This window comes from Corvus hawaiiensis, chromosome 24 (genome assembly GCF_020740725.1).
Source record: "Corvus hawaiiensis isolate bCorHaw1 chromosome 24, bCorHaw1.pri.cur, whole genome shotgun sequence".
Classification (NCBI taxonomy): domain Eukaryota; kingdom Metazoa; phylum Chordata; class Aves; order Passeriformes; family Corvidae; genus Corvus; species Corvus hawaiiensis.
In genome coordinates, this window is record NC_063236.1 from 1,421,316 (window position 1) to 1,676,105 (window position 254,790).

General features: G+C 64.1%; 30 protein-coding genes and 2 non-coding genes across 62 annotated transcripts; 20 read left to right on the plus strand and 12 right to left on the minus strand.

The window, feature by feature from the left end:
• Positions 1 to 1,596: 1,596 nt before the first annotated feature.
• GLI1 (GLI family zinc finger 1) lies at positions 1,597 to 9,553 on the plus strand. The gene is given in 12 exon segments (XM_048327427.1): positions 1,597 to 1,745; positions 1,850 to 1,927; positions 2,127 to 2,322; positions 2,500 to 2,650; positions 3,011 to 3,112; positions 3,222 to 3,362; positions 3,893 to 4,042; positions 4,743 to 4,907; positions 5,249 to 5,497; positions 5,887 to 6,166; positions 6,785 to 8,712; positions 8,714 to 9,553. Coding segments are annotated over 12 exon segments (3,852 nt in total). The 5' UTR covers positions 1,597 to 1,648; the 3' UTR covers positions 9,029 to 9,553.
• Positions 9,554 to 9,741: 188 nt separating this feature from the next.
• On the minus strand, positions 9,742 to 13,885 carry PRPH (peripherin). The gene is made up of 9 exons (XM_048327558.1): positions 13,446 to 13,885; positions 12,731 to 12,791; positions 12,507 to 12,602; positions 12,265 to 12,426; positions 12,068 to 12,193; positions 11,769 to 11,989; positions 11,367 to 11,416; positions 11,146 to 11,222; positions 9,742 to 11,056 (listed from the first exon to the last, which is right to left on the minus strand). The coding sequence occupies exons 1-9, from the start codon at positions 13,787 to 13,789 to the stop codon at positions 11,015 to 11,017; spliced, it is 1,179 nt and encodes a 392-aa protein (XP_048183515.1). The 5' UTR covers positions 13,790 to 13,885; the 3' UTR covers positions 9,742 to 11,014.
• A 1,104-nt stretch (positions 13,886 to 14,989) lies between these two features.
• Positions 14,990 to 18,837, minus strand: LOC125337627 (tubulin alpha-1C chain). The gene is made up of 4 exons (XM_048327549.1): positions 18,757 to 18,837; positions 17,120 to 17,342; positions 16,884 to 17,032; positions 14,990 to 16,018 (listed from the first exon to the last, which is right to left on the minus strand). Exons 1-4 carry the CDS (start codon positions 18,757 to 18,759, stop codon positions 15,044 to 15,046), a joined length of 1,350 nt encoding a protein of 449 aa, XP_048183506.1. The 5' UTR covers positions 18,760 to 18,837; the 3' UTR covers positions 14,990 to 15,043.
• Positions 18,838 to 23,692: 4,855 nt separating this feature from the next.
• On the plus strand, positions 23,693 to 27,739 carry LOC125337624 (tubulin alpha-1A chain). The gene is made up of 4 exons (XM_048327547.1): positions 23,693 to 23,801; positions 25,491 to 25,713; positions 25,801 to 25,949; positions 26,583 to 27,739. The coding sequence occupies exons 1-4, from the start codon at positions 23,799 to 23,801 to the stop codon at positions 27,561 to 27,563; spliced, it is 1,356 nt and encodes a 451-aa protein (XP_048183504.1). The 5' UTR covers positions 23,693 to 23,798; the 3' UTR covers positions 27,564 to 27,739.
• Positions 27,740 to 31,049: 3,310 nt separating this feature from the next.
• Positions 31,050 to 35,077, plus strand: TUBA1B (tubulin alpha 1b). Its single transcript, XM_048327546.1, has 4 exons — positions 31,050 to 31,156; positions 32,673 to 32,895; positions 32,983 to 33,131; positions 33,909 to 35,077. Exons 1-4 carry the CDS (start codon positions 31,154 to 31,156, stop codon positions 34,887 to 34,889), a joined length of 1,356 nt encoding a protein of 451 aa, XP_048183503.1. The 5' UTR covers positions 31,050 to 31,153; the 3' UTR covers positions 34,890 to 35,077.
• A 614-nt stretch (positions 35,078 to 35,691) lies between these two features.
• Positions 35,692 to 41,677, plus strand: LMBR1L (limb development membrane protein 1 like). Its single transcript, XM_048327531.1, has 17 exons — positions 35,692 to 35,928; positions 37,469 to 37,553; positions 37,845 to 37,881; positions 38,040 to 38,179; positions 38,275 to 38,378; positions 38,447 to 38,573; positions 38,684 to 38,752; positions 38,908 to 38,972; positions 39,095 to 39,170; positions 39,281 to 39,364; positions 39,574 to 39,650; positions 39,733 to 39,810; positions 39,904 to 39,977; positions 40,082 to 40,172; positions 40,412 to 40,478; positions 40,569 to 40,730; positions 40,818 to 41,677. Exons 1-17 carry the CDS (start codon positions 35,857 to 35,859, stop codon positions 40,874 to 40,876), a joined length of 1,467 nt encoding a protein of 488 aa, XP_048183488.1. The 5' UTR covers positions 35,692 to 35,856; the 3' UTR covers positions 40,877 to 41,677.
• Positions 41,678 to 42,695: 1,018 nt separating this feature from the next.
• DHH (desert hedgehog signaling molecule) lies at positions 42,696 to 47,700 on the plus strand. The gene is made up of 3 exons (XM_048327553.1): positions 42,696 to 43,924; positions 45,436 to 45,697; positions 46,313 to 47,700. Exons 1-3 carry the CDS (start codon positions 43,613 to 43,615, stop codon positions 46,978 to 46,980), a joined length of 1,242 nt encoding a protein of 413 aa, XP_048183510.1. The 5' UTR covers positions 42,696 to 43,612; the 3' UTR covers positions 46,981 to 47,700.
• Positions 47,701 to 48,674: 974 nt separating this feature from the next.
• Positions 48,675 to 50,617, plus strand: RHEBL1 (RHEB like 1). Of its 2 annotated transcripts, none has more exons than XM_048327601.1 (8): positions 48,675 to 48,825; positions 49,100 to 49,171; positions 49,428 to 49,495; positions 49,589 to 49,671; positions 49,751 to 49,807; positions 49,877 to 49,924; positions 50,010 to 50,094; positions 50,171 to 50,617. In XM_048327601.1, the coding sequence occupies exons 1-8, from the start codon at positions 48,729 to 48,731 to the stop codon at positions 50,258 to 50,260; spliced, it is 600 nt and encodes a 199-aa protein (XP_048183558.1). In that variant the 5' UTR covers positions 48,675 to 48,728; the 3' UTR covers positions 50,261 to 50,617. The 2 variants fall into 2 exon arrangements, with proteins under 2 accessions (XP_048183558.1, XP_048183560.1); XM_048327603.1 differs by having other exon boundaries at positions 48,675 to 48,780.
• A 1,402-nt stretch (positions 50,618 to 52,019) lies between these two features.
• KMT2D (lysine methyltransferase 2D) lies at positions 52,020 to 78,942 on the plus strand. Of its 8 annotated transcripts, none has more exons than XM_048327414.1 (55): positions 52,020 to 52,114; positions 53,548 to 53,626; positions 53,698 to 53,824; positions 53,909 to 54,159; positions 54,240 to 54,337; positions 54,430 to 54,595; positions 54,716 to 54,881; positions 54,968 to 55,082; positions 55,161 to 55,327; positions 55,457 to 56,331; positions 56,583 to 56,717; positions 56,809 to 57,671; positions 57,886 to 57,999; positions 58,313 to 58,423; positions 58,528 to 58,632; positions 58,869 to 59,050; positions 59,126 to 59,290; positions 59,386 to 59,492; positions 59,585 to 59,626; positions 59,735 to 59,950; positions 60,032 to 60,175; positions 60,270 to 60,386; positions 60,677 to 60,801; positions 60,886 to 61,075; positions 61,483 to 61,557; positions 61,869 to 61,973; positions 62,108 to 62,281; positions 62,578 to 62,662; positions 62,760 to 63,004; positions 63,275 to 63,357; positions 63,436 to 63,486; positions 63,625 to 65,304; positions 65,458 to 65,631; positions 65,714 to 65,862; positions 66,076 to 68,156; positions 68,245 to 68,371; positions 68,466 to 68,553; positions 68,705 to 68,771; positions 68,927 to 69,159; positions 69,657 to 72,764; positions 72,856 to 72,999; positions 73,072 to 73,236; positions 73,322 to 73,478; positions 73,563 to 73,644; positions 73,731 to 73,906; positions 74,228 to 74,376; positions 74,476 to 74,611; positions 74,693 to 74,829; positions 75,192 to 76,362; positions 76,592 to 76,728; positions 76,852 to 76,982; positions 77,084 to 77,369; positions 77,763 to 77,836; positions 77,938 to 78,046; positions 78,167 to 78,942. In XM_048327414.1, the coding sequence occupies exons 2-55, from the start codon at positions 53,578 to 53,580 to the stop codon at positions 78,257 to 78,259; spliced, it is 16,302 nt and encodes a 5,433-aa protein (XP_048183371.1). In that variant the 5' UTR covers positions 52,020 to 52,114; positions 53,548 to 53,577; the 3' UTR covers positions 78,260 to 78,942. The 8 variants fall into 8 exon arrangements, with proteins under 8 accessions (XP_048183371.1, XP_048183373.1, XP_048183374.1 ...); XM_048327416.1 differs by having other exon boundaries at positions 68,248 to 68,371; XM_048327417.1 differs by having other exon boundaries at positions 63,284 to 63,357; positions 68,248 to 68,371.
• Positions 78,943 to 80,863: 1,921 nt separating this feature from the next.
• Positions 80,864 to 84,048, plus strand: PRKAG1 (protein kinase AMP-activated non-catalytic subunit gamma 1). The gene is made up of 12 exons (XM_048327573.1): positions 80,864 to 80,974; positions 81,069 to 81,141; positions 81,553 to 81,656; positions 81,731 to 81,812; positions 81,890 to 81,948; positions 82,042 to 82,087; positions 82,194 to 82,248; positions 82,334 to 82,460; positions 82,804 to 82,969; positions 83,078 to 83,115; positions 83,216 to 83,362; positions 83,452 to 84,048. Exons 1-12 carry the CDS (start codon positions 80,969 to 80,971, stop codon positions 83,548 to 83,550), a joined length of 1,002 nt encoding a protein of 333 aa, XP_048183530.1. The 5' UTR covers positions 80,864 to 80,968; the 3' UTR covers positions 83,551 to 84,048.
• Positions 84,049 to 84,117: 69 nt separating this feature from the next.
• On the plus strand, positions 84,118 to 85,768 carry DDN (dendrin). Of its 3 annotated transcripts, none has more exons than XM_048327587.1 (3): positions 84,118 to 84,272; positions 85,026 to 85,100; positions 85,180 to 85,768. In XM_048327587.1, the coding sequence occupies exons 1-3, from the start codon at positions 84,247 to 84,249 to the stop codon at positions 85,763 to 85,765; spliced, it is 687 nt and encodes a 228-aa protein (XP_048183544.1). In that variant the 5' UTR covers positions 84,118 to 84,246; the 3' UTR covers positions 85,766 to 85,768. The 3 variants fall into 3 exon arrangements, with proteins under 3 accessions (XP_048183544.1, XP_048183545.1, XP_048183543.1); XM_048327588.1 differs by lacking the exon at positions 84,118 to 84,272 and adding an exon at positions 84,331 to 84,516; XM_048327586.1 differs by lacking the exon at positions 84,118 to 84,272 and having other exon boundaries at positions 84,703 to 85,100.
• A 5,947-nt stretch (positions 85,769 to 91,715) lies between these two features.
• Positions 91,716 to 94,039, minus strand: WNT1 (Wnt family member 1). Its single transcript, XM_048327564.1, has 4 exons — positions 93,800 to 94,039; positions 93,273 to 93,526; positions 92,822 to 93,087; positions 91,716 to 92,538 (listed from the first exon to the last, which is right to left on the minus strand). The coding sequence occupies exons 1-4, from the start codon at positions 93,898 to 93,900 to the stop codon at positions 92,050 to 92,052; spliced, it is 1,110 nt and encodes a 369-aa protein (XP_048183521.1). The 5' UTR covers positions 93,901 to 94,039; the 3' UTR covers positions 91,716 to 92,049.
• Positions 94,040 to 96,689: 2,650 nt separating this feature from the next.
• ARF3 (ADP ribosylation factor 3) lies at positions 96,690 to 99,644 on the plus strand. The gene is made up of 5 exons (XM_048327607.1): positions 96,690 to 96,797; positions 97,609 to 97,788; positions 97,899 to 98,009; positions 98,094 to 98,218; positions 98,640 to 99,644. Exons 2-5 carry the CDS (start codon positions 97,641 to 97,643, stop codon positions 98,799 to 98,801), a joined length of 546 nt encoding a protein of 181 aa, XP_048183564.1. The 5' UTR covers positions 96,690 to 96,797; positions 97,609 to 97,640; the 3' UTR covers positions 98,802 to 99,644.
• A 1,578-nt stretch (positions 99,645 to 101,222) lies between these two features.
• Positions 101,223 to 103,227, plus strand: FKBP11 (FKBP prolyl isomerase 11). The gene is made up of 6 exons (XM_048327604.1): positions 101,223 to 101,384; positions 101,866 to 101,931; positions 102,550 to 102,637; positions 102,729 to 102,762; positions 102,853 to 102,923; positions 102,994 to 103,227. Exons 1-6 carry the CDS (start codon positions 101,268 to 101,270, stop codon positions 103,209 to 103,211), a joined length of 594 nt encoding a protein of 197 aa, XP_048183561.1. The 5' UTR covers positions 101,223 to 101,267; the 3' UTR covers positions 103,212 to 103,227.
• Positions 103,228 to 103,412: 185 nt separating this feature from the next.
• CCDC65 (coiled-coil domain containing 65) lies at positions 103,413 to 106,725 on the minus strand. The gene is made up of 9 exons (XM_048327541.1): positions 106,654 to 106,725; positions 106,042 to 106,169; positions 105,674 to 105,841; positions 105,432 to 105,601; positions 105,147 to 105,285; positions 104,872 to 105,069; positions 104,225 to 104,443; positions 103,983 to 104,135; positions 103,413 to 103,863 (listed from the first exon to the last, which is right to left on the minus strand). The coding sequence occupies exons 2-9, from the start codon at positions 106,165 to 106,167 to the stop codon at positions 103,639 to 103,641; spliced, it is 1,398 nt and encodes a 465-aa protein (XP_048183498.1). The 5' UTR covers positions 106,168 to 106,169; positions 106,654 to 106,725; the 3' UTR covers positions 103,413 to 103,638.
• A 206-nt stretch (positions 106,726 to 106,931) lies between these two features.
• On the plus strand, positions 106,932 to 111,213 carry RND1 (Rho family GTPase 1). Its single transcript, XM_048327594.1, has 5 exons — positions 106,932 to 107,092; positions 107,173 to 107,260; positions 109,158 to 109,267; positions 109,889 to 110,023; positions 110,368 to 111,213. Exons 1-5 carry the CDS (start codon positions 106,973 to 106,975, stop codon positions 110,611 to 110,613), a joined length of 699 nt encoding a protein of 232 aa, XP_048183551.1. The 5' UTR covers positions 106,932 to 106,972; the 3' UTR covers positions 110,614 to 111,213.
• A 495-nt stretch (positions 111,214 to 111,708) lies between these two features.
• Positions 111,709 to 118,060, plus strand: DDX23 (DEAD-box helicase 23). The gene is given in 18 exon segments (XM_048327481.1): positions 111,709 to 111,810; positions 112,251 to 112,453; positions 112,559 to 112,657; positions 112,770 to 112,866; positions 112,945 to 113,010; positions 113,554 to 113,692; positions 113,772 to 113,905; positions 113,977 to 114,089; positions 114,174 to 114,317; positions 114,613 to 114,796; positions 114,798 to 114,839; positions 114,944 to 115,089; positions 115,293 to 115,470; positions 115,553 to 115,795; positions 116,487 to 116,638; positions 116,747 to 116,855; positions 116,946 to 117,120; positions 117,482 to 118,060. Coding segments are annotated over 17 exon segments (2,448 nt in total). The 5' UTR covers positions 111,709 to 111,810; the 3' UTR covers positions 117,706 to 118,060.
• Positions 118,061 to 118,256: 196 nt separating this feature from the next.
• Positions 118,257 to 125,100, minus strand: CACNB3 (calcium voltage-gated channel auxiliary subunit beta 3). Of its 2 annotated transcripts, XM_048327524.1 has the most exons (14): positions 124,954 to 125,100; positions 124,712 to 124,804; positions 121,879 to 122,001; positions 121,672 to 121,794; positions 121,479 to 121,594; positions 121,348 to 121,412; positions 121,248 to 121,267; positions 120,931 to 121,011; positions 120,678 to 120,736; positions 120,483 to 120,592; positions 120,244 to 120,395; positions 120,073 to 120,168; positions 119,841 to 119,990; positions 118,257 to 119,402 (listed from the first exon to the last, which is right to left on the minus strand). In XM_048327524.1, exons 1-14 carry the CDS (start codon positions 124,993 to 124,995, stop codon positions 119,118 to 119,120), a joined length of 1,515 nt encoding a protein of 504 aa, XP_048183481.1. In that variant the 5' UTR covers positions 124,996 to 125,100; the 3' UTR covers positions 118,257 to 119,117. The 2 variants fall into 2 exon arrangements, with proteins under 2 accessions (XP_048183481.1, XP_048183482.1); XM_048327525.1 differs by lacking the exons at positions 124,712 to 124,804; positions 124,954 to 125,100 and adding an exon at positions 123,070 to 123,212.
• Positions 125,101 to 127,979: 2,879 nt separating this feature from the next.
• Positions 127,980 to 140,279, plus strand: ADCY6 (adenylate cyclase 6). Its single transcript, XM_048327438.1, has 21 exons — positions 127,980 to 128,814; positions 130,344 to 130,493; positions 130,583 to 130,704; positions 130,812 to 130,923; positions 130,990 to 131,117; positions 131,740 to 131,898; positions 131,986 to 132,127; positions 132,207 to 132,335; positions 132,794 to 132,819; positions 132,919 to 133,066; positions 133,737 to 133,834; positions 133,912 to 133,999; positions 134,074 to 134,190; positions 134,272 to 134,430; positions 135,739 to 135,914; positions 135,996 to 136,025; positions 136,445 to 136,574; positions 137,117 to 137,380; positions 138,732 to 138,936; positions 139,434 to 139,558; positions 139,640 to 140,279. The coding sequence occupies exons 1-21, from the start codon at positions 127,981 to 127,983 to the stop codon at positions 139,766 to 139,768; spliced, it is 3,471 nt and encodes a 1,156-aa protein (XP_048183395.1). The 5' UTR covers position 127,980; the 3' UTR covers positions 139,769 to 140,279.
• A 914-nt stretch (positions 140,280 to 141,193) lies between these two features.
• On the plus strand, positions 141,194 to 150,794 carry CCNT1 (cyclin T1). 2 transcript variants are annotated; one of them, XM_048327497.1, is made up of 9 exons: positions 141,194 to 141,380; positions 142,419 to 142,500; positions 142,750 to 142,878; positions 143,694 to 143,754; positions 145,032 to 145,094; positions 145,747 to 145,792; positions 148,240 to 148,403; positions 148,719 to 148,789; positions 149,117 to 150,794. In XM_048327497.1, exons 1-9 carry the CDS (start codon positions 141,208 to 141,210, stop codon positions 150,497 to 150,499), a joined length of 2,172 nt encoding a protein of 723 aa, XP_048183454.1. In that variant the 5' UTR covers positions 141,194 to 141,207; the 3' UTR covers positions 150,500 to 150,794. The 2 variants fall into 2 exon arrangements, 1 of the variants encoding a protein (XP_048183454.1); XR_007208105.1 differs by lacking the exon at positions 148,240 to 148,403 and having other exon boundaries at positions 149,117 to 149,208.
• A 1,129-nt stretch (positions 150,795 to 151,923) lies between these two features.
• On the plus strand, positions 151,924 to 167,567 carry KANSL2 (KAT8 regulatory NSL complex subunit 2). 3 transcript variants are annotated; one of them, XM_048327521.1, is made up of 10 exons: positions 151,924 to 151,965; positions 153,678 to 153,935; positions 155,918 to 156,096; positions 156,556 to 156,670; positions 157,820 to 157,983; positions 159,846 to 160,012; positions 160,880 to 160,976; positions 163,841 to 164,094; positions 166,187 to 166,372; positions 167,074 to 167,567. In XM_048327521.1, the coding sequence occupies exons 2-10, from the start codon at positions 153,685 to 153,687 to the stop codon at positions 167,200 to 167,202; spliced, it is 1,542 nt and encodes a 513-aa protein (XP_048183478.1). In that variant the 5' UTR covers positions 151,924 to 151,965; positions 153,678 to 153,684; the 3' UTR covers positions 167,203 to 167,567. The 3 variants fall into 3 exon arrangements, with proteins under 3 accessions (XP_048183478.1, XP_048183477.1, XP_048183479.1); XM_048327520.1 differs by lacking the exon at positions 151,924 to 151,965 and adding an exon at positions 152,726 to 153,582; XM_048327522.1 differs by lacking the exon at positions 151,924 to 151,965 and adding an exon at positions 152,726 to 153,582 and having other exon boundaries at positions 167,077 to 167,567.
• On the plus strand, positions 161,053 to 161,180 carry LOC125338152. The gene has a single exon (XR_007208212.1). It is a non-coding gene; the product is annotated as a small nucleolar RNA SNORA2/SNORA34 family (small nucleolar RNA).
• On the plus strand, positions 166,892 to 167,019 carry LOC125338153. The gene has a single exon (XR_007208213.1). It is a non-coding gene; the product is annotated as a small nucleolar RNA SNORA2/SNORA34 family (small nucleolar RNA).
• Positions 167,568 to 168,088: 521 nt separating the features above from the next.
• Positions 168,089 to 176,161, plus strand: NCKAP5L (NCK associated protein 5 like). Of its 6 annotated transcripts, none has more exons than XM_048327463.1 (13): positions 168,089 to 168,122; positions 170,938 to 170,979; positions 171,081 to 171,187; positions 171,517 to 171,585; positions 171,708 to 171,746; positions 171,839 to 171,958; positions 172,045 to 172,158; positions 172,593 to 174,322; positions 174,396 to 174,549; positions 174,627 to 174,705; positions 174,789 to 175,073; positions 175,232 to 175,371; positions 175,733 to 176,161. In XM_048327463.1, the coding sequence occupies exons 3-13, from the start codon at positions 171,086 to 171,088 to the stop codon at positions 175,967 to 175,969; spliced, it is 3,069 nt and encodes a 1,022-aa protein (XP_048183420.1). In that variant the 5' UTR covers positions 168,089 to 168,122; positions 170,938 to 170,979; positions 171,081 to 171,085; the 3' UTR covers positions 175,970 to 176,161. The 6 variants fall into 6 exon arrangements, with proteins under 6 accessions (XP_048183420.1, XP_048183424.1, XP_048183422.1 ...); XM_048327467.1 differs by having other exon boundaries at positions 171,084 to 171,187; XM_048327465.1 differs by lacking the exon at positions 168,089 to 168,122 and adding an exon at positions 170,298 to 170,405.
• A 140-nt stretch (positions 176,162 to 176,301) lies between these two features.
• Positions 176,302 to 179,782, minus strand: TMBIM6 (transmembrane BAX inhibitor motif containing 6). The gene is made up of 10 exons (XM_048327580.1): positions 179,682 to 179,782; positions 178,289 to 178,390; positions 178,095 to 178,203; positions 177,878 to 177,998; positions 177,718 to 177,766; positions 177,479 to 177,576; positions 177,297 to 177,376; positions 177,093 to 177,193; positions 176,934 to 177,006; positions 176,302 to 176,854 (listed from the first exon to the last, which is right to left on the minus strand). Exons 1-10 carry the CDS (start codon positions 179,777 to 179,779, stop codon positions 176,831 to 176,833), a joined length of 855 nt encoding a protein of 284 aa, XP_048183537.1. The 5' UTR covers positions 179,780 to 179,782; the 3' UTR covers positions 176,302 to 176,830.
• A 262-nt stretch (positions 179,783 to 180,044) lies between these two features.
• On the plus strand, positions 180,045 to 193,738 carry FMNL3 (formin like 3). 6 transcript variants are annotated; one of them, XM_048327470.1, is made up of 27 exons: positions 180,045 to 180,250; positions 182,700 to 182,783; positions 182,868 to 182,948; positions 183,031 to 183,107; positions 184,205 to 184,288; positions 184,670 to 184,822; positions 185,611 to 185,719; positions 185,798 to 185,874; positions 185,959 to 186,052; positions 186,479 to 186,553; positions 186,633 to 186,743; positions 186,819 to 186,968; positions 187,081 to 187,182; positions 187,262 to 187,502; positions 187,649 to 187,717; positions 188,156 to 188,280; positions 188,351 to 188,553; positions 189,532 to 189,766; positions 189,858 to 189,926; positions 190,052 to 190,132; positions 190,214 to 190,343; positions 190,424 to 190,584; positions 191,189 to 191,290; positions 191,379 to 191,468; positions 191,554 to 191,665; positions 191,764 to 191,863; positions 193,165 to 193,738. In XM_048327470.1, exons 1-26 carry the CDS (start codon positions 180,104 to 180,106, stop codon positions 191,853 to 191,855), a joined length of 3,054 nt encoding a protein of 1,017 aa, XP_048183427.1. In that variant the 5' UTR covers positions 180,045 to 180,103; the 3' UTR covers positions 191,856 to 191,863; positions 193,165 to 193,738. The 6 variants fall into 6 exon arrangements, with proteins under 6 accessions (XP_048183427.1, XP_048183430.1, XP_048183428.1 ...); XM_048327473.1 differs by having other exon boundaries at positions 186,822 to 186,968; XM_048327471.1 differs by having other exon boundaries at positions 183,034 to 183,107.
• Positions 193,739 to 195,692: 1,954 nt separating this feature from the next.
• On the minus strand, positions 195,693 to 198,033 carry ATG101 (autophagy related 101). Of its 4 annotated transcripts, none has more exons than XM_048327589.1 (3): positions 197,913 to 198,033; positions 196,995 to 197,283; positions 195,693 to 196,531 (listed from the first exon to the last, which is right to left on the minus strand). In XM_048327589.1, exons 1-3 carry the CDS (start codon positions 197,927 to 197,929, stop codon positions 196,127 to 196,129), a joined length of 711 nt encoding a protein of 236 aa, XP_048183546.1. In that variant the 5' UTR covers positions 197,930 to 198,033; the 3' UTR covers positions 195,693 to 196,126. The 4 variants fall into 4 exon arrangements, with proteins under 4 accessions (XP_048183546.1, XP_048183549.1, XP_048183548.1 ...); XM_048327592.1 differs by having other exon boundaries at positions 197,866 to 197,930; XM_048327591.1 differs by lacking the exon at positions 197,913 to 198,033 and adding an exon at positions 197,693 to 197,839.
• Positions 198,034 to 200,657: 2,624 nt separating this feature from the next.
• Positions 200,658 to 206,250, minus strand: NR4A1 (nuclear receptor subfamily 4 group A member 1). Of its 2 annotated transcripts, XM_048327507.1 has the most exons (7): positions 206,150 to 206,250; positions 203,091 to 203,896; positions 202,722 to 202,851; positions 202,456 to 202,607; positions 202,104 to 202,306; positions 201,850 to 202,028; positions 200,658 to 201,759 (listed from the first exon to the last, which is right to left on the minus strand). In XM_048327507.1, the coding sequence occupies exons 2-7, from the start codon at positions 203,892 to 203,894 to the stop codon at positions 201,503 to 201,505; spliced, it is 1,725 nt and encodes a 574-aa protein (XP_048183464.1). In that variant the 5' UTR covers positions 203,895 to 203,896; positions 206,150 to 206,250; the 3' UTR covers positions 200,658 to 201,502. The 2 variants fall into 2 exon arrangements, with proteins under 2 accessions (XP_048183464.1, XP_048183463.1); XM_048327506.1 differs by having other exon boundaries at positions 200,658 to 202,028.
• A 3,313-nt stretch (positions 206,251 to 209,563) lies between these two features.
• On the minus strand, positions 209,564 to 213,423 carry TAMALIN (trafficking regulator and scaffold protein tamalin). 2 transcript variants are annotated; one of them, XM_048327578.1, is made up of 7 exons: positions 211,826 to 213,418; positions 211,356 to 211,410; positions 210,900 to 211,002; positions 210,725 to 210,818; positions 210,588 to 210,654; positions 210,442 to 210,508; positions 209,564 to 210,363 (listed from the first exon to the last, which is right to left on the minus strand). In XM_048327578.1, the coding sequence occupies exons 1-7, from the start codon at positions 211,894 to 211,896 to the stop codon at positions 209,939 to 209,941; spliced, it is 882 nt and encodes a 293-aa protein (XP_048183535.1). In that variant the 5' UTR covers positions 211,897 to 213,418; the 3' UTR covers positions 209,564 to 209,938. The 2 variants fall into 2 exon arrangements, with proteins under 2 accessions (XP_048183535.1, XP_048183536.1); XM_048327579.1 differs by lacking the exon at positions 210,442 to 210,508 and having other exon boundaries at positions 211,826 to 213,423.
• Positions 213,424 to 218,453: 5,030 nt separating this feature from the next.
• ACVR1B (activin A receptor type 1B) lies at positions 218,454 to 234,793 on the minus strand. Its single transcript, XM_048327543.1, has 9 exons — positions 234,714 to 234,793; positions 225,429 to 225,668; positions 224,249 to 224,497; positions 222,897 to 223,127; positions 222,139 to 222,306; positions 221,457 to 221,613; positions 220,847 to 220,971; positions 220,073 to 220,203; positions 218,454 to 219,485 (listed from the first exon to the last, which is right to left on the minus strand). Exons 2-9 carry the CDS (start codon positions 225,601 to 225,603, stop codon positions 219,360 to 219,362), a joined length of 1,362 nt encoding a protein of 453 aa, XP_048183500.1. The 5' UTR covers positions 225,604 to 225,668; positions 234,714 to 234,793; the 3' UTR covers positions 218,454 to 219,359.
• Positions 234,794 to 238,120: 3,327 nt separating this feature from the next.
• On the minus strand, positions 238,121 to 248,278 carry ACVRL1 (activin A receptor like type 1). The gene is made up of 10 exons (XM_048327528.1): positions 247,167 to 248,278; positions 244,127 to 244,197; positions 242,615 to 242,839; positions 242,126 to 242,325; positions 241,898 to 241,997; positions 241,452 to 241,598; positions 241,094 to 241,369; positions 240,488 to 240,685; positions 239,237 to 239,367; positions 238,121 to 239,142 (listed from the first exon to the last, which is right to left on the minus strand). The coding sequence occupies exons 2-10, from the start codon at positions 244,191 to 244,193 to the stop codon at positions 239,008 to 239,010; spliced, it is 1,479 nt and encodes a 492-aa protein (XP_048183485.1). The 5' UTR covers positions 244,194 to 244,197; positions 247,167 to 248,278; the 3' UTR covers positions 238,121 to 239,007.
• A 1,885-nt stretch (positions 248,279 to 250,163) lies between these two features.
• ANKRD33 (ankyrin repeat domain 33) lies at positions 250,164 to 254,235 on the minus strand. Of its 2 annotated transcripts, none has more exons than XM_048327545.1 (5): positions 253,906 to 254,235; positions 252,804 to 253,120; positions 252,387 to 252,516; positions 251,550 to 251,690; positions 250,164 to 251,454 (listed from the first exon to the last, which is right to left on the minus strand). In XM_048327545.1, the coding sequence occupies exons 2-5, from the start codon at positions 253,113 to 253,115 to the stop codon at positions 250,676 to 250,678; spliced, it is 1,362 nt and encodes a 453-aa protein (XP_048183502.1). In that variant the 5' UTR covers positions 253,116 to 253,120; positions 253,906 to 254,235; the 3' UTR covers positions 250,164 to 250,675. The 2 variants fall into 2 exon arrangements, with proteins under 2 accessions (XP_048183502.1, XP_048183501.1); XM_048327544.1 differs by having other exon boundaries at positions 252,804 to 253,218.
• Between the last annotated feature and the right edge of the window lie 555 nt (positions 254,236 to 254,790).

Genomic DNA, 254,790 nt, shown 5'->3' on the forward strand with positions numbered 1-254,790 from the left:
TGTCACACAGGTGCCGTGTGACTGCACGGGGTGGCCGCTCTGCAGGTGTGTGAACCTGTGCTCCAGGACTGCTGGTCACTGATGGTCACCAGGGCGACCGGGGGTCTCAGGTGGTGGTTGTGGGGAGGGGGAGGTGGGGGTTCGCTGAACCCCAAGCCCCCCATCACCTCCCAGGTGCACCTCTCTGGTGAGTCGCGTCGTGCATCCGTGTGTGCGTTTGTGTGCACACACACGTGAGCAGAGGCGTGCACAGAGGGCTGCGGGGCTGGGGTCACCCCACAACCCCACAAACTTTGAAGGGGGGGGGCTTGCAAACCTCTTTAGCCCTGGCAGGGTGGGGAGCAATCCCCAAACTGTTGTGCGAGGCCCAGGCCCAGGGGGCAGGTGAGAGCCCCCCTTCTCTGCCCCCTGTTTCCTCCTCATCTCTCTTTCCCCTTTCCCCCCCCAGTCCCACCACCTTCCCGGGCAGCCCCCTCCCCTCTGCCTGCCCCGCTGCCCCCCCCCGTCCATTCTTCCTGCCTGACACTCTCACAAAGCCCCTAGACGAGCTTTCAAAGGGGCAACTCATGCGGAAGAATTGCTGCCCCCCTCGCCCCCCCGCTCCAAACGCAGCCCAGCACTTTTCCCAGCGGGGTGAGGGGCTCCCACTCCCCCAGACCCCTTGTTTGGGGCGATTCCCTGCGTCTCAAAGGGCGAAGCTGAGGGGGAAGGAGCCCTTGTTCCCAGCGCCACCCACATCTGCCTCATCCTGTGGTGGCTTCTCCTGCTCCTGTCCTTCATGTCAGCACTCGGGGGTCTTGGGGCAGGACAGGGACCGTGGGGGTGGGAATGGGTGGGCGCAGGATGGTGGCCCTGGGTGGAGATGGAGTTGGGGGGCAGGACAAGGATCGTGAGTGGGAATGGAGTTGGGGGACAGGATGGTGACCAGGGGGTTGGGATGGACTGGGGACAGAACGGTGGCCCTGGATGGGGGCGGGACCAGGCTCAGGGCAAGACCCCACAGGCAGGGATCCACGGTGGGCTGGGCTGAGCCCCGTGGCAGGGGCGCGATGCGTGGGTGGGACAGGGCAGGGTGGGGACCCGCGGGCAGGGTGGGGACCCACGGGCAAGGCAGGGCTGGGTGGGACCTGCAGATGCTGGAGAATCCCTGGGAAGGGAAGAGTAGGGAGCTCGCTCTGGTCCTTGGCCCGGGAATGGTTCTGGCTGTGCTTCGCTTTTCCATTTCATAGAATCCCAGAACTCCGGAATGATTTGGGTTGGAAGGGACCTTAAAGTCACGTTCCACCCCCTCACCATAGGCAGGGACACTTTCCACTATCCCAGGTTGCTCCAAGCCCTGCCCAACCTGGCCTTGGACACTTCCAGGGATCCAGGGGCAGCCACAGCTTCTCTGGGCACCCTGTGCCAGGGCCTCAGCACCCTCACAGGGAGGAACTTCTTCCCAATACCCCCAAATCTCCCCTGTTTTAGTTTAAAACCACTCCCGGGGAGGGGGGGTCCCCCGTGCTGCGGCGCCCCCTGGCGGCCAAACCCAACCTATTCCCCCCCCCCCCCCCAGGTCCCCACGCCGCCCCCCGAGCCCCGCAGCCCCCCGGGCCCCGCCGCTGCCCCGATGCGCCCCTGAGACACCCCCGGGCCCCACCGCGACATGTTCGACCCCGCGGGACCCCCGGCCGCCGGCTACAGCGAGCACTGCTGCCTGCACCCGCCCCACGGACCGGCCCCCGCCGCCCCGGGACCACCAGGTGGGTCATGGTGGGGATTCCAGGCTCCCGATTCACCCCCCGAGGTCAGGGGTGCTCCGGGGGTCCCTCTCCCCCACCCGCCTCACCCGTCCTCCCTCCTCCAGGACTTGATTTCCCCGTGTGCCATCAGCCCGGGCACCGTGGGTATGGGCTGGCACCAGGAGCCGAACACCCTGGTGATGGTGAGTCTGCGGTTTTGGGGGGCGATGGGGTGGGGGGGATTCCACAGAGGAGTTAAGCATCTCTCCTGTTCTAAATCCGAAGCGAACTGGCACCTTCGGGGCACTCCTCCAGCCTCCAAACACCGTGTGGGTGTCCTTGGGGTGTCTCCAGCCCCACAGGACCATGCTGAGGGCAGTGCCCCCTGCTCTGCCCTCCCAGGCTCCCGGTTCTCCACACCCCGTGGTGCGGGAAAGCTGGGGAAGAAGCGGGCGCTGTCCATCTCCCCGCTGTCCGACTCCAGCATCGACCTGCAGACCGTGATCCGCACCTCTCCCAACTCCCTGGTCGCCTTCATCAACTCCCGCTGCGCCTCCGCCGGCGGCTCCTATGGGCACCTGTCCATCAGCACCATCAGGTGGGCACCTGGTGGGAGCCCGGCTGGGAGCTGAGTGCCCATTCCCACCTTGGAGAGCGCTGGGAGAGCCGGGAGCAGCGTGGGATGGTGGGGGAGGGCTGGTTGGGATCCCTGGCTCAGCAGACCCCAATCCTGTCTCCTGACGGTGTCACCTGCTCATCCTTCTGCTCTCTGCAGCCCATCCCTGGGGTACCAGAGTCCGCCTGGGCAGCAGAAGGGCCAAGGCCACCTGTACACGCCTCCCCCGGCTTGCAGCTCCCACGAGCTGCCCACGCGCCCAGGGCTGCTGCAGCACCCACCCGCTCGTGGGGCCCTCAAACACTGCCAGGTACGGGGGGCATCCGTGTGAGGGGGGATCTGTGTGAGCCAGGGATCCATGTGAGAGGGGATCCCTGTGAGCCAGGGATCCATGTGAGAGGGGATCCATGTGAGCCAGGGATCCGTGTGAGAGGAGATCCGTGTGAGAGGAGATCCATGTGAGAGGGGATCCCTGTGAGCCAGGGATCCGTGTGAGAGGGGATCCATATGAGCCAGGGATCCGTGTGAGAGGAGATCCGTGTGAGAGGGGATTCCTGTGAGAAGGGAATCATGAGTGTGAGATGTATCCACGTGGGCCGGCCATCCCTGTAAGCCATGTTCCGCTGGCCATCTCCATGCTCACTGCTTCCCGCTTTCCCTGCCCCGGCAGCAGCTGAAGCTGGAGTGGAGCCTGAGCAGCCCCCTGACTGCCAAATTCCCAGAGGAGCGATCTGAGGGCGACATCTCCAGCCCAGCGTCCACGGGCACCCAGGTACATCCCAGGCGATGAGACCCCCCCCCCCCCCCCCCCTCACATCCCACACGCCCAGCACCGCTCCTGTGGGGTACCTGGGAGCGCTCACCTGTCCCTGCTCCCCCAGGACCCCTTGCTGGGCATGCTGGATGTTCGAGAAGAGCTGGAGAAGGAGGATGGGAAACCCGAGTGTGAGGCCGTGTATGAGACCAACTGCTACTGGGACGGCTGTGCCAAGGAATTCGACACTCAGGAGCAGCTGGTGCACGTGAGTCAGGGGCTGCCAAGGTGTTCCCACCCCAAAAGCTGCCCTCAGGCTGCCGGGCAACATCCCCCCGGATCAGCCCATGATTCCTGCTCCCAGTTCCCAACCACCTGCGCTGGGATCTCACTGTGATGCTGGAAATTCCCTCCTGGGAAGGGAGGCATGTGCATACCCCAGTTCTCCTCAGCCACTGATGCTTCCAGACTCCCTCCTTTGCTCCAGATTTCCTTCTTCCAACTCTCCTGTATCCCCCTGACCATCCTTCAGATCACCTTGACCTCTCTATCTGCTCAGTCCTCCCAGAGGATCCCTCAAACATCCCTTGTATTCTCTGTCTCCTCCAAACACCATCTGACCCGTTCTCCCCCAGACTCTGGTGTCTCCACCTGCCATCCCAGTCCCTCCATGTCCCTTTCTGCCATCCCAGTCCTCTCCCAATCCCTCTACATCCCTTTCTCCCATGACATTCCCGTATCTCCCTGTCCCTTGTCCTCCTCCCCAAAGCCACCAGTGACGCTCCTCTCCCTCCTCAGCACATCAACAATGAGCACATCCATGGGGAGAAGAAGGAGTTCGTGTGCCACTGGGCAGCGTGCTCCCGGGAGCAGAGGCCCTTCAAGGCTCAGTACATGCTGGTGGTGCACATGCGGCGTCACACGGGCGAGAAACCTCACAAGTGCACGGTGCGATGCCAGAAATTCCTCAAAAATGCTCAGCAAGCTGAGAAAATGAGGAGGGACAGGGTAGAGCATGAGAGGGGGTGGTGGCAGCTGGAGGCCGCGGGGTCCGTGGTGTGGCAGAAGGGGGTGGGCAGCAGGTGGGTACAGCCGTGGGGTCGTGGAATCCTGGAATGTTTTGGGTTGGAGGGACCTTAAAGCTCGTCCCATCCCAGCCCCTGCCATGGGCAGGGACACCTTCCACTATCCCAGCTTGCTCCAAGCCCCATCCAGCCTGGCCTTGGACACTTCCAGTGATCCAGGGGCAGCTGCAGCTGCTCTGGGCACCCTGTGCCTCAGCACCCTCACAGGGAGGAATTCCTTCCCAACGTCCCATCTAACCCCAGAGTCACATTGCCCCAGCGCTGTCCTGTGCTTTGGAACGTGTTCCTGAGTTCATGTCAAGATGGGGAGCTGGGTGCTGCTGTCCATCCCAGTTTGGGGATTCCCTGTGGGGACGCTCTGAGGGGATGCCATGGGCAGGGACACAATGAGGTGGTGGCACAACACCAGGGTGAAGGGCAGGTGTGTTGGGAGGTGAGACACGTGTCCGTGCCACAGGTGTGGGATGTGGGGTGACATGGTCCAGGGCCTGGTGACGCTGTGGGGTGACGTGGTCCAGGGCCTGGTGACGCTGTGTGACGTGTGCCACCCTGCTCTGCTGCAGTTCGAGGGCTGTAACAAAGCCTATTCCCGCCTGGAGAACCTCAAGACGCACCTGCGCTCACACACGGGCGAGAAACCCTACGTGTGCGAGCACGAGGGCTGCAACAAGGCCTTCTCCAACGCCTCCGACCGTGCCAAGCACCAAAACCGCACCCACTCCAACGAGGTACAGCCCCACCCAGGGCTCCCTGTGTGCTCCTGGATCAGTTCTGTCCTCTGAGAACGCCCCACATCCCTGCTTTTTGCACCTGTGTGCCCCAACTCCTTCTTTCCCTGCTCTCCTTCATCACCACCATTCCCTCTGGGATCCTTTACCCCGCTCCTGGGGAGCTCCCTCCTTCCTCTGCCTTCCTGAGCACTCCCCAGCAGCCACCGTGCCCCTTCCAAGGGGATTCACCCGCTTTAATCCCACCCTCAGCTCTCTCTGGGAGAGGGGGACTTTACTTTTGGGGAGGGGGCTCTAGTTGGAGCTGACCCCCTCCCCTGCTCCGTGGTTTTCCCGGACAGAAGCCGTACGTGTGCAAGATTCCCGGCTGCACCAAGCGCTACACGGACCCCAGCTCCCTGCGGAAGCACGTGAAGACCGTGCACGGCCCCGATGCCCACGTCACCAAGAAGCACCGAGGGGATGTGGGGCCGGGCCGGGCACTGCCCACCCCCAGTGCCCCCCCGGACATGAAACAGGAGAAGGACACCAACGGCCCCAGCGAGGCTCAGAAGGATGATGGGAAACTCCTGGTGCCTGACCTGGCCTTGGTGAGGAGCTGCGGGGATAATGGTGGAGGGAGGGAGGGGTTGGTGGTGGGGGATCATCCCCAAGTGATGAGACAAGAGAAAACAGCCTCAAGCTTAGGTTGGATATTAGGGAAATGGGGATGCTTAGGTTGGATATTAGGGAAAATTTCTTCATTCTTCATTTCTTCATCTCCACCCAAGGCAGTGGTGGAGTTACCATCCCTGGTGAAGTGCCCAAAAAACGCCGGGAGGTGGCACTTGGGGACGTGGTTTAGCGGTGAACACAGCAGCGTTGGGTTAATAGTTGGGTTGACTCAATGATCTCAGCGGCTTTTCCAATCTTCATGATGATTCCAAGCACGTCCCGGATGCCTGACCCCTTTCCCTGGCCATGCTCTGGTTCTCCCCAGAAGCCTCAGCCCAGCCCGGGCGGGCAGTCGTCGTGCAGCAGTGACCACTCGCCCCTGGGCAGCACCACCAACAACGACAGCGGTGTGGAGATGGCAGGAAACGCCGGCGGCAGCTACGAGGACCTGTCCACACTGGAGGATGTGGTGCCCGGCGAGCCCATGGGCACCTCAGGGCTCATGGCCCTCCACAAACTGGAAAACCTCCGCATCGACAAACTGAAGCAGCTGAGGAAACCGGCGGCTTCCAAGGGCCTGAACCTGCCACCCATCCCCGGAGCCGGTGAGATCGGGGTGGGGGTGTGCGGCCTGTCCCGTGGGAAGTGTGGGGAGAGGTCTGGTTGGCAGCCAGAGATTTCCGTGCCTTCCTGGCACTAGAGTTAGACCCCAAAATCTGGGGAAACCTTAGAGCCCCTTCCAGTGCCTAAAGGGGCTCCAGGAGAGCTGGAGAGGGCCTTTGGACAAGGGCCTGCATTGACAGGACACAGGGAATGACTTCCCATTGCCAGAGGGCAGGTTTAAAGGCGATATTGAGAGGAAGAATTCCCTGTGAGGGTGGGGAGGTCCTGGCACAGGTTGCCCAGAGAAGCTGTGGCTGCTCCATCTCTGGAAATGTCCACGGCCAGGTTAGAGCAACCTGGAATAGTGGGAAGTGTCCCTGCCCATGGCAGGGGTGGAACTGGGTGGTCTTTATGATCCCTCCCAACCCAAACCATTCCATGAGTCAATGATTTTTCCAACCTAAATGAACTTCTGCCCATCTTTGTTGCCACCTGCTCCCTGTCCTCGCAGGCTCTAACCATGGAAGAGCCACATCCCTGGCTCTGGACGTGGCTCCTCTCCCTGCTCTGACACCGTTGCCACGCTGTGTCCCAGGGTAACTCCTCCTTCTCTCCCTCAGGCCTGCCCGGGGAGGTGCCCGGGCTCCCAGTGCCACCCCCAGCCTCTCACCGGCGCATCGCGGAGCTGTCGGCAGCGGAACTGGGCCTGGTGGCCCTGGGCGAGCGCCGGAGCAGCGGCACCAGCACCGTCAGCTCCGCCTACACCGTCAGCCGCCGCTCGTCCCTGGTGTCCCCGTACCTGGCGGGGCCGTGCCCGGGCGGCGAGGCGGGAGCGATGCCCGGTGGGACGTGCCCGGCGGACGGCTACGATCCCATCTCTCCCGACGAGTCGCGGCGCTCCAGCGACGCCGGCGTTTGCGGCGGGGGGCTGCCGGGGGTGGGCAACCTCACCCCGGCACAGCGCTACCGCCTCAAGGCCAAATACGCCGCGGCCACGGGCGGCCCCCCGCCAACTCCACTGCCCAGCATGGAGCAGGCGGCCACGGGTGGCCACGGTGGCATGCCCGGGGGCTACCCCACGCCTGCCGGACCTCGCTGCGTCGCCAACGGCTTGTTGAGAAGGCACAGCTCCAATGAGCACCCCGGCTACCCGGGCAGCGTCCCTGCTCACCTGGTGCCCCGGCACGGCGTGCGACGGGCAAGTGACCCTGCCCGGACGGTGGCCAAGCCTCCGGCCGTGCCCAGGGTGCAGCGGTTTAAGAGCGTGGGGAACGTGAGCGTGCCGGGCGTGGGCAGGACAGCGCTGCAGCCCCTGGGCAGCTCTGATGCCAACCTGCAGCGCCACGGCTTCTCCCCACGCCCCCCCAGCATCACTGAGAACGTCTTCCTGGAGAGCATGGGGGGCCCCGGCCCCGAGCCCGGCCTGCTGGAGATGGATCAGTACCTGAGCTATCCTGAGGAGAGCTTCCCGTGCCAGGGCACTGGCGTGGAGCTCCAGGGTGGCATCTACGGTGCTCAGCGGACCATGGTGGGGACACATGGGGACATGGAGGAGGGGCTGCTGCAGCCCGAGTTCTCCGTCCCGCAGTGCCAGATGAACCAGCGCTTCCCCAGTTTGCCTGCTGGGAATGGGAATGGGGCTGTGCCGGCGCCCTGGGATGGGCCCCCCCAAGGCACGCTGGACATGAGCTCCCGGCAAAGTGTCAGTGCTGCAGCTCCCGCCATGTCCGGGCCACACTGTCCCCATCAAAGCATCGAGTACCCCCATCCCAGTGCCTGCGGGCAGCATCCCAAACTGGTGAGCTCGTGCCAGGACGGTGGATTTCCCGGGGCGCACCGGTTTAACCGACTGCAGATCAAATCTGAGCAGCGATACCCAGCGCCGACCCCAGCACTCGCTCCCTGCCCCAGTGCCAAACTGGCCGGGCCACCACCGTCCCCCGCTGCCTTCAGCCACGCCATGGACATGGGGCCGGGCGGGTACCCCGCCGCGGGACCAGCACCGGGCGGGTACATGGGCATGGCCAGCCCGGGCACCCGCAGAGCCCAGACCCCGACCCTGCAGACCAAAGAAGTGATGGTCCGGAACTACGTGGAGGCGCAGCAGGCGCTGATGTGGGGGGAGCAGCCCCCCTCCAAGGGGGGAGCGGCTGGCGTGGGGCTGGGCAGCGAGCCCAGGCAGTGCCAGGCCATGCCGGCCCCGCCGTACCTCAGCCCCAGGTACTGCGGTTACCAACCCAAACCGGACCATCTGCAGAGCCTGGCGGAGCCCCAGCACCTCCTGAGCCCCCCCTGCTTCAACCCCGAGATGGTCCCGCACCCTCCGGGTGGCCCAAAACCGCCGGGTCACCAAACTGGCCTGAGCTACCCAGGCGGCCTGGCACAGCCAGGGCACATCTACGATGGGGTGGACACCGGTGCCCGGCGCCTGCCGCGCTTGCCCCCCACCCGGCCTGTGCCCGAGGGGCCCGGGAGCCTCCCCCTGTACTACCCAGGCCAGGGCCCCCATGGGCAGGGGGGCAAAGGTGGGCACAAGCTGCTGGGCCAGGGGGGCAGCGAGCTGCGGGGGTGCCGGGCACTACGGCGGGGGCACAGAGGGACTCAAAGGCACCTCCTGTTACTACCTGGACTCGGGCGAGCAGGTGTCCAACAGCCTGGACTCACTGGACCTGGAGAACACGCACCTTGACTTCGCTGCCATTGTGGAGGACGTGGAGACCCCCACGGCGCTGCCCGGACCCCCCAGCCCGGCTGGGGGGCTCCTGCTGCCCTCATCTGGGGGTGCCAACATGGCAGTGGGGGACATGAGCTCCATGCTGAGCACGTTGGCAGGGGAGAGCCACTTCCTCAACTCGCTGTCCTAACGGGGGGTACCTGCCCTCAGGTGGGCACCTCTGCGGCCGGGGGGGCCCCAGCGTGGTGGGCAGAGGTGGGAATCATTCCCACACACAGGTTCATGCCTGGGGGAAAGCGGGGAACACCCCTGGAGCCCCCCCCCTTCTCCAGGCTCTGAGTGGCACCCTCGTTCCGGAGAGAGACGTTGCTGCGTCCCAGACACAGCCCCAACCCTCCAGGGGTGGGGAACTGGTTTTACTGGGCCCTTATCCCAGTGCCTCAGAGTGCATCCCACCCGCCCTGCTCGGGACAAGGTGTCCCCGTGCAGCCTTAATGCCGAAACCAAAGAGCCCCGGCCACCATGGGGCCCCATCCCGGTGTTCCCACTGCCCCCCACCCCAAATCCCAGTCTGTCAGGACTGCAAGCGCCCCCAGCCTTGCTCCAGTCCCCAGAGATGGCGCGGGGGGTGCCTGTACATCGTGTTCACACCTGTCTGTCTGTCTGTCCCTCCTGTCTGTGCCACCCCCCCCCAATTAAACCCTTTCTCAGGGGACTGTCACTGTGTGTTTGTCACCCCTGCGAGGGGCTCCCAGCTCGGTCTCATCCTGGGGAGAGGTGGACAGGACACCCCGTTGGTCCCCTGGGGCCGAGACCCCCTGGCAGCAGCTTCTGCTCCCTCCGGATCAGGGATCCGGAACTGTTCCTGAGGCGTTGCTGTGACCCAGAGTGGTTAAAGAACAATTAGTGCTTCAAATAATGCTATTAATTATGCAAAAAAATGGTTAAAACAATTCAATCATGCGAAAAATTACCTAAGATAACGTAATTAATCATGGAAAAGCTATCTTAAAGTAATGCAATTTGATATTCCTCTGTTCATGTGATTAATGATGCGAAAATTGCTTAAAATAATGCAATTAATGATGCCAAAATTCCGTGAAATTATGCAATTTTGTGTAATTTGCTAAAAGTAACACAATAATGCAAAAAAGTACTTAAAATAACACAATGATGTGAAAAAATGCTTAAAATGCAATAATGCAACATTTGCTTAAAATAATGCAATTATGTGTGCAAGATTTGTTCAAATAACGCAATTGTGCGTAATTTGCTTAAAATAATTCAATCAATTGTGCGTAAAAATGCTGAAAATAATGAAATAGTGCAAAAATTTGCTTAAAATAGCAAAATTAATGAGCAAATCCTGCATTAACGCGATCTTGCATACTTTGGTTAAAGCAACGCAATTAACCATGCCAAAAAATGCTTAAAATAACGCAATTCTAGAAATCAGGGTGTTTCCCCTCACACCCAGAACCTCATCACGCTGTAATTAACCCTTAATTAACACGTAATTAACCCGCGGCAGCGATCGGGCCGTGCCGGTGGCGCCCTCTGGCGGTGCCGGTAAGGAATGAGCGCGGCGCTCCCGGAGGTGCCGCCGGTCCCGCGATGCTCCGGGAGCACCGATCCCTCTCCGGACGGAAACTCCGTGGGCCTGGAGCTCTCCGGGATACCGGGCGTGCCCGTCGGTCCTCTGGACGTCGCGGGGTCCCGGGAAGGAGGGGGACCCCCGGGGATTCAGAGCCGGGACTGAGCTCGTTCCTGACTCCCTCGCCGGGGCGGTGACACCAGAGGGGACAGCGCTTGGATGCCACCGGACCCGCCAACCCCGGGGGCAGCCGGTGCCAGCTCTGGTGGCAGGAGGGAGGCCGGGACCCCCCTCGGCCCCAGGGCAGCACAGGGAACACTCGATACTAAATACAGCTGGGGTCGTGGTTGGGAGAATAATAAATGGGCAATAAATAGCGATAAATAGTGGGGGGACAAGGCACAGGGACACACTGCAAAGGCACAGGGACACACCACGGCATCGTGCCGTGGTGCTGACAGCAGGAATAGGAATTTGGGGGCTCCCAGCCCCCCTGCTCTCCTCCATGCCCCGCACAGGATGCAGCAGGGTCTGGCAAAACTCCCACCACGGGGTCGGGGCCATCACAGCAGCTCCCCTCTGTCACTTCCCTGCTCGCTCCTTGTGTGACTCCGTCACCACTTGCTGCAAGAGGAGAATTTGGGGGTCAGTCCCATGGCAGGGTTGGGCCTCCCAGGCAGGGCACCCCCAATTCTCCCCAGCCCGGTTCTCACCTGCCCATCCCGTGTCTCGATGGTTTTGATGAGCACCATCCTCCGTGCCGGGCTCTCTGGGGGCTGGGGCTCCAGCACTGGGCACAGAGGGGCCATCAGCACCCCGTGCCCTCCCAGACACCATGGGCAGGAGCATAGGGACCCACCCACACCCACACAGGGTCTCTACCCCCAAGGAAAGACCCCCAGACACAGTGGAGGACCTGCAGCTTGTTGCTCACCTGAGCTTCTCATGCTGAAGGAGGTGGTGGGGTGCAGTGGGATGGTGATCCTGGCAGGGAGAAGGGGATGAGGAGGGTCTGGGACTCCTGGACATTGCCAGTGACCCCAGTCCTGCCTCACCCCCAAGTCCATGACCCACATCCCATCTCAGCTGGGGGCTATGCCCACGGGCTGCCAGGCTGGCACCCGGAGCAGAGCTAGAGGCAGCTCCCCCACCACTTCACCAGCCCCTGGCCTTGCCTTTATCTCAGCTCCCATGGGAACCTCTTGTTTTCCTGTGGGAACAAGGCCTGGAGCTGCCTCCTCCCGAGAAAATCCCACAATAACCAGGGTGACTCAGCACGGGGGACCTTCCCCTCCCCGGGGCAGTGGGGAGACACCGTGTGCTGGGCTCCCCTCACCGGCTCTCCTCGCCCTCCAGCAGCTTGCGGTACGTGGCAATCTCGATGTCCAGGGCCATCTTGACGTTAAGCAGGTCCTGGTACTCGCGCAGGTGCCGCGCCATCTCCTCCTTCATCTGCTGGATCTCCTGCTCCAGCCTCCCCACCACATCCTGGTAGTTTCCGATCTCCTCCCCGAACTCATCCTCCATCTCCCGCATCTGCCGTTGCAGCGCCTCGTTCTGCACGGGAGAAGGGGCTGCGTGGGGCCGGGGTGGGGTCTGGTCCCTGCACCCCCCCAGACACTCCCTGGCTCTCACCATGCCCTTCAGCCCATCCACCTCGCAGGTCAGGCTCTGGATCTGCCGCCGGGACTCGTTCATCTCCTGCTTGGCCAGCCGCAGCGCCTCGTGGTTACGGTTTGCTGCATCCGAGAGGTCGGCAAACTGCGAGGGCCCCGCGAGTCAGAGCTCAGGGATGGCTCAGCCACCCCAAAACCCCTCCCAGCCCCGGGTACCTTTGATTTGTACCACTCCTCGGCTTCCTGCAGGTTCTTGACAGCGATGCTCTCGTACTGGGTGCGGATCTCACGCAGCGCAGCCGTCAGCTCCGGCTTGCAGACCTCCACCTCGGCCAGCCCCACCGGGCTCGGGGCACTCACTTCCAGGTCCCGCAGCTCCTGCGTGGGCGCGTGGGCATCACGTCGTGGCACAAGGACCCGACCTGCTCCCCCTCGCCCCATCCCACCCCGGCACCCACCTCCTCGTGCAGCTTCTTGAGGAAGCCGATCTCGTCCATCAGCAGCTCGACCTTGCGCTCCAGCTCCAGGCGGGACAGCGTGGCGTGGTCCACGTCCTGTGGGAGACGCCGGGATGAGCTGCAGGGCAGCGTGGAGGGGATGGGAAGACCCTGGAGCTTCTCCAGGGAGGTGGAGGATGAGGATTCGGTACTGCGTGGGGAGACGGGCCCCCCAGTCCTCTCACCTTACGGAACAACACCAGACTCTTCTCGGCATCCTCACGCTTCTGCGTCTCGTCCTCCAGCCTAGGGACAGCAAGGGATGAGAGGGAGGTGGGGGCGGGGGTGCAGACCCCCCCCTCCTGCCTCCTGTTGCAGCCCCCTCCACACACAGCGGAGGCAAACGGGGTTGGAGTGACCCCCGGGGCTCGCACCAATCCTCTCCCAGCGCCCCCACCCGTGCCCTGCCCCTCCCAGTGCCCCGCCCTTCCGCAGAGCCCACATCTCCCAGTACCTCCCAGTGTCCTCCGTGCATCCCGGGTGCCTTCCCCAGTGTCTGCTGAGCGTGTCCCTTCCCGGGGGTTCTCTTCCCAGTACACCCGGGACATTCACCAGTCCCTACCCCGACTTAGCCGGGGCTCCCCCGTCCCCATCCCGCTGCATCCTCCAGTCCCCATCCTGGTGCGAGTCCCATCCCATCCCTCATGCCAGCGGATACCCCAGTTCCTCTCTGGCACATCCCCCAGTCCCCATCCCACACATAACTCATCCCGACGCATCCCCGGTTCTCTTCGCAGTTCATCCCTCATCGCAGTTCATCCCTCATCCCAGTTCATCCCTCATCCCGGCGCTTTCCCCGGTTCCCGGTACATCCTCCCGTCCCCACCCCGGTGCATCCCTCATCCCGGCGCATCCCCAGTCCCCATCCCGCTGCCTCCCCCGGTCCCACCGCCGGCCCACCGCTGCCGCAGGGCCGCCAGGTCGGTGGCGAGCCCATCCCGCTCAGCCTGGAGCCGGTCCCGGTCGCGGCCGAGGCGCTGCAGCCGCTCCCGCAGCCCCCGCAGCTCCCCCTGCACCAGCCCGGTGCGGGGTCCGGTGGCGGCGGTGGCGCGGCCCAGGGCGGCGCGGAGGGTCCCGTTCTGCCGCTCCAGCGCCCGCACCCGCTCCAGGAAAGCGGCGAAACGATCGTTCAGCGCAGCCAGTTCCTCCCGCTCCGCTCCCCGCGCTGCCGCCGCCGCCGCCAGCCGCCCTGGGGCCACGGTGAGGGGCGGCGGCGTCCCGGGGTCGCGGTCACGGCGGCTCATGGTTGCACCGGGAGGGCGGCGGCTGCCGGTATCGGCTGTTTATAGCGGACAGCGGCTCCGCCCCGCCGGGGGGACCCGGGGGTACGGGACAGAGAGAGGGGAGGGGTCTCCCGGCCGGGGGGAGGACCAGGGGCTGCGGATGTCCCCTCGGAGGGGCAGGGAAAGGGGCTGGGGGTGATCGGGGCACCCCTCGGGATGAGGAGCAGGGGCTGCAGGACGTAGGGCTGCAGGCATTCCCCTTCACGGGGGCTCGGGGACCCCCTGGGGATGCAGGGCGGGGGGCTGGTGGGTTCCCCCTCGGCGGTGCAGGCAGAGGAGCCCAGTAGCACCAGGGGCAGGGGGGAGAGGGGCCGAGGGTGTCCGGGGGACACAGGACCCCCCCCCACTCGGTCAGACCCCCTTATGGGGTCCCCCCAGGTAGTGTGGGGGTACAGCCCCCCCCAGCCGGGATGCAGAGAGGGACCGGAGACTGCAGGGGTCAGGGAGAGCACCCATCTGAGCTGGGTCCCGTTCTGCCCGGGGTGCTCGGCTCCCAGGGAGGGGGGACCCTGTCATCCGCCCCGCTCCTTTTCTGTCGGGGCCGCCGTGACTCGGCTCTGCGGGAGCTGCCATGCGCGGGGCAGCGCTGGACCGTGGGCTCTGCAACCCCGCCTCGCCCCCCCCCTTTTCCGGGCAGCTAGTGCGGCACTTACGGGAAGGAGTCGGTGCCCTGCCCACAGGCTGTGGGGAGGGTCCCCCCCGCCCAGGACCCCTTCCCAGCTCTGCAGAGAACCGAGAGCGGCTCCGTGCCAGCAGCAGTGTAACACCACGTCCAGCCTGTCTGCACCAGGGCTGGGTCCTACCCAGACGTGGGAGCTCTCAGGGGTCTCCCCCCACCTGGTGACCCCAGGGCCAGCAGAATGGTGAGAAGGACACGACCCCCCTAACCCCCTAACCCTAACCCCCGACTCCCTAACCCTAACCCTAACCCCCCCCTCCCCCCACTACTGCAGACAGCCCAGCAGGGCACTGCCAACTCATAGCACAGGACCCAGCCAGGGACCCCGACCCCACACAACCCCCCAGGCTCTTCCAGCACAGCCCCCGTGCCAGCTGGCAGCAGTGCCGGGCAGCCAGCCCAGCTGAGGCCCCCCCCTCCCCGGGACGTCCCCCCAGGTCACCACAAGGCAGATTGTCCCAGCACAATGAACGAGGCAGCAGTGGAAAGAGCCATTTTAATGAACAGCACCACAGTGTAACACAAGAGACAAGGCACTAGTATTCCTCCCCCTCCTCATCGCCCTCCATGCTGTCGGCCCCCACCTCCTCATAATCCTTCTCCAGGGCAGCCATATCCTCACGGGCCTCCGAGAACTCCCCCTCCTCCATGCCCTCCCCCACGTACCAGTGCACGAACGCCCGCTTCGCGTACATCAGGTCAAACTTGTGGTCCAGGCGGGCCCAGGCCTCGGCGATGGCCGTGGTGTTGCTCAGCATGCACACGGCGCGCTGCACCTTGGCCAGGTCTCCCCCGGGCACCACCGTGGGTGGCTGGTAGTTGATGCCCACCTTGAAACCAGTGGGGCACCAGTCCACAAACTGGATGGTGCGCTTGGTCTTGATGGTGGCGATGGCGGCGTTGACATCCTTGGGCACCACGTCCCCGCGGTACAGCAGGCAGCATGCCATGTACTTGCCGTGCCGCGGGTCACACTTGACCATCTGGTTGGCCGGCTCAAAGCAGGCGTTGGTGATCTCGGCTACCGTCAGCTGCTCGTGATAAGCCTTCTCAGCAGAGATGACGGGGGCGTAGGTGGCCAGCGGGAAGTGGATGCGGGGGTACGGCACCAGGTTGGTCTGGAATTCTGTCAGGTCGACGTTCAGGGCTCCATCAAAGCGCAGGGAGGCTGTGATGGAGGACACAATCTGGCTGATGAGGCGGTTGAGGTTGGTGTAGGTGGGACGCTCGATGTCCAGGTTGCGGCGGCAGATGTCGTAGATGGCCTCGTTGTCCACCATGAAGGCACAGTCGGAGTGCTCCAGGGTGGTGTGGGTGGTGAGGATGGAGTTGTAGGGCTCCACCACGGCCGTGGAGACCTGCGGGGCTGGGTAGATGGAGAACTCCAGCTTGGACTTCTTGCCGTAGTCCACAGAGAGCCGCTCCATCAGCAGGGAGGTGAAGCCAGAGCCGGTGCCACCGCCAAAGCTGTGGAACACCAGGAAGCCCTGCAGCCCTGTGCACTGGTCAGCCTGCAAGGAGAGAAGAGGCAAACAAGACCAAACTGTCAGAAATGCTGAACTTCAGCTGCTACTGACTTACCCAGGAAGGTACAAATTCCTCACAGGGCAGCAAATATTTGTCCCAGGATCTCAGGCCCTGTGATTGAGTATGACCAGGTCCAGGGAAAGGGACCCCTTCCTGCAGGGATTTGGGGACACTCAGTAGAGACAAGGAGGGCCATGTTTATTCCAGGCAGCAGAAGTTGCTCCTCTGTGTGCTCACATGAGGACATTATCAGGGTGTTCCAGCAGCAGAGCAGAAACCACCAGGGTGGGAGACAAGGCAGCCCTGGCTTTACATGTTGGACACTGACTCATGGTGGATCCCCCAGCTCCTGGGAGACACCCCAGCAGGCTCTGGGTCAACCCAGAGTCAACCATGGCTTCACCCCCTCTTTTTCCAAGAGGGTGCAGCAGGAGCTTCTCCCACAGGAGCCCACGGGCAGCCAGCTCAGCCTTTGATGTGCCAGGAGCTCCCCGAGCGGAGCCGACAGCACAGCAGGTCCGGCCACCCCGGCGCCAGCCCCAGCGTGGGAACAAGAGGTTCAAAGAGCTTGGGCAGCCACACCAGTCAAACCAGTGCTACACCAGCACACAAACCATCTGTCCTGCCTCCCTCTACCCTGGCCATGGGGCTTCCCACCCTCCTCTCCTTGGCAAGGCTCAGCATTGGGCTGGAATAGGGGCAGCAGGTCCCTCCTGGGACAGCCCCACCCTCTGCCCCAAAGGGCTGATGGGCTGAGAAGGACCTGCCCAGGGACACCTGGGGCTTCCCTTTGTCCCCACATCCCCCGCGGGGATGGACCCACCCCACGAGACCCCACAGGACACTCACCAGCTTGCGGATGCGGTCGAGGACCAGGTCGATGATCTCCTTGCCGATGGTGTAGTGCCCACGGGCGTAGTTGTTGGCCGCATCCTCCTTGCCCGTGATCAGCTGCTCGGGGTGGAAGAGCTGCCGGTACGTCCCCGTGCGCACCTCGTCTGCGGGGAGAGCCCCGGGCCCCGTTAGCACCCAGCGCCCGCTCCCCGCGCCCGCCCCGCCCCGCCGGCCGCCCCCCGTGCGCTCACCGATCACCGTGGGCTCCAGGTCCACAAAGACGGCCCGGGGCACGTGCTTGCCGGCGCCCGTCTCGCTGAAGAAGGTGTTGAAGGAGTCGTCCCCCCCGCCGATGGTCTTGTCGCTGGGCATCTGCCCGTCGGGCTGGATGCCGTGCTCCAGGCAGTACAGCTCCCAGCAGGCATTGCCGATCTGCACGCCCGCTTGGCCCACGTGGATGGAGATGCACTCGCGCTGCGGGGGCACACGGCACTGGTTCACCTCTTTTGTCCCACCAGCCCAGCCCCCACCGGGCTGGCACCGAGCTGGGAAGAGTCCCTCCCCAAGGCTGGATGGGGCCACAACCTGCCCAGAGCCATTGCAGGGAGTGCTCAGTTCTGGGGGTCACATCCTGTCCCTCCCCACCGGGACGTGAGACCCTCCCCATAGAGGGACGGAGCGGTAACGCTGTGGGGGGACAAGCTCAGCCCCCCCCCCCCCCCCCCCAAACCCCGGTTGTGCCCTGGCTCGCACAGGGCTGACCCAGCATCATCCCAAACTCCTGCTGGAGACACCCAGGAGCTGAGGAGGGAAGTATGGAGGGACCCCTGTGTTTGTGGACAGACTGGAGCTACCAGTGTGCACAGCTCTAGGGGTACCAGGGACACAGGGGGTGCTCAGCTCTGGGGGTCCCATCCTGGCCCCCCAGGGAGGTGGGACCCTGCACCGGTTGGCGCCATTCATGCCACCACCCCTCTGCCAGCCGGGAATTGGGATTCCCCAGGGTTATTCCCGGTCCCCACCATTCCCACTCCCCTCTACCCACGGATCACACAGGGACAGGGACACTCCAGCCCCCTCCCCAGGGTGCTACCCATCACTTCCCGGTTCGGGGGCAGCCCTAGACCTCACGGAATGTGGAGCCACTCTCTTCTCCACCAGCCCCTTGCACAACCCCAGACTGTCCCGGTGCCGTCGAAGCCCTGAACCGCAGTTCTGGGCGCCCGGCAGGCAGCCAGCTCCATCCGGGACAAAAGCAAACTCCGGTCACCGCGAGGACTTTCCCCGTGGCAGCCGCTCCTGGTTGTGCCCGGGCCATGCTGAGAGCGTGGGATCTGCCCCTCCGCCATCGCCCCACGCCGCCATGACTCACTCCCACGCGTGTCCCGGCGAGCAGAGCCGGGGAGAGGGTGGCACGGGGGGTCCCCTCGGCGCTCCCACAGCCCCTCGCGGGACGTTCCTCTCTCGTGGGGGGCTGTGGGGACGTGTTCAGGACCCGCGTGGGAGCCCAGGACACACAGCGCCAGTTGGCGTGTCCCCACGCATCTGGCAGGGAGCCCAGGGGGGATCGGCACAGCCCGAGGGTGGAAGCACCTCGGGCAGCAACCCCTGGCTGGGAGAACTCCACGGCTGCGGGGGACACACGCACCCCCACCTCAGGTCCTGCCCGGGACGAGCAAGAACTCGGCAACCCCACGGGGCGTCCTGAACACGCGAGGAGCTCCCAGCCTCTCCAGACCACAGCCCCACGTGCTGCTGGGGACATGGGGGGGGACCCAGCACGCCCCCACCTCTCAGCCCCCCGCGCTGCTCTGGGGGTCCCGCACTCCCAGGGGGTCCCAGCCCACGCGGTGCCCCCTCACGACCCCACCACACCCCCACCCCTCACCATGGCCGCTCGCTGCCCGAACCGTTACGAAGCCGTCGAGGAGGGAGGCGGGGGTCGCCCCGTAGGGCCCCCGAGATATACCCCGGGGGGCGGGGCTTGCTGGGGGCGGGGACAGGGGGAGGAGCCTGCGCGGGTTTGCCCCGCCCCTCCGGGGCCACGCGGCGCTCTGGCCACGCCCTCCCCGCCCCGCCTCGACTCTGATTGGCCGGTTCGAAAGTCGGCGAGGGTGGGTGGGCGGTGACGTCAGCGGAGTGGAATGTGGTGGGCGGGAGGCGGGGAATGGGGCGTGGTCAGTGTGCAATGGGCGTGGTTAAGGGTGGGGAAAGAGGCGGGGACAGAGGGACGGAGGGTTGGGGGTCCCGAGGGTTGGGGGGGCTCTGGACGGGCAGACAGGGGGCGATTGTGGGGCTCAGAAGGGTCGGAGGGTATTAGCGGCAGCGGGCTCGGGGGAATATTGGGGTGAGGGGGCTTATGGGGGGCTTTACGAGGGGCTTTAGAGGCGGGGGGCTTTGCGGTATTGTGGCGGGGGGCTCAGTCGGCGGCAGGAGGGGTCCTTGAATCCCCCGGCCGCAGCCTCAGGTGCTGCATCTGCCCAGGGAGCGCCCCGGCCCCGCCTGGGCTGGAGGCCTCAGGGGTCCGGTAATCCCTCTCCGCACCCTCGTCCCCATCCCGGTCTCGTTCCCGTGGGAAGCCCCGCGGGCTCCCGTCGCGCCGGCTCCTGTGCCCGCCGCCGCCCTTTTCCCTGCCAGCCCCGGGGCTGCTCCCCGGGGGAACCCACGTGGGGCTGTTCCTGTGGGGCAGGACGGACGGGGCCGGGAGAGCATCCCACGCCCACCCCCGGGGTGCAGTGCCCTGTCCCACCCTGCCTCCCCCACTCTGGGTTGGTTTGAAGAGAGTGGGAGTCGCGTTCCAAAGGCCAGAGGCGGGGTTGGGACAGCATGGGGACATGGGGTCGGCCCCCGAGACAGTCCACGGGCACCGTGATGTCCCGCCAATCCCTGGGCACCCCCATATCCCCTCACACCCTGGGCACCTCAGTGTCCCCCCCACCCCTGAGCACCCTCAGTGTCCCCTCACACCCTGGGCACCTCAGTGTCCCCCCCGCCCCTGAGCACCCTCAGCGTCTCCCCCACTCACTGAGCACCCCCAGGGTCCCCTCACACCCTGGGTACCTCAGCATGTCCCCCCCTTCCCTGGGTACCTCGATGTCCCCCCCACTTCCTGGGCACTCTGTGTCCCCTCACACCCTGGGCACCTCAGTGTCCCTCCCCTGCCTGAGCACCCCGGTGTCTCCCTGGGCACATCCTCGGTGCTGCCACACGCCCAGGGCCGGGGTGGCCGCCGTCCCAGCAATGCCCACTCTTGACCCCCCGATGCCACCAGAGCCCTCCGAGACCCCCACCACGCCCGGTTCCGGGGCCCTGCTGAGGGTCAGGGGATGCTTTAGGGGGGCCGGGCCGAGCGCGCACCCCCCCGACAGCAGGGTCTCTCCCACCTCACCCCCACCCCTCCGCCGCCCCGCTCCTTTATTCCCGGCTTTGCCGCATTGCGGAACCGCCCCGCACGCAGGCGGTGCCGCAGCCCCCTCCCCACGGGCAGCGCGCCCGCAGCCCCCCGCACCCCACGGCTGCCCCCCTGCGCCTTCCCCTGCCCCCCGCAGTGCTTCCCCTCCCGGGGCTGAGTCTCCCTTTTGTTGTGGCTCCCGCAGAGCCGGGAGGGAGCGGGAGGGGTTGCGGAGGGGGGCGGGAGGGGGCATCCGGACACCCAGGCTGCGGGAACACCGGTGACACCGCCCTGCTTCCTGCCACAGGGAATGCGGTCACCCGCTGCCCCCAGCGCTGGGGTTGGAGGGTCTTTCCCTCTGCCCTCCGAGTGGGGCGGGGGCGCGGACAGGGATGGGTGCCACCCCTCCGCGGGTCCAGCCCCTCCGTGCCGCCCTGGGTCAGCAGAGAGGCGGCGGAGCCCCTCCACCACACCACGGCCTCATCCGGCACCCCGGAGAGGAGCGTCCCCCCCCCAACCCCCCCCCGCCCCCCGAGCTGCCCTGTCTCTCCATCTGAATGAACCTGTCACATCGATGGTGGCAGCGGATGGACAGACAGACAGACAGAGCTGGGTTCTGCGGGAAAACAGGCTAAAAATAGCAGCAGCCTGTGTCTGGGATGTCAGCCCTGAGCCATGGCAGCCCCTGATGGGGCTGAGACCCGTCGATCCCTTGGGATGGCATGTCCCGGTCATGGGGTTCGAGGTCACCAATTTGGGATGCCCAGGAAGGGCCCAGACTGGGGGAGGCTGGGAATCTCGGCTGTGCCACGGGCAGGAGTCCAGCAGCCAGGAAATCAGCCCACGCAGGATGAGACGCCAGCTCTGGGAACCCCCGAGTTGCCCAGCCTGGGTGGGGGCAGCCATGGGGACTCTGTGCAGACAGGGGGGACCCCGGGGGGGTCCAGGGTCTGTCCCACCCAGTGGCACCAGAGCAGTGGACATGGCAGAGGGGGACAGCAACCGTCACCAGGAGCCACCGCGTTGCTACCAACAATCAACAGAGCACAGACGAATGGGAAGGACGGGGTGGGGGGGGGGCTGGGAGCTGCGCCAGACCTCCCCACACCAGCACACACTAGGGCTGGATATTGGGGGGGCCCAGGGCTGGTGACCTCCATGGCAGGGTGGGCACTGGGGGACCCCAGGGCCTTTGTACCCCCCCTTGGCACAGCACAGGGATCAGGCACTGGGGGTCCAGGGGATGGTGCCCCACCCCCAGCACAGCAGGGTCAGGCACTGGGGGTCCCAAGGATGGTGCCTCACGCACAGCAGAGCAGGGTGAGGCAGTGGGGGTCCCAGGGATGGTGTCCCCACCGTGACAATAAGGCCAGGCGGTGGTGGGAACCCAGCCTTCTCTGCCGGCAACCCCCCCGGGATGGATGTTGGGGAAGGGGGATGTGAGGGGGGTCCCAGCCCATTTCCTAGCAACCGGTCTCCTAGCAACCCCACCAGTTGCCTGGCAGCAGTCGGTGCAGGACGTGTGGTCGCCCATATCTGAGGAGATGGGAGGGGGCTGGGGGGCACCAGTGGGACTGCAGTGCCCAGTGCCCCTCACCCTACACCCCACATCACCCACTGGGGCTGAGTCACGCCCCGCCCTATGAGGCACCCCCTGCCCACAGCTCAGGGCAATAGGATGGGTGGGGACCCTCCTTAGCTTGGAGAGCAGTCCCCGAGTCAGGGGGCTGCTGTGAGCTCCCAAAAGCCCTAGCCTTGGGGACACAATGGGGACACCCTGACAGGCCCCACACTGGTGTCAAGCACTTGGGATTGTAGGGAGACAAAGGAAGGAGGCATTTCCTATGCATGGATGGACCTACAGTGGGGTCAGGGCTGGGGGATGAACTGCCTTGGGGTGAGGGTGCCCCAAAACACCCATTTGCCATGGAGACCAGCCTGGTGGGAGCCAAATCTCCTGTTTTTTCTCCACTCAGCAAAGCCGGGGCCACCTGATCCTTTGTTCTGGTGGGCGATGCCCAAATCCCATCCCCTCTTTGTCTGCAGCCCTGCACCTCCAGCAGCACCCCAAAAACAGGGCACCAGCAGTGGCCTGGGGCTGGCAGTGGGGACATGGAGCTGGCAGTGGGGACATGGGGATGGTGGTGGGGACATGGGGTTGGCAGCAGGGACATGGGAACCTTGGATCTGCCCAGAAATCTGCATAATGTGGGAAACACCAGAAGACAAAAAGTGATTTCTCAGCAGGGGGAATGTCCTGGCAGCTCCACCTGCAGCAGCTGGGGCCGTGCATGTGGTGTGGGGTCACTCCTCCGAAGGGACTGAGCCCCCCAGCCCCTCCTGCCTTGGGGAGACAACCCCCAGCCTCTGCGGGCTTTGCAGGAACAAACAGGAGAGGGAAGCCCCCCAGGAGGGAGACACCCCAGGGCTGTGGGGCTGGTGGCTCGGGGGGGCTGTGCAGCGGCTGCAACAGATGGAAGGGTGGCCAGGGGACGCGTGTCCCAGTGTCCCAGCTGCATCCCAACCACCAGCTGCCGCACAGCAGCTGCCGCTTGGTCTGAGCCCCCAGCCCAAAACTGCCCTGGGGGCTTTTGTCCCGTGTCCTCCCGCTGTCCCTCACCCCCCGGCCGTGCTCGTCCCCAGCTGCCCGGGGGGATGACTCTTTGTCCCCCCGGCTGGGCCCCGCAGCGCTGGTTCCCACTGCCCGCGCAGACAAAGAGGCGCTGGAAGGGCTGGGCACGGCAGGGAAAGGGCCGGGATAGGCACAGGGCCATGGCAGGGACGTGGCTGACAACCAGGGCACTGTGGCACGGCCAGGGATGGGGACAGCGTCCCTGGGCATGGGGACAGGGGTTTGGCCAGGGATGAGAGCAGTGTCCCTGAGGATGGGGACCAGGGCGTGGCTCACTGGGAATGGGGACCGGAGTGTGACAAGGGATGGGAACACCAGGATGGCTGGGGACAGGGACCAGGGTGTGGCCGAGGATAACTGGGAGCTCGGGCAGTGACCAGACAAGGGGAGGGCTGCACCACCGGGGATGGGGACCAGGGCGTGGTCCTACGCAGTGTAACGGGAGCCCCGGGACCAAGAGACCCTTTCCGGGCAGTGGGGGAACGGGATCGGGAAGAACGGCGGGATTTGGGGGATAGACGCCGTGGGGGGATGGGGACCGTGGGATGGGGACCCGAGCGTGACCGCTGGCTCAGCCAAGACCGGGGACCGGGGCGTGGCAGGGACGGTGCCAAGGACACAGCCGGGGCCCCTCCGGCGGCGGGGCCGGGCCGTGGCCGCCGCAGCCCCCGGGCCCCCCTCCCGCACCGCCCGGCCTTTGTCTGCGGCTGCGGGGGGGCATTACCTCATTCCGGGCGACCAATGGCCTCCGCCGCCGCCGGCCCCGCCGCCCCCCCGGCCCCGCCGCCCGCCCCGCCCCGCCCCGCCGCCGCTATAAAGGCCCGCACCGAGCCCCGCGCTCCGCCGCGCCTCTTACATCGACCGCCTCAGCGTCGGGCTGTGAGACCGCCCCGGACCGACCGCCGCCATGGTGAGGGGGCGCGGGGGGGTCGGGATCTCTCTTCTCCCTATTCCCATAATCCCTCGTCCCGTGGTTCCCCGTTCCCATTCCCGCCGGTCCCATCCCTCCCACCCCCCGGACCCGTGGTTTTCCCCGATCCCAATCCCCACCCTCCCGTCATAGTCTCCGGTTTTCATCCCTCCCCCCGGCCCCCGTCTCGCCGTTGTCCCTGGTCCCCAACCCCCCTGATCTCTATTCCCGGGGCTCCTTGTCCCCCTCCCCCGCCCATCGGCGCCGGGACTCATCCCGCACCGGGCGTGGCTCCCGTTACACCGAGTAAAATGTGTCGCCCGGGACCCAGCCCCGAGTGTACCTCCCGTTAAATGGGCCTGGAAGGGTCTTTCTGCCTCCCCCGGGACCGACCTCCGAGCCCGCAGCGGGCGTGGCTCCCGTTAAACCGGGTAGGATGGGACCCTCAGGACTTAGCACTAAGCTTCCATAGGGCGTGGCTCCCATTAAACCAAGCAAGATGAGACCCCCGGGACCCGCACTGAGCTTCCATAGGGCGTGGCTCCCGTTAAACCGAGCAGGATGGCTCCCTGGCGCTGATCCACGGTACCGCACCGGGCGTGGCTCCCATTAAACCGGGCAAGATGGGACCCCGGGACCGTGCAGCGGGCGTGGCTCCCGTTGAACAGGGCAGGATGGGACCCTGGGACGTAGTACTGAGCTCCTGTCGGGTGTGGCTATGGTTAAACCCGACAGGATGGTTCCCCGGGACCGAACCCCGAGCCTGAACCAGACGTGGCTCCCATTAAACCGGGCAGGATATGTCCCCGGGGCTAAGCCCTTACTGGGCGTGGCACCGATTGAAAGGGTGAGGATCGAGCCCCCCATCTTTCGGTACCGAGCCCCCGTCTATCACTGGGCGTGGCTCCCGTTAAACCGAGCAGGACAGACCCGCTTTCCCCTCCCCCTCGCCCCGGTGCTTTGCGCTCAGCCCGCGCTGGGCGTGGCCCCGGTTTAACGGGGCAGAAAGGGTCTCCGGTGCCGGGTGAGCAGGACGGAATGGGCCCCCCGGTGCTGAGCACCCCATCCCGCACCAGAGGTTGAAGCACGGCAGGATGGGACCACCCCAGTCCCGCAGTGGGTGTGGCCTTGCTTCAACTGGGACCCGGGTGGGCAGGAGGAGTCCCCGGTGCTGAGCCACTCTGGGGCTTTGCTGGGTCTCACCGGGGCAGGGTGGGACCCCGGGGGCTCCCTGTCTCACCATGAGCCAGTCCCAGTCCCTCAGGGCAGGATGAGCCACAAGTGCTGAGCTGCCCATCCCCCAACAGGCAGGGTGCCAGGGGTGAGGGAGACATGACAGGATGGGACCCTCTGCGCTGGGTGCACCTCCAGACCCTGAACAATGGGTGTGTCCGGGCAGGATCTGGCCCCATCCAGCCTTGGGGAGGGGCCCATCCCAGCTCGGTGACAGCCGAGACAGTGTTGGGCTGCTGCCACAGCTGGGGAGGGGGACAAAAGGGGTGAGCCGGTGCCGTGCGCCGGCAGGATGTGACTCCCAGAACTGAGCACTCCCTGCAATGGCTCTGGGCAGGATCTGGCCCCATCCAGCCTTGGGGAGGGACCCTTCCCAGCTCGGTGCCAGCCCGGTGGGGGCTGGGCTGGGACAAAGAGGGGACAAAGGGGGTGAGCCGGTGCCGTGTGCCCCCGCAGCGCGAGTGCATCTCCATCCACGTGGGCCAAGCGGGCGTGCAGATCGGCAATGCCTGCTGGGAGCTGTACTGCCTGGAGCACGGCATCCAGCCCGACGGGCAGATGCCCAGCGACAAGACCATCGGCGGGGGGGACGACTCCTTCAACACCTTCTTCAGCGAGACGGGCGCCGGCAAGCACGTGCCCCGAGCCGTCTTTGTGGACCTGGAGCCCACGGTGATCGGTGAGCGCACGGGGGGCGGCCGGCGGGGCGGGGCGGGCGCGGGGAGCGGGCGCTGGGTGCTAACGGGGCCCGGGGCTCTCCCCGCAGACGAGGTGCGCACGGGGACGTACCGGCAGCTCTTCCACCCCGAGCAGCTGATCACGGGCAAGGAGGATGCGGCCAACAACTACGCCCGTGGGCACTACACCATCGGCAAGGAGATCATCGACCTGGTCCTCGACCGCATCCGCAAGCTGGTAGGGGCACGGGGGGTGCAGATGGCGAGCGAGGACAAAGCCTCCATTCTGTCTCGCTCTCCCCTCCAGACTCGCTGGGTTGGGTTTAGTTTTAATTTATTAATTAATGGTAATCCTGTTGTGCAGTGGCTGCCATTGGCCGGCAGTGGGACGCGGCGCAGCTGGAGCTGGAGCCGCTCCACAGCGCCGCAGCCCCCGGGCGCCACCGGTGCTGAGCTCGGCAATTCCCTCTTTGTTTCCACTTGGCTCCTGACGTGGCCGAGTCCAGCTGCATGCGCTGGGAACGGGCAGCCCCGAGCCGGTCCCTCCCAGAGCCATGTGGCTGTGACAGTCCCCAGTGGTCAAACTTGTTCCCATTTTGCCACTGAGCCGGTGGCGGTTCTGCATTTCGAGGTGCCCCTGACCACTGTCCCACCCCAGAGGCCAGGCAGCTTCTCTGGGTGATTCACCATGAGTCAGTGGGTAACAGAAGGACTCAGTGCCACCCTGTCGTCCCCCCCTTCCCTTGCTGACTCTGGCTCTGCTGCTGGAAAGCCCCCAAATGTCCTTGCGAGGCCACAGAGAGGAAGGAGTAACTTCTGCTGCTTGGAGTAAACATGCCCCCTCCCCCCCCCACCTTGTCTCTCCTTGCAGGCTGACCAGTGCACAGGGCTGCAGGGCTTCCTGGTGTTCCACAGCTTTGGCGGTGGCACCGGCTCTGGCTTCACCTCCCTGCTGATGGAGCGGCTCTCTGTGGACTACGGCAAGAAGTCCAAGCTGGAGTTCTCCATCTACCCAGCCCCGCAGGTCTCCACGGCCGTGGTGGAGCCCTACAACTCCATCCTCACCACCCACACCACCCTGGAGCACTCCGACTGTGCCTTCATGGTGGACAACGAGGCCATCTACGACATCTGCCGCCGCAACCTGGACATCGAGCGTCCCACCTACACCAACCTCAACAGGTTGATAGGCCAGATCGTGTCCTCCATCACGGCCTCCCTGCGCTTTGACGGAGCCCTGAACGTCGACCTGACAGAATTCCAGACCAACCTGGTGCCGTACCCCCGCATCCACTTCCCGCTGGCCACCTACGCCCCCGTCATCTCTGCTGAGAAGGCTTATCACGAGCAGCTCTCGGTGGCCGAGATCACCAACGCCTGCTTTGAGCCGGCCAACCAGATGGTCAAGTGTGACCCGCGGCACGGCAAGTACATGGCGTGCTGCCTGCTGTACCGCGGGGACGTGGTGCCCAAGGATGTCAACGCCGCCATCGCCACCATCAAGACCAAGCGCACCATCCAGTTTGTGGACTGGTGCCCCACTGGTTTCAAGGTGGGCATCAACTACCAGCCGCCCACGGTGGTGCCCGGGGGAGACCTGGCCAAGGTGCAGCGCGCCGTGTGCATGCTGAGCAACACCACGGCCATCGCCGAGGCCTGGGCCCGCCTGGACCACAAGTTTGACCTGATGTACGCGAAGCGGGCGTTCGTGCACTGGTACGTGGGGGAGGGCATGGAGGAGGGGGAGTTCTCGGAGGCCCGTGAGGATATGGCTGCCCTGGAGAAGGATTATGAGGAGGTGGGGGTGGATTCAGTGGAAGGGGAGGGAGAGGAGGAAGGGGAGGAATACTAAACTCACAAGGGTGCTGCTCGAACAGGGAACATAAACTAGTTGAAGACCCCGCGGGGTCTGTAGCAGTGTGTGCGCCGCGGTCTGTCCTGTCAATGGTCTGTGCTTCAATGGAAAAGTCTGTGACGGACCCACCCGTCCTCTCCTGTGGGTCTGAATAAAAAGCATTCCCTGTCTTACCCTGGCTCTGGTGTCTTCACTCCCTGTGGCGATGTCCCTCCCTGGCTTTGATGTTTTCCTCACCAGCACATGACACAGCCCTGCAGTCCCTGCTTGTACCCAGGGTCTCCACCCTCTCCCTGAGTGTGTGCTGGGGGTTGTGGTGAGCTCAGCACCCTGCAGACCCTCCCAAACCCATGCTCCCTCGTCATCCTGCTGGGCTTGGTGTTGTGCCCCCACCCCAAGGGTTGGGGAAAGGGAGAGGGTTGGGTTTTCTTAAAACCAGGAGCCAAGTGAGCACATTGGCAGCCTTAACTCCTCTGGGTGGGCTGGAGATCCCTGAAGCCCCCCAGTCTGGCAGAAGTCTTTGGTATCTCTGCTACCTCCTGTTCCTGGGCAGGGGAGGGGCTGCATCGCCCTGGGGGTGGGGAGGGGATGCTCTGCCCACCACAGGTGGGAGTGCTGGGGCTGAGAGGGCTCCCTTCATCCAGCTGCGTGTCTGGGGGATACACAAGGCTCCCCCAACACCAACCGCAGCATGTCCTTAAATCCCTCTGGCTCTTCTTGCAGGGATGAGGAGTTGGCCCTGTTGGTCCCAGTCACTGGTGGGGGGGAGGGGGGAAATGTGGTAGTGGCCCTGCTGAATGAGGGAAGCCCTTACCCTCCCTTTCCTATCCTTTTACCTTATCCCTCACGGCTCCACGCAGGGATAAATAATGAAGGGGAAGTTGAACGTGGAGTGAAATTCGAGCTGCTGCTGCAGTTGGGGGGGGGGGCCTGGGACCCTCATTTGTGTGGTGTCCCCCCTCCCTCTTTGGGCTGCACTGTGAGCTCAGGCCAGGCCTGGATGAGCAGCACCTGGGCCAACCTCCTCTTGAGTCCATCAGCAATGCTGTTGGCTCCCAGGAACTTGTGCTGTCAAACCAACTCCTTGATTTTAAGGAATGGCCTTGGGAACTAATTTTTCTAACCTGAAGAACAATCCAAGCGCGACAACAAGTTTGTTACCGAACTTTCAAAGGCAGTTCCTGATCTACATTGTAGCCAGGAGAGGAAATTAGGATGTCTCAAGCCAACACTTGCAATGTTATAACCAGCAGGTCCTTAGTGAGACCCCCTGAGTTCGCCCGGCCCACAGCAGGCAGGACAACTCTCAGGGACAGCAAACTCACGAGTTTGGGATTCTCGGAGGATGAACAGAGCTTGGGCTGATCCCCCGGAACTCGGGGCTCAACCCTTGGCCTGTTGAGAAGACACAAATGCACTGACGTCAGTACTGAATCCAAGGTGGATTTTTCACACGTGTTTATACGTGTATGTGCTCTTCAGGTAAGTGTGCGTACAAGGGTGAATATTCTATAGCAAATGTGCCAGGAATGTTGCTCTCAGATTCTTAAGCACTTTAGATTCATAAATAAAATAGGCCTATGACTTACTATTGTGCCTAGAGTAAATTCTATATGAATCTGTTGTTAAATTATTTAAATTAAGCTCTGGATTAAGTTTAACTGCTGTTAAACCTTTAGGCTTAAACTGTTGGCCAAGCCCAGGGCTCAGTTTGACAATGGGGCGGGGGGTCCACTCTGGCCCTTCTGACTCAGAGGGAGGACCTCCATTATTCCATTTTATCTTTCTCATTCTTTTCCCACCCCCAGCCTTCCCTTAGGTCATTTTTGGCCAATTTTAGTTTTTACATTGATCGATTTAAAATTTTTAGCCCCATTTTCCTCTGTTGGCTTTCACTATCAAGTGAGTCATAGGGGGAAGTTGCCAGTGAATTCTGTCGCACTTTCACTTTAACGTTAAACCTGCTTTTGCCGGGGATCCTTTGAGCGACCCAAAACACTACCGTAACACCATTCCAGAGGTGATGTGATGCACAGGGAATCTGGAAGGGGGGAGGGAGAGGGGGGTAACGACCCCCCCGGAACACCCATTCCATAAACACCAACGAACAGAACCGGGAGCAGCTCTTCTGGCGTCGCTCAGAACCGAGCTGTGACCCCCCCCCAAGTGCCATCCGCGGCCCCCACACTGAGAGCGGGGTGGGAGCCTGGAGCGGGCAGGCTGAGGAGAGGGGGGGAGCAGCCCCTTCCTTCCCGGTGGGACCGGCGGGGCCGGAGCGGCCATGTGGCCACGCGGCTGGCGAGGCAAATGGCGGGGAGCCACGTCACCGCTGCAGTGCAGCTGCGGAGGATGCTGCCGCGCCAGCCCCGCCACCCCGGGGTGGTCTCGGCTGGACGGTGACCCCGGCGTGGGGTGGCTCCGGTGGGGCGGGAGGGGATGCGGGAGGGGGGGGGGGCTCTGGCAGCGTGTGCTGCCGAAGGGGCCGCTGGGTTTTCCGCAAAGCTCTTGGCAAAACAGGAAGGCGGATTACTGGGTGCAAATAGCTGCGGGGATTAGATGGGGGCTGGTGATGGCCCCCCCTTGGCTCCCCGCGGTGCTCTCCGTGGCCTCACAGCCGGGCAGGGAGCTGCTCCAGGTTCGGGGGGTACAGTGGGACCCCAGCACGTCCCCTGTTTTATGGCCATCACGGTGGTCCCCATAGAAGGCGGAAGGGGTGTGGGGAGTCCCCCCCATGCTGCGGACATGGCTGAGACAAACCCCACCCCGAAAAGCGGGGTCCACCCCACCAGTGTGCAGACCCCGCAGGAGAGCCCGGACCCCCCCATCGCAGTGGGATCCAGGGGTGCAGATGGGCTGGGAGGGGCCGGGGGGTGCAGATGGAATTGGGGGATGCTGAGGGGTGCAGATGGGCCGGGGGGTGCTGGGGGGAGGGGGGGTTGCGCAGGCTGCAGATGGTCCGGGAGGGACCCCCGGGGTGCAAATGAGCCGGGGCGGGGGGGCCGGGCGGTGCAGATGGGGCGTGGGGGTCCGTCCGGAGAAGCCGATTAACAACCTGGGGACGGGGGGGGGGGGGGGGGGAACGACGATACCGGGCGCGGCAGCACGTGTCGCCCCCCCCATGTCGCAGTTTTCTTCCGCAGCGGAGCCGCACCGGGCGGGAGGGGCGGCGCTGGGGGGGGGGGCGGGCGGGAGCGGCTGTGCCCCCCCAATCCTACGCGGCAAATGCAGCACCGGGGGGAAGCTGAGGACCGCAGGAGGGTCAGACCCCCCGTACCCCGCACTCCCCGCACGGGGGGCCCTTCGCAAACCGGGGGGGGGGAGGCGGAGGGGGGCTGCACCCCGCGGCGGGAGAGCCCCCCCCCATTCAGCCCCGCAGCACGGAGGGCGGAGGAGGCGGAGCGCGCCATGCGTTCCAGCCAATCAGCGGTGCGAACGCACGGATGGACGGGCGCAGCGGCCAATAGGAGTGCGGGGCGGGGGCGCTCGGCCCGCCCCCCGGCCGGTATATAGGGGGGCGCCCGGAGGCGGCGGTAGCTGGTACTTGCGTCGATTCCTTGCTTGTCGGGACGAGTAACCAAGCCGCAGCCATGGTGAGGGGACGGGGCGGAAGAAATGGGGGGGGAACGGGCCCGGAGCATGGCACGGTAGAGGGGGAGAAGGGCTGGATCTAGGGGGATTAGGGGAGAATGGGTGCGTACGAGAGGAGGGGGATGGAGTGGCGAGGAGAGAGACTCCGGGGCCGGGAAATAGGGCTGGGGGTTATAAGGGTGGGGGGAACCGACACGGAAAGTTAGGAGGGGATGGGGGCTACAGTAGAAGCGGTGGATGAGTAGAGCAGGGCTGGGGGTGTTAAATAGGGACAGAGGGTGAGGTCCTTGGTGCACTGAGGAGGGGGGGGGTCATAGCACTCCTGGGGTGGCCGCACGTGGTCTCCGGTAGCCCACCGGTGGGGGCGGGGTCAGCCCGACCGTTACCGTTCCCGCGCGCGGGAAGGCGCGCGGCGGGGGCACAGCCCCGCCCCTCCCGCATAGTCACCCTTCCCCCCCTAAATCCGGCCCTGGATCCCCCCAGTCTCACCCCTCCCTGGAGCACGAGGTTCGCTGTTCTCTGCCCACCCCCCCGGTACCCACTAGAGCCCGTGAGGCTGGTCCCGCTCTGCGGTTCCTGCGGGGACTCACGCGGGCCGCCCTCGGCTCCAGATCTCCCCCAAAGCCGGGACTGCCCCCGCCCCGGGCGAGAGGAACGCGCGGGAGCAGGTGGCTCGGGGCGGGGAGCGGCCGGGAATGTGCGCGACCCCCCGGGGGTGACGCCATCGGCCCATCCCCGCGGTTTCGGGTCAGCTGGTGCAGTCTCGGCCCCGCTGCTGCGCTGAGCTTCCTCTTCCTCCTCTTCCTCCTCCTCCTCCCGACCTCGCCCTGCCCAGGCTGCCGGGCTGGAAAATGTCCTCCCTGGGCGCCATTTGGGAGCAGATGGTGGCGGCTGCGGGGTGGCGGGACCCCCAGGGCTCTGCCCACAGGTGGCTCCAGTCTGTCCCCAAACACGGGTATCACCCTACAGCTCCCATGTCGGATCCTGGGTGGCACTAGGGCACAACTGGGGTTTGGGGGTGCTGAGCTTGAGCCCCTGGGAAATCTCTTCATCCCCCAGCAGGCACGGTCCCAGATCCTGGGAGGGAAAGGATGGGACCCTCGGAGCTGAGCACACCCTGCACTGGAGAAAAGAGGGGTCCTGGGCTGTAGGGGTGTCCCTGAACCGGGAAAGGAGGGTAATAGGCAGCCACCTGGGGAGGAAGGTGAAGTGTCCCTGTCCACATATGAGCCAGGGATGGAGGGGGGGGGACTGGGAATAGGGGGGACCAGCAATAACCTTGGGGAACCCGAATTCCTGCTCTGTGGGGTGTGTAGGGTGAAGGGCACCAACTGGTGCAGTCTCAGCTCCTGGGGGTGGAGCAAAACAGAACCACCAGAGCTGAGCACAGTAGGTGCATCTGGGCAGGATCTGGCCCCATCCAGCCTTGGGGAGGGACCCTTCCCAGCTCGGTGCCAGCCCGGTGGGGGCTGGGCTGGTGGGACAAAAGAGGTGAACCAGTGCCGTGTGCCCCCGCAGCGCGAGTGCATCTCCATCCACGTGGGCCAAGCGGGCGTGCAGATCGGCAATGCCTGCTGGGAGCTGTACTGCCTGGAGCACGGCATCCAGCCCGACGGGCAGATGCCCAGCGACAAGACCATCGGCGGGGGGGACGACTCCTTCAACACCTTCTTCAGCGAGACGGGCGCCGGCAAGCACGTGCCCCGGGCCGTCTTTGTGGACCTGGAGCCCACGGTGATCGGTGAGCGCACGGGGGGCGGCCGGCGGGGCGGGGCGGGCGCGGGGAGCGGGCGCTGGGTGCTAACGGGGCCCGGGGCTCTCCCCGCAGACGAGGTGCGCACGGGGACGTACCGGCAGCTCTTCCACCCCGAGCAGCTGATCACGGGCAAGGAGGATGCGGCCAACAACTACGCCCGTGGGCACTACACCATCGGCAAGGAGATCATCGACCTGGTCCTCGACCGCATCCGCAAGCTGGTGAGTGTCCTGTGGGGTCTCGTGGGGTGGGTCCATCCCTGCGGGGGATGTGGGGACAGAGGGAAGCCCCAGGTGTCCCTGGGCAGGTCCTTCTCAGCCCATCAGCCCTTTGGGGCAGAGGGTGGGGCTGTCCCAGGAGGAACCTGCTGCCTTCCTGCTGGGACCTGGATGGCCCAGGTTGTGCCTCCAGGGTCTGGATGATTTGTTGTGAGTCAGGCGTTAGCCTGCAGCACATCCTGGCTCCCTATGGGGTCTGGATCCTCTAAGTGGCAATCAGGATCAGCCCCTTTCCTCTTGGGCTGAATCCCTTTTCTCAGGGCCCTGCACCCTGAGCATGGCATGTACCAATGCTGCCAAGGGATTCTGGGTCATTTCTATCCCAGGGAAAACCTTACTTCATCCCTTTTTTAAGGTCATGTGAGGTTTCTCCTTGATCTGGACTCTGATCCTGCTTGACCAACTGCTTATGAGCAGCTGTGCCGAGTGTTTAACTCTTGCTAGGCCAGCTCTAGTGGATTCCCCCTTCCCTCAATCAGATTGCCAGGGTTGTAGGAGGAAGCAGCTGAGTGTCCTCAAATCCCTGCAGGAAGGGGTCCCTTTCCCTGAGGGCAGGTCATGCTGAGTCACAGAGTGCTGTGGCTGGAAGCAGAGCTGGCAGAGGTGCCCCAAAAGCCTGAGATCCTTGGGAAATATTTGTGCCTTCCTGGGTAAGTCAGTAGCAGCTGAAGTTCAGCATTTCTGACAGTTTGGTCTTGTTTGCCTCTTCCCACCTTGCAGGCTGACCAGTGCACAGGGCTGCAGGGCTTCCTGGTGTTCCACAGCTTTGGCGGTGGCACCGGCTCTGGCTTCACCTCCCTGCTGATGGAGCGGCTCTCTGTGGACTACGGCAAGAAGTCCAAGCTGGAGTTCTCCATCTACCCAGCCCCGCAGGTCTCCACGGCCGTGGTGGAGCCCTACAACTCCATCCTCACCACCCACACCACCCTGGAGCACTCCGACTGTGCCTTCATGGTGGACAACGAGGCCATCTACGACATCTGCCGCCGCAACCTGGACATCGAGCGTCCCACCTACACCAACCTCAACCGCCTCATCAGCCAGATTGTGTCCTCCATCACAGCCTCCCTGCGCTTTGATGGAGCCCTGAACGTCGACCTGACAGAATTCCAGACCAACCTGGTGCCGTACCCCCGCATCCACTTCCCGCTGGCCACCTACGCCCCCGTCATCTCTGCTGAGAAGGCTTATCATGAGCAGCTCTCGGTGGCCGAGATCACCAACGCCTGCTTTGAGCCGGCCAACCAGATGGTCAAGTGTGACCCGCGGCACGGCAAGTACATGGCATGCTGCCTGCTGTACCGCGGGGACGTGGTGCCCAAGGATGTCAACGCCGCCATCGCCACCATCAAGACCAAGCGTAGCATCCAGTTTGTGGACTGGTGCCCCACTGGTTTCAAGGTGGGCATCAACTACCAGCCGCCCACGGTGGTGCCCGGGGGAGACCTGGCCAAGGTGCAGCGCGCCGTGTGCATGCTGAGCAACACCACGGCCATCGCCGAGGCCTGGGCCCGCCTGGACCACAAGTTTGACCTGATGTACGCGAAGCGGGCGTTCGTGCACTGGTACGTGGGGGAGGGCATGGAGGAGGGGGAGTTCTCGGAGGCCCGTGAGGATATGGCTGCCCTGGAGAAGGATTATGAGGAGGTGGGGGTGGATTCAGTGGAAGGGGAGGGAGAGGAGGAAGGGGAGGAATACTAAACGCTGGGTTCCTTCTGTCGCTGTCGCATGTCCACAAAATGTCTGCTTCAAACACTCGAGCTTCCTTGTGCACTGGGTGGGGTTTGGCCCCGTGGGCTCAGCCAGGGGGTATGCTGCCCTCTCGGATGTGATCATGCAGATTTTCCATGTGTCTGTACCGTGTCTGTGAATAAAAGGCTTTAAGAGAAGCTACACTGTGTCGGATACAAACCCTCTGTGTCAGCGCCGGCTCTCGCCCGGGCTGGCTGGCCCCATCCCATGGGAACAGACTGTCCCTATTGTCTGTGCCCAGTGAGGCAGCTGGCATGGTACTGCTGCTACCCGAGCTGGCCAGCCCTTCCCTGCTCTGCTAGCTGGGGGGGGTGAAGACCCCACATCCCTGGGTGCCACAGGGTGGGGCCTCACCCCGGGTCCTGCTGGGCTCCATCATGAGATGTTTTTGATCCCCCCCATGGCCGGGGGGGGCCATGCCCTTCCCCGTGCCCTCAGCGCTCGGGAGCCCAGCCCTGCCCGCCCCCCGCGGCTCTCCGGGATTAACACACCCGGGATTAGCCGTGTCCCAGGATTAGCTCCATCCCTGCCCCTAAATCCGGGGGCTGCGCAGGGGCCGCTGGCCCGTGGGAGCGGCGGGCGGGCTCAGCCTATCAGCGCGCGCCGCGCCGCGCTCCGGCCAATGAGCTTCGCCTCATTCAAGCCCCGGAGCCAATGGGCGGCAGGGGGCGGGGCCGGCCGGGCCCCATTCGGGCCGCGGGGAGCGGATACATTGTAGCGGAGCGGGGGCGGGGCCACGGCGAGGGGCGGGGCCACCCACGGCGGCGCTGGGCTGGTCCCGGCGGGCTCAGAGCGGCGATTCCCGGCGGTACCGGAGAGCCTGTACCGAAGAGCCTGTACCGGAGCGGCCGTACCGGCCCTGCCGTCCTGCCCCTGCCTGCGGTAGCCCCCCCGGCACTGCCATGCTGGCCGCCGCATGGCCCCTGTGGAGCAGGACGCGCTGGCCGTGCGGGAGCAGCTCTTCCACGAGAGGGTCCGCGAGTGCATCGTGAGTGGCCGCGGTGAGGGGCGGCGGGCGGGGGGAGGGGCCCGGTTTAGAGGGGAGAGGTGGGAGGGGAACTGGGAGCTCGCAGCCCTCCGTGGGACCGTCGGGAGCTCTGTGGCCCGGCTGTGGCAGTGCTCCACACCCCGTGCTTATCGGGGCCAGAGCCACCGCGGCTGCGTGTGCCCAGCAGATAGCGGGGTCCCAAGGCTGAACCCTGCTGAGGCCCTGCCGCAACCCCTCTGCCAGCTCCAGCAGTCCCAACTGCGGTCCCGTCGTGCTGGGAGGGCTGGGGGTGCTGGGCTGTGGTGGTGTCAGGGCCGGGCCAGCCCCACGCCAGGCTCCTGGCTCTGTCCTGGTCCCCAGGCCAGCAGCTCGGTGTGAGCAGGAAGGGGCCCTACAGAGCCCCCTAAGCCTCGGGTACTGCAGAGGGAGCCAGCTGGGTCTGCTCGTCTGCTCCCGCTGCCATAGGCTTAGGGATGGGGATGACCTGGATGTCCTGGTCCTGCATCTCCTAAGGGCCTTCGGGATGCTGCATGCAGGGCAGCCAAGTAGGCTGTGACTGGCAGGGCCGAGGCCACCTTGCCACAGCCAAATTCGGCGCCCACAGGGAGGACCTGGTGGCCGCAGCCCAGCACCTCTGCCCTGGAGCTCCCCTGCCCTCCATCCTGGGGAGCCACGGCTCACCCAGGAGCCCCTGGCTTGGCATGGGCAGCACAAACGTACTTGGCCCCACTTCACTGAGCACAGGAGGTGTTGGGGGTCCCCCCACCAGGCAAAGCATTGGCCTGTGGGGTACAGACCATGGCAGGAAGGAACCTGCAGCCTGAGACCCTTCACTGGGTGGGAGCAGGAGTAGAAGGACCTGCTGGGAGCTGCCCTTCTGGGAGTCCAGAGCTGGGCCAGCTCTGGGGGCTCCCTGCCACCCCACTGGCAGATTCTGGGGACCCTCGGCCAGCTGAGCACCCCTGGCCAGGGAGAAGGGAGGTGCCACAGCTGCTCCCCACTACACCTGTGCCAAGGTGGAGGATTCAGGCGACCTTTCCCCATCCTGACGCGTACCCAGAGGGATGAAAGGTCACCGTGTTCCCTGAACATCGCCTGCTCTGGCTTGACCTCGGCGTTCCAGCGGGGGCGAGAAGGACACCACAGATATCCTTGGCGCCTGATTCAAGGCTGTTCCCGCAGCTCTGCTGGGTGCTGGTGCCAGCAAGGCGAGGGCTGTGGGATCAGGCAGTTCAGGGATGTCCCACGGGGTCACAGATTTGCCAGCAAGGGCTGATCCAGAGCTTCTGGGTGGGTCTTCAGCCCGCTGGCCTGGGTGCTGTGCCAGCTTGTGGGCACCCATGTGTGAACCCCGTGTGCAGCCCCCATTGAACAAATAGGTCTGAGCACACGAGTGGGCTGTAACCAAGACTAGGAGTGGAAAAACAAATAGGGTGGAGCTGACAAGCCCCAGGGCTGGCAGCATCACCTGGGGTAGGAGCCAGGGTAGGAGCGCTGCCCTCAGGGCATGCCCGCACTGCCCACACTCCTCTGCCCGCAGATCTGTGCCCTGCTCTTCGCCAGCCTCTACATCCTCTGCCACTTCATCATAACCCACTTTAAGAAGCACGCGGATTTCACAGCAGGTAAGAGAGCAGGAGCTGCCAGAGCCAGGCAGCCCTTGAGAGCCACATTCAGCCTCCCGAGGGTTTTTCCTGTTCCTCCATTGCTTTCGGCCTTCCCCAGCAGCCCCAGCTGCCGTGACACCAATTGCTGCGGGGCACCCACTGGCTGCCCCAGGTGGGAGCAAAGCCCAAATTCCCTGAGAGGATTTCTGCAGCATTTGGAGTGGGGAGAAGTTGGGCAGGGGACAGGGAGCGATGCTCTGGGCAGCCCTACCTCCCCCAGCCCTTTGGTTTGGGATTTTGTCCCCGCAGTTCTCGATGATGAGGATGCTGCTGTCAACAGGATTGCGTAAGTTCCTGCTTGCCCCTTTCCCTGTTCCCTGACACTCGGCCTCTTCCTCAGCTGGGACACTGTGTCCTGTGGGTGCTGGTGACGCTGGGGGGCAGAGCCGGGCTGTGACACCCAGAGGAGCCCTGACCCAGAGGTGATGCTTTTCCCTCCGGCAGGCTGGGACTCTGCACCTTCACCCTGGCTGTGGCGCTGGGTGCCGTCCTCCTCCTGCCCTTCTCCATCATCAGCAATGAGGTGCTGCTCTCCTTCCCCCAGAACTACTACATCCAGTGGCTGAACGGGTCCCTCATTCATGGTGGGTGCATGGGGTGACCCTGGTGTCACCCCAAAATCTGTGAGTCAGGGTTGCCCTGCCCGGGAGCTCACCCCATGCTGTTCCCCCTCTTCCAGGCCTCTGGAACTTGGTCTTCCTCTTCTCCAATATGTCCCTGGTCTTCCTCATGCCCTTTGCCTACTTCTTCACTGAGTCGGAGGGGTTTGCAGGATCCAAGAAGGTGGGTGACCCTGCGGGTGTCCCCCCTGTCCCCCCATCTGTGGCTCCCTGCTAACCCAGCTCCTGCAGGGCATCATGGCCAGGGTGTACGAGACGTCGGTGGTGCTGCTGCTGCTGACACTGCTGGTGCTGGGCATGGTCTGGGTGGCCTCTGCCATCGTGGGCAACGATGCTGCCAGTCGCCAGTCACTCTACGGTGGGTGCTGCTGGGGTGCACTGGGCCCTCCCTACTCCAGAATCAGACCCTGGCACTGAATGGAATAAGGGATACCTGGTGCCACCGGCCTGACCCTGCTGTCTCTGCAGATCTCTGGGAATATTATCTCCCCTACCTCTACTCCTGCATCTCGCTCTTTGGCGTCCTGCTTCTGCTGTGTGAGTTGTGTCCCCCCGAGGCCCTGGTGGTGCTCCAGGCAAATGGGGTCTGGAGGGGCCGTGGCTCTGGGCTGAAGCCTCCAGGATCCTTCTGGGGGTGTGGGGAGGGGTAGGATGGAGGGGCACCTCCTGTTCAGCCTCTCCTCCCACCACAGTGTGCACCCCCTTTGGCCTTTCCACCATGTTCACCGTCACTGGGAAGCTGCTGGTGAAACCCCGGGTAAGGTGTCCCCCCCCCAGTCCCTCTGCCCCAGCTTCAGGGCTGCCTGGTGTCCCACCTCAGGCATGGGGAGCCATTTACACACCCCAGCAGCCTCTCACAGGCTCCTCACCCACCCCCAGCTCCTGGAAGACCTGGATGAGCAGCTGAGCTGCACAAGGTTTGAGGAAGCCGCCGTGTCCCACAGGATCCGCTCTGGTGGGTGCTGCTGGTTGGGAAAGGGGAGCATGGGGTGGATTTGGGGCCCCCTTACCCCACCACATAGGAGTCCTCATCCCCCCTGAGCCCCTTGGGTCTCCCCCCGGCAGGCAAAGCTTCCTGCTGGCTGAATCTGGACATGGAGATGCTGCGGGAGCAATTCTTTGCCATCCGGAGCAAGAGGCGGAAGCTGGGTGAGGAGCCTGGCAGGGGGAAGGCCGGGACACCTGGGTTCCCTCCAGCTTGGTACTGGGAGCACTGGGGCAGCCTCCATGGAGGGAGGGTGGGTGGGAGATGGGGTGGGGGGTGTTACAGCCCATCCTGGCTCTTTGGGGCCCCCTCAATCTCCTGCCCTGGGGTGGGAGCTGTGCTCCCCTCTCACCTGGGCACATCCTCCCCACAGAGCTGCGGCACCGAGCATCGCCCTGGCAGAGGAACCTGGGCTACCCCCTGGCCATGCTGGTCCTCCTGGCACTGACGGTGAGTGGCCCTGTGCCCCTATGGGAGCTGGGGGTTGTCCCCATGCTCCCCACTGCCCTTACTCCCTCCCTGCTCCTCCCAGGGCATCTCTGTGCTCATCGTCTGCTTCCACGTCCTGGAGCTGCTGCTGGATGATGCCGCAATGCCACGGGGCATGCAGGTACCCGGGTGAGGGGATGGGACAGCACAGAGTCCTGTCCCTCGCTGGTCTGGGGACCATTTCTCCCCAACCTGCTCCCTCCTCTTCCTGCAGGATGCGTCCCTGGGCCAGGTTTCCTTCTCCATCTTCGGTTCCTTTGGAGCTGCACTGCAGGTTGTCCTCATTTTGTATCCTTCAGGCGGGCACTCGTGTCCCCAGTGACATCCCCTGTGTCCCCAACACCATTCCCAGTGCCATCCCATCCTGTTTTCCTCCTTAACACTCCTTGCAGCTACCTGATGGTCTCCTCTGTTGTGGGCTTCTACAGCTCCCCCCTCTTCACTCGCCTGCTGCCGGAGCGGCAGGACACCCCCCTCACCAAGGTGGGAGCAGCAGGACGGGGCTGGGGGGCTCCTGAGCTCCCGTGGGGGTGCAAGATCCTGCTCCCCACAGTGTGTCCTTTGCGTGTCCCCGGGCACCCTGTGGTGTCCCTACGTGGGAGGACAGTGTCCTACTGCTGGGCAGGATCCCAGTGGTTCTCTGGCACTTGGAAAGCCCCTTCCCCAGCCTGGGGGTTCCCTGCAGCAGCACTGTCCCCCCTAAACCTCCTCCTTCTTCCCAGATCATTGGAAACTGTGTCTCCTTGCTGGTGCTCAGCTCAGCACTGCCTGTCTTCTCCAGGACACTGGGTGAGTCCCCCAGTGGGATCAGGGTGATGCATGGATGGGGGTGTCCCCAGGATTGGGGTGCCCTGACCAGTGTGTCCCACCCCTGTGCAGGGATCACCCGTTTTGACCTCCTGGGGGACTTTGGCCGCTTCAACTGGTTGGGGAACTTCTACATCGTCTTCCTCTACAACATGGGCTTTGCAGGGCTCACCACACTCTGCCTGGTGAAAAAGGTCTCCTGGGCAGTCCAGGCCGAGCTCATCCATGCCTTTGGTGAGAACAGGGACATGGGGTCACAGGGATGGCTGCTGGGGTGTCCCCTGTGCCCCACCCTGGCTCTCACACTCTCTCTGTATCCAGGTCTGCACAAGCTGCCGCTGCCCGTGACGCGCTGCCGGACCCGCAGCAAGCCCTGCTAGGGCTGGGGGACAGGGAAGTGTCGTCCCCCCCACCCCGTGGTGGCCCCAGGGTGGCTGTCAGCCACAGTGCTGGCCCTGATAGCACCTGGTGCCTCAGGGACATCAGAGCCCCTCAGGGAGAGCTCAGACCCCATGGGGGGGCCGACAACCCCTGCCAGCCTCTCGTCAAGCCCTGCTTAGGCTGGGGGACAGGGATGTGTCCCCCCCACTGTGGTGGCCCCAGGGTGGCTGTCAGCCACAGAGCTGGCCCTGATAGCACCTGGTGCCTCAGGGGCATCTGAGCCCCCCAGGGAAAGCTGAGACACCTTTGGGGGTTGCCCCCCTGCTCTATCTCAGCGTGTTATGCTACTGAGCCTCGGCCCTGAGCCACACCCCCATCACACATCTCTGAGGGGCGCGGGGTCCCCCCGAGGCTGCGCTGGCTGCAGCCCCCCCACCCCGTTTACATACCTCGTGCAAGAATGGCCGGGCCCCCCCGACCTCCCCAGGCTGCTCCCTGGGGTCTGGTTGGGTTTTAAATGTTGCCCCACCTGGGGACTGTCCTGAAACTATGGGAGGGGGTCCTGTGCTCCCTGCCCAGAGTCACTCCACACTCCATTCCTGTGTCACTCTAGGGCTGCAGGGGGGGCACTGGTTGTCCCCCGCCCACCCCAAGGCCTTTGGGGTCCCCAATAAGGGGGCCTGGGGTGCAGGGGACGAGTCCCCCCCCTCTCTGGCAGCTTGATGTGATGAGTATGTCGGGTCTCTGTTACCACAGAACTTGTTTGGAGCAATAAATAGTGACTGGTTTTTATATAAAAATATCTGAATCTGGGGGTTTTATTGCCCCCGAGGGCAGGGCCGAGTAGGAAGGGGGCAGGGGCGGGGTGTCCCCGCCTGGGGGGGGGGTCACAGTTCTGCCCCTCCTTCCCTGGGGGCCATAATTAACCCTCTTCCTGGTTGGGGTTAACGAGCTTCTTCCAGGCACGGTGGCAGATGAGGGCAGCTCCCTGCCCGCTGCCCGGGCTGAGGGACCCCGGGGGTGTTTGGGGGGCTCCGGGCAGCTTCGGGGTGTGGGCTGAGCTACCCCAAGAGAGGGGCAAAGCAGAGGCGGCACCTCCTGGGATGGAGGGTCGTGTGGCCGGAGCGGAAACTGCCCCGGGAATCGGCCCCCCACCCATCCTGCCCCGGCTGGGGCCGAGCCAGGCCGCCCCCCGCCCCCCCCCATGGCGGGGATGGGGGGCCCGGGCCCCCCCTCGCCCCCCCCCCCCCCGGTTGAGGCTGAGCAGGAAGCACAGGAAACCTGGTTTATATTGCAGGAAATGAGGCCATCGGTGCCCGCGATTTCCCCGCGACCTGCTCCCCTCCCAGTCACCCCGGGCTGGCACCGGGGCTGCAGGGAAGCTGTGGGGGGGCCGCGGCGGCCGGGCCCCCCCCGACCCGCTCCCAACCCTCCACTGCCCCGCTGCTGCCTCCTGCCCTCGCCGAGGCCCTCGGAACCCCTGGGTGCTTCTCCGGGAGCTCTCGGGTGCTGCGTCGAGGGACACGGTCCCAGCCCCGGGGGGAGCCCGGTCCCGGGGGTGTCCCGTTCCTGGAGGCGCCCGTGTCCCTGTTGGAGCCCGGTGCCAGTCCCGGAGCAGCCCGGCCCCATCCTCGGCGGTACCTCGATCCCTGGCGGAGCCCGGTACCGGTCCGGGGGTGCCCCGGTCTCGGGGCGCGGAGGGGCCGGCCGGGGCAGGGCAGCCCGGCGGGGGCGGCCCCGGGGGATGTGGCCGCCGCTGCCGCCGCTCCCGGGGGCCGGGTCCGAGGCGGAGCCCGACGGGGCTGCCCAGCGCCGAAGCCGAGCGGCCACGGTGGGGGCAGCCCGACCGGGGCGGCTGAGGGCGGCTCACGGTGCCGACCAGCACCCAAGGCAGCCGGTACCGGGGGCTGGGCCAGGGACGGGGACCGGGACTGTGGGTCGGACCGAACAGAGGGGACAGGGGTAGTGCCAGGGAGCGGGTCCCGGGAGCGGGGCTGTGCCAAGGGGACGGAGCAGGTGCGGATACCGGTGGCACAGCCTTAGGATAAAGAAGGTCCTCGGTGCAAGGGACAGCGGGAGGAGAAGAGGGACTGCGACTGGGACAGAGGGTCCCCGGTCCCAACAGGCGGTGGCAGGAGAGGTCCCAGGACCAGAATCGCGGCGTTCGGATCGGATAAGGCGGGGTCCCGGTACCGGAGCGCAGTGAGGGGACGTGGAGAGGAGGCGGCAACAGCGCGCGGGATTTAGACGGGGAGGGGGAGCAGGATTGGGGCGCGGGGTAAGGTCCCGGTGCCGGTCCCAGGGCAGCCTCAGAAGCCGGGTGTCCGGTGCCAGTGCCAAGGCAGTGCCCGGAGCTGGGTACCGGTGCCGGTGCTGAGACGCCGCGGTGCGAGGGCTTTCCCTGTGGCTCGGGCTGTGTCGGGGACTTCCCCGGACCGGGGTGCAGCGCCAGGCGAGGGGGTGCTGATACCGTGGGTGCGGAACCGGAGGCGCTCCGAGTGGGTGGCGGCACCGACGGGGGGGCACGGGGGGGTGGTCAGTCGTCTCGAGCGGCCGCGGATCCCGCAGCAGCGACGGGACCGTGGGTGTGAGAAGGAAACGGCACCGACCCGCCCCTGGCACCGCGACCATCTAAAAGCCCCGGGGCCGCCACACCGGGACCATGCCCGCCCCAGCCGCCCGTGCCCCCGGCGACTGAGCGGGACCTGCGGAGGCAGCGGGGCCCGGCGGGCGGGATGCCCCGGTGGACGCCGCTCGCCCTCGTCCTGCTCGGCCTCGCCGCCTGCCTGCTGGCCGCGCCGGTGCTGGGCTGCGGCCCGGGTCGGGGCCCGGTGGGGCGGCGGCGGCTGGGGCGGCGGCAGCTCTCGCCTCTGCTCTACAAGCAGTTCGTGCCCAACGTGCCCGAGCAGACGCTGGGGGCGAGCGGGAAGGCGGAGGGCAAAGTGCTGCGGGGCTCGGAGCGCTTCAGGGACCTGGTGCCCAACTACAACCCCGACATCATCTTCAAGGACGAGGAGAACACGGGGGCGGACCGGCTCATGACCGAGGTGGGGGCTGCACCCGGCTCGGCCCGGCCCGGTCCGGCCTCGCTCCCGGGGGCGCGGGGACGCGGGGGCGGCGGGGGGACGGGCGGGAGCACAGCGACCCTCGACAGGGCTCACGGACCTCCTTCAGTCGGCACCGACCCTCCCAGGGGCTCACGAAGCTTTCCCGGCCGCCACCGACCCTCTCCAGGGCGCACCAATCATCCCGGGGCTCACGGATCGTCCCGGGTGGCACCGACCCTCCCGAGGAGCACGGAGTCTCCCGGGATGCAGGGTCCCCGTCGGGGCCGCACGGTACCTCGCCCCGGTCCCCTGCTCCCTTCCGCGGCCCTTGGCGGCAGCGTGGCAGCACCGGAGCCCGGGGACGAGGCGCTCCCGCCGCGTTGGGCATCCGGGACCGTCGGGGATTAACGGGACGGGATGGCACCGGGGGCACGAGGTACCGACCGGCGGCTCCACTCCCCCAGCGCCGCCGCGCCCCGGCCCCAGGGTCAGCGCGGAGGGGGCGGCCCCGGTACCCCTCTACCCGGGGGGAATCCGGGGCGGCGGGAGCCCGGGACGCGCCGCGCGTCCGTCAGGATGCTCATGGTTGCCATGGCGAGGGGCGGCCCCGCGGTCGCCATGGCGACGGGGGATGCTGCGAGTGGTCCAGGCGGCGCCGGCAGCTCCCGCGAGCCGGGACGGCGGAGGCGGCGGGGCCGGGGCGGCGGGGCCCGGCGGGGCCGCGGGCACGGAGCCGGCACGGGGTGCGGGTGGCTGAAAGGGCCCTTTGTGGCCGCGGCGGCATTCCCGGGGCCTGAGGTCAGCGCCGGGCTGGAAGGCGCCTATTGTGGCCGGGCCGGGCCGGGCCGGGCCGAGCGCATTCCTGCCCCCCCGCCGCTGCCGTTCCCCCCGCCACGGCCGCCCCGGGCCCGCGCCCCGCACTCCCGCCCCCGCGGCCCCGCGCTCCCGGGAGCCGCTTTGTTGAACGGCGCAGAGGAGGGGCGCTGGGGCACCGAGGGACGCTGTGACCTCAGCGGCTGCGGGGGCGGACGGGGGCAGCTTCGACCCCTGCACCCCACGTCGATGCTGCCACTGCTAATGGGGAGAGGGACCCCCGAACCGCCTGGGACCCCCTGCTGTCCCTGTCAGCCCGGACTCGGGGCTGGTTCAGGGTCAGCTGCTCCCCAGCTCTGCTTCACCGCCCCCCCACCAGGTTAATCAGTCACGGCCGTGGCCGCGGGGAAGGTGACACCGTCCCGGTGCCCGTCCCGGTCCCCTGCCTGTTCTGCCCGGCTGCCTGTGGAGCAGCTCCACTGTGGGACCCCGGGGCACGTTAATGTTCAACCCGCATCCAAGCACGGGGGCAGCTTGGCTGTGACCCTCTCTGCACTCTGCGGGGGCACCCCACCTTGCCCCCACAGCAGCCCCTTTGGGCTCCCTCCAAGCCCTTTGCAGGCCTGGTGTCTGTCTGTCCCCGTGGGGTCCCTGTCTGTCGTGGGGAGGGTGACACCGGTGCTGGTGTGTCCCCACAGCGCTGCAAGGAGCGCGTGAACTCGCTGGCTATCGCGGTGATGAACATGTGGCCGGGGGTGAAGCTGCGGGTGACCGAGGGCTGGGATGAAGATGGGCACCACCTCCCCGACTCTCTGCACTACGAGGGCCGGGCGCTGGACATCACCACGTCCGACCGTGACCGCCACAAGTACGGCATGCTGGCACGCCTGGCCGTGGAGGCCGGCTTCGACTGGGTCTACTATGAGTCCAAGGCGCACATCCACGTCTCCGTCAAAGCAGGTACCACGCAGAAGGGGCTGCCACCAGGGCAGGGGGCTGCCAGCCCCGTAAACATCCTAGACCGCAGCCTCACAGCCCTGCCTGCTCTCCCTTTACATCCTGGATCCATGTGGGATTATTGCTCCGGTTGGTGTCTGGCCCCAGTGGGTTCAGCCAGTGTCCGGCCCCAGCCCAGCTCCCCCGGCCTACCTGGCCCCCAGATGGGCAAAAATCTCACTCTCCCCTCCAAATTTTGGCCAGATGGAGACAACCTCGTGGTTCAGCTCCTGGTGAGGGAAATAGCAATGCAGCCCCCAGCCCTGCAGCCGCACAGCCCCCTGCCCCACAGTTGCTCCAGCCAGCAGTTGCCATCCAGTCCAGAAGTGACAATTGACAGAAAGTGAAAGTGGCCATAAATGTCACCGTTCCAGCCCGGAACAAAGGGCGTCAGTGCAGGGCGGACAAAGGGGCCCTGCAGCGCTCAGGAGCTGCACACAGGAACCGGGGGAGCTTTGGAAAATACCCGCTTTGTTCCAGGGGTGGTTTGGGGGTCTGGGGGTTGCCGTTTCCCCTCTGGAGGTGGTAGCCCCGTGGAGGTGGCTGGTGGAAACACCACAACTTTCTCCATCCTCCCAGATAACTCGCTGGCCATCCGCACCGGTGGCTGCTTTCCTGGCCACGCCACTGTGACGCTGCAGAGCGGTGAGCGCCGGGGCCTGGCCGACCTGCGCCAGGGCGACTGGGTGCTGGGCGCGGAGCCGGGTGGGCGCCTGGTGCCCACTGAGGTGCTGCTCTTTCTCGACCGGGACCTGGGCCAACGCGCCTCCTTCGTGGCCATCGAGACAGCCAGCCCAGCGCGCCGGCTGCTCCTCACCCCGTCCCACCTGGTGTTCGCGGCCCGTGGGACGGCCAACGGCTCCGCCGCCTTCCTGCCCATCTTCGCCCGCCGCGTGCGCCCAGGTGACACCGTGCTGGCCCACGGGGCTGGCGGGCAGGGGCTGCGCCCCACGCGGGTGCTGAGGGTCTCTCGGGAGGATGGCGTGGGGGTCTTTGCCCCCCTCACCTCCCACGGCACCTTGCTGGTCAACGGGGTGCTGGCATCCTGCTACGCCGTCCTGGAGAGCCACCGCTGGGCCCACCGAGCTTTCGCCCCCCTCCGCCTCTTCCACGGGCTCCTCTCGCTGCTGCCAGCCCACGCCGAGGTGGGCAATGGGACGGTGCCCGAGGCGGGCATGCACTGGTACTCCCGCCTGCTCTACCGGCTAGCTGGGGGCGTGCTGGGCCACGAGGCCCTGCAGGTGTAGGGATCCCTGGCCCCCCCAGTTAGCACATGGCAGGTGATGCCACACACTGGAAACAGGGCGCTCCAGCCCTGGGCACCCCTTGGACCCAGGGAGGAGGGACAGGGGCACCGCTGGTGTTGTGGGGAGGTTGGGGCTCAGCACTGCCCTGGGGTATGGGGTGGTGGGGATGGGATGGAGTGTCACGGGGTGGCCCAAGGACCTGGCTCAGCCCTGTCCTGTATCCTAGAGCCCCCCACAGCTGGGTCCCCACACCCTGGACTCCCACATGCTCTCCCGGTATTTATTGCTTTATTAACCACCCTGCTGGGGCCAGGGTTGGTGCCTGTCAAGCCACAGCCCGGCACCAACAGACCTGGCCCCGGGACCAAATCCAGCAGGGGAGATACCAAAACCACCCCAGCACTGAGCACTTGGCAGCAGTTCCTGCCCATCCCCCTGCTCTGGGTCTGTCCCTGTCGCCCACAATGTCCCTGTCCCTGCGCTGCAGGGCGGCTGTACGGGGTGTCTGCCATGAGCACCAGGTGTCTGCCACGGGCACGGGCACCCCGTGCCAGGCCCGACTCTAACCATGCTAACCGCTAACCTGCCCTGCTTGAGAGTTTTATTTTTCTATTTATAAATGGTAATATAAATGTCCCCCATGCCTGCCTGCCCCAGCAGCGGGGCTCACCCCATGGGGCAGGAGGCAGCCTGCTTTTAACCACTTCTGTTTAAAAACCAAAAGAAATACTACTATTTAATTGTTTGGGGAAATAAAGAAAGTCTATGGCCCTATTGGAGCTGTGGCTGGAAGTGGGGGATGCGTAAGAGGAGTCTGGAGAGGCTGGAATTGACCATCCCAGGGGGCTAGGAGTCCCTGGGGCTGGGCATTCTGAGGGGCTGGAGTATCCCCAGGGTCTGGGGGTCACTGTGGTGGGGGTCAAGCACCCCAAGTAGCTGGGGTATCCTGGAGCTGGGTAGGGCATTGCAGGGGGCTGGGGTATCCCTGAGGGCTTGACATCCTGGGGCTCTGGGGGTCCTGAGTGTGGGAGTAGGGACCTCAGTTCCCCCTGGACTACCTGGCCCCCAGATGGGCAAAACACTCAAGTTTCCCTCCAAATTTTGGCCAGATGGAGACAACCTCGTGATTCAGCTTCTGGTGAGGGGAATAGCAATGCAGCCCTCAGGGGCTCGGGTATCCCCAGGGGGCTGTGGGTCCCTGGGGCTGGGGTTGGGCACTGCAGGAAATTGGGGTATCCCACGGCTGGGGATCCCTGAGGCTTGAATCGGGCATCCCGAGGGGCTGGGGATCCCTGGGGCAGGGGTCAGGCGTTCTGAGGGGCTGAAATACCCCTGGAGGGCTGGGGGTCCTAGTGCTGGGGGAGGCCGCGATGGGGATCTCGGGGAGCAGGAGGTGGGTGTGAGCGTTCCCGGGTGTCCCCGGGCCGGGACAGGTCGGAGGGGGTTTGTGGGGGTGGGCAGGACAAGGACACCCCTCCCCCCCCCCCATTTCCCGCCCAGCTGCGCGACCACCACGTGGCCACGGCCCTTCCCTCCGTTTTCATGAATGGAGAGCTCTGGCAGCCAATGCGCCTGCGCGGCCGTTGAGCCACGCCCCCTCTGTCGCGTCTCAGCCAATGGGAGCGGGCGGGCGGGAGGTGTTGTGGTCACGTGCGGCCGCGGGTGTAGCGGCGGCGGCCCCGCCCCCCCGGCGCGGCGTGCGGTTTATAGCGCTGTGTGCCGCGCCCGCCCGCGCCGCCCCGCGGGCCATGCCGCCGCTCCGGCACCGCAAAGTTCTCATCCTCGGCTACCGCGCCGTGGGTCAGTGCGGAGGGACTCGGCCTGGGGGCGTCCTGCCCTCCGGGGGTGCGTGGGAGCGGGGTTGCCCCACTGGAGATTACCGGGTGCACCGGTAGGGGCTGTGCCGGTCCTCTCCGGGCTCAGCACGCTGGGTCCTCATCCCACCAGATGGGGGTTTGGGGTCGTGTTCAGCTTGGGCAACCTCCCCGGGACCTCCTGGAGCCCCCCCCCCCCCAATTCCCCCGCCCCGAGAGGGGGTTCGCCTCTCTCCGTCCGGCTCCGTCCCCTGCCCCGGGGTGATGCCGGTGCCACCCAGCCGTGTTGTTTCCCCCCCACCCAGGTAAAACGTCCCTGGCCCACCAATTCGTGGAGGGAAAGTTCGTGGAGTGCTACGAGCCCACGGTGGAGAGCAGTAAGTCCCCCGCGGGGGGGGGTGGGGGGGTGGGTGGGGGGCTGCCTGCCCGGGGTCTTTTCCCTGGTGCCCCTGTGGGGTTCCAGGTGATGAGGACAGACGTGTCCCCCACTTCTGCGGGGCGTGGGTTGTAGCCCAAAACCTTGTGTTGGGGGCTGAGGTACCCCTGGAATGAGGTGGCCGTGAGTCTGAGCCTTGGGGGGGAGGGTTTGGGGGTCCCAGGTGGTCCCTCCCTAACCTGGTGCCACCCTTGCAGCCTACAACAAGATGGTGGTGGTGGGCAAGGATGAGTTCCAGCTGCAGCTGGTGGACACGGCCGGGCAGGTAATGCTGGGGCAGTTTGGGGGGTCTGGGGGTGTTGAGGGGCTGCTGGCCTCTCAGCCACCCCTGCCACCGGTTTTGTCTCCCCACCCCCAGGATGAGTACACCGTCCTGCCTCACTCCTTCATCATCGGCATCCATGGCTACGTGCTGGTCTACTCGGTGACATCCCTGCGGAGGTGAGGAACCCCTGAGACTTGGGGATGGGTCAACTGGGACAGGGGGAAGCAGTGCCTGGATGTCCCCTTGTCCCCACAGCTTCCAGGTGGTCAAGACCCTCCACAAGAAACTGCACGAGAGCCGGGGGAAGACACGGTAGGTGCAGTCCCTCTCGGGAAGGGGGGCCCAGGGTGGTCTGGGCCCTGATCCTCCCTGTGCCTGCAGCATGCCCGTGGTGCTGGTGGGGAACAAGGCAGACCTGGCCCTGCAGAGGTAAGGGGGGTTCTGGGGGTCCCACGTGTGTGTGTGTCCCAGTGGCACACCCTGCCTGTCCCCTGCTGTTCTGCTGTGTCTTCAGCCGGGAAGTGAGGACAGATGAAGGGAAGAAGCTGGCGGAGTCGTGGGGGGCCATTTTCCTCGAGTCCTCAGCCAAGGAGAGCCAGGTCTGGGGGACGGAGCCCAGCCGGGGTTGGGAGCGGGGTTCCCCGTGGGCTGGCACTGATGTCCCCTCGTCCTCAGGTGACCATGGGGATCTTCATGAAGCTCATTGAGGAGATCGACCGGGTGGACAATTCCTACGGCAGATCCACCAGCTGCCACCTGATGTGATCCTTGGGATGGGGCAAGACCCCCTGGATGGCCCAGATCCCCCCAGGACTTTCGCCCAGACCACAGCAGCGGCTCTGGGGAAGCCACGTGGTCCTGCTGTGGTTCGGAACCCCTCACTTTGCACCGGCCATGGGGCTCACGGGGGACTGGGAGCAGGGTTGGGGGTTCTGCCCCAGTTGGGAGCCCCCCCACCTCATCACCGCTGTCCCCTACATGCACAAGGACAGGTCGGGGCCGTTCCTGCTCTGGGAGCCAGGGCTGAATGCGGGTGTTGTTCCCGGCGTGGGGCCGCAGTCCGGCCGGGCTGGACCCGTGGGAGTCGGGGCTGAAACAATTAAACGTTGTTTTGTCTGTAAACCCCTGGACTGGGGGGGCTGTTCCTTGCTGGGGGGGGGGAAGGGAGGAGGCAGCGTGTGAGGCTACCCCAACACCCCACAGCACGGGGGTCTCTCCAACCCTGGAGGTGCTGTTGGGCCGAGCCCCCTCCTCATGTGGCTGAGCACCCCAGGGGCCTCACTGGGACCCTTGGGGGGTTCTTCAGCCCTGTCCCCCCTCCATTTCTCTCCCTGAAAAATGTTTGCGAGCCTGTGGGGGGGCTCTGGCTGCGGTTCCCCTTGTGGCTTATCTCCACCCAGTCGGGCTAATTATTGCTAATTACCCAATTATGGTGGTAAAGAGGAGCAGGAGCTGCTGGGGGGCAGGAAGTGGGGTGCTGGGGCCAGGGTAGTGCAGCCTGGGAGCTAAGGGGGGGCTGCACCCCCTCAACAGCCCTCCCACATCTCTGGGTCTGGGGGTTTGAGCTCCCGGGGGCCCGGGGTCCGTCCCTTCCCCGGGGCTGTGGGGTCCTGATCGGGGGTCCCGGGGTTCAGGGGCCGATGTGGGCCCGCAGCGGGAGGGGTACCGGCCCCGTGTACTCCTTAGGGTCTGGGGTCGAGGGGTGTGTGTGGGGCTCGCAGTGCCCGTGCGGTGGGGAGCACGACCGGCTGCTCCGGGGATACCGGAACCGGGCACGCGTGGTGCAGCACCGTGGCTCAGCAGCAGCACGCGGTGGCCGTGCGCGGGGACCGGGATCGGACTCGACGGCTGCTACCGGGGGGGACCCCAGGACCGGGCATGGCGGCTGCTACCGGGGCTTCGAGAACCGGATGCAGCGGCTGCTCCACGGACACCGGGACCGGGGGCACCGGGACCGGACACAGCAGCTGTTCCGGATACATCGGGACCGCTCCCCGGTGGCTGCTACGGGGGACCTTGGGACCGGACACAGTGGTTGCCAACAGAGAGACACCAGCCCGGGACACGGTGGGCGGTCCCGGCGGCTGCTCGGGCGACCCCATCCCGGAGCCCACCCTCCCTTCCTCTAACCCCGTGGCCGCGCCGAATGCCTCCCTCTGTCCACCCTCGGGGCCGCCCCGGTGCCGGTCCCGGGAGGGGGCGTGGCCTCGCGCCGCCGGCCCCGCCCCCTCGGTGCCCACGTGCGCTCCCGCCCCGGCGCCGCCGGGGTTAAGCGCGGCGGAGGGATCTTCCCCCCCCGCCCCGCCCGGCAGCGTGCGCTGCGGCCGCGCGCGCGCCGTCACACCCCCCGCACCCCCCCCCCCCCCGCGGCCGCAGCGCCCGCCCGCCGCGCACCGTCTCCCTCCGCCCGCAGCCCCCGCCGCCCAAAGTAGTGCGGGAGCGGCGGCGCCCCCCGGTCCGCGGCTCCCCCCTAGGACCCAGCGCGGCGGCGGCCCCGGCGGGGCGGGCGGGGCGGGGCGGGGGCGGGCGGCGGGACCTACTTTCCTCTGGAAATGGCCGCGCCGGGGAGCACCGAACGCCCCGCGCCCCGAGGCCCGTCGGCGTAGGGCGGCCGCGGGGGTGAGCACCGGGCGGGGGGCGCGGGAGTGCGAACGGCCCCGTCGGGGGGCCCGCGCGGGCGGGACGGGCCCCGGCGGCCCCGGAAGGAGCGGCCCCGCGGTCGTGCGGGCTCGGGCCGCGCCGCCTCCGCCGTGCCGCCGCTCCCGGTAAGGCCTGACCGGGGCCGGGCCCAGAGCGCGGCTCCTACGCCTTTGTGTCCGGTACCGGTGGGGCTCGGGCGGCTGCAGCGCAGGTACGGCCGGGCCCGTCGCTCGGGGCCCGGTGCCGGTGCCAGCGTAGGCCGCGGTGGGCCGGGGATCGGGGCCTGGCCGGCTCGACCCCCCGGTTGCACCGGGGAGCGGGGGAAGCGTGGCCCGGCCGTACCGGGAAGGGTGTGGGGGGGTGTCCCCGCGTGGTCGGGCCTCCCCCCGGCCCCGGAGCCTTTCTCGGGCGGGCCCAAATCCCCCCGGCCCCGGAGCCTTTCCGGGGAGGGCCCGAATACCCCCGGGCCCACCGGGAACCGGCGGGGGGTGCTGGGTGGGTGCTGGGTGGGACACGACGCTCCTGCTCCGCGGCCGGGACCCCACCGGGGGCTCTCTCCACCCGCCCCGCGCCGTCTCGGGTTTTTGGGGGCTTGGCGCGGCACCAGCGCGTCCCCCGCTCCCTGGTGCCCCGGGCTCTGGGTTGGGGCCCCCCCCGTGCCCGCGGGTCCCCTCCCGGTCTCCCCCCCGTACCCCGTGTGTGGCTCGTGGTCAGGGTTGGGGTCCCCTTCAGTGCCCCGCGGTGCCAGAGCCCTCTCGGGTTTTTGGGGTGCGCGTGAAGCAGCGGTGGGAGGGGGCGGCTGCAGATCAGGATATGTCCCCCCCCCAGATTTGTGCGTTGAGTTTTGGGGTGAGTCTTCCCACCGGGACTCCCTGTGCTGTGTAGGATTCGTGCTGGGCCTGGGGAAATTGAGGCACAGGCAGGTGCTGGTGGTGGGAACCCCGTTTTCTGCTGCACCCCCAAATCCTCCCCAAAGATCCCCCAGGTGTGGGGCACTGGGTGTGCTCCCGGGGGGGTCCTGAGGGCTCCTCGGGGGTCCTGGTGACTCCGTGGGGTGCTGGTGTGTGATAGAGCCGGGGTCACCGACCCCCCATTTCTCCCACGGTTTAATCGAGCTCACCTGGGGGCTTGGTTGCCCCAGATGTGTTTGGGTGTCACTGCCTGGACTTGGGGGGGACCTGGGGGGCAGAGGGTGATGGGTGAGGCCAGGGGGTGTCCTGGACCTCCAGGGAGGAGGGACCCACTCCCTGCTCCGGGGGGACATTCCCAGTCTGAGAGCCCACAAACTTCCCTTGGGGAGAGTGACGGGAAGAGGCTGCCCTGTCCCTTAGAGGGTAGAGGGTCATGGGGGGCTGCAGGGGCACCAGGGAAGGTGTCATCACCCCTGGTGCTGACCGATGTCCCCCCTGCAGCTGTGGCCCCCCAGGGACGCCAGAGGCAGGATGGATGAACAGAAGGCGCCCAGCGAGGAGAAGGACGCGGCCGCACCAGGTGAGCCAGGGCAGGACTTTGGGGGCCTGTCCCTGTTTCCCCTGTGGTGGTGACACCCCCTCTCCCCACAGCCGATGGGGCTGTGGCCTCGGAGGAGATGGGCAGCGCTGAGGGGGACCCCCTGAAACCCCCCGAAGGAGCCTCTGTGGGGCCAGAGCCGGAGAGCACGGACACGGAGGGACCTCCTGAGGCTGGCAGGTGAGGGTGGGAGGGCTTGGGGCTGGCGTGGAGCTATTGGGGGGGTCCTAAATACCGCTGACACCCCTCGTTGCCCTCTCCCAGCCCGTTGGGCCGCCGCTGCGCCCTCTGCAACTGTGGGGACTGGAGCCTACACGGGCAGCGGGAGCTGCAGCGCTTCGAGCCGGTGCCCGACTGGCCGGAACGGCTGGTGGGCCACGAGCCCCCGGATGGGCCTGGCCAGCCTCCTCCAGGGCCCAGCCAGCTCCCCCCAGAGCCAGAGCTGGCGGGCGACGGTCTGGCTCAGATTGGCTTCTCCGAGGGGGTGACCCCAGTGCAGCTCTTCGAGCCGACAGGTGAGTGCGGTTACAGCATGGGGGTCCCCATCGTGCCACCTGGGTGTCCCCAAGCTGTCCCTGACACCCCCTCCCCACAGGGCACTGCTGGGTGCACCACTGGTGTGCGGCCTGGGCGGCTGGTACAGGGCTGGAGGTGGCCAGCGTGGCCAGAGCTGTTTTCTCAGGGATCTCACAGGTGAGCAGACCCCGAGGGGTCCTGGGGGATGGCGGGGGCTCGGTTTGGCCCCCTGCAGCAGCACTGACCCCCCCGGACTCCTCCACCCTCAGAAATGTGAACGCTGCGGGCGGGCGGGGGCCACCATCCCGTGCCGGGCAGCCGCCGGCTGCTCCCGCCTCTACCACTTCCCCTGTGCCGCCGCCAGCGGCTGCTTCCAGTCCATGAAGACCCTGCGGCTGCTCTGCCCTGAGCACGTGGCTGAGGCCGTGGACACGGGTGCGTGGGGCTGGGGACATCACCCCTGGGTGCTGGGACCCTCCTGCCCCAGCCAGGGGTCCCGGTGGGGTAGAACCCCCTGAGTAGGCAGCCCTGACCCCCTTCTCTCCCGGCTGGCAGAGGATGCGCGGTGCTCGGTGTGCAAAGGGCCGGGCGACCTGCGGGACCTGGTGTTCTGCACCAGCTGCGGGCAGCACTTCCACGGGGCCTGCCTGGACATCTCCCTGACGCCCCGCAAGCGCTCGGGCTGGCAGTGCCCCGAGTGCAAAGTGTGCCAAACCTGCAGGTGAGCCCCCAGCCCCGCGGTGGGGAGGGGAATACACGCCCAAGGAGGGGTCCCAGCCCTCACTCACTCGCCCCTGCACTCCACAGGCAGCCCAGCCGGGACTCTGCGATGCTGGTGTGCGAGGCGTGTGACAAGGGCTACCACCCCTTCTGCATGGAGCCGGCCATCCAGGGCCTCCCCACCAGCTCCTGGAGGTGCAAGGTATGTCCTGCTCTCGCTCAGGGGCACAGGGTGCCTGCCCCCCACTGCACCCCCTGACACATCTCTGCCTCCCCCCAGAACTGCTGGGTCTGCTCGGACTGTGGCCAGCACCCCGCGGGGCTCGGCTCCAGCTGCCAGTGGTCCCTGGGGTCTGCGGTGTGCGGGGACTGCCAGCAGCGCCGTGCCACAGCCGATGCCCCCACGGCGGCAGAACACCCAGCACAGCCTGACCCGCCCGCCCAGACGTGAGTGGGGATGGGGGTGCTGGTTTCGAGGGGGGAATCAGGCCCTTTGTGGCTCAGGGGATGTGTCCCACAGCCCTGGGGAAGGGGTGGCCTGAGCCCTGCCCCCTCACCCAGGCTCCCCCATCCCAGGTCGGAGTCCCCTGTCCCCAGCGAGCCGACGGATGCACCCATGCCCCCGCCTGAGCTGGAGCCTGTGGGGGGTGATGAGGAGACGCAACCCCTCCTGGACCCCAACGAGACGCCCCCAGACCCCAAAGAGGCACCCCCAGACCCCAAGGAGGCTCCCCCAAGCAATGCTGAGTCTCCTCCTGGCGAGCTGGCCTCTGTGGAGGTGCCCCCCAGTGAGGAAGCCCCCGAAGAACTGCCCTCTGACGAGCTGCCCCTCGATCAGCCGCCCCCCGACACGCAGCCTTCTGACATTCAGCCTCCTGATGTGCAGCCCCCTGAGGAGCCCCTTCCTCTCGTGCTGCCTCCCGAGGAGCCTCCTTCTGAGGAGCTGCCCCTCGAGAGACCATCCCTTGCTGAGCTGCCCCCTGACAGAACCCCCCCTGAGGAGGTGTCCTCCAGTGAAACACTCCCCAATGAGCTGCCCCTTGATGTCCCTCCCCTTGCTGAGCTGCCCCCTGAGAAACCAGCGTTCGAGAAGTCGCCCCCCCATGAGCTGCCCCCTGAAGTCCTGCCCATCGACAAATCACCCCCTGACGAGCTGCCCCCCAATGAGTCGCCCCCCAAACCTCCCCTCGACGAGCTGCCCCTCGATGAACCGCCCCTCCATGAGCTGCCCCTCGAAGAGCTGCCCCCTGATGAGCCACCCCTTGAAGAGCTGCCCCCCGACGAGCTGCCCCCCGATGAACCACCCCCCGACGAGCTGCTCCCCAAGGAACCTCCTCCCGAAGCGCTGCCCCCCGAGAAGCTGAGCCTTGAAGAGCCCCCCCTTGTTGAGCTGCCCCCTGAAGAGCCGGTCCCCAGTGAGTTGCTCCCCGAGGAGGACCTGAACCCACCAGGTAATTTGGGAGCTTTTCACTGTCCTCTTCCCCTTCCTCTTATCTCTGGTGGGCGTGGGGGTCCCACACCAGGGGCTCCTCCCAACACTGGCTTTGCCTGACCCCCATATTCCTCCTCTTTTCATGTGTTGGTGCCCTGTTTTGGGGTACACGGGGAGGTGGGAGGGGGTCTTGCCTCTCAATCCCAGGCTGGGTGGCACAGGGGAGTGGAGGGGACCCCCATACCCGCTCACCCCATCCCCATTCCCCAGGTCTCCTCCCCGAGGTGACGGTGGCAGAGGAAGCGCCAGCCCTGGCTCCAGAGGTGCTCCCCGAGGAGGAGATGGAGCTGGAGCCAGAGCCCTCGCTGCCCCCTGAGATGACACCCCCACCCTCAGCTCCCCCAGGTGGGTCTGGGGAAACACCAGGGTTGGGATTGAGGGGGTGGGTGTCTCCAGGGGGGCTGTGATATCACTGTTCCCACCTTTCTACCCCCAGCTCTTCGTGCCATCTCACCCGCACGGACCCCAGCCCCCTCCCCTGATGCCAAGGAGGACGAGGTGCTCGAGCCCCCCACCCCAGCCCTGCCTGAGCCCCCCGGCAGCCCTGGCACCGCCATGGACACCGACCCCCCTGGCTCCCCACCGCCACCCCTGGGCTCCCCTGCTGTCACCCTGGCCCCCGCTGAGCCACCTGAGGATGAGGAGATGGAGATGGCCGGTGGCGAGGGGGAGTCCCCAGCCAGCCCCCCTGGAGATGCCCCCCACGGCAGCCCAGCCCCTGAGCTGGGGCCCTTCCCAGGCGTGCCTGAGGAGGAGGAAGAGGAGGAAGAAGAGGCGCCGAGGCTGGAGAGGGAGGGCACCAGTGGAAGCTCCCCGCCACTCAGCGAGGAGGATGCGCTGGAGGAAGGCCGGGCTGGGGGGGACCCCGAAGCCAAGGGGTCTCCTTCGGGGTCCCCCCTGCTCCTGGAGCCGGAGGAGCTGGGCCCTGAGACCCCCATGGAGGTGTGCACTACCGGCGAGAAGCTGCTGGGGCACGCGGACGAGGGGTGCCCCGAGCCCCCCGCCCTGCGCCCACGGCCCGACATCCTCAATGAGATCTCCAACCTGAGCCAGGGGGACACGAGCAGCAGCTTCCCCGGCTCGGAGCCACTGCTGGGGTCCCCGGACCCTGAGGGTGGGGGGTCGCTGTCCCCTGAGCTGGGCCCAGCCTCGGCTGATGCCAGCCTGCAGAAGGAGGACGCTGGGTCGCTGCCGCTGGGCGCCGAGACCGATGACTCGCTGCTCTTCGAGCCAGCAGCCAAGGGCGATGCGGACAAGAGCCGGCGCCGCAGCTCCCCGGGGCGCTCCCGCGTCAAACAGGTATGGAGGCACCCCGCTCACCACAATTTTGGGGGGACCCCTAACCCTGAGTACCCCACTGGGGTTACATCCGCTCCCTGGGCAGCCCTTGCAGCAAGTAGGCGAGGGCTGAGCGTGTGGCAGGTTGGGATGGGGCAGTGCCCCTCTGCTGCCCTGGCGTGGGGGTCCCACTGGGCCCTCCGGTGCTGTAACTCCCCTCTCCCCTTGGCCACAGGGTCGCAGCAGCAGCTTCCCTGGGCGGAGACGCCCCCGAGGGGGGTCCCACGGGGGCCGAGGCCGGGGCCGTGCACGCCTGAAGTCGACCACCTCGTCTGTTGACACCTTAGCAGTAAGGCTGGGCTGGGGCAGAGGTGGGGTCCAGGGGGTCCTTGAGCTGTGAGGCTGAGCGTCTCCCCCATCCCCTTCCCCACCATCCATCCCTTGGAAAGGCTTGGGAATAGTTAGGATGGGGTGGATGGAGGTCTCACGGGAGGTGAAACTGCCTGGGCCTTTGCTGAGTCTGGGGGCTTCACCCCCCAAGCATAGGGCAGGTACAGAGCTTCCCCCTGGGGAGGGGTTCTGCTGGCCCTGTGTATTCCTGGTGCCCCCCAGCCTGCACAGAGGGGGTGTCCTCAGTGCTGAGCCTCCCGCTCTGTCCCCAGCTCGCTGATGTGGAGAGCTCGCCCAGCAAGGAGGAGGACGAGGACGATGACGACACAATGCAGAACACGGTCGTCCTCTTCTCCAACACTGACAAGTTTGTGCTCATGCAGGTAACCAGGGTGTGGCAGGATGGACAGATGGACAGGGTGGGACAGACTCTCTCTCTCTCCCTCCGGCTGCTGTCTCCTCACTCATAACCTCTCTCCCCTCCCAGGACATGTGCGTGGTGTGCGGCAGCTTCGGGCGTGGGGCCGAGGGGCACCTCCTCGCCTGCTCCCAGTGCTCCCAGTGCTACCACCCCTACTGCGTCAACAGCAAGGTGAGGAGGGGGCCCAGGACCCCTGGCCCCACAGGACTGTGCTGTGCCCCCCAGGGACTGTCCATGTCCCGTGGGATGCACACGAGGTCATGCCTGGCACGTCCGTGTGTTGAGTTGTGCTCTGGCGCGTCCCACATCCGTGCCGAGCCCTGGCGTGTCCCCCACAGCCACACCGAGCCTGGGGACCCCCCGTGGCCATGCCCAGGGCTCACGTGGCTGCCCTGCCGTGTCCCCAGATCACCAAGGTGATGCTGCTGAAGGGCTGGCGCTGCGTGGAGTGCATCGTGTGTGAGGTGTGCGGCAAAGCCTCCGACCCCTCGCGCCTGCTGCTCTGCGACGACTGCGACATCAGCTACCACACGTACTGCCTGGACCCCCCGCTGCAGACCGTGCCCAAGGGCGGCTGGAAGTGCAAGTGGTGCGTGGGGGACACAAAGGGAGCCACGGGGGGAGCTGGGCGCTGGCACTGACCCCTTGGACCCCCCCTGTGCAGGTGCGTGTGCTGTGTGCAGTGCGGGGCCGCGTCCCCCGGCTTCCACTGCGAGTGGCAGAACAACTACACCCACTGCGCGCCCTGCGCCAGCCTCGTCGTCTGCCCCTTCTGCCGCGAGAAGTACGTGGAGGACGACCTGCTCATCCAGTGCCGGCACTGCGATCGGTGAGCACCGTGCCCTGGCCTTGGGGAGGGGGGTCACATTTGGGGTCCTCCGGGGGAGGCCGTGGTGTGTGACAGGCCTCCACTGCTGTCCGCAGGTGGCTGCACGCGGCGTGCGACAGCCTCTTCACCGAGGAGGAGGTGGAGCAGGCTGCGGATGAAGGCTTCGACTGCAGCGCCTGCCAGCCCTATGTGGTCAAACCCGGTGAGCTCATGGGGCAGAGGGAGCTCCGGGGGACTTGGGGGGGCATTTGGGTGGCATGGGGACTTACCTTCCCCTCTGTTTTCCTGTCATAGTGCCCGCACCTTCCGCAGAGATGGTCAAAGCCAAGGATCCCGGTACGTGCGGTGCCCTGCCGGGGCCGTGGGGTTCCCGGTGCTGTGCCCTCTTCTGGCTGTGCACCCAGTTCTGGCGTTTGTCCCCAACGCCGGTGTTTGTCCCCTCAGAGCCCCAGTATTTCCGCTTCGAGGGCGTGTGGCTGACGGAGACAGGGATGGCCGTGCTGCGCAACCTGACCCTGTCGCCCCTGCACAAGCGGCGGCAGCGCAAGGGCCGCCCAGGCGCCCTCAACGGGGATGGGGGGCTGGAGGGGGGTGACCCCCTGGGCCCTGAGGACAAGAAGGACGGTGACCTGGACACGGATGAGCTGCTCAAAGCCGAGGGTGGGTGTTGCCAGCGGGAGAGCTGGGGGCGTGCAGTGTGGAGGTGCCAGGGGACCCCACTCATGTGCACCCCTCTGGCAGTGGGTGTGGAGCACATGGAGTGTGAGATCAAGCTCGAGGCTCCGGCCAGCCCCGACCGCGACGTTGGAGCTGACGGGGACTCGGGGAAGGGGCTGGAGGACCCTGAGGAGTGCAAGAAGAGGAAGCGTAAACCGTACCGGCCCGGTGAGTGTCCCACAGGCCCTGAACCCTTCCGGGCTCTTCTGTAACCCACCCCTCCAGGCCCCACTGTGATCCCCCCTCCTTCTCTGCCCCCCAGGCATCGGCGGGTTCATGGTGCGGCAGCGCAAGTCCCACACGCGGCTCAAGAAGGTCTCAGCGGTGCTGCCGGACGTGGGGCGTGAGGGGCTGAGCACCGAAGGACACCCTGAGGATGGTAGGGCCCAGTGGCTCCCCTTCCATCCTTTTCCCCTTCTCTGCTTTCCTCCCTTCCCTCCTTTTCCTCCTTTCCCCCCTCCCTCTTTTCCCTTTCCCTCTTTTTTTCTTTCCCCTTTCCAGCACCATTCTTTCTCTTTTCAACCCCTTCCCATTTCCGCTTCCTCTCTCACCCCCAGGGATGTGGAGGGGCCCTCAGGTTGCACCCCACAACGCTGTGCCAGTGGCACAGGAACAGCCCTGGACCCTTTCTGGGGGGGTGAGTGTTCATTCCTGGGGGGGCCGTTGCAGGGGCTCCGGGTGATGTCCCAGCCGAGGCCGGCCTGGATCCAGGCTCAGGAGAGGGGGACGAGAAGAAAAAGCGCCGGGGACGGAAGAAGAGCAAGCTGGAGGACATGTTCCCCCCATACCTGCAGGTAGGATGGATGGAGGGGCTGGAGATGGATGGGGGGGATGGATGGAGGGCACCCCCCGATGCTGACGGAACCCTCCCGTTCCAGGAGGCGTTTTTTGGGAAGGCACTGATGGACCTGAGCCGGAAGGCGCTGCTGGCAGCGGGCGGAGTGGGGGACGGGGCCGCCCGCCCCTCCCTGGGCCAGGGTGCCCCAAGGCCCAAGGGGGACCCCAACCTGGCTGGGGCACTTCTGGGGAGCACCCCGGACAGGAGGGAGACCCCCACCCATCCCCGAGGTGAGTGTGGCCAGGAGTGGGTCTGCAACCCAAACCATGGCTGCCGTCCAGGAGAGGGGTTAGTGGGGGGTCGTTGTGGGTTCCGGGGGTTTATGGGGGTTCCTAGTGTGGTTGGAGGTCCCTGGAGTTGGTTGAGGATCCCTGGGGTTGTTGAGGATGGTTGGGGATTGTTCCTGGGGTTGTTCCACAACAGCCGGGGTCCCCGGGTTTGTTGGAAGTTGTCGCGGTCGCCAGGATGGCTGAGGATGGCTAGGGGGTTGTTGGGCATCCCTGAGCTTGTTGGAGAATGCTGAGAACTCTTGGGGGCTGCCATTGAGGAGTGTAGGAGGACGCTGGGGGTCAGGGAGTGACCGCGGGCGGGTTGTGGGGTCCTGGCCCTCCTCACTGAATCCTGGGGTGCCCTGCAGGGGACGACAGCACCGATGGCAGCGCTGCCGCTCCGGATGACGATGGCAAGGACGACGCAAAGGCCGAGGACCTGGGTGAGCCCCGGGACCCCCACGGGACCCCTCGATGGCCGAGTCCTCCACGGGGCGTATGGCGCCCGCAACCATCGAGACGGAACTCTATGGTTGAGGGGGCCCCTCTAGGCAGGGCTGACCTCTATGGTTCCCTTCCCATGATGCTGGTGACCATAGAGTGGCGCCCAGAGCGCCCCCGCGTGGCGCGGCGTCGCTGGAGGACCGAGGCACTCCTGTCCCTTGTTGGGTGATGGGGGCTGCCCCTGGGGGTCCCCAGCACTGAGCTGGGGGGCCCCAGGAGTCTGAGGGCACTTCCTGATTCCTCCTCGCAGGGGCTGATGAGCCGAAGGATTCTCCAGACCCTGGGGACACTGAAAAACCAGCCACCCCTGGCGAGGGAGCGCTGAGCTCCGACCTCGACAAGATCCCCACGGAAGGTGAGACCATCCTGTACCCCCTCATCCGCTGAAGCCGTAGCGGTCCCAGGACCGTGACCCCGAGCTTTCTCCATTTCCCATCAGTGTGGCATTTGCACGCTGTGGTGGCTCAGCTCCTGCTTTTGCCCCTGCAGAGCTGCCCAAGATGGAGAGCAAAGACGTGCAGCAGCTCTTCAAGGACGTGCTGGGCTCGGCGGAGCGTGGGGAGCAGCCCCTCAACTGCGTGGCCGCGGGGATGGAGGCCGGGCAGGACCCCAGCCGGGCACAGCGGCCGTTCCTGCAAGGAGACCTCCAGCTCTCGGGACAGGGTGGGTGGAACTGGCAGAGCCCCTGTCACCCAGGAGGTCCCTGGAGGGTGTGATGAAGGGCAGGACTCATGGCCAGGCCCAGGAAAGCCAAACTCATGGGGTTGACATGCTTGGAGAGCAGTGGTGCCTGTGGTACCCGAGAGCCCAGGCTCCTGGGTATTCCCTGTTGCTCTGGGGGTGAACATGAGAAGCATTTTGGGGGTTGTGCTATCTGGGGGTTGTTTGGGCCCCCAGGGCAGGTGCAGATTTGTGCCCCAGCTTTGCCTTCCCTCCAACCCCCTTCCTTTCCCTCACAGGGAGCGTTTCCCTGGGCTCGCTGTCTGGATCTGTCTCCTTGGACTCCTACTCGGGGGTCTGCCAGTCCCCATTCCTCGATAACAGGTACTTAAAGAGTCCCCTCCTTGGAGGAGCTGAACTGCGGGCTGTCGTGGCACCCACTCTTCCCTCACACCCTGATGATCTGTGACACTCCTCTCAGGGAACGGAGTGGCTTCTTCAGCCCAGATCACTGCGAGCCTGAGAGCCCCTGGGCCAGCAGCTCGGCCGCCACCACCCCCTCGACCCCCACGACGCCCACGACGGAGGGCGAGGGTGACGGGCTGTCCTACAACCAGCGCAGTTTGCAGCGCTGGGAGAAGGACGAGGAGCTGGGCGAGCTCTCCACCATCTCCCCCGTCCTCTACGCCAACATGAACTTCCCCAACCTCAAGCAGGATTATCCAGGTAGGGCTCTGGGGGGGCTGCAGCCACCCCACTGGGGTGAGGGGTGGGGCTGTGGGTGGAGCGTGACTCCCCTGGTCCCTTTCTGGAGGGGAGATCCCGGCTGTTGTGGCACTGAAGTGTTCTCTGAAGTGGGCAGGGGGTCTCAGCTCCATCTCCCAGGCACAGGGCTGTGTCTCACGTGAAGGGGGGGACAGTGACTCACCAAGGATGTGGGTGGGCTCGTCAGGTCTGGGCTAATGTCGCTTTTCTCCCATTCATCTGCTCGTACTGGACTCCCAGACTGGTCGAGCCGCTGCAAGCAGATCATGAAGCTCTGGAGGAAAGTCCCTGCCACGGACAAAGCCCCGTATTTGGTGAGTGCTGGGAGGTCAGCGGAGTGGGGGGCCGGGGCGCCGGGGGCTGCAAGTCAGCTGGCTTCGTGTCTTTGTTAGCAAAAGGCCAAAGATAACCGGGCGGCTCATCGCATCAACAAGGTGCAGAAGGTACGTGAGGCGTGGGGAGGTGCCCGGCGGCCCCGGCCCAGCCCTGGGGGACACGGTGTACCCACCTCCAGCCCATCCCCTCCCCACCGGGAGGGCAGGAGGGCTCCCCCAGCCCTGATGGCCCGGCTCTCTCTGCAGCAGGCCGAGAGCCAGATCAACAAGCAGACCAAAGGGGAGGGACTGCGCAAGCCTGAGAGGCCCTCGCTGCACCTGCGGATCCCGGTGCCGCCAGGGGCACAGCCCGTCTACATCAGCAGCCCCCCCGCCACCGGCGAGGGCTTCCTGAAGCCCCCAGCGGGTGCCGGAGGGGGACCGGAGTCTCCCAGCGAGCTCTTCCTCAAGCTCCCGCCCCAGTCCCCTGCCCAAGTGCCTTCGCACGATCCCTACGGCGCGGCCCCCGCCTACTCGCTGGAGCCGCGCTTCCCCTCGCCCCTGGGCCAGAGCCCCACGTCGGGCGCTGCCTTCCAGCCCTTCCCTGGCCAGCCCCAGCCCCTCACAGCCCCCCGCGCTCCCCCCGACTTCCACCCCACGCCGCCTGGCACCCCCCGGCACCAACCCAGCACCCCCGACCCCTTCCTGAAGCCTCGGTGCCCCTCCTTGGACAACCTCTCGGTGCCAGGGAGTCCTGGGGCGCGGCCCCCTGAGGCCCTGCTCTCTCCCCTGCCTTTCGGGGAGCAGAAGAAGGGTCTGGAGGTGAAGAAGGAGGATGGGGGAAGCCTGGGGGTCTGCTCGCCCGGCTATGCTTCTGCCATGGGCTACGGGGACTCCCCGGGTGGCCCCCACCTCTCGGCTGCGGAGCTGAAGGCGGCCGACGTCTTCAAAGCCCCCATGACCCCACGGGTCTCTCAGGTAGAGCCGCAGAGCCCAGGGCTGGGGCACCGGCCCCCCGACCCCCATCCCCTGGCCCCCTCGCCCCCTGGCCACCCCGATCTCTACCGGCAGTCGCCCTACCTGGACCCCTACTCGCAGCCCCCGCTGACCCCCCGGCTGCAGCCCCCCGAGGCCTGCTGCGCCCTCCCACCCCGCTCCCTGCCCTCCGAACCCTTCTCCCGCATCCCCGCCAGCCCTCAGTCCCAATCCAGCTCCCAGTCCCCTCTGACCCCCCGCCCGCTCTCCAACGAAGCCTTTTGCCAGTCCCCCGTCACCCCTCGCTTCCAATCCCCAGATCCCTACTCCCAGCCGCCCTCCCGGCCACAGTCCCGGGATCCCTTCACCCCGCTGCACAAACCCCCCCGTCCGCAGATGCCGGAGCCGGGGTTCAAATCAGTGGGGGCGGCTGGCGGAGGTTTTGGAGGCACTCCGGCAGGCGACCCCCACGCTAAGGCACCGGCCGGGCCACAGCCACCCTTCACCCGCTCGCCTGGCGCCAGCGTGTTCCCGGGGAGCCAGCCCCCCATGCGCTTCACCTTCCCCCCGGCCGTCTCGGAGCCGCTCAAGGGCTCCCCATCCCACCAGCCCCACGGGATCAACAGCCATTATGGCTCTGGGAAACCCCAGAGCTCGGCCTACGCCTCGTCCCCCAGCTTCCACCAGGCCAGCAGCCCGCTGGGCCCTGGCACTGCCGCCCCTGACTCCTACAGCCTCTCGCCCCTGCGGCCCCCGTCGGTGCTGCCGCCGCAGCCCCCGGCCCCCCCGCAGCAGCAGGACCCTTCTGGAGCCTTCCTGCCCCGCGCTGCGCTGGGACTGACGGCCGACAAGAGGGAGGAGGTGGCCACGGGGCTCTCGGCAACCCCAAACCGGGACCTGGCGGAGCTGCCTGGTGGCCAGGATGGGGCTCTTGGCACCATGAGCCAGTCGGAGCTGGAGAAGCAGCGGCAGGTGAGGTCTCTCTGGGGATCTGGCTGTATCCATTCGGGTTTGGGAGAGAATGAAAGGGAAAAACTGGGACTCTGGAGGCATTGACAGCCACTCCACGTGTGGTTTGCGTTGCTCCTGTTGCCACTCTGGGCTCTAACAGTCGATTTTTCTCAGCGCCAGCGGCTCCGGGAGCTGCTCATCCGCCAGCAGATCCAGCGGAACAGCCTTCGGCAGGAGAAGGAGAGCGTGGCCGCTGCCGCCTCCTCCTCGCCAGCTGGCTGGGCCCCGGAGGCCGGCGGGCAGAGCTTCGAGCTGAGCCGGGGCATGGCCCCGTACCAACCGGCACAGGTGGGAGAGCTGAGGCATGGTGTGCATGGGTGGGGGTGCTGCTGATGGAGGGGTGACTCTCTTTTTTCCTTCCTTCTCCCAGGACAAGGGTCTCCTCGGGACTCTGGCCACGGCAGCTGGCACTGGGAAGCTGCCCGGCTCCGTCATGGTGCAGGCGGCGTTTGCGCAGGACGAGCGGCTCTCCCGGCCCCCGCCGGCAGCCACGCCAGCCATGCTGGACATCAGCGGGCGGTGGGTGCCCCGTGACCGGGCGATGGGCTCAGCGTGCACGGGTGGGAGCCAGCAGGGATCACCCCGGGAGCATGTGTACCCCCAGCTTGTGGGGAGCACTCGGGAGGGAGGGGGTGGCTGTGGGTTTTTGGGTGCTTGGCACGGTCTGAGGGGGATGGGACGTGGTGCATCGGGGCTGTACCGAGCTGGTGCCAACACCGTGGTATCTTCCAGGGCGGCAGTGGGGCCCCCCCAGGCCTTCTACCCCCGTGGGGTCTTCCCGTCGCCGTCCCCGCAGCAGCAGCAGCAGCAGCACCTCTGGCAGCAGCAGCAGCAGCAACAGGCGGCCGTGGCGGCCCTGCGGCTCCCTGTCACCTCCCGCTTCGCCCCCCCGGCCACTGGGACCCCCATGGGCAGCCTGGGCACCCGCCTGCCCACCCCTGCCGAGGCCGTGCCCCCCTCACCAGCTGCCCTGGGTGCTCCCTTCATCGAGCTGCGACACAACATGCAGAAGGGACCTGGAGGGGTCGTGGGGTCTCCCTTTGCCCCCCAGGCACCCCGGCCTCGCTTCTTCCTGCCCGGGGAGGAAGGCACCCCCCAGGCCCTCTGCACCCCCGTCATGCCCATGCAGGCGCTGCCATCCCAGAAGGTTCCGGCACCGCTGCCGCCCGCGTCTCCGCAGGGAGCCGAGATGGGCAACAGCCACCAGCAGCAGCCTCACGCCAAGGCGGCCCCGCCGCTGCCGGCCCCCACCCTGGAGCTGCAGCACGTCCCCCCGCGCCCGCTGTCCTCTGGTGCTGCCCTCCGCCCTGAGGGTCCCAAGGACGGCCCCGCTCCGGACCCTGCGCCGGCCCCAGGGAAGAGCCACCTGAGCCTGGAGGGGGGGCGGCTGCCCTGCGAGGTGCCCGTGGAGCCTGATTTGGACGATGACTTTGGCTCCCACAAGGACTTGGAAGACGATGATGATTTGGCCAACCTTAGCCTGGATCCAGATGTGGCCAAAGGGGACGATGACTTGGACAACTTGGACAGCCTGGAGACAGCAGACCCCCACCTTGATGACCTGCTAAATGGTGATGAGTTCGACCTGCTGGCCTACACTGACCCCGAGCTGGACACGGGTGACAAGAAGGACATCTTCAACGAGCACCTGCGCCTGGTCGAGTCGGCCAACGAGAAGGCTGAGCGTGAGGCCCAGCTCAAGACGGAACCGCCAGCGCCCGCCTTGAAGCTCCCCGACCCTGCGGACAGCAAAGATGTGACCCCATCTGCGGAGGATCAGGAGGTGCCCAAGGAGGGACTGGTGTCTGGGATGGGCTTGGGACTCTCTGCCTGCCCCACGGGCACTGTGCTGGCCCCCGACCAGGCTTTCAAGGCTCAGGGTGTGGAGGCCAAGGCCGGCTCACTGCCCACTGACATCAAACCCAAGCTGGAGGACGGCTGCCTAAAGACCTCGCCCTGCCAGTTCACTGCCACCGGCCCTGAGCGCCTCCCGGTGCCGGTCAAGTCAGAAGCACTGCAGGGCACAGATAAAATCTCTGCCTCCCTGGGGCTGAGCGTCAAACCTGGCCAGACCCTTCTGAGCTCCAGCACCGGCCCCGCTCGCCTCGGCCTGGCTCAGTTCTCCAACAGTGGCCACACTGGCGTCCCCGTGCTGGAGAAGGACGCCTACACCGGCCCTGGCCGTGGGTTGGCAACTGCCCAGCTGGGTGGCCAGAGCAACCCCTTGCTGGAGAAGTTCGAGCTGGACAGTGGAGCCTTGGGGCTGGGCAGTGCCCGGCACTCGCCGGCGGATGACTTGGACAAGATGGAGAGCTCGTTGGTGGCCAGCGAGCTGCCGCTGCTCATCGAGGACCTCCTGGAGCATGAGAAGAAGGAGCTGCAGAAGAAGCAGCAGATGTCGGCCCACCTGCCCCGTGGCACCCCCCACCTCCCAGCCCCGGGACACCCCATGCTGCACACAGGGGCGTCCGGGCAGCCTCCCGAGGGGCAACCACCCCGCCTGGGCACCCCACAGACACCCCTCCCGCTGGGGCTGGTGGCCCGGCCACCGCTGCTGCCGCCGCAGCCCCCCCGGCTCAATGCACCCCAGCAGGGCCCAGCTCTGGCCCCCCACATGGGCATGGGCTCTGGGCAGCCGCATGTGCTGTCATCCCCCCATGGGGTGCAGGTGGCCCTGGGGCAGCCGCAGCAGAGCCAGCAGCAGGTGCTGGTGCAGAAGCCGATGGCCGGGGTGCAGCCCCCTGCCCTGGGCTTGAAGCCCCCCCAGCTCGTCATGCAGCAGCAGCTGGCCAACAGCTTCTTCCCGGACACAGGTAGGGGCTGCGGATGATTGTTCTGGGGAGCACGGGGCCCTTTCGGGTGGGGGACGTAGGGCTGAACATGCTGTGGTCTCTCTCCCAGCAGACCTGGACAAGTTTGCGGCTGAGGACATCATGGACCCCATTGCCAAGGCCAAGATGGTGGCACTGAAGGGCATCAAGAAGGTGATGGCTCAGGGCAGCATCGGGGTGGCCCCAGGCATGAACAGGTAACAGGAATGGGGGATGTAGGGGGCACAGGGTGGGGCAGGCAGGTTGCCTTGGCTCTGGCTCACACCCCATCTCTGTGTGTGTCCCCCAAAGGCAACAGGTTTCCCTGCTGGCCCAGCGGCTCTCAGGGGGCCCGGCTGTCTCCGAAATGCAGAACCACTTACTGGCGGGGAGCGGGCAGGTGAGTGGGGTGTCCAGAGGGGCTACAGGGGTCTCTTGGAGCTGCCAGAACTGCTCCGGCCAATGGTTTTGTGGCTCTCTGAGGGGGTGGGGACTGTGGGGAGAGGAGAGAAGTCCACAGCGTGTGTCCCCAACGCTGCCCTTTCTGCCAGGAGCGGAGCGGCACAGACCCCACCCAGGCTCGCCCCAACCCACCCACGTTTGCACAGGGCGTCATCAGTGAGTACTGACACAGCAGGGATGGGGTTCACCCTGCCCCTGGGGGCCAGGGTCCCCATTGATCCGGGGTCCTTGCTCACCCGGGGTCCCCGCTGATCCGAGGTCTCTGCTGACCTGGGGTCCCCACTGACCCATGCCCTCTCCCCGTCCCACAGACGAGGCCGACCAGCGGCAGTACGAGGAGTGGCTGTTCCACACGCAGCAGCTGCTGCAGATGCAGCTGAAGGTGCTGGAGGAGCAGATCGGGGCGCACCGCAAGTCCCGCAAGGCTCTGTGTGCCAAGCAGCGCACGGCCAAGAAAGCCGGGAGGGAGTTCCCCGAGGCCGATGCTGAGAAGCTGAAGCTGGTGACAGAGCAGCAGAGCAAGATCCAGAAGCAGCTGGACCAGGTAGGACCCTGCATGTGGGTGGGCACCTCATCCCTGGTGCAAACGTGATGTCCCCAGTGCTAATGCACCGCTCTTCCCAAGTTTAACACTGTGCCATCCTCGGTGCAAATGTGATGTCCTCAGTGTAAACGTGCCATTCCTGGCACTGGTGCCATGTCATTCCTGGTTCTACCACCCTGCTGTCCCCAGCACTAATGCTGTGCCAGTCCTGCTGTGATGCCTCGGGGTCCCTGGCAGTAAAGCTGTGCCATTCCCAGTGCTGAGGCTGGGCCATTTCTGGCGCTGCTATCTGCCATTCCCAGTGCTGATGCCCCACTGTCCTGGGTACTACGCTGTGCCATTCCCAGTGCTGATGCTCCAGTGTCCTGGGTACTAACACTGTGCCACTCCCGGTGCTGATGCCTCACTGTCCCTAGTGCTAAGGCTGTGTTGTCCCCTCTGTCCCTGGCACTAAAACCCTGCCATTCCTGGCACTGACACCCCACCGTCCCCATCAGGTGCGGAAGCAGCAGAAGGAGCACACCAACCTCATGGCTGAGTACCGCAACAAGCAGCAGCAGCAGCACCAGCACCAGGCCTCGGCCGTGATGGCCCTGAGCCCCTCGCAGAGCCCCCGCCTCATGTCCAAGCTCCCAGGGCAGCTCCTCTCAGCCCACGGCGTGCAGCAGCCCGGGGGGGCCGTGGTGGGAGCGCAGGGCCTGGGGCAGCAGCCAGGGCAGCCCGGGGGGCTGCGCCTGCCCCAGGGCGGTGTGTCCATGGCCGTGCAGCAGGGCCTGTCCTTCATGGGGCAGCAGCCCGTGGGGAACGCCCCAGGACCCGGCTCTTCTGGCGCCTTCTTCAGTGGGAACCCCGCGCTGCGTGGGCTGACCGCCGACAGCCGCCTGATGCAGGAGCGGCAGCTCCAGAGGATGCAGCTGGCACAGAAACTGCAGCAGCAGAACATGCTGGGACAGGTGTCACTGCAGCAGCAGCCAGGTGTGATGGGACAGACGTCGCTGCAGCAGCCGAGTGTGATGGGACAGGTGTCGCTGCAGCAGCCGGGTGTGATGGGACAGGCAGCCATGCAGCAACAGGGCGTGATGGGACAAACGTCAATGCAGCAGCCGGGTGTGATGGGACAGGCAGCCATGCAGCAATCAGGTGTGATGGGACAGGCATCCATGCAGCAATCAGGTGTGATGGGACAGACGTCACTGCAGCAATCAGGTGTCATGGCACAAGCGTCGATGCAGCAACAGGGCGTGATGGGTCAAACCTCCATGCAGCAGCCAGGTGTGATGGGACAGGCGTCCATGCAGCAGCCAGGTGTGATGGCGCAGGCGTCCATGCAGCAGCCAGGTGTGATGGGACAGACGTCGATGCAGCAACAGGGTGTGATGGGTCAGGCGTCCGTGCAACAGCCGGGCGTGATAGGACAGAGCTCGATGCAGCCACAGAGCATCATGGCCCAGACGTCCATGCAGCAGCCAGGCGTGATGGGACAAGCTTCAATGCAACAGGCAGGTGTGCTGGCTCAGACATCGCTGCAGCAGCCAGGCGTGATGGGCCAGGCATCCATGCAGCAGCCAGGTGTGCTGGGCCAGGCCCCAATGCAGCCCACAGCCGTGCCGGGGCAGCCTGGCCTGCTGGGGCAGCAGCAGCAGCAGCCCCCAGCCCCACAGCCCGGCGCGGGGGCTCAGCCCATGGTGCCGAAGCAGCCGGGGCTGCTGGGCAGCCAGCAGAGCCTCCTGGTGCAGCAGCTCTCGCCCCAGCAGCAGCCGGGTGTGCTGGGCCACGCGCCAGGGCTGCAGCACCAGCCCGTGATGGGCCACCCCCCACCCCAGCGCCAGGTCGTCCTGGCCCCCCACCAGCAGCGGGTGCTGGGCTCACCCCAGCTGACGCCACAGACTCCGGGGATGCTGAGCCACCGGCTCGTGCTATCCCAGCAGCTGGGGCAGTCTCGGGCAATGCTGGCCCCACAGCAGCAGCAGAACTCAGCGGCTGCCCAGCCAGGTCTCCTGGGGCTGGGCCAGGGGCAGCCCTCGATCCAGCACTTTCCGCAGCACGGGGCGGGGGGCCAGGCCCCCTCTGTGCTGCACCTGAGTCAGGGAATGCAGTCGGCCCCGGCGGTCCTGGCTGCCAAGGACCAGCCCACGGGGATGGACGGCAGCGCCCTGCACGCTGAGGGCGGCGAGAGCGGGGGGCAGTTGCATGGGGAGCAGCAGGGAGCCCTCAACCCGCCAGGGCTGGGGGGCCCGGAGCCCCTGGCCCCCAAGCACCAGGCTGAGCTGGGGCAGAGCCAGCAGCTCCTCTTGACCTCCCCACAGCCAGGTGCCCTGCGGGCAGCCCCCGGGCAGCCAGGCGCCCTACTCGCCCCGCCACTGCAGAGCCCTGGGGCTGTCCACCCCGAGCTGTCCCAGCAGCATGGGGATACGGCGGGGGTGGCAGAGCAACCGCTGGGCTGTGGGACAGGCCCGGCACAGACCATGGTGCCGGCACCGCGGCCCCCAGAGCAGCCGGGCAAGGGGCTGGCAGGGGCCCTGCCAGGGCAGCCGCAGCCCCCGCGGCTCCAGAGCCCCGTTCAGCACAAAGTAGGGTCAGCGGCAGCGGGCACAGCCACTCTCCCCCCGGGTCTCCTGGGGCAGGTGCCGGGGCCGGTGATGGGCCAGATCCGGGCGCAGCTCCAGGGTGTCCTGGCCAAGAACCCGCAGCTGCGGCATCTGACGCCGCAGCAGCAGCAGCAGCTCCAGGCCCTCCTGGTGCAGCGGCACCAGCAGAGCCTGCTGCAGCAGAACCAGGCGCTACGGACCCCTGGCCCCTTCCCCGGGCAGGCCCCGGACTACAGCTTGCCTGCCACCCGCCAGCCCCCTCGTCCCATGGGGTCCCTTTTCCAGCCCCGGCCAGGTGCCCCAGCAGAGACACAGAGCAGCTCTGCCACTGAGCCGGGGCGGGCGCTGCCAGGGCAACCCCCCCAGCAGCCCCTGGCTGAGCTGGTTCAGGCAGCCCTGGCTGCCCGTGGCCCCCAGCCTGGCCTCATCCGCCTCCCCACACCACCAGCCCCCTCGCCCCTGGGCTGTGCCCCCCAGCACCTGGCCAGCCCCGAGCAGAGCCCCCAAGAGCCAAAGAAGACGTCACCGGGAATCCCAGCCTTGGCCCCCAGCCCTGCGGCACCCACGGAGCCAGGGCTGACTCCCACGCCCAGCGGTGCCCTCCCTGAGCCAGCACACGGCCCCTGGGACCCCGAGGCGCCAGGGGTGGACCCAGCCAACCCTGGTGAGACCCACATCAATGGGGCTATGCCAGAGGGGGCCCCTGCAGCAGGCGAAGCCCCCCAGGTGTTGGTGAAGCAGGAGCCGAAGGAAGAGGCAGCAGCAGTGGCACAGTGTGAGCTGGATGGAGACGAGACAGCGAAACCAGAGGCCAACGGGGACCCTGGGGACAGCCAAGCCAACAGCCTGCTGGCCTCGGGTGGGCGCTCTGAGGCCGGGCACCTGCTGCTGCAGAAGCTACTGCGGGCCAAGAATGTGCAGCTCTCAGCGCAGAGCCCGGGCGAGCTCAATGGGCACATGGAGAACCGGAGCACCGGGACAGAGCCACGGCCGCAGTCCCTGCTGCTGGGCCGGGAGGTGAGCAGGACAGGCTGGGCTGGGGTGAGGGGGTGGGGTGATGGGTGAGGGGCTGCCCTGGCACGGCTCACGCCCCCTTCTCCCTCCCCAGGACCCCTCCATTGCCAGGAAGCCAGCACCCACCAAGCCTAAGCGGGTGCAGAAAGGCAACGAGCGGATCCCAGCGTCCCGCAAGAAGCTGCGGAAGGATGAGGGGCTGCGTCCTGGGGAGGCACTCATGAAGCAGCTGAAGCAGGTATGGTTGTGGGCCAGGGCGTGGCGAGGGGCTGCCTTTGCCCCTGTCCCTCCCTCACCGCTCTGTCCCCAGGAGCTGTCGCTGCTGCCACTGACGGAGCCGACCATCATGGCCAACTTCAGCCTCTTCGCGCCCTTCGGCAGCAGCCCCATCAATGGGAAGAGCCAGCTGCGGGGCGCCTTCGGCAGCGCTGTGCTCGACAGCGTCCCCGACTACTACTCCCAGCTGCTCACCAAGGTGAGAGGGGGGTTGTTCCCTGGTGTCCCCCTTCTCCGGGGGTCCTGGACCATCCTGCTGTTCTCACCCCGCCGTCTCCCCCTAGAACAACCTCAGCAACCCACCCACGCCACCCTCCTCGCTGCCCCCCACACCCCCTCCCTCCGTGCAGCAGAAGATGGTGAACGGTGTCACGGCCCCTGAAGAGCTGGGGGAGCAGCCCAAGGACGCCGACCCAGCCTGCGAGCCCCACGGCCAGAAAGGTGAGCCTGGCTGGCACGGGGGTGGCACAGAGTCCCTGCCATCGCTTGTCACCCCCTGCCATGACACCCATCCCTTGTGTGCAGATGCACCGGCCGTGGAGGTGAAGAGCCTGGACCTGCTGGCAGCACTGCCCACCCCTCCGCACAACCAGACCGAGGACGTCAGGTGAGACCCCCCAGGGTGGCGACCCCCCGCAAGTGACACCAGCCCTCCATGGGTGACACCAGCCGCTGACATGTCCGTCCCCACAGGATGGAGAGTGACGATGAGAGTGACTCCCCCGACAGCATCGTCCCTGCTTCATCCCCTGAGAGCGTCCTGGGCGAGGAGCTGCTCCGATTCCCACTTCTCAGTGAGGCCAAGCCAGAGCTGGAGGAGCGTGTGCTGTCCCCCATCATCCCCATCATCCCCCGGGCCAGTATCCCAGGTGGGATGGGCTGGAGGGATGTGTGGAGCAGGGCGGGAGTGGTCTGTGGTCCACGTGGACTGGGCAGGAGGGGGTCTGGAGCATGGGTGTCAGGTAGGATGGGATATGGATGGGGTAGGAGAGGCTTCCCCATCTAGGAGGGGATTGAGGGAGTCAGGGGAAGGGTCCTTGGGAAGTGTGGGATGTGAGGGAAAGCGATCTGCAGGGTGGAGGATTCCCAGCAGGGATCTGGGGCAGTTGGGTGGGCTCATGGGTGGCAGCTGGTGGGGCTGGGTTTGCACAGTTCTGACCCTGGCTCTGACCCCCCTCTCCCCACACCAGTGTTCCCCGACACAAAACCCTATGAGGTCACTGAGCCCTTTGGGGCTCCCCCAGGGAAGGTGGGGGCAGCAGGCCCAGGAGCCCCGTGGGAGAAGGGCAAGAGCAGCGAGGTCTCTGTGATGCTGACGGTGTCTGCAGCTGCTGCCAAGGTGAGCGAGGGCATGGGGGGATTCAAGACCCTCGGGGTCCCAGCAGTGACCCAACACACCTGCAGCACCCTGGACCCATCCTGCCCTTCTCTCACCTAGAACCTCAATGGGGTGATGGTGGCCATGGCCGAGCTGCTGAGCATGAAGATCCCCAGCTCCTATGAGGTGCTGTTCCCTGACGGTCCTGTGCGAGCAGCCGTGGTTGAGGCCAAGAAGGTGGAGACCGATATGGCCGGTGAGTGTTCACCTTGTCCCCATGGGCCCCCCATGTCCCCAGGCTGGGACCCCCACGACAGGCTGTCTATCCCTCTCCCAGGAATGCTCGGAGGGAAGGAGAAGGCTCTGGCTGGGAAGGTGCCGGACAGCAGCTCCGACTGGCTGAAGCAGTTTGACGCGGTGCTGCCGGGGTACAGCCTCAAGGGCGAGCTGGACCTCCTGACGCTGCTCAGACAGGTCAGTGGCATGCAGGGGTCCCCCGGGGCTGGGAGCCTGGGGGGAGGGTATTGGGGTACCCATAGGGCTGTGGCTGTGTGGGGGTACAGGAGTAGGGGCTTTTTGGTGGAGGTGTGTGGTGGTCTCTGTAGGTCACTGCGTGGTTGCAGGGACTTTTTTAGGGGGCCAGGTATCCCCATGGGCGGTGCTGAGTCTCCCAGGAAGGCGTTCAGGAGGTCTTTGCAGGGTCAGGGGCATATGGGGTGCTGAGGTGTCCTTGCAGGGCCCCTGCAAGGCCAAGGACCCCTCCCTGCAATGCACAGGGAGGTTGGGGGTCCCCATCCCTGCAATGCTCTGACCTGTTCCCCCTCCCTGTGCCACAGGAGAGCCCTGCTCCTGAGAAGACCCTTCACCACTGCTACGTCAACAACGTCTCCAACCTGGATGTGCGGCAGCTCTCTGTCCTGCCCCAGGAGCCCTCGCCCCCGCTGTCCCCCTCTGTTCCCTCCCCATCCAGCCCCGCTGAGCCCACCAGGGTCCCCAACCCCGAGGCACCCCACGAGGCAGCCCCAGCCCCGTTGTCACCGCTGCCACTGGCCCCCTCGCCAGCCCCCCAGGAGGAAGGGGCCGCAGCCGCCCACTCGCCGCCCCGTTTCAAGCCACGCTCGCGGCCTCCGGAGGACGGGGATGAGGCGAGGCCGCGGCTGAAGAAGTGGAAGGGGGTGCGCTGGAAACGGCTGCGCTTCCTCGTCACCATCCAGAAAGGGGGGGCCAAGCGCGACGGCGACAAAGAGATTGCCGAGTTCATCGACAAGCTGGGCACCACGCTGCGCCCCGAAAAGGTGCCGCAGGACCTGCGCAAGTGCTGCTTCTGTCACGAGGAGGGCGACGGGGCCACGGATGGGCCGGCCCGCCTGCTCAACCTTGACCTCGACCTCTGGGTCCACCTGAACTGTGCCCTGTGGTCCACGGAGGTGTATGAAACGCAGGGAGGGGCCCTGATCAACGTGGAGGTGGCCCTGCACCGCGGGCTGCTCACCAAGTGCTCCCTGTGCCAGAAAACCGGTGCCACCAACAGCTGCAACCGCATCCGCTGCCCCAGCGTGTACCACTTCGCCTGCGCCATCCGCGCCAAGTGCATGTTCTTCAAGGACAAGACCATGCTGTGCCCCCTGCACAAGCTGAAGGGGCCCTGCGAGCAGGAGCTCAGCAGCTTCACCGTGTTCCGCCGCGTCTACATCGAGCGGGACGAGGTGAAGCAGATCGCCAGCATCATCCAGCGTGGGGAGCGGCTCCACATGTTCCGTGTGGGTGGGTTGGTCTTCCACGCCATCGGGCAGCTGCTGCCACACCAGATGGCCGATTTCCACAGCGTCACAGCCCTCTACCCCGTGGGCTACGAGGCCACGCGCATCTACTGGAGCCTGCGGACCAACAACCGCCGCTGCTGCTACCGCTGCACCATCTGCGAGAACAACGGGCGCCCCGAGTTCGTCGTGCAGGTCATCGAGCAGGGCTTGGAGGATCTTGTCTTCTCTGACTCCTCGCCACAAGGTAAGGAGTTGGGAGATGACAGCGTCCGGCCTTTGTCCCAGTGGCTGAGCCACACCAGAACACACCAGAGGGTGAGGCGGTGGAAGGTGGCTTGAGGTCCCCACTGGGTCCCCACCTCAGTGGCACTCAGTGCTGTGCTCTGGTGACAAGGCGGTGATTGGTCGCTTGGACTTGATCATCTTGGAGGACTTTTCCAGGCTCGTTAATTTTGTGGTTCTCCCCTTGGCAGCTGTCTGGAACCGGATCATCGAGCCAGTGGCGATGATGAGGAAGGAGGCCGACATGCTGCGACTCTTCCCTGAGTACCTGAAGGGCGAGGAGCTCTTCGGCCTCACGGTGCACGCGGTGCTGCGCATCGCTGAGTCGGTGGGTCCTGGGGTGGGTGGGGGTCTCTCCCCCATACTGGAGGTCCACCCTGCTGGGGAAGGGCCCGGTGGCTGTGCTGGTGCTGCGTCTTGACCCCCGGTCCTTCTGTGTCCCCCTCTGCAGCTGCCGGGCGTCGAGAGCTGCCAGAACTACCTGTTCCGCTACGGGCGCCATCCCCTGATGGAGCTGCCACTGATGATCAATCCCACCGGCTGCGCCCGCTCTGAGCCCAAGATCCTTACCCACTACAAGCGGTAAGTGGGGCTGGAATTCACGGGGAGAGTTGGGATCCACCAGGAGAGCTGGGATCCCTGGAGATCCCTCAGCTCTAACTCCTCTCGTTCCCCCCTGGAAGGCCCCACACCCTGAACAGCACAAGCATGTCCAAGGCCTACCAGAGCACGTTCACGGGCGAGACCAACACGCCCTACAGCAAGCAGTTCGTGCACTCCAAGTCCTCCCAGTACCGGCGCCTGAAGACGGAGTGGAAGAACAACGTGTACCTGGCGCGGTCCCGCATCCAGGGGCTGGGGCTCTACGCGGCCAAGGACATCGAGAAGCACACGATGGTCATCGAGTACATCGGCACCATCATCCGCAACGAGGTGGCCAACCGACGGGAGAAGATCTATGAGGAGCAGGTGGGGCTCTGGTGGGATGCTGGGGGCCGTGTGGGCACTTGGGCAAGATGTGGAGGGACTTGGGTGGCGTGTTGAGGGTTCTGCTGGAACATGGAGGGACTTTGAGAAGGACATGGGGGAGTCAGATGGGATGTTGGGGACTCGGGTGGGATGTGGGTGGACTTGGGTGGGATGTTGGAGGCTCTGGCAGAACATGGGGGGGACTCAGGCGCGATGTGGAGGGACTTGGGAGGGGTGTTAAGGGTTCTGGTGGGACATGGAGGGTCTCGTATTTGATTTGAGGGGATTTGAGGGGATTTGAGGGTCTCCAGTGGGATGTGGGGTGGTGGACGTTGACTCAGGTGGGATATGGGGACCTCAGTGCACTCCTCAACCCCCTCTCCTCCGTGGCAGAACCGCGGCATTTACATGTTCCGCATCAACAACGAGCACGTCATTGACGCCACGCTGACGGGGGGCCCGGCCAGGTGAGCACGGGGGACTTCAGGGTGGTGGGATGCCCCCAGAGGGAGCCATGACATCCATCTGTCCTATCCCTGGGTTGGTGCTGACCCCCCTCATCCCCCAGGTACATCAACCACTCGTGTGCCCCGAACTGTGTGGCCGAAGTCGTGACCTTCGACAAGGAGGACAAGATCATCATCATCTCCAGCCGGCGCATCCCCAAGGGGGAGGAGGTCAGTGAGGGACTGAGGGGGTGCTGAGGTGGTCCTGGGAGGCTGGGGGGGCCAAGGGAGGGTGGCTGGGGGTGGCAGGGCTGAGCTCTGTGCTTTGGGTGACTCCCCGCTCCTTCCCAGCTCACCTACGACTACCAGTTCGACTTCGAGGACGATCAGCACAAGATCCCCTGCCACTGTGGAGCTTGGAACTGCAGGAAGTGGATGAACTAACTGGGAAAAAGGGGCTGGGGGCTGCCACCCCCGCTTCAGAGACCTCGCCGAGCCCCCCAGGGCTGCAGGAGGTGCCGGGGGCAGCCGGGCACTGAGGGAGAGCGGCGGCTGCAGCGCTGCCGGCCCTGCCCGAGCGGGACGGACGGACAGATGAACTGGCAACTCAGGGTTTTCTTTGCTTCGTCCTGCGAGGAAAAAAGGAGTGGGGGGTGCTCAGAAACACCCCCTTCACCACCCCCCGCCTGCCTCCCTCGCGGGGGAGCCACGGGGGAGCAGCACCGGGCCCAGCGCAGCCGGAGCGATTGTGCGGAGCCGGTCTGGATATAACGATTATTTTATTTTATTTTATTTTATTTTTTGGTTTCTTTTTTTTTTTTTTTTTTGGTTGGTTTCGTTTTTTTGTTTTGGTTTTTTTTTTTTTGGTTTTTTTTTTTTTTTTTTTAGAAACTAATAATATTTGCTCGCTAATTACCAAGGTAACACAGACTCCTTGAGCTCGACAATCCGGGCTCTGCCCCGCCGGCGTGGCGGCCAGAGCTCGCTCGGTTCCTTTGATCTCTTTTTGTTTGTGCGTGTGGACGAGACCCCGGAGCGGCGGCGGGATGCAGCCAAGACCCCGACAGACACAAGGAGCTTCTGCACCCAAACCTACCTCATTTTAAGTGTTAGATTTGTTTCTTTTATTTGTTGTTGTTTTTAAATGTGAGCCCCCTCCATCCCAACCCGGCCCCCTCTCCCTCCTGGGGTGCGGGGGGTCTTTCCCTCTCCCTCGGGCTCCAGAGGATGCGGCTTCCCCCTGTCCCCCTCCTCAGATGTGGCTGCAGGAGCCTTGAAGGGGGGACACGGGGACACCCCCTCCTCGTCCTCCCCCCTCAGGAGGTCCCAGCCGTGTGACGTGCCAAGGTGTGAGGTGGGGAGGGGGACGGCGGGGGGGGTGTCAGACCCACTCCCCCAGCTCTGGTGGGGGGCTGGAGGTGCTGGGTGAGGACCCCTCCTCCTCACACGTGGCCCCCACGGCTGGGGAGGGGCCGGGTGGAGCCCCCTCCCCCCTCTCCCCCCCACTTGCCCTCGGCCCTCCCAGCTGGGGCAGCACTGGGGGGGGAAGGTTATTTATCTATTTATACCTTATATTGTATATACTAGACGGGGCTGGGGGGGGGGCTCTTTGTGCTCTGCTGGGCTGAGATTTGGGGTGCAGGGGCAACGGGGGGGGGAGGTTTTCAACCCAATCTCCGAGGTGTGTGTGTGGGGGGGGGGGGGGTCTCTGCAACCTCCTGCCAGGCAGGGGCGACCTCGGAGAGCGAAGCAGCGAGTGGGCATTACACCCCCGGCCCCCCCCTGCCCCCCCACACCCGCGCCGGCTGCGGCCCCACCGGGGTCCCCTCCTGTCCCCATCCCCCCCCTCCCACACCCCCAACTCCGGGGGGGGACCCCGGGGGGCGCCGGGATCTCTTAACGCACAAACACGGCGCGGGGGAGGGACCCTCCTGCTCCTGGAGGAGGGGAGATTGGGGAGGGGGGGGGGGGTCTGGCGGGGGTGGTGCCCCCTCCCCGCCCCCGGTGCAGTGGGGGCCGGGGCCGATCTTTAAAAGCTGCTTCCGCAACTCGTCAAAGCTGCAAAAAAACAAAAAAAAAAAAAACAAAAAAAAAGAAAGAAAAAAAAACCAACAAAAAAAAAACCAAAAAAAAAGAAAAAAAAAAGGAAAAAAAAAAAACCCAAACAAACAAAAGGTTTAAGGTAAAAAATGTTTAAAAAAAAGAAAATTTAAAAAAAAAAAAAAAAAACAAACCAACCACAGAGGAAAAAGCGCGAGTGGGGGGGGATGAGAAAGTTTTAACAGAAAATATACGAGAAATTTAACTTTCAGAGCTGTACATAGGCCGGGGCGTGTAGAAATCCCGTTTTTACCAATACCGGAACCACTGGATGTTATTTTAAATAAAGCGCGTGAGAAGCCGAGGCCGCCTGATCCCTCCTGGGGGGGGGATGGGGGGGTCTGGGGGGGCAGGGGACAGCCCTGACAAGGGGGGGCTTCAACCCAGGACAGCTCGGTCCCGGTCTGGGGCTTGGTGTCCCCCCGTGTCCCCCCACCCCAGGCTGGGGTCCCTGCCATGGAGCGCCCACCCTGTGACCCCCCCCGGTGTGTCCCTCCTCCACCCCCCCGCTCTCGGGGACCCTCACGTGTGTCGCCACTCCCCCGCTCCCCTTTCCCGGGAGCCCCACGTCCGCGTTCCTCCTTCCCTGCGGCATCCCGGGGTGTGTCCCGCCATGTCCCCAAGCCCCCGGGGGTTCCCAACGCGTGTGACACCCCCGCCCGTCCGTGACCCGGCGGGACGGGAAAGGGCCCCTCCCGGCCGTGACAGCGGCGCGCCGCTCACGTGGGGGGGCCGGGAACCGGGCCCGAGTTGTTCCGGGGACCGGGCGGAAGCGGGGCTAGAACCGGGCGGAAGCGGGGCTGGAACCGGGCGGAAGCGGGGCGGGAACCGGGCGGAAGCGGGGCTGGAACCGGGCGGAAGCGGGGCTGGAACCGGGCGGAAGCGGGGCGGGAACCGGGCGGAAGTGGATCCGGAAGCCGAGCGGAAGTGGTGCCCGGAACCGGGCGGAAGTGGATCCGGAAGCCGCGGGAAAGCGGGAGCAGGAACCGGGCGAACGCGGGGCCAGAGCCGGGCTGAAGTGGGGCAGCGGCGCCTCAGGACGCAGCGGGACCCATGGAGGTTGTGGGAGGGACAGCGGGACCTGGGGAGACACGGCGGGGGTCGGGGACCGCGGGCCGCGGCCACGTCTGACCCGAGCCGTGTCTGTCCCCAGGATCCCGGCCCCGACCCTGACCCCGGCCCGGCCGCCGAGAGCCCGGCGGAGCTGAGCCCCCCGGGGCTGGAAGGTGATTCCGAGGGAGGCCTGGGAGGTCCCGGCGTGCGGGGGGGTCCCGGCACAGGAGGTGACGCGGTGATTTGGGTGTCCCGAGGGCTGCAGCTCCTGCGGGGTTCCTGTCCCGGAGTCTGGGGTATCCCGGAGCTCTGAGCTGGGTGTCGCAGGATTTGGGATGCCCCATGACTGGGGATATCCCGGAGATGCGGGTGTCGCAGAGCCCTGAGCGGGGTGTCCCGGAATTGGGGGTGAAACGGAACTTGGCGTATCCGAGGGTTCGGAGTGTCCCGGGATTGGGGCGTCACAGGATTTGGGGTGTCCTGGGATTGGGGGTGCCACAGGATTTGGGGTGTCTGGGATTTGGGGTGTCCCGGGTTTTGGGGTGCTCCAGGTTTTGGGGTGCCCCCTCACGCTGCCGCCCCAGGGGACACCCACCGCGGTGCCTACACCGCCTTCATGAAATCCCATCGCTGCTACGACCTGATCCCCACCAGCTCCAAACTGGTCGTCTTCGACACATCCCTGCAGGTGTGCCAGGGCCGGGGGGGCACTTTTGGGGCCGGGGAGGCACTTTTGGGGCTCCCTGACCCCCGTGCCTGCAGGTGAAGAAGGCATTCTTCGCGCTGGTCACCAACGGTGTCCGGGCAGCCCCGCTGTGGGACAGCAAAAAGCAAAGTTTTGTAGGTGAGCGAGGGGGACAGGGGTCTCTGGGGGCTGGGGGGGGGGCTGGCAGGACCCTCCTCACGCTGTCCGTCCCCCAGGAATGCTGACCATCACTGACTTTATCAACATCCTGCACCGCTACTACAAGTCGCCCATGGTGAGAGCCGGGGTCTCTGGGGGGCTCAGGTCGGGCTCTGCCCGCCCCGCCTGACCCTGGCTGGGTGATCTGGGTTTCTCCTCTTCCTCACAGGTGCAGATCTATGAGCTAGAGGAGCATAAAATAGAGACGTGGAGAGGTGAGGGGGATCTCTGCCCACTTCCTCCCGCCCTTCCCAGCGTGCCCGGAGCCCCCTGGTGCTGCGTCCCACCCACCCACTCCCCTCACCCCCCCTCTCCCCACAGAGGTTTATCTGCAAGACTCCTTCAAGCCCCTGGTCTGCATTTCCCCCAACGCCAGGTACCCTGGGGGGCAGGGAGAGGGGCACAGCTGGTGGTGGCACTCCCGGGGACACCCCAAATTCCCCCTCCCTTCCGCCCCACAGCCTGTTCGACGCCGTCTCCTCCCTGATCCGGAACAAGATCCATCGCCTGCCCGTCATCGACCCCGACTCGGGGAACACGCTCTACATCCTCACCCACAAACGCATCCTCAAGTTCCTCAAGCTCTTTGTGAGTCTCTGCCCCTTGGTGATGGTGGGGGCCAGACCAGGACCCTTGGCCTGAGCTGTGCCAGGTCCCTGTGCCAGGTACCACCCTGAGCTCCTCAGCCCAGGCTGTGCCAGGGGTTGCCCCAGGACCCCCATCCTGGGCTGTGCCAGGTCCCTGTGCTAGGTACCACCCTGGGACTACCCCGAGTACCACCCCAAGACTGCCAGCCCAGGCTGTGCCAGGTCCCTGTGCCATCTCAGGCTGTGCCAAAGCTGCCCCGGAACCCTTGGCCCGGGCTGCTCCAGGGGTCACTCTGAGACCTCCAGGCCTGGGCTCAGCACTGTCCCCTCACCATCCCCTGCAGATCGCAGAGGTCCCCAAGCCTGAGTTCATGGCACGGACGTTGGAGGAGCTGCAGATCGGCACCTACAGCAACATCGCCGTGGTTGGCACCAGCACCCCGATCTACGTGGCCCTGGGCATCTTCGTGCAGCACCGCGTCTCCGCGCTGCCCGTGGTCGACGACTCGGGTAAGGCTGTCCTGTCCTCGCTTTGCCTGTCCCCAGGTCACCTCCTTGGGGGCTGTGTCCCCTCCGGAGCACCGGGGGCCTGGCTGAGCTGCTCCCCTCCCTCCCCAGGGCGGGTGGTGGACATCTACTCCAAATTCGACGTTATTGTGAGTACTGATGGGGGAAATCCTGGGCTGAGCAGATGCTGTGGGGTGGTGGGGGTGCCCCCAGTCCCAGCTGTGTCCCCAATGCCTGTCCCTGCCCCAGAACCTGGCAGCTGAGAAGACCTACAACAACCTGGATGTGACGGTGACGCGGGCGCTGCAGCACCGCTCTCACTATTTCGAGGGCGTCCTCAAGTGTTACAAGCACGAGACGCTGGAAGCCATCATCAACCGCCTGGTCGAGGCTGAGGTAACAGTCCCGGGGTGCTGGGGGGTCGGGAGGAGTGTGCTGGGGTCCCCGCACCCCCTCAGCCCCTCCCTGTGTCTCCCTCTCCACAGGTCCACCGGCTGGTGGTGGTGGACGAGAGCGATGTGGTTAAAGGGATTGTCTCCCTCTCGGACATCCTGCAAGCCCTGGTCCTCCCGCAGGGCCCCTGAGGCGGTGGGGGGGAGGGGGTTCAGTCCTCCCAAGCCCCCCACTCTCCTCTCCTGCTACACTGTGCCCCCCCCCGGGCTGGTGGGGACACCTGGGGTGTGCCCCCCACTCACCAGCAGCATCCAGCAATAACCCCCAGCCCTGGGACAGCCCCCGCTGCCCTTCCCTGGATGGGGGGGAGCTCGCAGCCCCCCCGTGCCGTGCCCTGCACCCCAAAGCCGTGTGGGGTAATGGGGGCAGCCCTCAACCCTCCAGAGGTGCCGAGCCTGGGTCACCCATATCCACGCCAGGGCTGTTCCTGTGTGGGCCCTCGTCTCTGTCACCCTGCCCCCTCTCCCATGGGGGTCTCACTGGGTTTGGTGAAACCCCCTCAGCTCCACCCGGCCCGGGGACCCCCCCCACGCTCCCAGGGGTTTCCCCCAGGTCCCCCCGGCTCTGCCCACGCCCGCCACCGCTTCGTGTGTGGAGAGAAACCACGAATAAACACAGACCTGGCACCAGCCTGGCTCGGTGCAGGGCACGGAGGAGGGGGGGGCACTGGCCGGGGAGGGGGGAGCATGGGGAGGGGGTGTGGCCCCCCCCGTGGGAAGGGGGAATCTGCTGAGCTCGCCCAGACCCTAAATCCCTGTTTGTTCCGCCTGTGGCTTTTCTAAAAGGCCAGGATTGGGGATGGGACAGAGACAGGGACCCGGCGGGACATGGGGACCCTCTGGCGGGCACCACGGTGAGCGGGGGGTGTCGGGCAGGGGCCGGGGGAGGTTTAAGGGTGGGAGCTGGACGTTAGGGTCCCGCGGGGGGCTGGCGGGGGTCGCGGGCAGCTGGGACGCCGGGGTTTGCAGCCGGTGCCCACAGGGGAGGCGCGAGGCCCGGCCGTGCTGAGCGAGGCACATTCCTGGCGGGGAGGGGACGGCCGGGCCGGGGGCCCTGTCCCTGCCAGTCCCGGGGTCCGGCAGCGGCTGCAGAGCGAGGTGAGAGAGCCGGGCAGGTACCGGGGGGCCCGGGGGACTCGGGGGGGCTGTGCCGGTTGCCATGCCGCCGCCGGAGGGTTGCTAAGCTCCGCTCGGAGCCCGCGTGGGCTGCAGCGCTTGGTGCCAAACCCGCCATCGCCTGCTTGTCGCAGGGGGGGAAGGGATCCCGCGGGGGGGGGGGGGGGGGGCACATACACACAGGCGACACGACACCCCTGGGAAGGCCGGTGGGGTCCCCGCGGTGCGCCGGTCTCCCGGCCGCCCGGGGGTCACCCTGCCTCGAGGTGGCACCGGGGGGGACACGGGGTCCCGGGGAGCGCACGTGCGGCAGGTGGGTGCGCGTGGGCGGGCGCGTGGCTCCGCCGAGGCTCCGGTGAGCCTCCCGCGGCGGGGACCCCCCTCTCAGCCGGGGCCATGCTGGGGGGTCCGGAGCGGGGCGCGGGGCGCCTGCGAATCTGCGAGCGGACCAAGCTGGTGCTGGTGGAGATCGACACGGTGGCGTGTTGCAGCACGGGCACCGGCATGGCCGCGGGGTGCCGGCCCGAGCCCCCCTGGACCTACCGCCGCATCGCCGGGGAGTACGCGTGAGTGGGGACGGCGGGGTGGGGGGCCCGTCCCGCTACCCACCCCTCGCGCCCCTCACTCCCCGTCTCTGTCTTGCAGGTACCTGGAGAAGCGCTTTGTGGCCGAGCTGGCCCCCCCCTGGCCCCCGGTGCCCTCCAACCCTCCCTGTCGCCTGCAGGACTTCACCACCCGGCCCCGGGTGCCCCCCACCCCCTGCCCCCCACGACAGCCTGAGGGGACGGGGGGCAGTGGGCCCTGGGGGGGGCACCCTGTGCCTGCACCTCGGCCCCCGCTGTCGGGGGACAAGCTGGGCCCCCCCACCTACGAGGTGCACATGCAGCGGGTGCAGGCGGCCCACGCCCGCCGCGGGGGACCCCCCCCGTACATCTCCCCCCCCGCCTACGACGGCCCCCCACCGCACCCTGCAGCTCCGCCCCCTGCGGGGACCCCGCAGCCCCCCGCCGGCACCTCGGGCCCGGGGGGCTCTGCCGAGCGGCTGGAGCCACACGCTGCCCCGGGCGGCCACCGAGGCCAAGCACCGGTGGCCCCGTGGGATGCAGCTGTCCCCAGGGGAGCCTGGCACCCCCCGGCACTGCCAGACGCTCCCACGGGCGGCAGCCGGCCGGGAGCGGGTTCCGGGGCGCGGGAGGGGGCGGCGGGGGACGGGGGGACACGTCCTCATTGACGCCACCCGTGTGGTGGTCCGGGCCCAGTACGTGCCACCCCCGCAGCGACAGCAGGTCCGCTATGCCAAGGGCTCCCCGGGGCCCGGCACCCCTCCTCGCAGCCCTTCCGTGCCCCCTGGGGCCGTCAGCCCCTCTGCTGCGCCCTCGCCCCCCCGGGAGCCCGCGGGCAGCCCCCGCAGCCCGTGGCGGAGCCCGGGGGGCTGCAGGGGTCCCCGGGGGCGGCTCCCCCCGCGGCGGCCGGTGCTGTACGCCCAGGCGCTGCGCGAGGCCGTGTCCCGCATCCGGCGGCACACGGCGCCCGACTCCGACTCGGACGCCGAGGGGAGCGTGGGGGGCTCCCGGCAGCGGCTCTGCCGAGACCCCCGCGCCTACAGCAGCAGCAGCAGCAGCCTGGAGAGCACCGGGGCCCCCCCTGGCCCCGCCAGCCCCACTCCGGCCTGAGGGGTGGGGCTTGCCGGGGTGTGGCACGTCTGGGGCGGGGTTTGCCAGGGTGTGGTTCTCAGGGGCGGGGCTTGGCGGGTGGTCTTGGGGCGGGGCTCAGGACTGGAGTTCCCACGGGCTGACCCCAATAAAAGCTCCGGGATCCCGGTGTGCTGCCTCTGCCCCTTGTTTGTGCGAGGTCGGGGGGGACCGTCACTCCCTCAGGCCTCCCTGTGTCCCCCCTCACCCACCCGGCAAGGCCACAGGTGTCTGGGCACACCCCCGTGACATTCCCGGTGTCCAGACTCCCTCCCCGTTGTGGTGTCGGGGTCAGTCGGAGGTCCCGGGCGTCCCGGCGGGCACCGCAGTGCGTCACGACACGGGCGGGACGTGCCAGCTCCCCCCGTATCCCCCATAATGAGTAGGTGAGCGCAGCAGGACTGGCCCTCGGCCACCGGCCCCACGTCACGGCCGGGGGGGGACCCCGAGTGAGTCACCAGGGGGGAACTGTCCCCCCCAAACAGCCGCCACCTCTTAGTCACGCTGCGGGGGGGGGGAGGATCCCCGCGGCCCCAGGAAACCGCACAAATATCGTGTCCAATTTGCACGTTATTTAAAACCGGCTCCTCCCCCGCCCCCCTGCGCGACCCTGTCATTATCGCGGTGACACCGGCCCGGAGGTCACGGCACGGGGCAGCTGCCGCAGCAGGGCCACCCGGGCGGCTGGGGGGGCACCCCCAGGCCCACGTCACCCCGTGTGTCCCCTGTGCTGGCACGTGGCCAGGATGGCACCGAAGTCCCACACCTGGGTCTGGCCTGAGCCACAACGGCAACTGCAGCCCACCGTGGCACAGCCGTGGTCCTGCACCAGGTACAGCGGCGCCTGGCACGGCTTGGCATGGCCTGGCATAGTGTGGGATGGTTGGCAAGGTGTGGTATGATCCACACACCTTGTCACACGTTGTCATGGCACGATTCAGTCTGCCACAGCCTGGCACAGTTTGGAACGTGGCTTGGTATGACCCAGCACGGCTCAGCACATCTTAGCACAGCTTGGTATAGGCTGGCACAGCTTGGCACAGCAGCCCGGCACGGCTCAGCAAAGCCCAGACCAGCCAAGCACAACTCGGCAGTCTTAGCATGGCTTGGCATGGCAAGGGACAGCTCGGCAAAGCCCAGAGCAGCCCAGAACAGCTCAGGGAAGCCTGGCAGAGCTTGGTACAGCCTGACACCACCTGGCATGGCTCAGCACAGCTCAGCACGGTTCGGCTCAGCACAGCCTGTTCGGTGCAGCTCATCAAGACTTGGCACGACTTGGCACATCTTAGCACAGTCTATAGCCTGGCACAGCTCAGCTTGGCACAACACGGCACAGCACGGCCAGGCACAGCTTCACAAAGGCCGGAGCAGCCCAGAACAGCTCTTTGCAGCTTGGCACGGCTTGGCACGGCTTGGCACATCTTGGCACGGGCTGGCATAGCCTGGCCTGGCTCAACACAAACTGGCACAGCTTGGCACAGCCTGACACAGGCTGGTATAGCCTGGCACAGCCCAGCACAGCCTGGCACAGCCCAGCCCAGCACGTCACGCCGCGGCTCGGCGCGCTGCCCGGCGTGGCGCGGGGTGTCCCAGACGCGGGGGCAGCGGCGCGGCCCTTCCCGTGGGATCAGCTCCTGCCCAAACCCGCTCCCCGCCGGGAAAATCACCTTCTAATTCGGGCTGCGCCGGCGCCAGCGCCTTCCCCCGGCACCCCCGGGGCACCCGCCGGCCCCCGAAACTCGCCGCAGCCCGGGGTACCCCCGGGGCCAGGGGGGCTCAGCCCGTGGCGGTGCCAACGCGTGGGACCGGGGGGGTCCCGCCCGGTACCGGGGTCCCCGGCCAGGGACGCGTTGTCGCCTGTGGCCGCCAGATGTCGCCGCTCAGCCGGTGACCGATCGCACCGGGGGGCACCGGGGGTCCTGCCCCGGGAGCGGCGGGGGGAGCGGTACCTGTGTCCCCAAAGAACCGTCACCCACGTGTGTCATCCTGTCTGAGAGTCACGGCAGCCCTGTGTGTCACTGGTGCCGGTGGTGTCCCCCGAGGGCTGTGACCTTCGTGTGTCACTGGTGCCAGTGGTGTCCCGAGAGGGCTGTGATCCTCATGTGTCACCGGGGCTGGCGATGTCCCCAGGGAGCTGTGACCCTCCTGTGTCACTGGTGCCGGTGGTGTCCCCAGAGGGCTGTGTCCCTGTGTGTGCCAGTGCTGGCTGTGTTCCCAGAGAGCCGTGACCCACGTGTGTCGTGGATGCTGGGGGTGTCTGAGAGCCACGACCCTTCTGTGTCACTTGTGACAGCGATGTCGCCAGACAGCTGTGCTCATGTATGTGCTGATGCTCAGACAGTCGCGACGCTTGTGTGTCACTGGTGGTCACTGGCGTCCCCAGAGAGCCGTGACTCTCGTGTGTCACTGACCCTGGCGATGTCCCAAAGGAGCCATGTCCATGTATGTGCCAGTGCTGGCGGTGTCCCCAGAGCTGTGACCCTCGCGTGTCACTGGTGACAGTGGTGTCCCCAGAGATCTGTGTCCATCAATGTGCTGGTGTTGGCAGTGTCCCCGCAGAGCCATGACCCACACGTGCAGCTGGCACTGGCCATGCCACAACCCACGTGTGCCAGCAGTGCTGTCCGTGTCCCCAGAGTGCGGTGTCACCTGGTTACACACGGTGCCAGCCACGCCACGTTCCTGACCATCCACATCCCGCCGTCCCCAGCGTGTCCCTGCATCCCCGCGGTCCTGCCCGCGGTGCTGGCTCTCCCAGGCCGCGCGAGGAGCCGGTGGGAAGGGTCCGGTGAATGCGGCATTGTTGCGCGGGGTTGGAGTCACAGATAATTACCTCAATTAGTTACAATGGCAGAGTAATAAATACAGGCTTAGCGGCTCCTTCCCCACTGCGGCTTCTCAGATTAATCCAGCCCGGGCGAGCGGAGCTGAAAGGATTGATGGACAATTCATTAAACCCGCCGAATGCCGCACAGGGCACCCGTGAAGGCCGGCGTTAGCCCCCGGCGGCTCCGCTTTGTCCCTAATTGTTCGTCTCGGGCATTGGTCACCTATCAGGGAGTGGGTGACGGCGACGGTCCCCCCGGGGCTGGCATGCCCGGGGATTAGAGGCCAGCGCTGCCACCGTTGCTGGGCGCGTTGGCCCCGCGCCGGAGGAATGCGGCGGATGGGAGGGGGCGGCCGGACAAGCCGGGAGCTGGCGGGACGTGGGTCCGCATCGACCGGAGGCGAGGGGAGCCGGGACGGGGCTGTGCCGCTGGCGATGGTGACAGGGGATGGGATGGGATGGGGGCGGTCCCGCAGGTGGAACGGGACCACCTGAGAGTCTGGGCAGGTGGGCACAGCTCTGTCTGTCTGTCCTGCATCTCTGGGCACTGTCCTGTCCCTCTGTCTAGATTCTGGGAATGACACCTGCCTTCTGACCCACACCTCTTGGCATGGCTCTGTCCTGCATCTCTCTGTCTCATCCTGTCCCTCTGTCCTGAAACTTTGGGCACTGTCCTGTCCTTCTTTCCCACACCTCTGGGTACTGTCCTGTCCAGTGTCCTGCATTTCTGGGAATGACACCTTCCTTCTATCCTGGAAGCTCCCCTGTCCCTCTGTCCTGCATTTCCGTGTGTCATCCTGTCTCTCTGTCTCACACCCCCGGGCAGAGCCCCCCTGCACCCCATCCCTGAAGGGGGTTGTCCCAGCCCTCATCAGGCCCAGCTTGTGGCCACCATCCAGCTGTTACCCGGCTTCCCAGATGTGACAGGCTGCTGCAGGATGGGACCGCCCTGTCCCTGTCCCTGTCCCTGTCCCTGTCCCTGTCCCTGTCCCTGTCCCTGCGCTGGCCCACAGCAGCTATTTCCAGCACCCAGGAGTATTTGTCCAAGCCGGGGAGGTCTGTGCCCGGGGTGCCTCTGCCCGCCCGGGGGTCGCGGCTGCCCGAGGTGCCCAGCAGGACATGCAGGAAAAGCTGAGTAACAGAGGTGACTTATAAGAATGTCATTATCTATATTCCTGACTCCTACCGCAGGAAAACAGGCTATTTTCATGCTGAAGCAGGAGCAGAATTTAGCAGGCAGATAACCCGGCAGGCGGGAGATGCTCGGAGGGTTATTTCGGGCTGTGTTCCTTTCCAGGCGTTTTCCTTGCGTTTTGGTATTTTACTCTCCACGCTGGGCTGTGTTTTGACCTTGGCGCGGGCAGCAGGGGCCTCCAGGGTGTTTTTCCCCCCCTCCTCTGAGTCTAAACATCAACTTTTCCACTATCGGCTCCGCGGGATATTTCGGGTGGTGGCAGCGTCATCCCGCAGCCTTTGATGCGGCAGAGCCTCAGGGGCCCCGAGGGGTTCCCAGCTCTGGGGGGGGGGAGCCCAGGCTGTGGGGACCCCTGTGACAGGTGGGCACCGGGCTGGGGGCCCCCCAGACACAGAGATGGAGGTTTTGATGTCCCCAAGTGTGAAGTCACGGTGCAGGGGGGGATATGTGCCCACCCCAGGGGTGCCTGTCACAGAGGGGTGCCCACCTTGGTGGGAAACCCGTCCCCGTGGGATACCTGTCCCCGAAGGATGCCCTTCCCAGCGATGCCCATTGTGGGGATATGCCCACCCCTGTGGGATGCTTATCCCAGGGAAATTTCAGCCCATCTCAGGACATGTCCTGTGTGCTGAATTCCCATCCCGGTGGGGTGCCCACTCCAGTGGGAGGACTGTCCCAGGAGGATGCCCATTCCAGAGGGATGCCCATCCCGGAGGGAAGTCTGTCCCAGAGAGATGCCTGTCCCAGGAGGGCAGCCATGCCAGCAGAACACCTGCCAACCACGGAGCTTCCCCCCACCTTTGCCACAGCCTTTCTCCAGTTGTGGTCAGACCCCACGCATGGATGTGGGGCTGTTTGTGGGGCCAGTGGCCATCTCTGTCCCCTTTGGCCCCTGCCCCGGTAACCCCGGTGCCCTCCCCGGCCCTGCTTTTCCCCCGGAGCCAAGGGGAGCCGTCAGCCCCGGCCGGGAGCAGTGATGGACGATGCTCATTCCCTGTCTGTCGTCTTGTACCTCCCGGGGCCGCTCCCAACGCCCGGCCTCGGCGGCACCAGCCCCACCGCCCCGGCAAATTCCAGCATCGGAGATGCTGCAGTCAAGGTGCCATGGTGATGGGCGCCGCAGCCGTGGGGATGGACGTCCCGGCCGGGAGCGGCGGCAGGAATGGCTGGGATGGAGACGGGCACAGCGGGAGAAAGAAGGGGGTCTGCGGGGAGGGGATGTCAGAGAGTGGAGGGAAGGAGGAGAAAGATGGACAGACAGCAGCCGGAGGGGCTGATGGACGTGGAGTGGGGAGGTGAGGGGATGGAGAAGTGATGGATGGACAGATGGACATGGGCAGCACATCACACAGTTTGGGATACATTGGTGTCCCCCCACAGCTCATCCCCTCCTTCCCCCAGCCCCCCCAGACACGAAGCGGGGCAGGACTGAGAAAAATATATTCTTTATTCTTCTCTAAAGGCTATCAGTGACATCTGTAACAAAGCATCATTATTATTAATTATTATTAATTATTATCTTTAATTATAAAAAACAGGGCCCGGGGCCAGCGAAGCAGGGTGGGGGCGGCGGCACCGAACCGTCCACAATAAATATTTTATTTACAGCAAGAAGGGACCCCGTGGAGCCGGGGGGTGGCCGGGAAGGTGCGTGGCACTGAGCCCACCCATGGCGGGATGGGGGTCCCTAGGACACATCCACACCCCCACCCCTGGGTGCCTTCAATCCAGCCGGGCACCCGTCATGGGGGGTGGGTGGCGCAGACCCCCTCCGGGGCTGGGCAGGGTGGTCCCGGGGCAGGTCACAGGCACTCGTGCAGCACCTGGGTGTTGGTGCAGTTGAGGCAGCTGACGTGGCAGCACCAGTGGAAGGTGCAGTTGCAGCGCTCGGTGACGCGCTGGGTGCGTGTGCGGTACCCGCGCCCGCAGCACAGCAGCTCGCACCCGTCCAGCCCCGGCGAGGAGCTGTTGCAGAACCGCCCGGCTGTGCCCGCTGTGCCCGTCTTCCCGCTGTAGGTGCAGAAATTGGGGGATTTCTCAAAGTAGACGAGGTCGTGGGGCGAGGGGGGCTTGTGGGCCGGGTTCTCGGGCTCCAAGTGATGCAGCTCCACCCGTGATGCCCGGTTGCTGCCCTTGTTGCCGTAGATGACGCGGGAAGCGCCGTCGAAGCGATCCTTCAGGACGTCGCCCACGGCACGGAAGGTGGGCAGCCGCATCCAGCAGGTGCGGACGGTGCAGGAGCCGGACATGCCGTGGCACTTGCACTCCTGGCGCATCTCCGAGAAGACCGTCTGGAAGGAAGGGGGAATTAGGGGCCTTGTGAGCAGCCTGGGACCCCTCCGGGGACCACCACGCTCCTACACCCCTCGTTTCTGCAGCATCACATCCCGCTCAGACATCACTTGTCCCAAAGACAAGTGCGAAACCCATCTCAAACAGTTCCCAGCCCACACATGGGAGCAGGCTGAGGGTCTTGGTAGCCATGCTCACCTCCGTGCCCACCCCAGCGCTGCCCACAGCCCCCAGTGCCCTCACCATTCCCCAGTGCCCTCACCAAGCTCCCAGTGCCCTCACCATGCGCCCAGCCTCGTTGTTGTGCAGGTTCATGAGGAAACGCAGGTCTCGGCCCTTCTCACTGGAGTCCACAAACTCCCTCCCAAAGAGGCGACCAAAGTCGATGTTGTCACTGCAGCCCCCCCAGTGCCAGTCAGGACCCCCAGGGCCACGGCGCCGGTAGTCACAGGTGCAGGATTCGATGGACCCCTCTGAGCACGACCGGGCAACCGAGTGTGTCACACCGGCACTGGTGATGGCAAAGATGAACGCCGTCTCCCGGCAGCCTGTGGAGGGAGCGGGGCCTCAGGATGCTGCCGGGATGGGGAGGGGGTTCCCACCGGCACCCCCGACCCTCCATCACGATGGGCTGGTGATGCCCCATGGCAAACCAGGGGAGCTTTGCTGAGCATCCCAACACGGGGGTGCTTGGAGGAGGTCTGGGGACCCCTGCGCTGCCCCCCAGCCTCACCCCGGTTGACGATTTTGCCGAAGATGTTGGGGCCCTGGGAGGTGGGACAGTTCCAGCGGCGGTTGCGGAACTGCCACTTGCACTCCTTGATGGCTGTCTGGAGGCCGGAGCTGACGCTGTGCAGGATGCCGGGGTTCTGCCGGATCAGCTTGCGCTGCTTTCGGCTCAGCAGCTGCAGGCTGGGGTCCAGAACCAGCTGCACGTTCTTGGAGTCCGTCAGCAGGTTGGTGGACGAGGCCACGTTGATGATGCCCCTGTGGCACAGGTGGGGATGGTGACAACTGGTGGGGGGTGCCCAGCACCTCCCTCCTCACCTCAACCTCCCTGGGGGCTCCTCGATGTGACCGGAGCATCTTCCTCCCTGGTATCCCTGTAGGGATCCCAAACGGGGGTCGCAGCCCTGTGTCCCCCCGCACACCCCATCCCTGGGCACGGGGCAGTCTCTGCTGTGCCTGTGCCAGCCCTGCCCTCCCGCCTCACCACCCCGCTGCCGGTACCGGTGCCGGTGCCGGTGCTGTCCGACTCACCACCACCGCCCGCTGTTGTTCACTGCCAGCGTGTTGGAGAGGGAGGAGAGGGCCAGAGCCCAGAGTGCCCGGAGCGCCAGCCCCAGCGCGGCGGCGCGCATGGCTCCGGCCCCGGGAGCCCCGGCAGAGTGCGCGGGCGAGCGGCCGTCCCGGTATTTATGGTGCCGCAGAGCCCCCGGCCCGGCCGCTACATCCACGCGTGTTTCCGGACGCGCGGGGCGGCTCCGAGATGAGGACGGCCGCGGGGGGACGCGGGGAGCGCCGGGCGGGCGGGCGGGCGGGCCGGCACCGCCACCGCCACCGGGCTGCAGCCGGTGGCCGGGGCGCGGCGTCGGGGGTGCGGTGCCCAGCGCACACTGACCGGGCCCTGGAGCGCGGCGTCGGGCGCTCCGTTCGCGGTGCCGGTGCTGGGGACCCGGTGCTCTGTGCCCGGCGCTCGGCACTCTGTGCGCGGTACCCGGTGTCGGTAGTGGTGCTGGTTCTCGGCGGTCCGTGCGCGGTACCCGGTGCCGGTGGTCGGTACCGGCAGCTCCCCGGGGAGCCGGCACGGCTGGACTCGTCTCGGCGCGGCGGGTGCACAGCGCTCAGCACCCGGGAGCATCTTCCAGCCCCTTCCCTCTTATAGGGGCGGCGCGGAGGGTCCCCGTGGGCCGGTCCCGCCGCGCGGGGCCTCCCCGCGTCCTCGCCCTAACAATGGGGAGCGGCGGAGCTGCGGCACCTCTTACGGGGCGGCGGGAGCGGCGGCGCCGGGGCTGTCCGTCACGGCCCGGATTAGCCCGGCGGGTGGCTGCGCCCCGGCCCCGTGCCCAGAGCTCCCGGCTGTCGCCCCTCGCCTTCTCTGCCGTCCCGCGCACACGTTCCACAGGCACCGGCACCGGCGGGGGGAGCCCGGCACGGCCCGCGACAGCTCCCGGCGCAAGGAGGAGCCGGTCCCGGAATAACCCGGGACGGCCCCGGACGGCTCCGAGAGCACGGAGGGAGCGGGGAACTGGGATAGCCCGGGATGTCCCGGGACAGCCCGGGGTGCACAGGAGTGACGGGATCTCCCGGGACAGTCCGGGGCGCACGGGGGAGGCAGAGTTCCGTGACAACCCAGGGCTCACGGGGACCACAATCCCGGGAAAGCCCGGGGACACCGTCCCGGGGCCACTGGCTTTCCGGGGTACACCACATGCAGCCCCCCGGGACGTGGACCGTCGAGGCTGCGTCGGTGCCTCTCCAGAGCCCACGGAACCCTCTCCCGTCCTGGTCCGTGCCCGGCGGGACGGGGCGACAGCCTCTTCTAGCCGCTCGAGCCCGGCTTGTCCCGGGCTGTCCCGGCGGCACCCCGGAGCCCCGTGAACGTGCCCGTTGACACCCACGGTGTCTACAACTCGCGCTGCCCGGAAGCGCCCAGTCTGGGCCGGTACCGGGTGTCGGAGGTAGGGATGGACCGGGGAAGTGGAGCGATTGAGGGATGGGGGATAGAAGGAAGGGCAGGGGGTGCTCGGACGCTGGCGGGGGAGGCCTGACGTGCCCACGGCCAGAACACGGTCACGCAGGGCCGGTGCTGGCCCGGTCTCGGTTGGGACAAGACTCTGTCCTCGTCACCCCCCGCCCGGGCCGGGTGTGGGTGGGTGTGAAGTCCCCAGTGCGGGGCCCGACGGGCCGGGGGGCCTGAGCTGAGTCCCCCGTTGGGGCGGGGACCGGGGGGGGTAATCCCCCCGCCGCGGTTTCCCCGGACCAGTCATGCGGGGCCGGATTAGCCCCGCTCGCCCGTCACGGCCCGGGGCCGCCGCTCACCAGTTTAATTCAAGGACGGACAAAGCCCGGGACGGCAGCGGGGGTGGGGGGCTCGCACCGGCACCCACCCGCACCCCTTTCCCCGGCCCGGGAGGAGCCCAGGGCCGACCCGGGGTCTGCTCCAGCACGGCGCTCCCGCCCCGGTTCCCGGCCGGGCCGGGCCGTGTCCACGCCCTCGGGCCTCCGCCCCGTCGGGGCTCCCGGGGCTGAGGTCAGCGGCCGCGGGGAGGCCCCGGGGCGCGGCTGGGAGGGCCCTGCCCGGGGCTGTGCCACCAGCGGCGGGGCGCAACCACGGCCCTCGCCTCCCCCGCTCCATCCCGGGACCCTCCGGCTCTCGCACCCCCTGCCCACTGCCCCGAGCCCCCGTTCCCCCCACCCCCTCTGCTGCAGCCCACGGCGGCCCGGCTGCCCGATGCTCGGGATCCCCCCCGGTCCTGGGGTGCCGCTGGAACCGTTCCCGCAGCCGTCGGGGCGGCCGGTGCTGCCCGGTGCCCCTGGGGTGGCCGCCGGTACCTGCCTGTAGGCGGGGGGCATCCGTGGCACCGAGCAGGGACAGACAGACGGACAACGTGGGACAGACGGACGTGGGAAGCACCTGGGGGTCCCCCGCGCCCGGTCCCGGCCCCTACCCTGCGAGCACCGGGACGGTGCGGGGGTGCTCAGCCTGTTCCCCCGTGATGGTGTTGGGGTCCCCGCCCCCCATGAAGCACAGGACCCCCCCCCCCCCCCGGTCGGGACTCTGCCTCCCGGTGCTCATAGAGGGGGGGAAGATCCAGGACCCCCCTCTCCCCACATCCCCATCCCGCCTCGCCGGTGCAGCTCCCCTTTGGACAAGGCTCTGACCCCCCGGTGCGGGTCCCGGTGCCCCCAGGAACGGGCTCATGGCCGGGGGGGGGGGGGGGGGGGGACACACACACACGGGGACTCCCCCTCACAGCGTCCCCCCCCCGCACTGCTGCAGCCGTTGCCATGGTAACGCCTCGTGGCTCTCGCGATTGCGCCCCCCGCTCCCCCCCCACCCCGCCGCTCCCCGCGCGCGCCCCCGGTCCCCGAGGGGGGGGGGGGGGGTGCGGGAAGCGGTGCGGGGCGGCGGGGTGGGGGGGGGGGGGGGGTACCGGGTGCTCTCGCGAGATCGGCGCGATCGGGGCCTCCGCTTCCGGCGGCTGGAGCGGTGCAGAGTCAGCGGCGGCGGGGGCGGCACCGGCACCGGCACCAGGTGCGGGGGGCCGCACCGCTCGGGGATGCGGGGCGCGGGCATCGCCGTGGGGGCTGTGGGGGTACACGGGGGGGGTCGGCACCGGACCGGCGCGGGGGGGGGGGGGGGGGCTGCAACGCGTGCCGGGGTGCCCGGTGCGGCGGGGGCGCGGAGCCCCGGGGGGTAGGGGGTCGCACCGGGGGCGGGGGGGAGATGCGGTGCGGCGCGGCGGGCGGGGGCGGGGGGCAATGCGCAAGGGGGGGGCGGCGCAGTGCGGGGTGGAGAGGCGGTGATTTGGGGGCGCGCTGCGATGGGGGGAGTGGTAAAGGGGGGGTAGCGGTGAATTCGGGGGTCCCGGGGGCGCGGGGGCTGCACACGCTGGGGGGGAAGGGGCGCGCTGCGGTGCGGGGGGGGGCGATGGGGGCCTCCCCCTCTGGCGAGGCTGCGGTGATGGGAGGGGGTCGTGCAGAGGCCGGGGGTGCAGAGGAGGGGCCGGGTCCGGGGGGGCTCTGCTCCCCTCGAGGAGGGCGGCAGCCCTGCCTCAGTTTCCCCCAGTGCAGCGCCCTGGGCTGTCCTTTTGCAGGGTACAGCGGGGGGGCCTCAGGATCCTTGTCTTTGCAGCCCCCCCATATCGAGCTGCACACGGGGACACCCCCATGCAGTGCGTGGCCCCCTCCCCAGCCCCTTGCCTGGGGTCCCCCAAGCCCTGCATCCCCCCAGGACATGAGGATCCCTGATCCCCGCAGCCCCCCCCCTCCAAGCACAGAGGACCCCTTCAGCCCCACCCCTGCAGATTTCAGGGCCTCCCCCAGCCTGCCCCATGCCCCCGCAGGATCCGGCCTCGGAGCCAGCGCCGCCGTCACCATGGGCAACATCTTCGGGAACCTGCTGAAGAGCCTGATTGGGAAGAAGGAGATGCGGATCCTGATGGTGGGGCTGGACGCTGCTGGGAAGACCACCATCCTCTACAAGCTCAAACTGGGGGAGATCGTCACCACCATCCCCACCATCGGTGGGTGGGGTTGGGGGGGCACCGAGCAGAGACCGCTCCCCATCAGGGCTCCTTTGAAGGAGCTCGCGGCTCCCCGTGCCTCAGTTTCCCTCCGCTGTCGCTCCCCGCAGGGTTCAACGTGGAGACGGTGGAGTACAAGAACATCAGCTTCACCGTGTGGGATGTGGGTGGGCAGGACAAGATCCGGCCCCTCTGGAGGCATTACTTCCAAAACACCCAGGGTAGGTGTCTCAGGGGATGCAGTGGGGGGACTTGGGGAGCGGGGTGACTGCAGAGACCCCGTCAGTGCCCGCTGCTCTCCCCAGGGCTGATCTTTGTGGTGGACAGCAACGACCGGGAGCGGGTGAACGAGGCGCGGGAGGAGCTGATGCGGATGCTGGCGGAGGATGAGCTGCGGGACGCCGTCCTCCTCGTCTTCGCCAACAAGCAGGTGGGTCTGGGGGTGGGGAGGGCCCTGGGGTGGGACTGAGACTGTCCCCAGGGTGTCAGGGCAGGTGTCCTGTGGTAGGACCTCCTGTGCCTGTGGCATCAAGGCTGGTGTCAAAGCGACTGTGTGGCAGAGCCACGGCCATCCCTGTGGCATCAGGGATGGTGCTGGCCCCCAGGGCCACTCCCATGGCACCAGGGCTGGTCTTTAACGCCCTGTGGCCATCCCTGTGGTGTCAGAGCCGGTGTCTCACATCCCCATGGCAGATTCCTGCCCCTTCCTGTAGCATCAGGGCTCACGACGGTCCCCTGTGACAGAGTTGTGCCCACCCCCATGGCATCAGGGCTGGTGCCAGCCCCCATGGAGGGGTCGTATCCGTTGCTGCAGCGTCGGGCCCCTGTGTGACCTCCCTTGTCTGCTCCAGGACCTGCCCAATGCCATGAACGCAGCAGAGATCACGGACAAGCTGGGGCTGCACTCCCTGCGCCACCGTAACTGGTACATCCAGGCCACCTGTGCCACCAGCGGGGACGGGCTCTACGAGGGCCTCGACTGGCTCGCCAATCAGCTCAAGAACAAGAAGTGAGGGGGGGTCCCCTTGTGCCCCCCCGGTCCCCCTGGGCCGCGCCAGGGCCCCCCCCCGGCCGCCCCCTCCCTGCCCTGGTTGGGTTTTGCTTTCTTCTGGCACCGGTTGCTGTGGGGTTTTTCGCCTTTTTTGGGGTCCCCCTGGTTCCCCTCGGATCTCGTGTGTGCGTGCGTGGAATTAGAGCTCTATATAACGCCCAGGGGGGCAGGGGCAGAGCCCTGGGAGGGTGGGATGGGGGCTGGGGGGGGGGCCACCTTGGCACTGCCCTGCCAGGGGGGGCCAGAGACACCCCGTCCCCATGCATGTCCCTGCACCCCTCGCCTTCCTCTGGACCAAATGTGGGGGCAGCAGGGCCATGGGGGGGGATTTGGGACTATACACTTCCCCCTCCCTCCCAGCACCCCCTCCCGGCCCCGTGTGCCCCCCCGGGCATCCCACACGTCCCCGGCCCCCCCATGTCACTTCGAGGCAGGTCTCCTCCCCGCAGCGTGACCCCCGTGGAGGGGGGAGCATGGGGCCGCCAGGACTCCTGGGGTCCCCTTGGCCATGCCCCCACCCCTCCTCTCCCTGGCCGCCTGCCTCCCCCCATCATGCCAGCATAGTGATTGTATGTCCCTGCCCTTCACGGACGGACGGTGTCCCCCCCACCCCGTACTGTGCCCCCCCCTCCCCGCCCCCAGCACCGTATTTATACCCCCGGTCTGTGCTTGGTGTGATGTGTCGCTGCGGCTCTGCCCTGTCCAGGGACGTGTGTTCTCACCCCTACCCCCCCAGCCCCCTGCGCCTGAGACGGTGGGTGACCTCCCCTGACCCCCCCCTTGGATATTAAACATGTTTTATGTAGCGCTGCCCCTCGTCTCTTCTTCCGCAGCCCCCCCAGCGTGGGGGTCCTGCAGAGGGGACAGTGATGGACAGCCCCGGACTGGCTTTAATTAGAAAGAGCTTAACGGGCCAGGGGGGGTGAGGTGGGGCTGGCAGGGGGTGAGGAGGGGCCCCCCCCCTTCCCAGGCTCATCTTTAGGGGAATATTGGATGAAATGGTAAATCCCATTAGCGCTAATCCCAGCTGGGGCGTGGGGACGGTGCCAGTGCTGGGATGGGCGCGAGTGGAACTTGGCCCCCCCGTGCCACCCCTACCCCATGTCACCCCCCCGCACGGGTTAAGGGGGACTGAGTCGCATTTGGGGCCAGCACTGCCATCCCATCTCCGTGTCCCCTCTGGACTGGTGGCTGGGGAGCTGTTGGTGTTGGTGACACCAGGGGGCTGTGCTGGGGGTGTCCAGGGCTCCCTGGTGGGTGGGAGCTGCAGAGGGCCTGGAATGGGGGTGACCAGAGCTCGCTGGTGGGCTGGGGGCTGTGGAGATGACGTGAGGGAGCTCCAGTGCAGGTGACCGGGGCTCTGGGAGCTGCATCGGGGGGCTGCAGCGTGGATGACCGGGAGTCCCCAGTGGGTGGGAGCAGCGGAGCCGGCACTGACGCGTTCCCACCGGCTGGACCGATGACTTTGTGTGGCGAGGGCTGACCCGGCGCCCCTAATCCCATTAGGGCCCCGGGCCCAGCCGCCAGCCCGGCTTCCCCACCTCTCGGCAACCGAGGCTGGTATGTGGGTGCGCCGGTGGGGCCGGCGTGCCGATGCCGTCGTCCGGGAGCTGCACCCGGCGTCAACGTCGTCACCATCCCGGAGCTGCACCGGGGCCGGTGACACCAGGGCCGGCAGTGAGGCCATCCCCGCTGACACGGAGCGAGATCCAGGCTGCCACCATGTGCCGGTGTGACCCCGCCAGACCGGGGGCATTCCGTGTGTTTCCAGCTCTGCCCTAGAGGCTGGGTATCCCCGGGCACAGGGACGGGGACTCTGGGGTAGGTTCCGTCCCACCGGGCTCCAGCCGGCCAGCGGCCCCCCCGTCTGGGCTCGGGGCTCGGCTTCTCTTGTCCTGCACAGCCGGGGCTGGAAGAGCCGCTGAAGTGCCAGGAGAAGGAACGACCTGCACCCGCGGGGTGCTGGAGAAGGGTTCTGCACCCGGGGAGGGGTCCCGGGCCCCGGTGGGTGCCGGTTTCCCCGGGCTGTGCTGCCGCCTGCTGGCACCGGCGGCGCCAGGACACCGGGGGCTGCATCCAACCGGTGCCTGGGCGGGGGTCCCCCGGCCCGGACCCCCGCCCAGACCCTCCGTCTTGATCCCCACTCTGGCCCTCACCTGGAGCCCCCGCTCGGTGCGGGCCGAAGCCGCCGGGACGGTGCCCGGGCAGGACCGGACCCAGGTGCCGGCCGGGCTGGGTCCCCACGCGGGGCACCGGGCACCGATGCAGCGGCCAGTCCCGAGAATCCTTCTGTCCCCCAACTCCGCTGGGGCCCGGAGCAGCTGCGGGTGCCCGTCCCGGGGCCGGTCTCGGTGTGGGGGCGGGCCCGGGGGCGGGGCACGAAGTGGGGGGCGGTCCCGGTCCCCGTTCCTCCGCCGCCAGCCCGGCCATGCCGTTCCGCGCCGCGCTTCTGTTCTTGGCACTGCTGCTGTCGCCGCCGCCGCTCTCCCGCGCCGCCGAGAGCGAAACCGAAACCGGCGCTCGGGAGCTGCGGCTGGAGACGATCGTGAGCCCGGGGGGGACGGGGGAACCGGGGCTGCGCGGAAGACACCGGGCACCGGGGACCCACGCGGCCCCTTGGGCAGAGAGCTGAGACCGGGGCGGGACCGGCGGGGAGCGGCGGGAGCGGCGGGACACGGGGCACCGGCGGGATGGTGTTGCTCGGGGGGCACCGGGGAGCCCGGCCTGGGCACGGGATGGGGGACGAGGCACCGGAAAGACCGGGCTGCGGCGGTGGGAGGGGGGAGCCACGGGGCACCGGGAGAACCCGGCTGCGATAGGGGGGGGGGGGGCACCGGGAGAACCGGGCTGCGATGGTGGGGCACCGGGAGGACCGGGCTGTGGCGGAGGAACGCGGCGCACCGAGGACGGGGGCCCGAATGAGAGTTCGGCTCTCGGAGCGCTCGGGGGACCCGTGGGCACGGGGGGTGCGTGGACCCCGAGGCGAGGGGGCCCCGGCCCGGCTCCCCGTGACCTCCCCGTTGCAGGTGCCCCCCCCCGAGGGCTGCACGGAGCTGTCGGCGCCGGGGGACACGGTGCACATCCACTACACGGTGCGGGCGGGCGGCGGGAGGAACACGTCAGCACTGCGCTCCGGCGGGAGGGGCGGGGGCACCGGCACCGGCACCGGCGGGGGGGCCTCGGCCGGCACCGGGGCGGCACCGGGGCGGTACCGGGGGTGGTACCGGGGTGGGCAATGGGGCGGTACCGGGGTGGGCAATGGGATGGTACCGTGGTGGAACTGGGGTGAACGTAGGGGTGGCACTGGGGTGGGCATGAGGACGGCACTGGGCTGGACAAGGGGACGGTGACAAGGTGGCACTGAGACTGGTATGGGGACAGCCCCAGGATGGGCTCTGGGTGGTACCTGGAGTGCCACAGGGATGGCACTGGGGCTGGCATGGGATGACCCCAGTATGGGCATGGCTGGCGCTGGATCAGCCCGAGGATTACCTTGGGATGGCCCTGGGCACTGGGAGGGGTGGGGATGTCCCAGAGTGACACGGAGTGTGCCGGGACTGGGATCAGCACAGGGATGGCACAGGGGGGCCACAGGGACTGGGATCAGCACAGGGATCAGCATCAGAGCAGCACTGGGAACACGCTGGCATCCACATAGAGAAAAGTGCCAGGGGTGACCGCAGCAGTGACTGTGGCCGTGTCCCCCACAGGGCAGCCTGGAGGATGGCCGGATCATCGACTCCTCACTGAGCCGGGACCCCCTGCAGGTGGAGCTGGGCAAGCACCAAGTCATTCCTGGTGAGTGAGGGGCTCATGGGGAGCGGGGTTGGGGGGGGTAACCGGGGTAACCCCGACCAGCCCCACTCACCCCCACCCCACTCTGTTACAGGTCTGGAGCAGAGTCTGCTGGACATGTGTGTGGGGTAAGTGCAGATGGGGGACCCGGGGATGGGCAGTGTCCCCCCCGAGTGTCCCCGCCATGATTTGTGGCACCAACGCTCTCGCTGTGGCAGGGAGAAGCGCAGAGCCATCATCCCCCCTCACTTAGCCTATGGCAAGCGGGGCTCTCCTCCCACCATCCCAGGTGAGCACAGCCCTCAGGGTCCCCGTGGGGTCTCTGTGGGGTCCCCGCTCAGGCTGTGCCCCCCTTGCAGGTGACGCGGTGCTGCGGTTCGAGGTGGAGCTGGTGAGGTTGTCCCGGGCCAGTTACTGGCAGAAGGTGGTGAACGAGGTGCTGCCGCTGCTGTGCCTGGGGCTGGTGCCGGCACTGCTGGGGCTCATCGGGTTCCACCTGTACCGCAAGGCCAGCAGCCCCAAGGTCTCCAAGAAAAAGCAGAAGGAGGAGAAGAGGAACAAAGCCAAAAAGAAATAAAAACTTCCTCTCGGCATCTACGGCTGCTCCGTGGCTGCTCTTCCTGGGACAGTGATGGGGACAGAGCAGTGGGAAGGGGCTGAGCACCTGTCAGCTCCCCACCTGCTCCAGGGCCTTGAGGGGTCCTGTCAGACCTGAGCGGGAGGTGACAGACACTCCCCCTGCCCCTGCTCAATGAATCCCAGAAATAAGACCCTGGAGCACATTTTCAGGCAGTTTTGCTCTTTTAAGGCATTTCCAGGCAGTTGCAGTCCCCGGTGGCCCCAAGCACCGGACAGGTCTCTGGTCTGCCAGGCAGCTTCAGCTGGAACTGGTGCAGCCAGGAATGGAGCCAGGAATGGGGTCCAGGTGGTTGACCCCTCCCCAGAGGCTCTTGGGGTACGCCATGCCCAATGTCCCTGTGCGTGGCTCCTCCCCTAAGTGGGGTTCATTTCTGGGGACACGGCTTTTGCTTGGTGGTGAGGAGGGGTGGGGGGTCTCTGGGCACCTTCTGGCTGAGCGCAGCCCCCGCCAGGTACTGCTGGAGCAGCTCACGCAGGTGCCGGTTCCTGTTTGCCAGCGCTGCCCGCGCCCGCTCCAGCGCCTTCTCCTCCAGCTTCACCTTGTTGAACCGCTGCCAGAACCGCTCCAGCCCCACGTAGTCCTGCATGGCCTGGGGGGGAGGCAGCGGGGGGAGTTTGGAGTCTCCAGCCTGCCCAAGCACCAGCTGGGTGATTCCCAGGGCCGAATCACAACCCTCGTTCCCTGAGAAGCGCGGCGGTGCCTCCTCACCCGTGCCAGCGGCTCACTGGGGGACGCCGCCAGGATCCTGCGGACATCCTGCTGCTCCCACTCGGCCAGCGAGGAGGGGTAGAAAGGCAGCACCTTCTCCTCCTCTGTCTCCAGCCTGCGGCACATCTCAGCCAGGCGCAGGATGCGCTGGGCCTGGTGGGGGGATGCCGGGAAGGGCAGGTGGGAAGGGATAGCAGGACACTGGGCACAGGGACATCCCCGCTCAGCGCTGCCCAACTCACCTTCTCCACCACCTGCTGCAGCGCTTTGAGGGTGGCACTGCACTGGCAGGTGAGCGTGACCAGGTGGGCGTGAGCCGTGGTCCCGGCCTGGCTGATCGCAGCCCGGAGCTTCTGGAGCTTCTGGACGGCGTGGTCCTTCTCCTCCTGTATGCGCTGGTTCTGCTCCTCGCTCTCCTGCAGGTGAGCCGCGATCTGGCTCCTAGTGGCTGTAATCGTGTCCTGGTGAAACAGCAGGTTGGATATTGGGGAAAAATTCTTCTTGGAAAGGGTGGCCCAGCATTGGAATGGGCTGTTCAGGGCAGTGGTGGAGGCACCGTCCCTGGAAGTGTTCAAAAAACACGTAGATGGGGCACCTGGGGACACGGTTTAGTGGTGGCCTTGGCAGCGCTGAGAGAACGGTTGGACTTGATGGTCTTAGAGACTTTTCCAACCTCAATAATTCCATGATTCCATGGCTCAGGCGCTGCTCCATGAGCCCTTTGGGGGCCCCTGCTTAGCCCAGCCTGTTGTCACCCCTTTGCCAGTGCTGGGTTGGACTTGATGGTCTCAGAGGCTTTTCCAAACTCAACAATTCCATGATCCCATGGAAAATGAGCGGGGAACGTGGGTGACCCCACTCCCACAACCACCCAGCGCCCTGCCAAAACCTGGAGCTTCTGCAGCTTCTTCGCCTGCACATCGATCTCCCAGGAGCTCTTCACACACTTCTTCTTCAGCTCCTCGAACTCCACCTTCCTCTTCTCTGTGGCCTCGGTGTAGCTCCTCCGGGCCTTCTGGATCTGCTCCCACAGCCCCTCCAGCCTGGCGACGAGCTGCAGCCGGCTGTACTGCTGCTCCTGCCAGCACTGGGGACACACAGGTTACACCCCCAAACCTCCCTTGCCAGCCCCAAAAGCCCCTCGATGCTCCCTTGGGCCCCTGCCTTGTTTTTGATGTCATCCTGGGCGCTCTGGAAGTTCAGCATGGCCTCGTGGTCACTCCTGGCGTGATCCTGCTCTGTGGCCAGAGCCATGTCCTGTAGGCAGCACCTTTCCCAGTCTTGCTGCTCCAGAATGGTCTTTCTGTGGGGACACACAGCAGGGCAAAGGGGTTTCCTCAGAGATGCTGCAGGGATCCCACTGGGGCCAGGAGAGGCTCAACTCCACCCCAGGAGAGCCCACGGGTGCCACTGCTGCCCCATTCCTCTTCTCCCCATAAAATTCCACACCTCTCAGCCTCAAACTCGGCCTTCAGGGCGCCCACCTGGGCACTAAACCCCTCCTCCAGGTAGCCCAGGCGGCAGCGCTGGAGCTGCAGCAGTTGGTCCGTGAGGTGCAGGTGACTGCGCAGGGCTCGGTTCTGCTGCTCCTCCGCTTCTTCCAGCTCCCTGACCAGCGCCTGTGGAGTTTTTTTGGGGGGGGTCATGTGTGTTCCTTGGCACCCCCCCTGCCCTGCCAGCCCCGCAGCCACCTCAATGACACCGTCCTTGCAGTCCATGACCCGCGTGAAGGTCTGGCTGAGGATCTCGATGTCCTGGCGCAGCTCTTGGTCCTTGGTCTTGCGCTGCGCCAAGCGCCAGAGCGTGCAGACCTTGTGGAGACCCCACATGCTGCTCTGCTCCTCCCGGGATAACTTGACCTGTGGAGGGCCCCGTGGGAAGTGGGAAAGGGGCAGGAGTGGGGTTGGGGGTGTCTCTGGTACCAGGGGGTCCAGCAGAACAGGGGCAGCTCCAGCCCTGGTGGGGATGATTGGGGGCATTTGCTGGGGAAAGGTGGTTTGGGGACTCAGGGGGGTGGGGCTTGGAGGCCATCAGGGGAGGCTGCAGTGGGGTCCCAGACCTGCAGGAAGCGAGCGAGCAGTTCCTGCTTGGCTTTGGCCGCTTCCTCCTCAGCCAGCGCTTGCTTCTGCAGCAGCAGCAGCTCGGTCTCGGCTGCATTGGGGGCTGTGGAATGCGGCCCCGCCATGGCTGGAGAAAGGGACACAGCGGGAGGGGTCGGGGGGTGCCCGGGGTCTGCGTGGTGGCCCCTCCACGGCGCCCATCAAGGCCCGTTCCCCCTGCCCACCCCCATCTCCCGCTCCAGCCCCCCCGCACCACGGGGCACCCCCAGACCCCGTCACCTCCTGCCCACCCCCATCTCCCTCCCCGGGCTCCCCCAGCCCCTTCTCCCCTTGCTCACCCCTAACACCCCCTCCAGAACCCTCTCCACTTGGGACAATCCCCATACCCCATCTCCCCTTCCAGTGCCCCCCAGACCTATTTCCCATCTCCCTCCCCGGGCCTCCCCTCAAGGCCCATTTCCCGCTGCCCACCGCCAACTCCAGAGCCCTTCCAGCCTCACCTCCTCTCCCTCCCCAGCCCCTCCGGCACCCACCGCCCCCCTGCCCACCCCCATCCCCCTCTCCAGGGGTCTCCCTCCCCTCCTTTGGGGTCCCGGCCCCAGCCCCGGTACCGGCCCCGCTCCCGCGTCCCCGCGGTCTCCCAGCAACGGCCGCCGCCGCTCGGGGGCGGGGCCTGCGCGGCACTTCCGCCCTGACCTGCACGGGCGCCCTCTGGCGGGCAGCAGCGCGCTCGCACCCCCACGGGGCGGGTCCCGCCAGTTCTGCCTCTCCGCTATTGGCCGGCGGTCCGGGATTCCCCGCGCTGATTGGCCAGCGGGCGCCGCCGTGGGCGGGCCCTGGAGCCGGCGGGGTATATAAGGGCGTCTGCGGCGGCGGGGCGCAGGGCGGTGGGTGGGTGAGAGTCGGGGGGGCTCGGTGCGCGCCACCGCCATGCGGGAGCGAAGGCCGGCACCGGCCGCTCCGGCCCGGTGCAAGCTGGTGCTGGTGGGCGACGTGCAGTGCGGCAAGACTGCCATGCTGCAGGTGCTGGCCAAGGATTGCTACCCCGAGGTGAGCCCAGACCGGCACCGGGAATCGGCAGCGGGCACCGGCAACGGGACCGGGCGCTGACGCTCTCAGTGCTATTGCAGACGTACGTGCCCACCGTGTTTGAGAACTACACGGCTTGTCTGGCCAGCGAGGAGCAGCGGGTGGAACTGAGCCTCTGGGACACCTCCGGTACCGGGGGGAGACACGCGCGGCGCACGTTCGGGGGGCTGGCGGGGGTTCTGGTGCCGGTGGAGTGGGGCGGGGGCAGCCCCGGCTCCGGAGGGGGTGATTGGGTTGTTTGCAGGGGAAGGTGGTTTGGGGATTCGGGGGCTGGCAGGGTTGGGGTTGGGAGGCTGCAGCGAGCGGGGGGTCGCCGCAGTGGGGTGCTTTGGCGTCCCGGGGGTGTTCGGGGGACCTGCAGCGCTGGGGGGGAGGGGCGTTGGTGGCCACAGTGGCGTCTCGGTGGTGTTTTGGGAAGCCGGGGGTGTTTTGTGGTCCCTGCGGGGGCGGGCGGGAGCTTGGTGGCCGCCCTGGGGGGGCTTCAGGTCTAGGGTCATATCCCCGGGTCTGGGGGGCGCAGCTACTCCCCAGGGACCGACCTCACGGTGGGAGGTACGGACACACCGGGGGGGGGTTACAGAGGGCTGAACCCCTTCCTTTGCGGGGATCCCCACACCGTTGCCCCCCTCCGGGTGGGGTCCAGGGTGCTCCCTGCGCCCTGCCTGTGAATTGGGAGGATTATGGGAGATCCCGGTGTTGCTCTTCCCTGGTCACCCCGAAGAGTTGGGGGGGTCGGGGCAGCCCTGCCCGGTGCTGCAGTGTCCCCCCCGGCGGGGGGGTCCCCGCCGGTCCCCGGTTGCCATGGCGATGCGCTGGCGCAGCCTCTTTGCTATTCTGTGCACGGAGCGTCTGGGCTGCGAAACCCCTCCGAGGCCTTTGGGGGGTCGGGGGGGGTGGGTGGAGAGGATGGACATCCCGGAAACCCCCCCCCTCACCCCACTGACCCCCTCCCTCACCCCCCCGCGCCGCCTCCCCCGCAGTCCCGGGTGCGGTGCTGGCGGCTCCGTGTCCCCGAGGACCCCGAGGGGGTGGCAGGGTGTCCAACCCCCTCCTCCGGCTGCCCCCTCCCCTCGACACCCCTCGGTACTGCCGGGGCTCCCCAAAATGAGGGGCGGGGGGGGGGGGTTGTTACATAAACACCGCGGGATCCATTTCCCGCTGCCTCGTGAAGGCGCGATGCGACGTTAATGGGCTGCGGGCACGGAGGTGGCGTTTTGGGGGGGTTCCAGAGCTGTGGCCCTCACCCCGGCAGGAGGGGGGCTCTGTACCTTTTGGGGGGCTCTAGAGCTGTGTGTCCGCCTGTCCCTCTTACGAGGCTGTGTCTTTTTTGAGGGGCTCTAGAGCTCGGTGCACCCACGTTGGGTAGGAGCAGGGGTTGTCGCTTTTGAGAGGGTCTCGATCTGTGTGTCCCCCTGTCCCTTTTGAGGTGCTGCGTCTGTTTTAGAGGGCTCTAGAGCTCTGTTCCCCTGTCCCTTTTGGGGTTCTCTGGAACTGTGAACCCCCCATGCTGGGCAGGAGGGGGGCTGTGTCTGTTTTTGTGGGCTCTGTCTTTTTTGGGGGGCTCCAAGGCAGTGCACCCAACCCCAGGCAGGAGGTGGCTCTGTGTCTTTTGGGGGGACTGTGCCCCTGTGTCCTTTTTGGGGTTCTCTAGAGCTCCACCACCCTGGGCAGGAGGGGAGCTGTGTCTCTTTTAGGGGCTGTGTCTGTTTTGGGGCGCTCTAGAGCTGTGTGACCCCCACATCTGGCAGGAGCGGGGTCTGTATCTGGTTTGGGGGTTCCTTGTCCCTTTTGAGGGGTTCAAGAGTTGTTTGCCCCCCGGGCCTTTTGGGGGGGTCTAGACCTATGTCCCCCACTCCAGGCAGGAATGGGGCTGTGTCTGTTTTGGGGGGCCCTGTCCCTTTTAGGGGGGGCTCTAGAGCTGTGCCCCCACCCCGGGCAGGATGGGGGGCTGTGTCCCTTTGCCAGACCCCCTTTCTCGTGTCCCTGGGGTGGGGGGGCTGAGCGGTGACACCCCCTTTTCCCCCAGGCTCTCCCTACTATGACAACGTGCGTCCCCTCTGCTACAGCGACTCGGACGCCGTCCTGCTCTGCTTCGACATCAGCCGCCCCGAGACCCTCGACAGCGCAGCCAAGAAGGTGGGGAGGGGGCTCAGTCCCCAGGACAGTGTCCCCGTAGCGTTTAGGGGGCTCAAGGATGCGGGGACACCGACCCAGGGGGGTCCCTGTGAGGTTTGGGGGACTCACAGACACAGGGACGCTGACCCTGCAGGGTTTGGGGGCTCAGAGATTGGGGACACCAACCCAGGGGGGTGCCTGTGAGCTTTGGGGGATCTGAGGACACAAAGAGAACGACTCAGAGGAGTCCCCGTGGGGTTTGGGAGGGGCCCTGCAGGGTTTGGAGAGTACAGGGATGTTGTCCTCAGAGGTCTCTATGGGGTTTGGGGGCTCAGGGATGCAGGGACACTGTCCAGGGAGGATTTCTGTGAGGTTTGGGGAGCACAGGGACACTGACCTGGGGAATCCCTTCAGGGTTTTGGGGGTTCAGGGCTGTCAGGACACTGACCTGGGGAGTCCCTGTGGGGTTTGTGGTTCCTGTGGGGTTTGGGGGGTGCAGGGACATGGGGATACAGATCCACGGGGGTCTCTGTGGGGTCTGGGGTGTGCTGGGATACAGGGACGCCAACCCTCTGGGGTGACGTGGAGAGGGTTTTGGGGTCCCCTGTCCCTGAGAACAGCTCCGTACCCCTCACCCCTCAGTGGAAGACAGAAATCCTGGATTATTGCCCCAACACACGGGTGCTGCTCATTGGGTGCAAGACGGACCTTCGGACGGACCTGAGCACCCTCCTGGAGCTCTCGCACCAGAAACAGGCGCCCATCTCCTACGAGCAGGTTGGGGGGGCCCTGGGGTGGGGTTGGGCACCTGCTGCTCTGACTTGGGGGTGGGTTTGGGGTGGTCGTGGGAGGGTGGATTTGGGGTGGTCTCGGTGTTTGCAGGGGGGTGGGTTTGGGGTGTCCCGGTGGTCTGATGTTGGGGTGGGTTTGGGGGAATCACAGGGGGGTGGATTCGGGGGTCCCAGTGGCTGCAGATGGGTGGGTTTGGTGGGGTCCTAGTGGTCTGATGTGGGGTGGGTTTGGGGGAAATCCTGGTGTTTGCAGAGGGTGGGTTTGGAGGGGTCCCAGTGCTTGCAGGGGGCTGAGTTTGGGGTGTCCATCTGATGCGGGGCTGGTTCCAGGGCTGTGCGGCCGCCAGGCAGTTGGGAGCCGAGGGATACCTGGAATGCTCAGCCTTCACCTCGGAAAAGAGCGTCCACAGCATCTTCCGGACAGTGTCCGGCATCTGTCTCAGCAAAGCCCCCCCGCAGCCGCCCCGCAGCCCCCCCCGCAGCCTCTCCAAGAGACTCCTGCACCTCCCCAGCCGCTCCGAGCTCATCTCCTCCACCTTCAAGAAGGAAAAAGCAAAAAGCTGCTCCGTCATGTGAAGGGGGGACGGGAATGACCCCACACTCACACACCGTCTGACCCCCCCCCAAGCCCCCAGAATGGGGTGGGGGGGCTGGACAGGGCCCTGGAGCCCCCCCCCAAAGGAAGATGGGGGGGCTGCTGCCCTCCCCTCGCACCATTGCCCTGCCAGCCCCCCAGCCTGGGGGGCTGCCCCCATGGGAGGGGGGGGGCCTGGGGGGTGTCTTCACCTGGTCCCCAACCCTGAGGGAGTCCCTGGGGGGTTTGGGGCGCACAGGACCCTGGGGACATCAACCCACGGGGACCCCTGTGGGGTTTGGGGTGCCCAGACCCTCAGGAACATCAACGCAAGGGGGTCACTGTGGGGTTTGGGGGACACAGGGACGCTGTCCTGGGGATCCCTGTGGGGTTTGGGGTGCACATCATGGGGCTCATCCATGGACTCATCCTGTTTTCTCCCCCTTTACCCCATCCCTCATCTGCTGCTTGGCCCTGGGGGACCCTGGTGGGTGGGGGAGGGGGGCTCTTTTATGGACTATCTTGGGGGGGTGTCTCTGTTCCATGTCAGTGTTATTAAAAAGCTTATTTATTATCAGAAATATAACACCTACCTATGTGCAGCCCTGCCTGGCCCTGTGTTTTGGTGTCATCGGTGATGGTGACACTTACGTGGGGCTGTGCTTTCACCCCTGGGTGCTGGTGCTGAAGGCAAAATCCCTGGGGTGGGGGATTTGGGGGGTGCCAAAAGGGACCCCCCACCTCTTCTGCTGCCCCCCGACTCTGCCTGGGTCCCCCTATCATGTAAATGGGGATGCAGTGGGGGTTTGAGGCTCCTGCAGGAGCAGATCTGGGGGGTCCCTGGAGAGTTTGGGGTGCACAGGGCTGTGGGGACACGGCCCCAGGGGCCTCATTTGGGTACGCAGGAGGTCCCTGCGGGATGCGGGGGGCTCAGGGACGCGGGGACACCGTCCCGCAGGACTCATTGCAGTGGGGGGGGGGGGGGGGGAGCTGCGGCGCGGCGGAAGGATCACGGGGCGCGGCGGTGCTGCGGCCGCGCAGGGGCGCTGAGAACGCGTGAGGGATGCTGGGAGTTGTAGTCCAACGACGCGGGGGCTGCCGGGAGCTGTAGTCCCGTGCCGTCCCGGCGTGCCCTGCGGCCCCGGCAGACATGGCGGCGGCGGCGGCGGAGCGGCGGCGCTGAACCCGGGGCTGCGGCGGTGAGCGGGGAGCGGCGGGAGCGGAGCGAGGGGCACTGCCGGCACCCCCGGGGGACCTCCTCGGCGTCCAGGGCCTGGAGGGCCCTGGGGCCGCGGCACCGGCACCGGGCAGAGCTGGTCGCCAGGGGCAGGGCCTGGAGCGCCGTTGCGCCGCGTACCCCGGGCCTCCCGGAACCCTTTCGGTGTCCCCCAGGGCTCCCCACTCCCTCCTGAGGGTCCCTCTGCGCTCTCCCCGGGTTCCCCAGCTCTCCCTGCTTCTTTTTGGCGTCTCTCTGTTCTCTCCCCGGGTCCTTCATCGTCTCCCGGCGCCTTTTTGGGGTTCCTCTGTGGCTCTCCTGGGTCTCCACTGTGCCTGAGTGCCCTCCCTGGGTCCCCCTCCCAGCCCTCCGTGTTCCCTCCTGGGGTCCCTCTGCACCCCCTGAGCCCCCTGGTGTCCACAGATGGCCGGAGAAGTGACGGACAAGAAGGATCGGGATGCATCCCCGGTGAAGAAGGAGAGGAAACGTTCCCGCTCCCCCGACCGGGAGAGGGAGCGGGACCGGGACCGCAAGGGTTCCCCAGCCAAGGACAGAAAGCGACACCGATCCCGGGACCGGAGGCGGAGCCGCTCGCGCTCCCGGTCCCGCTCCAAGTCCGCAGAGAGGTGAGGAGGGCCCAGGACTCCCTGGGTTTTTGGGAAGAGCTTTGACAGTCCCACGGAGGGCGAGTGGGCGTTCTGGGGTCACACTGTGATCCTCCCGACCCGCAGGGATCGGCGGCACAAGGAGCGGGACCGTGACCGCAGCAAGAAGGAGCGGGACAGGGACAAGGATGGGCACCAGCGGGAAAAGGACCGGAAGCGATCCAGGTGGATCCTGTCGCTTTTTTGAGGGGTTCCTGCTGTCTCCTAAACCCTCTGGAGGTTGGGGAGCCCCCAGGGCTGTGTCTGGTGGCTGATTCTGAGCTGTTTTCCTTGGAAGTTTGTCCCCGGGCAGGGGGAAGGACTCAAAGTCTCGGAAGGATCGGGATGCACGGAAAGCAGAGGAAGAAGAGGAGAATGCCCTGAAGAAGGAGAAGGTGAGGAGGGGGAGTGGGAGTGGCTCCAGGGGGATCCAGGTCCCTGGGAGTGGTGCTGACATCTGGCCCCACTTCCAGGCACAGCCGCTGTCCTTGGAGGAGCTGCTGGCAAAGAAGAAGGCAGAAGAGGAGGCAGAAGCCAAGGTGGGAGCAGGAACAGGAGCCTCTTCCCTCTGCTGGGGGTGTAGATGTTTTGGAGGGACACCGCAGGGGGAACCCTGGGAGGGAACAGGGAGGGATGAGGAACTTGGGGATACAGAGGGACCTCAGAAGGAAGCAGGGAGTGCCAGGGAGGGATCATGGGATGGAGCAGGGAGGTCTGGGGGACTTGGGAGGGCACATGGGAGGCTGTGGAGACACAGAAAGGAGAGGGGAGGCCTGGTGGACCCTCAGGAGGGAGCAGAAGGACCTTGGGAGGGAACGGGGAAGGCTGAGGGGTCCGGTGAGGGACACAGAGGGACCCCAGGAGGAAAAGAAGGACGGAGCTGGGGAACATGGGGAGGGAGCAGAGAGACCCCTGGGAGGGAGTGGAGAAGTCTGGGGGATCCAGGGAGGGAGAGGAGGAACCCAGGAGGGAGAGGGGAGGCCTGGGGGACCCTGGGAAGGAGCAGAGAAGGCTGAGGGGACCCACAGCAGCACAGGGCTGGCAGCCAGGCCCAGTGTGACGCTGCATCTCTCCCATCCCAGCCCAAGTTCCTGTCCAAGGCGGAGCGGGAGGCCGAGGCCCTGCGGCGGCGGCAGCAGGAGGTGGAGGAGCGGCAGCGGCTGCTGGAGGAGGAGAGGAAGAAGAGGAAGCAGTTCCAGGAGATGGGCAGGAAGATGCTGGGTAAGGGGTCATCCCTGGAGCCCCCCCCCACAACCCTCGGGGTGAGGGCTGGCTCTGAGCCCCTTCCCCTGCTCCCCAGAAGACCCCCAGGAGCGCGAGCGCCGCGAGCGCCGCGAACGCATGGAGAGGGAGACCAACGGCACCGAGGACGAGGAGGGCAGGCAGAAGATCCGGGAGGAGAAGGATAAGAGCAAAGAGCTCCACGCCATCAAGGTGGGGCTGGGGGCTGCTCTGGGGGGGCCAGGGGGAGGATGGGGGGTCCCGCTGAGCCTGGGGTCCTGCAGGAGCGGTACCTGGGGGGGGTGAAGAAGCGCCGGCGCACGCGGCACCTCAACGACCGCAAGTTTGTGTTCGAGTGGGATGCATCGGAGGACACATCCATCGACTACAATCCCCTGTAAGTGCCCCTGGGGCTGGGGGTGTCCCTGCGGGGTGCAAGGCAGCCCTCAGCACTGCTCCTGATGCTCCCACCCTGCTCCAGGTACAAGGAGAGGCACCAGGTGCAGCTGCTGGGCCGCGGCTTCATCGCCGGCATCGACCTGAAGCAACAGAAACGGGAGCAGTCGCGGTTCTACGGGGACCTGATGGAGAAGAGGCGGACGCTGGAGGAGAAGGAGCAGGAGGAGTGAGGTTTTGGGGAAGCTGGGAGGGTGCTGAGGGATGTGCGGGGTGCTGGCTGGCTTGGCTTGGCTGGGATGTGGAGCTGGGCTGCAGCAGGTCCTGCAGGAAGTTGGCAGAAGAGTTCTGGAGGTGCAGGGCAAGCCCTATGCCCTTTCTCTTTTGTCTTCCTCATCTCCTTCCTCACTCCCTTTTGTCATCTTTTTCCTCACTCTGCCCTCATCCCCCTTTCCCCCATTCCCTTTTCCCTTATCCTCCTTTCCCTCTCCCCTTTTCCCAATCCCTTCCCTCCCTCCGGCCAGGGCACGGCTGCGGAAGCTGCGGAAGAAGGAGGCCAAGCAGCGCTGGGATGACCGGCACTGGTCCCAGAAGAAGCTGGACGAGATGACGGACAGGGACTGGCGCATCTTCCGCGAGGATTACAGCATCACCACCAAGGGGGGCAAGATCCCAAATCCCATCCGCTCCTGGAAGGACTCCTCCCTGCCCCCCCCACATCCTGGAGGTCATTGACAAGTGTGGATACAAGGTGGGCACGGAGAGGGGGGGCTGGGGAGGGGGAAAATGGGGTTATCAGGAGTTCAGAGAGGGGGAAGAGGAGAAGTTCTGCTCCCAACCTGCTCCCTCTGGCAGGAGCCGACCCCGATCCAGCGCCAGGCCATCCCCATCGGGCTGCAGAACCGGGACATCATCGGCGTGGCCGAGACCGGCAGCGGCAAGACGGCGGCGTTCCTGATCCCGCTGCTCGTGTGGATCACCACCCTGCCCAAAATCGACCGGTGCGGGGCAGGGATGCTGCCTGTGGCACGGGGTGACACTGCAGAGGGGTCAGGAAAGGGTGGCACCGTGAAGGTGACAGGGTGGGGTGACAGGGTGACACTGCCGAGGGATTGAGGCAAGGTTACAGGGTGACACGGTGGAGGGGAGGGGGTGAGGCTGGAGGGCAGCGTGGGTGACCCAACAATGTCCCGCCATGCTGCAGCATCGAGGAGTCAGACCAGGGGCCCTACGCCATCATCCTGGCTCCCACCCGTGAGCTGGCCCAGCAGATTGAGGAGGAAACCATCAAATTTGGGAAACCCCTGGGCATCCGCACCGTGGCCGTGATCGGCGGCATCTCCCGCGAGGACCAGGGCTTCCGCCTGCGCATGGGCTGCGAGGTGAGCGGGGCGGGTTTGGGGGGTCCCAGGGGGGTGGCTCAGCCCCGGGCTGCTCCCACCAACCCCCCCTGTCCCCCCCCAGATCGTCATCGCCACGCCAGGCCGGCTCATCGACGTGCTGGAGAACCGGTACCTGGTGCTGAGCCGCTGCACCTACGTGGTGCTGGACGAGGCCGACCGCATGATCGACATGGGCTTCGAGCCCGACGTGCAGAAGATCCTGGAGCACATGCCCGTCACCAACCAGAAACCCGACACCGACGAGGCCGAGGACCCCGAGAAGATGTTGGCCAACTTCGAGTCTGGGAAGCACAAGTACAGACAGGTGGGTGTGCACGAGGGGTTGAGGAACATCCCACAGTGAGGTAGGAATGACTCTGATGGGGCAGGAATGTCCCCCCCAGTGAGCAGGAACATCCCCCAGTGAAGTCAGAACCACCCAGTGGGGCAGGAGTGTCCTTCCATGGAGCAGGAACATCCCTCAATGAAGTAGGAACGGCCCCGGTGGGGCAGGGAGGGGGTCTGTGGGGCTGGGAGGGGATCCATGGGGTGGGGAGGGGCAATTTGGGCTTTTGGGGAAGGGGTTGAGGGAATGGGAGTCACATTCCTGCTCTGTGGAGGGACATTCCTGCCCCACAGTGGATGTTCCTGCCCCATGAGGGGTCATTCCTGCCCCACAAAGGGACATTTTTGCCTCGTGGGGGGCATTTCTGCCCCATGAGGGACAATCCTGCCCAGCATGGAGATGTCACTGCTCCATGGGGAATGTTCCTGTTCCATGGGGGAGCATTCCTACCCTGCTGGGGTCATTCCTACCTCATTGGGGGTTGCTTCTGCTCCATGGAGGGGTCATTCCTGCCCCACTGGGGTCATTCCTGCTTCACTGGGGGATGTGCCTGCTCCGTGGGGGGATGTTCCTGCCCCACCGGGGTCATTCCTTCTTCATTGGGGGAACATTCCCACCTCGCTGGGGGACGTTCCCACCTCACGGGACGTCCCTGCCCCGTTCCTTGCAGACCGTCATGTTCACGGCCACCATGCCGCCGGCGGTGGAGCGCCTGGCCCGCAGTTACCTGCGGCGCCCGGCCGTGGTCTACATCGGCTCTGCCGGCAAACCCCACGAGAGGGTGGAACAGAAAGTTTTCCTCATGTCCGAGTCGGAGAAGAGGTGGGGAGCATGGGGTTTGGGGGTGGCCTGGGGGTTGGAGGGTGACAGGGACTCTGCAGGGTGCTTCAGCTTCTCTTTGCCCAACTGTCTCTTCCTTCTCCTCTACAGGAAGAAGCTCTTGGCCATCCTGGAGCAGGGCTTCGACCCGCCCATCATCATCTTTGTCAACCAGAAGAAGGGCTGCGATGTGCTGGCCAAATCCCTGGAGAAGATGGGGGTGAGTCTGGGCTGGGGGGGTCACCCTGAGCCCTGTCCCCCTCATCCCCACGTGGGGACTCCCCGATGTTGACCCCCCCTGTTCCTACAGTACAACGCCTGCACCCTGCACGGCGGCAAGGGCCAGGAGCAGCGGGAGTTCGCCCTCTCCAACCTGAAGGCCGGGGCCAAGGACATCCTGGTGGCCACGGACGTGGCCGGACGTGGCATCGACATCCACGATGTCTCTATGGTGGTCAACTACGACATGGCCAAGAACATCGAGGGTGAGGCTGGGGGGGCCTGGGGGGGTGCCCAGCCCTGGTGCTGCCTGTGTCGGGGGGTTGGGGGAAGGTTCCTGGCATTGGTTCTGGGGGTGGGGGATGCCCAGCCCCAGTGCTGCCACACCCAGGGGGCTGTGGGGGTGCCCAGCCCTGGTACTGGGAGTGCTGGGGGTGTCTGGTCCTGGTACTGGGAGCACTGTAGATGCCCAGCCCTAGTACTGGGAGCGTGTGGGGTGCCCAGCATCAGTGCTGCCACACCCAGGGGGCTGTGGGGTGCCTGGCCCTGCTATTGGGAGTGCAGGGGGGGTGCAGGGAGTGTCTGGCCCTGGCGCTGCCCACACTGAACCCTTCGTGCCCCCTCCAGATTACATCCACCGCATCGGGCGGACAGGCCGAGCGGGGAAGAGCGGTGTGGCCATCACCTTCCTCACCAAGGAGGACTCCACGGTGTTCTACGACCTCAAACAGGCAATCCTGGAGAGCCCCGTGTCCTCCTGCCCCCCCGAGCTGGCCAACCACCCCGATGCCCAGCACAAGCCTGGCACCATCCTCACCAAGAAGCGGCGGGAGGAGACCATCTTCGCCTGAGGCCTCGCTGGCCCTTCCTCGTCACCTCTCCAGGGACAACAGGACCAGCAAGGCTGCCAGGACTGCTCTGGCCGTTCTTTTCCCAGCTCCTTGCGCAACCAGGACTGCCCACAAGCAGAGACTGGGGCTGGGATTATCCCAAATATCCCCCCTGCTCTCCCAGTCCCCCTCCCCACTTTCCCCATGGAGCGGAGGAGCTGCCGGAGGCTGTTTGGGGGCCAGTTCCTCCCTGCTGCCAGGGCGGGGCTGGATTTTGGGCTGTCCTGGGAACTGTCTGCACCTCATCCTTCGGGTTTTTTGGGGTTTTTTTGTAGCTGAAGCTCCAGGCTGCAGGAATAAACCGGCAGCGGCGTTACCGGCGGCACCTCCTCGTCCTCTCCCTTCCCTGGGTGCCATTGCCTGGCCCCTGGGTGCCACCTCCCGTGGGGACAGAAGCCAGCAGTGCCCCAATGGGTGCACTGGAGGTGCTCAGAACCCACCAGCAGTGTCCTTCCCCCCCATCCCAGAGCAGGTTCCCCCATGTCCCCTCCACAGACACGGACGCCAGCACCTCTGAGCACTCGTGTGTTTCTGAAACCAATTACAGGGAAATCAGTGCTTTCTACAAAAGAAATTATAACAAATCTGTGGCCCCCACCCCATTTCCCCCCCCTCCCCACCAGTAATGGCCCCGGGGGGGGCTCAGCCCACGCCAGGACCCCCGGCCGAGGGCAGTGGGCGCCGTATTTACAGGACTCTGTGGTGACGTGCGGTGACAGTGTGGACAGGGGGGTGTCGGGGACAGGGCAGTGGGTGCAAGCGTGGAGCGGCCCCCACACCCCATGCAGCCGCCCCACTCTGCCCTCCCCATCCCGGGGGGCAGGAGGGGTTTGGCTGCGGTGACCGGGGCGGGGGAATCGGTGCAGAGCGAAGCGAGTGGTGTGACCCACTTCTCCCGGGGGTCCCATGCAGGGGTGGGGAGGGGGCAGGCCAGGTCCCGGGGGTGAGCAGGCACCTTCCCTTTCTTCCTCGGGTCTGTGCGGGGTGGGGGATGCTGCTACAACTGCCCCCCCTTCCTTACCCCCCCTTCTTGGGGGGGGGCACCCACTGTCCATGGCAGTTGCCCTGCGGAGAATGAGCCGACCTGTGATGCAGGGCCCGGGGCGGGGGAGAAACTGAGGCAGGGCGAAGGCATGTGTCTGTCCCCAGGCTCCCCAAACCTTTGGCGGGGAGTCCCAGGGCATCCTGGCCGCCGGGCCCCCCCCCCCGCGCTGTGCTTATGGCTGAAGACGTGCCCGGGGGGCCGGGCCAGAGGAAGCTGCCGGTGCGGAGTTCGATTGTCTGAGCACCCCCAGCGCGGGGCTGGGGCGAGGCGGGGAGCGCCCGGGGTTTGGGGGGGCCGGTTCCCAGCCGTGCCCCCCCTCTCCCCACCCCTAATAGCTGTCCTTGGCCCAGGGCCGGCTGCGCTGCCAGTTCCTGTCGTGGTTGCGCTCGCTCGGGCGCTCCGGCGTGCCGGGACCGCTGCCGTGGTGCCGGTGGGGCTGGTACAGGTCGGGGTAGGGGTCCCCGTACTCCTCCTCCTCCTCCAGGTGCCGCGAGCTGCGCTGGGATGTGGCCCCCCAAGGCTGGGGCGAGGTGTCCCCCGCCTCATCTGATGGCATCAGGCTGTCGTGCTCCAGCGGCGAGTGCTCGCCCCGCTCCCCCAGCAGCTGCTGGCTCTGTGGGCAGGGAGGGGCTGCGGTGGGGGGCTGCGTGTGCCCCCCGGCCCTGGCACCCTGTGCTGGGTCCCCGTGGGAAGCAGGGAGGGGGGGCTGTGTGCCCCCCACCCCATCTGTGGACCCCTGTGCCAGCCGTCCGTAGGGAGCAGGGAGGGGACCGGGGAGCTGCATGTCCCCCCCAGCCTGGACAGCCCAGTGCTGGATTCCATGAGGAGCATGGAATGGGGCTGTGTGTCCCCAGTTCTGACCTGTGCGCCCCCCACCCTGTTCTGCAGACCCCTGTGGGGAGCAGGGAGGGGCTGGGGGGACGGGGTGGGGGGCTGTGCAGCCTCCCTGGCCCCAGCACCCCTGTGCTGAGTCCCCGTGGGGCCAGTGGGGGATTGTGTGTCCCCCCCACCCTATACCCCCGTGGGAGCAGGGAGGGGGCCACAGGGTTACCTGCAGGCCCGGGAGTCCGGTGGGCGAGGGGACGGCGTGGGGGGCGTGTGGCGGGTGGTGCGTGGCACGCCAGTAAACCTCCAGGTACTCAGCCAGGTGCTCACAGGCATCCTCCAGCTGGTTCTCATCCAGGATCACGTCAAAGAGCTCCTGGGGAGGCGGGTGAGAGGGGTCAGGGAGGGCTCGGGGATCCCCCCAGGCATCCCCAGGGCAGGGGGGCCGGCTGGCTCACCGGGGGACACTGCACCAGCTTGTCGGCTGCCATCATCTGCACGTTGAGGTGCTTCACCTGGGACTTGCCCCTGGACTTGATGAGCCGCTGCAGGACCTGGGGAGGGGAGAGGGGAGTGATGGCACCACAGGGGGCAGCCAGGACCCCCCCAGAGCCGTGGTCACCCCTCACCTTGGGCGAGGACACCTTGACGTAGACGATGATGGGTGCCAGGGAGGTCTTGGCCAGCTGGGCCGGGTGGTTGATGGTGTCAGCATCCAGCACCACCAGCTGCAGGGACTTGGCCAGCTCGAAGATGCGTTCGATCTCACTCTGCACCTCGGCTGGGGGGACACGGGGGGGGCCGTGTCAGGTTGGGCTGGCCCCTGGGAGGGGGTCCCTGCACCCCCGGAGTGAGCCTGGCCCCTCACCAATGCTGGAGCGGGTGGTGGAGCGCTCCAGGATCGCCTGCTTGCCCAGGTTGTTGAGGATGGAGCGCTTGGCCAGGGACAGATCAGCTGTGATGTGGGTGATGGAGATCCTGGGGAGCACAGGGACACCATGGCCACCTGGGAACCCCCATGCCGTGGAAGGAGGGGGGGTTCTGGGCGGTGTGATGGTCTCACCTGCCATCGAATCTGTGCTTGAGGAAGTCGAAGAGGGCTTTCTGCATCATGTCGGTGACCTGCCACGGGGCCGCCAGCCCGGTGAGCCACGGCAGATGGCACCGGCAGGGAGGTGGCAGCCGCTCAGCACCCTGCCAGCCGCCCTCGGCCCCACCATCTGCCCGCCGCCGGCACAGGATGGGCAGGGAAGGGACAAGGGGCGCAGGCGACCATCCCGAGGGCACAACGCGGCCACCCTGCAGCCCCCCCATACCTCATATCCTTTCAGTGAGGGCCCCACCAGCACCACAGGCCGCATGGAGGGGACCACGTCGTAGGGTGGGATGTGGTGCGTCTGCAGGGGTACACGGGGACGTGTCAGTGCCCTGTGCTCCCACCCCCAGCCAGGAAGGGGTCAATGAGCATATTCCAGACAGTCACGGCATCCTGGAGCACGCCCAGCCCCATAATCAGGAAAGAGAGGGGGGTCTCTGCTCCCACCCCACCCCAGAAGCAGCCCCTCTTGGCCCTGCCTGCAGCCCCCTCCTCACCTCCCCCTGCCCAGAGCACAGCCCTGCACCTGGGACTCACCTGCTTCTGCTTCTGCTTGGCTTGGGGAGAGAAGAGACAGAGGTTGGTGACAGTAAAGTGGGGACCCCCCCCGGGACCCCCACAATTCCCCTGCCCTTACCTAAGGAGGGGGGAGGCGATCGCCGGCTCCCGCTGTCGCCGAGGCCCGAGGCATTGCCAGCTCTCCTGGGGAAGAAGGGGGTGAGCGAGTGTTGGGGGCCCCAGGGTGGGGCCAGGGGATCCCATCCCTACCTGGCTTTCTGCTCCTGCTTGAGCCTCATGGCTTCCAGGCGCTGGGGGCTGGGGATGAAGGCGATGTCCCCCCCCTCCTTCACTAGGCGCCCGATCCACCAATCATTGCTGTATTTCTGGGTGAGGACAGGGCACAGGTGAGAGCAGGGGAGGTCCCTGGCCCTGAACCGACACCCCCAGCACCCCAGCTGACCTCTTTGATGTGCAGGAAATCTTTGGCTTCAAAGTTGATGGCGGCTCCCTGCACTGGGCACTCCTCGTCCAGCGCCCCGCAGTAGCTGACATTGGTGCGCACAGCGAAGGCGACCGGCTTGTGCTAGGGGCGTTTGGGGGGGTGATCAGCACCCCCGGGCCCTGGCAGCGACCCCGGGCCATGCCCTGGGTGTCTCCCCATCCATACCTTGGCCCTCTCGAGCTGCTGCTGAGCCTGGCTCTCCACCTCGCGCCGGGCACCCTCACGGTCCTCTTCCAGGGACACGTCGGAGTCCAGGGATGGGCGGCTGGTGTAGGAGTCCGCCGAGCCCTGGGGGAACGGGGCTGAGTGCCGGGGGGCTGTGGGGGGAACCCCCACAAAGAGGGACCTGGTGCTGAGGCGATGGCAGCCTCACGTGGGGACTCTACTGACCCCCTTCCAGCTCTCGGGGGTCCACGGTGGCATCACCCAGCACAGCTGCCCTGGGGTGCAGCCCCCACGTGCTGGGGGGGTGACGGCGGAGACCCCCGCAGCCCCAGGGATGGGGAGATGACCCCTGTCACCCTGGGGATGTGGGTCTCGCCGCTGTCGTCCCCCACCCTGGGGTGCTCAGCGCAGCACCCCCGGCTCCCCCTCCCCGCCGCGCCGGTATTTACCCACCGCCCGCTGCGCCTGGAACAGGCGCAGAAGCTGCGGTGAAATATTTATAGGTCCCTGGATGTGGCTGAGCCCCCCCCCCCCTCCCCCGAGGCCCCCCGGGCCCTGCCGGGCTGAGCTCAGCGCCGCTGCCCAGCACCGCCCCCCGCTAACCTGCACATCCCACCCCGCTCACACTGAGGGGAGCCTGGGCCCCCCCCAGCCCCCCCCGCAGGCAAAATGGTTTCCCAGCATAGCCCCCCCCAACATGGCCTCCCCAGCACGGCCCCCCCAGCATCGTCACCGCCCCCCGCGCCCCGAGCATCCCCCACCCCCCAGCATGCCCAGTACGGCTCCGCAGCATTCCAGTCAGGCCCCCCAGTACGACACCCCCATCACCCCAGTGAGGCCCCCCTGCACAGCATCTCCAGCCCCCTCTCCAGCACGACGCCCCCCATGCAGCCACCCCCTGGCCTGGAACATCGGCCCCCTGCCGGGGGTATCGGGATTCTCGTCCCGCCTGGTCCCGGTCCCGGCGGTATCTGCCGGGGGGGGACGAGAGCGGCGGCGAGGAACAAAGGGCCGGGGGGCGGCACAGCAGCCCCCGCACCCGGCATGAACCCTGCACCGGGCACGGCCCCCCCCGAGGCACACCCCCCTCGTGCGCCATCACCACCCCGGAGGGCGCAGCTCCCCCCCAGCCCGACCGCGGCCCCCCGCGCACGGTCCCCGCGGTACCGGGACCGGTACCGGAGCCGGTACCTCGTTGAGCAGGAAGGTAGCGCTGGAGTCAGAAAACGACATAGACGGGGCGAGCCGAGCCGAGCCGCCCGCGCCCGCGCCCCCCCGCCCCGCTCCACCGGCACCGGCTCCGGTTCCGGCTGCGGCTCGGGCTCCGGCTGGCCCTGCCCGCTCCGCCGCCACCGCCCCTCCCCGCCCCTCCCCGCCCCCGCCTCCCACCGCCCCCCCCCGGGGCGCACGGAGCCGCCCCCGCCGCTCAGCCCGGGAGGGGTGGGTGGGTGTGTATTGGGGGTCGCCGTTCCCCCTTCCCGGTGCTGGTGGGGGGTTCCGGCCCCTCTCTGGCGGGGGTCGCCGGGGGGCTCCGCTGGCAGCCGGGAGTCCCGAGCGGTCCCGATGAGCTGCCCCCGGACGGGTCACCGGCACAGCACCCGGTGGCCCGGGGGGGGGGACAGTTTGCCAAGAGGAGAGCTCTGGGTGAGAGGGGAGTCCCGGAGCAGCGGCAGAGGGGCCGTGCAGCCTCCCGCAGCGCGCAGCTCGGGGCTCCGGGGCGGCGGCGGGGGGTCCCGGTGGGTACCTCCATGCTCCGGTGCGGCGGCTCCCCTCCTGCCCCGAGCCGGCAGCAGCCCCGTCTGCAGGGCGAGCCCTGCGGCGGGGCCGGAGCCGCTCCCGCCCCCCCGCCGCGCCCCCCCCCCCACCCCCCCCCGCCCCCGAGGAGGGGGGCAGCGACGGGCCCCGGGGGACTGGGCCGGCCCGCCCCGTTACCGCGCAGCGGGACGGGCCCTGGCGGGACCGGCCCGGGACGGCTCGCGGCCGGCCCGGGGACCTCGGGGCAGCGCTCGGCGGGGTGGGGGCTTCGGACAGCGGCGGGACCGGCCGCGGACACCTGCACCGGGCACCAGGCATCGAGCACCGGCCCCGGTACCGGGCACATGGCGGGGCCCAGCTGGGCCCTCTCCGAGGTGCTGAAGGGGCAGCGCCGGGTGCCGGGCCGGGTCGCGGGGTCCCTGGGGGTACCGGGGAGTACCGAACAGCAGATGCCACCCCACCACGAGGGAAACGGGATGCTCGGGCCGCTCTGCGCCTCCTGAGGCCGCCCCTACAGGAACCCCCCGCCCTCCACGGGGCCTCCCCGGTACCCGCTCACCCGCCGGCGGCCGGAGGGAACCGGAGCACCGGGTGGGGGGCAGCGGAGGGGTCCGTGCCTCTCCCTGGCAGCGCGAGGAGGCGGCCCAGTGCCGGTTGCGGGAGCGGGCGGGGAGCCCCGCGGCCCCCTCTACACCTCCTGCCGGCCCGTTCCCCTTCCGCTGCCTCAGTTTCCCGGGGCCGCCCCCCGCGCCGCAGTGCCGGTGCCCGCCGCCGGCCCGGCCCTGACGCAGCACTCGCTATTTTTAGCCGCGGGGAGCGGCTGTTGCGATGCCACCGGCGCCCGGTGCCGGCGCCCAGCCCCGGTCCCGGGGGAGCGGCGGGGCGGAGGCGGCCCCGTCGTTCCCTCCAGTGCGGAGGTTGGGGTGGGAGATGCTCGGCCGCTCCCCGCTCCCCATCCCGGGTCCGTGCTTCAATGCGGAGCCGCAGCAGCGGCGGCCCCGGGGCTGGCGGGGCTGCCCCGCCCCAGTGCCAGCGCTGGTGTCGGTGCCGGTGTAGGTGCCGGTGCCGGCCCGCTCACCTGCCTGCGGAGGATGCTGGAGGTGGTGTCGGACGAGGTGCTGCCGTCCGAGCGCTTGAAGCGGCTCTTGCGCTTCGGGAGCCTCCGGGGGCTCTGCGGCGAGAGCAGGCGGTGAGCACCGGGCGGCCCCGGGCGGCGCGGCCCCGCCACGGCGCTGCCATCGGCGGCCCCCGGCTCTGCGGGCAGAACCGAACCGGGCCGCACGGAGCCCGCGACGGCCGGGAGGGCTCCGGTCTGCTCACCTGGAAGGAGCCGGGAGCGTCAGGCTGCGCCGGGGCGGACATCCCCGGCGGCACCCTCCGGAGCCCCGGGGATCCCGGCGGGGCAGCCCCACACCGGACCGCGGCGCTCCGCGGGGAAGGGCCGCGCCGCCGCCACTGCCGCGCTCCGCATCACACGGGGCCGCCGGGGCGTCCCGGCCGTCCCCGCCCCCGCCTGCCCGCCCCCGCGCCCATCCCCGTGGCGGCCGGTCCGCGCCCCCGCAGCTGGGCAGCCACCGGGAGGCACCGGCAACGGACCCTCCCCACAACCCGCAGTGCTGCGGTGACCGGCCGCGCGGTACCGGGGAAGAGGAGCCCCCCGGGGCCGCCGCGGCCCTGCCCACGCCTGTGCGGGGATGCGGGAGCCCGAGCCCCTCCGCCCGCATCCCACCGGGACGGCTCCCGCGGCCGCCCTGCCCCTTCCACAGTTTTTTTTGCCACCCCCACGCCGCGGCATCACCCCCCCCACGGGGTGACGCCCCCAAAGACCCCCGCGTGGGGCGGGCGGGGCCGTGGGGGGACGCAGCCCATCCACCCCACGCCCCGTGTCCCCGCCGTGCCCACGGTGGCGGCCGGTTCCGGTGCTGCAGCATCACCGGACCGCGGGCCGGGGATGGACCGGGAGCCCCACGGAGCCCCAGCACCGGCCTCCCACCCCCCGCGCGGCGGGACTTCCGCGTGGGGCCGCAGGGACACGGCCCCGCCGGCGGCTGCTAATTAATGATTAATCAGCACTCCCCGGGGCCCGGCGCCGCGGCGGGGAGGGGGGTGGGGGGGGTGCGCGGCCCGGCGCCGCCGCTGCGGGGGAGGGAAGGGGGGGCAAGGGGAGCTTCGGCCACGGGGGGAGGGCAGGGTCGGTCCCACGCACACTCGTGGGGTACGGGGGGGGTGGGCTGGTGGGGAGCGCAGTGAGGGGGTGCCCTGTGCCAAGCTGGGTGTGAGAGTGCGTGGAAATGGGGGGGGGGGGCGTGTGCAAGGGATGCGTGTGTGTGTGTGTGCGTGCAAGGGGGCTGTGAGTGTGTAAGGGGTGTATAACGGGGTGTGTGCAAGGACTGTATGTGTGAAGGCAGGGGCAGCGTGTGTAAGGGCTGTGTGCGTGTAAAGGCGCGTGTGCAAGGGGTGAGTGTGTGTGTGCGTGCAAGGGAGTGTATATGAAGTGTGTGCGGTGTGGATAAAGGGGGGGTGTGCCCCCGTGAGTGTCTGTGTGCGTGCAAAGGGGGTGTGTGCAAGGGCTGTGTGTGCAAGCGGTGTGTGTGTGCACCTGCACACGTGTGCACGCCCGCTGTACCTGAGCGGTGTACGGGCGTGTGTGCACGGGGGGCCGTGTGTTTGCACACGAATATGTAGGGGTGTATGTGCGAGTGTGTAGCGGGGCTGCATGAGTGTGCAAGGGTGTGTGTGTGCGTGAGGGGGTGTAAATGTGCAAGGAGGGTGTGTATGTGCAATGTGTATGTGTGCGGCAAGGAAAACGTGTGTGCAAGGGGATGTGTTCTCGTGCGTGTGCGTGTGCAAGGGGAAGTTTGTGCGTGTACGAGCGTGTGCGAGGGGGGTTCGTGTGCGTGTGAACACACATGTGCATGCAACACACGTGTGCCGGGGTGTGCAATGTGTGCGTGTGCAAGGGGGGTCCCGGGATGCGCGGGGCGGGTGTGCGGGGGGAAGGCACGGGGGGCACTGCGGTGGGTGTGCAAGTGACACACTCGGGGGGGGCTGTGCGGACACGGGGGGGCCTGGGAGGTGTGGACACAGGGGGGCCCAGCCGCGCGTGTCCCCGCCATGTCGGTGCGTGTGTTCGTGTCCGTGCGCGTGTGCGCAGCCCCGGGGGTGCGAGTCCGCCCCCACCGCTCCGGGCCGTACCGGGCCGTTCCCGCCGCCGCCGCTGCGCCTTTAAGGCCGCCGGCCGGGAGCGCCCGGGAGCGGATCCGGGCGGGGGGGGGGGAGGGGGGGCGGGCACCGGCCGGGGCGGGCCGGGGCTGCGCGGCCGCGACCGGGACCGGGGCCGCCACCGCCACCGGGGGCCCGGCCTGGGCGCGGGATGGGGCGGCGGGGACGCGACGCGGCCGCCGTGTAGGAGCGGGCGGCGGCGGGGCCGTGGCGGGGCGCGGGGCCCCGCGGGCGGCAGCGCCGGAGGCGGAGGTGAGCGGGGCCGCCCGGGCGCACCGGGAGCGGCGGGAGGGGCGGGGGGGGGGGGAGTGGATCGGGGCGGCGGCGGCGTCGGGGATCGGGACCGGGATCGGGACTGGGACTGGGATCAGGGCGGGGGGGGGCGACACCGGGCTGGGCCCCCGGGCGGCGGAGCGGTGCGGCCCCGGAGGGCTGCGCGGTGCTCGGGGGGGTCCGGTGCGGCGGGAGCTGCCGGTGCGGTGGGAGCGTCCGGTGCGGCGGCCGGAGGGCGCTGGTGGGTCCCGGTGAACGGGCCGAGCTCGGCGGAGCTCCCGTGCCCGGACCGGGGAGGGAGGGAGGGAGGCGGCCGCCGCCGCCACCGGGGCCGGCCCTTCCCGGTGGCCGTTCTCCACCGCAGCTCGCCCGGGGCAGGGACCGGCTGCCACGTCCCGGCTGGTTCCCGGTGCCCCGGGGCGGCCGTGCCCGGTACAGCCCGTTGGCCGCCGTTCAAGACAAACAGGGCCGGGACGCCCGGGTCGGTCCCAGCTTTGTCGCAGGTCGCTGCACCGGGAAGGGCGGGCTCGGGGCGGCCTCGGCAGGGCCACGCACTGGGCACCAGGACACTGGGCACCGGGACAACGGGAACCCGACACCGGGAACCCAGCACCGTGCACCGGGATTCTGGCACCGGGCACCCAGCACCGGGAACCCAGCACTGGCCATTCCCACAGGGGCCATGGGGGTAGCGGGAGAGCTGGGACTTGGGGTCTGCATCCTCCAGGGTGGCGGTGGGGACACCAGGACCCTCCACCCCTTGCATGGCCTTGCACCCCCGTGGACACCAGGGCCCCTTTTGGGGTGTCAGAGTGGGGGACCAAGCGCTGACCCCTCCTTGATGCCCACAGCATGTCGTGGTTCAGCGGCATCCTGGTGCCCAAGGTGGACGAGCGGAAGACGGCATGGGGGGAGCGCAACGGCAAGAAGGGCCCCCGGCCCCGAGCCGGCCTCTGTGGCCCCCGCTACATGAGCTGCCTGCAGGACCCTGAGATGGAGCGGGGTGCAGGACCCCCCCGGGGGCTGCGCTGCACTTGGCAGGAGGATCATTACGGCAAGAAGGGGCCCGCGGGCGACCTGGGACTCAAATCGGTGGATGCGGGCTTGGAGGACGGCGAGGCCAAGGGGCCGAAGGGAGCCGGAGGACATGGGGGGCGACCATCGGCCGGCGAGTGCTGGCGGCGGCTGCTCCAGGTTTTCCGCTCCAAACGCTTCCAGTCGGCCAAACTGGAGCGGCTCTACCAGCGCTACTTCTTCCAGATGAACCAGAGCAGCCTGACGGTGCTGATGGGAGTGCTGGTGCTGGTTTGCGGGGTGATGCTGCTCTTCCTCTGCCTGCCCGGCGCCCCGCACGTGCCGGCGGCCGCCGCGCTGGCCGGTGCCACGGCCCTGTTCCTGCTCCTCATGGTGCTGTGCAGTCGCAGCGCCTTCCCCCAGGACTACATGTGGGTGGTGAGCTACGTGGTGCTGGGGCTGCTGGCCGGGGTGCAGGCGCTGGGGACGGTGGCCGTGGCTCCCCGGAGCGCGGCCGAGGGCGTTTGGTGGAGCGTCTTTTTCATCTACATCACCTACACGCTGCTGCCCGTGCGGATGCGGGCGGCCGTGCTGGCCGGGGTGCTGCTCTCCGTCCTGCACCTCGCCATCGCCTGGCACCGCAACGCTGCCGACCCCTTCCTCTGGAAGCAGGTAGGGCTGGAGGGACACACCCGGGAGGGGCTGCGCCTCGGCGTCCCGCCCGCCTGCAGGTGGGGACCTCCCCTCCCTGAATCCCGCTCTCCCAAAAAAATTGGGATTTTTTTTTTTTTTTGCACTTGGTGTTTCTGCTGGTGGAAAATTCTGGAGGCAGGAGGGGCCCCTTGGCTGCCCCGGGGTAGGGGAGCCCCAGGGAAGGTCCCGTGATGGGGCCGGGGGTCTCTGCAGTGCCGCAGCCCCCGAGGGATGGGATGGGCCCCTCACCCCGGCACAGACCCACCATTGTGGGCTGCACTGGGGGGAAGGGGCACCCACAAAGCCCCCGTTGTAGGGCTGGCAGAAAGCCCCGAGGAGGGACGCAAGTCCAGGGCACCAGGGCAGGGGAGTGGCTGTCACCCAGGGGGGCTGGGACACTGCCAGTGTCCCCTGTCCTGCCCTTCTGATGTGGTGGGCTCTCCCAGGAGGGTGCTGCTTGCACAGGGGGTGCAGAGGGTTCCCCCAACCCTAGGGCCGCGTGTTCCCAGCCCCAGCAGCTCTCCCTCCTCGCACGGGGCCACTCGTCACCCGTCACCCTCGCCCTGCCTGGCCAGGACCCGGGCCACGTGCCGTCCCCGCGGGGCCCAGGGCAAGGAACACAATGACATCCGAGGCCAGCGGGGTCATGGGAGGGGCCACCCCCCCGGCTAGGGTTCACCCCCTCAGGGTAGGAGCGATGGGGCTCCAGGGGGACGCGAGGGGGCCGGGGTTGGGGGGGGTGTGAGGCCCCTGCTCCCAGTGTCCCACTGTGTTGGAGCGCTATAAATAGCCCTGGCCCCAGTCCCGGGAGATGGGGATGGGGCAAACCGCAGCTCCCACTGCAGTCATCTCCGCTTTCCCACTTCCTCTGCTTCCCGAGGGCGTCCCCGTGACCCCCATGCTCCAGGTCCCCATATACCCCCAGCCTTAGGCCCCTGTATCCTCGTATCCCCCCTGCTCTGGTTTTCTACATCCCCACATCCCCATGTTCCCCCTGTCCTGGATCTACAGGTCCTCCACATTCACTCTATGCATGTCCCCTGTGTCCCCAGTCCTCATGCCCCCTTTGCCCCCCCTACCCTGTGTCCCCAGGTCCCCTTTGCCCCCCTACCCTCTGTCCCCATGCCCCCTTTGCCCCCCTACCCTGTGTCCCCAGGTCCCCTTTGCCCCCCTACCCTGTGTCCCCAGGTCCCTGCATCCCCTGTTCCCTGGTTTCCTGCAGCCCCAAGTCCCCCATGTCCCTGCAGCCCCCTTGCCCTGTTTTCCCATGTCCTTTGGTGCCCCACATCCCCCCGACCCTGTCCCCTGTGTCTCCATGTCCCTGCATCCTCCCTGCCCCGTGTCCCAGAGCCCCCATGTTCCCACACCCACATCCCCCTCCTTGCAGCCCCCTCTCCTCCCCTGAACAGCACCCACCCTACCAAAGCCAAGGTTCTGTGGCACAGAGGAGGGTGGCAGAGGTGGCTGGGGATGCCCGGGTGGTCACACCGAGCCCACCTCCCCCCCAGCTCAGCGCCAATGCCCTGATCTTCCTCTGCACCAACGTGGTGGGGGTCTGCACCCACTACCCGGCTGAGGTGTCGCAGCGCCAGGCCTTCCAGGAGACCCGTGGCTACATCCAGGCACGCCTGCACCTCCAGCGGGAGAACCGGCAGCAGGTGGGATGGGGGGTCCCGGGGGTCCCCGTGCTGGGCTGGGGGGGTCCCTCAGCACCCCAGCCCTGCTGATGGGACTGCTGTGGGTGCAGGAGCGGCTGCTGCTCTCGGTGCTGCCGCAGCATGTGGCCATGGAGATGAAGGAGGACATCAACACCAAGAAGGAGGACATGATGTTCCACAAGATCTACATCCAGAAGCACGACAACGTCAGGTACTGCGGGGACAGGGGTGCAGGCGAGGTTTGGGGGAGGTATCACTGGGGAGGGTGTCTGGGGCAGTGCATGGGCCATGCCCAGCCCGTGCTCTTCCTCCTGGCAGCATCCTCTTCGCGGACATCGAGGGCTTCACCAGCCTGGCCTCTCAGTGCACGGCCCAGGAGCTGGTGATGACACTCAACGAGCTCTTCGCCCGCTTTGACAAGCTGGCTGCGGTGAGTGGAGGGGCCAGAGGAGTTCGGGGGGTCCTGGAGCCCTCCTAACCTGCTCGTGCCCCCCAGGAGAACCATTGCCTGCGCATCAAGATCCTGGGGGACTGCTACTACTGCGTGTCGGGGCTGCCGGAGGCGCGCGGGGACCACGCGCACTGCTGTGTGGAGATGGGCGTCGACATGATCGAGGCCATCTCGTGAGTGGGGCAGAGACCGGGGCTGTGCCCGTCCCCAGTGCCACCACAGCTTGAGGGGCTGCACCTGACCCTGCTGTGCCCATCCCCTGGGCTGGGACATCTCTGGTGCCACCATAATTTGGGGGGCTGCACCCCACTGTGGTGCTGGTATGTCCCTGGTGCTACCACAACCCTGAGGGGCTGCATCTGGCACTGGTGTGTCCCTGGTGCCGCTGCAACTTGGGGGGGCTGTGATTTCCCCAGTTTTGGCAAGTCCCAGGTGCCACTGCAGCTTGGGGGACGGGTCCCATTCCTGGCACATCCCCAGAACTCACCAGTCTGGGTCACAGCGCCTAGGGATGCCATGGGGTGCCTGGGGGTGCTGTGGTGCCATGGGGTGCCTGTGAGTCCAGCAGTGCTTTGGGGTGTCTTGGGGTGCTGTGGTGTCTGGGAATCCTGAAAGGCCATGGGGTGCCATGGGGTGCCTGGGGGTGCTGTGAACTATCTGGAGATGCCCTGGTGCCAATGGGATGCTGTGGTGCCTGGGAACCCTGCAAGGCCGAGGGTTGCTTGGGGACACCTCGAGGCGCCTGTGGGTGCCACGGAGCGCCCAGGGGTGACGCGGTGCCGGTGCCGTCTGCAGGCTGGTGCGCGAGGTGACGGGGGTGAACGTGAACATGCGCGTGGGCATCCACAGCGGGCGGGTTCACTGCGGCGTCCTGGGGCTGCGCAAGTGGCAGTTCGACGTCTGGTCCAACGATGTCACCCTCGCCAACCACATGGAAGCGGGCGGCAAAGCCGGGTGAGCCGGGACGGGGGGGCTGGGTTGGGGTGTGGGGTGGGGGGCACCGGGCAGGGAAGGCTCAGCACCTTCATTCCCCGTCCCCAGGCGCATCCACATCACCTGGGCAACGCTGCAGTACCTGAACGGGGACTACGAGGTGGAGCCGGGCCACGGGGGCGAGCGTAACGCCTACCTCAAGGAGCACAACATCGAGACCTTCCTGATCGTCGGCTGCAGCCAGAAGCGCGTGAGTTGGGGGGCGGCTGGGGGGCGGCTGGGGCGTGGGAAAGCTGGGGTCACCCCCTCACGGCCGTGTCACCCTGCAGAAGGAGGAGAAAGCCATCCTGGCCAAGCTGCAGCGCACTCGCGCCAACTCCACCGAGGGGCTGGTGCCGCGCTGGGTGCCCGAGCGCTCCTTCTCCCGCACCAAGGACTCCAAGGCCTTCCGGCAGATGGTGAGCGGTGCCGGGGAGGGCATCGGGCATGGGGGACCCCCACCGCGGTGCTATCAGCCACTTGCTGCCCTTCCGTGGCTGTCGGTGGCTTCCCCAGCCCTGCCCGCAGCCCTCGTGGCTTCCTCCTGCTGCCCGCGGGCCTCGGGCAGTTCCTGGGTGGTCCCTGGTGACCTTGGAGATCCTCCTGGTTCTCACCAATCCTGGGGACCCTCAGGGGTCTCCCGTCCTCGCTGGTGTTGACATCCCCCCCTAGACCCCTCCCTCCTTTGCAGACCCCTGGGAACCCTCTTGGCCTTGCCAAGAACCCTTGGGGACACCCCCTCATCCCATTTACCCCTGGAATTCTGTCCCCCATCCCGGGTGACCCTGGGGGATGTCCCATGTCCTTGTGGTCCATGATGGTCCCCCCCCGTCCGTGCCAGTGTTGCTGACACCTCCATCTCCCTTGTGTCTCCCAGGGCATTGATGACTCCAGCAAGGACAAGTGAGTGTCCCCATGCTGGGCTGCTGGGGCGGTCGTGACCAGCCCCTCCCTGAGGCAGAGCTGGGAGCCTGGGAGGGTCCTGACCCCTGCATTCCCCAGCCGTGGTGCCCAGGAGGCCCTCAACCCTGAGGACGAGGTGGATGAGTTCCTGAGCCGGGCCATCGATGCCCGTAGCATCGACCAGCTCCGCAAGGACCACGTCAAGAAGTTCCTGCTCACCTTCCAGACCCCCGAGCTGGAGAAGAAGGTGGGGGCCCCTCTGTCCCCTGTGTTCTGGACCCACCGTCCCATCTGTCTCCTGAAGTCCCCTCTGCCCCGGCCCCGTCAGCACCTTCGTCCCTCCCATCTCTCCTCTGTCCCTTGGGGTCCTCTCCGTGCTGGTTTCATGGTCCCTCCACCTTCTCAACCTCATCCCCTGCCCCCTCCATTCCTTCCCATCCCCTGGGGTCCTCCCGTCCCCTCCCATCTCCTGGGGTCCACTTGTCCCCCACCATTCCATCCCCTGGGGTCCCCCATGTCCCATCCCATCCCCTGCAGTCCCCTCCATCCCACTCCCTGCATCCACTAGAGTCCCTCCCATCCCCCTCCATCCCATGCCCCAGGGTGCTCCTGTCCCCCTTTTCCCCACCCTCTGGGGTCCCCTCATCTCCCTCCATCCCATCCCTTGCATCCTCTGGGGTTCCCCCATTCCCCTTTGGGGTTGCCCCTGTCCCCCCACATCTCATCCTCTGGGATGTCCCCAGTCCCCCCCCGTCTGGATCCCTTGAGGTCCTCCCATTTCCCCCCATCCCATCCCCCAGATTCCCCCATTCCCCTCCACCCCATTCACTGGTGTCCCCTCAGCCCCCCTCCCCTCTTCCCCTGGGGTCCCCCCCGTCCCCTCTCTCCATCCACCCCACCTCCCCCTGTCTCCTCAGTACTCCAAGAAGGTCGACGACCGTTTTGGTGGCTACGTGGCCTGCACCCTCCTCGTCTTCTGCTTCATCTGCTGCCTCCAGATCCTGGTGTTCCCCCAGTAAGTGCCGCAGCCCCCCCAAACATCAGCTCTGATCCCCCAACCCCGTCCCCAACTCACCTCCCACCTCTGCCCAGCTCCTCGCTGATGCTCGGGGTCTACGTCAGCATCTTCATCCTCCTCGCCGCCATCCTCTTCATCTGCGCCATCTACTCCTGTGTCACTGTGAGTACCTGAGGGCTGGGAGGGTTTTTGGGGGGCCTTGGCCATGCCTTACAGGGTCCTCGGTTCCCCCCCAGCTCTTCCCCGCCGCCCTGCAGCAGCTCTCCCGGGGCATCGTCCAGTCCCGTGCCCGCAGCACCGGCATCGCCGTCTTCACCATCCTCCTCGTCTTCATCGCTGCCTTCGTCAACATGGTAGGGTCATGGGGGGCCGTGGGGGGCCGTGGGGGGCTGTGGGGAGCTGTGGGGCACTGTCTCACCCCTCTGGCCCCCCAGTTCTCCTGCAGCCGCGTGGCCCTGCGGGACTGCGCCGCCCGTGAGCTCAACATCACCCCCGGGGCTGTGGGGCCCTGCCAGCTCCGGGCCCTCAACTTCTCCCTGGGGACCCCCGCGGGCTCCTGCCATGGGGACGGGCTGGCCTGTGACTTCCCCGAGGTGAGCAGCCGCGGGCACCCTCTGGCACAGGGCATGGGGTCGGGTTCCTACAGGGGTCCCTGCTGGGGCCAAGTCCTCCCTGGGCGCTGGCAGAGGGTCCTTGAGGTTGCTGGGCGCTGGCAGAGGGTCCCCATGGGTGTAGTGTCCCCAGGGATGCTGGCATGGATCTCTGTGGGCATCGTGTCCCCAAGGGTGCTGGCACGGGGTCCCCATGGGGGCAGTGTTCCCCAGAGTGCTGGCACGGTGTCCCCAAACATGCTGGCACAGGGTCCTAGAGGGTGCAGTGTCCCCTGGAGTGCTGGCATGGGGTCCCCATGGGTGCAGTGTCCCCCAGGGTGCTGGCATGGGGTCCCCATGGGTGCGGGGTGCCAGCACGGGGTCCCCACAGACACCGGGTGCTGGCACAGGTCACTCGGGTCCAAGGTCCTCAGCGGGTGCTGGCACTGAGCCCTTGAGGTTGCTGGGTGCTGGCACGGTGTCCCCAGGGGTGCAAGGTCCCTGTGGGCGTGGGGAGGTGCTGGGACTCCTGGGGTGCTGCAGGGTTCCCAAGGGTGCCATCCAGTGTTCCCAAGGGGCTGCAGGGGTTCCTGGAATGCTGTCTGGGGTCCCTGGGGTGCTGCAGGAGTTCCTGGGGTCTCAGCTGGTATTCCTAAGGTGGCAGAGGGTTCTTTGGGGTGCCGTTCGGGGTTCCTGGGGTACCAGCTGGGGTTCTCGGGGTGCTTCAGCAGTTGCTGTGATGCTGGCTGGTGTTCCCAGGGTACCAAAGAGCTCCCAGGGGTGCCCTCTGGGGTTCCCAGGGTGCTGCAGAGGTTACCGGGGTGCTGCAGAGTTCCCACAAGCGCTGTCCAGGGTTCCCCAGGAGTTCCATCCTGAGTTCCTGGGGTGCCATCTGGGGTTCCTGGGGTGCCATCTGGGGTTCCCAGTGTGCTGCAGACGTTCCCAGGGTGCCATCAGGGATTCCCAGGAGTGCCCGCCAGTATCCCCAGGGTGCTACAGGGGGTCCCGGGGTGCCATCCAGCATTCCAGAGGTGCCATCCCGCATTCCAGGGGTGCTATCCAGGGTTCCCAGGGGTGCTATCCAGGGTTCCCAGGGAACTACAGGGGTTCCTGGAATGCCAGTCCTGGTTCCTGGGGTGCCGTCTGGGGTTCCCTGGGTGCTACAGGGCTTCCTGGAATGCCAGTCCTGGTTCCTGGGGTGCCATCTGGGGTTCCCTGGGTGCTGCAAAGATCCCAGGGGTACCACCCAGTGTTCTGGGTACCATCCGGTGTTCCTGGGGTGCCGGTGCACCCCACCATGCCCCCCCCCAGTACTTCAGCTACAGCGTGGTGCTGAGCCTGCTCGCCTGCTCCGTCTTCCTGCACATCAGTAGCATCGGGAAGCTGCTGCTCATGGTGGGCATCGAGGCCACGTTCCTGCTGCTGGTGGAGGGGCCTCACGCAGCCCTCTTTGACAACGCCGACCTGCTGGTCCTGGCCAATGCCCTGTGAGTGCCCCCGGTCCCCCAGCGGTCCCCACCTCGCAGCTGTGTCCCCACCCCACTGACCCCTGGCTCCTGTCCCCACAGGCCCTCCTTCAACGTGACGCAGGGAGAGTGGTGAGCAGCAAACTGGAGCCAGTGGGGACCTGGGCGTAGGGGGGTGAGGGTGGGCAGAAGCAGGAGGGTCCCTTGGGGGTCTGTGCTGCAGCACTGGGGGGTGGGTACAGCCTCGGGGTCTCTGGTGTGGGTTCAGCTTTGGGGTCTGGGTGCAAATTTGGGGCTCCTTTGGGTGAGTGAGTGGATCTTTGGGGTCTAGGTGCAGATTGAGGGTCCCTGGGACGGACAGGTGAATGTTTGGGGTCTGGGTGCAGGTTTTGTGCCTCTTGGGTGAGTGGGTGAATCTTTGGGGTTGGGTACACATTTGGGGTTCCCCTGGGTGGGTGAGTGGACCTTTGGGGTCTGGGTGCAGTTTGGGATCCCTGGATGGGTGGGGGCTGGTCCCTCAGCCTGTCTCAGGGATCCCGGGGGTCCTGCAGCCTGGCGGAGGGGAAGGTGGCCCTGCGCTACGTGACCCCCGTGGTCCTGGCCGTGTTCGCGCTCGCCCTGTACCTGCACGCGCAGCAGGTCGAGTCCACCGCCCGCCTCGACTTCCTCTGGAAGCTCCAGGTACGACCAAGGTGTGGGGGGCTTGGAACGACCCTTTCCCTGCATCCTGGGACTGGGACCGACCCCCTCCCTGTACCCCAGGACTGGGGTGACCACGCAGTCAGGATTGACCCCTTCCCATACTCTGGGACAAGACTGACCCCTCTCAGCACCCCAGAACCCGGGTGGTTGTGGGACTAGGACTGACCCTGCTCCCTTGGGAATGGGGTGACCATGGGTCTGGAAGTGACTCTTTCCCTGCTCCCTGGGATTAGGATGACTTTGGGGCTGGAACCAACCCCTTCCTTGCACTCTAGGACCAGAACTGACCCTTCCCTGCACCCCAGAACCAGGGCAGTCATGGGACAGGGACCAGTCCAGGGCCAGGATCACCCCCCTCCCCACACCCTGACCCGGGAGTGGCCGCAGGGCTGGGAGTGACCCTTTCTCTGCACCCCAGGATTGGGGTGACCATGGGGCTGGGACCAACCCCCTCCCCATACCCTGATGCCAGGGCAGCCACGGGGTCCTGTGGCAGCTCCCACACGGGTCTGTGCCCGCAGGCAACGGGCGAGAAGGAGGAGATGGAGGAGCTCCAGGCCTACAACCGGCGGCTGCTGCACAACATCCTGCCCAAGGACGTGGCCGCACACTTCCTGGCACGAGAGCGGCGCAACGACGAGCTCTACTACCAGTCCTGCGAGTGCGTGGCCGTCATGTTCGCCTCCATCAGCAACTTCTCCGAGTTCTACGTGGAGCTGGAGGCCAACAACGAGGGCGTGGAGTGTCTGCGGCTGCTCAACGAGATCATCGCCGACTTCGATGAGGTGCTGGGGCGGAGAAAGGGCGAGGGGAGGGGGTGTGTGGAGGTGAAGTGTGCGGGGTTGGGGTGCAGCGGATGGGGTTCGTGGGGTGCTGGAGAGGCTGTGGAGCAGCGTGGATAGGGTGCACAGGGATGGGGTGCAGGAAGATGGGGTGTTGGAGAGGCTGTGGAACACCATGTTTGGGGACAGGGTGCAGCAGATGGGGTTCATGGGGTGCTGGAGAGTCCGTGGAACACCATGGAGGAGGTTGGGGTGCAGCAGATGGTGTTCACTGGGGTGCTGGAGAGTCTGTGGAACACCATGGAGGAGGTTGGGGTGCAGCAGATGGGGTTCATGGGGTGCTGGAGGGTCCGTGGAACACCATGGATGAGGTTGGGGTGCAGCAGATGGGGTTCATGGGGTGCTGGAGGGTCCGTGGAACACCATGGATGAGGTTGGGGTGCAGCAGATGGGGTTCATGGGGTGCTGGAGAGGCTGTGGAGCAGCGTGAATGAGGTACAGGATGTACTCCATCCTTGGAGAAGCCATGGAGAAGCTTTCATGGAGCCACAGGAACGGGTGCAGGGCATGCTGGAGAGGCTGTGGAGCAGCGTGGATGGGGTTCATGGGGTGCAGCGGATGGGGTTCGTGGGGTGCTGGAGAGGCTGTGGAGCAGCGTGGATAGGGTGCACAGGGATGGGGTGCAGGAAGATGGGGTGTTGGAGAGGCTGTGGAACACCATGTTTGGGGACAGGGACAGGAGATGGTGTTCACTGGGGTGCTGGAGAGTCTGTGGAACACCATGGAGGAGGATGGGGTGCAGCGGATGGGATTCATGGGGTGTTGGAGAGGCTGTGGAACACCTTGTTTGGGGATGGGGTGCAGGGAGATGGTGTGCACAGGGTGCTGGAGAGTCTGTGGAGCACCCTGGATGAGGATGGGGTATAGGGGATGCAGATATGGGGTGCTGGAGAAGCTGTGGAGCACCATGGATGAGGACGGGGTGCAGGGGATGGGATTCATGGGGTGCTGGAGAGGCTGTGGAGCACCATGAATGAGGTGCGAGAAGATGGGGTGCACGAGGTACAGAGAGCCTGCAGAGCACCGTGTTCGGGGACAGGCTGCAGGAGATGGTGTGCACAGGGTGCTGGAGAGGTTGTGGAACGCCACAGATGAGGCTGGGGTGCAGGGGATGGGGTCACGGGGTGCTGGAGAGGCCGTGGAGGAGCATTTATGGCGCCATAGTGCAGGGTGCAGGAGGTGCTGGAAAAGCCACGGAGCAGCACTCATGGAGCCATGGGATGGGGGTGCAGGATTTGGGGTACCCATCGCCCCGTCGAGGCGCTGTGGGGGTGACCCCACCCCGTCCCCCCAGATCATCAGCGAGCAGAAGTACCGGCAGCTGGAGAAGATCAAGACCATCGGCAGCACCTACATGGCGGCGTCGGGGCTCAACGCGGCCACCTACGACCGCGAGGGCCGGAGCCACATCGCAGCGCTGGCCGACTACGCCATGCACCTCATGGAGCAGATGAAGTACATCAACGAGCACTCCTTCAACAACTTTCAGATGAAGATCGGTGAGCCCTTGCACGCCCCTTGCACGCCCCTCTGCACCTCCAGCCATCCCATGCACGCCCCTGGCTGTCGTTCATGGCTTTGTGCCTGGCGGCTCTTGCACCCCTTTTTCCACTCTTCCCCAATCACCTCTTCCTTTTCCCTTCCATACCCCCTTTTCCTCTCTCACCCCTCCTTTTCCCCATCTTGCCCTCCCTTTTCTCCCCTCCTGCTCCATCTTCCCCTTCTCACACCACCTTTTCCCCCCCTCACTCCTTCCTTTTCCCCTCTCACCTCCCCTTTCCCCTCTCACCCCACCTTTTTCCCCCTTCACACCCCTCTTTTTCCCATCACTCCCTCCTTTTCCAATCTCACAGCCCCTTTCCCCCTCTCACCCCTTCTTTTCCCTCCTCACCCCGTTTTCCCCTTTTCCCTACCCTCTTTCTCTCCCCTGCCCTTGCCCTCCCCCCATTTCCCCGAGCGTGGGGGTCATCCCTGACTCTCAACCGTGTCCCCCCAGGCCTGAACATGGGCCCGGTGGTCGCAGGGGTCATCGGGGCTCGCAAGCCCCAGTATGACATTTGGGGCAACACCGTCAACGTCTCGAGCCGCATGGACAGCACCGGGGTCCCCGACCGCATCCAGGTCAGCCGGGGACGGGAGGGGCATGGGACACCCACCCAGAGACCCCCACGGGCCCCCCTGACCCCTGTGTCCCCCCTCCAGGTGACAACGGACCTGTACCAGGTGCTGGCGGCCAAGGGCTACGTGTTGGAGTGCCGAGGGCTGGTCAAGGTCAAGGGCAAGGGGGAGATGACCACCTACTTCCTCAATGCGGGCCCTGGGGGCAGTTAGGGGGGTCCCCACGGTGTCCCCGCACGCCGAGGGCTCCCCCAGCCTGTGCCGAGCTCAGGCAAAGAAAAAAGGAAAATTCCCCAAATCCACGTATTAAAAAAACAAAGAAAAGGGAGAAACGGACACAAGGGAGGTGGTTGGGGGGTGTGGGGAGGTGACCCTGTGCCCCCTCTCCGGGGGTGTTTTAGGGGGTGTTTCCCAGCCCTGCACCGGGGTGTTTCTTGGGGTGGGGGGTGTCATGGTAACCCCCATCCCTTTGCTGAAACCCCCCATGTGCCAAAGAGGGGAGATGGGGCCCCCCCAGGAAAGGGACTGCAGGGGGTTTTGGGGGCGGGGGGCTGCCCAGCCCCCTCCATGTGCCAAATTGAAGTGCCGCCTGCGGGGGGTGGGGAGGCGCAGGCCCAGCATCTCCGCAGCCCCCTCACCCCCCGGGGGTCCCAGCTCCCTCCGGGGGGACTGTGGCGGGGAGGGGGGGGGGCAGACCCCCCCCTTTTAAATGCAAAAAAAACCCTAATGAAGTGACTTTTTTTTTTTTTTTTTTCTTTTCTTTTTTTTTTTTTTGAAGCAGTTTTGGGGCGGGGGGGGCTCAGCCCGGGGGGAAGGGGGGGGGGGCACTGGCCCCCTCACCCCAGCGCAGACCTGAGGTACTTTGTCCTTCGTGTGTACAGATAAATTATATATAAAACACTTTGGATACGAGCTGTGGCCTGGCCTGTGGGGTGGAGGGCGGCCGGGAGGGCACACGGGGGGATCCCGGTTGAAAGGGGGACCAAAATCCCGGTATCCCGGTGGGAGGAGGGGGGGAAAAACACCGGGATCCTGCTGAGGAGGGGTCCCGGTAAGGGAAGGGGGGTGAGAAGTCGCTGGGGGGGGGTGGTACAGTCAGCGTCTTGAGGTGCGGGGGCCTGCGAGAGCTCGGTAAAACCGGATCTGGGAGGGCTGCGGGCATCCCGGCGCCGCGGGGTCCCGGGCGAGGGAAACATACCGGAGTCGGATGGGGAGAGATACACCGGGATCCCGGGGAGTGGGGGACACACAACGCGGTCCCGGTGAGGAGGGGGCCCCGGCATGGGGTAGACACCCCAATGTCCCGGGGGTCCCCGCGTCTCAGTGCGTAGGAGTCCCGGTACGGGGGAGCTGAGAAGCCGGTGGAGGGGGCCCCGCCGAAATCAGAGCCTCCCCCTCCCCCCCGCACCGGGCGTGAGGGAGGGCGCGGGCGGTACCGGGCCGGGAGTGGGCGTGGCCTGTCGTGAATGGGCGTGGCCTGTCGGGAGTGGGCGTGGCCTCCGCCTGTCCCCGCCTCCCCAGCGGTCCCGCCCTGCTTTGGAACGCTCGCGCCTCCAACGGCTCTCCCCGCGCCCGCCCACCCGACGCTTGACGTCATCGCGCCGCCGCGCTGCGTGCGCACGCCGCGTCCCCCGCGCGGGCGCAGAGCCGCCATGGAGGCCTCGGCGGGCGGCGGCGGCGCCGGGCCCGGGCGCCGCTGGTACTTCAGCCGCGAGCAGCTGGAGCGGAGTCCGTCCCGCCGCGCCGGCCTCGACCCCGACAAGGAGCTCTCGTACCGGCAGCAGGCGGCCAACTTGCTGCAGGACATGGGGCAGCGCCTCAACGTGTATCCGGCCGCGCTAGGCCGCGCTAGGCCGCGGGTGGGAGTGGGGCGGGGCGCGGAGAGCGGGGAGGGGGGAGAGCCGCGAGCGGGTGCGGGGAGAGCCGGGAACCGGTATGGGGAGTGTCGGGAGCGAGTGCGGGGAGAGTCGAGTGTGTTGGGGATCGAGGAGAGCCCGGCCCCGGAACGGGGAGATCAGTGCTGGGGTGTCGGGAAGGCCCGACCCGGCTCTCGGAGCGGGGGAAAGCCGAGCCTGTTTTTGGTTCTGGAAATGCCATTTCGGGCGCAGGGAAAGCTGTGCCGGCGTGTTGGAAAGGCTTGGGAAGGCCTGACCAGCACGGGAGCGGGGAGAGCTGTGCCGGGGTGCGTGGAAGGGAGCGGAAGGCCCGGTCCGGCTGCGCCGAGCCGGTTTTGGGATCGAGGAGATTTCGGGAGTGGGGAAGGCAGTGCCGGGATGCGGGGAAGGGAAGACACGGCTAGAACGGGAGCAGGGAGAGCCGAGCCCGTTTCGAGGTCGCGGAAATCCCGTTTCAGGAGCAGGGAAAGCTGTGCTGGGGTGTCGGGAAGGCCCGGCCTAGGAGTGGGGAGAGCCGAGCCCGTTTTGGGATTGAGGAAATGCCGTTTCAGGAGTGGGAAAAGCTGTACTGAGGCGTTGCGAAGGCGTGGTAAGGCTCGGCCCACGACTCCCCGCGAAAGCCGAGCCTGTTTTGGGGCCAAGGAGATCCCAGAAAGGGTTTTGGGAGCAGCGAGAGCCGAGCCTGTTTGGGATGGAGGAGACCCCATTTTCGGAGCAGGGAGAGCTCTCCTGGGGTGTCGGGAAGGCTCGGCTTGGGAATGGGGAGCGCCGAGCCCATTTTGGGATCGAGGAGAGCTCGTTTCGGGAGTGGGGAGAGCTGTGCCGGGATGCAGGGAAGACCTGCCCTGGGAATGAGGAGAGCCCGTCCCCTCCTGGTGCTGTTGGCCTGTGGGATCTGTTCCAGCGGCTCCCCTGAGCCTGCCCGGGGGTCTCTGCTTTGGCTGCGCTGTTCCTTAACCCCTTCCCAGCTCCCAGCTCACCATCAACACGGCCATCGTGTACATGCACCGCTTCTACATGGTGCAGTCCTTCACCCAGTTCCACAGGAACGTAAGTGCTGGGATCTGGGGAGGGTGGGCGGCGCTGGGAACCCCAAATCCACTCCTGTCGCTGCCTGGGCGGGGGGGCCCACCTTGGGAAGGGGTTTGGGAAGGGAGAGGGACCCTCTTCTCTCTCCTGGTGGTGGCTGGACTTGAACAGCCTTCGTTCCCTGAAGGAATATTGAGAATCCACCTGATTTATTTGCTTTAATCGTGAATTTAGTGACTTTTTAAGCAAACAGAGTGTTTTCCTCCACAGTCGGTGGTGCCAGCAGCGCTTTTCCTGGCAGCCAAGGTGGAGGAGCAGCCCCGGAAGCTGGAGCATGTAATCAAGGTGGCACATGCCTGTCTGCACCCCCAGGAGCCTCTGCTTGACACCAAGAGTGAGGTAAGTGTGGGGATGGAGCCTTGGGATGTGCTGTGAGCGCTGGAGGTCCGAGGAGTGGGAATGGCATCCGGAATTGCGCGACTCCGGTGGCTCCTCGACCCTCCCGAGGTGCTCAGGGGCAGCTTCTCAATCCAACCACTCCTGCTACGGAGAGATTTGGGCTTCCCCGCTCTGTGCAAACCCTTTTCTCTTCTGCTGCACACCTGGATCCAGGTGTGCTGTGTGCCACTGTCCCTGGAATGCTGCCGAGGAGGGTGTGGACGCAGGTGTGGAGCAGAGGAGCTCCACTGTGGGAGAAGTTTGTCCCCACACCTTTCTCAGTGGGTTAAAAACGTTGCTGATCCCTCATCTGTCCAGACAGCCCCTTTTACCTGGAGCTAAGCAGCCAGTCCTGCTGGAAGGGGCAGCTGTTTCCAGGGAAACTTGCAGAAAATTTAAAAAAAAAAAAAAAAAAAGACAGGAAAAGCAGCTGATTCCTGCACTGCTCGTGTGCCACCCCAGGAGAGTGGGGGACCAGCACCCAGGGCCCACCCAACACTCTGCTCCCTCTTTCTTAGAATCCCCAGATGGTTTGGGTTGGAAGGACCTTAAATCCCATCCCATTCCACCCACCTGCCAAGGGCAGGGACGTTTTCCACTAGCCCAGGTTGCTCCGAGCTCTATCCAGCCTGGCCTTGAATACTTCCAGGGAATCTGTGCCAGTCCCCCTGTGCAGGGAGATTCCCGTTTTTGCCCCGGAGAGAAGGGTGTTAGGAATGTGCAGGCTTGATCCGAGTGCCTCTCCGTGAGTAACCTGCCTGTCCTCTCAACCCCAGGCTTACCTGCAACAAGCCCAAGACCTGGTCATTCTAGAGAGCATAATCCTACAGACCCTGGGTAAGTTCCTCGAAGCGGCCGGACTGCCACACGAATCCCAGAGCCAGGAGAATTCCACAGGCTGGAGAGCCTCACCCCTTCCACAGAGTCCACACAACAAACCCCGTTTTTCAGCCCGACTCCTGTTTTAACATCAATTTTTCAGGTGTAACTTGTGCCAGGCTCAATGCTGAGAGATTTAAGTGTGGTTTATCCCTTTTTTTTTTTTTTTTTTCTTCCCTAAAAAATCCAGGATTTGTGCTGCCTGGACATCGGTCCCTGTCCTGGGTTGTGCTTTCCAGCTCAATCATAGAATCATGGAATGGTTTGGGTTTGAAGGGACCTTAAAGACCATCCAATTCCAGGCCATAATGCTCCAGTTCTGTTGCAGGAAGCAGTTTGTACTGAGAGATGTCTTAAAAAATAGGTTGAAAGTGAATATTTTGGTCAAATAATTAAAAGGGGGGAAAATCCCCAGAACTCAACAAACCAGGAGCAGTTTCTGGGTGTTTTTGGAAGTAGTCTCCACGTAGGGCTGTGGCTGGTGGAGCTGGTGCCTTGTTTCTTTATCAAATGTACTGTTAAAAGTTGTTTTCACTAACAAATCTTCTGTTTCAGAGGCAGTTTGTAGGTAGATTTTCCCTCCAAAAGAGCAGGATTTGTTATTCCTGACTGGATTCAGAGCAAACACCCCATGTCCCTCCTTCAGTAGGGGCAGAGGTGTCGTGGGCCACAAGCCTGTGGCTAAACCAAGCCCGGTTCTGCAACCTCTCAGTTCTCCAGTGGCCTTTTTGAACATCTCAGTTCTCCCAGAACATTCTGCAGATCTGCTGCACACATGGACCAACTGGAATTCTTTCTTCCCTTTCAAACATAATTCCCAAACTGAGGAGGAAACAGGAGCGAGGATTAAACTCAGATGCCCTCAGTGCTTTAGGCCCGTTCAAAGGGAAAACAATCTGCTTCCTCTCAGCTTTTTGGGTGAGAGAAATTCCTTGGAGCAGATGCCATTGTCTTCGCCTTCCTCCCAGCTGCTTCAAGGGGCTTTGTCCTGCTATTTTTAAAATCCTTAATAGTTGTTTTGTTTCCAGTGAGGCCTTTCAGAAGTTGGGAGGTCTGGGAGCACCAGAGACCTTCTGGGTTTGTAGCTGGAGAACTTGAGGCTTCTGGATGCAGGAAAATGGGCTCCTCTATTCCTGCCCGGCTCCAAGCAGGGCTGTAGGAGGGAAGGGGTGCAGGAAATGTGGATCCAGGGCTGTGCTGCTGGTTCTGATGGTCCTTTCTCTGTGTCCTTCCAGGGTTTGAGATCACTATTGACCATCCCCACACCCACGTGGTGAAGTGCACCCAGCTTGTCCGAGGTGAGAGGGAATTGGGAGGAAAGGGCTGGGGAAATATGGGGGAATGTCCAGCTGGAATTGCTCCAGAGCTTCCCAGAGTCCTGGAATGGTTTGGGTTGGGAGGGCAAGGACAACTTCCACTTGCCCAGGTTGTTCCAACCTGGCCTTGGATGCTGCTAGGGATGGGGCAGGCACAGCTTCCCTGGGCAATCAGCGCCTCCCCACCCTCACAGGGAGAAATTTCTTCCCACTGTCCCATCTAAATCTCGCCTTTTTCCTGGGGGAAAAACCATTCCTGCTTATCCTGCCACTCCAGGTCCCATCTGGAGTCCCACTTCAGCTCTCTTGGAACCTGAAAGGCCACAACACGGTCACCCCAGAGCCTTCTCCAGGCTGAACAATCCCAAATCTCCTCGGTTATTCTCCCAGGAGAGCTGTTCCATCCCTCTCATTCTCAAAACGGAGGCAGTTTTAGATGATTCTGGCTCTGCTGAACCACACAAAACTCTCAGTGAGCAGTAGTACCCAAAATCCTCGTGGCTGTGGCCTGCAGCTGCTCAATCCGTGGGTGGCCTGTGGTTCTTGCACTAAAATATGATAATACGAAAATATTGATAATATGAAAATATGCAGATAACACCCTGATTTTTCGTTTTTCTTTTTTTTCTTGCAGCCAGCAAGGACTTGGCACAAACTTCCTATTTCATGGCTACAAACAGGTTATTATTTTATAATTTTATAATTGATAATTTATCTGCTGCCTGTGACCCCAGAGGCATCGTTCAGTCACGGAGCAGCTGGGGATCCCGCAGGAAGAGCCTTAAGAAAGGGTTCCAGCCCTTTTTCCTGCCAGCTGCTGGGTAAAATGAGCTGGAAAATAAGGCAGATGGAATCCTCAGGAGCTTTACTGCTTATTTGATAGGAATTTAGTTGTGAAAGTTTAAAAAAAAAGCCAAAAACCCCAAAACTAACCAAAAAGATGGAGGGGAAATGGATACATACATTTTTCCTTGCTTACTCCTTGGGTGTTGGAGTGTTTTCACTCAACAAGGTGCTGTGGAAATTGTCCCTGAATATGGTTTGTACCCCAAAAAAGGCTGATTTAGGGCATAAATGAAGAAAAATCAACCCCAAGTTTTTTGTATGGGTTGTTTTGCCCCTAAGTTTTGCCTGGAAAGAAAAATCATCTCCAGATTCTTCCTCTGATTTGTTTTGTCCCTAAATTTTCACTGCCAGCCTGATGCCAGCACTTTTGTTGGGATTATTTTTAAATTCAATTTCCTGGATTTTCAGCTTCAGACAAATCACGGAGTTAATGTTTGGAACAGACAAAAAAAAAAAATCGTGGACATGGAAAACATTGAGGTTTTGGGAAATTAGGGAGGGAAAAGTGGTTTGGGTGCCAGCACAGGTGAAGCTGCAGGGCCGGAGATGCCTCCAAGCCCTGGCTGGGAATGTCTGTGTGCACGTGGTTTCCCTTTTCCACCTGGGAGGTGTTGCCTGCTCACCTGCACTGTTTGTTGAAGGTGTTTCGGGCTCCAAAGGGCACCCTGTGGATTTCCGGCCTCGGGAATGTGGTGTTGGTGATGTTTGGGTAAACACAGCCCTGAAACCTGTTTTATCCCTGCAGCAAGAATTTCAAAGCCACGGGATTAGGAGTTAAGGCTGTAATTGAGGGAAATCCAGGCAGAAAGTACGAAGAAGAGCCTCAGTTTTGTCTGAGAGAGCCAGTTCTGGGATGAACTGCATTTATCCTTGTGCTCCCTTTGGTTTCGTTCTGGGGCAGAGTTGAGGCTCTTTGTTATCCTTGAGTTCGCTCTACCGAGGCTCTGAATTCCCTGGGTTTGACTTCCCCTGGATAAACCCAGTGTCCACAAAACTTCAGGATTTTTGGATGTAGATGCCAAACTTCTGCCTCTCCACTTCTCACCGATGGAAAAATGTTGAATAGGGTGGTGGGGAGATGGTGCCACGTGAGGGCTCGGTGGCATAATTCCCAAAGGGCCTGTTCAGGAGTGGGCAAATCCCACACTCAAGACTTGCTTCCGTGTTTCCTAAAGCTCTGATGTTCCTGCAGGATCCTCGTAGTCCCTCAGTTCTCCCGGTCCTGGTGCTGCCCACACCCCCCAGCACTGATGGCTGAGCTGCCACGTGGAAAATCAATTTATTAATGAAAATACGTGATAGGTCACCTGGCTCAGGTTTTCCTGAGTCACTCCAGCATAGAGTGTATTCCTAAAAATCCTTTGGGAAAGATCAGACCCTTCCTAAAGCTGAAAAGGACAGGTTTGCTCCTTGAATGCCATCCAGGAGTTGTGCTTGGAAGTTCCTCCCCAGAGCAGGGGTGGGGCTGGCAGGTGACCCCAGCACTGACTTCCGTCCTTGGAGATCCCAAATTTCCTGTAGCAAAACAGGGATGAACAAGGCAACCAGTGGAGGAGATCCCAAGTTTCCTGTAGCAAACCAGGAATGAACAGAGATGGAGGAAATCCCAGCTTTCCTGTAGCAAAACAGGGGTGAGCAAAAAACCGGACAAATTTCTCTGCTCCCCAGTGACTTTCCTGCTTGGAGGGGAATCCCAAATTTCCCACATCAAAACAGGGATAAACAGGGCTATCAGTGGAGGTAGATCCCAAATTTCCTGTAGCAAACCAGGGCTGAACTTCTCCTCAGAGCAGAGGCTGGCAGGTGACCTCAGCACTGATATTCCTCCTTTGGAGGAGATCCCAAATTTCCTGTAGCAAACCAGGGCTGAGCTTCTCCTCAGAGCAGAGGCTGGCAGGTGACCTCAGCACTGATATTCTTCCTTTGGAGGAGATCCCAAATTTCCTGTAGCAAACCAGGGATGAGTTTCTCTTCAGAGCACAGGTGGGGCTGGCAGGTCCCCAGTGGCTTTCCTCTTCAGAGAAGCTCCCAAATTACCTGTATAAAAACTGAACAAAAACTGATGGAGGAGAACCCAAATTCCCTGTAGCAAACCAGGCCCGAACAAGCGAAGCGGTCCCGAAGCCCCGCTGTGCTGGAGCGGGATGGAGCTGGCTGTGCCCCAGGGTCTTCCTGGGGAGGTCCAGAGGGCCACCCCCACGTTCCCCCCCATGTCCCGCGTGGATCTGCAGCTCAGGCGTGGGAGTTGATGGCTTTTTGTTTTCTCTCCCGGTGACGTCAGCCTGCACCTGACCACCTTCAGCCTGCAGTACACCCCGCCCGTTGTGGCCTGCGTCTGTATCCACCTGGCCTGTAAGTGGTCCAACTGGGAGATCCCAGTCTCCACGGACGGGAAGCACTGGTGGGAATACGTTGATGGCACTGTAACTCTGGAGCTCTTAGATGGTAAGTTTGGGAGCGAGGTTTTTCCCCTGCAAAAGGCTCTTAAATTATTTTGGCATCGCTGGTCCTGGGTCTGATGTTCCAACACCACTTCACGGGCTCCAGGAGTTCAGGGCTTGCTGAGGTTTTCCAGGGCAGCAGCAGCTTCTGTAGCAGCACAGAGAAATGAGTTTGAATGGGTCAGTGATTCCAGTTGTCAGAATTCCCCTCCTGGAGCAGCTCCATCCCACCAGTAGCTCCATCCATCAGATGAGGGGGTTGTCCTGATGGACTGGGGCTGCTCTGACTCTCCCGCTTGGGTTTGTGTCTCCTCTGCAGAACTGACCCATGAATTCCTGCAAATCCTTGAGAAAACTCCCAGCCGACTGAAACGGATCCGGAATTGGCGGGTAAGAAACTCGGACACGGGCTGTGATTCCTTTGGGAATCCCAATGCAGGACAGCAGGGGAGGGAGGTGTGTGTGGAATTGGGATACTGTATGGTGCTTATGGTGCTCAAGTTCATCTGTTGTGAATTAACTTGTACAGAACTTTGGTTTTCCAGCTGCATTAGCAGCCCTGCTTCTTCCAGGGGTTGGGAATTTTCCCACAAGGAGGGATGGGAGCAAAGTGGATCTGTCTGTAAAGAAGACCTTGCCCTGTCCTGGTGAGCTGCTTGATTTAAACCAGCTCCAGCGACACCCCAAGTAAACACCCGGTGATCTGTTTCATTCCAGGCCTCTCAAGCAGCCAGGAAATCCAAGACTGACGACCACGGTGAGGACGAGAGCCTGTCAGAGCAGACAATCCTCAACATGATCTCCAGGAACAACAGCTCGGACATGAACATCGCTGGGCTCATGAGCATGTCCACGTCCTCCACTGCCGGCGCAGGGCCGGCGCTCCCGGCCGCGGCCGATTCCCCCGGCGAGCCGAGCGCTGCCGACCCGTCCCAGGCGGATCATTGGCATCCCCCGGCCAAGCTGGACATCCACAGGACTAGCGAGAGCTCGTCGGCCGCCGAGCACCCGCAGCAGGACGGCGCTGCCTACCCGAAGCAGAGTACCAAGAACGCCCCATCGGCCAAGGTGTCCCTCAAGGAGTACCGGGCCAAGCACGCCGAGGAACTGGCGGCACAGAAGCGGCAGCTGGAAAACATGGAAGCAAACGTGCGCTCCCAGTACGCCTACGCCGCACAGAACCTCCTGGTCCAGCAGCAGCGGGAGAGGGAAGGGCAGCAGGACAGCAACCCCTCCCCAATCATCCTGAAAATCCCCATCGCGGGGCCGGAGAACCCCGAGCGCCTGCCCGGCGCCGACAAGGGTGACAAAGCTCTCAAGATGAGGATCCCGGCGGTGGGTGGAGGCGGGGAGAGGCCGATCCCCTCCAAGCAGGAGGAGATCAAGATGCGGATTAAGGTGCCGGGTCCCGGAGACAGACACAGCTCCGCGGATGAGAGTGGAGGGAAGAGCCGGGAGTACAAAGAGAAGCACAAGGGCCACTCATCCAACCACCACCACCACCACCACAACCACCACTCGCACAAACACTTGCACGCCCAGCTCGGCGCCGGCCCCAGCACCGCGGCCAAGCGCCCGGGGGACTCCAAACACAGCGCCCAACCCGGTGCCACCGCCACCACCACCCCCCACAAGGGCTACGGGCCTCTCGCCCCCACCCGCAAAAGACCCCTGCCCGAGGAGCCCCTGGCCATGCCCCACGAGCACCAGCCCAAGGTGGGCAAAGTCTCCAAAGGCCCCGGAGTGCCGTTCCCATACGCCCACCTTCCCGGGGCCGCCCATCTCCCTGGGCACAGCTCAGATTTATCCCAGCCCAGCAAAGCTCGGGGCACCCACAAATCGGACAAGGGGCCTTCGGGGGCCAACGGGCACAACGCCAGCCAGGCCAGTGACTATCAGGACACGGTGAACATGCTGCACTCGCTGCTGAGCGCGCAGGGCATGCAGCCCACCCAGCCCCCCGCCTTTGAATTCCACTCGTACGAGCTCCTGAACCCCCGGGCTTCCAGCGGCTCCAGAGCTGCCGCCAACACGGACAAGCCCCGACCGCCCCCCCTGCCCTCGGAACCGCCCCCCCCGCTGCCTCCCCTCCCCAAATAACCCCCTTTTTACTACTGAGTCCAGAGCCCGAGCCCAAACCTGCAGGGCTTTTCTAAGGGCTTTTTGATCTCCACTGCCTCACGAAGAACTTATTTTATTATAATATAACTTTTATTATTGATATTTAGTTGTTAAAGCTGTGAAAGGATAAGGAACCCTTTCTCTATTCCTCCCTTTCCCCCATAGGCTCCCAGTTAGTGTTGGGCTTTGACCCCTCTCTGGGGAACATGGGGGATATTTAAAATATGTCACAGAAAATTTAAGATGTTTTACAAATAATTTAAGCATTAACTTATATCTTAGTGGTTTGGTTCCTTTTAATTCCGAGGGGCTGTGGCAGAGCCCAGGAGGGCTTTTGGGGAGGTTCCACTCGAGGTGTTGGTGTTCAGGAGTTTTTGGGGGATGGAGGGATGTGGGGGGCTGAGGGAATCCCAGGTGATGGGAGCTGTTCTCCCTCCTATGGGTCCTGTTCCCTTGCCCCTGGATCTGTTCTGGTTTGGGATCCGATATCCATCCCTTGCTCCCTTCCTGCAGATTCTGGGATTTCCACTGGAAACCCTGGGGGGACCAGGGAACTCGGGGGGTACATTGCCAGTGGGATGTGGGATGAGAAAGTGCCAGGCTGGTCCTGCAGTCACTGTGCCTGGGGCAGCTCTTCCAGGGAATCCCATTGGCACATGGCTGTTGCCAGCTGAGCTGGAAGCAGCTTCTACTGGAACTTCGGCCCAGGGCCAGGGGACCTGCCGGGGTTTGGGTTGAATATTTGGGAAAGTCCTATTTCCTTTCTTCTTAGACTTGACTTCTCTGACCTTCAATAAATGAGTGGTCTCTGGATGGTTTTGAGAAACTCTTGTTCCACATCTAGCTTGTTTTTAGGAGGAATTGCTGCTGCCAAACACCCTCCAAGGATTTGGGGACCGATTTGGTCCAGTTTTGGGACCAGTTCTTAGATTTCAGGTTCTGGGCATGGCCCATCCCTTGCTTCCCCTCCGTCTTTTGGAGCCCCTCTTGGAGGCGGCTGCTCCCGGGGTGTCGAGGCTCTGCCCTTCGCGGTGGGGAGCAGTGTCGGCCCGGGAGACCGGGAGGGAACCGAGTGATGCCAGGGGAGCTCGTGACCCCCATGCTGGTGCTCTGGGACCAAGTCGGGCCTACCGCGAGCGTCTCCTGACCCGGAGCCCGAGCTCACACCCGGTCCCGGCCTGCCCCCCCCCGATTCCCGGGCCGGGGACCCCCCGGTCCTACCCCGGGACCCCCCGCTCCCGCCGCGCCCACGTGTCGCGTTCCCGCCGCGCCGCCTCCACGTGACCAGAGGTGGGCGCGGCCGCTCCCAGCGTGAGTGACTGCAGGCTCAACCAATCGTGCGCGGTACTGCCCCTGTGCCCGCCGCTGATTGGCTGGCGGGCGGGCCAGTGAGGCGGCGGGGCGGGTGCACGGCGCGGCAGCGCGGAGGCCGCGGCGGCAGAGAGGTAAGATGGCGGCGGCGCCGCCTGCTCGCAATGGGGCTCGGTGTGCCCCTCAGCGCGGCTCCCGAGTGCTTCTCCAGGGCTCCTCCGCCCTGCATCGCCCCGGAGGCGGGTTTCTTCCCGCTCTCCGCTCCGGCAGCGCTGCCTGGGCGCCCCTCAGGGGGTGCCCCTCACGCTCGCCGCCCGCGGACAAAATGGCGGCGCCGGGGCGGCAGTAGCGCGCATGCGCGGGAGCGCGGAGGCAGAGCACGTGCGCGGGCGGGGGTGCGCAGGGATGGACCGGGATGGGCACCGGGAGAGAGGCTGGGATAGACCGGGATGGGGCACCGGGAGAGAGGCTGGGATAGACCGGGATGGGCACCGGGAGAGAGGCTGGGATAGACCGGGATGGGCACCGGGAGAGAGGCTGGGATGGATCAGGATGGGCACCGGAAGAGAGGCTGGGATAGATCAGGATGGGCACCGGGAGAGAGGCTGGGATGGACCGGGATGGGGCACCGGGAGAGAGGCTGGGATAGACCGGGATGGGCACCGGGAGAGAGGCTGGGATGGATCAGGATGGGCACCGGAAGAGAGGCTGGGATAGATCAGGATGGGCACCGGGAGAGAGGCTGGGATGGACCGGGATGGGGCATCGGGAGAGAGGCTGGGATGGACCGGGATGGGCACCGGGAGAGAGGCTGGGATGGATCAGGATGGGCACCGGAAGAGAGGCTGGGATAGATCAGGATGGGCACCGGGAGAGAGGCTGGGATGGACCGGGATGGGACATCGGGAGAGAGGCTGGGATGGACCGGGATGGGCACCGGGAGAGAGGCTGGGATAGACCGGCATGGGCACCGGGAGAGAGGCTGGGATAGATCAGGATGGGCACCGGGAGAGAGGCTGGGATAGATCAGGATGGGCACCGGGAGAGAGGCTGGGATAGACCGGCATGGGCACCGGGAGAGAGGCTGGGATGGACCGGGATGGGCACCGGGAGAGAGGCTGGGATAGATCAGGATGGGCACCGGGAGAGAGGCTGGGATAGATCAGGATGGGCACCGGGAGAGAGGCTGGGATAGACCGGGATGGGCACCGGGAGAGAGGCTGGGATAGATCAGGATGGGCACCGGGAGAGAGGCTGGGATAGACCGGCATGGGCACCGGGAGAGAGGCTGGGATAGATCAGGATGGGCACCGGAAGAGAGGCTGGGATAGATCAGGATGGGCACCGGGAGAGAGGCTGGGATGGACCGGGATGGGCACCGGGAGAGAGGCTGGGATAGATCAGGATGGGCACCGGGAGAGAGGCTGGGATAGACCGGGATGGGCACCGGGAGAGAGGCTGGGGTAGATCAGGAAGGGCACCGGGCTACACCGAGATAGCGGCGGGAATAGGCCGGCATGAGCACCAGAATAGACCGTGGTTGAGGCGGGATGGGCACCGGTAGCGGGGCAGGACGAGTCCCCGGGATACATCGGGATAGAGGCGGCGATGGGCACTGGGAGCATCCAGGAAATGCACTGAGGGTGCACTGGGAGAAGAGGATCCCACCCAGATTTCTGCAGGGCTAAAAGTTCCCTCGACCATTATTGGGAATTACCTCCTTAGGAGCAGCCTCATCTTCTGCTATAGGGGTCAGACTTTTATTCAAATTAATTTCCCGCTGCTGCTTTTCATTTTATCACCGGTTTATTTATTTCTCTTTCCTTGCTCTGCATCCCTCCTGCAGTGTCGGCATGAACAGGATCCGGATCCATGTGTTGCCGACGAGCCGAGGCCGCCTGACCCCAGTGCCGCGGCCGCAGGAGCCCCTGGCCTGTGCCTTCGCCCCCCGGCCCTGCTCCCAGCCCCGCCTGGAAGGGCAGGAATTCTGCATCAAGCACATCCTCGAGGACAGGAATGCTCCCTTCAAGCAGTGCAGCTACGTGTCCACAAAGAACGGGAAGCGTTGTCCCAACGCCGCTCCCAAACCTGAGAAGAAGGATGGGTGAGTGGCTTTGCCTCCTGGTTTTCCAGTTCCAAACCCTATGGAATTAAAAGAGGCAGGGGGAGGTTTTTCTCTTCGTCTTCCCTGTTGAAGGAACAGCTGGAGCTGTGTCAGGGGAGGTTTATATTGGATTTTGGGAAAAGGTTCTTCCCCCCAGTTGAGCACCAGAACAGCTCCTCAGGGCAGTGGTCACATTCGCAAGTGACCCTGCCAGAACCCAAGGAGTGTTTGGATAATGCATCCAGGAACATGGTGGGATTTTGGGATGTCCTGTGTAAGGCCAGGATTTGGACCTGGTGATCCTTGTGGGTCCCTTTCAGGCTATTCCATGATTTTTCTCCTTCAGCTGCTGCACTTGGGTTACCTCTGAGAAGTATCTCCCTTTTTCCAAAGTGTTTCTAAGCTGGAAAAAGACTCCATGGAGTCATTTTGGGACCGTGGGCTGTGCCCTGGCCAAGCAGAAGGTGGCTGGAGTGCTCCAGGCCCCACACTGGATCCATCTGTGCTATCCCTCCCTCATCCCAGCACTTCCCAGTGCAGCCACTCGGGTCCCTGTGGAGCTTTGATCTGGTTGTGCTGCTGCTGTCCTGAGCTCCTTAAAATGCTCCAAGTGCTGGGGATGGAAGAGGATGGAACAGTTATGGAAACGGCGATAGAGCACAGATTCCTCACAGGAGCATTGCTTCCAGGGATTTACAGGGATGTGGACAGTGGTTGTCTCCACCCTGGTCCCTGTGCCATAAAATGTGGGGAAGGCAGAGTCCAGTGAGGATGTTTGGAAGCAGAAGAGCTCAAAAACTCACCCACCTCACTGGCTTTAACTGGAAGCTCTTTTCTCTGCCTGCTGCCGGTGCCAGAGGTGACATTCCCACAGTGCTGAGTGGGCTCTCAGCATTCCCAGGCTGGACCTGCAGCCAGCTCTCTATGAGAGATTCCAGGTGCCGGGGGGTGTTCCCTGCCCTTCTGCCCTGCTCAGGTGAAACCCTGCACCCAGAGCTGCCTCCAGCCCTGTCCCCAGCACAGGAAAAACATGGAGCTGTTGGAGCGAGTCTAGAGAGGCACCAAGCTGAGTAGAGGGATGGAGCAGCTCTCCTGGAAGGAAAGGCTGAGAGAATTGGGATTGTTCTGGAGAAGAGAAGCCCAGAGGTGACCTAATTGTGACCTTCCAGTGCCTGAAGGAGCTGAAGGAAAGATGGAGAGATTGTTTGCAAGGGATGGAGTGCCAGGATGAGGGGGAATGGCTTCCCACTGCCAGAGGGCAGGGCTAGGTGGGATATTTGGAACAAATTCCTTCCTGTGAGGGTGGGGAGGCCCTGGCACAGGTGCCCAGAGCACCTGTGACTGCCCTTGGATCCCTGGCAGTGCCCAAGGCCAGGCTGGAGGGGGCTTGGAGCAGCCTGGGATGGTGGAAGGTGTCCCTGCCCATGGCAGGGGCTGGGATGGGATGAGTTTTACATTCCCTCCCAATCCAAAGCATCCTGAGATTCTGTGAAAATGCAGGAATGTGGAAGGTTTGGGAGCTGTTCCAGGGTTGGTGGCTGCTCCTTTGGAATGGCTGTGCTCATTGAAATCCTTTCAGGGGCCTCTTAAAAAGAGGACTTTTTTCCCCCCCATTTTCTCTCACATGAGGAAAAGACGAAGATTTTAATCCCCAGATTATTGTGGCATCCTGCATTGAAGCCAAGAGACTTCAAAGCCTCAGGAATGCATTTAGCCAAAAGCAAAGGCCCAGGATCTGTGGGAGCTGCTCCTCTGAGCGAGGTGTCCCCTCCGTGTTTGGATGCTCCCGAGATTGCCGAGCCCTGCTGTTGGAGGCAAAGCTGGGATGCGCTCTGGGGTTTGGTGATGGAGGAAGGATTCCAGCAGCAGGAGCTGGGAGGGGACTCAGATCAGCTTTTAGATTCTCCCTACCCGAACTATTCCATGCTTCCTTGCCTGGCTGAGGGCCGGGGGTCATAACGAGCTTGTGGTTTGTCCCTCAGCACCTCGTTCTGTGCGGAGCACGCCCGGCGGAACGCGCTGGCGCTCCAGGCTCAGGTGAAGAAATCCAACCCCGGGCCCGTGGGCGAGACCCTCCTGTGCCAGCTGAGCTCCTATGCCCGGGCAGAGCTGGGCTCCCAGAGCATGGACAGCAGCCGGAGCGAGGCCAGCCGCATCCTGGGTAAGGACTGAACCCAAAAGCAGTGCTGGGCTGCTCTGTGGGGGAAAGCCAAGAACATCCCTTCTTAAGTCCAGTGGGAAAAAGATCCCATGGTCTGGAAGTAAAAGCTGGGGTTTTGTTAAGCCTGGTGTGTCTCACCTGCAGAGAAATCATGCTGCCAGACCCAAATCCTGCAGGTTTAGCATGGAAATGTTAGTGAGGCTGCTGGATAGTACCACCAGATTTCCGTGGTTCCTGGGAGGGCTGGAGCATCGCTCCCAGTGTGTTCTGGCGGTTCCAAGCTGGGAGGTTTCCTGTTGTTTCCTGCTCCATGTCCATCACTCACAGTTTTGGGGTGGAGAATTCCCTCTTGGCACGAGGCAGAGCCGGCTCAGCTCCATGGGGCCGAGCTCCGGGGTGTCCCTGGCCATCCGGGGATGTGGGACAGTGTCCTGTGACTCCCGGTGCTGTGTCCTGCAGATGAGGACAGCTGGAGTGACTGCGAGCAGGACCCTGTCACCGTGGAGCAGACGTGGCGTGGGGACCCTGACAGTGAGGCTGACAGCATCGACAGCGACCAGGAGGATCCCCTCAAGTAGGTTGGGGAGTTAAATCTGTGTTACATTCTGGGGGGAAGGGGCTCAGCCTGGAAAAAAGGCTCAGAGGGAACCTTCTGGCTCTCCACAACTTCCTGACAAGAGGCTGCAGCCAGGTGGGGGTCAGGCTTTGCTCCCAGGAAACCAGGACAAGGGGAAACGGCCTCAGTCTGTGCCAGGGGACGTTCAGGTTGGACATCAGGAGGAATTTCTTCATGGAAAGAGTTGTCAGGCATTGGAACTGCCCAGGAAGGTGGTGGAGTCCCCATCCTTGGTGGTGTCCAAGGAATTGACTGGATGTGGCACTCAGGGCTCTGATGGGGGTTGGTCACAGGTTGGACTCAATCCTGGAGAGCTTCTCCAACCTCTGGGATTCCATGGTGGCTGCTGCCTGCTACACACGTGTTGTATGTTCTGGGCTCACTGAGGTACATTCGACACACGTGTTACGTGTTCTGGCTCCAGGGGACGGTGGTTGTGTTAAAAAGGTGATGACATCAGTGGTTTTTCATGGATTTGTGCCCACGTGGTTTGTTGGCTGTCCTGGAGCTGGGGTTTTCTGGGAAACATTTGCTGCTCATCCTCTTCCACAGTGGGGTGGATCGCTCAGCAGCTTCTCTGGGTGATCCCTTCTCTTAAAGCCTGAAATGGAGTATTTCAGCTCATCACTTGCTGATGGTGTAACCCAGAATTTTCCTAATAACATCAGTATTGTTGGGGGGGGGCGGATCAACCCTGAGGCAGCCCCACAGCCTTTGGAAGAATAATCCTGAGAGAATTGCCCCCAACCATGGCAGGCTCAGCCTTGAGAGACCCCCACACCCTTCAGGAGAACAGCCCGATGGGACCCCCCCACATCATTTGGGGTTTAGCCCTGAAAGACCTCCACACCCTTTGTGGCAACAACCCCAAGGGACCCCCACACCCTGAGCGGGATCAGCCCTGAGGGACCCCCACACCCTTTTGGAGAACAGCCCCAAGGGACCCCCACACCCTTTGGGGGTTCATCCCTGAGGAACCCCCAGACTCTTCAGCGGAAAAATCCCATAGGATTCCCCATACCCTTCAGGGATCAATCCCCACACCCTTTGGGGGGGATCAGTCTCCAGGGACCCTCCCAGCCAGACCCTCTTGTGTGGGTTTTCCAGGCACGCCGGCGTGTACACGGCTGAGGAGGTGGCTCTGATCATGCGGGAGAAGCTGATCCGGCTCCAGTCCCTCTACATCGACCAGTTCAAGCGGCTCCAGCACCTGCTGAAGGAGAAGAAGCGCCACTTCCTGCACAGCCGGAAGGGAGAGCACGAGGCCATCGGTGAGCCCGGGACCTCCTGCCTGAGGGCGTGCACAAAAAAATCTGCTAAAAAATGGGGGTTTGGGCCTTTCTAAAGGCAGATTTCAGAGCAGGGTAAGGGGAGGGTTCCACACTTGGAGCAGGTGTTTCGTTGAGGGGCTGGAGCACAAGGAGAAGGGTCTGGAGAACTGAGGGAGCTGGGAGGGGCTGAGCCTGATGCCTTTTTGGGACTACCTGAAAACAGAGGCTAGACAAAATTAAGAGGATAAAAGCAGTTCTATTTCTTGAAGGGCCTTCAGGTACATTAGGGCAGTCAAAGCCCCCAGGAGCTACACCCAAAATGGATGTCAGGTCATGGATTTTCATACTTTTATAAGTTTCGTCCATTTGCATATCAGGGGTTAATCCTTCAATTACAGCTTCAGGTAATGAAGTCATTTACTCCCAAGTTTGCTCCCCTCCAACTCACTGTTGTTTACATTTGTCGGGGCCTGAGACAGTGAGGTGTCCTTGAGCTTCAGGCCTAGAGAGGAATTGTTTTGCCTGACCAGAATGGGAGAACAGTAGCTAACAGTCTATATGGAGTTTAGAATTATACACTGAAGAATTACAGGATATGAAAAACATAAAAGCTACAATCCTAAGGCCTGGAGAAAAGGAAGCTCAGGTGAGACCATCTCACTCTCTGTAAGTCCCTGATAGGAGGGTGCAGCCAGATGGGGATCAGGATCTGCTCCCACAGAACAATGAGACAAGAGGAAATGGCCTCAGTCTGTGCCAGGGGAGGTTTGGGTTGGACATCAAGAGGATTTCTTTAGGGAAAAGGTGGTCAGGCATTGGAACTGCCCAGGGAGGTGGTGGAGTCCCCATCCCTGGAGGTGTTCAAGGAACAACTGGACATTGCACTCAGTGCTCTGGTCTGGCTGACAAGGTAGGGATCAGTCACAGGTTGGACTCTGATCCTGGAGAGCTCTTCTGAGTCCACGATTCTGTGCTGGTCCCATGCCCAGAGATCCATATCATTAGAGTTCCAAAGCTCATGCTTTTCTTTGCTCTTCAGAGCTTGCAGCGTTGGCAGGAAATGAGCTGTAATGTTAATTCTGAGACAAAAGCGCTTATTTTGTACTGGGATTTCCTGTTTTTTCCTTTTACGAACAAAAAATATTCATCCATAAGGCCCTTGGTGTGTGGACAGGAGTTGGTTCCAGTAACACCAGTGCTGCTTCACTGGCAAATTCCTCCTTAGCATGGATGCAGCTTTCCCTCTGCCTCTGCTGACGTTCTCCCTGTGCAGAATATGCTCTTGGGAGCAGGAATTCCCAGTTCAACAGAGGCAAAACCGAGTTGTATAACTGATCCCAAGTATTGCAGAGCAAAGGACTCTTTTTTTTTTTCCAGCATCGTCCTTTAATAGCTCATCCTGGAAAACGCCATAATTCAGCTCAGGCTCAAGTAAAAATAACCAGGAGTTTGGTACATACCAATTTTGCAGAACTCTTTTTAGCAATCGAGTCAGAGAAAAGCAGATCCTGAGCGTTGCCCTGTAATTACACCGGGAATGCTGGCGGGAAGCTTCCAGAACTCGCACAGGAGCGACCTGGAATTTGACAAGCTTCTGTTCTGCTGCTGAAATCACAACGGATGGGAGCGGCTGAATTATTTTTAAAGGAGGTTTTAAAAATACTCTGTGGGCCCAAGCGTTCCTGGTGCATGGTGAGAGGTCGGGATAAATTTTGGGATGGAACCTGCACCGCCAGGCACGGCACCCAAAGCTTCCCCTTGGTCCTGTGGATGGAGCCCTTGACGGCTGATTCGGGCTCTCGATGCCAAAAAAAAAACGGGCAGGTGGGTGGAGATTCCTGACTCTTCTTTTACTTCTGCAGGGAGCAGCCTCCTGACAGGGCCCGAGGGGCTGATGGCCAAGGAGAGGGAGAATCTAAAGCGGCTCAAGTGCCTCCGGCGCTACCGGCAGCGCTACGGGGTGGAGGCTCTGCTGCACCGGCAGCTCCGGGAGCGCAGGGTCCTGGCCACCGACGGCGCGGCCCAGCAGGTCCGTGGGGACATCCTGGATGGGTGTCTCCTCTTGTGTCTTTCTGCGAGTTGATCCCAGGCCCTGGCAGATTTTCCCCTTCCTGCAAGGATAGCCCTGGCTGTCACCCTCGCGGGTTTGGAGAAGCTCCTGGGTTTGTTGAGGCTTGGGGGGGTTTGCGGGAGATTGTGGATCTGTGGTAGCTCCTGGGTCTGCAGGAGCTCTCGGGTCCGTGGGAGCTCTTGGTGTCCACACCTTGAATCCTGGGGTCAGTTTCGGGCTCCTTGCAGCAAGAAAGACACCGAGGGTCAAGTCTGGAGAAGGGAACGGAGCTGGGGAAGGGACTGGAGCACAAAGAGAAGGGGCTGGAAAACTGAGGAATTGAGGGAGCTGGGGGGGCCCAGCTTGGAGAAAAGGGGGCTCAGGGTATTTGTGGGCTTGGGGATTTTTGGGAGCTCCTGGGTCTGTAGGAGCTCATGGGTTTGTGAGAGCTCATGGGTTTGTCAAGGCTCTCAGGTTTTTGGGAGCTCTTGGGTCTATGTGAGCTCCTGGGTCTGAGTGAGTCCATTCCAGTGCCTAAAGGAGGCTTAATAAAAAGAGGGAGAGGGAGTTTTTACATAGACAGGCAGTGACAGGACAAGAGGGAATGGTTTTAAGCTAAGATATGAGAGGTTTAGGTGGGATATTGGGAACAAATTCCTCCCTGCAAGGTTGGGGAGGCACTGGCACAGGTTGCCCAGAGAAGCTGTGGCTGTCCCCTCACTGAAAGTGTCCAAGGCCAGGTTGGATGTGGCTTAGAGCACCGTGGGATAGTGGAAGGTGTCCCTGCCCTTGGGAACAGGAGCTTAAGGAGCTTTAAGGTCAACCCAACCCATTCCATGATTTCAGGCACACACCACCCGCTCCAGCCAGCGCTGCTTGGCCTTTGTTGATGACGTCCGATGCTCCAACCAGTCCCTCCCCATGACCCGGCACTGCCTCACACGTATCCTTTGATCCTGACACTGTTCCCAGCTGCCTGCCAGCAGTTTGCCCTGTGGCTGTGCCTCCTTTGTCCCTCTCTGGCCCTGAATCAAGGCCATCGGTTTGCTGTAGCCGTTGGTTTCAAGCAGGAGCCCAGAGGAAACGTCTCCCTGTCTGTTGGTGCTCCCGTCCCGTGGAACAGCCAATTCGTGAGGGAGCAACAAAGGGCTGGGCTGGTCCCAGGGGTGGTCCTGCCGTGGCCTCTTGGGTCCAGAGCATCCAAACAGGGTGGGCATTTCACTTGGAAGCAGAGATCCCGAGCTGTGAGGGATGTGCATGAATCCCCTTCAGGGATGGTGACTCCACCACCTCCCTGAGCAGCCCTTCCAATGTCTGACCACCCTTTCCATGAAGAAATTCCTCCTGATGAATTCAGAAATTCCTGAACATCCCATGGCAAAGCTTGAGGCTGTTTCCTCTTGTCCTGTCCCTTGTTCCCTGGGAGCAGAGCCTGCCCCCCACCTGAGGACACACACACCAGAGCGTGGCCTTGGGGATTTTTGGGAGGGTCTGGAAGGGTAGTTCCGAGCCTTTTTGGAGCTGCTGTGGCCCACCTCAGTCTCTGTGACCCCTGGAAAAGTTCTCGTGTGTGTGTGTGTGAACAGCTTCGAGCTGTTCCACTTCCCAAATCAGCCTCAGCTATTGGAGAGCCAGCACTGCAAGTTCCACTGGGATCCCTCAGCTCAGGGATCAGCCCCCAGCATGGGATCAAGGATCCCCCAGCTCAGGGATGACCCCCAGTATGGGATCCCTGACTCCAGCATTGCCCTGGGTGCATCAGCTCTATCCACTCTTGTGGGAGTGGGTGGATGTGTCCAGATTTGGATCAGGTTGGAGCTGCAGGAGCGAGCAGTGGGGTGAGTCAGGACAAGTTCTGGCGCTGGGTCCCAGGACTGGGTGAGGAGGAGCTTCTGGATCTGTGGAAGATCTTGGGTTTGTGGGGGAGGTGCTGGATTTGTGGGAGCTCTTGGGTTTATCAGAGTTCCTGGGTCTGTGGGAACTCCTGGGTTTGTGGAACTTCTGGATTTGTGGGAGCTCCTGGGTCTGGAGGAGCTCATGAGTTTTTGGGAGCTCTTAGATCTGGAGGAGCTTTCAGATTTTTTGGAGATTCTGGATTTTTGAGAGCCCCTGGGATCGCATTGTCCCTGGAGTTGTCAGACTCCCCCAGCCCTGTGCAGGGAGCAGGAGCTGGAAGCTGCCTTTGTTTCTCTCTAACCACCACAGACCTCAAAATAAAGAGGAGAAATCCCATAAAACAGCTGGAGAAGCTGCTGTTGGCAGCTGCCACTCCCGGGAGGGAGGGGAAGAGCTGGGTCTGGCAGGAGCTCTCAGCTGACCCTCATTGACACAAACAAGCTTTTCCTCGGGCAGCTGATAACATTGATAACATCTGCGGCTTTTTGGGAGGCTCTTGGGCTCTGTTTGCTTTCAGGAGCTGGATTGTTTGTGACAGGGCACTAAAGGGATGGCGAAAGGCTGGGAGGCTCCAGATGGAGCCTGGGATTTTTGTCCTCTTGGCAGTCTGTGCTTTTGGCTACCAGTGAAGTCGGTGCTGGGAGCTGGGAGTTGGCTCCAGGAGATGAAAATCTGCCTTCCCCATCCCCTGGTCCCTCACCACCTCTGCCCTTGGGTGTCCCAGGTCTGTCTCTGTTGGGCTGGGCTCCGACATTGCTGCCAGCCTGGATTATGGCTCTGCCAGGAAGTGGATTCATGAGAAATCCTTGGAGCAGGGAGGAGAGAAGGGTGAATCTCAAACCTAGACAGCTGAAGAAATTGATGTAAACATGGTGTCTTTTCCCAGTTTGTGTGAGTTTGGGAATATTTTCCCCTCTCCCGCACTGTGTGTGGTGTGTGAGGAAATTGCAGCGTGAACCCCCCCAAAGCTGGAGAGCAGTTGGGATGATCCTGGTTGGAAGGGGATGGAAGGGGGGAAGAAGAGGAAGGGGTTGGAAGAAAAGGATGGGGATCAGAAGAGGAGGAGGAAGAGGAAGAAGGAGTTGGAAGAAGAGGCTGGAAGAAGTGAATGGGGATTGGGAAAAGAGGAAGGGATAGGAAGAAGAGAAAGATTAAAAGAGGAGGAAAAGGGTGGAAAAGGAGGAATGGGGTCAGAAGAGAGAGGGGTGGGAAGAGGAGGAAGGAGTTGGAAGAGGAGGATGGCATCAGAAGAGAATGGGGCTTGGAAGAAAAGGATGGGCGTGGGAAGGAAAAGAAGGGGTGGGAAGCGGAAAGGTTTGGAAGGTGATAGGATCAGAGCAGGATGGGGTTTGATCTGTAGCTTCTGTGCCTCTGGATTTCTCTGCAAGTGTGATGCAGTTGAAGCAGAGTTTGAGATTAAAGGCAGGAAATCCCATTTACACCTCTGGCAGGAACAGGTTTTCCATTGGGAAGGAAAATGCAGTGGGAAGATGGAAATACCATAACTAAACTCCTGGCTGTGGGAAAGGCATTGTGTGTGCTGGGATCTCCCTGCCTGTGGGGCTGGAGCTGATCGTTTTCCACGGATGTCTGCAAACAAAAGTTAATCCCGTGCCTTTGTGCCATCCATCTGAGGATCTGCGAGTGGTTTACAGGGATCCAGCCACATCTCCCAGCCCCCACGGTGGGGGGGGCTGTGGCTGCTGTCCCAGTTTTCCATCATGGAAATTATGTCACCCACATCCCTGGGCAGTTGGGGTGCAGCTCTAGGCTCTGGATTGCTGATCTGGGAGAAATGGGGGGGTAGTTTAACACCATTTGTGGGGGAGTTGGGAGCGTTTCTCAGCGTTCATCCTTCTGGATGTGTTTCTGGCCGTACCTCTGCTGCTTTCCTTGACTGCCTCTTCCCAGATATCTGCCAGGATACAAACCAGACACTCTTCAAGCCGTGCCAGGGCTCAGAGGAAGTTCCATGCAACAAGCCTGTGCCCGTGAGCCTCTCTGAGGAGCCCTGTTGCCCCCTGCACCTCCGCCTGCCCCCCCAGATGTACGTCCCCGAGCAGGTCCTGGCTGTCCCCCAGGAGCTGGGAGCTGCTCCCACCGATCTGTACCTGAGCGCGGCCGAGCTCCAGCCCACGGAGAGTTTGCCTCTGGAATTCAGCGATGTAAGTGGGTCCCACGGGGACGCTGCCCTCCTGAGAGCCCGCCCAGAATGCTGCATCTGGGTCTGGGATGCTCAGCGCAGGAGGAGCTGCTGGAGCGAGGCCAAAGGAGGCCACGGAGCTGCTCCAAGGGCTGGAACACCTCTGGAGCCAGGCTGGGAGAGCTGGGGGTGCTCACCTGGAGAGGAGAGGGATCCAGGGACACCTTAGAGCCCCTTCCAGTGCCTGCAGAGAGGTGGAGAGGGACTTGGGACAAGGGATGGAGCGCCAGGACAAGGGGGAATGGCTTCCCACTGCCAGAGACAGGGTTAGATGGGAAGGAATTCCTGTGAGGGTGGGCAGGCCCTGGCACAGGGTGCTCAGAGCACCTGTGGCTGCCCCTGGATCCCTGGCAGTGCCCAAGGCCAGGCTGGAGGGGGCTTGGAGCAGCCTGGGATGGTGGAAGGTGTCCCTGCCCATGGCAGGGGCTGGGATGGGATGAGCTTTACATTCCTTCCCGATCCAAAGCATCTTGAGATTCTGTGAAAATGCAGGAATGTGGAAGGTTTGGTGGCTGCTCCTTTGGAATGGCTGTGCTCATTGAAATCCTTTCAGGGGCCTCTTAGAAAGAGGATTTTTTTTCCCCCCCATTTTCTCTCACATGAGGAAAAGACGAAGATTTTAATCCCCAGATTATTGTGGCATCCTGCATTGAAGCCAAGAGACTTCAAAGCCTCAGGAATGCATTTAGCCAAAAGCAAAGGCCCAGGATCTGTGGGAGCTGCTCCTCTGAGCGAGGTGTCCCCTCCGTGTTTGGATGCTCCCGAGATTGCCGAGCCCTGCTGTTGGAGGCAAAGCTGGGATGCGCTCTGGGGTTTGGTGATGGAGGAAGGATTCCAGCAGCAGGAGCCGCCTCAGATCAGATCCCAGCCCCTTTCTGTGCAAACAGGAGGTGGGTTTTTTGGGTTAGGAAGGAAAAACAGGACTGTTTTCCCTCATCCTGTCCTTTGAGAGGGTTCTGAGCTCCCTCTGGAGCGCTGCGGATTTGTGGAAGCTGCTGGGGGGCATCTGTGTTGTGTCTCACGTCGTGCCAGGCTGGAGAAGCGCCACTCGTGAGTCACGGGAATCTCGCCCTTGTGTCAAACCCCCTTTGGAGCCAAAACAAATCCCAGCCTCTCCCCTCGTCAGGGAGAGGGCAGATGGAGGAGTCCTCAGAGCCTGTCCGTCCCCATCTGTGGTGTCAGGGCAAGCGGAGGAGGTGTGAGATCCTAGGAGAGGGTGGGGATGTTCCAGGTGTCCCCTGGAATGTTTGTGACAACCTGGAGAGCAGGGATTGATCTGGGGGTCCCCAGGAATGTGTGTAACATCCTGGAGAGCAGAGATTGCTCCAGGGGTCCCCAGGAATGTGTGTGACATCCTGGAGAGCAGGGATTGATCCGGGGGTCCCCAGGAATGTGTGTAACATCCTGGAGAGCAGAGATTGCTCCAGGGGTCCCCAGGAATGTGTGTGACATCCTGGAGAGCAGGGATTGATCCGGGGGTCCCCAGGAATGTGTGTAACATCCTGGAGAGCAGAGATTGCTCCAGGGGTCCCCAGGAATGTGTGTGACATCCTGGAGAGCAGGGATTGATCTGGGGGTCCCCAGGAATGTGTGTAACATCCTGGAGAGCAGAGATTGCTCCAGGGGTCCCCAGGAATGTGTGTGACATCCTGGAGAGCAGGGATTGATCCGGGGGTCCCCAGGAATGTTTGTGACGTGCTGGATACAGGGGACTGCTCTGGGGGTCCCCAGAAGGGCCTGGTTAGACCCTATCGAAGCCATTCCAGGTGCTGGAGGGACATTTTGGGGACAACACATCACGCTGGGCTCCAGGTGGTGTGTCCCACACCTTGTCCTCAGCAGTGTTAGCCAGGATCACGGCATTCCAGAGGGAGGAGGAGGAGGAGGAGGAGGGGGTTCCTGGGGTGTGTTCCTGGCTGCTGGCCAGGGGTCCCAGGGGCATGGCACTCACTCCTCCTCCTCCCTTGCCCTTCTCCTCCATTTCCTGCTGCTTCAGAGGACTGGAGTCTCCTCAGACCCCTCCTCATGAGCCGCTGCGCTGTTTTCCCTGCCAGGACCTGGACGTGGTGGGTGATGGGATGCAGTGCCCCCCTTCCCCTCTGCTCTTTGACCCTTCTGTGACCCTCGATCCATCCCTGCGGGACATGGCCGAGGCTCCCATCGACATCCTGGCACTGGAGGAGACAGACAGGGGCAGCTCCTCCACCCCGCTCATCCCTCCGGCCGAGCTGCCTGCGCAGGTATGGCCGGGTGGGACCCATCACCCACCCCGGGATGGGTTTTTCCCAGCAGGAGACCCCGCCCTTCTTCCCACCAGGAGGGGCTCCTCTTCCACCCCGCAGCTCCAGAGCCTGGGTGTGCCCATGGTCTGGATGGCATTAGGAGTGCCGGGGTGGGGGTGGCAGCCAGAGCCTGGCCCCCGAGGTGGCTCCGTGGGTGGCTCAGTGCCACCCTTGTCCTGGGTGGGGATGTCTGGGACACTGGGGATGTCTGGCCAGGGGGGTTGCCTGCTGTTGGAACCTCTTAATCCCAGCTGGGGGTTTTTAGGGGAGTTGTTTCCCAGGCCAGGGGTTCTCCATTCTTCCTTGGAGTCTTACTTTTCACTGGAATAACTGAAACTTGCTCCTGTCCTCCTGCCTGGAGCCTGGGGCTTCTTTGGGATTTCCCCACAGAGTGTCCTCTTTGGTGATGTCACCCACCTCCCTGTCCTGCCTCCTCTGTCGTGAGAGCCGAGTTTTGGGGTGGGGGGGACCCCAGCCCAGGCTCTGACTGAAGACCCCCGGTTTGCTGTAGCCGTTGGTTTCAAGCAGGAGCCCACAGGAAGCGTCTCCCGGTCTGTTGGTGCTCCCATCCCATGGAACAGCCAATTCGTGTGGGAGCGACACTGTCCCCAGCTGTGTCCCACCACAGCCAACACACACCGTCCCTGTCCTGTCCCCAGCAGGGTCACCTCCCGTACCAGCCGGGGCCCCGGCATGACCAGCAGCAGCAGCCACAGGAAACAGCCTCGTCCATCCCGGCCCGGGGAGCAGCTGCCAACGGGAGCCTGGAGCCAGGGGCCGTGAGCTGAGCCCGGCAGCTCCGGGGTCTCCACACCCGGGGGACCCCCAGTGTGGGATATGGGGGGGGACTCGGGTGCTGGAGTCCTGCTCCCGTGCCAGGATGAGCTGCAGCTCCGGCTCCTCCACTGGTTCCTGGAGCCACAGGGACCCCTGAAACCCCAGCGTGGGGTCTCCAGACCCTCCCCTCCTCTCTGGGGATGGAGCAGCCGCAGAAGACCTGGAGAAGAGGGGGAGAAACCACGGAAGTTCTGGGATCCTTTGCCACGCCCTGATGTGCCCCGGGGGGGGGGGGGGTGACGTGGCCCTGTAACGTTTTGAGGGGACAGAGGTTCCTTCCCACGGGGTCCCCCACAATAAAGTGACGGAGGTGGGCGCTCGGTGTCCCTGTGTCTGTGGATTAGCCGGTGGATGGGCGGGGGGATGTCCGGGGGTGCCCTGGGGGCTGTGTCCCCTCCCGGGGAGGGGGGACCCCGCTGCTGCCAGGCCCCGCCTCCTGCTACCGGGGGGGCTCTTTGGGGGTCACCCTTCATTTCGGTCTCGGCTGCAGTGCCGGGGGGGACACACTCGGGGGGCTCCGTGGGGCGCGGGTCGGGCCGATCCCATCCCGGGGCAGCCGCGATCGGTGGCTCGGTACCGATCCCCGCCGCGGGGAAGGAGGGGCGGGGGGTACCGGCTCCGTCTCGGGCGGTTCCGGGGATCACGGGAAGGGGGGGATGCGGGGGGGGTGCCCGGGGCGGGGATGCGGCGGCGGCACCGGGACTCCCCCGCCGCCCCCGGGCGCGGATTGGCGGCGGTGGGGGCGCAGGGCGGGGCCGGCCCGGTGGAGCCATGACGTCACCGCCGCCGCCGGTCCCGCCCCGGCCCCGGTCCCGGTCCCAGCCCCGGCCATGCCGTCCCGGCCCTGGCCCCGGCCCCGCCGTAGCCCCCGGTGAGTCCGGTCGCTCCGCGGCGGGGGGGCAGGCGGGGGGCCGGGGGGTCGGGCCGCTCCTCGGGGGCACCGGAGGCGGGGGAGCATCCGTGGCCTCCGGGCACCGGATCGTGCCGTGGGAGGGTGGGGGTGGCCCGGTCGCTGGTGTTCCCCTGGTGCCCCCCGGTGCATCCCCGTTGTGTCCTCGGCTCTCCCCGCTGTCTCCGGTGCATCCTGGGGTGTCCCCGGTGTCCCCCCAGAGCATCCCGGCTGTTTCTGAGGTGTCCCCGCTGCATCCTGGCTGTTCCTGGGGTGTCCCCAATGTCCCCGGTGCATTCCGGCTGTCCCCAGTGTCACCAGTGCATCCTGACTCTCCCTGGTGTGTCCCCAGTGTCCCCATTGCATCCCGGCTTGTCCTCCCTGGGGTGTCCCCAGTGTCCCCAGTGCATCCTGACTCTCCGTGGGGTATTCCAGGTGTCCCCACTGCATCCTGACTCTTCCTGGTATGTTCCCACCGCATCCTGACTGTCCCTGCGGTGTCCTCAGTGTCCCCACTGCATCCCGACTGTCCCTGGGGTGTCCCCCACTGTCTTTCATCCCACCCGCCGGTCCCCAGTGTCCCCAGTACACCCCAGCTGCCCCCTGCGTGTGTCTCTGTTGTCCCCACCACATCCTGACTGTTCCCAGTGTCCCCACCGCATCTCTGGCTGTCCCTGCGTGTCCCTGGCGAGTCCCAGCTGTCCTCGATGTGTCCCTGCACCCCGAGGCTGTTTCTCTAGCACATCCCACTTGTCCCCGGTGTATCCCGGCTGTCCCCAGGGTGTCCTTGCCGTCCCTGGTGCATCCTGGCTGTCCCTGGACTGTCCCCAGTGTGTCCTGGCTGTCCCCAGAACAGCTCAGCAGGGCTGGGGGCACTCGGGGCTGTCACCCCATGTCCCTGGACTGTCCCCAGTGTGTCCTGGCTGTCCCCAAAGCAGCTCAGCACGGTTGGGGGCACTCGGGGCTGTCATCCCACATCCCTGGACTGTCCCCAGCGTGTCCTGGCTGTCCCCAGAGCAGCTCAGCAGGGTTGGGGGCACTCAGGGCTGTCATCCCACGTCCCTGGGCTCGGAGTGGGGGCCCTGCTGTGGGGCAGGCCAGGGCCAGCCCGTCACAGCCACGCTGGCATGTCCTGGGCTGCGGTTTGGGCACGTGCCGTGCCCCCACGCCGTGTGTCCACAGTGCCCGGGGCAGCGGGGAACAAGTGACTGGGGGGTACTGGGGAGGGGACGGGGGCTCTGGGTGGCCCTGGCTGTGCCACAGCCGTGTCCCCCTCCCCACAGGGACCCTCGCGCTGCCCCCGCGGGGCCCCACGCTGGGGGAGGGGATGGCCGCGCTGTCCATCTGTCGGGGCCCCCCCGGCTGTCCCCGCCGGGGGCTTGGGGGGGCCGCGGGCTGCTCTTCCCCTCCAGACAGAGCCTCACTTCCCCCCGTGACGCAGCCAGAGCCGCCGGCCCCGGGGCCGCTTCCTGCGCGGGGGGCAGGCGAGGGGCCCACGGGCACCTCAGGGACAATGGGGACCGAAGGGACCCGCGTGGGTTCGCCCCACGGGCTGCAGGGGCCGGGGACAGCATGTGCGAGGTCTGCCCGTGCCCCCAGGACTTTCCCCTTGTCCCTCCATCACCCCCAGACCATCTTCTTGTCCCCCGCATCACCACCAGACCCTCCTCTTGTCCCCTCCGGTCTCCCTCGTCCTGCCGAGGGCCCCCCGCCCCGCCGCGGTGCCGTGGGGTCCGGGTGAACCGGGGACGCGTGGCCCCGTGTGAACCCCAAAACCCCAAACCTCCCCCTCGTGGGGCGGGGGCTGGAGGCCGCGGCCGGGGGTCACGGCTCGGCGCCGCGTCTGCAGCCCCGGGGGGCTCCCCGAGGGGTTCCCGGGCTCCAGGGGGTCCCTCCAGAGGGTGCGGGATGCCCTCTGGGGATCCCTCTGTGCGCTGGCCTGTCCCCCCCGGCGGTGCCCGGTGCCGCGGGGGGATTCCCGGTGCTTCCTCTCCCGGGTTGGTTCCCGGTGTGCCGGTGCCGCCGCTCCCGGGGGCCCCGGCGCCGGTTCCCCGGGGCTGGCGCTGGCGGAGCCGCGCACCGGGGGAGGCGGTGGCTCCATCCCAGCTCCTCCCCGGCCGCGGCGGGAAGGCGGAGCCGCCGCCGCCGCCTCCCAACAATAGCGCGGCCGGGCCGGGCCGGGATGGAAACGCCGCCGCCGCCGGGACCGGCCCCAGGGCCGCTCTGAGCCGAGACTGGCGGAGCCGCCGGGAGCCCCGGGCGTGAGTACGGGCCGGGGCCGGGGCTCAGCGCAGGCACGCGGTGGCACCGGCGGCGGGGGGAGCCCGGGGTGGAGCGGGGGGTGTGCGGCACTGGGGGGGCCGAGGGTCCTGTGCGCCGGGGCTGCGCATGCCGGTGCCCCGGGGCCGGGGTCAACACCGGGGGTGCTGCATATCCCAATATCCCGGAGGTGCTGCACATCCCGGTGCCCTGGTGCCGATTCCGGTCCCAGTGGTCCTGCGCATCCTCGTGACCCTGTGCCGGTGGCGGTCCTGGTCCTGGGGGCATACCGGTGCTCCGGGGCTGATGCCGGTGCCCGTCCCAGTGGTGCTGCACATCCCGGTGCCCCAGGGCTGGTTCCGGTCCCGGTCCCAGGCGTGCTGTGCATCCTGGTGCCGCTCAGGTTCCCCTGTACCACCGGGAGGGAGGTGGGCAGCAGGAAGGGTCCCTGCGGCTCTTGGTGCCAGTGGGGTCAGGACTCGGCCTTGGGGGTCTTTTGAGGCTCCTTCCCCCTCCTCAGCCCAGTTCTCCCCGGCAGGTGACACCGCACAGGGACGGGGCTGGGGACATCCGAAGCCAGGTAAGGGAGGGCCGGGCTGTGCAGGGCCTGAGGGTGCCTCAGGCCAGGTGCCACCAGCCAGGGGCCGGCAGGGACCCCATCGTGACACGTGTCCCCTGCAGCAGTGATGTCGGAGAGTGTGGCCGAAGCACCGGGAGCCGGGAGCCCGGCAGCGCTGGGTGAGACGGGCACCAGCCATGAGCTGCTGCAGCGCCTGCGGGAGCTGGAGGTATGCGGGAATGGGACCACCAGGACACGGGATCACTGGGCAGCTGTGGCTGGTGCCACCAGGCAGTTGTGGCCACTGTGAATCCATGGCCATGGCCACCATGCAGCCAGTGCCAAGAGCCAGCTGTGGCCAGTGCCATGGAGCCCACAGTCTGGACTCCATGGTGATGGGTCGCACTGTCCAGCTTTCCACGGCCGTTGTGTGCCACTGCTCCTGGGGCAGCCCCATCCTGCCATGAGTGGCCCTGAGTGCCACCAGGAGACAGAGGGTCTGCTTGGTGCCATGGGGATGTCCACGGTGTCCCCTGAGCTGTCCCTGCTCTGTTGTAGGCAGAGAATTCAGCCCTGGCCCAGGCCAATGAGAACCAGCGGGAGACGTACGAACGCTGCCTGGACGAGGTACTGGAGAACACAGCCACACACGGGGCACACACGTGGTACACACATGCACACGCGTGTGCGGGGGCACGAGGCCGTGTGTGCCCATGTGCCCCACCCCAGACCTCCCCTCTGCTCCCCAGGTTGCCAACCACGTGGTGCAGGCGCTGCTCAACCAGAAGGTGGGTGGCAGGAGGGCGGGAGGGTGTTGGGGGGCTCGGGAGGATGTTGAGGGGCTCGGGGGGTCCTGGCTGACCCCCCACGCCCCGGTCAGGACCTGCGTGAGGAGTGCATCAAGCTGAAGAAGCGTGTCTTCGAGCTGGAGCGGCAGAACCAGGTGCTGAGCGACCTGTTCCAGCAGAAGCTGCAGCTCTCCACTGGGTCCCTGCCCCAGGTATGCCCAGGGCTGCATCGGAGCTGGGGGGTGGGCATGGGGAAGAGCTCCCCCAGAGCTTAACCCACCACCTCTCTCCTCTCCAGCTGCCGCTGCACCCAGTGCCAGTAGCCCCAGATGTCCCGGTCACCCCCCAGCCAGGCTCTGCTGAGCAACAGCCCCCCCCGCTGCTCCCCGGCCTCTGTGTGCCCCTGCCTGAGGTGGGTACCGGTGTTCCCAACCCCCTCCTGTTCTAGTGTCCCCCTCTCCGGGCTGTGTCACCCCCTTCCCCATTGTCTTCTCCCAGTGTGTGGTGTCACCAGGCCTGTGACACTTGGCTTTCCAGGCCCACGGTGTCCTGTCTCCCTCTCTGGATCTGTGGTGTCCCCATCCATGTGCCTGTGCCATCATACTTTCAGCAGTGTCCCTGTGCTCCCTGTGGTGTCACCTCTCCAGTTCCATGGTGTCCACCTCCCCAAACCCCTCCGTCTGTGATGTCTCTGGCTCCAAAACCCATTGCCCCAGATGTCCCTGTCCCCATTGTGTCCCCATCCCAAAGCCTATTGTGCACCTCTCTGTGTTTCCAGAGTGTCCCTCTGGTACCAGGGGGCTCAGTGCCAGGTGCCCACAGGGTGACTATGCCCGGTCCCCGCAGGTGCTGCCACCAGTGCCATCAGGCAGCCCTGGGCTCAGCCCTGGTGCCCCACCCCTGGATGCCTTGTCCCCCTTCTTCAAAAAGAAAGCCCAAATCCTGGAGGTGCTGCGCAAGCTGGAGGAGACAGACCCGCTCTTGGGGCCCCCTCCGGCCTCCCCTGGCTCCCCCGAGCCCTGCTCAGCCCCGGGTTGGCCCCCCTGCCCACTGCGGGGACCGGGGGCTGTGGGGGGCTGGCGGGGGTCCGAGGGCAGCCCCTGCTCCTCACCAGAGGAAGGGGGGCCGCCGCGGGGGGCTCTGCTCAGCGCCTTGGCTGAGCGGCTGCTGCGAGGTGAGGGAGGGGGCTGCTGCCGGAGCAATGGCGAAGCCCCTGGGGGACCCCCCCGGCAGCGGCGCGGGGAGCACCCCGCCTTCCTGGGACTCTACACGCCGGGCGAGGAGAGCCCCGAGGGGGGCTTCACCCCGCTCTCACCTGGGGGGGTCCCCAACCCCCTGCCCTCCCCCAGCAAGGTGCTCAAGCTGCCAGCCCCCCCCGGGGGGCTGCGCCTCAGCCCCCAGCTCGCCCACCCCTCCAAGATCCCCTGTCGTGGCGCCCACCCCGAGGCCTCACCGGCGCTCAGCCGCCGCCCATCCCCCGATGCCCCCCCAGAGCCCGGCTCCACCGAGCCCTCCGCCTTCCCCCACCCCCGCACCTTCGAGGCGGTCGAGCAGCCCCCTGGGCCACCGGGACCCCTGGCAGGCGGGGAGCGGGCGGCCGCTTCCCCCCCCAGCTCCCGCCGTGGCACGGGGGGCTCGGCTCCCTGCCGCCGCCCTGGCAAGAAGCCCCCCGAGCCGGGCTACCTGCCCTTCAAGGAGCGCCTGGCCGCCCTGGGCAAGCTGCGGGGGGCAGAGGGCCGCGAGCCGCCTGGCCCGGGGCGGCCCGAACGGGGCCACGGGGCCGAGCTGCGCCCTCCGCCCCGGGGGGGTTTGGGGGGCAGCCTGAAGCACCCCGAGCCGGCGCACGGCGCGGAGCCCCTGGCCCGCTGCTACTCCTCCGGCTCCATGGGCGACCCCGGCAAGGCGGGGGGCAAGGGGCGCCCCGTCACCGGCCGGACCCCCTCACGGACCCCCCCCACGCCCCCTGCCAAGGCCTCCCGCAGCCCTCACGGCAGCCCCACCAAGCTGCCCACCAAGGCGGGCAAAGCGGGGGCGCCGCGGGGCGAGGAGCCAGCGGGCGCCAAGGCGGGCGGGGGTCCCCACAAAACCCCCGCAGACCCCGAGCCCACGGGGCCGGCGGCGAGCGCCGCGGGGCACTCGGCCATCGAGGAGAAGGTGATGAAGGGCATCGAGGAGAACGTGCTGCGGCTGCAGGGGCAGGAGCGGGCGCCGGGCGCCGAGGCCAAGGGCAAGGCGGCGGGGCTGGCGAGCTGGTTCGGGCTGCGGCGCAGCAAGCTGCCGGCGCTGAGCCGGCGTGGGGACGGGGGGCGCGGGCGCGAGTGGGCCGGGACCCCCGCGCCCCTGCGCCGAGAGGTCAAGTTGGCCGCCCGCAAGCTGGAAGCCGAGAGTCTCAACATCTCGAAGCTGATGGAGAAGGCGGAGGATCTGCGGAAGGCGCTGCGGGAGGAACACGCGTTCCTGCAAGGACTGGCGCTGGAGAAGGGGCGTCCCCGCGGGCCCCCGCGAGGCCCCGGCCCCCTCCCCGTGATGTACCAGGAGGTGACGGCCGAGACCTTCATGCAGCAGCTGCTGGACAGGTCAGCTCCCACCTGGGTCCCTTCGGGGTAGGGGGGAGGGTGGGGCGTCCCCCTGATCGTTGCCTCCCCCCAGGGTGGACGGGAAGGACGTCCCCTACGAGACCCGCCTGGAGCACAAGCGGGAGCTTTGTGACCTCCGGAGGGTCCCCCCCGACGCCAAAGAACCCCGGCTCTGCCGCCCGCCCCGCAACGGCATCGTGGGACACCTGCGGGAGCCCTCGGACAAGGTGAGGACCCCCGCTCCAGCCCCCAGGCCTCCGCTCCGGGGGGACCCCGCAGCCGTTCAGCCTCTGCATCCCCGCAGGTGCCTGACGTGGGGCTCCGGGACGAGCTCCCGTCCGACGAGAGCTTGTCCGAGTCGGGGACGTCGCAGCATTTCGCTGGTGAGGGGGCGATGGCGGGGTTAGGGCGGAGAGGGGGCACCAGGGTGGACCCCCCGGCATTGACCCCTCCCCTTGTGCTGCAGCCTGTGGGTCTCTGACGCGGACACTGGACAGCGGGATCGGGACCTTCCCGCCCCCTGACTATGGGGGGGTCCCCGCCAAGAGCACCCCCAAACCGCGGGGCCGCCCCGAGCCGCTGCCCGGGGCCGTGCCGGCCGCCGTCACCAAAGTGCCGCGCAAGGCCCGGACGCTGGAGCGAGAGGTGCCCAGCGCCGAGGAGCTGCTGGTGCCTGGAAAGCACCGGAGCGCCCCGGGGTGCCGCCTCCCGCCCCCCCCCAGCTCACACGGCCACCGCGCTGCACCCCAAGGTGGGTGTCCCCTTCCCCGTGCCCCAAGGTGGGTGTCCCCCCTCCGTGCCGGGTGTGCCCCCACCCCCGTTCAGGTGCAACAGGGACTCGGCCCCACGGTGGGGGGCTGGGGGTGTGGAGGCCCTGCAGGTCAGCGCTGGCCCCCCGTTGTTCCGCAGACACCGGGGAGGACGCCCGGAAGCCGCGGCACGTCCAGCAGAGCAAGAACTGGACCTTCCCCAATGCCAAAGCCTGCAGTGCTGCTGACCCCTTCGTGTGCCCCCCCGGGGGGCTGGAGGGGCTGCATCGGCCTGTGCAGGTAAGGGCGGGCTGTGGGAGCCCTGAAATCCTGGAGTACCCCAAAACCTTGGTGTGGGGTCCCTGAAACTCCAGAGTGAGGACACTGAAACTCTGAAGCAAGACCCCCAAACCCCAGCACAGGGACCCCAGACCCTCCTGGCCATGCTGTGGCGATGGAGAAGCCATGGGGAGAGGATGTGGGGGGGACACTCCCCAGAGTGATCATTTGCCACATCCTCATGTGCCCCGAGGGGTGGGGGGGACTTAAAATGCCCCTCTAATGTTTTGGGGGGGGGCACAGAGGTTCCCCCCACGGGGGAGTGAGAACGTGGGTGTCATTAGCACAGGCAACCCCCCCTGCCCACGCTGTCCCTCCCCAGGCCCCCGTGTGCAGCCCGGCGGGGCATCGGGGGGCATCCCCGGAGGCCCCCCCACCGCTGCCCCCTGCCCTGAGCGCTAGCAGCAGCCGGACCCCCAGCGCCTCAGACGTGGGGGACGAGGGCAGCACGGAGGCGCGGTCCCGGGACGGGGGGCACGGCCCCGCCGGGCTGGAGCACTCCGAGTCCCTCAGCGATTCGCTCTACGACAGCCTCTCCTCCTGCGGCAGCCAGGGCTGAGCGGCCCCGGCCCTGCTCCCACGTCTTCCACCCTGTCCCCGCTGCTCCCCGCTCCCGCTCTGAGGGTGCTGCCTGGATTGGGGGGGTCTGGTGTCCTGTCGCTCCCTGTCCCGGCTCTCTCCGATGGTGCTATGGCTCTGTACAGCCCCCGCCGATGGGTTTTTAACTCAATAAAGCCGCCCCCCCCCCCCCCCCCCCCCCCCCCGCCCGGGTTATTTATACACGTGATGGTGCAGCCGCTGTGTCCCTACGCTCCAGGGAGGGTCGGATGGACGCGGGGGGATGGAGGGATGGACGGATGGACGCGGGGGATGGAAAGAGGGGGACGAGAGTTTGGAGTCTGAGCGATTTATTGAATCATCCCGGTGTACAAAGAGCGGAGGTGGCGGGACTGAGAGCGCTGGGAATGCGATGTCCCCGCGGCCCCTTCCCAGCACACGTTCGTTTCTTGGCACTGGTGCTCAAGGGCAGGCTCCACCAATGAGTTTGGCTGAGGGGGGGTCGCACCAACGACCCCCCGGGGGCTGGTTTGGGGCTTTACAGCCTCCCGGGGAAGGGTAACACCCCGGGTGCCGGTGGGGCTGGGGACAAACCTCGGAGGAAAGAGGACAAGTGGGTGACCACTCCAAGGGCCACAGGCTGGGGGGAAAACCAGGGGGAGCCAAATTCCAGCAGGATCCACAAATTGACTGGTTTATAATAAAAAAAAAAAAAAAAAAAAGCTGAACGAGAGAAAAACCCACGAGGTGCGAAAGCTTCTGGCTGCTTCCTCGGCAGCAAAGCGCAGCCCCTTTAATGACAGAGAGGGACGGGAGGGGACATGGGGACACAGGGGTGGCTCCGCCTCGGCCCAGAGCCGCTTCACTTCTTCTCCTTCTTCTTGTTCTGCAAGAGGAAAGGTGGCCACGGTCACCGTGGGCTCCATCCCTCTGTCCCCCTGCCCTGCCCGGGGACCCTCACCTACCTCGGACATGCCCAGGATCATCAGGAGCTCCCGGAAGATGTTCACGAAGTCGAGGAAGAGATCAACGCAGTGCCTGGGGGAGGGAGAGAGGGAGGGATGGATGCTCAGGGTAGGCCACCCTGCCCCCTGTGTCACCCCCCCTGTGTCCCCAGCACCCACCAGATGTAATCCTTGTCGCCGCTCTCCGCCTTCTCAATGATGAGCTGCGTGTCGAAGAGCACGAAGCCGCACATGATCATCAGCGCCACGTACAGGTTGGCCTGCAGGGGAGAGAGGGACATGCGGTGGGGACAGTCCCCTGCTGGTGTCACCTGTCTGTCTGCCCATCCTCAGCGGGGTCCCAGCAGCTGGAAGGGGACTCACTGTGAAGAGCCAGGTGGATCTCACAAAGGCGTTCACCAGGGAGGAGAGGAGCATCAGGGTGAGGCCGGAGAGCAGGAAACCTGCAGGGCGAGGGCAGGGGGTGAGGGCCAGGTCTGGGGAGCCCCCCACGCCCCGCAGGGAGCCCCCAGCCCCCTGAGAGTCCTCCCCAAAGCCCCTCTCACCTCCTAGGTAGAGGTAGCTGCGGCGCCGGGCGTACAGGGCGCTCAGTGAGAAGCAGGCGAAGATGGTGGCAGTGCCCAGGAAGGCAGTAGGGATGATGCTGGGAGGGGAAAGAGGTGGTCAGAGGGTTTTGGGGTCAGCTGGGGGGCATCGGCAGGGCTTGGGGGGTAGCTGGGGGTGGGGAATAGGATCTGTGTGGCAGTTGGAGGTGGGGGACGGAGTCTGTGGGAGCATCTCCTACCTGGGGTTGATGGAGATGCACATTTGCAGGAGGGGTCCCAGGTTGATGCCTGGAAGGACAGAACTGATTGTGACCAGAGCCATTCTGGGGGCTCCATCCGGCCCCTCCACAGGATTTGGGGTCCTGTGGGATGCGGGGGGTAGTTGTGGTGCCCACCTACCCGTGAGGAAGGCGAAGCCAACCAGCATCCCCAGCCGCTTCTGCTCGGTCTCGCGGCTGTGCGGGGTGGCCGTGAGCCAAACCATCAGCCCCAGTGCACCCAGGCCAGTCAGGAGCCCGAACTGGGAGAGTGAAGAGACAGATGAGGGCTGGGCATTGCCTCACCTGGGTGGTGCAGGGCTTGGGGTGCCACCTGTGACCCTTCAAAGGCCCCTCACCTGGAACAGGTGGGTCACCACGTTGATGTAGGCGCCTGCAGCCGCCACAAACATGCAGATGGCGAAGCTGCCATAGACCCTCTTCAGGTGCTCCTGGGTGGAGGCTGAGCTGTGGGCAAGGAGGGGGTGGTGAGGGGGTCAGGGAGGGCTGGCGCAGCCCCCCAGGCCCCCCACCCTGCCTGTGTGTCACTCACATGTGGGAGAACTTGAAGAGGGCATCAAAGTTAATGCTCCGGTCGAAGACGTTCATGGTGCCAGGCTGGGATGGGCCCACGGCCGCTCCACAGGGGTGCAAGCTGTGAGGGGAAGCGGGGTCAGGAAGGATCTGGAGCCTACCCAAAGCTCCCAAACTTCCCCCAGGAGCCGGGTGGGAGCCCAGGAGCTGCGGAGCGAGTGGCAGGAGCTGCGGAGCTGCCGGGGCTCCGGAGCCTTCCTTGTCCAGCTGGTGCAAGCACTGCTGGCTGTTGCAAGGCCAGGGTGGCCCCCGGGGTGTTGCAGGGCTGTTGCAAGGCCAGGGCGGCCCTCGGGGATCCCGCAATGGGGCTGTTGTGAGGCCAGGGGAGCCCCTGAAGAGTGCCCGGTGCTGTGGGAGCGCTGCCGGCAGCTGGAAACGTCTTTGTGCCAGGTGACTATTAGTGCCTGTAATGACGTCCCCAGAGGTGGCTCTGGCAGCGGGAGGCTCCCGGCAGGGCCTCCTCCTCCTCCTCCTCTTCCTCGCCCTCCTCCTTGTCCTCGTCCAGCCGGCTCGGCCAGCTCTGTCCCCTCTGGCACCTGCCAGAGCCCGACCTGCCCAGCCAGTGGCACGAGCCACCTGTCCCCGAGGGATGGAGGGGACCAAACAGGGCCTGCCGGGGGACAGGGGCTTCCGGCAGCTGCCCCGGCAGAGGGGAGGGTCTCGGAGAGGGGCCTCATCCTGCCACACCAGCACGGCCCAGGGGTGCACAGGTCACAACTCAGCACTGGGACAGTGGCATGGGGTGGCACTGGACCGGTGTCACCCCTGGGCTGGTGCCACGAGGCCCTGGGGCAGCCCCAGGTCAGAGGGCAAGGCAAGGGAGGAGGTGCCGGGGTGTGGCGGCGGGGATGTGTGTGACAGGGGCGTGACAGCCCCCGCCGGGGGTGACACCCCTCGGGTCCCAGTGACAGCCGGTTCCACTGGGCAGGGCCCGGTGAATGCCGGTCCCGGGCCGGCCGGACCCCGAGCCGCCCTCCCCGCCCCCAGCGCCGCTTGCGCTTTCGCCGGTGCCGCCCCTGGTCAGCTCCAAGCGACCTTTACCCGCTGCTTCCTGCACCCCCTCCCCGGCGCTGCCCCGGCGCTTCCCCCCCCCTCCACCGCCCCGATCCCCCCCGATCCTCCCGTTAGAACCGGGCGGAGACCCCCGGGGCCGAACCCGTGCGCGCCGCTCCCCCCCCCCCCCCCGCCACGGGGCCTGGTGGGGGCGGGACCGCCGCGGTCCGCTCGGGGCGCGTTCTGGGGGGCGTTGTGGGATTTCCCGGGGTCCGCAGCCGCCCTGGGACCCCCGGGGCTCCCCCGGGGCTGCCCCGGGCCCGCCCCGGGCCCGCCCCGCCCGCGCCCCCCGCCCGCACCTGCGCCGCGTCCGCCGTCCGTGCCAGGCCGCGAGCTCTGCGCCACGCCCCCGCCGCTCATTGGCTGAGCCCCCTCGTAGTCCCGCCTCCCGCGTCATCCCATTGGCTTTCGTCAGCGCGGGGGGCGGGGCTCGTCTCGAGCCGCCGTCACGGCCCGGGCCGCGCCCGAGCGCCGCCGTTGGGCGAGCAGCGCCCGCCCCCGCGCGCGAGCGCGGCGCTGATTGGTCAATGTGGGTCGGCTCCGGCCAATCGGAGAGTGCCGCTCGCTGCCGGCCTTTGCGCGCCCTCCGGTGGCGCCGCCGCGGAAGTGCAGCGCCGGGGCGGGCCCGGGCGGGGCGGGCGGGGCGGGACCGGGAGGCGGTGGCAGCGCCGGACACGACGGGCTGAACCTCCCCCGCCGCCCCCCGGTGCCTGGGCCGGGGATGGGGAACGTGGAGAGCGCGGACGGGGAGGCGCTGCCCCGGGGCCCGGGAACGGCGGCGGCCCCGGGGGGGCCCGGACTGTTCGCCCCGTGCAAGATGCCGATGCCGGAGCCCTGCGAGCTGGAGGAGCGCTTCGCCCTGGTGCTGGTGAGAGGCCGACCCCCGCCGCGCTCCCCAGCTCCCGGTGTTCACCCTCCGTTCCCTCCGTGTGCCCTCCCGGTGCGCTTCGCCTGTTCGCTCCGTCCCTGTTCCCGCTGAGCCCCCACTCCGGTTCATCCCTTCCCGGGACTCCTCCCGATGCGCTCTCCCGGTCCAGTTGGCGGGCACCGGGTACCGCCGGGACGGCACCGCCGCCCGGAGCCACCGGGGGCGGGCGGGGAGCGCCGGTGCCCGGGGGGATGGGCAGTGGCCGCGGGGCCGCGGGGAACACCCCACCCGGGACAGCCCCGGGGGGTGACGCCACTCCCGGTGCCACCGCGGGGGCTCCTGAGGCCCGGGAACTTTGTGAGCCGGGAAAGTCCCGTCGGGGCAGCGCGCGGGGCTGGAGTTGGGTTTCTCCGTGGGTGCGGGGGACCGCAGGGCTGGGATTCCCCTCTGGGTGCGGCGGTTCCCGGTGGATGCAGTGGTTCCCGGTGGGCGCGGGTGCTCTGCGCGGTCCCAGGTCCGCTGTCACAGCCGGGGCGGTGGCTACCCCGGTGCCACCGCGGCCCAGGGACGTGGCTCGGCAATGCCCCCGGTGCCGCTGGGACCACCAACACCGCCGAGGTGTCCCACCGGCGCTTGGGTCACCCACGAGCCGTCCCGGTGGCCCCACCGCGGCGCCGGCTTTGTTTTGGGGGGGGGGGGGGGGGCACCATGGCTGGGTGACACCGGTGCCCCCCGGCAACCGGCCCCGCCATCCCGGTGGGAGCCGCCGCCAGCGGAAGCCGCAGCCGGGCAGGAAATGCCGAGAGTGGTCCCACGGGGCTCTGGAAGAAAGCTCAGGGGCAACGGGGGGCACCGGCAGCCCCGGCGTGGGCGCGTCCCGCCGGTGACGAGCGGCTCCCGCCCGCGGCGGCGCTGCCCGTCCCGCATCCCACGCGGGGCGGATGCGGCCGCCGGTGTCCGCGGGGCCTGTGGCGGGGGGACACGTCCTGCCAGGCGACACCGGTGCCGGGGGGATCAGTTTGCAGGGTGGTGGCACCAGCCACCCCCCCCCCCCCCACAAAATGTCCCCGCGGCCGTCGGCGGCGCCCGGTGCCGTCCCGGCTGCTGCCGGGGGTGGAAAATATTCCATCATGTGATAGAGCTCCGGCGGCCCCCGCAGGCGAGGATCCGCCCCGGAGCCCCTCAGCCCCGGGGCGGGCTCCAGCCCCGGTAGCACCGTTTCCCGGAGGTTTTCAGCCCCGGGACAGCCATGGAGGCTCCCAGTGGGACCAACGGCGGAGGAAGTGCCCGGCCGGGAGCGGCCGCGCTCCCACCACAAAGGCAGGAAACGGAGCGGCGGGAACGCCGGGACGGGCGGCTGCGCTTCAAAGCCCCCCGCGGGTGCCCCTCGACCCCACCCGGGGTCTCTGTGTGTCCTTTCCGCCTCCATTCCCAGGGGGGGCCGGGATTTTACTGGTGGCCACGGGGGAATAACCGCAGTGCTTTGGGGAGGGGATGGTGCCCCTTTTGGGGGCAGTTTTAGCGGCCCCGTGCTGGTGGTCAGTCCCGTGGGAATCTGCGGGTCCAGCGGGACCCCCACCCAGGGGTGCTCGGCCTCGCCCAGGCTCTGTCCCGGTTTCCTGCGGCTCCGTGGGATCGGGATGAGCAGGGGAAGGCTAACTTTAGCTGACATGGGGTGGGTGGAGCAGCGCTGGTGTCCGGCTCCTGATAGCGGGGCTGCCCGGAGCTGCGTCACTGGGGTGGCATCTCCCACTAGGGTGGCATCATGCGCTGGGCTGGCATCTCCCACCAGGGTGGCATCACCCAGCACGATGGCACCACCCACCTGGGCTGGCATCTTTCACTGGGGTGGCATTGCCCACCAGAGCAGTCCCAGTCCCATGACCCTCTGGCATCCCTGGTGCCCACTGTGGCACCCCATTTGTCCTGTGCCCCACCCCGCACAGAGGATGCTGGGGTCCCCCCATGGCTCTTCCCAGTGACCCGACGGGCTGGCACCAGAGCCTGGCCTTGTGCCCGGTGCCCGGGTGAGCAGACACCTGTGCTGGGACTTGTGCCCAGTGTCCCAGTGCCGGGCCTCATGTCCGGTGTCCTGGTGAGCTGGCACCGGTGCCTGGCCTCGTGCCGCGGTCAGGAGTGGAGGCTGCGGTTTGTCGCGCGGAAGCGGGTGCAGACAGGAAGGATGCGTCAGGGATAGGCAGATTTGGTGCTGCTGGCGGCTGGCAAGTGGCCCCAGTGGCACTGCTGTCTCCGTGCCACATCTGTGCCTGTTGCTGCATCCTGGTGCCAGCTACCCTGGCTATGTCATGGGTCAGGGTGCCCTTAGAGGAGACCCTGGCTGTGCTGGGGGTGCTTTTTGGGGGCACCCAGGCTGTGCCATGGGTCTGGGTGCCCCTTGGGGGGCACTGTCCCCATGTCCCCCAGGGTGACACCCCCCCTCTGTCCCCAGAGCTCCATGAACCTGCCCCCAGACAAAGCCCGGCTCCTGCGTCAGTACGACAACGAGAAGAAGTGGGACCTCATCTGTGACCAGGTGGGGGCTGGGTGGTCCATGGGGGTCGGGGGGGGACACTGTGCTGCTGTCCCAGTGTCACCAACACCCTTCTGTCCCCCCCAGGAGCGGTTCCAGGTGAAGAGTCCCCCCCACGCCTACATCCAGAAGCTGCGCAGCTTCCTGGAGCCAGGTGTCACACGGAAGGTGAGGGGCTGGGAGGTTTGGGGGAGCCTTAGGGAGTTTGGGGGGTCTGGAGGAGCACGGCTCAGCCTCGCTCTGCCCCCAGAAGTTCAGGAGGAGGGTGCAGGAGTCGACCAAGGTGCTGCGTGAGCTGGAGATCAGCCTGAGGACGAACCACATCGGGTGAGTGTGGGGTCCTGGGGGGGGTTATGGGGTCGCAGGGAGGGGTAGTGGAGTCCAGCCCAGGGCTGCAGGGCCGCAGAGTGGGGTGCGCAGTTCCGGATGGGGTGTGGGGTCCCGGGGTGGCGGTGGGGTCCTGTCACCAGCCCCACACAGCTGCAGGGGAAGCCGGAGGCGCTGCAGGAACTGGGCCGGTTCCTGCCCCGGCCCGCGGGCAGGTCCCGGGGGCGGATGCCGGTGCGGATGGCCGGCGATGACGCCCTGAACGAGGCAGCGCGGCCAGATCCTGGCCGGCTCCTCCCGACCAACCGGAGGGCTCGGTCGGCACCATCCCCGAGCCGGTGACACCCCGACCCGCACCGGGATGCCCCGGGGCTGCGCGGGGCGTCGGGTGGGACGGAGCCGTCCCGGGGGGTGTTGGGGACATCAGCGGCGGGTGCCCGGTGGCACGGTCGTTCCCGGGCCGGCTCGGTCGTGCCCGGGCCGGCTCGTGCACGTGCCGGCTGTTCCCCGCCGCCGGCCCCGCTCGTCCCTGCCCACGGACCCAAAATAGCAGCAGCCGGAGACAGGAAACGGGCTGAGGCGAGGGGCTGGCGGCGGCAGGAAAGGGGCGGCCGCGGCCCCCGTGGCTCCCTGACGCACGGCTGTGGGCAGGCGTGGGGACCCCCGGTGCTCCCAATGCTCCTGGGTGAACCCCCCACCCCGCGCACCCCACTCCGCGCACCCCCACCCCGCTTGCCCCCCTCGTTGCCCCTGGGCACAGCACCTCACAAGTGCACCCCAACACTTTCCCGGGGGTCGGGGCAGCCCGAATCCCCTCCAAATTCCCCCGCGAGGTTCCCAGGGTGGGGGTGCAGCCTCAGCAGCCACCTCCGTTTCCCGCCCACACCGAGCCCTCCCTGCCCTGCACTCCTCAGATAACCCCGTGCTGGCGCTGGCACCAGCGATAGCAGAGGGGCTGCAACCACCACGGCAACCCCGGGGTGCCCCCACCATCCCCCCACCGTCCCCGTGCCAGGACAGGGGTCTCCGTGGTGGAGGGGGTTGTGTCGGGGGGATCCCCGACTCCTGCGGGCTCTGACGGGTCCCTGGTGCCGCAGGTGGGTGCGGGAGTTCCTCAATGATGAGAACAAGGGGCTGGACGTGCTGGTGAACTACCTGTCCTTCGCCCAGTGCGCCGTCATGTGAGTGGGGTCGGGGGGTCACTGGGGTGAGGGGGGACCCAGGGAGTCCTTGGGAAATGTGGAGGTTCCTGGTCGCTGTGGCAGCTCCCTGCTGCCGACGCCTGATACTGCTCGGTCCCTTATCACCCCTACGGCAGGGACCTGTCTGCACTGGGCTTCTGAGGGACGCGGGATTTTCAGAGCCTTCCTGCCTGCTTTGGGGATGCCAGAGCCACCCTCGTGCCTCTCCCCACCCCGCCACTGCCCTCTCGCCACCTGCCTCAGTGCTTGCATCCGTGCTGGAGCCGTGTGCCCCCCGCCAGAGCCGTGTGCCCCCCGCCAAAGCCGTGTGCCCCCCGCCAAAGCCGTGTGCCTCCTGCTGCGCGCGTGTCCCCCCACCAGGTTGGATTTTGAGGGCCTGGATGGCGGCGAGGATGGCGCACTGGAGAAGCTGCGTGCCTGGAGCAGGTCCATCGAGGATCTGCAGCACCCCAGCGCCCTGCCCGCCCCCTTCGCCAGCAGCCTGGCCCGCTCTGCCCGCCAGACCGCCCTACGGTACGTGCCCAGGGGATGTCCCACTGTAGGGGGACGTCCTGCCATGGGGGTACGTCCTGCTTCAGGGCTCTGCTGGCCACGGCGCTGCCGCTTGCCGCCTGCTGTGCTGCGTGCCATGGTGTGTGCCGGCGTGCCGTGGTGTGTGTGACATGGTGTGTGCCGTGCCAAGCACTGTCCTGCCGTGGCTTGTACAGTCGTGCCCGGTGCCACTCACCACCCTGTCCTGTGCCATGCACATCAGCTGCATGTCACAAATGCAGTGCCCGGAGCTCAGGCTGTGCCTCGCCCTTGGCGTGGCTCTGCTGTGGCACGTGCCACGCGTGCTGCGTCCCGTTCTGCCTCGCGCGCCGTGTCTGCCCTGCCAGCCCGTGCAGCCCCGGCGCTGCCGTCACTGTCCGGCCATCGCCGTCCTGCCTGTCCTCTGCCCACCACGGCTCCGCTCACCCCTGCTCTGGCTCTGCCCCCGCGCCCCGGGGTAATGCACCCCGTCTCTGCTTCCAGGGCCGGGGTCCCCCTCTCTGGCTGTGCTCTCTCTCTCTCTCCTCCGTGCCCACCTCGCTGCTCGCCCGCCCGCCGGGTAAGTACTGGCTGTCCGGGGCCAGCCCAGTGCCGCGTCTGCAGACTCTGTCCCTCTCGCCCTCCGACCGCTTCTCTCTGCCTTTGCCCCTCCAAAATCCCTGCTGTCCCCACACTGTCCCCACACTGTCCCTCGGTTCCCACCCGGGTGAGCGCTGGCGGTGCAGCACCGGTGGGGGATGGTCCCACTCACTGTGTGCCGTGTCCTGCAGCTATGGGACACTGCCCAGCCGCAGGGCTCTGAAGAACTCGCGCCTGGTGAGCCAGAAGGATGATGTCCACCTCTGCATCATGTGTCTTCGGGCCATCATGAACTACCAGGTACTGTCACCCTGCGGTGGGGACACTGCTGTCACCACTGCCACCACGGCTGACGCCGTCCCTGCTCCGTCCCCACAGTACGGCTTCAACCTGGTCATGTCTCACCCGCATGCTGTCAATGAGATCGCCCTGAGCCTCAACAACAAGAACCCGAGGTAAGGGAGGGTCTGGCAGGGTGGGACAGGGGTCCTGGGGCTGGCTGGGGGTGTTGCTGATGCTGATGGTGATGCTGTGCCCAGGATGAAGGCTCTGGTGCTGGAGCTGCTGGCAGCTGTCTGCCTGGTGAGGGGCGGCCACGAGATCATCCTCGCTGCCTTTGACAACTTCAAGGAGGTACGAGGGGAGTGGGAATTGCAAGTCTGGGCTGGGGGGTGGGAATGGGGGGACACAGGACCAGACTGGGATTGGGGGGGACCAGAGGGGAGACAGGAACAGCCCCAAATGGGGGGAACAGGAGCACCAGAGAGAGGCTGGGATTGGGGAACAGGACCCCAGGAACGGAGGAAGGGAGGACCCCAGGTCCAGACTGGAATAGGGTCACTGGGGACCCCAGGACCAATGTGAGATGAAGGGAAACCCCAGGAGAAGGCTGGGATGGGGAGTCTGGAGTGAAGGGGATGGAGGGATGAGGGAGGATGAGGAATAGGGGGTCTGGGAGCACCAGGACCAGACTGGGATTAGGGAAGTGGAGTCCAGGAGATGGGGAGAGTCAGTGGCTGGGGGGGCCACGCCAGGTTAACCCCGTTTCTGCCTGCTCAGGTGTGCAAGGAGAAGCACCGCTTTGAGCGGCTGATGGAATACTTCCGCAACGAGGACAGCAGCATCGACTTCATGGTGGGACACCCTGTCCTGGGCGAGGAGGAGGGTCTCTGGGGGGCAGGAGAGCTCCCAGTGACACCAGCCCTGCCTGCAGGTGGCCTGCATGCAGTTCATCAACATCGTGGTGCACTCGGTGGAGGACATGAACTTCCGCGTCCATCTCCAGTATGAGTTCACCAAACTGGGGCTGGAGGAGTTCCTGCAGGTACGGGGGGGTCGAGGGTCAGGGGAGCTGTGCCAGGGGGCTCCCCCATCCTTGACGCCGCCTTCGTGCCCACAGAAGTCGAGGCACACGGAGAGCGAGAAGCTGCAGGTGCAGATCCAGGCGTACCTGGACAATGTCTTTGACGTGGGGGGGCTGCTGGAGGATGCCGAGACCAAGAACGTGGCCCTGGAGAAGGTGGAGGAGCTGGAGGAGCACCTGTCCCACGTATGTGAGCACAGGGGGATGCAGGGACGTTCCTTGCTGGGTCCCGGGGAGATCTGCGGTGACACCGGGGGGGGTCCCTGGGCTGCTGTCACAGCCGTGTCCCCCTCCCCAGCTAACGGAGAAGCTGCTGGACCTGGAGAACGAGAACATGATGCGGGTGGCGGAACTGGAGAAGCAGCTGCTGCAGCGAGAGAAGGAGCTGGAGGTGGTCAAGGTGCGTTGTGGGGGCCGTAGGGGCTGTAGGGAGTGGGGAAGGGTCCCGACCCCCCCGGCCTGACGCTCGCTGTCCCCAGGAGACCTACGAGCACACGAGCCACCAGGTGCACACGCTGCGCAGGATGATCAAGGAGAAGGACGAGGCTTTCCGGCGGCACTACGGCTCCGAGCCGCCCCCGCTGCCCAGCGCCGAGCCACCTCCCCCGCCCGAGCCCTTGGAGGAGACCCTGCGGCTCCCGGTCCCGCCCCCGGTGGAGGCTGCGCCCCCCCCGCCCCCACCGCCTCCCCCGCTGCCGCCCCCCGCGCCCCCGCTCCCAGGTGAGGAAGGGGAAGCCCCCGGGGCACCCCAAAACGGGGACATCTCCGAGCTGAGCTGTGCCCTGGGTGGGAGGGCTCCCAAACAGGGAGGTTCCCGGGCTGGGCGGTCCCCAGAATTGGGGTCTCACCCTCTGATGGCTTCGCAGGGAAGTGCCCCCCGGCCCCGCCGCTGCCCGGGGCTTCACCCTCCATCGCCCTCACCGTCGGGCTCTCAGGTACGTGGGGACATGTCCTGTGCCTCCACATGACAGTGCGGATGAGGGGGGACCATGGGATGGGGACAGGGAGGGTGTGGGGACCGCAGGGATGGGGATGGAGGCCAGGGAGGATGTGGAGACTGTGAGGACAGGGAACAGGGAGGATGTGGGGACTGGGACAGTGGGGCCAGAGACAGGGGACAGGATGGATGTGGGGACCATGGGGACGGGGATGGTGTAGGGACTGTGCAGGCAGCGAGGACGTGGGAACTGTGGGGACAGGGACAGGGAAGGGTTGCAGGCACCAGGGTGTTGGGGTTGCAATCCCCAAGGAACACCCACTCAGGGATGGGGTGGCCCAGGGGATGGTGACACCAGGCTGGGGTGGCTCAAGGTGGGCACAGGACATGTCCCCATGCCCCGGGGGTGCTGAGCTGGCTCCCACCCCGCCGGCAGCCATCCGGATCAAGAAGCCCATCAAGACCAAATTCCGGTTGCCTGTGTTCAACTGGACGGTGCTGAAGCCCAGCCAGATCAGCGGGACGGTGTTCAGCGAGCTGGACGACGAGCGTGTGCTGGAGGTGAGCCCAGGAGCCCCTCCCCACTGATGGGCACCCCCACCCCCACTTCTGACCCTCCTCGTCCCCCCAGGACCTGGATCTGGAGCGCTTCGAGGAGCTGTTCAAGACCAAGGCGCAGGGCCCGGCGCTGGACCTGGTGTGTGCCAAGAGCAAGGCAGCGCAGAAAGTGGCCACCAAGGTGACCCTGCTGGAGGCCAACCGTGCCAAGAACTTGGCCATCACCCTGCGCAAGGCCGGGCGCAGCGCCGACGAGATCTGCCGGGCCATCCACACGTATGGCCCCGCGCTGGGGGGACAGGGGGGCTGGGGGACAGGATCTGGTGGGGGTGCAGGGGAGCTGGAGGGGGGCAAGGGGGCCAGGAATGGGGCAGGGAGGGTCAGGAATAGGGTGCAGGGGGCAGACAGGGTTCAAGGGTGCTGGTGGGGGTGCAGGGGGCCAGGCAAAGTGCAGAGGGGCTCGTTGGGGTGCAGAGGGCTTGGACAGGTGATCTGGCTGAGGTTCTAGTGGCTCGGGGGGTGTGGATGGGGTGCGGGGGTTTCAGGCAGGGTACAGGGCCTTGGCTGGGGTACAGTGGGAACAGTTGGGATGCAGGGGAGCCCGTTGGGGTGCAGAGGAATCAGGCAGGGTTCATGGGGATTGGCTGGGTTGTGGAGGGTTTGGCTGGGGGGCAAATGGTCTGGTTGGGGTTCAGGGGAGCCAGGCAGGGTACAGGGGCACTGGTGGGGTGCAGGGGGGCTTGTTGGGGTTCAGAAAGCACAGGCAGAGTGTGGCAGGCCTGGTTGGGATGCAGGAGGGACAGGCAGGGTTCGAGAGGGCTGAGTGGGGTGCAGATGGTTCAGCTGGGGGGGCAGAGTGAATGCTTAGGGTTCAGGGGACCTAGGCAGAGTACAGGGGGTCTTGGCAGAGGTGCAGCGGGAGTTGTTTGGGGTTCAAGGGTGCCAGGCAGGGTGCAGAGAGACTGTCTAGAATGCAGGGGGGCTTGTTGGGCTGCAGAGGGTCTGGCCAGGGGAAGGGGGGGTCCATAGGGGTACAGGAGAGGCAGGCACAATGCAGAAGGGCTTGTCGGGGTGCTTGTTGGGGGGCACATGGTCTGCTTGGGGTTCAGGAGGTCCAGGCAGGGAACAGAGGTTCAGGCAGCGTGCAGGGGGTCTGGCTGAGGTTCAGGGTGGCCAAGCAGGTTGCAGGGAGCCAGGCTGGGATCCAGGGTTCGCAGGCTGGGAGCTGCTCCCCAGCGTTGTGGTGCGGGGCAGGTTTGACCTGGCAACGCTGCCGGTGGACTTTGTGGAGTGCCTGATGCGGTTCCTGCCCACGGAGGCGGAGGCGAAGGCGCTGCGGCAGTACGAGCGCGAGCGGAAGCCGCTGGAGGAGCTGGCGGACGAGGACCGGTTCATGCTGCAGTTCAGCAAGGTGGAGCGGCTGCCGCAGCGCATGGCCATCATGGCCTTCCTCGGCAACTTCGCCGAGAACATCCAGATGCTGACGCCGGTACGGAGCTGGGGAGGGGGATACCGGACATGCCAGGGGGGTCCCTGCACCCCGAGGCCCGGCTGAGTCCCCCCATCCTGTCCCCCTGCAGCAGCTCAACGCCATCATCGCAGCCTCGGCCTCTGTCAAGTCGTCCCAGAAGCTGAAGCACATGTTGGAGGTGGGGATGTGAGGATGGGCCGGGTGGGGGTCCTGCACTCCCACCTCACCGTAGCTGGGTGAGGGGGATCCTGTGGGGGTCTCGCTCCCTCCTGACCCTCCAACCCCGCTGCTTTGCCCCTGCAGATCATCTTGGCACTGGGCAACTACATGAACAGCAGCAAACGCGGTGCAGTCTACGGCTTCAAATTGCAGAGCCTGGACCTGGTGGGCAGCCCCTCCCCGGCTCCCTGGGACCCCGGGGCTCCCATCCCACAGCACTGACCCCTTCCCCAAATCCTCCTGCAGCTCCTGGACACCAAGTCGACAGACAGGAAGATGACACTGCTGCACTTCATCGCGCTGACAGTGCGGGAGAAGTACCCAGAGCTGGCGACCTTCTGGCAGGAGCTGCACTTTGTGGAGAAGGCTGCAGCAGGTGCCCCTCAACCTGTGCCCACAGCCCCACCTCGCTGTCCCAACCCCATGCAGCCCCTGACCCGCCCCGTGTCCCTGCAGTGTCCCTGGAGAACGTGTTGCTGGACGTGAAGGAGCTGGGCCGGGGGATGGAGCTGCTGCGGCGGGAGTGTGGGCAGCACGAGAGCGCGGTGCTGCGCGGCTTCCTGGGCGGCAGCGAGGGGCAGCTCGAGCGGCTGCAGCGCGACGCGCGCACGGCCGAGGTGAGGGTGGTCCACACCTGGCCTGGCACTGACCACGGGCACACCTGCGCAGCCACACCTTGCTCTGCACACTCCCTGTGCACAGCTGATCATCCACACCTTGCCTTGCATGGTCCCTGTGCACACCTGCTCATCCACACCTTGCTCTGCACACTCCCCGTGCACACCTGCTCATCCACATCTTGCTTTGCACGCTCCTTGTGCACATCTGCTCATCCACCTTGCTCTGCGTGCTCCTCTTGCACTTCTGCTTTCCTTTGCATGCTCCATGTCATTCCTCGTCATCCACACCTTGCTCTGTGCATTCCTCATGCACATCTGGTTCCACTCCTTGCCTTGCACGCTCCTTGTGCACATCTGCTCATCCACACCTTGTTGTGCACGATCCTTGTGCATTCCTTGTCATCCACACCTTGCTTTGCACACTTCTGGTGTGCTCCTGCCCTTTCTCTGCACGCTCCCCGTGCATTCCTTGTCACACACACCTTGCTCTGCACACTTCTTCTGCACTCCTGCCTTGCTTTGCTCATGTGTGATGCCCGCCATGCCTTGCACTCGCCCCGTGCCGGACACTGCCCATCCCTGACCACCGCTCCTGTGCCAGGACGCCTACAACACTGTGGTGAGGTATTTTGGCGAAAGCCCCAAGACGACCCCCCCGTCCGTCTTCTTCCCAGTCTTTGTGCGGTTCATCCACTCTTACAAGGTGAGGTGGGGCCGGGAGGGGATACACGGTCCGTGGGTCACACCACGGGGGGGGAAAGCTGACGTTCCCCACCTGCGTGCCCTGGCAGGACGCGGAGCAGGAAAACGAGACACGGAAGAAGCAGGAGGAGGTGATGCGAGAGAAGCTGCTGGCACAGGAGGCTAAAAAGCAGGAGAAGGTTAGTGGAGGCAGGCATGGGGTGGGCTGGGCAGTAGGGGGCACAGAGGGAACACCCGTGCCCCTAATCCCTGCCCCACTTGCAGCGGAACAAGTGGCAGCAGCAGGAGCTGATCGCGGAGCTGCGGCGGCGCCAGGCCAAGGACCACCGGCCCATGTACGAGGGCAAGGATGGCACCATCGAGGACATCATCACCGGTACGGCCCCCCTGGCCCCTGGCCCCCTGCCCTGGCCCCGCCAGCCACGGGGGCTGACGTGTCCCTGTCCCCCCCGTTCCCTGCCCGTACCCCCACAGCGCTGAAGAGCGTCCCCTTCACTGCCCGCACGGCCAAGCGGGGCTCCCGCTTCTTCTGCGACCCGTCCCACCACGACGAGTCCAGCTGTTAAGACCCCAGGTACAACCTGCATGCCTGGATCCCCTTGGATCCCACCTGGATGCCCCTGGGTTCCCCCTGACCCTGCATGCCCCCTTCTGCACGTCCCCTCCCTGCATGTTGTCACCCCAGGGTGTCGGGTGTGCTCTGGTCCTTTGGATCGGGGCAGGATCTTAATGCAAGGCTGGATCCCAGCACAGGATCCTGGCACAAGATCCCAGTGCAAGGCTGGATCCCAGCACTGGATCCTGTCACAAGATCCCAGTGCAAGGCTGGATCCCAGCACAGGATCCTGGCACAAGATCCCAGTGCAAGGCTGGATCCCAGCACAGGATCCCGGCACAAGACCCCGGTGCAAGGCTGGATCCCAGCCCAAAGCTGGATCCCAGCACAAGATCCCAGTGCAAGGCTGGATCCCAGCACAGGATCCTGCAAGATCCCGGTGCAAGGCTGGATCCCAGCACAGGATCCCGGCACAAGACCCCGGTGCAAGGCTGGATCCCAGCCCAAAGCTGGATCCCAGCACAAGATCCCAGTGCAAGGTTGGATTCCAGCACAGGATCCTGGCACAAGATCCCGGTGCAAGGCTGGATCCCAGCCCAAAGCTGGATCCCAGCACAAGATCCCAGTGCAAGGCTGGATCCCAGCACAAAGCTGGATCCCAGCACAGGATCCTACTGTAACGCTGAGTCTCAGCACTGGATCCTGGTTCAAGGCTGGATCCCAGCATAAGGCTGGGTGCAAGGCTGGGTCCTGGCACTGGATCCCAGTGAAACGTTGCTGCCCTGCACAGAGTCCTGGCACTGGATCCCAGTCCAGGATCCCGGTGCAAGGCTGGGCCCTGGCACAGGATTCCAATTCAATGCTGGTACCCAGCACAGAGTCCCAGCACAGGATCCCAGCACTGGATCCTGGAGCAAGGCTGGATTCCAGCACAGATCCCACTGCAATATTGGATCCCAGAGTGGGGTCTTAGTGCATCACCGGATCCCAGGGCAGGATCCCAGTCGGTCCCAAGATGAGATCCCAGCACAATACTGGATCCTAGGCTGGCATCCCAGTGCACTACTGGGTCCCAGTACAAGGTCCCAGTACACTGCTGGGTTCCAGGGCAGGATCCTAGGGCAAAACTGGATCCCAGGGTAGGCTCCCAGTGCACTACTGGAGCCCAGAGTGGGGTTCCCAGTGCATTACTGGGTCCCAGCCCAGTGCCTGGAGGACTCACCCTGTGCTGCCTGCGCTCTGGGGGGGTCACCTGGGCCCCCCTCAGGCCAGGCCGGGTGTCGCTGGCTCTGTCCCTGACTGTCCCTTCCATCCCACAGCCCGAAGGTGGATCCGCCTGTAGCCGAGCAAGGCTGAGGAGCCTGACCAGGGGGCAGGGGAGGACTGGGGTTGCCTCAGTTTCCCCTCCTCACCCCCCTCTGCCCCCCAAGTGCCCAGAGAGGCTCCGTCCTGCCCTGACACCATGAGGGGACAGGGCCAAAATGTCCTCGTGCCACCATCCTCACGGGTGACATCCCTGTGCCTGGGGAGACCCTGCACCCAGACCACCCCCTGCCCACCCAAGGCAGAGGCCAAATCCAACTGTGGTGGAGCCCCAGCATCAGGAGCTGACCCGTGGGGTGCCCCCTCCCCATCGGGGTCCCCTTGTCCCCGGGGGGCTCACTGCCTCAGAGCCCCCACCCCCACTACAGGGACCACGGGGACCCCCCCACCCAGCGCTCGACACTTTGACCACTGATGTGAACACTAAATGCCAAAAAAAAGGGACCAAAGCCAGGCTGGGGGGTGCCGGGAGAGGGGCAGGATGGTGCCCCCCACCCCAGGACCCCCCTGGCCCTCCCCCCACAGTGACTTTTTGTACATGTGAAATATATGGAGTCTTTTACACGGCCACTGCCTGATTTGGGGGAGCGTGGTGGGGGCACAGAGGCAGCCCAGGAGCCTGAGGAGCCTCCCCAGGCCAGAGCTCCTGTGGCGGGGGGCGAGGAGGGGGCACACAGATGTGCAGGGAGCAGACATTTGGCAGGGCTTTGCAGCGCTGTTACTAAAGCTGTGGGATTAAGGAGAGGGGGCATCTGCTTTTGGGAGGAAGTGGGAGCCCCCCCCACATCACCAGCCCCACTTCAGTGTGGGGTGACCCCCAGTTCATCCCACTTTTGGTGGCTGTGGGGTGCTGGGAGCAGAGTCAAGGCTGGGAGGGGCAGCAGGGGGAGCAGGATGAGGTCCCAAAGGGAGCAGAGGGGCAGGATGGGGCCAGGAGGGCAGAAAGGGCTTGCGGGGGTGGAATGTGGCCATGGGGGTGTGAGGGGCTGGGAGGGGCAGGATGCGACCCCAGACCCCCAGCAGTGGCACAGGGCCTGGCCTCCCTCGCTGAGCTCCACCAGCCCAGGGATTAGCCCTCAAACAGGGAATAAAAGTTTCCCCTAATCCTCTTGGGATTACCAGCACTGCCGCGCCCAGGGTGGGATCTGGCCCGGCCTCAGCCCCCCCAGCGCCGCTGCTGACCTGGGACCTTTTAATCCACATTTAATGGATGAGCCCCTGCTCCGTCCTGGGGGACCCTCGGAGATGCTGTGGGCAAAGATGCTGCTGTCCAGCCATGTCCATCCACATCCAGCCGTGTCCATCCATCCATCCGTCCATCTCTGTCTGCCAGGCTGAGGCAGGTCCCTACCTGCCCTCAGTGACATCCACCCCCATGAGTCCCCAGCCTCGGGGCAGGATCCCAGTGCACATCCTGCCCCGTTCCCGAGGGTCACTGGAGATGCTGCAGGCAAGGATGCAGCTGCCCAGCCACGTCCATCCACGGCAATCCGCGTCCACCTACCCATCCGTCCATCTGTCCATCCACTGGGCTCTGCCTGCCCAGTCCCTACATGCACTCGGTGACATCTACCCACACAAGCCCCCAGCGCTGTCCCAGTCCCTCGGAGATGCTACGGGCAAGGACGCTGCTGTCCATCCATATCCGGCTGTGCCCGGCCGTCCACCCATCCATCTGTCCACGCACCCGGCTCCAGCCGGTCCCTACGTGCCCTCGGTGCCACCGTTGGGCTCGGACAGGCGTCGCTCGCCCTGGGCTGTGGGCGCTGCCAGGCTCTCAGCCTGCAGGAGCAGGTTGCAGCCGAGGAAGAGGATGGCAAAGGTGACGGCGAGGCAGAGCACCAGGACCACGGCGATCTGGGCAGCCTCGCTCACCCCCGTGTCCTCGCGGGTAGCATTCATGTCCCCCTCCTCCTCCTCCTCCTCCTCTTCTTCCTCCTGGGAGCCGAGTGTGGCGGTGACAGACGGGGAGGGTTTAAGTGATGTCAAGGACTGTCTTATCCCTCCCTGCCATGGCCCCCCTCACGCTCGCTGGCACTGGGTGCCCCCCCGGGAAGGGGCAGTAGCTTTGCCCCGCCTTGCAGCCCCCCTGGAGGGGTGCAGGGTCCTGCAAGGAAGGAGGAGTCACCCCAGCCCCCTCCCTAGGTGCCTTGGGGGGGCAGCTGGGGTTGCCCAACTGCCCATTCTGCCTCTCCCCACTGTAGCAACTCAGCCTCGTGGCACTGGGGTGCAATGGGGACACCCAGCTCAGCCCCATGGCTCAGGGGACCCCCAGTTCAGCCCCACAGCACTGCGGTCCCCCAGCTCAGCCCCATGGTACGAGCTGTGCAATGGCATTCCCCAGCTCAGCTCCATTACACTGGGCTCCTCCAGCTCAGCTCTACAGCACGGGGGTGGAGTGGGGACCCCCAGCCCAGCCCCTTGGTTTTGGATGTGATGGGGGACCACCAGCTCAGCCTCAGCATCCACTTCCCCCCTCCCACGGCCCCCAGCCCCCACAGCCAGGATGTGACCAGGCTCCATGTGAAAGCAGAAACACTTTATTTTTGGGGCAGCTCTGGCCCCCCAGGGACAGGGGTGACACCGGGGGACAGGTGGTGATAAGGGACATGGCCAGCACTGGCTGTGTGGCACCAAGTGTGCTGCAGAGGGGTGGGGTTCAGGTGTCACCCTGACCCCCAGCACCCTCTGCCAGGCTCCAGCACCACTCTGAGCTGGTGCCACAATGCCCTGAGGACTCACCCCGGTCATCAGCCAGGCCGGAGCCACCGAGCCAGTTCTCCAGGATGGACAAAACCTCACGGCATAAACCAAGGAGCAGCAACCCCCAAATTACAGGCTAGGCCAAGCCCAGCTCCTCCCAGAGGCTTTTTGGAGGTGAAGGAGGGGATCCAAGCAGGGTCACTGTCCCAGAGAAGTGCCACTGCCCATGGTGACCCTGCCTGGGTGACACCAGCCCTACAGCGCCAGTGTGTCCTTGATGAGCCGGCGCATGGTGGTGGTGACTGAGGTGCCCAGGGAGTCCGTGATCTGGTAGGAGATCTTGTACAGGTAGGGCTGCACGTCCTTCAGGCTGGTGTCGAAGACATTGTCCACCTCAGACTGGGTGGGCATCTTGGGCAGGTACTCGTGGCGGTTCATCACCTCCACGATGTTGATGATCTTCTCGCAGAGCTTCTCACCCACCTTCTCGCGGCAGATCTGCCGCTCCTGCTCGTTTGCCAGATTCACCACATTCACCTTGATGGTCCAGAGCTCCCAGGGGATGCACTCGTCCGAGAAGGGCCACCGTGACTTCTTCTTCTGGTAGAACTCCAGGGAGATTTGCCCCATCCCATCGGAGCCGGAACCACGCAGCGCGTCCTGCGTGACAGCGTGCGGTTCATGAGGGAGCAGGGACTGCCTGACCCCTCCTCGGGCACATCCCATTGGCTTTTACAGAATCACTGAATGTCCTGAGTTGGAAGAGATCCCCAAGGATCATCCAGTCAAACTCCTGGCCCTGCACAGGACATCCCAACAATCTCACCCTGAAGCTCTGGCAGCCTTGGGGCCATGACCAAATCCTGGGGAGCTGTTCCACTGCCCAACCATCCTCTGGGGGAAGAACCTTTTCCCAATATCCAGCCTTCCCTGACACAGCTCCATCCGTTCCCTCATGTCCTGTCACTGTCCCAGGGAGCAGAGATCGGAGCTGCGCTAGGGATGAGCCTCCTCTCAGTCTCCTCCAGCTGAACAGATCTCGTGCCCTCAGCTGCTCCTTGTATGCCTTCCCCTTAAGGCCCTTTACGCTCCCATTTTCATCCCTGCTGGCTCCCCCCTTTACCTTGAACTCCCCGACGGCCTTGCGGAGGGCCCGGTCGAGCTCCTCAGAGGAGACACGGACGTAGGCAAAGTCGATGAAGTCGCAGTCCACGTCCTGGGTGCCCACGGTGCCGATGGAGTAGGTGCCCTCCTTCTTGTAGTGGAACTTGCCGGTGCTGCGGTGCAGCAGGACGGTGTGGAGCACGGCCAGCATGGCCTCCTCCACCTGCCGCCCCTCCACCGACACCTCCAGCACCTCGGCGCGGCAGTTCATGGCAGGGGCGGCGCTGGAGGGGGCACAGCAGCGGGTGCTGAGGGGACACAAGGGTGGGTGGGGGGTGTTGGTTGCACCCCTGCTTGGGTGACAGCCCCTCTGCCAACTCCCCTGTGTGCTGGTGTCCCAGTGAGTGCCCCCCCAGAGGGACCTGGTGTGGCCCTCCTGGTAATCCACAGGGACCCAGATGTCCTGATTTGAGTCCCTCACGTGCCACAAGGATCCAGGCGTCCTTGGTATAGGCCCCCCGTAGCCCCACAGAGACCCAGATGTCTTGGTCTGAGCACCTCACATCCCACAGATATGGACCCTCCCACGCACCTCGTAAAAGCTCGGGGCGTCCAGGTCTGGGTGTCCCGCAGGGATCCGGGTGTCCACAAGGACCCAAATACCCCGCTCTGGTCTCCTCACACCCCAGGGCGGTATCCCAGTGTGTGCCCGCTCACCTCACAGGGGCCCCGCGGTCCCACTACAGGCCCCTCAATATCCCACAGGGACCCAGATGTCTTGGCTCGAGCCTCTAACAACCCAGAGAAACCACCTCAGTCTCCCTCGGAGCGCCTCAGGTTCCCTCCAGGCTCGAGGCCCCGAATCCCCCTGGGCCCCCGGGCCCCCTCACCCCCGGTCCCGGTGCCGGTGCCGGTCCCCGCCCGAGGCCGCACTCACCGCCCGGGCCCGACCATCTGACGGCGCGGAGGAGGGAAGTGGATCGTCCCATCTGCGCAGGGGATCAGAACACCCCACCGGCCACCTTAGTGGCCCTTCCCGTCATATCCGCCGTGTTCATCACTCTGAACTTGACTCGGTTGACACTGTCCCCCTTCGGTGCCGTTCCCGGCCGCGGAGCGTCTCCCGGGGGTGGAATCGCCGTTCCGAGTGCGCGGATTCCCCTCTCCCCGGTTTGGTTCGTTCCCAAGAGGCCATAGAGCTGCAATGCCGCAGCCCAGAGCGGCTCAGCGGCTCCATTGCGCCCCCTGTGCTGGAGGCTCCGCGGCGGTACTGCAGCGGGGCGGGCGGTCCGGTGTCCCCCGCTGACCCCCGCGGGGACACGGCGAGAACGGGGCGACACGCGTGGGGACAGGGGCCACAGGGGCACGGGGGACACCTCTATGGGGACAGAAGGGACACGAGGATATGGGACAGCAGGGCCGTGGGGAAATGAGGAAAGGGGGACACAGGGACAGATGGACACAAGGGACAGAGTGACACAGCGATATGGGGACACGGGACAGATACTGGGTAAAGGGACATGAAGAGTAGGGGGACAACGGGACAGCGGGATGGCTGGATATGGGGATATGGATGGACATGGGAGACACATGGATATGGGAACACAGGGCACAGGGGATAGTGGAAACAGGGACGTGGGGACTTGGGGGACGCAGTAAGAGGGGATGGATGGACATGGGGACACAGGGCACAGGGTATACTGGAAACAGAGACCTGAGAATATGGGGGATATGGGAATAGAGGGATGGATGGAGAGACACGGGGACAGTGGGACGGATGGACACAGGGAGAGAGGGATGGATGGATGGGCAGACATAGGGGACACAGGGAGTGGGGACATGGGGATTTGAGGCACTGATCGGCCACGCTGCCATGGGGACACATGGCCTGGTGTAAACAGCAGCAGGAATGTGGCCATGACGTGTCACCGGGCGGGGAGCTGGGCACACACCGAGACACCTGCGCAGGCACACACCGAGACACCTGCACAGCACGCACCGAGACACCTGCGCAGCACGCACCGAGACACCCGTGTCTGTGCCGTGCAGCCCCGGCACCACCGGCGTGGCCGGAGCTGCCCACGGAGCTGCTTTTACTCGGCCCCGCTGGTACCATCCCCGTCCCTTCTGCAGCAGCCCCTGCCAAGAGAAAGGGGACAGCGATGAGGACAAGGTGGGCAGAAGCCGGCCCTGAGCTGTGGGGAGGGGACGGAGACCTGCGGCACGGCCATTCCTGCTCCGCAGCCGGAGCAGAGCCACGCGGAGCCGAGTCGTGCCGTGCCGGGTGCCCACCCCGTGCCCCCCGTGCCCACTGCGTGCAGCTCCGCTCTTCCCCACCCCGACTCCCGTTCGCGGCCCCGCCGTGCGTCAGCGCTGTGTCCATGGCGGGGGCGGCGGCGGGGGGGACAGAGGGACCCTTGTTTTGTGTCACCGCGGGGCGCCCCCGGCCCCGCGCCTCAATGTGGCCCTTGTTCCGCACCGGCCCTGGGTGTCCCCGTTAACGTTTGCTCCGGGGCCAGGCTGTCCCCAGTAGGAGGAAGGGGACAAGCCGGGGGACACATCAGCCGCGCGTGTCACCCCCCTGCCTTGGAACCCCCGGCTCCGTCCCCAGCTCCCGGGATCGGGACCCCAAAACGCCATCACCCCCCCCCCCCCCCGCCAGGGCTGGCCCTGCCAATGGCCACGTCCCCGGGAACACGAGCGGGGGACACGGTCACGCTTCCCGGTTATTTTGGGGAGGATAAATCAGGCAGGCGACAGGTGCGGGGCCGCGGCAGCCGCCGATGAGTGACGGCTCAAGGGCAGCGGCGTGGGCAACGTGCGGCTCCGGCGTCCCGGTTGTCCCCGGCTCCGGAGCCCCGGCTGTCCCCGGCTCCGGAGCCCTGGCTGTCCCCGGCTCCGGCGTCCCGGCTGTCCCCGGCTCCGGAGCCCCGGCTGTCCCCGGCTCCGGCGTCCCGGCTGTCCCCGGCTCCGGCTCCGGAGCCCCGGCTGTCCCCGGCTCCGGAGCCCCGGCTGTCCCCGGCTCCGGCTCCGGCGTCCCGGCTGTCCCCGGCTCCGGAGCCCCGGCTGTCCCCGGTTCCGGCGTCCCGGCTGTCCCCGGCTCCGGCTCCGGAGCCCCGGCTGTCCCCGGCTCCTGCTGTCCCCAGCTCTGGAGCCCCGGCTGTTCTTGTCTTTGGCATCCCGGCTGTCCCTGGCTCCGGTGCCCCAGCTGTCCCCAGATCCACCGACCCGGCTGTCCCCAGCTCTGGCATCCCGGCTCCGGCGCTCCAGCTGTCCCCGGCTCCATCGCCCCGGCTGTCCCAGCTCCAGTAGACTGTTTTTTTCCCCAGCTCCAACGTCCTGTTTTTATCCAGCCCAAGTGTTCCAGCTGCCTCCAGCTCCGACACCTACACTGTCCGAGCCCCGGCTGTCACCAGCTCCGGTCACCAGCTCCGGTCCCCAGCTCCGGCTGTCCCAGCTCCAGTGTCCTGTTTGTTCCCAGCTCCAGCCCTCCGCCTCTCCCCTTCCCCGGCGTTCTGGCTGTCCCCAGCTCCAGCATCCCCACTCTCCCCAGCTCTGCCATCCCGTTTTTCCCCATCTCCAGCGTCCCAGCTGTCCCCAGCCCCGTCGCTCTGTCCCCCCTTCCCAATCCCGCAATATTCACTAACGGGGAGCACACGCAACAAAGGTCCCGCTCAGTGGCTCTCGCTGTACGTACAAGTTTATATACAGAAAATGGCCAAAAAGAGGGAAACCCAGAAAAATATATATAAAGGGGAAGGGGCCGCGGTTGGGGGGGCCGGAGCCACCCCTCGCCCACGCCCCCCACTCTGTACAGGACCCGGCTGGCGCTATTTACATCAGGGGCATTTTTACAGGGAAAGGGGGCACCGCGCCGGCAATGCCCTCGGGGAAGACGGCACCGGGGCTGCTGTGGGGCTGTGCCCTGGGCCGTGAAGGCACATGGGGCACCCCCAAGGGTGCCCCCAAGAAGACTCAGGCATCTGAGGGGGGACCCAGATATCCTGGGAGTGATCCAGAGGGGATCCCAGGCATTCCTGGAGTGATGTAGGGGTGGTCCCAGGCATCCCAGGGGCCACCTAGGTGTGCCCAGGGGGTCCCAGGCATCCTGTGGATGACCTAGGGGGGGTCCCAGGCATTCTGGGGGTGATTCAAGAGGAGTTCCAGGTGTTCTGGGGGTGATCCAGGGGTGTACATAGGGTCTTAGGGATGGCCCGGGGAGGTCCCAGGTGTCCCAGAGGTCATTCAGGAGTCCACAGGGAGGTCCTGGGCATCCCAGGACTGATCCAGGAGTGACCAGGGCCAGTTCCAGGCATCCTGGGAGTGACCCAGGGGTGACCAAGGCGGGGTCCCAAACATCCCACAGTTGATCTAGGGGTACACAGGAGATGTTCCAGGCATGCCAGGGGTGACCCAGGAGTGCCCAGGGGGTTCCCAGGCATCCTCGGACTGAACCAGGGTTGCCCAGGGCGGGTTCCAGATGTCCCCAGGCAGGTCAGGGGCTCGTGGCAGCCCCTTGCCCGGGACTCAGAAAGGCAGAGTGTCCATGAAAATCTTGTCAACGATGGGCGGTGGCGGCACCAGGTCCTCCAGCTTGAGGTAGAAGATGCGCTGGAGGCCCTGGGTGCAGAGGCTGCGCAGCTCCGGCAGCTTCCCCAGCAGCTTGGAGAGGCAGCTGGAGCGCCCGGGCTCGGCCCCTGCTGCTGCCACGTGGTCCTTGAGGCAGCCCACGATGCGGTTCTGCAGCTCCTCCACCCGCTTCGGCTCCTTCAGCCCATGCCGGTCTGGGGTTACACACAGGGTGTGGGACCGCGGCAACAGACACGAGGTGGGGATGGGGACAGCAGCCAGCCTGGAGCTGGGGGGGGTCTCACCTGTGATGATGACGAGGGCGGCAAGGCAGGAGAAGGAGGGGACGTCGACGCTCATGCGGTGCAGGCTCTGGGAGAACTCGAGGATGGCGTCGATCCACTCTCCGAAGCCGCGCACGCACTGCTGCCGGTGCAGCACCACCCCGTTGCAGAAGATGAGTTTCCCTTCCTCTGGCTTAGAGCTGCCAGCACAAATCCAGGCGTCACCCCTCGGCACATCTCGGGCTCCCCCTGCTCTGCGCTGCCCCAGGGCTCACCGGTATGCCAGGCGCAGGATGAAGAGCTCCAGGAAGGCTGACTCCAGCAGAAGGTCCTGGTCCTCCTTGGGCAGCTCGGAGAATCCCTGGATCTTCTCAGCCCACTTGCGGATGACGTCCATGGAGCCGGTGAGCAGGTCATAGAACTGCTGCACGTCCACCGAGTCCTCCTTCTCAAACGGGCGCGGTGCTGACTCCTGGAACTGCGATGGGGATGGGTCAGGATTGGGATGGGGACGGGATCAGGATCTGTTGATGGGGATGGGTGAGAAACTGGGATGGGGATTGGGTCAGGATCCAACCCCAGCCCTGGCATGATCTTGGGGAGGGCATGGAGTGGCACTGGCCCTACCTTGGAGTAGTCGAGCTTGGTGGCACTGGGGATGGAGTCGATGTGTGCCCGCACCAGCGAGGTGATGAGGCTGACGGGGGACGCATCTGGCGGCTGTTTGGGCTTGGAGGGGAGACGGCCCCGCCGCCCTTTCAGGCTGTCGGTCCGGACCACTGTGGTTGGGACTTGCAGTGAGTGTGTCTGTCCTCAGTGCAGCCTGAAAGGCTGCAGAGTGGGGACTCCCCACTCCTGCTGGGTACCCCCCACCCAGGATGGGACCCTGGTACCTTCTTTGACCATGCCGACGGCCAGGCACTTCTGGAAGCGGCAGAACTGGCAGCGGTTCCTGCGCCGCTTGTCCACAGGGCAATCCTTGTTGGCCAGGCAGATGTACTTGGCATTCTTCTGCACTGTGCGCTGCGGGTGGGGAAGGAGCGGCTGAGCTCAGCCCGGGGCGCCGAGCTCCAAACAAAAGCCCTTCTGTCCTCCCCTGCCTCCCGCTCCAGCCCAGCATCCGGCTCCATGTCCGTGGGGAGGGCTCCATGACCGTGCTCCCTGCCCTGCCCCTCGCTGGGGCACCCCGCAGCATCCTCCTGCTGCTGCAAAGCATTGTGGGAACATCCCGGCAGCCGGTGTTGAGTTGGGGGTCCCCTTACCTTGAAGAAGCCCTTGCAGCCCTCGCAGGTGCGCACACCGTAGTGCTGGCAGGACGCGTTATCCCCGCAGACGGCGCAGCGACCCTCGCCCGCCCCGGGGCTGCGCACCTTGGTGGGCGCCAGCGCCGGCCCCTCCAGCAGCGGGGAGGTGGGGGCCAGGGGCAGCCCCGCGAAACCCCTGGCAGGACCTTGGCTCGGGGGGAAGGCGTCCGTGTCCAGCAGCCGCGGGTCCACACAGGGTGCGGGGCCTGGCTGCCCCTTCAGGGTCACAGGGGACCCACCTGGGCTGGGGGCCGGGGGGCCGAAGGCAAAGAAGGGGGGCTGTGACCCCCCGCCCTTGGCTGGCTCTGCCCAGGGCTGCCCACCCTCGTAGTTCGGTAGCGGTGAGTACGCCCCGAAGGAGCCCTCCCAGCCTGGGGCCTGTGGAGGCTGGAAGCCTGGCGTGGCGGGCGAGGGGATGGAGCAGGGGCTCCCGTAGCAGTCCGAGCCACTGGAGGAGAGGGCCTCGTCCGGCTGCCCACCGAAGGCGCTGGGGTAGCAGCCGTAAACCTGGAAGTCCTCCAGCTTGAAGGCGGTGGCGGCGCTGGACTGGCCGCTTGCTGGCAGCTGGTAGAGGAAGGCGTCAAACTCGCCGGCGTAGCCCTCCATGAAGGTGCTGAAGCTGGGCAGGGCAGGGGCGGCCGTCAGATCGGCTCCAGCCACTTCCATGGGGAATCGGCCGCCTTCAAGGCTGAGCAGCTCGGCCGGGCAGCGCTCACAGGGGCCAGTGCCCGCGGTGCCGTACTGTGCCTGGATGCAGGGCATCTCTGTGGGAAGAGAGGGGTGTCAGCGGGGACCCCGATATCAGCCCTCCGTCATCCAGGCAGAGGATGGAAACAGGGTGGGAACCACGGAGATTCCCCTCGTGCTGGAACCGGACCCCCATAGCCACTGGCTGTCTGGTGGCGGCCACCACTATCCCTGGGAAAGGTCACGGCACAGCCAATGGGTACAAAGGACATTCCCCAAAACGCTGGCTTAGCAAAAGCCCCCGAAAGGGAAAGAGGGAGGAATGTGGCCAGCAGATTCCCAAGCCCTCGGGCTGGCTGAGGGAAAACAGAGTCAGGGCTGAACTAGGTTTTGAGGATCCCACTTCCCCCACAACTCCTTTTGGGGCTTTTCAGGAACATCAGTGCAGGCAGACCTCCAGGTGCAGGGGGAGAGGAGCCCACCCTCTGTCCCTGAAGCCCTCCGGGGCTGTGCATGGACCCGGTGAGACACAAGACAAGCGGAGTCCCATGTCCAGCTGAAAGCCAAGCCAGAAGTGATCCCAATGGCAAGCCGATAATGTAATTCATCTTGCAGACCTTTAAAGGTCACGCTGTGCTGGCCCCCAGCCGCGGTCCTGGCACGGCCCTGCTGCCAGAGCACCCGCCGGCCCCCGGATTCCCCCAGCCAAATCTGGGCAACTCTCGCGGGCACCAAGAAAGCCGACACCCGCCAGAAGCTGGGTTTAAAAATACCCAGCGTGGGTCCAGCTCTGGCACCCATGGGGTGGCACCAGCCCCCAGCCCACTGCTGGCGTCCCAGTGGAGTTTGTGCGTGCCCGGTTTGCGCGTGGGTTCAGAGGGGACGATGACCCCCCAGCTGCCTCCTGTCCCCAAATGAAGCCGAGGGGACCTGAGGCCGTGCTGGGGACACGGCCCCGGGGGACACTGTCTCTGCCAGTGGGAGTTTTCCTTGCCTACACGAAAACCCCGGCGGATGCAATGCCTCGACCCTTCCCGTGGTCCCGGTTATTTGAACGCTTTTGCTCTCACCCACTCACTGACAGCATTTGGGGTCCTCTCTGCCCTGTTTCCCCAGGGACTGGGCACAGATTCCCGCAGCAGCCTCCGCGCTGCCCACGGCCGGGCTCTATTTGCAGATTCCTCATTTGGGAGCGCAGGCAGCTGCCTGTGCCCAGCCCTGAGGCTGCTGCCTGCACGGGCGGGTGGCAGCCGCTGGCACCGGGCCCCGGGCCGCGGGCGGGCGAGAGCAGCCGGTGGCACCGGGGGTGGGCGACGCTGCCCACATCCCTGCCGGCACCTGCTGCCCGGTAATGCCGTGGCGGCTGCTGCCAGGCCTGCGTGGGCAGTGGGGGGTTTGCCTGCACATCCCTGTTTCCACTGCCAGGTCCTGATGCTGCCTGCACATCCCGGCTCGCAGCGCCGTAATCCCCGTGCTCCCCGCATGCTCCTGCCTGCCCAGCTGCTGCCCACTCCAGTTCCATGACCACTCTGCTCAGGGATCCCGGAGGGATGCCCGCTATGGGGTGACTCTGCCCCCCACAATCCCCAGAGACGGGGTGTTCCTGCACGTGCAGCTGGCCCCGGTCGGGGTGCCACGATGGGGGAAGCAGCCCCGTTCCCCACAGTCCTAGTAGCGGCTCCCGGTCCTGCACAGCTCCTCACAGAGGAGTGGGTGGTGTCGGGCTCTTCCCGGGACCCCCGGGGCCGGGATCTCTCGCTCTGCCAACTCCCGTCTGGTGCGCGAGCCCCGGCTCTTCCCGGTGCTACCGGGACTCCTGATCCAGTTCCGGCCGCTGCCACCGGGACGCCCGATCCCGTGCGCCTTCCAGCGCCACGCGGGACGCCCGACTCGGTTCCCCCTGGTGCCACCGGATACCCCCAAGAGGCAGTCCCGCACAGCGCACACCGCCCGGTCCCTTCCACCGGGATCCCCGACTATCGCCGGTGGCACCGGGAGTTCCTTCCACAGTGTCCTTCAGACACGCGAGCCCCGGCTCCACCCGGTGCCATCGGGACGCGCGACCCGGTTGCCCGTGGTGCTGCTGGGACACCCGACCACATACACCTTGCAGGACGCCCACGTACATGCGCCCTGAGCCCCCGGTGCCATCGGGATGCCCGACGCAGATTCCCCCGGTGCCACCTGACACGCCCGATCTGAATCCCTCCGGTTCCCCCTGGTGCCACCGGGACACCCGACCCCGTGCACCTCCCGGTGCGCGCAGCCCGCCCCCACTGCCAGCGGGACCCCCGCCCCCGGTGCCCCCCGCATCCCGGTGCCGCCCGTACCCGGCTGCCGGCGCGGCGGCGCTCCGGTTCCTGCTCCTGCCACCGCCGCTCCGCGGGCTCCGCCGGGCTCCGGCCCCGCCACTACTTTCTCTTAAGCGCTCGGTGACGCGCGGGGCGGCGCGGGGCCGGTGACGCACGGGGGGGGCGGCCCCGGCGGGGGCGCGGCCGTGACGCACGCGGGGTTCCATTGACGCACCCGCGGCCCCGGCTAAAAATACCCCCGCGGCCCCGGCTAAAAATAGCTCGGGCGCCCCTCGCTCCCCCACATATCCCCCCCGGGGCTCCGGGGGCCGCCAGCGGGGGGAGGGAGGCCCCGGTGTCAGGGGTATCCCCGGTGTCCCCAGGGCCGGTGCCCCTTCAGTATCCGCGGTGTCTCCTCGCTGCCGGTACCCCGGGGCTGGCATTCCCCAGTGCCTCCACCCCGGTGCTCTCTCGCTGCTGCTATTTCCGGTGTCCCCTCGTTGCTGGTACTCCGGTGCGCCCACCCTCAGTACCCCCTCGGTGCCGGCATCACTTAAGTCCCCGCCCCCGGTGCCCTCTCGGTGTCGGTATCCCCGGTGTCCCCTCGTTGACGGTACCCTGGTGCCCCCATTCTCGTTGCCCTCGGGGTGCCAGTATCTCCGGTACCGTTATCTCCGGAGCCCCCTCGGTGTCGGTATCTTCAGTGCCCCCTTTCCCGGTGCCCCCCCGGTGCCGCTCTCCCCGGTGGTCTCCCCGTACCCCCGGTGCCGCTATGCCCGATGCCCATCTGAGCCGGTATCTCCGGTGCTCAGCGGCGCCGGTACCCCCGGTCTCCTCCTGCTCGGTGCCCGGGTGCGGGGGGAGTGACGCGGGGTCCCGCCTCCGCCCGGTCCCCCGGGGAGCCCCTGGCCGGGCCGATGGAAAGAGCGGCGGCTGCTGGCGGGCGCCGGCGCCGGGAACAGCGCCCGCGGGCTGGAAAGATGAGCTCAGCCCGTGCAGAGCCGGGCCGGGTCCGCGGGAGGCCGAAGGGTGAGCGGAAGGGACCCAGAACTTCCCAGTACCCTTCGGTGCCACGCCGGTACCCGCCCAATACCCTCCGGTACCATCCCGGTACCCTCCGGTACGGCTCCGGTACCTCCCGCGATGCCCCCCGGTACCACCCCGTATCTTCCCAGGCCGGTACCCTCCGGTACTACCCCAGTACTCCCTTGGTATCTTCCGGTACCGACCCGACACACTTCGGTACCAGGTCGGTACCCTCCCTTGCCGTACCCGCCGGTATCCGCTCCCGGAGACAAACCGGGAGTCCTGGGGGACCTGGCCCGCTGTGCCCGGGTTGGCAGCGCCCCCGGGGTGGGCGGCCCCTTTCGTTCTTCTCCATTAGTGCCCGCTGCAGCGGCAGAGCCCCGCGGTACCGTCCCACCGGGGGAATGGAGCCACCCTGAGGCCGGTGCCCCGGTGCCCCGGGAGCCGCAGCCGGCGCCGGGGGTGCTGCCGGGACCCCCGGTACCGGGACCTTGCCTGGCCTCACGAAACCCCGGGCCCCGTGAGGAGCGGCGGGGGCGGGGGCAGCCCGGCACCAGAGGGGCCCGGAGGGCTCACGGGGGTATCAGAGGTGGTGGCCCGGGGGCGGGCGCCGTCGCCGCCTCCTCCCGTTGCCCATTACCTCGCTGCGGCCCCGCTTCTCGCTGGCGCCCGCCCCCGACGGGGTTCCGTGACATCACACCTGCCCGCTGACGTCACACCTCGTCACTGACGTCTTGGGGATCCCGCGGCACCACCGGGGCCGCCCCCAAAGGGATCCCCCGGGCTCGGCAGGACCTGCCGGGGTCCCTGCAACACGCGACGAGCAGCACGGCCGGTGCCAGCCCGGGGATACGGCCGGGAGTCCTCGGGACAGGTCCGACAGCGGGGTCCCAGAGCTCTCGGGGGTCCCAAAGGCACCGGGGGCACGGAGCGTGGCGGCTGCAGCCCCCCGCATCCCTCGCTTGGTTGCGGCGCTACCGGAGGCAGGAGGGTGACACTGGCAGCCCCCGCACCCGGGATTAGCTGTACCCCGGGAGAGGTCGCGGGGACTGCCACAGCCCCGGGGGAGGAAACCCGAGCCCAGCCACCCTGGCAAGGCCACGGGGGTGCAGGGGGGACCTCTGTTCACACCAGCCCCGGGGATCCACCCCGACACCCGGGTGGGGACGCGGGGATACAGTGGCCACCAGCCAGCCCTTCCCGAGCCCCAGGGCGGGCGTTGGGGCTTGCAGGGTGCCCATGACCGGGCGGTGATTAGCCGGTGCCCACGGCCGGCGCTGGCTCCCTGCCCCGGGCCTATATTTATCGGTAATGACAGGCTGCTCCGGGGCGTTCCCGGTCTGTACCCCGCAGCCTTGGCCCCCCGGCCCTGCCCAGCTCAGCCGGTGCCACGCGTGACCCCGGTGTCCCACGGCCACCTGCCCATTTCCGGGCACACGCAGCCCCAGGTCGGGGCTATAAAAAGCTCAGCATGGGGTGGCAGCTGCGACGGGGGGACCCGCTGTGGCTTTGACAAGAACGGGGTGCTCCGACCCTGGCAGCACGCGGGAGGATGCCGGGAGCTGCCGGGGCTGTGGGAGCCAGACCATAAATGTCCAGCACGGAGCCGAGCTGGAACAGGGACAAGGTAGGAGAGTGTGGGGGAGCCAGCAGAGTCCCCCACCCTCCACTCCATGGCGCACACACCCGCAGCTTTGGGGTTCTCACCCCCAGGTCTCCGGAGAGCAGACACCCCTGGGATCCCGGGGTGGGGGAAGGGAAGGGGAGGGGGGAGAGCTGAGCCATGGGACACTCCAGGACCTGAGAGCTGGGGTCCCCAAATACACAACAGCCCAGCCAGGGGGGAAACCGAGACACGGAGCAGGGGGCTGGGGGCTCTCGGTGCCCCACGGAGCACCGTGCAAGGGAATCGTCGTGCAAGGGAATCCCTGTCCACGCAGCGGTGCTGCAGCAGCAGCTGGGGGGGCTTTGTGTCCCCCAGCTCCTCTGGATGCTGCTTCAGCGGCTCTGGGGGACACTGAGGCAGGGCGTGGGGGGACCCCCGTGCCCGTCCTGCGCGGGCACCCTGTCCCCCGCGGGCGGAAGGGCTCGGGGTGGGACCCGCTTCCCGCCGGCTACCGGAGGAAACGGGGCAGGAAGGGCCTGGCCGGGGCCCCGCAGCGCCGGGACGTGGCCTGCGGCACCGGGGGCTGCAGCAGGCGGGGGGACACGGGGAGCCCCCGGGAGCTCACTCACGTCCGGGGCGACATCAGTTGGTCACCCCATGGCCACCCTGCCCGGAGCCCAGCGGGGAGGCCCAAGGGGGCAGTGTGGGGGCTATGGGGGAGCTGCAGCCTGGTGGGGTCCCCCAGGGACCCGGCCCCCCCCAGGCACCCCATCCTGGTGCCCACGGGGCTCTGTCCCCCCTCAGTCACAGCCACACATCGCTGCAAATCGTCTCTGTATTGGCGAGCACCGACGTGGTACAACAGCCCGGGAGGAGCAGGGGGTGGGACCCCCAGAGCCCCCCTCACCTGGGGAATGCGGGGCTCCCCCGGCGCTCCCCTCCAGGGAGGAAGGCAGCCATTCCCGAGAGCAGCGACAGCTCCGTGAGCCGCCTCACGAGAGTCCTCATGTCTGTCCCTTGGTGTCACGTCCGTCCCTCAGTGTCACAATCCCCACGGCCCGGGGGGGGGGTGCCCAAATCGGGACCCCTGGGGCCAACCCAAACCTCCTTCCTGCAGCCCCCAGGGATGGGGGCCGGGGGAATGAAGCTCCTCGCAATAAATAAGTGAATAGTCCTGGGGGGCCGGGGGCCGCCGGCTAGAGGTGACTCTCCTCCTCCTCCAGCGCCCGGTTCAGACCCGGGATGAACTTGAGCAGCCGCCGGCGGAAGCTGCTGTGTCGGCCCTTGCGGGGAGCGGCCGCTCCCTCCCCGGGGTCCCCGGCCCGGGCCCAAAGCCTCCCCGCAGCCCCCGGGCCCCCTGCACACTTGAGGCTGGCGCTGCGGGCCAGGGCAGGTCGGGGGCGCGGTGGGGGGGGCGCAGGACCCCCGCTGTCCTCATCCTTGTCCTTGTTCCCATCCTTGTCCCCATCCAAGGAGCTGGAGGAGGCGAAGACGCAGGTCTGGTACAGGGAGTCATCGCTGCCGCTGGCACGGGAGGAGCCCCCCGGCAGTCCCTCCCCCTGCAGGCACCAGCGGATGGACTCCAGCGTGTCGTAGATGCTGGGGTCCTTGGCCACCACACCTGGTGGGAGACACGGGGGTGTCAGGGGGGCCGGGCAGTGCCCCAAAGCCCTCCTGCCAGCCCCCGGCCCCCACTCACCCCGCACCAGCCGCTGCTCCTGCACCATCAGCGAGCGAAACTCCCCCCACTTCTCGTAGAGGGTTTGCTGCGGGGAGGGTGAGGGGGTGAGGACTCTGGTGGAGGGGGTCCCCAACCCGCCGTGAGCCCTGCCAGTCCCTGCTCACCTTCAGGTACTGCAGCCGGGCCTCCAGCTCGGCCCTCCGGATGGACGTCCCATAGAGCGTGTCGAGCCTGTGGGTCAGCAGCTGTCAGTAGGGGGGGGCTGCATCCACCCAGGCCCCCCCTGCGCCCCCCAGCTCACCGGAGTACATTGCCTGAGCTCTTGATGATCTCCACGATCTCGCGGTGCCGGATGCCCTCCACGTTCAGCCCGTTCACCCCCGTGATTGTGTCCCCTAGAGCATGGGGGGAACACGGGTTCAGGGACGCTGGTCCCCACTGCCAGGGTCCCCCCGGCTCCCCCAGGATGTGCTCACCAGCCTTGAGCCCCGCGGCCTCGGCCGGGCTCCCGCCGTGCACGCGGCACACGAAGGTGAACATCTCCACGCTGTTCCTGTCCTGGTGGTGCAGCCCGTAGGTCTGGAATGGGGGTCCGGTGAGGGGCATGGGGACACCCCGACCCCCAGGGACCCCCCAGCAGCAGCCACGGGGCAGCAATTGCGGTGTTTAATCGCTCTGGGGTGATACGGGGCAGCACTCCGGCCGCCGGGAGGGGGATCTTACCCTGATGGCTGCACCCCAGTGTGCCCCCCCGGCTGCCCCCACTGGCACAGCCGGGGGAGGTTCAGTAACACGGCCCCGCTAAAAATAACCCTGAGCTCAGAAACAACTTAAAAATACCCTCGATGCAAAGCAAGGTGCGGGTTGGAAGGGTGGGGAGCAGGGTATGGCGTGGCCGGGCATGGCCGGGCTCGGATCGGCTCAACACCCACCTGGATCTCGAAGCCGAAAGACTCCTCTGCCTTCTTCTCTAGCGTCACCACCCTTCTGGGGACACAGGGATCAGGGACAAGGCAGAGCCCCTGGCACACCCAAACCCCCCCGTGCAAACTTTGGGCTCTTCTCAAAATGCGCCTTTGGGGTCCCCAAGGACAGGACACCTCTCCCTAAAACGGGATTCCCCCCCTGGTCCGCAGGGATGGAACCCCCCCCAGTTTGCCTTGGCCAGAGTCCTGTCACTTATCCTGTGGGTGCCAGGCAGGATCCCCACAGGGTCTGGGGTGTCTGAGCCCACCAGGCAGCTGTGACCCCATCGCTGCTCTCACCTGCCGCAGGTTTCCCCATAAAACCCCCCTCATTCCCAGCCCTCCTGAGGCCTCCAGCGTGGAACAATGTCCCAGGGCCAAGCTCCAACCCCCTGGGACAGGGACCCCAACCCCACTCCTGTGTCCCCTGTCCCTACCTGTGCTCCTCCGGGGACTGGCTCGGGGATGCCCACTTGAACCCTGCGTCCTGCGGCAAAGGAAGAGCCATCAGCGGGGAACGCCCGAGGGGACATCCCCCCCCTCCTCCAGGGACAGCCAAAACAGGGTGTCCCACCAGGACAGCACCAAACCCTGGGGGAGCACCGTGCCAAGGCGGCACCGAACCAGCACCCGGGTGCCCCCCGGCTGGCTGGGCATAACGGGGCTTTGATCGGTGCTCAAAGGCACCCTCAGAGCTGCCCTGCGCTCGCCCCACGCTTTGACGTCAACTGCGCCGCACCCACCCCACGCCACGCTCGGAGGGGCCCCGGCACAGAGAGGCCCTGTTGTGGTCACAAAGTCGGGTTTTTTCATGCAAAATCCACCCCCCCCCGGCCCAGACAATGTCCCCGTTGTGGCAGGCGCAGAGGCGTGGGCGGGTGGAGGGACTGGCCGGGCAAGACAGGACCCTCACCGCAGGGCAGGAGGTGACAGGGCTGTCCCCAAATGCCCCTCTGTGGCTGCTGGGCTCCCAGTGCAGGCAGTGACACCATAAGCTGCCCTTTGAGAGCAGCACATGGCACGTCTTGGTGGCAGCCGGGTGCCGGCGGTTCCCTCTGTGCTCTGCCACACGGGTGTCACCAGCCCCGCGGGTGTCACCAGATAGTGACGGACCATCCCAAACACATCCATGGGTGCAGAACAACCAGAATTGGGTGTGTTCACCATAGGGAAAGTTGCTGCCTGTCACGTTGGGCCCCACGTCACCACAGAGACGGGAAGGAGACGTGGGAATGTCCTGGACCCCTCAGGGACATGTCTTGTGGTGGCCTTGGCCGATGAGTGGGAGCTGGGCCACCATGCATATCTGGGCTGTGGCAGTGCAGCCGTGAGGCCACTTCTGCTCCGGATGTCGGCTCTGCTCTCGCTTCCCCACAACACTCAGGAAGCACCACGGGGCCGGGGGGAGCGCCAGGGCGGTGTCAGTCCCAGCGCCACCACAGAGGGGCTTTCCTAGGGGCCCCGTGTTCCACCAAACCAGACCCGGGGTACCCTGTGACCTGTCCCCTTGCCCTTCTCACAGGACACAGTCCCAGAGGGGCCGTGGGGTCACCCCTGTCCCAGTGACAGAGCCACGTACACTGGGGTGGGGGTCTGGCCCTGCGCCCTGAAAGCTGCAGGGCAGGACATGGAGAGGGATCAGGACAGGACGTGGGGCCTGGGGGGACACTGGGAAGGGGCAAGGGAAGACACCTGAGAGAACGTGGGGAGGGACCTGAACAGGACGTGGGGCTTGGGGGAAAAGCCAGGGTGGGGGTACAGGGGTAATACCGGGGCACGACGTGGGGAGGATCCAGGACAGGATGTGACGCCTGGGGGGGACAATATGGAGCGGGACGGGGACACTGGGAAGATGCTGCGGCAGGATGGGACAGGGTGAGGAGATGCTGGGGCAGGACAAGAGGCTGGGGGCGGTCACCGGGGCAGGATCGGGACACCGGGGCGGGATGGGGACACGACGAAAGCTTAGGCGGGCCCCCGGGGCAGTACAGGGAGACCTCGGGGCGGGACAAGAGCTCAGGAGAAGACGGCGGAGCAGCCCCGCAGGGCGCAGGGACCAGCGGCTGGGCGCGATGGGGACACGGCGCAGCCCCGCTCCCCCCGCGGCGCCGGTTCCCCCTCCGGCCCTGGCGCACAACCGGGGGGCACTGGGGCGGCTCCCCCGTTCCCCCCGCAACCCTACCTTGCGCACGCGGGGCAGGGTCCCGCCGGCCGCCGCCAGCGCCCGGTAGAGCTCGGCGGGGCCGGGGCTCTCCGGGGCCACCGCCGGTGCCTCATCGTCCTTCGGCCGGAGCCGCCGCCGCCGCCGCCGCCGCAGGGTCATGGCCGGGCCGGGCGGTCCCGTGCGCCGCTATATGGACCCTGGGGGCGGGGACACCGCGGGACGCGCCCCTTTTGGCCCCAAACCCGCACCCACTTGGGCGTTAAACCACGGTGGATTTGTGGCTTGGCCACGCCCCGTGCCGGGGAGCCTGTGCCGTGTCCGGCGTGTGGCCGGCACCGCTCCGGCCCCGGACCCTGAGTAGGGACCACGTGGAGGTCCAGTGAGGGGCCCAGTGTGAGGGTCCTGCTCGGGGACCCCATGGAGGTCCAGCGTGGGGTCCAGCGCGGGGGTCCGTTGGGTGGGGTCCAGCAGGACGGTTCTATGCAGGGTCTTGCTTAGGGGTCCCGGGGGATCCAGGGGGAAGGTTCTGCCTGGGGTCCTGCTCGGTGACCCTGTGGGGGTCCAGCAGGGGGGTTCAGCGTAGGGTCCTGCTCAGGGACCTCGTGGGGTCCGGCGTGGGGGTCCAGTGGGAGGGCCCTTCATGAAGTTCTTTACAGGGATCTCATGGGAGTCCAGCGCGGGGGTCTGGTGGGAGGGTCCTGCGTGGGCGCATCCTCAGAGACACCACGGGGTTCAGCGTGGAGGTCTGGGTGCTTCTGTGGGGCAGTAGGAACCTGGGGGAGGTGGTATTCTGGGGGTGCAGGGCAGGATGCTGCTGGGGATGTCACGGGAGGCACTGTGGGGTGCCAAGGAGGGTTCCCGGGGATCACCTCAGGGATGATTTGGAGAGAAACCCGTGGGTTTCCGGGAGCAGAAGCAATGCGGGGCTCTGCTGCTCCCCGACAGCTGCCACCACGTCATCCCCAGGCCACCAGCCGCCGCCAAAGCCGCATTTGGGAGTTAATGGGAGGCAGGAGCTGGGGCAGCGGTGGTCACAGCCCCCGGCCCGGCTCCCAGCGGGGGTGGCCGGAGGGATTTAAACTGTTGCTGCACGATCTGTGCCGGCGCTGAGCTGGGACACGGAGGGAAGAACAATTCCCGGAGGCAGCCGCGGTGTCTGCTGCGGACACGTCGCGCGGCTCCGGCAGCTCCTCGCTGCGCCCCGGCGGGAGGCAACGGGAATTTTCCAGCTGGAGTTGAGAGCTTTGCCCAAATGTTTGTTTAAAATTTGCCAAAAAAAAAGAAGATTGTAACAATCCCGCTGGCGTTCCACCCAAACCTCCCGCCCACAGCCTGGCCTGGGGTTACCACGGAGGCAAGTTTGCTCCAGGAGCAGAACTGCTCCGGGTTGGAAGTGCTGGGGAAAGGATGGGATTGAGCCGAGCCCCGATGCTGAGGCACCAAACCACTGGGAATGAAGAGGAGCACCCCATCTTGTTCCCAAAATCTGGTAATGACTTGGCTCCTCGGCTGAAGCCATCCTAGACTGTTTTCTCATCCCATTTCCTAGAGGAGCAGACAGATTTTGCTTTAAAATCCCTCATACTCTCATCTCACTGCTGCCCACGTTTCCAGGATGGGGCTGGATTTTCCTGGGGACTGCAGCAGGAGCTCCAAAGCTGGGAATGAGGAAGGACAAGCCCAGATGGTGCCTCCCCCTCCCCACCTTGTCTGAGCCCGGGGGGACCCCAGGCCTCGGCAGATTTTCCCCTTGATCCGCTCACAACAGGCTCGTTTGCAGGAGGCTCTAACCGAGGAATTAGCAGGGGCAGTTCCCGCAGCACCATTTGCCCTCGGAGCAAACAGGATTTTATAGGAGCACAGGGCAGTTTGCTGCGGGATTTATCCTTCCTTGGAGGCTCGGGGACGCTCCAGGGAGATGCCCACTGTACCCACCACATCCCCAGGGACGCTCTGAGGGGATCTCCAGGGTATTCTCCGTAACCCCTCCTGCTCTGTGCCTGTCCCCAGAGCTGCTCATCGCTGCTTCTGAATCCCACCTGCCACCTCTTTGTCTCACCTGCACTATGCTGGCGCTTGGTGGCTGTTGGAAGCTGCATCTCCACTAAAAATGGGAATATTCAACATTAAAATGTTTTGACCAAGAGTCCTAAAGAGATTATTTTAGCTGTGGGGGACCAGCTGCCCCCCACCCCAGATCCCTCTGTGGGGGACTGAGCTGTGCCCTGCACTTCCCACCCCTCACAGTGAACTGAGACTGCAACAACTCACATGAATAAAACAAACTTTTAATAATGTACAGCAGAAATCGACAGCCTGGTTTTATATTAAACAAAAGATTTCCTATCTTACACCGTATGTACATTTGCATACTGAAGAGGTAAAGTGGCTAAGTGGCTATTTTCTTACAGTCCTTTGCTAAGAAAATGTACAAAACCAAACAAACCAAAGGGGCAGAGAAGTACCAAGAGTTCTGTCCTGCAGCCATGTACCGCTGATGGACCCCCTCCTTGTCCTGCACCGGGCTCCCCTCGGAACTGCCTGGAATGCTGCTTTTTCCCAGAGCTGCTGCAATTTTTGGAGCCAGGCAGCAATTCCCATGTGCTCCGTCAGCTCGGCAAGCACTGGCACCCCCGGGCACCAGTTTGCATGAAAGTGCTGTGTAAATGCTACATGGTCAGCGTTCCTGCCGCGGATCCTGCTTGGTTTTCCCCATCTCTCCCGAAACAAAGCTTTTCCTAAAATCCTGCTCGTGGGGATGTTGCCCTTCCCTCATCCCTTCTCACCCGCTCGCCGGCCGCTGTTTGGTTTAGCGCTGAGGCAGGTGCATGTGTGGCTACAGTTGGAGGGGGTGAGTCAGTGCAAGTTCGGAGCCGACGGCATCCTTGGGTGCCGGCCTGCAGCCACTGGGATGGAGACCCAACGGAGAGCCTGCAGTACCTACAGCTGGGTGATGTCCCTTCCTGGCCTGCCCGTCCTTCCCCCCGCTCCCAGGGCATCCCTGGCACCTGTTCCAGTGGCCTGGGAGTCCTCAGGGCTTGCAAGTGCCCGCCACCCCCTCGGCCTCTCAAGGCAGGTTTAAGGGACACGCGTGCCTGGAGACCGGTGGGAATCTGTGGCTGAGACGTGACTCAGGACAAACCGGGGGGGGACAGGGGACCCCCATCCCGCTCTGCGAGCCGGCGCTCCCACGGCAGATCCGCGCCGCCAAAAACTCCTTGGGGGATGCAAAACGGCCTCTAACATGATTCAAAAACCACACTCCTCACTTTATACAAGATCATGGACACACGGGGAATTGGGGGGAGAGGGACACATGGACAGGGACACAGACAGCAAGAACAGAGGGATTGAAATAAAGACTTAACCCTGGCGGCCGGAGCAAAGATGAAACCTCACCTTAGAGAGCAGGAGCAAGGTCAGAGTAGAAACAGTTCCAGTGTAAATCGAGCTGTGCATTTGGTTTTTTTTCTTTTTTTTTTTTTTTGCAGTGATTTCTTTACAAACCAACAGGTCAAGAGGTAATAATTAGAGATTGTTTTTCTGCTCTTAGAAAGAATTAACAATATTCAAAAAAGTTAAAATCCAGACCCTCCCAGAAAACAATAATAATAATAATAATAATTAAAAAAAATAATAATCAAAACCACTCCAGTTAAAAGTTATGGCTTCAGAGTTCTCTGCTGCAGACACTGACCTGACTTCCACACCACGGCTCTTCCTGACTGCCAAAGTCATCATGGCAGCCACAGCCCTGACTTCCATGTTTGCTGTAGTCACCCCACCTCTCCCTCACCTGGATTCAGCACTGAATCAAAAGAAAACCCATGCAGATCCCCCCACCCCACACTGAGACACAGCCACTTCCACATTAGGAGATATTTATACACTTATATTAAAATGATGGATGTTGATTTCCCAACCCACACCTGCAGTCAGATCCTGCCCAGGGCCTCTGCGAGGTGCAGAGCACCCCCAGCACCCACATCACAGAGTCACAGAATGAACTAGGTTGGAAAAGACCTTTGAGAGCATCAAGTCCAACCTATGCCCTAACCTAACACTTCCTCATCAACTAAACCACGGCACCGAGTGCCACATCCAGGCTTTTCTCAAACACGTCCAGGGACGGTGACTCCACCCCTCCCTGGGCAGACGATTCCAGTGCCCAATCACTCTTCCAGTGAGGAATTTTTTCCTGACGTCCAACCTGAACTTCCCCTGGCGCAGCTCAAGGCTGTGTCCTCTCGTTCTGTCAGTGGTTGCCTGGGAGCAGAGCCCGACCCTCCCCTGGCTACAGCCACCTTTCAGGGAGTTGCAGAGAGTGATGAGGCCTCCCCTGAGCCTCCTTTTCCCCAGACTAAACAGCCCCAGCTCCCTCAGTCGCTCCTCACAGGGCTTGTGTTCCAAGCCCCTCACCAGCCCTGTCACCCTCCTCTGGACACGTTCGAGCGTCTCCACGTCCTTCCTGAACTGAGGGGCCCAGAACTGGGCACAGCACTCGAGGTGTGGCCTCACCAGTGCCAAGTACAGGGGAAGAAGGACTTCCCTGGTCCTGCTGGCCACACTATTCCTGATCCAGGCAAGGAGCCGTTGGCCTTCTTGGCCACCTGGGCTCACTGCTGGCTCATGTCCAGCCTGCTGTCGACCAGTACCCCCAGTTCCCTCTCTGCCTGGCCACTGTCCAACCACTCTGTCCCCAGCCTGTAGTGCTGCATCATCAGGCCCCCAGAGATCTGCCTGGGTGGTGGACTTGGGAACTGTGCTCCCAGGGGAACCGAGTCCTGCATTTCCCCACGTGCCGGCCACAGCGCCTGCTCCATCTCCGACACATCTCAGCTCCCGGCTACCAAGAATTACAAACCCCAGGGGCTCAAGACAAAAAAACCTGGATTCCAGGAGCGATTCTCAGTTCCTTATTTGTTTTGTCTTAAAAAAAGGGAAGGGGTGGCAGTGAGGCAACCTGATGGGACATTCTGGCAGCCGGCGGCGGAGTCGGCACGGCCGCGGCGCCCATCGGGGAGCCAGGGATCCGCTCGGCAGCAGCCCGTCCAAGCTCCACAACGCTCACGACTCAGCACGGAGAGCACCAGCGCAACAGCTCACGAACGGGACACTCGAGATTTGCACATGCACAGGAAGCACGGACAGAGATGAGCCACCCACAGGCAGACACCGCACGGCTATGGAGGAGATGACCAGGCACAGGGACACGCGCACCCCGCGCATGCAGACACCGGTGCGCCCCGACGGCCGCCAGGGCGCTGAGTTGGACTTTTTCAAGCTTAAGAAAAGGAGGGGAAACGGTTTTGTGAAGCTGATCAACTGTTCCGGCTCAGCCTCTCGGAAGAGAGCACCATTTGTTTTGCTTTTTCTGCATTAACGTGCCAGTCCCTGGAAAAATCCTCAAGAGTACGGCAAGAAAACCTTCCCTTTCCCTTCCCACTCCCGGCACCGAGCACCCGGGCTTGGCTCCGACCCCGCCAGTGGGTGCTCAACGCACGCTGAACTTTACAGGGATTTCCTTTAAAGGAACAAAGAGTTACGATCATGGCTGAGATCCCTCAGGTAAAGTCCCTCTCAAGTCTCCATGCTCTCAGGAGGTGATCACAAAAGGTTTCAGATTGTTTCATACCCAAGCAGGGAAGAGAGCGATTCTGTAGGCTCCGTCCCCCTGCCTAGCAGCCTGCAGGTCCCGCTGTCTGGTTGTAGCAGTAGGTTGGGCTGAAACACGAGGTAGGCCTCCATCACATGTCTACTGTAGCACAGCAGCTCCTGTGCAGTTTCCTCCTGCTGAGGCTCAGAGCCTAAATTTTCACATCTTCCTGGACACTGAGCTGGGAGAGGGTTTTCTTGATGCGGAGGGCAGTGAGCCGAGCTGCTCCGTTGGCGTACCAGCACTCTCGCATCATCTTGCCCATCACCCGTAGTGCCTGGGCAAGAAACAACAACGAAGGTCAGTGCTCTGCTCTTCCCCTGGCCCCACTGGTCTGCCAGGCTGCTGCTCTGCCTGGGCACTCACAGCCTCCACACCCCCCAAAATCAGAGCGCCCCTTACAGCGCTCACTCGTTACCTCCTGGGGGAATCACAGAATGGTTTGAGTTGGAAGGCACCCTAAAGCCCCTCTCATCCCATCCCACTGCCATGGGCAGGGACACCTTCCACTATTCCAGGGTGCTCCAAGCACCATCCAGCCTGGCCTTGGACACTTCCAGCAATCCAGGGGCAGCCACAGCTTCTCTGGGCACCCTGTGCCAGGGCCTCACCACCCTCACAGGGAACAATTCCTTCCCACTATCCCATCTAACCCTGCTCTCTGTCAGTGGGAAGCCATTCCCTGTGTCCTGGCACTCCTTGTAAATAAGTCTCTCTCCATCTTTCTTGCAGACTCCCTTCAGGTACTGGAAGGCCACAATTAGGTCACCCCAAAGCTTCTGTTCTCCAGGCTGGACAATCCCAATTCTCTCAGCCTTTCCTCACAGGAGAGGGAGGGGGCATGGAGATGAAAGCAGACCTTACCTCGTAGCTCTGCCACCAGTTTGGGATGTTTGGCCGTAATTTCTGGTCACACACGACCTTCCGCATCTCCTCAATTGAAGGATCAGAGGGTACAAGGTCGTAGTAGGGAAGCTGATACTCCTCATGGATACCTGAAAGGCAGAGCAGGGAAAATGAAATTCCTGGGAACAGGGACCGTGGCCACTGTGCTTGCTAAAGGCAGACAGATAAGGTTTGGGCTCCATGACTCACTGCTGAGATGCGTCAACACTTTGCAGTTATTTAGAACAGAAATGAAGAATCTGGAATTGGAGTTAACAAGAAAAATTCAGGGAAATAAAATGCAGCTGCCTAAACTGGAACAGAGTCAGCAGGCTGGGATCAACACCTCCCAGCAAGGCGCCAGGGTCACTGAATCTCCACAGCAGTGGGACTGTCACACGTGGGATGATGCTGCAGCTGCACATGCCAAGACATTTATACTGATCTGGGGGAGTCCCCCACCAATCGGCACCACCACTTCCTTAAAATCCATCCAAAGGAACATCAGCCACCACTGGGAGCACCAACACCCTTGACCTAACATTGGCCAGGCTTAGCAGCAGTCATGGGTCACTTCTGTTACCTCCCTCAGTGACAACACACAGGGACACATCCTCCCACAGCCCTGTTCTCGCTCAAACCTCCCAAACTCCCGATCAACAGGAACCCCAAGGTTGTGATCAATAGGAACCCCAGGGCTGGGAGACCCTGGAGCAAGTGTAGCCAATGGCCCAGGCACACAAAGGACGTTACCTCCTGCGTTGCACCTTCGAGCAATCTCCCAGTAGACCAAGCCCAAGGCGTAGATATCGGCACATTTAAATGAATCAAAATGCTTCATGTTGATGGTTTCATCCAAGACTTCTGGGGCCATGTATCTGCAGAGAGAAAGGAAAAGCATGTTCATTCTGAGAAGGAATTCTCTGGAAGATAGTAAATGATCACTTTCCCCACACAGCACTTCCCAGCAGAAAAAGCTCTGCTTGGCACAGACACCATCAAAACAGAACTGGGCCCCGTGATCTAAGAGAGCAAAGAAAATAACTCAAGAACTCCAGCAAGCTGGGAGAAGAGGTAAAAATGTCCCAAAACTACATCAAGCTCCCAACAGAAGGTCCCAAAGGCTTTAGCGAGGCCAAGCTGCTTGTCACATATCACATGAGCTCCTGGTGCCAGGTTTACACGGCTAGCCCACACCTCCCAGCGTGGTGACACCTGGAACATCCCTTTGGCATCAACTCGGGCACAAAACTGATCCTGCAAGACGCTGGGAAATGCTGAATTCAGAGAATTCCCCCAATGCTCAACCAGCAGCTCAGGCATTTCCAGTCACACTCAAACACCTTCAAATGCACTTCCCTACCGTTTGGTGCCGACCCTTTGATTTGGTGCGATATCAATCGTGTCCGTGACGGAGTCGTGCCGGACGGCCAGGCCCAGGTCAGCGATGGCACATGTGCCGTTCTTCTTCACCAAGATGTTCTTGGACTTCAGGTCTCTGTGAGCGATCCCAGGTTTTCCTAGCAGAGCAAAATAAAAAGCAGCAAGGGTCAAGCTGGGGAATTCCATTTGTCGAACGGGAGCAGAGGCAGCACCGGATTTCAGGGCGTTAAACCCGCTGTTGCAACACATTTTCCTGTTTAGATTCGTAAGGAACGGAGCAGGGAAAGGCTCCAATCGTGTTTTGGAGGCGCTGCTGATGCAGTGGCACCCAGAGGCCTCAAGAGGGATGTAAACTCCACATCCCAGCACAGGCGCCAACGTCAGGAGTTTGTGATTCTGCTGCTGCCTGTGCTCACATCCCACCCAGGCAGCGCCAATTTTAGGATGGGATGTGAAATGGTGATATAACTCCTGGGAGCGAGCGCCAGGTTAACCCACTTCGCAGCCAGCCAAAGCAATCGCTCTATTTCTGGTCAATAACCACCAGATGAAGCCGGGCTGACTCAGGCAGGGTTTGCTGTACAGCACATCAGCTCCCTTCAGCAGTCCTGCTTTATCCTCCCCTCAAGAATTCCCAATGCCTTTTCCAACTTCGGTTTTACCCTGAGTGCCCACGATCTCCATGTGCAGGTGGGCCAGCCCACTGGCAGCAGACAGGGCAAGCTTGATCATGCCCTCGATAGTCACCGTGTACCGATTCAGGTAGTCAAAGAGAGACCCGTGCTCATGGTAGTCAGAGACGAGCCACAGCTGAGTCCATGTCCCATTATCTGCAACAGGAAAGAGATGGAGCTCAGGCAGATCCAGTGCAGGGATGGCCACTGAGCATCCCACACGCTTTTGGGACAGAGCAGAGCTGCTGCGTAAGGCTGCAGCTCCACAGGGGCAAGTAAGAAATGGCTCATATCAGCCATAGCGTGGCCAGCAGAACCAGGGCAGTGACTGACCCCCCGTGCCAGGCACTGGTGAGGCAACACCTCGAATCCTGGAGTCAGTTTTGGGCAGTGTAGAGGCCCTGAGAAGTTGACTTTAGTCAGCTTTAGTCCCCCATGACAAGAAAGACGTGGAGGTGCTGGAGTGTGACCAAAGATGGGCAGTGGAGCTGGGGAAGGGTCTGGAGAACTTCTGAAGAGCGGCTGAGGTAGGTGGGGCCTCAGCCTGGAGAAAAGGAGGCTCAGGGGGGACCTTCTCAGTCTGTTCAACTCCTTGACAGGAGGATGGGGCCAGGTGGGGCAACAAGCGACAAGAACAGAGGAAAAGGCCTAAAGTCGCACCAGGGAAGGTTTAGATTGGGTATTAGAGAAAACTTCTTGGAACTGGCTGCACAGTGGTGAAACCTCTTCTCTCAGGCACTTCTTACCTTTGTTATCCGCAGCAATAAATCCCAGGATGTTCTCGTGCCGCAGCATCACAGTTTGGTATATCTCTGCTTCCCTGAACCAGGAACGCTCCTCACGTGAAGAGAAGATCTTCACAGCCACGTCACCTCCACGCCACCTGCCCCGCCACACCTCCCCAAAGCGGCCTTTGCCGATGATCTCCTGAAGGACAATTGTCCGAGCCACGGTCCGCTGGACAAACAGAGGCAAGCCTGGGGACAAAGAATCGGAGGAATGAATCTCTGTGGTAGCAGAAAACCTCCTGAAACCCCAGAGGCTGAAGAATGTCCTCAAACCCAGCAGGCTCTACATCTGATAATGACTGGGAGCCTGAGCAAGACCCAAACCAGGGAATGGTGGCAGCTCTTGCGTGGGATGTGCCACTGCTTGGGCAGCATCTGCATTTTGCTTTGAAGCAGAGATCCGGCATGGAGCAGTTGGGGAACTTCTGCTCCACGACAGATCAAAGGAACTGCAGCCTCAATATGCACAGAATGGAACTCGATGAAGTCAGTTTCTGCTAAAAAGCAGAAAACCCCCCAAATTCCTCTTAAGAAAGGAGTCCCAGCATCGCTGCCATTGCTTACAGAAAGCACGGAGCTCACCTGCTCACAGCACGCATAGAAGACATCCCAAGTATTTTACATATAGCAGCAGATGTGCTGCTGAAGGTTTATTCCCTGGTCAAATACCAGGTTGTGACATTCTCTGTCTCCTCTGTGGATTTTCCTGCAGTTTCCATCTGCTGCAAAATGCCTTATATTCTTTAACCCGACTACCTTCCTAGTTCAGAGCCACCACTAAATGATGACTTTCCATCTATTCTGGGGACTCCTTTTAAGTGCTACAGAAGCAAACACTGCACATCATCCACCTGGGGAGACCCAAGGGTTCTCTGGGATGAAATGGGCTGTGCAAATGCACTGTTTGCACCATAAAATGTTGATATGCTGCGATCTTCCCCATTTTCCTGCAGCTTTGATGCAGGTGACATCCTGCATTCCCCTCTGAAAGCCAACAATGCACAGGTTAGCAGTTAATGCCTGTTTCCAACCCAAATCCTGTTCCAAAGCTAAACTGGGAATAGATGCAGCTGTTTGAGGTATCCTCTTGCAGTTAAGGAGGAGTTTAACTATTGCTCTTACCACAACAGACTTTAAACATCCCTTCGAGTTACTCATGACAGACCCCCTGAACAGACTCATGACAGACTCCCTGAACAGGCTCCGAGGCAGCAGCCTCACCGCTGTGGCAAAGCTGTGGCAACCACGAGCCCAAAGAGACAACTCCAGCTACAACTTCTCATAGGTCACGTCCTGTCATCTTGCAATACCTGAGCCAGAGCCGGAGGTGGAGAGATCATAGACCAGATCTTGCAAGGTCTTATCCTTGGAAAGGCACATTTCACAAGAAGGGTCTTCCATGTCCAGCCGCTGGCGGTTGTGGTAGACTCGTTGGTGGTGATGGAACACAAAGACTACAATGATCATTACAACAAACACGAGGAAGACGGGCCCGGCAATCACCGCCACCAGCTCCACGGGACCCCAGCTTGATGGGGGCTCATTGTCTTTCAGGTGTCCTTGGGAGGAAAGGGAGGAGAAAACCAGACACTTTGAGAAAATTATCATTCCTTTGAGGACTTTCTTCTTGTGTTTTACTGTTCTCTCAGAGCCTGGACAACTTTAGCCTGGGGACACATCAAACAACGATGTTAAGGTGGGGCTGATCATCAGGCAGGCAAAATGAAGCTGAAACCCCAAAATGAAGATGGAGCTGCAATTGTGAGATCAGGGATTATGGGCATTCATTCTTTTAGACAGGAATGTGTTCTGGGCTGATTTTCCAGAACAGCCTGCAGTTCACCTTCCATTTGAACTCAACCAGTCAGCCAGGCCTCCCTACTCCCTCTTTCCCTTTTGCCCTGCAACAACCACTGAACTTGTACCTAAGACAATTATTTGTTCTTTTGAGCACAGATGAGACCTCCTCACTGCTCCCAAGGAAAATTACTCCACAGTCTTCACAGCACCCACTAAAAACCAGCCCAAAACAGAAAGTAGGAGGCATGAGGAAGCACCACATGCCCTCTCCGTCCCAGGAATGAGAAGCAGAAGTTTCCCACACCCTCACTCAGAGGCAGAGCTGCTTCCCCTGCGTGTATTCTGAACCCGGGCACCTTCCTCCCCACACACTTTGCTCTGAAGCTGCTGCAATGTTCCCACACTTGTGCTCAGCACTGAAAAGATTTGGACTCCTGGAAGGGAAGCAACTCCAGCTCATAAAGGCAGGTCCAGCTCGGTGACAAAGGGAACACATGCATTCCCATTTTAGTTTGAAGTAGTTTGTTTTCTCCACTTTACAGATGAAGGAAATAAACCCAGTGCTCAAGTTCATGCAGCAACTGAAGGGAAGAAGTGAAAACAGGGCCGAGAACTCCAAATTCCCAATCCCAAACAGACAGCTCCTCTCCTCCCACTTCAAACACATGATTTATCTGACTCTCTACTCACCGCTGGGAACCATTAAATCAATTTTGTTGCAAAAATCGGAGTAGCAGCAGTGAGTATTACGCAGATCCTCTGAACTCAGACAGTAGAAGGGTTTCCCAGCAGGAATCAATTTTGCCTCAGGAATGCAGGTCCGAACATGGTGTTTGACACCATCCAGGTTGAAGACCGAGACCATGCAGGCGCCGTCCGTCTCACACGTGGAGTTGGCTTGTTTGCAGTCAGAGCACAGACATGTCAAAGCTGAAATCAAAACAAAATCAACTCCTTAAAACCCACGGAGAGCAAAAGCTCAAACAAGAGGAAACCTTCTTTATATTCTCCATTCCAGAAGGGCCGTTCTCAAGCTCTGGAAGAACCGGCTCTGCGAACAGCACAAGTCATACCCAGTATTCCAGACCTGCAAGAATCCAATTTCGGCATGAAACAGAGTGTGGAGGCAGAGGAGCCTTTCCAGGAGGTGCCTGCCCAGGCAGCCCTTTGCCCGCCCCTGTTGCAATCACCACCAGCGGTGACCCAAATCATCCCTGCAAACCGGGTGAGATCCGACTGAGATCCACTCCCAGCCCAACCTCGGGTCAGACTCAAACCAAAACCAGCAATTACTCAAACTGACTGACCTGATTCCACCTGGGCTGACTGTCCGGGCTCCAGGAGCTGCCCAATCTGGGCTGGCAAGGGACGACCACCCCGGCTCACAGAGACAAGGAGCAGCTGGCAGATGCCAAACCAAACCCAATCCCAACCGACTGCACGAGCCAAGCGTGCTACACCCAGCTAGATCAGCCACTTATTTAGTAACTGCTTTCCTGATCTGAGACACTACCTTGGGTCAAATAAATTCCTGGCTTTTTGCCTGCTCTCCACAAAGATTATTTGGATAAAGAGAAGGAGAAACTCTGAGGCAGATTCCCACATTTTTCCACGTCCCAGCTGTCATTGTACTTTTCTCAAGCTGCCTGAAAAACTGTAAGCAAATCCCCAGGCCTTGCCATCCTTGGGAACAAAGAGGAATCCAACAATGTCAAGAAGAAGGGTGGGGCTTGTTTAGCAGCATGCCGGGTTTTCACCAGCTTTCCTCAGCTCTCCCAGCCTTCCCAGAGGGAATCCAAAACATGTCCCTACCCGCTGCAGAAATGGGCTTTCAGGTAGGGAGGGTGTGAAGAAGGGTTTTAAAAGATACAAGTGCCACAGTTAACTCTGCCCAGGCTGATCTAAATCCTCTCAGTGTAAAGTCACACACAAAGTCACCTCAACACTTGTGTGTGGGGCCATGTTACCTCAAGCTTAATGAAAAACAAGCTGGTCCTGATTTACTCACGGTTGGTTTAGGAGGAAGACACCCATTAGCCCTTATCCCAGAGACCTGGGTAAATCAATCAGGGTAATTGCATTACTATTCACTTAAGTCTCTCTGGAAGCTGCTCCTCCTTTTCCAGCTGTTGTTGCGAGCTGTTTCAGATGGGCTGAATGTGGGTGCTGGTTAGTTTGGAATCAACAGATTCAAAACTGCAGTGAAAAGCCAGTGACAAGAGCCAAGGGAACGTCTGGAGCTGTGTCAGGAGAGGTTTAGGATGGGTATCAGGAAGAGGTTCTTCCCCCAGAGGGTGGTTGGGCACTGAACAGGCTCCATGGTCACAGCCCCGAGGCTGCCAGAGCTCCAGGAGCATTTGGACAACACTCTCAGGCACAGGGTGGGATTGTTGGGGTGTCCTGTGCAGGACCAGGAGTTGGATTGGATGATCCTGGTGGGTCCCTTCCAACTTAGGATATTCCAGGATTCTGTAACTGTGATTAAAACCTGAAGAGCTGTTGAGTGAGACACCTTTAAAAAGCATCATGAGCAAATGTAGCTTATTACCAGGTGCTCAGCACAGGCCAGTGAAAAGGGACACGGGACAGAAAACGGACAGGGAAGACCCTCAGATTGATCTGTGTGCACCCTGAGAAGGGTGCAGAACATCCACAGATTCTGAAGATTTTAAGAGGAAATATTGTAATGAAAGGAAAAAAACCCTCCACTAACATTCACCTCAAACAGCTCCAAGATCAGTGTTTTCCCATGGTCAGCAGAGTGCAGAAAAGACAATTCTGAAGAATATATACACTTGGGGGAACAAAGGTTGGTGATAAAGGAGATTTTATGAAAATCTGAGATGGCAAAGAGCAGCCAGGGCACATTCCTGCCTTCATGTCTACTTAAAAGGAAAAGGTCTTTTAAAGCATCTCCCTTATTACTTATCAAAAGCTCGAGGTACAAATTAAAAACATTTAACCCACACACATTTCACTGTGTAGGTTCTTTTCAGTTTGATTTAGATACAACAAAACTGAACTTTGTTCCTGTTGCACTCATTTTTGAGGTCTCAATCCCAAGATTTAGGCTGTGGCAGTTTTGCTTCCAGAAGCTCCAAAGCAAACAAAGCACTTCAATGCACTAATAAAACTGGTTTTGTAAACTTCTGAGTGAAGTATCTGGCCTGAAACTAAGCATACCTTTGAGAGGGAAAGCAGAGAAGCTGGTTGTGTCTGCTCAGTCTCATTTGTAGGATTAAAAACCAAAAAAAAAATCACTTTACCTGCAAGGTATGATACCAGAGCCCCAGCCCCGAGACAGAGCGAGATCCTTATCTGTTCTGTGCAGAAAGCCAAAATTTCCTGCTAAGGAGGGGGATGCCCCACGGCTTCACTTCACCCCGTTCCCCCTCTGAGACAACTGCTCTTTTTTAACTTCAATTCTTATGTTTGCACCTCAAAAATCTCCACGGTCGGAGAGCAGCTGGAACAAAGAGAATGGAGCCTTCAGCACACGACTGTCCTTCTCTACACGTCTCATCAGAGACCCTTGAGGGGCTTTCCAGGTACTGCTGGCCAGAACCTCCAGGCGGCAGGCAGGAACTCTCCAATTTTCTGTGTGTGCCAGGGAGGAAAGGCCTGTCTGCACCAGGGTTCACTGGGAAGCTCCTGGCAAAGAGGAGAATTACAGTGCAACTCACGCGGGTCCAGTAACTCCAGTTTGGTTAACCAGAAGGGAAAACTCTTCTCCTATCAGAAACCTACTAGAAGCCAGGAAAAAGCAACTGTTGTTTGCCCTTGGGTGGGGGACAGAAGGTGGACAGGGAAGCAGAGCCCCCCGCAGGTATCTCTTGGGTGCTCTCGAGAGCAGCCAGGGCAAAGCAGGAGTGGATAAAGGGATTTTTCATGCCAACAGCATTCTTTTTTCTTCGGGAAGAAAAGCTCCTATTGAGCCAAACATATAATCTACTTAATAAAAGAAACCGCCTGGGCTGAAGGAAATAGATGGGGTGAAGGGAAACAAAGAGCAGTTCCCAGAGCTGGGGCGGCGCGTTCCCCCCTCGCAGAGCGCCCGGGGATGAGTCTGTGTGGAAGGTGCAAGCGGAGCTGGAGCAGAGCCCGCCCGATCTGCTCCCCACACCGACATCCCGCTCGGAGCCCAGCCCAGCCCTTCAGACACTGTTTGAACAAGCCCAACGTTCAGCTGCAGATCCTGTGGATGAAGCTTTGTTCTCACTGGAGAGATGGAGCAGGTTGGAGCAAACCTTGCTGTGATTCGGCCAGGCGCAGCCAGCCGAGTGCAGGGCCTCTTCCCCAAAACCAGAGAGGTCAGTCAGCACTGCCAAAAGACAAGCTCTCCTCGATCCTCAATGTATCCCAGCCCAGGGTTTGACTCCTTCAAGCCCAAGAGCTGCTTCTGCTCCCCACGAGGTTCCCGGGTTACGGCCCCAGCTCTGAAAGGATCCCGGGGCACAGAGGTATCCATAACCCCCTGCATCAACCACTGAAGAGAGGAAAACAAGGGCTGGCTCTCTCCCACCAAATCCCCCCCATTAAAAGCAACCTGTATTCCCCAAATGGATCCAAACAAACAGGTGGGGGGCTGTAGATTCAAGCTCTATGCTCCAGGGAGACTCAAATACTGAGCTCTGACAGGCAAAGAACGTTTCTCCTCCTTTCCCAGCAACTCTCCGAGCTCATTTTGCACATATTTATGCTCACACGGAGTTGCATGTGTCAAGATGTCTCTGCAGCTAGACAGGGGAAAGTTTCACAGCAAAATCTCCTGCAATGGTGTTAACCACCTTTTGGAATACATTTTCCAGCATCTCCCAAAGCTGTGCCTGAGAAAGATGCCATTTTCTCAGGGCTGAACTCTACCTGATCAATATGTATGAGGATAATTAACCTGAAGATGATCATTGGTAAAATTGCCAATAACCACCCACGTATTTACCAGATAAACAGATTTTTTGCAGGGATTGTAGCTGCTGTTCTTTTTCAACAGTTTGAATTGAGGCTGGAAGAATGTTTGCCCTGACTTTGAGCTTTTCCAAGGCTCTGGAACAGGAGCTGCAATTGATTGTGTTTTTGTGCAGCACCAAACTTAACGAGCCCCACTCTGGGAGCACCAGTTTCATGCTGCAGCAGCATAACGGCAGCAACAGAAATGGGAAACAATTGGCTTTGTAGCTCTGCTGCTTCTTCAGATGCTTTAATGAAGAGGGACGTGTGTAAACATGCTGGAAGAAAGAAATACCTGTCAGTGTCTGGCTCTCTGCTGTGCCAAAATAAGGAACAATCCGTATCACAGGGGGTTAGGAATAATATCCATTCCCTCGTGGTGAGGGAGCAGAGGTGTGTCCAGGAGTCCCTGCGTGCTCCTTGTTCAGCTGGATAAAGGAACAGAGCTCCAAGAAAACAACCAGCTCCCATTCCCAAAGGCAACAATGAGGGCACACTGAGCCATCTGATGAAGGCTTTAAAGAAAAAAGATTTACTTTCCATTATATTATCATGGAATCCTGGAATGGCTTGGGTTGGGAGGGACCTTAAAGCCCATCTTGCTCCACCTCCTGCCATGGGCAGGGACACTTTCCACTATTCCAGCGTGCTCCAAGCACCATCCAGCCTGGCCTTGGACACTTCCAGCAATCCAGGGGCAGCCACAGCTTCCCTGGGCACCCTGTGCCAGGGCCTCACCACCCTCACAGGGAACAATTCCTTCCCACTATCCCATCTAACCCTGCTCTCTGTCAGTGGGAAGCCATTCCCTGTGTCCTGGCACTCCTTGTAAATAAGTCTCTCTCCATCTTTCTTGCAGACTCCCTTCAGGTACTGGAAGGCCACAATTAGGTCACCCCAAAGCTTCTGTCCTCCAGGTTGGACAATCCCAATTTTCTCAGCCTTTCCTTCTAGGAGAGGTGCTCCATCCCTCCGATCATCTTGCTGGCCCTTCACACATTCACCTCGACTGTTCTGCTGCTTGGTGTCTGCAACTGGGATCCTGACATCCCTTGCTAGGAGACATTCAAGTCCAAAGTGACTCCTCCAGTGTCTCCTCCAAGCCGCCATAGCCAGCTCGCCTGCACCCACGGCCTCCAAAATCAAATGTTAGGCCAGTTCTGGATGCTCTCACTGCCCATTTCCTTACTAAGGAGCTGGAGAAATGAGCGCGGATCTGCCCTTCCACAGATACAGCACCACCACCTCGAGTACCTTCCCTACATCTTGTTTCCCCTTCAATTTCTCCTCCTATTTTGGATTCAAACATCTTTCTTTTGGTTCTTGCTGGTGCTTATGATATCTACTGACCCACTGCTGCTAAACGAAATGGAGTTAAAATTAGCTGCAAAGCACTATGAAAAAACAAAGCACTTTAAAGCAAGTCATCCAGAAACTAAACATTATCCTAGGATATTTCAAGTTGGAAGTAGGAGTCTCAACTTCTTTGAGCTGGCTGCAGTCCCCTGGCACAGGCTGGACCTGACGTGAAGGCAGCACGGCTGACTAGAAAACACACGAAATGGAAAAAAAAAAAAAAAAAAAAACAGAGGCAGGAAGAATGTGCCTTTAAAGTGCAGAACTTTCCCTGCATCTACTCAAGGAACACAAAAGAGCTTCTAAATGAATTGTAAATAAGGAATTGATGGGAGTCTCATCATTAAGAGGTTAATTAGAAGAAGCCTTGATGCTTCTGCTGTTGCTCTCCCACCCAGAACACAGACACATGGCTCCCCATTCCCTCTCTGGGCTCTGGTCTGACACCTATTTTGTGTTTTAACTTGTCAGGAAACCAGCTTAGGAGTCAACAGACCTCACACACCGGTGCTGTGGAAGAACATCCTGCATACCTGATGCCCAGGTTTATTTATCAAGGTTCCAAGACTTCAGACCCATCCTGGCTACTCTCAGGCAATTGGCTTTTCCAGAGTGGAAATACATTGTTTAACATCCAGCAATCCACAGGTACTTCCAAGACGGCCACAAAAGGCAGCGAGACTTTATCAAGGGGATTTAAAGTGCAGGGAAGGCTCTTTTTCTGCTGAAAATAAATAAATAAGGGTGCGCAAGAGAAGCACAGGGCAGCTGAGAGCCAGGGGCTTAAATAAGGAGGACAAAGGAGCTCCCACCCAGCATTTCATGGCTGTAAAACCCTCACAGAGAAGCAATTCCTGCCTGGTCTGCTCAGGGCAGGACACGTTCCCCTGGTCACCACCCAGTGAACTTTGCTTGCTGCTAAAGAGAACTGACGTTTGACTTCACTCCTTTCGCAACAGCCATTTCCGGAGCATCCACTCTCCTGGCAGCGTATCCAGGGGAAAGGAAAAAAACAACCCAAGCTGTCTGGCCAAGGAGCTGAACGAGTTCAAGAATGCTTGTTGGACACTGTTTTTAATTTCCAGTTAGAGAAAGGCTTTCTTGGAAAGTTGTAGGATATAACTTATGGACCAAGCAGCATTTGCCTGATTTAACTGGGTAAATATTTGAAGCAGGTGTTTTAATAATAAAATCTGCTGCTCCAAAATTGTTCCCCAGGGTGGGTTTTTGATTTATTTCAAGCAAAGCCAACCTACAACACCCCGTAGCCATCGTTGCAAAGGTGCCTTTCTTGATTATTTTCCTTTTTTTTTAAAGGAAGGGGCTGGAGGCGTGTTGCCTGCACTGTTTACTGACACGCAGAGGTTCCCCGCTCCCCAGCACTGCAGAAATTCTGATGTTTTTCCAGCCTTTCCCGGAATAAGCAGCTGCTAAATCTCCAGTATGAAGCACAATAGTGAGGGCAGCCCCGGCATACCAAACGTGCATCATGGCTGCTCGAGCAGCGAACAATTCCCAGGGTGATTCCCTGTTCCCTGCCATCCTGCACCTCATTCCATGAGTGCAACTCCCTCAAATCCAGGCTGAGCTCACACCTTGTACTGAATGAAAGCGTTCAGCACACACTGAGCGGAAACAATAGTCACTCATAGAGCCCAAAATCAAAGGCGCCGGGAGTCGCCAAGTTTCCAGGGGATTTGTACAGTCAATTGGTCCTTTCCTGTTTATTAATTATGATTTTTTTTTTTAATAAACGCCAGCCTTTACCTAAGTGAAAGCCTGAGAACAGCCGTGCCACGAGTCTCATCTGATCCTGCTCTGCCAGTTATCACAGAGGAGCTGAAACACCCTTGTAAGGCTGGGTTTTACCTGAGGTTACACCGAAACACAGCTACTCTCCTCCCAAAAGCACATTTCTATTCCCAAATTCCCAGAACTCGCAGGTAAACCCTCACCTGCAGCCCAGGTGAGGTTTGAAGCCATCTCTGTGCTCTAACAAGCCCAGATCTGCACACACACACTTATTACCCTCCGACGGTCGGTCGGGAATGCAGAACACAAACGGCAAGAGGTTGGGGAGGAGAGAAATATTCCACTGTGGAACCTGTCAGAACAGGCACCTAAGTTACACAACAGCGATCGCCCCGATAGCCACAGAGCTGGACTGCACTGGGAAGCCTCGGACACTGGAGGCAATGGCCACCTGCCTGTCCTGTCCCCCTGAGAGATGCTCAGTCAGGCCCTTCCTCTGGGGGAAAGGGCCGAGTTCACCCCAAATCAGGAGCCTTGCTTTTCCTAAAATTGGAGCCGAGATCCGCCACTTGCCCCAAGCCTGGAGCAGAGGGCCCCCACTCTTCCCAAACCCAGAGCTGAGACCCGTCACTCTTCCCTCTGGAAGAGGCCAAACCGGGTCAGGGAAAGGAAATGGATCGACACGGAACAAACAACCGACACAAAGAGGTTTTCCTCCCTCCCCTCCCTCCAGACAAATATTTACAGTTGTTCTAGTCCAGAAGCTCAGGGTATGGAAAGGTCCCCTTAAAAGCCCGAACTGCCGATTCCAGAGGGCTGGATGTTACAGACACACTGCCATCTCTGGGGCACGGGGAGCTGCCAAGTTCCCCCTGGGATGGACCACAGGACAATGGGAAGAGGCCACAAACTCCAGAACTTACACAACAACACGGTAGCACTTCCCACCTTGAGCTGACACACTCCTCTGTGACAAGCCCAGAACATCTCTGAGACCCCCAAGCTCCTCCTCTGTGAAAAGCCCATAAATCCCAATTCCCATCGTTATCCCCTGAAACCATGCTGAAGGCTCCCAGATCTCTTCCCAAGGTGAGCATAGGCCTCTTCAGAGCATCCCCTGGCACTGCAGGACCCCCCGGCACTGGGAGCCAACCCCCAGCCCCAATTGCTGCTGCCCCTCCCCGACAGCCCCCCATCTCCTCTGCAGGGAAAAGCGACTGTCCCAAACCAGCTCCAGGGACCCCTTCACTCCACACACCCGTGAGCCCCCTGAGAGCCCCCCCGGCCAAGCTCAAGCCCTCCAAACCTCCAGCACACGTCCTTGTTGCCTTCAGAGTCCCCCCTGCTTCCAGGACCCCTAACCCCATGGATCCCGCCCCAAGCCCTTCTCTTCAGCCTGAAACACCCACCCCTATGTCCCCGCCCCAAACCCCTCAGGGGCCTCCTCACAGCCTTGGGGGCAGCTCCAGGCCCCTCCAACCCTCTCGCCTCCCCCATGCCATGATCCCCCCGCCGCAGCCCTTCTCGCAACCCTAAAACACCCACCCCTGCGTCTCCCCGCCCCCAAACTCCTCAGGGCCTCCTCACACCTCCAGCTCCCTCAGCCCTCTCCCACCCCCTTTCCGCCCCCCTCCCCAAGCCCCTCTGAAATCGCCCCTCGGCCTCAGCCCCCACTCGCCCGCCCCACAGCCGCCCCCCTGCCCCACAGCCGCCCGGCAGCCCCAGGCCCAGGCAGGCCTCGGCCCCTCCCCCCCGCTGCCCTCAGCCCCCCGCATCGCCTCACTCGCGGTTCCCTCCGCATCGCCCCCTGCTCCCCCTCACGACCCTTCCCCGGTCCTCCCCGTTCCCCTCGCGGCGGGGGCGGGGGCGCCGCCATGTTGTGCCCGGTGCGGGCCGGGTCCGGCGCCGCCGCTCACTCACCGCGGGCCCCGCCGAGCGGCCCGGCCAGGAGCAGGAGCAGGGCGAGCAGGACGGCGGCGGGGGGCGGCGGAGGCCGGCGGGCGGCGGGAGGAGCCGGCGGGGAGCGGGGGGCCCGGGCGGCCATGGCGGGGACGCGCCGCGGCCTCGGAGCGGAGCGGCCGCAGCGCCGGCGGGAGGGGGAGCGGGGGCGGGCCCGGGGGGGCGGGGCGGGGCGGGGGCGGGGCGGGACCGCGCGTGCGCACAGGGGACGGGAGGGGGGAAAGGACCGCGGGGGGGGGGGAGCTGTGGGATAGGGTGGGATATGGGATACATGTGTGATATGGGATACATGTGTGATATGTGACACGTGTGTGATAGGGTGTGATATGGGATACGTGTGTGATATGTGATACATGTGTGATATGTGACACGTGTGTGATAGGGTGTGATATGGGATACGTGTGTGATATGTGATACATGTGTGATATGTGACACGTGTGTGATAGGGTGTGATATGGGATACGTGTGTGATATGTGATACATGTGTGATATGTGACACGTGTGTGATAGGGTGTGATATGGGATACGTGTGTGATATGTGATACATGTGTGATATGTGACACGTGTGTGATATGTGATACGTGTGTGATAGGGTGAGATATGTGATACGTGTGTGATATGTAATACGTGTGTGATAGGGTGGGATATGTGACACGTGTGTGGTATGTGACACGTGTGTGATATGTGACACGTGTGTGATATGTGATACGTGTGTGATATGTGATACAGGTGTGTGATACGTGTGTGTGTGTGATAGATGTGTGTGATAGGGTGTGATATGTGACACGTGTGTGATATGTGACACGTGTGTGATAGGGTGTGATATGTGATACGTGTGTGATAGGGTGTGATATGTGATACGGGTGTGATATGTGACACGTGTGTGATATGTGATACGTGTGTGATAGGGTGGGACAGGGTGTGATATGTGATACGTGTGTGATATGTGACACGTGTGTGATAGGGTGGGATAGGGTGTGATATGTGACATGTGTGTGATATGTGACACGTGTGTGATAGGGTGGGATAGGGTGTGATATGTGACACGTGTGTGATATGTGACACGTGTGTGATAGGGTGGGATAGGGTGTGATATGTGATATGTGTGTGATATGTGATACGTGTGTGATAGGGTGGGATATGTGATATGTGTGTGATATGTAATACGTGTGTGATAGGGTGTGATATGTGACACGTGTGTGATATGTGACACGTGTGTGATATGCGATACGTGTGTGATATGTGACACGTGTGTGACACGTGTGTGATATGTGACACGTGTGTGATAGGGTGTGATATGTGACACGTGTGTGATATGTGACACGTGTGTGATAGGGTGTGATATGTGATACGTGTGTGATATGTGATGTGTGTGTGATAGATGTGTGTGTGTGATGTGTGTGTGAGATGTGTGATGTGTGTGTATGATGGTGTGTATGTGATGTGTGTGTGGTGTGTGTGTGATAGGGGTGTGATACATGTGTGATATGTGATGTGTGTGTCTGTGATGTGTCTGTGTGTGATGTGTGTGTGATGTGTGTGTGATGTGTGTGTGTGATGTGTGTGTGATGTGTGTGATGTGTGTGTGTGATGTGTGTGTGATGTGTGTGATGTGTGTGTGTGATGTGTGTGTGTGATGTGTGTGATGTGTCTGTGTGATGTGTGTGTGATGTGTGTGATGTGTGTGTGATGTGTGTGTGATGTGTGTGTGATGTGTGTGTGATGTGTGTGTGTGATGTGTGTGTGATGTGTGTGATGTGTGTGTGTGATGTGTGTGTGATGTGTGTGTGTGATGTGTGTGTGTGATGTGTGTGTGATGTGTGTGTGTGATGTGTGTGTGTGATGTGTGTGTGATGTGTGTGTGATGTGTGTGTGATGTGTGTGTGTGATGTGTGTGTGTGGTGTGTGTGTGATGTGTGTGTGTGATGTGTGTGTGTGATGTGTGTGTGATGTGTGTGATGTGTGTGTGTGATGTGTGTGTGTGATGTGTGTGTGTGATGTGTGTGATGTGTCTGTGTGATGTGTGTGTGTGATGTGTCTGTGTGATGTGTGTGATGTGTGTGATGTGTGTGATGTCTGTGTGAGTTGTGTGTAATGTGTGTGCACACATGATTTTCATGGTGCCCTCATGTCTGATGTGTGCACACGCATGATGAGTGTGTTCAAGCATTCCTGATCTGTGTTTTCGAGTGTGATTTGGTGTGTGTGTGCAATCATGCGTGGTGTAAGCATGCACGGTGTGCGTGTGTGCATCCGTGGTGTGCTTGCGGCATCTGTGCCGTGTTTGTGCAAGCACACATGATGTGTGTTCAGGTATGAGTCGTGTGCACATGCGTGGTGTGCACGTGTTCGAGAATGATTTGTGCATCTTCAAGCCTGCATGGTGTGTGTGCACACGCATTGTTTGTGTGCAAGCATGATGTGTGTGTGCGAGCATGTGTGGTGTGTGGTCATGTATGCGTGATTTGTGTGTTCAGGCACTGTTTGTGTGTGCAGTTATGTATGATGTGTGTGCACAGTGTGTGTTCAAACGTGATGTGTGTGCAAGCACGCCTGATGTCTGCGTGTGCTCAGGCATAGCGTGTGTGCAAACATCCGTGACGTGTGTTTGAGTGTACATGGGCTGTGTGTTCAGGCGTGATGTGTGTGTGCAGGTGTGCATGATGTGTGTGCAAGCGTGATGTGTGTGTGTGCAAGCATAGTGTGTGTGTGTGTGTGTGTGCACTCTTCCTGGGGCAGCTGGTGCACGGTGGGGACTGAGCTGCCCTGGGCTGGGCATCCCAAACCCTGGGTAGGGCACCCCAAACCACAGGCTGGGCACCCCAAACTCCAGGCAGGGCACCCCAAACTCCAGGCAGGGCACTCCAGACCCTGAGGCAGGGCACCCCAAGACCCAGGCTGAGCATCCCAAACCCCCAGGTGGGGCACTCCAAGCCCAGGGCAGGGCACCCAAGATCCTCCATATCCTCATGCCCTGCCCAGAACCAGCAGCTGCCCTTTGCTGCCCTGTTCCTTCCAGTCTCTAACTGGGCGCAGACCAAGGCAGCAGCTGTGATGTGCTGAGAACGCTTCGGAGCTGAACCCCTTGAACGGCCACATTATCCCACACCAGCTCCGCTTCCATCCCGGGGGGCTTCGGCCGTGAAACCTCTCAGAGCAGGAGGGCTGGTGGCCATGGCCCTCTGGAGCAGCCCCAGCCCCTCACGGGCAGAGGGAGAGGGTTGGCACGAGGCTGGAGCTGGGTTTATTATGGGATCCAACGGTGCTGCTGGATAGGAGGAGGTGAAGCCATAAATGGAGCCATGCAGGGGTGCCGAGGCCCATCCTGCTGCAGTGCCCAGTGCCCAGCACGGGAGGTTCGGCAGCTCTTAGGCGATAAAATAGCTTTACACTTTATTAAATATATTAAATCTTAATAATTAAATAGTTATGTGGCAAAGCTGGTTCTGCTGAACATCCCATCCTGGTCATGTCCAAACATCTCCAAGTATGGGGTGGATTTTGGGATGGCAGGGAGCAACGCGGGATGAAGCCGGCCGAGCCAAAACACCTCGGAAAAAACCAAAATATTGGCAAAGACCCAAAAGGGCACTTCTTTGGCAAGGGGCATGCTGGCTGCTCGGCAAGGAAGGATCACCATGGGACCCCCAGCTTGGCAGGTCCCTGCAGCACACGGAACGCTCAGGCCACGCTCGACGCCGGCAGCTCCTCGTACTTGGGATCCCCACAATCCACGGTGCGGATCTGGCCTGGCCAGGGCGGTGCTGCCCTTGGACCGTCCTTTCCCAGCGAGACCCATCCCTCCTTTAGCGAGGGGTGCGCCGGGCACCGCAGTTCTGCCGGGGAATTCCTGCCGCTGCCAGCGCCGGGCGGGCGGGTCTGGGCAGCTCCGCGGCCGGCGCTGGGTGGGTGCCCCGAGGGCTGGGGGTGCAGCAGAGGTTGGTTCTGTCATCGGTGCCCCTCGCCGTGGCGTCCAGCCTGGGGGCTCGGGGTGGGCGACCAGCTGCCATCGCCGCCGTCCCGGCGAGACGCGCCGGTGTCGGGTGACGGATCCGGGGGTATTTTTATGGCCGGGTGGAAGATTCCTCCTTTGGTGGTTTTATTTGGATTTTTTTCCTATTTTTTCCGTCCTTGCAGATTCAAACGGCTCGAAGGGGGGGTGGGAGAGGCAGGGGCTGTGAGCAAATCCCCTCTGTGACCGGAGCCATCCCGTCCCCGGCGCAGCCCGTAAGCGGCTCCGGTGTGTTCCCGGCACTCACTGCTCCGCTTTTGGCTTCTCCACGGAATTGTTCAGCTTCTTCAACGTCTTTTTAATGCGCAGCGCGGTGAGACGGGCCGAGGGGCTCTGGTACCAGCACTCCTTCATGATCTTCGCCAGTGCCGACAGAACCTGGGGAGGCACAAAAAGAGGGATAGATGAAAGGGCTTAATGGGTAGCAAAAGTCCGGCTCGGGCTGAGAGGGGAGCGGTCCCCCGGGACTCACCGAGTCGGAGAAGAGGCGGTTGGGGATCACGGGGGTCTGCTGGTCCACACACACCACCTTCTTCATGTCCTCGAAGCTGGGGTCGCTGGGCACGGCGTCAAAGAAGGGCGGCCGATACTCCTCCACGATGCCTGCGGGAGGGGGCTGGCGTGAGGACGGGGGAGAGCGAGGGGTTCACCCCCATCCTGCACATCGTGGGCTGCCCGCAGGCTCCGGCACGACCGAGCTGCTCCCTGCCCGGGGGGGCACGTGGGGAATTGCCGGTGGGATGTGCCTCACTGGACACACGGGGCGGTGGGAGCTGGCTCTGGCGCTGGCTCCGGTGCCACTGGTGGCTCCAGCACCAACTACAGCCCTGGCACTAGTCCAGCACCAGCCCCACCACGAATATCAGCTCCGGCACCAGGTCCAGCACCGATACCAGCCCTTGGCACTGTGGCCACCTCCACTCAGCACCTGTTGGCCAGCCTGCCAGCTGGCCCAGCTAATCTCTGCTTAATGCTTCCATATGTCCGTGTCCCCGTGGGATTTAATGTCTCTGGGAAGCCACGAGCCCCCACCAGCTCCCTGCACCCCAAGGGGTGACCCCCAAACCTCAGGGTGCCCTGGAGTTCCCCATCCCCGATTCCCTGAGGAATGAAGGGTGGACTCTTCATGTCCTGGAGAGTGAGCGATCCTGGAAGGGTTAAACCCAGCCGGCTGAAGGCCATTCCTGCGTGCGCATGGCTGGGGTAATTAGGAGTAAATGTGTAATCTGAGGGAGCCCTGGGGCCGTAAATGAGATTATCCGGGCCAGACTGCGCCTGGGGGGACCTCCTGCCCCACCCGCCAGCGCCCACCATTTAATTAATGCTTTTACCGGACTTTGCCGTGATGAGCAGCACTGGCCAGGCTGCCCCAATTAGGTTCATCCCCAGCGCGGGGGGTCCCTACCCCTTGCCCCAGTCCCGAGCTGCCGAGCCAAACCCGGCGGCCGGAGGTCCCGGCCGTGGCCGCTTTCCAGGCAGCGCTTGAAGCTGCTTGTTTTCTAATCAGCGCTGAACAAACAAAGCACTGATTGAGTCTAATGGGCCCTTTAATCAGGGAGCCGGGTGCTGACACTAGATTACAGTGTTTATAATTTACAGCTAATCTTCTGGGCGAAGGAAAGGGGGAAAAAAAACCAGCAAGAAAAGGAGGGAAGGCGGGAACGGGTTCGGAGCCTCACGGGGAGCCGGGAGCGAGCGGAGCCGGCAGCCGGGAGCTGCTCACCATTGACCACCGTCCGCCGGGTGATCTCCCAGAGCACCAGCCCGTACGCCCAGATGTCCGTCTTCTTGTAGGACTCGAAGCAGTCGGTGCGGATCTGCTCGCTCAGCACCTCCGGGGCCATGTAGCGCTTGGTGCCCACCCGGGGGTTGTTGCCGATGTCCAGGTAGTCGCTGCCCTGGGAGTGCATGACAGCCAACCCTGGGGGGACAGATCACTGAGTTATTTGGGATGGGAAAGACTTTTAAGGTCATCAATTCAACTATAAAATGCTGGGATACCGGCCCTGGTCAGTGCTGTGCTGGTGCTGCATCCACGAGGCTCAACATCCCTGAGTTACCAAAACCCCAGGACACCACGTCCTTGGGGCACCACCACCCTGGGGCATCACATCCCTGGAACGTTACATCCCCAGGGTACCACATTCCTGGAGCATCGCATCTGTGGGGTCCCACATCCCCGGGGTACCTTGTCACGGGGGTACCACATCCCTGGGTACCACATCCCTGGGTACCACACCTCTGGGAGCTGCAACCCCGGGTATCACAGCCCTGGGGTTTCACCCCCCTATATATACCTGGGGTACCACATCCCACCCCTCCATCTCACCCAGGTCTGCGATGCAGCACTGCCGGTTGCTTTTCACCAGGATGTTCCTGCTTTTCAAGTCCCGGTGGGCGATGGCGGGTTTGCCTTGCGTGCCAAAAATCTCCACATGGAGGTGGACGAGGCCGCAGATGATGGAGGAAGCCAAGCCCAGGCAGGTCTCCACATCCAGGGCCGTCCTCTGCAGGTAGTCGTAGAGTGAGCCGTTCTCGTGGTAGTGGGTGATGAGCCACAGCTGCGTGCTGGAGTTCCTGGACGTCATGTCAGAGGCGATGAAGCCTGGACAGGGAGAAAGACGTGGGACCACAGACCCACCACGCTCTGCCCCCACTTCTCCAGCCCTCCTGGGCCCCCCACTCACCCAGGATGTTGTCGTGCCGGAGGAGGACGGTGTTGTAGATCTCTGTCTCGCGGAACCACGACTGCTCGTCCCGGGAGGAGAAGATCTTCACGGCCACGCTCTCCCCATGCCACACGCCTCGCCACACCTCACCATAGCGCCCTTTACCTGCCGCAGCCATGGCACCGCATCACTCAGAGCACTCCCAAGGCCCACCTGGGTCCCGTGTGGGACAGCGATGGAGCACCACAGGGTTCCTTAACCTCGGCCAACATCCACTCACCCACCCAGCTGCTCCCTCCCTCCCCAGTCAGCAGGACAGGGGGAGAACTTGGGGTTGCTATTGGGTTTTGGCTGACAGGGTTGGGTCCAACCCCCCTTTCTGGTTTGAATTTGTGGTGCCATCACTCAAGCTCCAGCTGGGGGTGACTGGGGCAGCCGCCCCCCCCCTCGGCCGCTCTCCTTACCCACACACTCCATGAGGGTGATCTGCCGAGCCACCGTTCGCTGGACGAGGAAGGGCAGCCCGGAGCCACTGCCCGTGGTGCAGTCATCATTGAGCAGGTCCTGCGCAAACAGGGTGGCCATGGGGTCGTGGCCATGGGGTCATGGCCACGGTCAGGGTGGTCATGGTGGCCACCCCCCACCCACACACACCTTGGGCACATTTGGGGTGTCTCATGGAGCTCACCCACCTCTAAGGTGCTGTCTCCCACCATGGATGCCTTCAGCATGAGGTCTGTGTCACCAAAGTCACTATGCTTGTGGCGGTGCTGGGCCACCTTCCAGCAGAAGAGTGCTGTGAGTGCCACGAGGACGAGGAGGGCGAGCAGTGGGACGAAGATCATCAGGAGGAGGTTGGGTAGGGAAGGCGTCTTTCCCAGGGCATCTTCTCCTGGGTAGGGGAAACGAGGGATGGGAGCATGAGGGTGGACCTGGGTGGGTGGAGGTCTGGGGTTTGGCCTTGAACCTGGGGAGAGTGTCTCTGCATTGGGATCAACCCCATGGGTGGCAGCTCTGCAGGCACAGCCCAAGAAGGGACACCTGAGGACATCTTGGTGGCCCTTTCTCACTTGGGAAAAGGTGGCTCTGTACGTGCTGAGTGAGGACAGGGACAATCTTGAGACCCAACCACATCTCCAGCCACGTGGGCAGCTCGTCCCCTCTCCCCCATGCCCCTGTACCTTGCAGGAAGATCTCCAGCTCGGCGTTGCACATGCGGGACTTGCAGCACCTCATGCCGTACTGCTCCGTCACGGGCGTTTGGCAGTGCTCCAGGATGTTCTGGGAGAAGCAGCCCCGGTGCTGGGTGATGGTCCCCTCCTCCTTCCTCTTGCTGACGAAGCACACCTTGCCCGTGCAGTTGGGTTGGCTGCAGTGGGGCACGTCGCAGGCACACAGCAGCTCCTCTGCGGGCACCAGGAGGGGACACATTGTGCCATGGGGTCACCCCACTGCCCACCCAGGAGCTTCAGTGGCTTTGGGGACAGGGACATTGTCCTAAAGACTCCTGAACCGAGTTTTGAGAGTGGGCAGCCTCCTAGAAGGAGGGGAAGGCTGCTGTGAGCACTCAGTACAGGGAGTCTGTCCTGACAGCTCCTGGGAAACCCCAGGAGAGGATCCAAGTGCCAGCCCTGAACCTGGGTGTCACCTGCTCCCACACCCCCAAGAGGCTCTACGGAATGGACTGTGCCTCCAGCCCCAGCAGCTGGGATTTACTGGGATGCACTGGTTTACAACACACAGGGTCACATCCTGCCCACAGAATCCCAGGGGACGTGGGACCTATGGGAGCCTGATCCCAGGAGCTAGACTGGGATCAAAAGCCCCAAACTCAGCCAGGGCCTCCCCAGTGGGTGTTTTGGGAGCCGGCTGCCAAACCCAGGGTCTTTCCTGGAGTTTTTCCTGACTTCCCTGAAGGCACTTTCCTGCGCCACGGTGCCAGAGTGGCTCAGATGGCGGCCACGCTCCCAAACTCCTAATTTAGCTCTGCCCTTTTGCGCAGAAAATATCCCTCCTGGAATCAGTCAGTTCAGCACGAGGGCAGCCAGACATCCGGTGCTGAGGGGACAGCAAGGGGACAGCAAAGGGACAGAGAGGGGACAGTGAGGGGACAGTGAGGAGACAGCAAGGGGATGGCTGCGGTGGCCATCCTGCACTTCCTGTGTCCCTGCCCCAAAGGCTGCCTGGTGCCAGGGCCGTGGGGTGGTGGCAGGGCCGGTTTGGGGTTGGTGGCCCCATGGGCAGGACAGGGACTTGGTAGAGACCCCAATAAGCTCTGCTGCTCCTCCCTGGCACAGCCACATTATCCTGGCCCTCCCTGCAAAAGCACCCAGCCTGGATCTGTCCCCAGGTCACCTAGTGCTCCCCGGGATGCTGAGCAGCTCCTCCTGCTTCCCACCATTATCATCATCATCATCATCATCATCATCATCAACACGTCTGGGAAAACCCACGTTTTTTAGTACGTGGTGCCAGCCTTTCCCCGTCTCCCCTCCGGTGACAGCAAAGCACTTGATCTACCACAATTAACTAAGCCGAGATCCTCTCTGGGGGATGGGCCAGCATTCCAAAGGGGCACAGCACAGTCCCTGAGGAGCCCAGCTTCCACCCTGGGTTTTATTTTGGGCACAGATGCTCCCAAAAAGCCGAGGGCTTATTTTAACCGGCTGTCACCGCATGGCACTGGCACTCACCGGCTGCGAAGCTGAGGGACAGGGTCATCAGCGCCAGCACCACCCGGCCACCGGCTCCACACGGCATCGTCCTGTGGGGAGCAGAGGGGTGAGAGCAGCCCTGGCACCCCCAGCCCCCCCAAGGGGCTCATCACCACCCGTGGGGGCTTTGGGACGGGAGAGGGAGAGGGCAAGGCAGAGACGGAGTGAGGTAGGATGTGCTGCTTCCAACTGAGTTTGGCTCCGGACATCCTGGGCACAGCCCTTCCTGAGAACAGATCCCAGGACCTCCCAAGCTCGGGGCACCTCCCTACCATGGCATGGGATGCCCCTCACGGCCCCACAGTGCTCAGGAATGCACTGGAGCCAGGGCCTTGCCATCTCCACGCAGCCCCAACCTCCTTCCCTTCTCCCAGTGATAGGGACACCGGCATTTCCCACTGCTTCCATGGCTCCTGCTCCCTAAAACCACGCCCCAGGGCCTTGGCAGCCGTGACGATGCCACAGCACTGCTGGAGATTCCAGGTTCGGCAAGAGCCGGGCTGTGGGATGGAGCTCAAAGCCCCCACACCCCCGTGCACAGCCCAGGAGCCGCCAAGCGCCGCTGGCCATGGGCAGGGGCTCAGTCCTGGGGGTGCTTTTGTGTGGAGCTTATCAATGACACGAAGAGAGGTGCTGGGACAGCCAAAAATTCCTTGCTGAGCCTTTGGGGGAAGTTTGGCTATTTTTAATCTTCCTTTTTTTTTTTCCCACTCGTAAAAGAGACGTTTCTGCCAAGGCAAACACGGCGATCCCCCCGCCGCCCCCCGCCTCGCTCCATGGCCGCGGGCTCCCAGCCCCTCCTCAGTTCATTCTTTGTGTTCCCGACATAAACATGGCAAAGGCTCCGTTTCCTGCAATTGAAGAGCCCAGCCCAGGGCTGCTGGGACAGGAATCAAGATTGTTTAGATTCTGGCCTTGATGGGGAAGCGGAGTCACGCAAGCCCGGCCCTCAGGAGCGCACACGGACGTGGCTGACCCCGGCAGGCTCCAGCCATGCCGTAAATCGGGCTTTTCCTCCCCAGAATAACTCACTTGGTTGCTGCTCGAGGGGAGGAAACAGTGACCAGATCCTGGGAGCTGGGGGCTGGTCCTTGGTGCCTCGTGTGAGCAGCGGTGCCAGGCTGACCCATCTGACCCTCGGCTGGGCCAGGATCAGCTTTGTTTTAAAATCCCAACTCCCCTGGAGCTGGGCTGGGATCTGCTTTATTTTAAAACCTCAACCCCTCTGGAGCTGGACTGCTGAATCCTGACCGCCGGGATGCTGCCGAGCACCGCACTTCTTGCACTCCTGAAAGCTCCAGGATGCAGGTTTTCAAAGGGAAGCTGAGTCTCCCAGGTGGTGAATTCCCTCCTTGGAGCCACTTCCACAAAATCCCGAGCCATTAGACAGCTGCAGGATATTTGCCATGAAATACAAAGCAGGCAGGGCCTCACCCAAAACTCTGCTGTGTATGAAACATCGCATGGATCGTCGTCATTACCGAGAGCAAACCTTAATCTGGAGTCATTCCTGGCATCCCACAGGAAAAACATCCCAGGTTCTTCAGCAGTGGCACCAACCAGCCCTGGCGTACCCATCCCTGCCCCTTCCTTCCTCCTTTCTCTTCAGCAGCTCACGTGCCCTCCTGACATCCAGAGCATCTTACCCAGCCTGGCCGGGTGCTATATTACATTCTTTGGGATTTGTAGCATCAGGAGAAGGAAAAACCCTCAAGGGAAACCTGTGGGATGGGACGTGGGTGCCGGCAGGAGTGGCTGGGAGCAAGAGGCAGCCATGCTGCAGCTGGAGGGTCTGGACCAAGAACCAGCCCCGGGGAAGGGGAATTTCCCCATGACCCCATGGAGGGAAAAGCAAAGGGAAAACGGAGCAGGACACAAGAGGGGTTCAGGGAAGGGTGGCTGGGCACAACCCTGGGATGTGCGGGATGGTTCAGGGCTCCCTGCTCTTACCAGGGCAGCTCGGCCGAGCTTCTCAATCCCAGCTCCTCCGCCTTCCCCTGTGGTTTCTGCTGCTGACAGGGGGCTCAGCCACAGGATGTGGCTCACGACTCAGCTCCCTGTGCCACCTTTTCACAGGGGGTCGCACACGGCCGAGACCCCCGTGCCAGCGCCGGTGCCAGCCAGGTGAGCCGGGCGTGTACCGGCCGCAGCGATGAAGGACGGGATGGACAGCGGGGCAGAGCTGGCAGGAGCTTTGCCACGGACACCAAGGCTCCAGCCTGGCTTCAGGCACAGGTGGAGGTTTTCCTTTCCCTGCCCGCAACTGCAGGCAGGTCACGGATGCAGAATTCACCCTCCAGTGGGCTCCTGCACCCCGGCCCCTCTCACTGACGGGAGTCACCATCCCAGGAATGTGCAGCACACAAAGAGAGCAGCAAAACCCGCTCGGGGTCACCTCGGTGCGGGGCTGGCATCGCCTGCGGCTCCTCGTGCAGAGCAGGGACAAGGGCAGCGTGGCTGCCCCAGCCTTACAGCGGGCTCCAGTGCCCGCACTGGGAAAGAGCTCCATGGTGGGCTCTCCCCAGCCTGGCTTTGGAGATGGAGCCTCTTTAGTGCCCCTTCGGGTCTTCCTTGCCCACCCCTCCTCTGAGAGACCTGGGATTTGGCTGTGCAGAAGGGGAGCATCGAGGCGGCATATTCTGTGCTGCTGGAGCCCACTGCTCGCTGCAGCCCTCGCTAGCGGAGCTCTCAACTTTCCCTCATTTTCCCCCATGCCGTTTCAAAATACGCCCAAATTCCCCATTTCCCACATCAATTCCAGCCTTTCCGTTGCAGTTGCTTATTACTTCAGCTCTTTAGCAAGGACCTGGGGACAGATCCTGCCACCACCACGCTGATGTGAACCCAGATTCACGCCCCTGGCCCAAATTCCAGCCTCTCGACCCTGATGTCAACACCAGCGTCCCATGGAACACAAAGAAAACGGAGCCAAATCCTGATTTCAGGGGCAAATCAGGAGGGAAGCACTGAGCTCGGTGCAGCCCCAGACCCCACGAGCGCGTGGCTCTTCCCCACTCACCTACAGCATCCACGTCCTGCAGGAGCCCACGGCACTGCCCGGCCCTGGCGAGGCTCTCCCGGCCGCGATCCCGCTCGTGGATCTGGCTCAGCCGGGGCAGCTTTGCTCCGTGCCCCGAGCCCTGACTCGGAGGATCTTCATGGATCTGCTCCCCTCCCGCCACCCATCCTGTCACCGTGGGGGCTCCCACGGCCGTGCCCGTCCCGCTGGGGGAATGTCACCCTTCCCGGCCTGGCTGCAGGGGCTCGGCTTGGCGACCCCGTTGTCCGACGCAGCCGTTTGGCAGCTGCTCTGTGGTCTGGATGTGGGAGAAGTCAAAAAAATGTTTCTTATTACTGCCTCTTCCTGCCTGGCTTCTCTCCACCACTCCCAGCTAATAAAGCATTTCCTATTGCTGAGCACACAGCCACGACCAGCCTCCCTTCCTCCCGCTCACCGGGCCCCAGCTCCATCCTGGTTGCTTTCCCCTGCCTGTTACTCCCTCCTTGTCCTTCACCAAGCGCTTTCCCACCCCAGTCTCCCAGTTTCCATGGCAAACCCTATGCCATGGTATGGACATGGCCACCACCACTTCACCCCAAGCATCCCAAGGTCTTCAGCAGGAGCACAGCTGGTTGCTTTGACACGGGTGGGGATGGGAATGTTCTAGAGAGATGCCATGGGAATGACCTTGACCTGCTTGGCCATCCCTCCTTCTCCAGCCCTCATGGGGATGGAGCACCGTGGCAGAGCCAAGGGGCTCCCTGGTTATTCCATGCTGGCCCCAGCAATTCCAGGGTGCAGTGCTGGAGGGCAGGGGAGGATTCCACCCTGGTGGCATCAGGGCGTGGCACCGAATGGCCGCTCCGCTGGAGATGTGGAGCCCTGGCTGCGGGCATGGAGCAGGGCACGGTGGCCTGAGAGGCTTCGCTTGGTGCCCTGCGCTGGCACAGCCCCGCTGTTCCCACACGGCGCCGTGGTGGCGGGCACCGGGACGGTGGCGGGCACTGGGACACCGTCGGCAGGGCCGTTCCCACGGCCGGAGCCCGGGCACTTCCCGCTCCCCCAGCACCCACGGGACCGTGGGCAGCGGAAGCGCTGCTTCCCGTTTTGCCGCTTTCGGGGCTGTTCTTTGGGTCACCCCAATCTCAGCTGCTTCTCCCTCCTCCCGCCCCCACCTCTCCCTCCAGTGCCATCTCGAGCCCCATCCCCGCCTTTCTGCCGGCTGCTCCCCGGCACCGTGACCGCTCCTGAATTGCAGCCTCTTTCCTAAGGCGGTGACCGGGCCGGATTTACCTCCCCGCTGCCGTCGCATCACCAGCCCCAACCGCATCACGAACCCACCCGGAGCCTCCCCGGGCCGGGACACGGTGGCGGCGGAGCTTTGAATCTCGCCGGCCGCCTGGCCCCGCTATCAGCCGCGATCTAGGAGATTTAAACAAACAAAAGCACAAAACCAGGATAAAACATGAAGGACCTTCACATGTGACTTTGCCCGTGCGGGACCGGGAGCTTTGCGAAGCGGCGCGGGGGAAACGGGCAGTTTCCATCAGATAGGGGCTGCCCGGGAGGAAGCTGGTGCCTGCAGACGCCTTATCTCCGTGACCATCTCTGCTCCAGGCGGGTCTCAGTGATCCGGCCGGATTGGCCCCTCCCGGGGTTATTCCTGGATGGTTCTTGCATCCCTTCCATGGGAGCAGACACAGGGCATCCTGCTTTTACGGCGGCGGGCAGGAGTTATTCTGGGCAGGCGAGCGCGCCAGCTCTCTGGCAAGCGCTGCTGCTGGCTGCTTTGATCCCTGCAACTGCATCTTTCAAATGGGCCACCTTCCTTTTTAAATCATTAACCATCGCTGGGGGGATAAATACTAAAGAACTTCTGAAAGTTCCTAAATCCTAATCCCGGGCGACTCGAAGGGCAAGGATGGGTGGGAGCCCTGGGCCCAGCTGCAGCTGTGGCACTGTCGCCGTGGGAAAGTGAATTCCTCCAGAGTGGGATTGACTGTAGAGGAAGGTGATGGGCAAATCAAACCCTCCGCAGGTTTGATTGCCCCGGTTCCAGCCCTTGTCTGGGGCACACAGGGTGAATCAGCAGCGCTGGGCACCACCCAAACAGCACCACGACCCACAGTCCCATGCCAGCCCTGGAACAACCTCCCGTCACCCCTTGAAGCCAAAGTGAGACTTTCCTTCATCCTCCGGGTGCTCATCGCTGTGATTTCATCGTGCAGAAGGGAAGGGGCATCCCTGCACCACAGCCGGACCCTCCACAGGCACATCCAGCCGTCCCTTGGGGTCTCACTGAGCCACTCCCGTGGCGGCAGAGGGGGATGAGGGGCCGGCGGGAGCCCGTCTCTCCCTTCCCCCTGCGTGGCAGGAGCCAGGCTGGCACGGCTCATGCCACGGCTGCTCCATGTGCCGCCCGCCCCCGGCTCATCTGCGAGCCGCAGGGAGCTGGCGAAGGAGGGCAGCCACGTGCCGGGGAGCCCGAGCGAGCCAAAGGATAGAGGGGAACAGCCGGGGACGCTGCAGCTCCTTCCCCACGAGAATGCTTCCCCACCTGCGGCCCAGCCCAACCTCCCAGTGCCCCACAAAGGGCGGAGCTGCAGCCTCAAAGTGGGGAGCGTGGACTCCCGTGCCCCTAAAAAGGGGGTGGTGCAGGGAGGGGGCTCCACACCTGGCCAAGAATTATTTACGAGCTGGGTAACTTTTGCTCCGAGCACCTCCTGGCGTCAAACTCTGCCCACGCTGCACGAGCCGGCACCGCAGCTTCGCGTTCCTACACCCTGGGATGGAGCTGGATTTGAGAGGACCTGGAAATATGGGAACACCAGCACCCTGCTGCTGCAGCGCCGGAGCTCTGGGGGGAGCTGGGGATGGAGCCCACGAGTACCCCAGGCTTGGTTTCGCTTGGTTTCCAGCCTGTGCCTGGCAGCTGGTGCTCCTTCCGCAGCGTGGAGCTGTGCTGAGCCCTGGTGTATCCATCCACCACACAGGAGCACACAGGAGCGGGGAACGTCACTGAGGATGTGACAGGGTGGCCAGGGGACACTGGCAGCAAAGGGGGAGCGTTCCTGCCAGCCCCACAGCAACCCCGAGCTTTATTCATGGAATCAATCCCGTTAGCATGGCAACCACTTCCATTTTAATTTGCTCAGCCACATTCCAACGCACGCTGCGGAATCGAGAGCTGGGGGAGATCAAAGAGGCAGGAAAAAAGAAAAAAAAAGAGGAGGAAAAAACAGAGGAAGGACTCGTGCCACAGTCCTGCTCCCTGGCATCCCTGGAGCTCGGTGCAGGGTCTCAGCACAGAAGTGCCCAGCACAACACGTACCATGCTAGCCACCCTTGGGGTGGAGAGGACAAGAGGCCAGGCAGGGGCCTGTGAACCCTCGGGGATATTTCAGCTGGGTGCGTCCTCCTCCCTTGGACATTCCCATCCACCGGGAGCAAAACCACCCCTGTGCCAGAGAAGCCAGTGGATCCAAGGGGACAGCGAGACCCTTGTCCCCACCCTGCCACCTCCTGCCTTAACCTTTCTTCTTCTTTTTCTTCTTCTTCTTCTTCTCCCCGCCCTTGGCCTCCTCAGCCGCTCTCTTCTCCTCCTTCAGCGCCTTGTACCTCCACTGAGGCGGCTGCAGCAGGTTCTTGTCCTTCACACGTGGCGTCCACTCCCTGGCAGAGGACTCAGAGGTCTTGCTCACTTTGATTTTGGGGATGGGCTCCCCAGGGAAGATGATGTTGCCACGCCGCAGCCACAGCGGGAGGAAGCTCAGGAGGCGGCTGGGCGGCTGGCGCGGCGGCAGCAGCCGGACCCCGGACACAGCTTGGCCGTTGCAGGATGATCCTGCGGTGCTGGGGCGCGAGGACGTCTCTGACTCGTCCTCTGGATCCGGCACGTGCTGCCCGAGGATCTCCGGCACGGACAGCCTGCGCTTGCCCACCTCGGGCGGGCTGTCGGGGCAGATGGTTTGGCAAGCAGTGGCCACGAAGGGGCTGGCAAGGGACGTGGTCATCCTCACCATGTGGTCCATCACACCGTCCTCCTCGGCATCGCGGGGGATGTTGAAGGTGAACATGGATCGGATCTTCTCCGACAGCCTCTTGCTCCTGGATTTGGGGCTCAGGGCCTTGGCCACCAGCTCGGCCAGGGCCGGCCACTCGGGCTGGTACTGGGTTCCAAACTGCTCTGCGCGCGGGCGCCGCAGGAGGGTCCGGATGCGCACGGTTGTCTCGAAGCGGCCGGTGAAGGTCGCCCATTCCCTGGCTGTCTTCCCCTTCACGGCATCCACCGCTTGCAGGTCAGCTCCTGGAGACAGTGGAGAGCATCACCACGACATCCCACCCTGAGCAGCAGAGCCACCCCTTCCCAAAACCCCGGAGAGCCCCTGGGGAGGTGCTCACCCGCCAGGAGCAGCGCGGTGACGCAGTCCTGCCGCCCCTGCACCGCTGCCTTCATCAACGCCGTCAGGCCCCGGGGATCTCGCTGGTCCACCTCGAGCGCAGGGTAGTAGTTGAGGAGGTAGTTGACAATGGTGATGTGTCCTTAACAGCCAGAGAGAAGCTGTGTTAGAGTTCCGACAGCTAACGGGGACAGCGGCTGGGGCCTGCTGGACAAAGGATTTCGCAGCTGCATTCCGTGGGGGTGCAGATATGCAGGAGTTTGAAGGGATCAGGATTGAAAAGCTTTGGGTCTATTTAGGTTTGGCCATGGAGGGAACAGCGCTGCTTTAGTGGAGAACACAGGAAAGAGTCCAAAAATGCAAAAAAACCCCCCATAAAATCATGAATTCCAGCAAGGATACAACGGGAATCAAGAGTGACTCCCACTTCAGGACCCTTCTCTTTCCCCTCCTGGTAAACTGGGGGGAGGGAGCTAGACTAGCAAAGAAAACCATCGTGGCTGGAGGTTTGGGCCCTACACAGAGCTCAGAGCCTTTGGGCAGGTAAATCCCTGCGGCTCCAGGAGCTTTCCTGGAGCTCACGGGGCAGCTCCAGCCCGGCTCTGCCACCCGACACAGCACCTTTGAGAGAACAGCGCTGCAGGAATCTCCATTTTTGCACCAGTTTTAAAGCAGTGCTGAGGTGAACCATTAATGTAGCCGACGACACACATCCCTTGGGACCACGGCTTTCGTGACAGATTGTTTTGTGGTTTTTGGGGGAAGCACAGGGGGGTCACATCCCTTCCTGAGGGGTGTCACTGGTGCTGCCTGTGCCGAGGCCGGGCGCAGTGCTGACCTGCCTGGGCAGCCATCATGAGGGCCGTGTTCCCATCGTTGTCCTGCTGGTTGACGTTGATGTAGGGACACTTCCGCAGCAGCGGCACAATGTCCACAAAGCCCTTGGAGCAGGCGACCATCAGCCCGTTCTGGAGAGGGAACAACACTCAGCACCAGCTCCGCACCACGTTCCCACCACGGTGCTCCCACGGCCCTTCCAAAGCATCCCCCCACCCAAACCAGGCAGGCGCAGGATGGGAGGACGGACGAGGTTCTGCTCCAAGGATTGCATCAACCCCAGGAGACCCATTCCAGCCAGGCCTCTCCCTCCTGCCCCGCCTGCTTTAGCAACCAGCAGCCCTCAGGATTTGCCTGTTCCTGGAAAATCCTCTTTCTACTCTGCAGGGTACACACCCTGCCCACCCCAGCCACTCACCCTCCCATTGATGTCCAGCTCTGTGGCCTCACTCCGGGTCACCCCACGCTCCAGCCTCTCCCACACCAGCTTGGCATCGTTCCTGGCACAGCACTGGTAGAGACTGAGGACCTCGCCACCGTCAGCCTCCGGGGAGACCTCGTAGCAAGGGTAGACGGAGTCGTCGGAGAAGATGCTGCTGGTGTCTGAGGGCTCCAAGGACTCTGACAACGCGTCCTCCTCCTCCTCCTCATAGTGCAGCTCCGGGTCGGAGGCATCCAGGCTGGAAGTGGGAACTGCAGCGTGTTCTCCTCCACTGCAGGCATCTGTCATCCGGCCTGGGCGGGGGGAGCGAGCCCAGCTTGGCCCCGCGCCCTGCCTGGGGCCAGGAGCCTCTGCCGGGTGGATGAGGGGGCACTCGGGACTGTCACTCCCCCTGTGCAGACACAGAGCGGGCGTGGGAACCATGGGGGCTCCGGCATCCCTCATCCCACTGGGAAGCCTCGGCTGCCTCCCGGCCTTCAGCACAGCCCGGGTTCCATCCTCTGCCCCGTGCAAACGGGGGTGTCTGGGTGCTGTGACACCCCAGGAGGGGAGCAGCCCCCCGCGGCACAGTGGGAAAACCAGGGGGACACCTCGGGAATTTGAGGGGTGGGTGAGTGTCCCGCAGTTTAGGTGCTGAGCCCGGGGGGGCGGTGAGATTGGGAACGGCCCCAGGGCTGTAGAGGCGCATCAGGGAACCGAACAGCTGGGCTGCTCTGCGAAGCACCGGTAGGAAGGACACGTCCACCCCCTCAATGGCACACACAGGGTCTGAGCCCTTCCCAGCCGCCCTCCCCTTTTATCCAGGGCACATCCCAATAAATGCAAAGACTTTTCCCAGCGGAACAGCAGCTGGGAGCAGCTCCTGGCTCCCCCAGGACAAAGGACAGCCCTGGAACAGGAGCTGTGGGCAGGGACACGCTGGCTGAGCCTGGCAGCAGGAATTAAACCCTTTTGCTCCTACGCAGAAGCCAACAATTAACTGATGGGTGCCATGAAAGGAGGAAAGCCTTCAGAATTCCACTAAACTTTCCCACCCCTTAGATGTTCCCAAACAGGGGATGGGGGATGGTCTTCTCACCTTGATCTTCCCTGGGGCTGCTCAGATCATCCCCGTGGGTCCCTCTTCAGCTGGGCAGCATCCCGGCCACAGCCAAGAGACGCCAAGGGACCGTGGAATGTCCCCTCTGTGCCATCTGCAGGGAAAAAGAGGTTTGTGCTCTGTGGCTGCAGTGGCCTTTTGGCACCAAAGCTGTGACAACCTGCACGTTGATGTGGGCTCAGCTACCCAAGAGATCTTAAATTAAACTGTAGCTTAAAATGGCTCCATCCACCCTGAGCAGGATCAGGACAGGATTTAATGTCTTTAGCCAAGGAGCTGCTGGGAGCCCTGGGCTGTATTTTTATACCTGTCTCCCTTTGGCGTGGCAGTGCTGCTTGAGCAATCCCACAGGCTCAGCTGAAACCCCAAAAACTCCTCCCACCTGACCTTTTATCCAGGTGAATTGGCTGAGCAGATAAATCTGGGAAGCTGCTGTTCCAGCCAAGGGCTTGGACACCTGAACTGTGCAGGCGCACTCCGTAAACTCTGTGATTTCCCCTTGAAAGGTGCCTTGGAGTTTCCATCCCTCCTGCTCCACTAGGAATGGATTCCAAAGCTCCAAGGGCAGCCTTAGCCCAGGAGTTGCAAAAATTGTTTCCCGAATTACCCGTGCAGCCCGACTGCTCCCTTATCTTCAGCTTTAAAGGGTTTTGTTGCTGTTGCTGTTGTTTGTCTGTGGTTGGGAGGTTTTTATGTGTTTCCTGAAGTTCAAGGGCCATCTGGACTGTGAGATCTGGGACAGGGAACTTCTAGTCCCTGGATCAGCTCTTTTCTTGCCTAAAAGGCAGGAGTTTGGTGCCAAGGAAATCGTGGGAGGCCACGTTCCCCGTTTTCGGCAGCCACTGAGGCAGAGTCCCAAAGGGC

What these genes read in the sequence shown, in the direction of transcription:
- PRPH (XM_048327558.1), bottom strand. Translation starts at nt 13,789, where the DNA reads ATGAGCCGCCGTGACCGCGACCCCGGGACGCCGCCGCCCCTCACCGTG. An exon ending in TGGATGGGCTGAAGGGCATG is followed by an intron (nt 11,990 to 12,067) that starts GTGAGAGCCAGG and finishes TCTCCCGTGCAG; the next exon opens with AACGAGGCGCTGCAACGGCA. An exon ending in CTTCAGCATGAGAAGCTCAG is followed by an intron (nt 11,223 to 11,366) that starts GTGAGCAACAAG and finishes CTCTGTGCCCAG; the next exon opens with TGCTGGAGCCCCAGCCCCCA.
- LOC125337627 (XM_048327549.1), bottom strand. An exon ending in CCTGGAGCCCACGGTGATCG is followed by an intron (nt 17,033 to 17,119) that starts GTGAGCGCACGG and finishes CTCTCCCCGCAG; the next exon opens with ACGAGGTGCGCACGGGGACG. An exon ending in TCGACCGCATCCGCAAGCTG is followed by an intron (nt 16,019 to 16,883) that starts GTGAGTGTCCTG and finishes CTCTCCTTGCAG; the next exon opens with GCTGACCAGTGCACAGGGCT.
- LOC125337624 (XM_048327547.1), top strand. An exon ending in CCTGGAGCCCACGGTGATCG is followed by an intron (nt 25,714 to 25,800) that starts GTGAGCGCACGG and finishes CTCTCCCCGCAG; the next exon opens with ACGAGGTGCGCACGGGGACG. An exon ending in TCGACCGCATCCGCAAGCTG is followed by an intron (nt 25,950 to 26,582) that starts GTAGGGGCACGG and finishes CTCTCCTTGCAG; the next exon opens with GCTGACCAGTGCACAGGGCT.
- TUBA1B (XM_048327546.1), top strand. An exon ending in CCTGGAGCCCACGGTGATCG is followed by an intron (nt 32,896 to 32,982) that starts GTGAGCGCACGG and finishes CTCTCCCCGCAG; the next exon opens with ACGAGGTGCGCACGGGGACG. An exon ending in TCGACCGCATCCGCAAGCTG is followed by an intron (nt 33,132 to 33,908) that starts GTGAGTGTCCTG and finishes CCCACCTTGCAG; the next exon opens with GCTGACCAGTGCACAGGGCT.
- LMBR1L (XM_048327531.1), top strand. Translation starts at nt 35,857, where the DNA reads ATGGCCCCTGTGGAGCAGGACGCGCTGGCCGTGCGGGAGCAGCTCTTC. An exon ending in AGAGGGTCCGCGAGTGCATC is followed by an intron (nt 35,929 to 37,468) that starts GTGAGTGGCCGC and finishes CTCTGCCCGCAG; the next exon opens with ATCTGTGCCCTGCTCTTCGC. An exon ending in GGTTTGCAGGATCCAAGAAG is followed by an intron (nt 38,379 to 38,446) that starts GTGGGTGACCCT and finishes CAGCTCCTGCAG; the next exon opens with GGCATCATGGCCAGGGTGTA.
- DHH (XM_048327553.1), top strand. Translation starts at nt 43,613, where the DNA reads ATGCCCCGGTGGACGCCGCTCGCCCTCGTCCTGCTCGGCCTCGCCGCC. An exon ending in CGGACCGGCTCATGACCGAG is followed by an intron (nt 43,925 to 45,435) that starts GTGGGGGCTGCA and finishes GTGTCCCCACAG; the next exon opens with CGCTGCAAGGAGCGCGTGAA. An exon ending in CCACGTCTCCGTCAAAGCAG is followed by an intron (nt 45,698 to 46,312) that starts GTACCACGCAGA and finishes CCATCCTCCCAG; the next exon opens with ATAACTCGCTGGCCATCCGC.
- RHEBL1 (XM_048327601.1), top strand. Translation starts at nt 48,729, where the DNA reads ATGCCGCCGCTCCGGCACCGCAAAGTTCTCATCCTCGGCTACCGCGCC. An exon ending in GGGCGTCCTGCCCTCCGGGG is followed by an intron (nt 48,826 to 49,099) that starts GTGCGTGGGAGC and finishes CCCCCCACCCAG; the next exon opens with GTAAAACGTCCCTGGCCCAC. An exon ending in GAGAGCCGGGGGAAGACACG is followed by an intron (nt 49,808 to 49,876) that starts GTAGGTGCAGTC and finishes CTGTGCCTGCAG; the next exon opens with CATGCCCGTGGTGCTGGTGG.
- KMT2D (XM_048327409.1), top strand. Translation starts at nt 53,578, where the DNA reads ATGGATGAACAGAAGGCGCCCAGCGAGGAGAAGGACGCGGCCGCACCA. An exon ending in GGCTGAGGCCGTGGACACGG is followed by an intron (nt 54,596 to 54,715) that starts GTGCGTGGGGCT and finishes CCCGGCTGGCAG; the next exon opens with AGGATGCGCGGTGCTCGGTG. An exon ending in CAGTGCCGGCACTGCGATCG is followed by an intron (nt 59,291 to 59,385) that starts GTGAGCACCGTG and finishes TGCTGTCCGCAG; the next exon opens with GTGGCTGCACGCGGCGTGCG.
- PRKAG1 (XM_048327573.1), top strand. An exon ending in GAGCCCCCCGGGGCTGGAAG is followed by an intron (nt 81,142 to 81,552) that starts GTGATTCCGAGG and finishes CTGCCGCCCCAG; the next exon opens with GGGACACCCACCGCGGTGCC. An exon ending in GCTACTACAAGTCGCCCATG is followed by an intron (nt 81,949 to 82,041) that starts GTGAGAGCCGGG and finishes TCTTCCTCACAG; the next exon opens with GTGCAGATCTATGAGCTAGA.
- DDN (XM_048327586.1), top strand. Translation starts at nt 84,931, where the DNA reads ATGCTGGGGGGTCCGGAGCGGGGCGCGGGGCGCCTGCGAATCTGCGAG. An exon ending in CGCATCGCCGGGGAGTACGC is followed by an intron (nt 85,101 to 85,179) that starts GTGAGTGGGGAC and finishes TCTGTCTTGCAG; the next exon opens with GTACCTGGAGAAGCGCTTTG.
- WNT1 (XM_048327564.1), bottom strand. Translation starts at nt 93,900, where the DNA reads ATGCGCGCCGCCGCGCTGGGGCTGGCGCTCCGGGCACTCTGGGCTCTG. An exon ending in AACAACAGCGGGCGGTGGTG is followed by an intron (nt 93,527 to 93,799) that starts GTGAGTCGGACA and finishes CCTGTGCCACAG; the next exon opens with GGGCATCATCAACGTGGCCT. An exon ending in ACAACGAGGCTGGGCGCATG is followed by an intron (nt 92,539 to 92,821) that starts GTGAGGGCACTG and finishes CCTTCCTTCCAG; the next exon opens with ACGGTCTTCTCGGAGATGCG.
- ARF3 (XM_048327607.1), top strand. Translation starts at nt 97,641, where the DNA reads ATGGGCAACATCTTCGGGAACCTGCTGAAGAGCCTGATTGGGAAGAAG. An exon ending in TTACTTCCAAAACACCCAGG is followed by an intron (nt 98,010 to 98,093) that starts GTAGGTGTCTCA and finishes TGCTCTCCCCAG; the next exon opens with GGCTGATCTTTGTGGTGGAC. An exon ending in TCGTCTTCGCCAACAAGCAG is followed by an intron (nt 98,219 to 98,639) that starts GTGGGTCTGGGG and finishes TGTCTGCTCCAG; the next exon opens with GACCTGCCCAATGCCATGAA.
- FKBP11 (XM_048327604.1), top strand. Translation starts at nt 101,268, where the DNA reads ATGCCGTTCCGCGCCGCGCTTCTGTTCTTGGCACTGCTGCTGTCGCCG. An exon ending in CTGCTGGACATGTGTGTGGG is followed by an intron (nt 102,763 to 102,852) that starts GTAAGTGCAGAT and finishes TCGCTGTGGCAG; the next exon opens with GGAGAAGCGCAGAGCCATCA. An exon ending in CTCTCCTCCCACCATCCCAG is followed by an intron (nt 102,924 to 102,993) that starts GTGAGCACAGCC and finishes CCCCCCTTGCAG; the next exon opens with GTGACGCGGTGCTGCGGTTC.
- CCDC65 (XM_048327541.1), bottom strand. Translation starts at nt 106,167, where the DNA reads ATGGCGGGGCCGCATTCCACAGCCCCCAATGCAGCCGAGACCGAGCTG. An exon ending in GCAAGGACGGTGTCATTGAG is followed by an intron (nt 105,602 to 105,673) that starts GTGGCTGCGGGG and finishes AAAACTCCACAG; the next exon opens with GCGCTGGTCAGGGAGCTGGA. An exon ending in GCCGAGTTTGAGGCTGAGAG is followed by an intron (nt 105,286 to 105,431) that starts GTGTGGAATTTT and finishes GTGTCCCCACAG; the next exon opens with AAAGACCATTCTGGAGCAGC.
- RND1 (XM_048327594.1), top strand. Translation starts at nt 106,973, where the DNA reads ATGCGGGAGCGAAGGCCGGCACCGGCCGCTCCGGCCCGGTGCAAGCTG. An exon ending in CCAAGGATTGCTACCCCGAG is followed by an intron (nt 107,093 to 107,172) that starts GTGAGCCCAGAC and finishes GTGCTATTGCAG; the next exon opens with ACGTACGTGCCCACCGTGTT. An exon ending in TCGACAGCGCAGCCAAGAAG is followed by an intron (nt 109,268 to 109,888) that starts GTGGGGAGGGGG and finishes CTCACCCCTCAG; the next exon opens with TGGAAGACAGAAATCCTGGA.
- CACNB3 (XM_048327524.1), bottom strand. Translation starts at nt 124,995, where the DNA reads ATGTCCGCCCCGGCGCAGCCTGACGCTCCCGGCTCCTTCCAG. An exon ending in TCAAGGTGTCCTCGCCCAAG is followed by an intron (nt 120,169 to 120,243) that starts GTGAGGGGTGAC and finishes TCCCCTCCCCAG; the next exon opens with GTCCTGCAGCGGCTCATCAA. An exon ending in CCGGACTCCCGGGCCTGCAG is followed by an intron (nt 119,403 to 119,840) that starts GTAACCCTGTGG and finishes CCCTGCCCACAG; the next exon opens with AGCCAGCAGCTGCTGGGGGA.
- ADCY6 (XM_048327438.1), top strand. Translation starts at nt 127,981, where the DNA reads ATGTCGTGGTTCAGCGGCATCCTGGTGCCCAAGGTGGACGAGCGGAAG. An exon ending in GCTTTGACAAGCTGGCTGCG is followed by an intron (nt 130,924 to 130,989) that starts GTGAGTGGAGGG and finishes CGTGCCCCCCAG; the next exon opens with GAGAACCATTGCCTGCGCAT. An exon ending in CCCCCGAGCTGGAGAAGAAG is followed by an intron (nt 133,067 to 133,736) that starts GTGGGGGCCCCT and finishes CTGTCTCCTCAG; the next exon opens with TACTCCAAGAAGGTCGACGA.
- CCNT1 (XM_048327497.1), top strand. Translation starts at nt 141,208, where the DNA reads ATGGAGGCCTCGGCGGGCGGCGGCGGCGCCGGGCCCGGGCGCCGCTGG. An exon ending in ATGGGGCAGCGCCTCAACGT is followed by an intron (nt 141,381 to 142,418) that starts GTATCCGGCCGC and finishes ACCCCTTCCCAG; the next exon opens with CTCCCAGCTCACCATCAACA. An exon ending in CATAATCCTACAGACCCTGG is followed by an intron (nt 143,755 to 145,031) that starts GTAAGTTCCTCG and finishes GTGTCCTTCCAG; the next exon opens with GGTTTGAGATCACTATTGAC.
- KANSL2 (XM_048327521.1), top strand. Translation starts at nt 153,685, where the DNA reads ATGAACAGGATCCGGATCCATGTGTTGCCGACGAGCCGAGGCCGCCTG. An exon ending in GGGAGAGCACGAGGCCATCG is followed by an intron (nt 157,984 to 159,845) that starts GTGAGCCCGGGA and finishes TTACTTCTGCAG; the next exon opens with GGAGCAGCCTCCTGACAGGG. An exon ending in CGGCCGAGCTGCCTGCGCAG is followed by an intron (nt 166,373 to 167,073) that starts GTATGGCCGGGT and finishes TCCTGTCCCCAG; the next exon opens with CAGGGTCACCTCCCGTACCA.
- NCKAP5L (XM_048327463.1), top strand. Translation starts at nt 171,086, where the DNA reads ATGTCGGAGAGTGTGGCCGAAGCACCGGGAGCCGGGAGCCCGGCAGCG. An exon ending in TCTGTGTGCCCCTGCCTGAG is followed by an intron (nt 172,159 to 172,592) that starts GTGGGTACCGGT and finishes CGGTCCCCGCAG; the next exon opens with GTGCTGCCACCAGTGCCATC. An exon ending in ATGCAGCAGCTGCTGGACAG is followed by an intron (nt 174,323 to 174,395) that starts GTCAGCTCCCAC and finishes GCCTCCCCCCAG; the next exon opens with GGTGGACGGGAAGGACGTCC.
- TMBIM6 (XM_048327580.1), bottom strand. Translation starts at nt 179,779, where the DNA reads ATGACGCGGGAGGCGGGACTACGAGGGGGCTCAGCCAATGAGCGGCGG. An exon ending in TGGTGACCCACCTGTTCCAG is followed by an intron (nt 177,999 to 178,094) that starts GTGAGGGGCCTT and finishes TCACTCTCCCAG; the next exon opens with TTCGGGCTCCTGACTGGCCT. An exon ending in TGATCCTGGGCATGTCCGAG is followed by an intron (nt 176,855 to 176,933) that starts GTAGGTGAGGGT and finishes TTCCTCTTGCAG; the next exon opens with AACAAGAAGAAGGAGAAGAA.
- FMNL3 (XM_048327470.1), top strand. Translation starts at nt 180,104, where the DNA reads ATGGGGAACGTGGAGAGCGCGGACGGGGAGGCGCTGCCCCGGGGCCCG. An exon ending in ACAGCAGCATCGACTTCATG is followed by an intron (nt 186,554 to 186,632) that starts GTGGGACACCCT and finishes CCCTGCCTGCAG; the next exon opens with GTGGCCTGCATGCAGTTCAT. An exon ending in GGTTCATCCACTCTTACAAG is followed by an intron (nt 191,291 to 191,378) that starts GTGAGGTGGGGC and finishes GTGCCCTGGCAG; the next exon opens with GACGCGGAGCAGGAAAACGA.
- ATG101 (XM_048327589.1), bottom strand. An exon ending in AGGCCGTCGGGGAGTTCAAG is followed by an intron (nt 196,532 to 196,994) that starts GTAAAGGGGGGA and finishes GCTGTCACGCAG; the next exon opens with GACGCGCTGCGTGGTTCCGG.
- NR4A1 (XM_048327506.1), bottom strand. Translation starts at nt 203,894, where the DNA reads ATGCCCTGCATCCAGGCACAGTACGGCACCGCGGGCACTGGCCCCTGT. An exon ending in GCTGCAAGGGCTTCTTCAAG is followed by an intron (nt 202,852 to 203,090) that starts GTAAGGGGACCC and finishes CCCCACCCGCAG; the next exon opens with CGCACAGTGCAGAAGAATGC. An exon ending in CCAAGCTCGACTACTCCAAG is followed by an intron (nt 202,307 to 202,455) that starts GTAGGGCCAGTG and finishes TCCCCATCGCAG; the next exon opens with TTCCAGGAGTCAGCACCGCG.
- TAMALIN (XM_048327578.1), bottom strand. Translation starts at nt 211,896, where the DNA reads ATGGCTCTTCCTTTGCCGCAGGACGCAGGGTTCAAGTGGGCATCCCCG. An exon ending in AGCTCAGGCAATGTACTCCG is followed by an intron (nt 210,655 to 210,724) that starts GTGAGCTGGGGG and finishes GCTGACCCACAG; the next exon opens with GCTCGACACGCTCTATGGGA. An exon ending in GGAGCAGCGGCTGGTGCGGG is followed by an intron (nt 210,364 to 210,441) that starts GTGAGTGGGGGC and finishes GTCTCCCACCAG; the next exon opens with GTGTGGTGGCCAAGGACCCC.
- ACVR1B (XM_048327543.1), bottom strand. Translation starts at nt 225,603, where the DNA reads ATGGTCTCGGTCTTCAACCTGGATGGTGTCAAACACCATGTTCGGACC. An exon ending in TGATTTAATGGTTCCCAGCG is followed by an intron (nt 224,498 to 225,428) that starts GTGAGTAGAGAG and finishes TTTCCTCCCAAG; the next exon opens with GACACCTGAAAGACAATGAG. An exon ending in TATTGCTGCGGATAACAAAG is followed by an intron (nt 222,307 to 222,896) that starts GTAAGAAGTGCC and finishes TTCCTGTTGCAG; the next exon opens with ATAATGGGACATGGACTCAG.
- ACVRL1 (XM_048327528.1), bottom strand. Translation starts at nt 244,193, where the DNA reads ATGCCGTGTGGAGCCGGTGGCCGGGTGGTGCTGGCGCTGATGACCCTG. An exon ending in TGGGAGACAGCACCTTAGAG is followed by an intron (nt 241,998 to 242,125) that starts GTGGGTGAGCTC and finishes CTGTTTGCGCAG; the next exon opens with GACCTGCTCAATGATGACTG. An exon ending in CCGGCACGACAACATCCTGG is followed by an intron (nt 241,370 to 241,451) that starts GTGAGTGGGGGG and finishes CTCCCTGTCCAG; the next exon opens with GCTTCATCGCCTCTGACATG.
- ANKRD33 (XM_048327545.1), bottom strand. Translation starts at nt 253,115, where the DNA reads ATGACAGATGCCTGCAGTGGAGGAGAACACGCTGCAGTTCCCACTTCC. An exon ending in AGCTGGACATCAATGGGAGG is followed by an intron (nt 252,517 to 252,803) that starts GTGAGTGGCTGG and finishes TTCCCTCTCCAG; the next exon opens with AACGGGCTGATGGTCGCCTG. An exon ending in CACCGCGCTGCTCCTGGCGG is followed by an intron (nt 251,455 to 251,549) that starts GTGAGCACCTCC and finishes CACTGTCTCCAG; the next exon opens with GAGCTGACCTGCAAGCGGTG.